The following is a 266,304-nucleotide window of genomic DNA, read 5'->3' on the forward strand; positions in this document are numbered from 1 at the left end:
TGGTTGCTACAAATATCTCAGCTGTCTCGTGAACTTCCCGCTTCCTGCAAAGTGCCCACAGCTCTACACCAGACACACACGTTGTCCCCACGTTCTTTGCGTGGCCATAACAGCATCCATTTCTAATTTGGCGCCCTCCAACGCCTGTCATCACACCCAATACTACAGCTAAGCCAGACCCTCTGAACCTGCGGGCCAAGATACCGGGTAAGTTCCATAGACTTTCCAAGTAAGAAAGAGACTGAAGCACCAGCAAGAAAACAGAGACCAAAGCACAGAAGGAAGCTGAGATGCAGTGAGCAAGAAAAATGATACACTTGTCTAACCAGATCACTAACATTTACTGTGAAAGATCCCACAGTACAAACATTAGGGCTTGGAGTGATTGTGTGGCAAATTTTGTGTTTATTTTGGACCCATGAACTGGCCCCCTTTATCGTAGCTGGTATATTTAAGACTTTCTGTGCCTATGGATCTTTTCCAGTGATGCGTTATTCTTTCATTTTGTTTTGAAATATAAATATTGTACGGTAGCTTGTTTCCTGGTAGACAGAAAATAAAGACACCCCATCTGGGAATACTAAACACTAAATGCAAGGTGTGGGGTCACCAATTAACCCCTGCTTTCCTGTACAGGCTGGGCCATGCCTGATTTTATCCCACTATCTGCTTCTGGTGTCTCTGTTGCTTTCTCTAACAAACACAGGTCTGCAAGACGATGCAATCAGTGAGATAAAACCAGGATTGGATGAACTTGCGTTGAAAATCTAGAGCCTGTGGACAGTTCTAGTAGGCAATTGTTTTTAAATCAAATATGAAGCATATGAAGGCAGCCATCCATCTACTTTTTCTTCCTTGCCACTGTCTGTGCTGGCAACTCTAGTACCTTGGTATTCACTCCCAGTCCTGTAGAGTCACCCCCATGCCTTCAGGATATTCTTAATGACTATGAATGTAGAGATTTGTATACCTACTGCTGCCATTGTATGCAAATCTCGCTCTCTCTCTTGCATATGCATAAGGGATGAACTGAAAACCTGACCTGGGGTAGTCCTCAAGGACTGGGAGTGAATACCACTGCTCTAGTACCTATAGGAGAAGTCCAACTGTGATTTGAGAGTGAACACCACAACCCAAATCTTAAGCACGCCTTTTGATCAACAATCCTAAAATGTAACCATCCCTGGGAAAACAAGCCTTAAAATCGAATAACCAAAATGTTGAGAATGGACTATTTTCATGACAATGGTCCAAAAGCAGTCAAATGTTTGTACTTTTGTAACTTTTCTTTTAATGTTTTCATATAAAAGGATAGGGTTTGGGCCATTGTATGCTCTACATTGTTTGCTCCAATAGAATTCATTAAAACCTCATTTTTTTTGTGTGTTTCTGGTGACTTTAGTCATGCTTTCCCAGAGATGGTCCCAAATGGTCAAGACACATCAAGGGTTGAAATTTGTCAGAAATCACATGAATGCAGTCAACCTATCAAGGAAAACCCAATGGCCCAGATGTGGAGGAGGAAGAGGTGTCTATGGGAGGGGATTTTCAGGATACTCACAATGAATATGCAAGAGAGAGATTTGCATACAATCAAAACAGTGCATGCAGATTTATCTCAAGCATGTTCATTGAGGTATCGTTTGAAAACCGGATTGACTTGGTGTGTCCCGCGGACTGGGTTGAGAATCCCTGGGCTAAAGAAATGGGCTCAGAACAAGAGAAACCAGGATTTAAATCCAACTTCCCTGACTGACATTCTTGGGCAAGCCACTTTGGGGTCCTTTCACACAGCTACAATAGAAAGTGGCCTTAGCTCACCCTTATGGGAGTCTTTCCCACACGCTAACACTATTTCTTTCATTTTCTGAATTAATGGCCATGTTTTATTTTTCAACAGAAAATGCCATAAGTACATAAGTAATGCCATACTGGGAAAAGACCAAGGGTCCATCGAGCCCAGCATCCTGTCCACGACAGCGGCCAATCCAGGCCAAGGGCACCTGGCAAGCTTCCCAAACGTACAAACATTCTATACAATCAAGCCATTGTGACATCACTAATGAGGTTGGCTCTTATTGGTGGAATGAGCCACTATGACATCACAATAGGTTAAATCACTGCTCTATGTAATAAAAGTGAGCCAATGTAGAGGACATAAGTAATGCCACACTGGGTAAAGACCAAGGGTCCATCGAGCCCAGCATCCTGTCCAGGACAGCGGCCAATCCAGGCCAAGGGCACCTGGCAAGCTTCCCAAACGTACAAACATTCTATACATGTTATTCCTGGAATTTTGGAGTTTTCCAAGTCCGTTTAGTAGCGGTTTATGGACTTGTCCTTTAGGAAACCGTCCAAACCCTTTTTAAACTCTGCTAAGCTAACTGCCTTCACCACTTTCTCCGGCAACGAATTCCAGAGTTTAATTACACGTTGGGTGAAGAAAAATTTTCTCTGATTTGTTTTAAATTTACTACACTGTAGTTTCATCGCATGCCCCCTAGTCCTAGTATTTTTGGAAAGCGTGAACAGACGCTTCACATCCACCTGTTCCACTCCACTCATTATTTTATATACCTCTATCATGTCTCCCCTCAGCCGTCTCTTCTCCAAGCTGAATAGCCCTAGCCTCCTTAGTCTTTCTTCATAGGGAAGTCGTCCCATCCCCGCTATAATTTTAGTCACCCTTCGCTGCACCTTTTCCAATTCTACTATATCTTTCTTGAGATGCGGCGACCAGAATTGAACACAGTACTCAAGTGTAGACCAGATTCAACACGGGTCGTGTTTTAGCAATCAGCCTTTCTCCCTGGAAGCGCTTTGTATCACAGCTTGTATTAAATACGAGGTGGCTGTATTTTCATACATCAAGTATTCTCCTTGCTACTATTTGCATATGCACGCAGGGCCCCTGAGGAAGGCTGATTGCCGAAACACCGCCTGTTTTGGGTCTGATCTACACTGGCATTTTCTGTTCGAGAATAAAACTTTAATATTCTGAAGAATACTTGACTTTTGGAGTCCTTGGAATCATTTTTCCCTTCTGCTTTGTGACTGTTCATGCGCTGTTGCCATTAGCGTGCAGCCATTATTAAAAATCAGCATGTGAGCCCTCATTGACACTTATTTTGTAGGCGGTAAGGGATCACTTGCTAATCTCGCATTAATCAGCATGCGGCAATATAGCTATGCTGATTAGCACAGAAGCACCCACTCTCTGCCCCAACATGCATGCAGTTTGCACATTATGGGGTCCTTTACAGAGCAATTCTTCTGGGACTACCGCTGACCCAACATGGTCGCCGGCAGTAGTCCTGCCCCGAGCAAGCACCATTTTCAGGGAAAAAAGAAAACCCCCGGAAATGGCTTGCATGGCAATAACCCTGCGGTAATAGGGCATTGCCGCACACTGTCCGGTTACCGCCAGGGTTAGCATGGGAGCCTTTATCGCCACCTCAATGGGTGGCGGTAAGGACTCTTTGTCACATGGCCATGTGGTAAGAGTTCTAACACATGGTCATGTTTGTCTGGGGGCTTTTTTTACCCACTGTAGTAAAAAGGGCCCTGGCGGGTGGGAAAAATGGCCCCCGCCACTACTGCAGGGCCCTTTTTTCCCGCAGCTTGGTAAAAGGACCCCACAGATTGCAAATTTATGACAAGATGCCTGAGAGCACCCCGCGGTAAGCCCTTTTAAGCTGCGGTAAGCATGCACTAGTGCTTACTGCAGCTTAGTAAAAGGAACTCTCTATCTCCCCTTGGCTCAGGCACCACCTTAGACTATGCTTTTTTGAGTATGGACTAATATTGTACCTGAATTTTGCTGGAAGCCATCTTGAACATTATTTGGAAAGATGGACCAAAATTATTATTATTACTAACATTCTTAAAGTGGTTGAATACTGAGTGAGAATTGTTTATCTCCAATGGATATTTTTTTAGTTATGAATTGAAAGGTTAGGTATAAATATTAAACGTTTTATTTGTTTTAGCAAACTGTAAAAACATATTTGATTAAGCTTTATCTTTACTGTTTGGCTAGAATGTATAATGTTTCCTGTTTGGAATATTGGTAGGTAAGTAGCAGCCTTTGAAATGCTGATGGACTAGGGGAGACCCATATAGACCCAATATGGACTGGTCTATCAGTCACTTCTATTGTTGCTCCTAGAACTGAGCCCAGAGGCTGAGGTCCTTAGCCCAATATACTTTTACAACTATACTCGCTGCCTTCATCCTGTTAGTGCAGGTCTGCTGGACTGAAAAGCTCTGACTTCCCCAAATCCAACGGCCTGGGACATCTACCACAGACATGGCCCAACAATTCTACCATCTTCAGAGCCACAGTGCCCAGATCATGCTGCAGAGTTGACTGAGGTAAAAGCATTAATCACCCCCAACCCCAGTTTGACACTGCTGTGAGGTTTCCCTCAGAGCTCTTTCTGTACTATGGGTTGGCCACAGTAGAGTCCTACACCATACTTCAAGGACAAATAGGGGAAGGGAGGGTAGAGCTTGTGGGGATGATGGGGAGAAACTAATGGGGTTTAAAATGATTTTTCACCTAGACTAGGGGAGGAAGGGGAATGTGAGCATTCCCAGTTAAAACCTGTTGATGAGTAACCCCTCTATCCCTCTTACCTCCTAGCCTCTGCAGCTTTTCCTCCATGGCATCTTTGGTTAATATTCTCACAGACAGAAGATAAAAAGTGGCCTGTTGCATGCAGCGGGTTGCTGCCAAAGGGGAAAACCAAGGGGATCCAATCCCTTAGTGTGTCCTACTGGATCTGGACATTTGATAGTTTTCTGTATTTTTACATCAAGAAATAGATTTTGGTTGGGGGGTTATTAGATACATTATTTTGAATGTTATGCTTATATATGGTAATTTCATTCATTACTTTTTGGATTGTTAGGAAAGGTTGTATGTAAGTCTAACAGCTAACTCTTTGGGTGGTATAAAACGCCATATTATGTGTTAGTGCAGTGATTTACCTGTAGTATTTAGTTCAACATCTTTGAATACTTCTGTTGTTCTACTCGTCCACCCTCCCACCCCCCTTTATTTTTTTGGTTGTTCCTGATGCATTTTTAATATGTATGATACCATTTTGGAATTTGCTGGTATTGAAAACTGCTATGATGTCTTTGTCTCAAATGGCAGTCTATCAAATAACTGAATACAGAAAAACATTTCCACAATAATACTAGCAACGTAATAAGGGTTTTAGTGCAGAAAAAAATTTGCACTAAATTCACCATGCTTTGGATTGCCCATTTAGCATGGAAATACATCTTCAATTACTCCCAATGCAATAAACCTCACTAAATTTTTATTTCAGGTTTTCATTCCTGTTTACACGGAATCTTTCTACTGTCCTTCAGCTGTAGTAAAGATTTAAACATGAATGTTGAAGGGTCGCTGGTGGATGAGAACTGACTGGTCACTGACCAGATTGCAGCCTTGTGTGCCTGCACCTCACCCTGCACTAGTTTATTTTTCTTACATTTGTACCCCATGCTTTCCCACTCATAGCAGGTTCAATGCGGCTTACATATTATATACAGGTACTTATTTGTACCTGGGGCAATGGAGGGTTAAGTGACTTGCCCAGAGTCACAAGGAGCTGCCTGTGCCTGCAGTGGGAATCAAACCCAGTTCCCCAGGACCAAAGTCCACCACTCTAACCACTAGGCCACTCTTCCACTAGCAACATTCCACGTAGAAGCCTGCCCTTGCAGCCGCGCAGGCTTCTGTTTCTGTGAGTCTGACGTCCTGCACGTCACAGAAACAGAAGCCTGCACGGCTGTAAGGGCAGGCTTCTACATGGAATGTTGCTAGGGAATAGCAACATTAACATTCCATGTAGAATCTCCAATAGTAGCAACATTCCATGTAGAATCTGAAATAGGGAAAGGGAACTGGGACTTGATATGCTGCCTTTCTGTGGGGTTTACATAGTATATACAGGTATTTATTTGTACCTGGGGCAATGGAGGGTTAAGTGACTTGCCCAGAGTCACAAGGAGCTGCCTGTTCCTGCAGTGGGAATTGAACCCAGTTCCCCAGGAACTGAGTCCACCACTCTAACCACTAAGCCACTCCTCCACAGTTTTCATATGAGACGGTAGCAGAAGGCATTAGCTTGGATTTCAAGGCAGCATTTACATTTACTCTATTTTGAGCACAGTAATACATTTTTCTTCCAGTAACAGAGAAGTAACATTTACCAAGGACTTTTAACTTGCATTTAGCGGATCATTTACTAATGGTTAGCGTATGCTAATACTGCTCTATCTGCCATGGGGCTCATTTTATTCCTATGGGCCCTGTAACAAAGAGCACATGCTAATGCTGTTAGCGTACACTGGCCATTAGTAAATGACCCCCTTAGTGCAATTTTTAAGATTAGCTTGGATATATATATTTTTAGCACAATCCTCATTTGCATAACAATAGCTTATTACTGCTTCAATCAATAAGACCACAGTAAAAGATCAGTTAAAAAGTTTATTCTGATTTTTTGTAGCACCCATGCTTAAAAATTATTGTACACGATAAGCTACTGCTACAGTATGTAAATGAGGTCCACAATAAACTACCCAAGTTAATGGAAAAATCAGAAGTAAACATTACTGCCATTCCAGGGGCGTAGACAGATACCCAATTTTGGGTGGGCCTGGGCCCAAGATGGGTGGGCAGAACTCTGCCTTGTCCCACAAGTGATTTGGTCTCTTCTCAGTTGCATGCCATATGGTCTCTCAAACATCCAACCCCCCCCCCCCCCCCCCCCCCCGGCATACCTTTTAAATAACAGATTTTCACCAGTAGTGAGCAGCAACTAATACACACTGCTTATATTGGCCCCACAGCCTTCCCTCTGATGCAACTTCTTGTTTCTGCATAGGCGGGAATACATCAGAGGGAAGGCTGTGGGGCGGGTGAGAGCAGTATGTATCAGTCGCTTCTCGCTGCAGGCAAAGATCTGCTATTTACAAGGTATGCAGGAGGGACAGCTGTTAGTTTTCAGCTGGTGGGGCTTGGGGATATCTGTCAGCCACATCATAGGTGTGCTGCTACTGGGTGGGTACGCCACTGTGCCATTCTAGTAAAAGGTTAGTACCCTGTTCAAAACAGAGTAAAATTAGCTACTGCCATGAACTGAGCTAGTGCATCTGCTTTTCAATTGGCTTTGTGGACATTCCCTTAAGTCACCTTAAGTGCCATAGGAATCCCAGGAAACTGCACTACTCTGGTTCCATTCCTATCTTGAGCATAGAACTCATCTGGTCAATTGGCAATCCAATCTCTCAGATGGCTACTCCATACCACAGGGATCCATACTAATCCCACTTCTCTTATTTTTCTGGCACTACTACTAATTCTAATACAGTTTCAGGGCTTGACCTCATTTGTATATGCAGATGATATTCAGATAGTTACTGCCCTTGATCCCACTAATATTTCTGCAGTTTGGTCTCTTATTGACAAACTTAATTTCATTGCATCATGGTTAATTACCAATAAAATGGCTCTGAATTCTCAGAAAAGTAAAGTTCCTCTGGTTTCACATCATGGACCTCCAAACTTACATTCACCATGCCTCATTCAGGGTACAGTTATACCAATTGTTCCCATATTAAAAATACTAGGTGTTCTTTTAGATGATCAGTTTTTCAGGCACAAATCACACCTGTTTAACATCGCTGTTTCTATAGATTACATCAAATTAGATCTGTGAGACATTTGTTACATCCAGCAGCACTGCAAACACTTATCCATGCTTTTGTAATTAGCAATCTGGGTTACTGTAATGCCTTTGATCAGGGATTAAGGACTACGGATATTTGCTGTCTTCAAATCAAACTTATCAGGGGTGCACGGAAATATGATCATGTAACCACGTTGTTGCGTGCACACTGGCTGCCACTCATATTTCTGTGAGATCTTGTGCACTAATCTTTCCCCCTTTTTAAACCCACTTGCCTCAATACTATTCCTCTCGCCAAGCTCTTCGATTCAGTCATTAAAACCTCCTTGATGTCCCTACTTTTAGACAGATAAAACTTGAGTGTATTAGGAAGATTTTCAGTGTCGTAGGCCCTAGTCTTTGGAACACCCTTCCCTTATCCACAAGATCACAGGAATCTCTACCCATGTTTAAAACTGATCTGAAAACTTAAGGAAAGTTTGCTATAGGTCTTCACTTATGGGAAAGAAGCTAGAGATGCAAGTGCAGTGACCCATAGCTATTATACTGCTTGTTTCTCCTTTCCTATCCAAATGAAATTCTATTTTTTCTTCTTGATTTATTGTACTGTTATATAAACCGCTCAGACAAAAAATTGATATACAAAAGTTCAGAGAGAGATGCGGGCAATTTGAAAATGACTCCGGTACTTCCACAGAACAAATTTCCATTCATTTTCTAACCTTTCCCCCAATTGTCAAATGTTTTGTGGTTTGTTTCACACCTGTGCATGTTAATGGACTTAACCCTGCTTTAATCTAATTTAGCATGTACTAAAATCTTTAAGAACTGTTAATGAACCAAATGCATGCTAATGAACGTACATCCCTAGCCTGCATCTCACCTGGGACATGGCCCAGGTTGCAAAAACCCCCACAGCTGTAATCATCAGAGCTGAAGCACCACACTTCACCTCAGGTGATCCCTTAATTTCCATATTCAAATGTTTTACTACAGCTACAAGGCTTCCTTAAAGATGCAAAAGATGCATGCCAAGCAAGGCATTAGGGAATAGGATTTGATATACTGCCTTTTTGTGGTTACAATCAAAGCAGTTTATATATAATATACAGGTACTTATTTTGTACCTGGGGCAATGGAGGATTAAGTGACTTACCTAGAGTCACAAGGAGCTGCAGTGGGAATCGAGCCCAGTTCCCCTGTCTCTCAGGCCACTGCACTGACCATTAGGCTACTCCTCCACTCCATATTTAAAAAAAAAAAAAAAAAAGCGAATTAGCATACTTTATTACATTGGGAATAACTGCATATGCCGCTCTTGCATGCAGTTCCATGCTGATCATACTATCCTTAGCACGGTGGGTTCAATACAGATTTTTTTTTCCCTATGCTAAAACAGCAACGTAGCAATAGAACAGGAGAAGCTACAGCACACCCAAGTAAAATACCTAACCCCTCTGTTTACAAAACTGCACAGCAATACAGACACAGCCCATTCAAAGTGAATGGGCTGTGCTGACATTACTGCGTGGCTTTGTAAATGGGGTGGGGGGGATGGGGTAAAGAATAGCATGGCCTCTACGTACAGCGACAAGGTATTTTTTTTTAGGCAGGCACTTGTTTTTATTTTTTTAAGCTTGGATTTCTTGTGTGGCTTTATTGCATTAAAGCCTTTGAAAGGAGGAAAGATGAGTGGGTGGTGAGATCCCAACTCTTTCTTTTTCAATGTGAAAAAGAATTTCAATGTTCTGGTAAGTCAGACACCTTTTCCATCATTGACCTTGTTCCCTGTATGTCCTAGTGACATGCATCAAAGTGCTTGCCACTTGTTTTAACTGTCATTGCTTGTTTTTATTTTTGAATGTTTGTTTAAAAAAAAAATCCATACTGTCAATCCTATACTACTACTCATCATTTCTATAGTGCTACTAGACATACGCAGCACTGTTCACTGGACATAAAGAGACGGTCCCTGCTTGACACAGCTTACAATCTAATTCCACAGTTTTCTCACAGCACTGAACATTCATAAATTAAGACAACTTGTTCCAAGCTCTCTTCAATTCAGATACTGTTTTTGCCTCCAGCACCAGAAACTCCACAAATTCATACCCTTTCCAGAATGATTTCTTCAGGTTACTTGAGTCTATCCCCTTTTACGTTTATCCTATGCCCCCCCCCCCCCCCCCAACACTTACATCCTAAGTCCAGTGGTTCCAAAACCTGGTCCTGGAGCCACCACAGCCAGTCAGGTTTTCAGGATACTCACAATGAATATTCATGAGAGATTTGCATGCACTACTGCCAAATCTCTCATGAATATTCATTGTAGATATCCTGAAAACCTGACTGGCTGGGGTGCCTCCAGGCCCAGGTTTGGGAACTACTGCCCTAGTATGACGTGATCTGACAGGATTATTTTCTATTAGCTCTTCCTGTGACAATTTTGGCATCACTTGACATTTATTACTGTGATTTACTTTGCTTTTGTATTACTTTTTTGTTGTTGTTGTTGTTGTTACACATTTCAGCTGCTCCATGGAATCTTGCAAGATGCTTCACTCCTTCTCTGGAGTTCCAGGAAGCAAGTGAAAGCTTGGCTTTTCACCAAAGCCTTTAACAGAAGCAGCAAGTAACTTGCTATACACACACACACACAAGTGTAGACGCACTTCCTACCCTGAGATTACACTCATTCACCTTTCTGACTTCTTATGCAACTTCCTTTAAAATTAGTCTACTTATTTTCTAACTTCTGTTACCCTGTCTTATATGTATGCCCCCTTTGCTTACAGCTCATGCTGTCTATTAAGATGCTTTATTGCACAGTACAGTGGTTCCTAACCCTGGAGGCACTCCAGCCAGTCAGGGTGTCAGTATTCATGAGAGAGATTTGCATGCACTGCCTCCACTACATGCAAATCTCTCATGAATATTCATTGTGAATATTCTGAAAACCTTACTGGGTGGGGTGCCTCCAGGTCCAGATTTGGGAACCACTGACATTGTGTTAACATTGTCAGTAGCATGTCTTACCCTTTACTGTCATTTGGATCCTCAGAAGCTTAGCTAAAATTGGGTGGCAGAGCAGGTGGGGGGAAGAGGGGTTAGTGGTTCGGAGGCGAGAATAGGGGAGGGCAGACTTATATGGTCTGTGCCAGAGCCAGTGATGAGAGGCAGGACAGGTGGTTGGGAGGCGGGAAAAACTGCTGGGCAGACTTATACGGTCTGTGCCCTGAGAAAGACAGGTACAAATCAAGGTAAGGTATACACATAAGTTTATCTTGGGCAGACTGGATGGACCATGCAGGTCTTTTTCTGCCGTCATCTACTATGTTACTATTTGAATATTTTTACTGCTATATTTATCTACTGCCTATGTTCTACTTATTCTTACTGTACACCGCTTTGGGTGAATTTCTTCAAAAACGTGGCAAATAAATAAAAACAATCTTCAGGGAAATACCAAGTGTACCTGAATGTAATGCACCTTTACCTACTACTGAAAAGGTATGAGGTAGAGCTAAAGCCAAAACCATTTTCCCTCCCACCCAAAATTATCAACATTCCATGTTTTAACCAATTAGCACTGATGAAAAACCAATTTTATAACATTAACTGTCACACTACAAAAGACAGACATACCAGGCAGCACTAGTGAGTTTCCCAAGACAGTGTTATATTAAAATTAGGGCTGCTTCCTCTCCCCCCCCCCCCCCCCCAAAAAAAAAAAAAAAAAAAATTAAAATCTTAATTACACGATGAAAACAATTTTAATCACATAATTAAAGGTATCCTATTTATTTCCCACTGTAGCTTTTTGTGACTCTGGACAACTCACTTAACATTCCACTGCCCCAAGTACAAAGTAAATATCTGTATATAATATGTAAATCACTTGATTGTAACTACAGAAAGGCAATATATCAAATCCCATCTCCCTTCCCTAAAGGGTTCCATCTCCCTTTTTTTTTCTTTCCCTCCCTCCCCCCCAACAGCTTCCACTGGTGGCCCCTCTATTCTGCTCATGGGCTGTAGCTCACCTTCAGCAACACCAACCAATCGAAAGTGGTTTGCAATAGGAAATCAGGATAGAACTAGCTCAACAAACCATATTTAAATTCAAACAGAACTCTACTCTCTACAAAAGGTTTTAACATTTTTGAACCATGACAGAAGTTATATACAGTACGACTTATCTGGCTATTTTGAGTCAAAATAGGCACAAAAATACCCATAAGTAGTTACCAAGGAAAGTAGAAGTCAACTTATGTGCATGTTGATGTTCACTACTTTGTCACAATGACAATAAGACTTGGAATATTGTCCAAATTATAAAGTTCCCCCCCTCCACATTTAAGAACATCTTGTACAGTCAGAATGAAACCAGTTTGGTGATACCCTCCCCAATTTCTCTCATTTGAGTTTAATCCCCATTGATAAAATTTCATTTTGCCAGAATTCCTACACTACAAGAACACAATGGGATTAATTCTGAGGAGCCACATAGTTTTAAGCATCATAAATGCACATAAATGACAACATTCTAGCCCATTTTTGTGCATGTCACTTCTTACAGCATATTGGCTGGCAGATCAGTGTTACTCACCTGTAGCAGGTGTTCTCAGAGGACAGCAGGCCAAGTATTCTCACATGTGGGTGATATCATGACAAGCCCGGTATAGACACTGACTAGCGAGTACTAGAATTTTCTAACAGTGTCCCACCGCATATGTACTGGTGCCTTCCTGCCTGGCACATAAGCTCAGGTCCCTCAATTATTGTAAAAAGCTAGAGGATGCAACACCAAGGGGAGGTGGGAGGGTATGAGAGAATACTTGGCCTGCTGTCATCAGAGAACACCTGCTACAGGTGAGTAACTGCTTTCTCCAAGAACAAGCAGTTCATACCCAGACTAAGTGCAATGCATACCAGGCACTGCAAGCACAGGCTCATATAGAGCTGGTAGGACTGGATGTGGGCAATGAGCATCAAGGCCTGAAATGTTTTCTTCCGAAATGAATCCAATGTTTAGGGTGGTGGACTTTGGTCCTGGGGAACTGAGTTCGATTCCCACTTCAGGCACAGGCAGCTCCTTGTGACTCTGGGCAAGTCACTTAACCCTCCATTGCCCCATGTAAGCCGCATTGAGTCTGCCATGAGTGGGAAAGCGCGGGGTACAAATGTAACTTTAAAAAAAAAATGTACAAGCCCCTCTGCTTGTAGGCACAGAGGCATGAGTCCTGGAGCTCCTAGCTCATTTGAGGGTGGATTTGACCACCAGAGAGCAGTGTGACTATTAGGCCTTCTCGAATCCGGGAGCCTTTTGGATACGATACTGCATATCATGACCCCTTTTTCTCAGGAGGCTCACAGTCCAAGACGGTCAACATTTCCACCCTGGGCTCTTCCTCCGTTTCCAACTTAAATGGGATGGCCAAAGCTATCTCCTTGACAAATATCATGTGAGACCCTCGAGTGGAGATTTTCATCCCTTTGAGTTCGGGAAGGATCACAGGGAATACATGACTCCTCACCCTGAGAAAAAAAAAAAAAGGTCTTCCTCTAGTCCCAGGAGCGGTCCCAAATCAGACCCTGTTATTCGGAGAGGGCTGGGAAAGTGTGTCTGCCTTGGCTCAGAGGAACAATATCCTCACCCCGAAGGGCACCGAGGTATAGTCCTACCCTAAGACTCTGGGGAAGCCACTTGCAAAGAGGGGAAGTGCTCCTCTCAGTGCAGACACGTCTCAGGTATCGGTGCTGCCGATGCCCTCAGCACTATGCAAAGAGGACTGATGCTTGTGCTTTCCCTGATGTTCAGTATCACGGTGCCGAATGAAGACAACGGTCAGTATGTTTGTTTGTTGTTACATTTGTACCCCACGCTTTCCCACTCATGGCAGGCTCAATGCGGCTTACATGGGCCAATGGAGGGTTGTGACTTGCCCAGAGTCACAAGGAGCTGCCTGTGCCTGAAGTGGGAATCGAACTCAGTTCCTCAGTTCCCCAGGACCAAAGTCCACCACCCTAACCACTAGGCTACTCCCTTAGTATTGGGTCTGATGCTGACTGGTACCAGGATTCTCTATGCCCACAGATGGGAGAACCTTCTCGATGTTGGTGCACTCCTAGTAGATGTAGAAGCCTTCGCAGCCATTGTCCTCTGCTACATTTTTAAACAGAGAGAAGAGTTAGGCCCAAGGCCCACGATGCATCATGAAATCATCCAATTGGGCACACCGCTTGAAGACACTGGGGGTCTTCTAAGACATCGAAGAATCATAGCCAAATTAAACTCAATTTTGAACAAAAAAGAGGCCACACAAGAAGGCACTGTAACACGAAAAAAACACACACTTAAGACAGTGACTTGTCCTCTCAGCTCTAGGGAAAAACAGACTGGGGGACCTGAGCTCACGTCAGGTGGGAAGGCACCAACACGAGTGGTGGGACGCTACTAAAAAAACTCTAGTACCCGTTACTCAGCTTCCTCACTGGGCTCCATGATGACATTCCCACATGTGAGAATATGAAGGCCTGCTTGTCCTTGGTTAAAGAGTGCACAATATTTTGATGGTGTGTACTTTGCTAGTGGGTGTACACATGGGCACAGCATATAAATACACACGTAAATTATAGAATACTACAAATTTATGCACATTGTGGTTCAACATTTAGGCACTGACATTTACACCAGATATAGGACTGCTGTTAAGTAGTCATGCCTAACTATGCACATTTTCAGCTCATAACACTAATATCTACAGAGGAAAGTTGGCATATAATTATCTTTATTGAATACGCATCAAAACAGGTGGCTGCTTAATCTCTTATTTTAGGAAACCTGTTATAGACTTACCCTCAACTATGGCTCAGAATGAAGAATAAGTCTGTTTTAACGGGCGCATGCTGAAGTAACAAAATGCAAATTCTCAATGACTACTATACAACCAAATTCTACTTTGTTAGCTGAATAGTTATGATGCAAATGCTTGCCATGCCTTGAAGGATTATAGGCACCAGTACACACCAAACCAAAAATCTTTATATAGCTAGTATGCCAACCAGAAGGGAGACAAACTGCTTGGTCAACTCTTTTTTCTGTCAAGTATCTGCAATGTTATAAGTATGCATGGATCAAACAGATTTCACCCATTCTCAATTCCAAGGAAACCCCAAATTAAAAATAATCCTTTGAACCCTTGAGGGCTTTTAGCCAGCAACTGATCTCCCCCTGCAATTCCACACTCAAACATAACCCTCTAGTAGGCAGCGTTTACAGTAGAAAGCTGCAATCTTCCACTACACCTAGTTTACAGAAAACACTAGTTTTGCAGAATCAGATTCTATACACTTAATATGAGGATTATTTAGTGAGATGTGGTGTAATGTTACACCAACATACCAAGAGAGTTTTTGGAATGGAAAGTCAAATGCCTTTTACTGCTGAAGGTGGATGAGATGCATCATCCACTATACGTACGACTGCCATACTGAAGCAGCTAATCTCCATGGGTGGATACAGGGGTGTGCTGGTAAATTGTTAACAGGGGGCTCTCTCTCGCCAGCAAAGTAAAAGAGAATTCAGGAGGGGCCCAAGCCCACATTTTGGGATCCATTTGTTAAAGTAGCCATGGAGAACCGGCTCCCAAAATTCTTAAAAACTTAACAAACGGCTCTCGAGAGCCTGTGAGAGCCTGCTCCAGCACACCACTGGGTGGATACTAGTAGGGTGAAAGGTTTAACAAGATTTTGTTTTACATATGATGTAAGTTTTATATGGAACTATAGCATTAGGATCTGCGTTACATTAAATCCTATATTGATGTTTTCTATCTTCCTCAAAAACCTTTAGATCAAAATGTACAACAAACATTGGACATTTCTGCTCTCTTGGAAACTTCGGATACTCAACAGGCCACACCAGCAACCTTGGTCGCTACAGTGGCCTTACTACCTGACAAGCAATGGCTCTTCCAGATGTTTTTTAAACATCGGGAGAAGCCACTTCTTGGTTTTCGGATTTCCTTGTTTCCGGATTTCTCTAGGGAGACCCAGAAAAAAAAGGAAACTATTTCTCATAATGAAAACACCAGTTATTCAAGCAGGGGGTACCTTTTTTTTTTTTGAGATACCCCTGCAAGTGTATTATTAAGCTTGAAAATGTAAAATATACTTTTACGGATCCGCTTCAGCTCTCAACTAATCGCTTCTAAGTCACCAACTGGACCGAAATAGATTATCGCCATAATCCTGTGCGTTTAGCTATTTCCTTATTGATTTCCTGATACTGATTCCTCTGTTTTAAACCATGGAATCCTTAATTGTAGGACTTGAGTGAAATTTGTAATACCCTTGGTATATTTTGATTTTTCTTTATTTCTATGTATTGAGAAATATGTTTCACTTTCAAGATGTTATGCTTGAAAATATATTGTAAAAGCAATTTACAAATAAAAAAAAAAATCCTATATTGATTTAACATAACTTCTATAATCCAGTACTATTTCTTCAGAGCGTCCTACCTTGTCAAGATTTTCATCCTAAAATGAAGTTCAATGTTTTCTAAAGTTCTTAAAATTATGACAAGATGTTTTGTGAGTCTCTGCTAGCCAGTCCTCAAAGTCAAACTGTGCAAAACCTGGTTGTTTTGAACAAAGATGTGCAAATTTGCCAGTTTTTTTTTTTTTTTGTGACTAACCCAAACAGGACTGTTATTTCTCAAGGACCAGACTGGCACTCCTCCAATCTAAATATCCATCTTCAGTTCTTCCTCAAAGTATCTCACTATTCTTGAGAGTCTGAACAGTAACAATGCAATCAGGTACTGGTTTGGTAAAGACTCTAGTAACAATTCTATCAAATTCCTACCCTCCTCCTCCACACATGGTTAAATTATGGGTAACACAAGTACAATCTAGTAACAAGTCTGTGGCATCAGAGATAGCAATGGATCATTTTCACTTTTCTTTTCACACACCAGTTCATAAAGCCATCATGATTTTTTTCATAACGTTTTATTTGAAGAAAATGTAAAAAATATTTTCCTGATTAACAATTTAATCCTCATCTTCTTCCTCCTCTTCATCCTGGTTAATCTGGAAGTATCTTAACTCATAACTTTCCTTGCTATTAGCAACCACACGAAGCCAATCCCGAAGATTGTTTTTCTTTAGATATTTCTTGGTGAGGTACTTCAGATACCTATAAAGATATTTAAAAAATTACTTATACAAAATAAAAATGAGCTGGGTTTGGTCAAAGTACACACATGCCATATGTTAAACACAATTCTTTTAAGGACTCAAGAACAGCGTCAAATAGAAAATGTATGATTTGCACTAGGGGGCAACACATACATAATGCAGACTAGATGACAGATTCCACATAGGCGTTAGGTGCCGACAACTATACAATGCCCTGATGAGAGGGTGGGGGAAACAGTTTCATATATCAGAAGAAAGGGAACCCAAATGTTTACAAATCAAAACTATATGTATTTTCTAATAGTTCAACTCAGTAAACACTTCTTGGGATCACAAGACAATAAGCAAACAGTTCCTAAACATAACTGAAAATGGTTCTGGGAAAGCCACAGTACACAGCTTTGGTGGAAGTATTAGATATTTATAGAGAACTGGACTAGGGTAAGGGTGTACCATTTTGATAGAATGTGTCATCTATCAATACAAATTTGATATACCTCCAAGATGTACATGGCGCCAGTAGTTGGTTTAAAATAAAATTAAAGAAATGAAATTACAATATACAGAGTAAATATAAAGGAATACTAGGGAAATGAGAAAAAAAAATCTTTGATACTATAGACCAGCGGTTCCCAAAAAGTGAGTCAAGACACTAAACAGGGTCACATCAGTTGACAGGGTCACAAAAACAAAGCTGCTCTCCCTCCCCTCTGGGCCTCCACTGTGATCTATGCCCAGCAGTGGCAGGCCACATGGGCCGCTGACTCAGTGAATGGTCACAGCCTCTGCCGCCAGTTAGTAGAAACCTGTGAAGAATACCAAGGTCAGTCACCGCACACTGAAACAGTGCCGACTGCTGCTACTGCTGTCACCACTGCTGCCTTATGAACTGGATAGGTGGAGAGTGGAAAATATGAATGGATGTTTGCCTTTTATTTTATTTAGGATCGTGTGAATTGAAGTGTTAAAGCAGGATCGTACAGGATAAAAATTTGGAAAGCACTGCTATAAGTCATTATTTGTTCAACTGATTACAAGAAAAGTGAAAAATATTGCAACATTTTTTTTTAAAATAAAACTTGTCAGCAATATGTTAAGGTGGCGTTGGGAACATCCTGGCAACAGAGTCAAGAATGTAGTGTTCCACAGGGTTTAGTCTTGTCCTCATATCCCTTTAACATGAGGCCTTTCTGTAGGCACATGTGGGTGGCAAGGCTGAGAAATACATACATATATATATATACACACATAGCAGATTTTGCCGCCATTTCATCGATACTAGTGGAGGAATAAAAATCTAGAGGGCATGGTGAAAATTTTGTGGCCTCTAGACATCTAGCTTATTTCAGGCATCATCTTCCTCTTTGAAACTTACAAGATGACAATTCAACACCAAAGAATTCATCCATGTGTTTGTAGAACAGTTTCTACCAATTCATAGAACCATCAAAACCAGCAAGGCACCCATGTTCACTGAAGTTGACATTCATATCTTATTTTTTTTCCTTGAACCCTGCTAGACCAATCTAGTATGTTGTGTCCTCTTAACAGCAGATGGAGGTTCAGAAAACTGAACTCTTCCAATGACATCACAGGTATAAGAGAGAGTGCAGAATGAAATGCTTCAGTACGCCATAATGCCAAAGCAGCCCAATGGGAAAGAAACTGTAAGGCACAAGCTCAATTCAAAGCCCCTTACGGAACCACTGCAGAATACACTTGGAGGGGAAAAAAAAAGAGCCACTTACAGAACTACGTAACTTAGGGAAGGATCAAGAACAGAACAGGCCCAGAGAAGATTTCTCAATACCATAGTCTTCCAGGGTGAGCCTTGGACTGGTCTAGCAAGATTCAAGGAAAGGTAATTTAATAGGTATAAACAGATTTCAACTTCTCTTTCATCTAATGGGATGTTCAGAAACCATACTTTATTGTGTAGGGAAAGACAAGGCCCTGTGAAATTACAGCTCTGCCAAAGGCATCGTCGCCTCTAGTTTGACCTCCAGGAGGTACAATGGCATAAAGAGTCAACCACTAGGGACTCAAGCTGTGGACACTGCCCCGGGAGGTTAGGCCTACTCAAGGAAAAACCTGCAGCACCAGTCCAACTTGCACCATTTGCTGGAGATAGAAAATACTGGAGAATTCCAGGCTGCACTAGCTCTTACACCAGTGACGTCACCAAAAGACTTCTCTACCTCGATATGCTGGTAGGGACTAGTCTAGCAGTATGAAAAGGAAATATGAGTTCAGAATATATATATATTTTTTTTTAGACTGCATTACTCGCTTTTCCAACTCTGAGCTCAAAGTGTTCCCAGCCCATAAGATGCATCAGTGAGAGAAAACAGAATTAAAAGCCTATAACCCACTGTTTTAACTAAGCAGCTACTGCTCTACTACTCCATGTAGGCTACTGAGAAGCCCAATGCAACAACAGAACCATCTTGGGTTGAATATATACAAATATCACAAAAATCACTGTAGGTATCCTGAGAACCAGACCTGCTGAGTTTTCTTGGAAGATAGAATTTTGGCACCAGTGCAATAAATACTGACACCCAAATAAGAAGTAGCATAGTAAATGACGGCAGATAAAGACCTGACCTGTCCATCCAGTCTTGTTCTTTCAGTTCAGCAGGTGTCATTGAGGAGGATTAGACAGGTTAAAATGCTCCTGTTTTGGGTAGTAAAACATAGTCTACTGTCTGATAAACAGCAGTAGAGTTGATGGACTTAACAGAAGAAATATACTGCTTAATACAGCTTCATAACACTCAAGATCCATCAAACCCAGTATCCTGTTTTCAACGAAGGCTGACCTGGGTAACAAGCACATACCAGAAATCGCAAAAAGTAATTTATTCCAGAAAAACAAAACAAGGACTTTCTCTGAGTCTTACAATTTAAGAATTCTTCCTCCAGGAGCTTGCCCAAACTTTAAACAGCTACGCTAGGTACATTAGCACATTCTTTGTCAATGAATTCCAAGGCAGAATTACATATTCATAACAAGCCCAATATGTTCCCCAATTTAAATGTACTATTTAGTATCTTCATGGTGCATTGCCTAGTCTTTGTATTCTTTTGTAAGAGTAAACAGACTGGCATTTAACCATTCCACTCCATTCAGGATGTCATGGACAAGGTGCAGTTTCAACATGAGTGATGGAGGTATCATGGTATTCTCCATTCTTTTACTAAATTCATAACATTATTTGCATTTCTGGCTACTGCCACACACTTAGCAGAGAATTTAAACCTATTGTCCACAGTAATACCTAGATCAGGGGTAGGCAATCTTGGTCCGAGGGGTTTTCAAGATTTCCTCAATGAATATGCATAAGATCTATTTTCATGCACTGCCTCCACTATATGGAAGCAGATCTCATGCATATTCATTGAGGAAATCCTGAAAACCTGACTGGGTTGCCCACCCTTGACCTAGATGCTCTTCCTGGACCAGTGACCACTAATGTGGAATCTGGCTTTGTGCAGCCATTGTTTGGGTTATTCTTCCCTACCTGCATCAATTTGCATGTGTCCTCATTAAATTTTTTTCTGCTATATGAATGACCTACTTTCTTCTCTTGCAAGGTCCTCATGCAATTCTACTTGTAATTTAACAACTTTGAATAATTTTGCATCATCTGCAAATCTGATCACTTTGTTGCCATTTCCAGATCATTTAAATGTTAGAAAGTACTGGTCTCAGCCCAGATCCCCCCCAGGCACTACATTATTTGTCTTTCTTCACCGAGAAAGCTGACCATTGAGCCCTACACTGCTTTCTATCTTTTAATCAGTTCCCAATCCACAAAGATTTGTTTCTAATCTATACACAGAAATGCAAGTTCTGTGGGTGAAAAACACTACTCTAGTAAATTAAAATGATCAATTTTAATTAGAAATAATATACTGAATTGGGGGCACACAATGGATCTGCAGATATACCAAGAGATTGCATCTGCAGTTTAGTGATCAATTCAGTAGTCCTGGTTTTGGACATAGCACTTCAGTCACAAATACCAAAAAAGTGTGTAATGCATTTTCTATAGAATAATGTTAAGATCAGCATCTAATTCCACGGCTTCTGTGGAGCAGATATTGACAAAAGTAAACTATTAAAAGGAACTAGCCACCTTTAAGAATATCTGAAAAATACAGAACCAAACAAAAAAATAAAAACTAATACAAACTTTTAGATTATAGAGGCGTATTTTCAAAGCACTTAGCCTTCCAAAGTTTCATAGGTATCTATGGAACTTTGGAAGGCTAAGTGCTTTGAAAATATGCCTCAGAGTCTTCAAATGAAGAAAACCCCATATCCAACAACACAGGGATGTGTATACACTGCTGGATAAAAGTTGGTACTGGGACAGTAATTCCCCCTTCTCTTCCAGTACAAAGAAAAACAACAGATGCATACTACCAGTATATTAGCTGTAACAAGGTGGCCTGTAGATGTACAATTCACATGGTTGAATGCATAGCAGTAACTGCAAGACATCTTTTTAAGACACGTTGCTACTGTGTCCTCCACTCATGGCTGAGAGTCTGACAAAACAACGGGCATGTTATTGCTTATATTTTTCTGAATTCCAAACAGCGTTTGTGATGTACCACATACCCAGGATCTTTTAAGTATCTTGGCAACATTAGCAGATAAGCTATGAAGAGGACCTTTTAGGTTTTCGCTCGTTACCATCCCACTACTGAAGCCCTTCATCAAGTTCAGCACTGAAACTATTAAAAATGAGGAGACTGTTTTAAAAGGTGAAAGTCTAGACTAGTGCAGAACCTCTCCAAACCTAGACTAGTGAACAGTCAGCTTTTCAGTGTATTAACAATGAATGTGCATGAAATAAATCTGCAAATACTGTTCGCCAATGTAAGGGAAACTCATGCATATTAATTGGAAACTCATATATGCAAGTTTCTCTCATGCAGACAGCCACAGCAAGCAATTTGCAAGTTTTATTCCCTTTGCATTGATTTATATTTTAAAGCGGTGGGAGGGGGGGGGGGGAGAGGAGGAGGATGAAATGATTTCTGAAAATTCCTTTTGTCTTAATAGGTTATGATTCTTCTTAAAAGCCCAAGAAAACTACTTATTTACAAGAGCTCTCGAGATCATACAAGTCCTCAAATACTTTTATATATTGTTGGACTAGGGAAATAAGTCTTAGGATGCTGAACCCAGGCTTAGAATGCTCTTCTAACACCAAAAATGTTGAAGAGTAAAATGGGAACAGGATCTGGCTCGTCAAAACACACCAAGGACTCTTGATATGTAGTTTAAAAAAAAAAAAAACAACAACCTTGTATTAGATGACTCGACACGCTACCAAGTTTCAGTACATACGTGCCTGCTTCAGGAGTCTTAGTAAAATTATTCGACAAACGCAAATATTTTCAATAGTGTGTCTTTAAAATAAGAACGTTGTTGGTCTTGATAAAGACCGTTGAACGTAAATAGTTGTGTCGCTTATGGACACCATTGGAATTTCTTTATCAAGACCAACAACGTTCTTATTTTGAAGACCCATCATTGAAAATATTTGCATTTGTTGACTATTTTTACTAAGACTCCTGAAGCGGGCACATATGTACTGAAACATGGTAGCATGTCAAGTCATCTAATAAAATTTTTTAACTACATATCAAGAGTCCTTGGTCTGTTTTGAAGAGCCAGATCCTGCTCCCAGTTCTCGTCAAGTTGCAAGTCTCACGTGGAACTTTGGTGTTCTTTCCACTTCTGTGGTTCTCTTGCAGAGTAAAATGGCACAGTCACTTAATATAAAAAATAATGCAGACGTGTGACACCATTACCAACAAGTGAGGAAAGCATGCAGAGCATGGCTCAGAATTCTTTCCAAACCCTCTGCCTATGCATTCGTGTATGTGTGTGCATTAAAGCAACTATGGGGAGAGCAGTGGCATAGCCACAGGTGGGCCTGGGTGGGCCGGGACCCACCCACTAAGGGCTCAGGCCCACAAAACATTAGCACACGTTTAGTGGTAGCCAATGGGGATACCAAGCTCCGCCAGCTGAAGACTTCCCCCTGATGGTAACGAAAACGCTACTGTCCACAGTACCGGCACCTACGCATGCTCAACTTTCAGCGCATGCCTGCTACAGACTGCCAAGATGGAAAGGAGAATTTTTTTTTCGGTGGGAGGAGGGGTGACGGGAACACTTGGTGCCCACCCACTTCTTGCCTAGGCCCCCCCAAAATCTGTTGTCTGGCTACGCCTCTGGGGGAGAGGGGGGAGGTTACTTCTGTAGGTGGGCCAGTTGTGGGGAAAGAGTAGTTTGTCAGAAAGGTGGCAACTGCAGGGGGTAGCTTTTAGGGATGGGAAAACCGTGAATAGGGAGAGGCAGTCTGAAGAGAGGAATTCCCTATGTTTCACTTTTAAGTTTTTATACCAAAGAAACCAGAACTCTTCTCATAAAAAATGCAATGGTCCTTTTTAGGGAGTGGGGGGGGGGGGGGGGTCTTATTTCTCTGGAACTGCCAGCCTGAATTGGCCCACCTGAACTTGGGTCTATTTACTGGTTTTTCACACATGCTAATTTCATCCCATTTTGTTAACTCTTCAGAGTTATTTTGCCCCCAAACATATATTTTTTGGTGGGAAAGAATTAAAAGAAATATATGGGAGAAACTTATCAGTACAGCAGGTCAATTATATGCATATAGTTTTGAGATACATTGTATTCCTATAATGACTCAGGAAAGGTTTGGTTCTAAGAGCCAATATTGCCTAGAGAAAAGTAGAAATTAAACTATGCCTTTTCAAAGTTGTCAGCTCTCCCCTTCAAAACTCTAGTTATGCTCATACACATACACAGATAGGTTACTGTAACGGATGATGAATGACTTGCACTTAATGTGTGTGTCTTAAAATCTCTGCTTTGCCAATTTGTTTCTACTCACTGTCTGCATTAACCATGTCCATTATAAAGCAAAGTCTATTGTGGCTTATTCCCATGGAAACCGAATATGAAATGGCATATGGTTTAAATGAAAAGGTTTACATCGACCCACTGCTGCTGGAAGCAGCAGTCACAAAGAAATCAGGCAATCAACTTTGAAGCTAAAATGCAGTGAACAAAAACAAGGATTGCTTTCCTCACTGAAATCTAGAACTTAATATACACCAGATTTAAACAAATACATATCCTTTATTCTGAGGTCATATGAAGTCATTAACTTGAGACCTGCATGGAATTATAAATTATTTGCTCCCTACTTTACATCTTCCCATCTTTCTGATCCTACATTCTAATTAGGTATAGAAATCATAAGGTAATATTTAATATGGGTCTTGTGTTTAAAATGCAGAGAAAAAACTGAAATGCAAGGCTTTTAAAACATTATGGTGCAGCAGAAAAACGCAGTCCTACCCATGGGACCCAGTAAACATAAATAAAATATCTTTGTAAATATTGTCATTTCTACTTCACTAATCATATATGCCTGAGCAGGTCACAACCTTAGAAAAAAAAAAAACAGCAGGCAAATACCTTAGAGCACAAGACTACATGCACAATGGTGTTGCTGAAGGACTAATTTAATGCATTTCTTGTCCGCTTAATCATATGCAAGCTCAAAGTGGTTTACAACCAAAAATCACCATGAAATGTTATACACCATACAGGGGCCCATGCAGAAAACATTGTGGTAGAGCCCGCTCTCTACAACTAAATTACCCCTTATATGGTAAGCTGGCTTTTCTCCTCAATGCATTTTGAAGATGGCATGTCAGGTACGTGGATGGGGGGAGGGTGTGCCATTAGACACCAGAGAGGTTTCACAGTTGGGCGCAGGTGGGTCTGATCTGTAAAAGGCCCACTAGACCATCATATGTTTTTATGCTTTAATGTTGGGGGACGGGGGGGGTTAGGTTCTGGTTGAGTTGGGTCAGGTTAGGGAGGCCACTAGATTACCATGGATAGGAGGGGACGGTGCAGAAAACAACCTAGGGCAGGGTGGTTTGGAATGAGAGGAGGTATCGCTAGACCCCCAACTCCTCTCAAATAACCCTTTTACACTGCCCCGGACCCGGTGCAAAACGTTTCCTGCGCACAATATGCAGAATTTTTTTTTTTGCTGCATGGCTGCACCTGCACTGAAACCCTTCCTGCACTGCTCAGCCAGTAAAACCCACAATAGTGCTTTCTTCATGTCCCCTACAGTAAAATGATACAAAGAATCCACCCAAGTCTAGCTCATTGTAATACATTTGCATAGGATTATAGTTGCCTGCTACCACGATCTAAGACAGATGCAGAACCCCTTTGTGTATTACTTGCTAAATAACATGCTCGCTAAACTTGTTAGAACCAGTCGGATGTTCCTAGCACACTAAGCTTTGTGCATCAGCCCCTCAGAGAAAACACTTTCTTCTATGAGGATCGGTACCTCGGCCCTTCTCCTTATTCCCTCATACTGGCTACACTTTCCCTGTGCCACTTGGAGTGCACACCAACTGGAGAGATTAGCATCCATCGACACCAACGTCCAATCTGGAGCCTCCAGTTCCATGCCTTTTGACAAATTTGCAGTGTCCAGCCACTAGAGGATATGGTCTCACATGGGCTGCCTTAAGAACACACAAGAATGAAGGTCATCCAACATCAGACACTATCGGGACAACAGTGCCTGTTGCAGAGGGCACATAGCACTACCTCGATTGTTGCTGCCATGGGATCACAACACTTGCAAGATCTCCCAAAGCTGTTGGACGCACACAATGCACTAGTTGCTGTACTTGCAACTGAATCTTCGAGAGCCATAGTGCCGAAGAAAGAACGTGCCCAAAAGGGTACTGAACCAGAACCCCCACCCCCCACCACTAAGTACTCCAAGGGCATGAGCCTGCTCTTGTCAGAGATGAACACCCAGCCAAGATGGTCCTCCTACTCTCCTCAAGGGACTTAGCCCAAATCAGCCAGTTGTCCAGTAAGGATGAAGCAAAGACGAGCCGCTACCATGACTATCACCTTTGAGAAGGTCCTCGGTACTGTAGACCTTGAACTGAAAGTGCTACCATAGAATCACAAAGTTCAGAAACTTACGATGATCCGGATGGATGGGAATATGCAGGTGAGCTTTGGACAAGTCCACAGATGTAAGAAACTCCCCCTTACGTACAGCCACTATGACCTACTGCGGGGTTTCCATGCAAAAAGGTGCCATCTTGAGGTCCGTTCAGATGAAAGTACCCCTCCTTGTTGGGCACCACAAAGTAGATGGAATACCTGCCAGAACCTCTCTCAGCCAGAGAGACTGGAACTACTGTGTCCAGCATCCACAGCCTGTCCAACCTGCCTCATGTAGGCTGCTTTCTGCGTCACCCTGCATGGAGACACCACCAAAATGGTCGGGAAGAGGATGATAAAACTCCAGAAGGTCCAGGACCCAACTCCAGTAGAAATCATGTAACCACAACCCAATGAGAGGATCCGGAGAGAATGGGCCCCCAAACCTTCACTGTGCTGAGCAGTCAGGACCAGCTAGCTCCTTGAGCTCCCTCACGACCCCCACATCAGTCACCTCAAAAGGCCTGAAAGGACTGAGACGAGAAAACCATCTCTGGGCTGGTCCCTGGAGGTTCTCATGAAACTTGCCCAGGACCTGCTTTCCGGCAATCAAGGAACCTTGGACTTGAATAAATCCTTCACAAACTTCTCTAGATGTTAACCAAAGGGTATCCAGCCCTGAAATAGCAACTAACTCAGGTGTGCCTTGGACGCTACATCAGAGCCAGAGAAAAGGACACTGCCACAGACAAGGCAAAGGACTTTGTCAAGGCCCTAACCAAATTGTACAGGATACCGGCTACGAATACCAACCCAATTCCAAATTGATGTTATCCGACACCTCAACTGGGGCATCTGGCAAATTCTCCATCCATCAGAAACAGGCTAGTGCCACATAACAGCCACAGATTGCAGAAACTTTGAATGATCTCTTGAAAGCCTCCATGTGATGATCCTGGGGGTCCTTGAGAGCCACACAGAATCGTAACCAAGGTGTTCAACTTAGGCAAATGAAACCTGTCCTGCACTTCCATTGTAATCTCATAAAGACGAGCCATAGCTCTAGCAATCCTGAGGGGTGCATCCAGGTGCTGCTACTGTGCCTCAAACAGGTCCTTAAGGCCCTCATTAAATGAAAACACCCTAAGCAGATTGCGGATCCCCTTCAGCAAGGGATCCCCCTTCCTTGGAGCCAAAAGATTTCTCTTCATGTAGCCCCAAATGGCGCAAAATCTGGGAGATCAATACTGGCAGCTCCTGCCTTCAAAAAAGCCTGACCAGACGGGTCTTCTCCCAGAGGCGGCTCAGAACCATCCCCTGGAAGGACATGGACCAATCCTCCTCCTCACCGAAACCCACCTCAACCTGAGGAGAGGATGTGAAAACCTCATGCTCATTCTGCTCTAACCCTCTGATGCAGGCATTAGGTCCTAGGTGGTCCTTAAGACACCAAGGATTACTGAGCTGAGGAGCCAGGCATACGCTGCTTTAAGCAAATGGTCTGCTGGAGAAGTAAAATAAATTCCGAGCAGAAGGGAGAGGACTGAGGCAACATGGTTTTACTATAGATAGGTCTTGTCAGATGAATCTGATTTCTTTGACTAGGTGACCAGGTAGTTGAATAAAGAGAGAGTGCTAGGTGTGGTATACTTAGGTTTTAACAAAGTCTTTGACACAGTTTAGCATAGGTAACTTATAAACTGAGTGCTCTCAGTACAGATCCTAAACTAACTGGCTGAGTGAAAGGCAACAAAAGGGTAGTGGCAAATTAAGCAATATTTCAAAAGTTTGTCTGGTAAGGTTTGCTTCTTTGTGGATAATACCAAATTATGGTAAATGTCCCTGATGATATGGTATGATGGAATAACCTAGTGACGTTTGAAAAATGGTCCTGAATTTGGCAGTTAAGATAAGTAATGCCAAAAAATGCAGGGGCATGCATTTGGGCTGCAAAACCCAAGGGACAAGGACAGTACAGGGGATAAAGTACTTCTGTACATGAAAGAGTGGGATTAGAAAAGGCAGTGGCAAAAAGGAGGATACCTGGGAACATAGGGAGAGCATGGCCAGCAAAAAAGAAGATACTGCCTCTATATAAGTTTGTCACGAGACTCCATTTAGAGTAGTGCACAATTCTGGAGACCACACTGTTAAAAAGAGATAGAGTTGGTACAGAGAGAACTACTAAACTGGTGAGGGGTCATCACAAAGTGAATGGGAGAAGACTTAAAGATCTCAATCTATATTGTGGAAGAAAGGCGAGGAGAGGGGAGATAGACATTTAAATATCTGTAGCATAAAAGCACAGGCGGCAAGTTTCTTTCAAATGAAAGGAGACTCTGTATTGAGGTTGGGGGGGGGGGGGGGTGCATAGAATGAAAGTAAACAGAGATAGAAGTTATTTCTTTAGATTGAGTCTTTCTGGAAAGGTGCTGGACTTATGAAGCAGCCTCCCAGTGGCGGTGGTGAGACAAGAACTTTATCTGAATTCAAGAAAGCATAGGACAAGCATGCTGATCTCCAAGAAGGAAGAAACAGTAGACAGTATAGATAGGCAGACTTGACAGAAAATGACAGCAGATAAAGACTACATGACCATTAATATAAAATGAAAAAAAAAACTTGTCTAAATGTAGTGTCTACCAGAATGTAATTAATCCAATAGAGAAGACAAAGGGATGAACATAGACAATCATTTTACCAAACCAAGCTGGAGTACCCTTGGCAAAATTCAGTGATATTTTATCAAATATATCACTTTAATCTAAGAAGTTGCTTTCATTTTTTAATCTTATTGTTAAGTTTCATTTTTCATCGCTACTTATTTTTTGGTCAAAATATGTTTACATATGAGTTGAAATTTAAACATCCAAAAATTGAAAAACAGTCATGGTTGAGGTGTTTTGTCTTCTATATAAAAAATAGCCGGTAAGCCCGTTAAAACGGGCGAGATTTGTGTTTTGCAAAATGTAATAATTCTCACCTCCATCCATCCATGTCCAGCAAACGTCCTCTCTCCCCTGTCCTCCCCCGATCCATGTCCAGCAACCCTGCTCTCTCCCCTGCCCTCCCCCCCCATGTCTAGCAGCCCTCTTGTATCCCCTGTCCTCCCTCCCCCCCTCGTCCACCGACCCTCCTCTCTCCCCTGCTCTCCCCCCATATCCAGCAACCCTCCTCTTTCCCTTGGCCTCCCCACCCCTGCCCTCCCCCCATGTCCAGCAACCCTCCTCTCTCCTCCCTGCCCTCCCCCCATGTCCAGCTACCCTCCTCACCGCCGCTCCCTCCCCCCTCCGTGCCGGGCCCCCTACACTGACATGAAAGCGCCTCTCACCTCCATGTGAAAGCGCTGCAGGCAGCAGTAGATCGCTCTGCTGCTGCCTGCAGCGCTTCCACATGGGCTTTAGAAATGTTAAGTAGTAGTAGTAGAGATGAGAGGCGCTGTCATGTCAGTGCAGGGGGCCTGATACGTAAGGGGGGCGGGAGCGGCGCCGGCGATGGGGGGGGGGGGGGGTGGAGGTTGGTGCGCCGGCGATGTTGCTTCGTTTCTCCAGGCTCCAGCGGCAGTGTCCGTTTCCCTCTCTGTTCCGCCCTCTGACATCATCATGTCTTGACGCGAGGGCGGAACAGAGAGGGAAGTCTCTACTGCGCATTTGCGGATGAGTCGGTCACTTGTCATTTATATGTTTGATGCTGCATGTGATATTTGATGCTCCATGTGATAAGTTTTCACAAAGTTATTAATGTAAATTTAATACAATTTGATAGGCAAAGGTCAATGCTGATGATAATTCAAGATGGCTTTTAAATGTTTGGTTTTTTATATGTGTGTGACAGCCGCCCCCCCCCCCCCCCCCCCCCCCGACAAAGCATGGTGCAGAAAACACAGGCCATGTCAGGTCCTCTTCAATAAAACTCCGTGCAGAAAACACAGGCCATGTCAGGTCCTCTTCAATAAAACTCCTTGCATTCACCAATTCTTTTCTGTGGCCTTTCTTTGCTCCTTGTAGTTGTTTTTTTAGGTTTTCCATCCCCCTCTTCCTTTGCTTATGTTCAACCCAAGTACTCACCAACCACCTGTGAATTTTTAGTACACTAGACCTCAGAATGAGTTGGCATCTGCACATACACTTACTGGAAACAAAAATTAGTAATGCTGAACCCAGAATGATAGAACACAGAGCTGGGCTCATATATTTGCTTATCTGTCTTGAATTCATTACTGTATTTGTCTTTAACTGAAATTTTCTCTCATTAAATCTAATTGTACAGGGTGACCCCCAAGGAAGACGCTCCCTACTGCAGCAGAGGTCACAGTTTTCTCTTACACTGTTTAAGTTGCTCCTCAATGTGGGAAGCTCAAGGCTTCTGGTCCCAACTTGTGCCGAGGAAGCAAGTCCTCCCAGAAAGCTGGGGGGAAAAAAGAACGAGGGACCTGGCCACCCGGGTATACACCCCAGGGGACACTGTGGCGCCCACAGGCCAACCACCCCAAACACAGATTTCCCAACAGAACAGCCTAAAGTAACCGCTCAACCTATTTTTTTTTTAATCCTAAGAACCTGCTCCCCCCCCCCCCCCCCAAGCCTACCAGACCAGCTACACAGGCTGCTCAATCACCATCTTCTGGAGACCGAGAACATACTGGCTGGCAAGGAAGAGGCACAGTGCTTATGTACAAGCCTGATAAGTGTGTTCAGTCTCTACCTGTTGGTAGGCAAGCATAACCCACGTACCAGCGACTGGAGGGCCGACAAGAAAACTACTACTACTATTTATCATTTCTATAGCGCTACAAGGCATACGCAGTGCTGTACACCATACACAAAAAGACAGCCACAGTTTTGGCCGAAACCGAAATGGCACAGTTCTCCTGATCAAACGTTTGCTGCATGCCCCTCCCCACCCACCCTCGACTGACAGAATCACCTCCCTACCACCACCTGTATGCACTCCTCAAGCCTACATTGGAAGCTCTTGTGGTCTAGTGGCCTAAGTCATGGCAGCTATTTTGAGACTGGAACTGGTAAGGGCTGGAGAGATCCCCACTTCCATTTTGAGATTGGAGACAGCGTGGGCAGAAGGGAGGATGAAGCAGGCATTCTAAATGCGGAGCCAGCATGGGTAGGAGCAACTAGGGATCACTCCTGCCCCAACTAGGTCACTGGGGTTTTTAAGGTAGGCTGAGCAGGGCCTACAGGTGGTGGAAGGGGGTGGAAGAGAGAGGTTGCCACTGTTGGTGGGGGGGGGGGGGGGGGGGGGGGGAGGGAAGAGAGTTTCAATTTCAGCACATAAAGCTAAATGCCAGTATCACATTTTCAGGCTGATTTTGATCCCAAAGTTGAAACCAAAATTTGGTCAGCTTCTACCCAATCAATTAACTATTCTAGTGGCCAGATTTAGAGTGCATGACATGAGGTTCCCAGACTCAGGACCAACTGCTGCAACAGCCATACTAAAAGAGTGGAAGGGTGGGGGTGGGTCTACTTAAAAAAAAAATGTAGGCAAAATCTCCAGATAGGTGAGTATGAAGGTTCATGGCACCAGGAATTACATTACCAGTTCTGGAAGAAGTGGAAGACAGACGAGAAACTACTGGGCCAAAAGGGAAAAACCTGTCAAACTGTCAAGTGCAAGCGTTAAAAATATTTGCATACTTTGCACTGGCTCTTTGCGCAGGCAGCACAAACAGCAAGTGTACATCTGAAAAGAGCCTATTGTTTTCCTTCTCTGACCTCAATACACTCACAGGAATGCCTTTTTTTTTCAAGGCAGCTAACAGGATGTTTGGAATGAAACCCACACATGAAGGTTAACTAAGTCCACCTCAGAAGCGGAGAAAGGATGAGGCAAGTTGACGGAGCGGGGGGAGCGACAGCGGACTTCTGGCGGCACACATTTCCACTGCAACAGGACGAAAAAAAAAAAAATAGGTGCCGGCAGAACTCCATTTGGGGGAGCGGCCCTAGCTATGCCACTGGTCCACCTATTTACCCAACACAGCTCTTCACTGTCAAGGCCCCCACATCTATTTCAGATTGTTTGCCACATGTATTGTAACTTCTGCTAAAGTAACAACTTTTAAAAAAAGTACTGCAGCTTTGAAGCAAAGACTGATACAAAGATTGGAAGACTTAATATGAGGGTTAAATGAAAAGTAATGCCTCCACCTCCATAACTTTTGTTGTAAAATTAAGATATTGTAAGGAGTAAATGAAGATGCTTAAACTTGCTCTTTTATGACACATAGAGGCATATTTTCAAAGCACTTTGGGAGGCTAAGTTCCATAGGTTTCTATGGAACTTTGGGAGGCTAAGTGCTTTGAAAATAAGCCTCATAGAGGCATATTTTCAAAGCACTTAGCCTTCCAAAGTTCCATAGTGCTTTGAAAATATGCCTCATAGTTACATTTCTACAGTCACCACACATTTCTGCCAATAATGGAAACGTTTTTGAAAGCCATCATGAAAGAACTACATAGTCTCTTCAACCAGTTGCTCAGTCTTTTTCACCTCTTTAATCAAGTTGAACAGATGCCCTCGACGCTATTCTTGTCAATTTTCACAAACTAATTTTGAAAATTGAATAGTGTAAATGTTTTGATCAGTGATGGAAAAATTGCCTGTCTGGGACTGTGCTAGTAAAAAAGTATGGCTGTGTGGTTTTGAGATCCTTTTTCTCCACTAGTACATCAACAGAAGCTCCACAATATTTATTTTTGGGCATATATAATCCTTTCAGTGAATCTTCGCAATGCCTCTATGGTGTTTCATGAAGTGTGAAGCCTAGAATTGTCATACTGCAACAACATTTCCTTCTTGTGCTTCCAAACTCCTCAATCGTTCTTTCAGGGTTACAATGTAGTGCTTCGAGTGAGCTTTCAATTGTCCTTTACGAGGGTGTCAACCTTCCTCATGAGAGACTTGTCCATTGCTGTCATCGGTCATCGACTGTTTTTAATCGATCACGCAAATCAGCCCTTCCCAGTCCACATTTTTTGGCCTAGCCACGCACAGTACTCACATCAAAGTCATCACTGTAAACAATCTGCTTGAGACAGTGAATTTCAATTAGAGGAATTCCTTCAATAAAATCATCATAGAATGTTGCTTAAATCGCACTGAAAAGTGCTCACTGCATGCTTCAATTTCACAATCAATAGCCAACAGCCTCTTCACATAGACACTTCTGGCCAACTGAGGTGAAAAATAGACTTCCAAGAACAAGTGCACATGTGTAGCATATCTGTTGCCATTTGTTGATGAATTATGGAGATGGCATTACTTTTCCATTTAACCCTCTTAATTCCAAGCTTTGAACACAATCTTCCAGATAAAACATGAACCTCTAATATGTTTTACAGACATTCAAAAACCACAGCTGATGCACTGATTTAAAAGACAGTAGGCCATCAGATTTCACTAACTTAAAATCAGTGTCTAATTTTGAAACATGGATAGCCTGACAAAAACAGGGAAGCCCAAGTTGCCTTTCTTACCTCTTAGAAAAGGGAACTTCAGAGGTTACAGTGATTTTACTTTTGCTCCTCTCAATGGTCACCACTCCACCGCCCAGATTACCGGCTTTTCCATTTACTTTGATTCGTTCTTGCAAGAACAGCTCCTGTAAGCAAGCAAATACCAATTTATTGACCTCTACATGGTTAAGGGCCTCTTTTACAAAGCAACACTAGCAATTCCCGTGCAGCAAATGAGAGAAAGACCACAGGAATTGAATGGGCTTCTTCTCATTTGCCACGCAGGAATCCCTAGCATGGCTTTGTAAAAGAAGCCGTAAGTTCAGTAGTATCACATCTTCCCAGAAATATGCAACCTATTATGTCACGCTAGTTAAATCAGTAGCCGACAAAATGATTTCATTTGCATAAATATTTAGATTAGCACAAATTAACATTTTTCATTGTGCACAGTATCAGAAACGAAAAATGGCTTTTTTAATGTAAATCTAAAGAACAGACAATACCTGGAGGCAAAGATGGCCGACACTTTCTCCACACTGGCTCAGATATGCATCTCCGCTCTGGTTTGCGGTAACAGCCAGCACCAACTGTTACACTGTGTGTACTGCTGCAGAAACTGGACTGCAACCACTAACTAATTTACGTGGATTATCCACAGGCTGTCAGAAACCAAATACTTTGCAAATTCTAAAACAAAAAGTAGGATTTAAATCAGCTACCTAAAAGTGAATTTGAGCATCCTCCTCCTTCATATGTTATGTGCTATTGGAAATGAAAAGTCCACAGTCAACAGTTGAACACTGTGGTCAGTGTTTTCTTTTTAAATCACAAATTGTAACCATAGAAAAGAAGTATATCAAATTCCACCCCCTTCCTTCCACCTAAACACTGAGTATGTCATTTAAATCCAGATAGTGAGCAGCATTAATATATGTGGACAGTACTGACTGCCACTTGCTCTATAGATAATGGGAATATTCAGCTGCTAGCCCTACAGCTATGAAGTTTAAGTTAAGGTAGCCTTTTTCTGGGTCTAAATGTGTTTCTATATTTATTAGGATTTATCTACCGCCTTTTTGGAGGAATTCACTCAAGGCGGTGTACAGTAAGAATAGATCAAACATGAGCAATAGACAATTACAGCAGTAAAAATATTCAAAAACAATACAAAGTATGGCATTGTATACTATTTACAATGTCAACACAATACATAATAGAACATTATAAGTGATAGGGAAGGGTAAAGCAAAGATGTAACATATAGAAGGGTAAGAAAGTATGAAGAGTTAGAAAGTAAGGTGACTGATTTAAAGAAAGTTGCACATGAGGTCAGAGAAATGGTTAAATGTTTTCTCAGCAAGGGTAGGAGTGGATAAGCATGTCCTGCTGCAGTATATGCTGCCTGAGTACTCCTTGTGTGTGTGAGTGAGACTAACAAGTTCGTTACTTCCTCCAGTAAAGGCCTGGTTGAAGAGCCAAGCTTTCACCTGCTTGTGATAAGCGCAGCCTTTCAGGAGTGCATTCCAGAGAGTGGAGGCTACTCCAGAGAAGGCTCGCTTGCGGGTATCACATCGTGTAATGTCTTTTGGAGAGGATCTTGCTGTCCTTGGCGGTGTGTGGAGGATCATCCTATTTTTCGGGTACTCAGGGCCATTTCCTTTCAGGGCCTTGAAGATCAGAGTTTTAAATTTAGCCCTGTATTGTACTGGTAGCCAATTGAGTTTTTGCAAAAAATGGTGTGATATGGTCACGTCGCTTGCAACCTTCTATGAGTCTTCCTGCTGCATTCTGAATCAACTGGCGCTGGTGCAGGCCCTTTGTAGTCAGATCATTGTATAGTGCATTGCAGTAATCCAGTCTTGATGTTATCATGGCATGTAAGGAGAAAGGCAGCATAGCTCTCGCAAATAGTAGAAGCAGCTCTCGAAAGTTGCTTGGATTTGGGGAATCAGAGTAAGCGTTGAATCTAACTGTATTCCAAGGTTCCTGACTTGTGATTTGAGGGGGAGTCATACTTCCCAAAAGGGATTTTGATGTCAGGTATGTATCCACCTGTGTTAGGGACACAGAGAAGATCGGTTTTACTTGGGTTCAGGCAAAGTTTGTTGTTGTGTTTAGCCCATTCTTTAATTGATGTTAGGCAAGTAATCAGTTTATTCAAGGCTGTAGGTAAGTCAGGTTCAATGGGTATGAGTAGCTGAGTGTCCATTGACCAAATCAGCTCAGCTAGTGGCTTGAGGTAGATATTGAACAGAATAGGTGACAGTATCGATCCTTGTGGTACCCTGCAGGTCAGTGTCCATGGTGGTGATGAGTTGCTGCCAAACATTACGGATTGTTGCCTGTCTGATAAATAGGATCTGAACCAGGCACTGTACCATTGATACCTGTTTCTGTCAATCGTACTTAGCAAGATATCATGATCCACAGTGTCAAAAGCTGCTGAGAAATCTAGCAGTACTAACATCGAGGCGAATCCCTTGTCTCGGTTTCTGTGAAGATCATCTAGCAGGGATACGAGGACCGTTTCTCTTCCATAACCGGGTCTGAATGCAGATTGACATGTATCTAGCCAGTTACTCTTTTCTAGCTATTCATTAAGTTGAACACAGACTGCTTGTTCTATGAGTTTCCTTAGAAACAGGATGTTGGATACTGGCCTGTAACTTTCAAGTTTGTCCTGGTCAAGGTTGTTTTTCTTCAGCAGAGGGCGAACCACTGCCCTTTTTAATACCGTTGGTAGTTGCCCATTAGAAAGAGAGGTGGTCACAATTTTTGTGGCACCTTCTATGAGGCCCATACTTGCCTGCTGCACTATTTTTGATGGGCAGGGATCAAGGGACCAGGTACTTGGTCGAAGGTCTCTTAGGATTTTGTCAAGGCTCTCCTCTGTCATTGGGTTAAAAATATCCTGTCTCTGTCAGGAGTGGGCGTGTTTGTGCACCCCTGGTTGACTGGTTGGGGACTAGGTTTTGCTAGTGAATCCTGGCGGACTTTTAATTTTGTTGGCAAAGTATGCAGCAAAATCACTGCAGTTCAGTTTAGACTGGGGAGGCTGGTTTTGTTGTGGGGGGTGCAGTAGGCTGTTTACTATACTGAACAGCTGCTTGGTTGAACTGGCAGTCTGTGCAATGCATTGAGAGAAATACTGTTTTTTGGTTGCTGTTAAGGCTTGGTGGTACTTTGCCATGTGCCTCCTGCAGTTTAGCCTGTCTTCATCCAGGCGAGATTTGTGCCATCTCCTTTCCAGTTTTCATCCTTCACGTTGAAGGATCCGAAGTTCTGGAGAAAACCAAGGTGAGCGATTGTGAGTGGGGCATAAGACCTTTTTCAGTGGTGCTGTTTTCTCTAAGGCCTTGGCTAAGTGTGTATTCCAGATGTCAACTTGTTCTGACACTGTTGTCTTTTCATCTACATGTGGATAGTCCAAGGCCTCTAGGAAATTCTCAGCTGTCAGGTTTTTTTGTCTCTGATCTCCTTCCAAACTCTGGGAGGTGCCATTTCAGGTGGTCACTTAGGGAGAATTTAATTAGAAAATGGTCTGACCATGATAGGGGTGTTATTTCAATACTATTATCCCAGAACTCTGGGATATCCACCCCTTTGTAGAATACCAGGTCTAGTATGTGACCCTTTTCGTGGGTTGAAGAATTATCACCTGTGTAAATCCTAGTGCTGTCATCATGTCCAGAAAGGCAGCTGTGGTGGTATCTGGGGTTTTGACGTGTAGATTGAAGTCTCCCATGATCACCAACCTAGGGTAATTCATGGTCACTTGAGTAATCAGGTCTAGAAGTTCTTACACAGATAATGTGCTGTTACGAGGTGCTCTGTAAACCATGAGCAGCCAGATTGGTTTCTCCTCTTCGAGTTGTATTAAAAGAGTTTCAGATTTATGTAGCTGCGGGGGGGGGGGGGGGGGGGGTGGATATTCTGCACAGTTTGATTGTGTCCCGAACCAAGACTGCTACCCCTCCACCCGTCTTCCTGGTCTTGGTTGATGTTGGATACCTATTGGGCATAGTTCAGCCAGTGGCAAACCCCCACTTTCATCTAGCCAGGTTTCACTTATTCCTAGGATGTCAAGATGCTGTTCATTTATGGCATCATGGATCACCGAGGATTTCTTTGCAGCTGATCTGGCATTCACTGGTCCTATAGTTCCCAAGGGTGGTCTGGGGGTAGTTTTAGTGTAGCAATGAGGTGATCTTTTAAGTACTGTTATGTAGGTGTTTGGCCTCTTGCACTTTTGCCTTCTCTTTTGTTTATGGGGATTATGGTTTCCTCTCCCACACACCATTGGGATACTTGATTGATGTTTGATCCCAATGCACATTTTTTGTGTCAGAAATTAGTTAGGCAAAATTTCACTGGAGTAACAGCTGTCCACTCTGTGGAGTTCACAATCTTACTAGTTGGCAAATGCAGGGTTAAGGCTTTAAATATTCTGAAAGAAGCAGACCTTTTTAAAGTTGTAAATTCAGATCAGGCCTGTGAGATCAAAGGCTTCTAGCAACAGAAGAAAGCAAATGATTGCACACTTCTATGTGAATTGCTTTGTAAAAGGGATTGATGATATTTGCCTTTAGTTTTAAGGAATCTAACAGATTCAGAGTTTTAGAAATAAATACAGTTAAAATAAAGTTTTGACTCACGGATTGCAGGTATGAATTTTAGAGTTTCTGGTTGATATCCTTGGATGGTCCAGTTGATGGTCCAATTGATGCAGATTGCTGTAGGTTTTATCTTTGTTGACCAGGAGGGTTAGATGTAAATAAGGATCCAGCTCAGATCACAGGGCATGAGCAGAGTTACTTGCAATGTGAAGGGAAGATAAAATTTCCTTTCTCCATCCAAAATAAATGGAAGAAGTTCAAAGTAGGATTGCTGACTGGTGCCTGAAGACAGACTGAGCAGCAGTCAATAAAAGTTTGGGTTGTAAATACACAGAAAATGTAATTATTTATAAGTTGCAGAGCCTGATGTGAACCCAGGCAGCCAGCTAGCCAGCCCAGTTAGATATAGCTGTCCATATAGCATAGCTATATGGACAGCAGTTGAATATTACCAACTATCTACTGAGCTAAGTGCAATACCCATGCTCCATCCTAGGCAGTGCTGGAACAGTCTAAAAATTTCAGCAGTACTATCCAGATAGTGCTACTGAAAATCCACACAAAGGGAACGTATACAGCCTGATTTAATAACTAGTCCTTTCCATACTAAAGAAAAAACTTTGCAAAGCTAAGTGTTACTTCCCCTAAATTGGGGGATTTCAGAGGTTAGTGCTGTACAGTTTCACCATGATCCAGAATACACTTTTAGTCTATATTCCATAATTTTTAAATACCAATCTAATTAGGCTCCAAATAATTCACTTGACTGTTATAGAATATCTACCTTTACTGTTTAAAGTTTTGGAGAGTTCCTCGACTAGCCACTCGTACCATCATGATGTTCAGAGTCACTTTATTGTTGCCTGCAGGTGGTTCTGATGGAGATCAAGCTCAAATATAAAGCTAATCCAGTACAAAGCAACTGAAGACTGAACTCATGACGACTTTTTAATACAGCTGATGCCATTAAAAATATCCTCCAAAAAGTGTAAACATACAAGAAATCAATAAGGACCACAGAAAATGAAACCATAGGATGAGAAGTTAAAAAGCAGCAAAACATCTAACTAAAAATAAAATGTTTTTAGTTCAACCGCCAAAACTCTGAGAATTGAACCACTTTTCTCTCTGTTCTGTCTCTGAAATGTAATGCAGCTTTCCATAAAAATCCAAAGCGCTACACTGGAAAGGAATTAGAAAATTCATTTCCAAGGTCACCTAGAAAGCAGCCAGTGAGTCGTTTCCAGATTGGCTTTTGAACAGATACACCAAAAATCACAATTTTTGATCACAAATCCCACTCATTACCTGGGCAGTAGGCCCAAAAGAAGGGATGGGATGGGATCTTTGAGAGTTTATAATCTAAGTTTGCACACAAAGAATCACAGTGGGATTTGAACTTGGCTTCCCTGGTTTCTGCTTTAACCATTAAACTACTCCTCCAGATTATAGCAAATTCAAAAGAAAAAAACAATGTTAAAAATAAGGTCATTGCCTATCAATCTTAAACAGAAACTCAGACGTACGACATTCGCATTACAGCGGCCACTGCAACTTTAATATCATTTAGACTTTTCTCGAGTCCTCAGGGAAGCAAAGTGAATACAGCAACAGTTACATTTTAATTGAAGTCTTGGCAGCAATGACATTTAAATCACTGAGCGCTTGCTTCAGAGTAATTTTACTAATTCAGAAGATCACCAAAAGGAAATTTTTGCAAGTACTACTTAAGCAGCCAAATTTAAAAGACACTGATGCTTTTATTTACTTAGAGAATATGAAAGCACTTAAATGATTATTTCCTTACACTCTAACTAGCTAAAGAAGTGGAATGAAAGTAAAGTAGAACTATATATCATCATCATCGAAAAAAAGAAAATATAAAAACCAGATGGGTGACAATGCATTTTAGTCAAAAACTGTTTAAAGTTCTTGAGTGACTTAAGAAAAACTTTCACAGACAGCACCATACTTACAAAGTTAGCAGCATCCATAATTCCATCTTCAACAGGATGGGTGCAGTCCAGAGTAAATTTCAGAACCTGCTTCTTTTTCTTGCTGCCCTTCACTGTAGCCTTTTTCTACAAAATTGAAAAAAAAACACCAGTTCTAAAAGTGGTCCAATTGCCTGGCACCTGCCTATCTGCAATTAGTAGTAGTAGTAATTCTGAATTTTCAGAAAAGAATTCAGCTCGCCATGAAGACATTTGGGAGAGAAAAAAAAAACATCCTCAAAGTGATGAAAAACCTAGATACTTCAGCAGTTATCGATGAAGATTTAGTTTACTATTTATGTAATCATTTCTGATTTTATGTATCTTTCTTGTGGTTGTTTCAGATTTTTATATATCCCACTATGCTGTAACAATGCAATGTATAAATCAAAACAAAAACATGTTGTTCTACATCTCCCATGGTTCAGAACTGTTAACCATACCTTGAGAGCTTCTATATTTAAACAAACAAGTGCAGTAAATACACACACCATAAGGAACCCTAAAGAAAATTCTAAATTTGGAAAAAAAGGCATTTAAAAGCAAGCCATATTTTATCGTTCTGAAAAATATCTATTTTTAAACTGCTCTACTAGAAGAAAGATCATGACCAGATGCACGCTAACATTTTCTGTATAAAGGACAAAATGCCTCCCGAGTTATGGTTGCTGGACCATCACAGATCTTTTTGTAAAGCACAAAAAGCGTGGCTTCACCCACATCAAAATACTGGGTACACTGTGATAAGCGCATGGGTTTGATAGTAGTAAGGGATAAAGTTGAGCTAGGTCAAGAATTAGGGAAAGTGTTTGTACTCAGAAAGTTTTATTAAGCAGGGTGGGAAAGGAAAGGTTTTAAAATGGTGATTTTATTTGTGAACTGTGCTTTGTTTGCATTAACTTTTAGGCTTAATATAAAAGTTTGTATAAAATCAATGACAGCAAAGCTCAAACTGCCCTAAAAAAATGCAGAAGCCACAATGCAGAATCAATAATACAATCTAAGGCTAGGCCATTCATGGAAAATATTTGTGCTTACAAATAAAAGAGAACAGAACTACTACTACTACTATTTTGCATTTCTATAGCGCTACAAAGCGTACGCAGCGCTGCACAAACAAAGAAGACAGTCCCTGCCCAAAGAGCTTACAATCTAATAGACAAAAAATAAAGCAAGCAAATCAATTAATGTGTAGAGGTAAGAGGAGAGGAGGGTAGGTGGAGGTGAGTGGTTACAAGTCAAAAGCAATGTTAAAGAGGTGGGCTTTCAATCTAGATTTAAAGCTGGTCAAGGATGGGGCAAGACTGTCACTAGAGTGGAGGAGTGGCCTAGTGGTTAGGGTGGTGGACTTTGGTCCTGGGGAACTGAGTTTGATTCCCGGCACAGGCAGCGCCTTGTGACTCTGGGCAAGTCACTTAACCCTCCATTGCCCGCAGCATTGAGCCTGACATGAGTGGGAAAGCGCGGGGTACAAATGTAACAAAAAAAAAATATGAAACATTTACACTATAGGGAAAAAACAAAGTTTGAGGTGACCTATTAACAGAGCTGTCAGAGAAAAGCCAATGGAGCGAACAGGCTCATTTTTTTCCAAACAGCCATATTTACCTGCCAAGCTTCCACAGAGATCAAAGATTCCCAAATCTTTCACGGTGTCCCCACAAGTACAATGAACATGTATGTCATACTGTACTAGGCAAGGCCAATAACCGTGTTTTTGGGAAGCCCTAATGCGGGAGGGAGCATTAAAACCAAGGTTGATGGAGCACTAAAAGGCTAAAGCGCCGAACGCAAGGCACCCGTGAAGCGCCCGCGTGTGGGTGGCAGCCAACCAACGCAAAAGGAAAGAGAAGCCCCAGGAGTTGTCTGAGTTTCTGTTTAAGATTGATAGGCAATGACTTTATTTTTACCATTGTTTTTTTCTTTTGAATTTGCTATAATCTGGAGGAGTAGTTTAATGGTTAAAGCAGAAACCAGGGAAGCCTAGTTCAAATCCCACTGTGATTCTTTGTGAAAGACAAAAGGAGAAGGTTTTGAGAGGCGATCATGGAAACGCGGAGACTAACTTTATTCGTGGAAACAAAGATACAGCGCGCTAAACCCCCCCCCCCCCCCCCCCCCCCCCCCCCCCCCCAACAACGCTGCCTGAACAACCCGCTTTCCGCACACGAGGAAAGGAAAAGCCGCGCGGGCACAATCCCACTGAGAAGGTGGAAGAACGTACAACCTCCACGGGCCTCCTTCCTCCAGAGGAAAACCTGCCTCGTCCACTCCTCCACCCCCCCGGTTTCGGCGAGCGCGGAGAAGCGGCAACAGGCCGCAAGCGTGCTCGCCGCAACCTACCTCCGCGCACGCCCGCCCCCTACACCGGAGTTCCCGCCGCCTTCCCGAAAAGGCCCTTCATCTGCCTCGGGACAACCGAGCGCGGACACCCAGGAGGCAAAGGGGAACTCGCACCGCTACGAACCGATCGCCAGCTCTTACTCACCACGGGAGCCATAGCTGTGCAAGATGGCGAAAAGAGAGCGCGGCCAGCCGCGCCTGCGCAATGTGCTCGGACCGGACGCGCTGGGCGCAGGCCATGGAGGAACGTCGTCGAGTTCGCAGGCTCGGCAATCGATTGTGCAGGACGTGGAGAGAAGGGGGAGGGGCAGGGGTGGATGGATGCTAGACGCAGCGGAAGGGAGGTTACGTTGGGAACGGGAAATGGTACTAATGGGCGGAGATTGCCGCCATATTGGTTCACCCAAAACAATAGCAAATAATGATATTGAATGCAATACTACTTTATTAGAAATAACGGACTGCCTATGCGTGGTCCATCTATAAAAAGTCTTAAGCTGTTCCAGTCAGATAGGCTAGGCAGTACCTTAAAAGGTGGAGGACAAAAGTTTTGTCAAACTTAATATTTTGCAGCTTTCTAATGTATTTGAAAACGTCCCATATAGAGATATTATTATCATGAAATCAAAACTGAGTATCACTAAAACAGCTTCAAAAATAAGTGTAGCTGGTGGAAACAGCACTAATAAAAGCGGTATTTTGTGCTCATTTCTCTGCATTGTTCTATACAATACAGTAATACATTGCAAAAGATTTCAGTGAGGATATCCTGCATACTGATGGCAGTGGCGTAGCCACAGGTGGGCTTGGGTGGGCCAGGGCCCACCCATTTATGGCTGAGGCCCACCCAACAGTAGCACATGTTTAGTGGTAACTGGTGGGAATCCCAAGCTCCGCCAGCTGAAGATTTCCCCCTGATGGTAACCAAAACACTAGTCTCCACAATACCAGCACCTGCGCATGCTCAGTTTTCAGTGCAATCCTGCTGCCAAGGTGGAAAGAAGCGTTTTCCCACCAGCTGAGATTTTTTTTTTTTTTTTTGGGGGGGGGGGGGGGTAAGAACACTTGGTGCCCACCCAATTCTTGCCTAGGCCCACCCAAAATATGTTGTCTGGCTACGCCCCTGACTGATGGGTTCATCTGAACTGTTGTTGTAATATGCCTAGGTAAGCCTGGTGTTATAATAAAGATTAGAAGTAAAATTAAACTCTCCTTTCATTGGAGTACATGGAATCACATCTTCACCTCATCTCTTTTGTACAAATGGATTGTTCTGTTTTAGAGCATGTTTCAGGGTCAAGTGTTTTTTCTTAACTCTGATAAAAGTAAATATTTGCTATCATGCAGATATCTCATTTGTTTAAACATAACTAAATGGGCTATAAGCCCCTAATGGTTTTCTTATATTTTGTCCTTGTGATGACTTATACTGTGCCAAAACTGGAAATACAGTGAGACAGAATAACAGAATTCAGTAACACGTCATGCTGTCTCCTGTTCTCAATTAGACCTCCTTGAAATTACCCATTCCAGGAGAGAGACTTTTTGGCTGGTCCTGGATTTCTGCCAGCCTCATCTAGGTGCATTATAGGACTTGCAGCACTGATTTTAATGGATAGAAACATGGACTACAAATAGTAATACACTGCTTTGGGATGTAAGTTTCACATCAGGACTGATCAAAAAGCCTCCTTCCTGGAACTGGGTAACTTTGCATCTTTGACGGTATTAGGTGGAATAAGTTAATTTTCAGCTTTGTCCCCCCATGTTACAAATCTTAGTATCGTCCGCAAAAAGGCAAACTTTACCTTCTACTACTACTATTACTACTATTAAACATTTCTATAGCGCTACTAGACTTACGCAGCGCTGTACAAATTAACATGAAAAGACAGTCCCTGCTCAACAGAGCTTACAATCTAAATTGGACAGACGAACAGACAGCTAGGGGTGGGGAAATTGCAGTGGTAGGGGTGATAAGTGAGGGTGTTCAGTAAGAGAGTCATGGTTAGGAGTCGAAAGCAGTAGCAAAGAGGTGGGCTTTAAGCCTAGACTTGAAGACAGCCAGAGACTGAGCCTGAGGTACTGGCTCAGGGAGTCTATTCCAGGCATAGGGAGCAGCGAGATAGAAGGAACGGAGCCGGGAATTAGCAGTGGGGGAGAAGGGGGACGACAGGAGACATTTACCCAGCGAACGGAGTTCACGGGGAGGAGTGTAGGGAGAGATGAGAGCGGAAAGGTACTGAGGAGCTGCGGAGTGGATGCACTTGTAGGTCAAAAGGAGAAGTTTGAACTGTATGCGGAAGCGGATAGGGAGCCAGTGAAGCGACTTGAGGAGAGGGCTAATGTGAGTATAGCGACTCTGGCGGAATATAAGACGCGCAATGTCACAAATATATTGAACAGAATCGGCCCCAGCACTGATCCCTGAGGCACTCCACTGCTCACCTTTCCCTCATCTGATCGAATTCCATTTACCACCACCCTCTGGCGTCTGTCCGTCAACCAGTTCCTAATCCAGTTCACCACTTCGGGTCCTATCTTCAGCCTGTCTAATATATTCAAGAGCCTCCTGTGGGGAACCATGTCAAAAGCTTTGCTGAAATCTAAATAGATTACGTCTATAGCACATCCATGATTCAATTCTCCGGTCACCCTGTCAAAGTGACACAGGAAATGTTGACATTTATCTATTGAAAAAATTTATAGTCCACCTATCACTGATTACATCATACCCGCATATTAGTATTCAAATCAATAAAATAAAAACAACAATGTAAAATGTGATCACTTGAAAACTCTTAAAAAGCCATGCTAAATAAATAAAATGTCCTTTTCAAAGCTGTGGTAAGCACTAAGGTGTGCTTCCCACAGCAAAAAAGGACTTACCGCAGGGCACGCTGAGGCGTCCCATGGTAATTTTGGCACATGTGCACATTACCCATGTGCTAAAAAATAAAAATTGTTTTTTTAGAATTGGGGGAGGGGCTTGGGCAGGTTGTAGGCATGTTTTACGCTAACAGTTTAGCACATGGGCATTGCTGTGCACTAACAGATTAGCGCAGGTTTGGCGTGTGAATCCCTACCACCTACAAACTAGGTAGCAGTAGGGGATCACATGCTAATGGTAAAATTACCAAGTGTTAAAAGGAAGTGGGAAGTGGACCAATGACTCCTGGGAGACGGGATACTGATGTATAAAATACCACTTTATTCACAGTCTCCCTGGAGTCATTGGTCCACTTCCCACTTCCTTTTAACTGTTGTTTTCTCGAGGGAGTTAGTGTTCATCCACCTCAGTGGATCACCTCTTCGTCTAAAATTACCAAGTGGCCATTAATAAGAAAAATTGGAAAATTGTCCGTTTTACTCCAAGGGTAAAAACAGAGTGGACAAAGTGGACTCTAGCTCATGCCTCAATAAATTGGTTAGTCTTCCTCTGTTAGTTTCAGTAGAACTTGTGATGTCCAGGTCAGGACATTCACAATTACCCATTTATTTTATAAAAGGCTCTTTTGAACTCGGACCCTTTTGTAAAATACATATAAGGGCACTGGTAAATGCATGGCAGGAACATCGATTTCACAAAACCTTGCACTCTAAAAAAAGAGCAGGCATCACTCAAGGCTTTACATCTGTAAGTACTGGTAAATACAAATACCAGGGCTTTTTTTGAGAGGGTATTTGGGGGTACTGAGTACCGGCACCTTTTCCATTGTCTGCTAAAATTGACCCATGGACCCCAAGTTTTAATGAAAGAGCTCGGGCTCTACACACCAATTCTGCCTTGTCATAGATTCTGTGTGGCTAGTTGCAGTGATCACCCCACCCCTGAAGGGTTGCCTAGCATTTGAGTACCGGCACCTTTTTTGCTAGAAAAAACACACTGACAAATACATACCTATTTCAAACTATACACATGTAGTTCCTGGCACATACATGTGCAATAGTACATGCATGGGGGAGCAATTAAAAAATTATTAGGCTTTTAAAATTATTATTGAGGTGTAGAGAAATGTTAGGCTAAACTTACTTTTTCAAATCTTTTTTTTTTTTTTTTTAAAGCAGTGTCAGAAGATATTTTCCACAAACTAACAGAAGGAGTCACTCTCCATCAAACATGTCAACACAAAGGCCACAATGAACTTGAACTGTATCAGGGAGCTGTGCCAGTGACCTTTTCATTGTAGCAGTCTAAAGCCAGCCGTGTCCTGTGATTTTCCATATTGTAAGGAATAAACTAGCCAATTTTATTCAGCCACAAGATCTCTTGAGTTATTCAAAGCAGCAGCTGAAACAGTATTTCAACAACAGTTTAAATGTTTCTATTAAAATATTTTTGATGCTTGTGATATGCTGAAACTATGAACAGAAATACATGAGGGGGGCAATTCAGTAGCTAGGTGTCTCTATTTGGGTGCCCCAAGGCTGCGCAATAAGAGCCTATTCTGTAACAGAACCTAGGCACCTAACCCAGTATCAGCCCACCCGATATTCAAAAGGGATTGACCAGGCAAGACAGGTTCCTACCTGAATAAACCCTGCGGCACACGATATCAGCAGCACTTAACCGGTGGCTGAGGGGTGATATGATAGAAGTCTACAAGATAATGAGCGGAATAGAGCGGACAGATGTGAAGCGTTTGTTTACACTTTCAAACAACAATAGAACCAGGGGACACGAGATGAAGCTAGAATATAGCAGATTTAAAACAAAGAGGAGAAAGTTTTTCTTTACTCAGCATGTAGTTGGACCCTGGAACTCGTTGCCGGAAAATATAGTGACAGCAGCTGGCCTTACGGAGTTCAAAGGGGGTTTGGACAGATTCCTGAGGGAAAAGTCCATTGAACTTTATTAAGAATGAAGTTTTGGGGGGGGGGGGGGGTTTGGGGGGGGGGGGGGGTTGCCGGGTTCTTGAAGCCTGGATTGGCCACTGTTGGAGACAGGATGCTGGGCTTGATGGACTCTTGGTCTTTTCCCGGTATGGCGGTGCTTATGTACCAGGCCAACTCCTAACCAGTTAGGATAGGGGTGTGCCAAGAGTACAGCGCCTATTTAGTTGGTTACAGGGGCGTAGCCAGATTTTGAGGTGGGAGGGGGCCAGAGCCCAAAGTGGGAGGGCACATTTTGGTCCACCGCCCCCCCCCCCCACCTCCGTCACCCTGCCACTCCCCACCCACTGCTGCTGCTGCACATACCTTAGCTGCCCGCCAGCTGAAACCTTTGTCCAACACTGGTCTCTAGCATTGCCACACTGCCTGCCCTACTCTGTCTTCCCCTTACATCCAGCAGGGCAGGCAATGTGGTGGCACCAGAGACCAGCGCTGGACAAAGGCTTCAACTAGTGGGGATTGGAGACCTCCGTCAGCCAAACCAAGGGCCCAGAGCCAATTTGGGGGGGCGGTAAGTGCTCTCTATTTCATGACCTGGTAAGAGTTCTCTTACCGCATGACCATGTGTGCCTGGGGTCTTTTTTCCCACAGCTTGGAAAAAGGGCCCCTTAAACACACAATATATGTTTTATCACGGCAACATAACCATTTTATGCTAGGGCTTCTACAATGACACCCTACTCCACCGGTAAGTTCTTTTGCACAAATTTACACCTGCTCCAAAGGATTATGAGTACTCTAGGGGTGGTAATTTTAGAAAGAGTATTTCACATGTAAAAGGCCTTTTATAACATCGTCTCAGGGTTACACATGTAAAAGCCCTCTGTACCTTCCTTGGACCCAGTCTCAGGCCCTCCAATCCATGGATGCCCATTTCTCAGCCCATTAAAAAATAGCCATTTTCCCTGCCATGGTAAAAAATGGCCCAGCATGTGTCTAAAAGATGTTTCTACACTACCGCAGGCCACTTTTTACCATGGCTTTGTAAAAGAACACCTTAGCCAAGAGAGGAATACTTGCTACCGGTCTGTAGCTTGCTGATTGACTAATATTCGCATTTACATTTTTAAGGATAGGTGTGAAAATACCACCTGACTGAGATGGAAATGAACCTGACTGCAGAAAATAATTTTTAAAAGAGCCTAACCAATTTATTATCGGATTTGAAGGATCTCTCATCAGATATGAGGGGCAGCTAACCAAAAAGACAGCTTCATTTAGATAATCTGCGCAATGATGTTCTAATTTTACCAGCCATGAGAGGTGGAAATTCAGTCCAGAGTCTGTCAGCAGCACAGACAGTGGAATCACATAGACCCTGAATATTCACGACAGAATCCCTCATAATCGTTGCTCTTTCTGTCTATCTACCTGCCTGCCTCAGTACCGTTATGGTCTGACCTGGCTTGGAATCTTTTACAGCTTTCTTTCTCTTCAGCTGTCAATGTCACCTGCTGCCATCTCCATCGACCAGGGTTTGCTTCTGTTTTTGCATTTTGTCACATTCTCTCATCTCAAAATGATGGGATTCTGTGCTAATTTTGTTGGAATGTAATTGTATTTTACATGCATTGCCTGTCACCTATTATTTCTCTGTGATTACTCTGTGACCTCTGATGTGAATTACTTAGAGAGGTCACACAGCTATGCAACTTCCTGTGGGGGTTAGACACAGCAGATGCAGCAGATGCAGCACATGGAGCACATGGAGCTCATGATCTCTCCTAACCTGAGAGGATCTATGGTGGTGTGAGCATCCATTACCATCTAAGCACATGGAAGGAGCTGATAATACAAATGTATAGTAATATGTATATATAAGCCTGTCTGATTATAATCTAACTGCAAACTGTGAGTAAACAGATGTTTTGTTACTTCAACTTTAAAGTGACTCAGCAGTGAATTATTCAGGGGTGAATGAGAGAGAGATGAAGAAAGAAATTAACATTTCTAAAGCTGAAGCTGTGTGTACTAAAATCTGCTAATTATTTACTACAAATAATCCAACAAAAGGGTTATGGGCCCAGGGTCCAGGAATTGAAAAAGAAGAGAAATATTACCAGGCAGAAAAAAAGGCCACATTTTTCTCTTAAGTTTTAAAGGAAAGATTCAGTCTGTCTCTCTCTCCCCCCACACAGCAGACAGAAGGCTAAGAAAATGGCTGAGGGAAGAAATTCACCATTGTTCTATTCTCTCAAGGTGCCTAAATTAACTGAGTTTAATTATCAGCAATGGGAATTAAGATTCATATGTCTCCTTCGAGCAAAAGGATTAAATATATGCTTAGACCAAGACAGAACAGCTGAAAATATGGCTGAATGGGACAATGCAAACTATTATGTGAAGTGCATGTTTTTGGAAGCTCTCTCAGAGAAACAAGCCATATTAGTGGAGGGAAAAGATACACCAAAGGACATTTTATATAAACTGAGAACTATGTATGCAACTACATATGCAAAGCAGCAACCAATTTGGCTGGCAGAGTTGAATGAAACCAAATTAAGGGATAAAAGTAAATGTAATGATCACATTATGCATCTTATGTCTTCATTTCAAAAGTTAGAACTTTCAGGAATTCCCATGTGTGATGCATTGAAAAGAGCATTTCTTTTTACCTCACTATCAAAGAAGTTTGATGTTTTTAGGTCTGTAAATGAGGCCATTGAAGGGCAATCTTTTGAACAGACAACATCAAAACTAAGGCAGGAATGCATAATAAATGATTCTGAGGAGATGTGTTCTCAAAGCAAGTCAGAGAGAAATGAAACAAATTTCTTGGCAAAGAACAGAGGAAGGCGGAGCTATGGGAAAACTCCACCCAAGGGCAAGCTGATTTGCTACTCATGTGGAAAGGAGGGACATGTATCTAAATGGTGTAAGGAAACACAAAACACTCCCTCTAGCTCACCTAAGCCAATGGAACTAAAGAATTTTCAAACCAGGAAATGTATGAAGGACAAAGATAAACACAAGGGCTTTCTAATGGCAGAAAAATCTTTGACTATGGTAAATAATAATTCAAATGAAAGTACTTGGATTTGGATTCAGGGAGCACATGCCATTTAACCAATTGTAAGAATTTCTTTCAGGAAATGTGTCCAGAGGAAGGTATTCTTAAAACTGCAAACGCAGGGACTGCTAAGATCCAAGCAAAAGGTATTGGATTCTTAAAATGCAAAGTGTCTAATGAAGTTAAAGAAATTCCTGTAAGTGATGTCTTGTATATTCCCCAAGCAGTTTGCAATATGCTTAGTGTATCTACATTAGATAAGAAGGGATTTGTGATTCATTTTGAAAACAGTAAGTGCACAATCTCTAAAAATGATGAAGTGTATGCTGAAGCTTTTATGCATAATGATGTTTATAAACTGAGCATTTCAGGTGAAGCCTCACATATGGCGCAAGTAAGGAAGAATGATGGTAAATGTAGTCTGGAAATCTGGCATCACCGCCTGGGACATCGTGATTCTAAGGTGATCCAGGATCTTTACAGTAAGCAACTAGCCACTGGCATTCAGATAAGTACAGATGCTGGTAAAATGGAGAAATGCATAGACTGTGTTACTCAAAAAGGTGTGAGACCCTCATTTCCTGCATACACAGGAAATAGGAGTAATAAAGTGCTGGACTTAATACACAGTGACTTATGTGGACCGTTTAATATCCCATCATTGGGAAATAACAGATTTGTGCTAATATTCTTGGATGATTTCTCTAGATATTGTGTGGCCTATTTGCTGAAAGAGAAAAGTCAAGTCACAGACATGCTGAAGAAATACGTAGCCATGGTGAGCAATAAATTTGAAAGAAAACCAAAGGTTCTTCAGACCGACAATGGTGGTGAGTTCACTTCACACAGCATGCGCACATTTCTAGAACAAGAAGGCATTCAGCATATCACAACAGTAGCTTATACACCAGAGCAAAATTCTGTTGCAGAGAGAAAATTTAGGTCACTTGTGGAAATGACCAGATGTATGCTGTCAGATAGCAATCTCCCTAAAAGACTATGGGGGGAAGCCATTCTCACAGCAGTGTACCTACAAAACAGAATGCCAACTAAAGGCGCTGAGCGCACACCACATGAGACATGGCATGGTAGGAAGCCAAACCTTTCACACATAAGAACATTTGGAAGTACAGCATATGCTCATATACCAAAGCAAAGAAGGCATAAGCTGGATTCCACAACAGAAAGGGGCATTTTAGTTGGCTATACTCCAGGACACAAAGGATATAGAATTTTAAATCTGAAAACTGGCATTGTTGGCATAAGACATGTTACATATTTTGATGAAAACAAAAGGGTTGATAAAGGCTGGATTATCCCAGATGAGCCTTATCATCCAGAATATGAAACTAGAACCATAATAGACATGCCAGTGTGTATAAATGCCATACCAAGGCAGATGTCTGAAAGCAACTCACCTGTATCTAACGAGGAACAGGCAGAGGAAGCAGACACAGAAAGGATCATTGAAGAAGACAGTACAGTTGGAGAAGGGGAATCAATTGGAGAAGAACTCTCAGATTTAGAGGATGCGGAAAGGTCAGACCAACCTGTAGTCAGACGCTCATCCAGGGAAAACAAAGGTGTTCCACCCCCAAGACTGTCTTACTTAACAAAGTCAGCAGAAGCTCAAGAGCCCTTAACATGGGATGAGATTGAGAAAATGCCAGCAGAAGAAGCTGCTGAATGGCATAAAGCTGCACAAGAAGAAATTGATGCATTGGATAAAAATAATACTTGGATTCTTACAAATTACCTCCTGGCAAGAAAGCTATAGGATGCAAATGGGTATTCAAGTTAAAAAGGAATGCACAAGGAAAAGTGGAAAGGTATAAAGCCAGATTAGTGGCAAAGGGATATCTTCAAAAATATGGAGAAGATTTTGATGAAGTGTTTGCACCTGTAGTGAAACACACGACAATAAGAACACTTCTGAGCATTGCAGTCTCAAAAGGCATGCAAGTCAACCACGTTGATGTGAAAACAGCGTTTCTTCATGGAGAAATAACTGAGGACTTGTACATGGAACAACCAACAGGTTTCATAAATACAAAACAAAGACAGCTAGTGTGTAAATTAAACAAAGGTCTTTATGGATTAAAGCAAAGTGCAAAATGTTGGAATGAAAAATTGCATGAAATATTGACAAATTTAGGATTTAAGCAAGGTGAAGCAGATAAATGCTTGTACACTAGGTGCACAAATGGACAATATGCATACATTTTAGCTTTTGTTGATGATCTGCTCATTGCAAGCAAAAATGAGCAAGAGTACAAGGACATTGTAAAGTGTTTAAACCACAATGTTGAGATAAAAGAACTGGGTAATGTGTCATACTATCTTGGTATAGAAATTGAGAAACAAAATGATGGTTCTTATATTCTAAGCCAGAAGCAGAAAATAAATGAGCTTATTGAAAGTTTAGGTATGCAAGATGCCCAAGTTGTAAGCACTCCCATGATCACTGATTTTCTGAAGGATGAAACAGTAAGAGACCTTTACCAGATAACATCCAATATAGATCAGCCATAGGTAAGCTTTTATATCTAGCTACCACATACAGGGCTGATATAGCAAATGCAGTAGGAATTTTGAGCAGAAGGGTCAGCTCACCTACCAAATCAGATTGGACTGCAGTTAAAAGGATGGTAAGGTATTTAAAGGGTACCATTGATTGTAAATTAAAGATTTCAGCCAATAGTAATCCAAAACTAATATGTTACTGTGATTCAGATTGGGCAGGGGATCATTCTGATTATAAATCCACAAGTGGATATGTGTTTATGTATGGAAATGTACAAATTTCATGGGCCAGTCATAAACAAAGTATTGTGAGTTTGTCTTCTACAGAAGCTGAATACGTGGCCGTATCGGAAGCGTGCAGAGAACTGATGTGGATTGAAAAACTTTTGCTGGATTTCGGAATAGCTGAAAAGAGACCAATCCAGATAATGGAAGATAATCAGAGCTGCATCCGACTGTCACAGAATGACAAGGTTCAGTCACGCACCAAGCACATCGCAACGAAATACCACAACGTGCGAGAGTTGGCAAAAGAAGGGGTCATCAGTCTACACTATTGTCACACCAGTGAGATGACAGCTGACATCATGACCAAACCGTTACCCAGAGAACATTTTGTGAATCTGCGTATAAAGCTTGGACTTTGTATGAATAAATAATTGCATGACAGTTATGCATGAGAAGGGGTTTGTTGGAATGTAATTGTATTTTACATGCATTGCCTGTCACCTATTATTTCTCTGTGATTACTCTGTGACCTCTGATGTGAATTACTTAGAGAGGTCACACAGCTATGCAACTTCCTGTGGGGGTTAGACACAGCAGATGCAGCAGATGCAGCACATGGAGCACATGGAGCTCATGATCTCTCCTAACCTGAGAGGATCTATGGTGGTGTGAGCATCCATTACCATCTAAGCACATGGAAGGAGCTGATAATACAAATGTATAGTAATATGTATATATAAGCCTGTCTGATTATAATCTAACTGCAAACTGTGAGTAAACAGATGTTTTGTTACTTCAACTTTAAAGTGACTCAGCAGTGAATTATTCAGGGGTGAATGAGAGAGAGATGAAGAAAGAAATTAACATTTCTAAAGCTGAAGCTGTGTGTACTAAAATCTGCTAATTATTTACTACAAATAATCCAACAAATTTTAGTGTATTGGTTCATCTATGTTTTTCTTTCAATGCCTCCTATTTGCCAATCATAAGATAACATAGCTAATCATATATTTATTTTTTATTTATTAGGATTTATTTACTGCCTTTTTGAAGGAATTCACTCAAGGAGGTGTACAGTAAGAATAAATCAAACATGAGCAATAGACAATTACCACAGTAAAAATATTAAAACAACAATATAAAGTATGGCATAATATACTACTTACAATGTCAACACAATACATACCAGAACATTTTAATTGATAGTGAAGGGTAAAGCAAAGATGTAACACATAGATAGGTAAGAGAGTAGGAAGAGTTAGAAAGTAGGGTGACTGATTTAAAGAAAGTTCCAACCGAGGTCAGAGAGATGGTTAAATATTACCTCAGCTAGGGTAGGAGTGGATTAACCTGTCCTGCTGCAGTATGTGCAGCCTGAGTCACTCCTTGTGTGTGTGAATGAGACTAACAAGTTAGTTACTTCTTCCATTAAAGGCTTGGTTGAAGAGCCAAGCTTTCACCTGCTTCCTGAAGTAGAGATAGACTTGTGTTTAGCGGAGCCTTTCAGGGACTACATATCTCACCCAAGAGCTTGGAACGATTTACAACAAAGAAAGAAAACAAAGAAATACATATTTTGATAAAAAAGATACAACTTAAGGATAATAACGAGTAAACAACCAAGCTTTAATCAGTTTGTGAAACCACAGATAGTGAACTTCAGAACGAATTTCAGTAGGCAAAGTGTTCGAAACAGGAACAGCTGCAAAAGTAAATAATCTCCTAGAAGTAGAGGCCAGTCTAGGTTTCGAAAAAAGGAAGTTGTAGCTTGTTGATGGTCAATAACCTAGTAGTGTTTCTAAGAGGTTTAATAGTGACCAAAGAAGAAAGATTATCTGGACATAAACTGTTCACAATCTTAAAAACCAAACAGATAGCTTTAAAATGAATTCTGGCTTGAACCGGCAACTGATGTAATGTTTTAAATAATAGAGTAACATGATCATACTTGGCTTTGTGAAAAACCAAATGAGCAGCAGTGTTCTTGAGTAACTGGATTTTAGGCAAAGATTTAGATGATAGGCCCAGATTAAGAGAATTACGGTAATCAATTCTTGAACAAAAAAAGATGCTTGAACCAATTTTTGCAAATCATCTGTAACAAAATATGGGCGAATCTGTCGCAAGCATTTCAGCTTAAGGAAAGCAGAGGAAATCAATTTCTTAATTTGAGATCAGAGTCACTACATACACCTAGGGCCATGTTTACTAAGGTATGCTAGCGTTTTTAGCATGAGCTAATGCTAGAAACACCCATATATTCCTATGGGTGTCTCTAGCATTAGCACGTGCTAATTGTTAGCATGCACTAAAAACGCTAGTGCACCTATAGCGCAGCTTAGTAAACAGAGCCCCTAAACTTTTAACAGCTCTCAAAATGGAACTATTTTGTCCCCCCCCCCCCCCAAAAAAAAAGGATTTGTTGATGGAAAAGATTGAGACTTGCCATTAATCTATAACAAAGCGGGGGTTTTTTGCATTTAATTTAAGCCAATTATCCATTTAGAAATTCTAGAAAAACAATACTGGAAATGCTCAAATAACTCAGGAATAGTGGAAGTGACAGGAAAAACAATTTGAACATTGTCTGCATATGTAAAGTAAGATAAGTTCGAAGATTTAAGTAATTTTCCCAGAGGGTTAAAATAGAGTTTAAATCAAATGAGAGACAAAGAGCCCTGCGGAACTGCAGTCCCAGGTGACCATAAAGGAGAACATTCATTCTTGAAGAATATTTTGAGGGGCATTTTCAGTAGTGCGTCTAAGTCAGACTGTGGATGTTTTGCACTAAATTACCAAATCTGAATAGGAAATATACCAATTAAAAAAAAAAGTCTATCTTTATTTTTTCAAAAATACCATTTTGAACAATGTTTTGTGCTTTGTCCATTTATCTTTTTAGGTCATTTTGAAAAAAAAAAATGCACAAGTTAAAAACACACAAAAATCAAGCCATTGGGATGTAGGAGGGGCCAGTATTTTTATTGTTATTTATTTTTTATTTTTGTTACATTTGTACCCCACGCTTTCCCACTCATGGCAGGCTCAATGCGGCTTACATGGGGCAATGGAGGGTTAAGTGACTTGCCCAGAGTCACAAGGAGCTGCCTGTGCCTGAAGTGGGAATCCAACTCAGTTCCTCAGTTCCCCAGGACCAAAGTCCACCACCCTAACCACTAGGCCACTCCTTCACTACATGGAATGTTGCTATCCCACTAGCAACATTCCATGTAGAAGTTGGCCCTTGCAGATCACCAATGTGGCCGCGCAGGCTTCTGCTTCTGTGCAGGACGTCAGACTCACAGAAACAGAAGCCTGCGCAGCCTTCTACATGGAATGTTGCTAGTGGAATAGCAACAGTCCATGTAGAATCTCCAATAGTATCTATTTTATTTTTGTTACATTTGTACCCTGCGCTTTCCCACTCATGGCAGGCTCAATTCGGCTTACAGGATGCGAAAACGGATAGGGAGCCAGTGAAGCGACTTGAGGAGAGGGGTAGTATGAGTAAAGCGACCCTGGCGGAAGACGAGACGGGCAGCAGAGTTTTGAACCGACTGGAGAGGGGAGAGGTGACTAAGTGGGAGGCCAGCAAGAAGCAGATTGCAGTAGTCCAAATGAGAGGTGACAAGGGTGTGTAGTTCTTTTGTCAAAAATCCTGGAGAACCTTTCAGGACAGTTGCTGCTGTTGAGGAGGAGGAACCCAGAACCCAGCCATACTTTAAAGACCTCAAAGGGAATTTGATGGAATCGACCCCAAAACGAGCAAAAGGGAGCTACAGAACGGGGGGGAGGGGTATTCTGAGTTATGCAGCTTTATGTATGGTTGCTTTTATAGCCCCAGCGACGGGGGTGGGGGGGGGGGGGGGGGTGCAGGGACAGCAATAAGACTGACTTGTTTCCATAGTGAGGGCGATTATTTGGTATATTGTTATTTTCAAACTTTCCAACTACACCTGCCCTCTCTTTTGAAAACAAGGAGATAGACTTAAAAATAACAATAAAGTGTATTGCACGTTTGCTGTTCTATTTTTAATATTAGCGTGTTGTATTCCTTCTGACTCTTGGCTGCACTGATCATCCGTACCCAGCTGTTCCTGGTGAATGCAGGGACTCAGAAGCAGATCTGGTCAGAGAAAAGGTAAGTTACAAAGTACAGTGAACATAAAGGGAATCCTTAAATTATTCCTGAGAAGGCAATGTGTGTGTTTTTTTTTTTTCGTGCATGTGTGTAGGATATAGCAGATCTTATATTATGAATTTTTACTGTTTAATTGTTTTCTGTACAGCGGGGAGTAGCCTAATGGTTACAGGAAAAGGCGGAGGACCAGGGAAGACCGGTTCAAATCCAGTTGCTCGGGTACAGAGAGGCAATAGACTTTTTTTGTGTGTATGGGGGGGGGGGGGGGGTGGGAAGGGGGAGGAGACCAAAAGTAGGGCTGCAGCCCTTGATGGTGTTGTCCTGGTGTCTGTCTTCATGTCACTCATTCCTTTTCGTCTAACTGGGGAAAGGCGAGATTCCTCTATCATTGTAGGCTGAAAGCCATTAGCCAGGAAAGAAAGAGGGATCAGGGTTATATTTGGGAGAGAGAGGGAAGGGGTGGCGGAGAAAAGGCAGTCGGCTCTGAAAGAGAAAAGGTAAGTGGTCAGAGAAGATCGCCTGTCTGGAATAGCTCCGGGCATTGTTTTGACTACAAGCTGTATTGACTATTGTGCGATTTTCATGCTGTATTTATTCAGATTTGTTTAATGTTAAATTCCATCTGTGAAAGAAAAAAATTGTCCCTGGGTACTTATACAATGCTGCCACTCTGCTCCGTGATTAGCTCTCTTCTGGAAAAACTCAGGAATAATCATCCTGGCTCTGAAATGGTTAATTCAAGCCAGCAGAGGTAAACCAGTCAAAACGTAGGTTGAGGCATTTTCCCCCCTGAACTTCTCACAATATGGTGTTAGCCCATTGGAGCTGGGGCTGCCTTACCTATGACTCCCTATCCCTTTTCTCCCACTCCCTCCCCTCTAAACAGCACTCCAATTGGAAGTAAATAGTATGTGTCAGCTTTGTTTATTAACAATTCTAGGAAAATTGTAACAAAATTCCAAACAGTAACATCCCTAGCTATATTTAAATATTGAAACAAGCCCAGATTCCCCCCCCCCCCCTACACACACACACCAGAGGGTGGTATCTGGTCAAAACCACTATCCATGTGCACCAGGAGTACCCAAGCTCCGAGGGGGGGGGGGGTGGAGGGAGCAAACCATCAGATAAGCAGCCATAAGACCAAGGTGTCGCCTATCAAAACCACATGCTCTCACAGTACACCCCCTACTCCATGGGCTCCTTTGGTATGGGCAAGCAACTCACTCACGTGAAAGGCAAGACAGAAGGCAGCTTGGCGTACACAACTGATAGCATTACCCTCAGCAAGGAGGCCAACCGATCATGCGTAATTGGCATTCCTTCCTCATCCGTGTCTGGTGCAAGGTCCCAAGAAAGATCAAACTGAAAACGACCTCCTTTAGCCTCTCTCCAATTGTGCACTACGTTGTTAGCAAGCATGCTTCGGAATGGAATAATAAAACCATCAGTTAAACCTTTCTCCAGCACTTCTACTGCCTCCCTATTACTATACAACTGTAACCAAGGATGCACTGCGTCAACCCACACAGGGTTAGGTGCACAGTGAAGAGGATGTTCACTTTCCAGTGGGGACTGCATCATTAGCCCCATTCTTGGGACACTTGGCGGCCGAATGTCCCTGTCCACATTCACAGACATCTGATCCACTTCCTGAACATAAAGATCCGGCTTCCACCCCAGAGGAACAAAAGGACCAGTTGGCACAAACCACCCCAAGGCTTTTCCTGCCCCAGTTCCACCGTCTGCAGCTGAATAGGGGACCATGCACATGTTACTATCCTGTGTGTCCAGTGACACGTGGAGGTTCTCCTCCATAGCTTCATCATAGTTCAACCACAACCATCCCTTATAGTGCTGAAAGGCATCAAGCACTGTGTTTGCATAGGCCAACAAAAGGCTGTATTGACCCGGGTCTCTATGCCCATACGCTTGCTAACCTCAGGAAGGAACGCATCCAGTTCACGATACTTCTGAAAACCCTCTTCCCTTTCTCTGCCTCGCCTCATAACTTAGAATTTTTCTTATTCTTTTTTTTTTCACCCTGCCTTCCATTAATTTAAAATTTCCAAGTTTATTAACTTTAGGCGTAGTTTATAGAATCGCACTAAGCATATTTTTTGCGCTAATTTGTAAGGTGTAATTTATAGAATTTGGCCCATTGCCTTTATAAAACAGAGATTAAAATAGTCATCTTCTTGGACTTTCCCCCAAATATGTGCCTGAATTAGCTTCACAGAAATACAGAAGAACAAAAACCTCGCAGAGATAACATTTCTAAGAAGACAGCGAAGATGACTCAGTGAAACGATGCTGTTGTATGGTCTAGAGGATTTATTGGTCAACAACATCCACTCAATGCTGTTGACCAATAAATCCTCTAGACCAGTACATCATTATCATTTCATTGAGTCATCTTCATTGTCTTCTTAGAGACATGAATTAGCTTCTCCATGGAAAGTGGTAGGGGAAAAACAATAATGAAATTCAAGAAAGTCTGGAATAAGTTTACAGGATCCTTAGTGGGGGTGAAGTCAAGCAGGAGATTGTAAAGCCAGATGGCTAGTGATATTAAAGTCAGGGCTGCTGGGAGACTGAACCGGAACCGGAACCGGGGCAGGGCTGCTGCTGCTGCCGCCGGGCCTGGGGCAGAGTCGCTGCCCCCCTGGATCGCAGCCACCCTCCCCCCCCCCCCCAAGATTGCTGCCGCAATTGAAATACCTTGTTGGCTGGTGGGGATCCTGAAGCTCTGCCAGCAGAAGACACCTTCCTCCAGCGCTGTTCTTCTGCCAATAACCTGCCCCTGTGGCTGTTTTTTCTCTCAGGCCATGCTCAGCTTCAAAACCGAGCATACACACCTCAGAGGAAAAGCAGCCACTCAGCTGGGCAGAAGAGCAGCACTGGAGGTGCTCCTCCGGGTCCTTCTCAGCCTCCAAGGGGGGCCCAGTCGCAGCACCAGTTTTATCTCTCCTGCTCCTGTTGGGACGCGATCACTCTGCTCCTGTCAGGAGCAGAAGAGAAAGAGAGAGAGACCCTGGCACCAGGCCTCCCTTGGAGGCCCAGGCCTGGGAAAATTTCCCCCCCCCCCCCCCCCCTCCTCTCAGTGGCCCTGATTAAAGTTAGAAGGGAGACTGAAGAAATGAGAAGCATCTTGCATTATAATATATGTTTTTCTCATGTGCATGTGAATGGTTCTTGGTACTGGCTCAACAAAAGATTTGGAAGGGCATTTTCAAAAGAACATCCCAGTCAGAATTGGGACATCCTGCTGATAAAGTCCAAAAAAAAACCATCCATCTCACAGCAATTTTCAAACAGGAAAAGACGTCCAGATTTCCTGTTCGAAAATTTGTGAGAGGGACGTCCTTACTCTGGTGTCATCCATCCTGAACAACCACTTTACAAACAAACATTTAAATTATAAATGGGATCAAAACAAGGCACAGGGACATCTCTCTGGCAGCATTCTTATTAAAATAGCCACACACAGATCCTTGCAGAACAGAGGGCGTAACCTAGTGGTTAGTGCAGTTGACGATGAACCGAGGGACACAGGTTCAAGTCACACTGTGACTTTTTTAAAAAAATGTAAATGTGAGCCCTCCAGGCAGTGGCGTACCAAGGGGGGGGGGGGGGGGTGCGGTCCAGCCCGGGTGCATGCTGCTGGGGAGGGGGGGGGGGGGGGGGGTGCCGCGTGCCTGTCGGCTCTGCTGGTTCCCTGCTCTCTCTGCCCCGGAACAGGTTACTTCCTGTTCCGGGGCAGAGGGAGCAGGGCCAGCGGAGCCGACAGATGCGCGGCTGCTCCCAGCAGCCGAGAAGGCACCCGGGGGGGGGGGGGGGGGGTTGATGCGCCGGAAGGGGGTGTTTGATGCGCCGAGGGGGGGGTGTCATGCTGCACCTGGGGGGAGGTGCGCTGCGGCGATCCGCCCTGGGTGTCAGTCGACCTAGGATCGCCACTGCCTCCAGGAACAGAAAAATACCTACTGTACCTAAATGTACACCGCTTCAGTACCCTTTAGGCTTGCAGGTATCTTTAGGTACAGTACATATTTTTCTGCTCCTGGAGGAAGCACCAGAAAAAAATTAATAGAGTTACAGTGGGGGTTTGAGCATGTGTCCACCCCCAGTTTATAGTTCACTGCAGTTGCCTGCTAGGCTACTCCTCTGATCTGCTTATTGCTGTGTTCAAAATGGCCATAATACTTGCAGCTGACTTACAACCTGGTTTTCCCTTCCGGTTTCACTTGCAGGGGAGGGGGACAGCAACCACTGGGGGATTGAGGATCCCTCCAGTAGTCAGCTGCTCAATCAGAGCGCCTTTTTGTAACTTGGACGTGACTGGTTTTTCTTCCCCTTCGAAGGTTGCCCTTCTTCGTCAGATCGGAAATAAGCAAATGTGCTAGCTGACAGTGTATATAAGTGAAAACATTCAAGCATTACTATGACAGTCTGACAGGGTGGGAGGATGGGGGTGGGTCGGAGGTATGCATGGGGACATCAAAGCATATCATTGATATTCTAACAGGGTGGGTGTGGATAGGTGAGGGGAGGGTGATCAACAGAGACATACAGCTTTATGGTTTATAATGGGCTAGGAACCCCATTTTCTTTTCCATGTTTTATTTTGTTTGATTTCTATTGATAACCTTAAGAGTGGACTAACACGGCTACCACACTCCTCTTCCCCTTCGAAAATCGCTGTTGCTTATCCTACTTTTGGGCCCTCCTTAATCCTTCCCACAATACACCCTCTTGCTATTTGGACAAACTGCAGTGTGGCAGTAGCGTACCAAGGGCGGGGCGGTGGGGGCGGTCCGCCACGGGTGCACGCTGCTGGAGGGGTGCAGAGAGCAGCCACGCGCCTGTCGGCTCCGCTGGTTCCCTGCTCCCTTTGCCCCGGAACAGGTTACTTCCTGTTCCGGGGCAGAGGGAGCCAGCGCAGCCGACAGCCGCGTGGCTGCTCCCAACACCTCTCCAGCAGCGTGTGTTGATGCCAGGTATGCTGATGCATCGGGGGGGGGGGGGGGGGGGGGGGGGGGGGGTGCGCAGCAGTGATCCGCCCCGGGTGGCAGCCGACCTAGGAACGCCACTGCAGTGTGGAACCTCCAAATTTTGTCTTGGATGTTTTTAGCAGATGGACATCGTTTTAGGCATTTTGAGGCACCCATCTGCTCTGAAAATGATCACCATAATGACCTGTCCAGGACAAAGTCACTTAATACTGTTATCACTAAATTTTCCCCAACAGATGTCTGGAGGGATTTTTTCTCCCCTGGAAAACTTGCATGATCTGGACAGTGCCAGCTGCCACCCACTCGTGTGTTTCTTGTGTCATGGGCAATATGAGCATCCCTGTCTGCTGGATTGCTACCATAACCTCTGCGCAAGCTGCCTACGGGGCCGGTCCGTGGACAACCGCCTGTCCTGCCCTCTTTGTGGGTAAGAATTCTGGTTGGTGGGATCCCAACACCAGCAGACATTAACATTTGAGGTTCTTTGCATTTTTTTTTTTGCTTGTTTCTTTATTCTGTATTTTTATTTTAATTTGTAAGGGGAAGCTGAATAATTTTTTTTTTTTACGTTTTACATTTTTACTGTCAATCAACTACATCCTGTACTTTGGTTGTACCACAGAAAGACGGTATCAAATGCATTGCCTCCATTATTCTATCCTAATAAATAAATCTTATTAGGCAAAATGGGGAGGGCAATTTTCAAAAGCCACTTACTCAGGGAAGCAGTGATTTACCTGTGTACAAATGTATTTGAAAAATACCTATATTTAACTAGGCTAAAATAATTCCGAGGTTACAGCAATGTATGTATGTTTAGCGACTTTATGACGAAAATGGCTGGTCATAAAGTCGCTAAACATACATACATTGCTGTAACCTCGGAATTATTATTGTTTAGGTATTCCATTTTTAGGGTTTCAACATTTTTATTGATGACAAACTCATTACAAAACATTCAATATCTGGCATGAACAGAAAGGCCAACATCAAAATATCCACAATCAAACTAAATGATAAGATCCGTCATCAAATATTTTACCGATTTTCACCCCGCCCCCCTATCTCCCCCCTACCCAATGTACTTAGTTTCAACAGTTTTTATTGATGGCAATGTCGAATACACAGGGTACACAGTATACGTTTACTTATTACACATATAATAAACTTCATTAAGAATGGAGAAATTGCATCATGCCACCCATCATTTAACTTTTTCCATCCCCGCCTTCATTCTTTATGATTCGGCTATCTTTTATCAACAGATCCACCCCTCATCAAACACGGCCTTCCGAAAACAGCCAGCACATAACAGAAAAGAAAATCATTACTGAACTCAACCAGATGCAAACCTTTATCAACCCTTTTAGTCCCCCCCCCACCCTCCTCCCTCCCTTCCCTCCCCCCCTCCAACTCCCTCCTCCCCCTCTAGGTAGGCAGGTCGAGCCTACGTCTTGTGGTATTCCATTTTTAAAGCTACTCATGATTTACTATGAGAAAAGTACCCGCAGACAAAAATCGATGCAACTTTACAGAGGGCAGTTTTCAAAGTCAAAGCGTAAACTGGTGCAAAGACCAGGTGTAAAGAACACCCATGGATTTTGAAGAAATAAGGACTGTTTCAATCAGAGAAACAGAAAAAATGACAGCAGATAAAGACCATATGGTCTGTCCAGGTCTGCCCATCCATTCCAACTATAAAGCTCTACAATCCTGCCCCTTTAGAGATTTTCTGCGATGGTCTCTGTTCTCCACCATTCCACTGGGAGACTGTTTGTGCTTTCACTATCCTTTTCATAAAGAAAGGTTTCCTTAGATTATTCCTGAGCCTATCCCCTTACACCTTCATCCTATGCCCCCTCATTCCAGAGCGTCCTTTCAATTGAGTAACCTAATGGTTAGTGGTAGCCTGGTAACCAGGTTGAATTCCCACTGCAGCTCCTTTAATCCTCTATTGTCCCAAGTGATTTGAACAACAGAAAGACACAGTATATCAAACTTCATCCCCTTTCACTTTAAATGTGTCTATCATCTCTCTCTGCCTTTCTCCCATAGTTATACCTTCAAGTCTACCCCCATATGCTTTATGACAAAGACCACTGATCATCTGGACTGATTTAATTCTGTTTACATAGTAACATAGTAGATGACGGCAGAAAAAGACCTGCACGGTCCATCAAGTCTGCCCAACAAGATAACTCATATTTGCTGCTTTTTGTGTATACCCTACTTTGATTTGTACCTGTGCTCTTCAGGGCACAGACTGTATAAGTCTGCCCAGCACTATCCCCGCCTCCCAACCACCAGCCCCTCCTCCCAACCACCGGCTCTGGCACAGACCGTATAAGTCTGCCCAGCACTATCCTCACCTCCCAACCACCAGCCCTGCCTCCCAACCACCGGCTCTGGCACAGACCGTACAAGTCTGTCCAGCACTATCCCCCGCCTCCCAACCACCAGTCCCGCTGCCCACCACCGGCTGTGGCACAGACCGTATAAGTCTGCCCAGCACTATCCCCCCCTCCCAACCACCAGCCCCGCCTCCCGATCTTGACTAAGCTTCTGAGGATCCATTCCTTCGGCACAGGATTCCTTTATGCTTATCCCACGCATGTTTGAATTCCGTTACATAGTTGCTTATGTGCGACTCGGCCTTAACCAGCTATGAAGAACCTCAAAAAGACAGGACTGACTTTTATGTGGTACCGTTTTAGTGGTAATGCTGGAAAAGCTGTCAGGAAAGTGAAGAGGCAAACAGAGGAAAAGATAGCTGATACAGTAAAATTGGGGGACAAGACATTTTTTAGATACGTAAATGACAGGAGGACGTGCCTTTGTAAGGCTCAAAGCCAAGGGGGAAGAATATGTAGAAGCCGGTAAGTGTAAAGCTGAACTGAAAAAGAATTGTTTCTGTTCCGTGCTAATGAGGATGGATGTATGGTAGACCAGGACTGATTCTCAGAAGACTGTGCTCATGAGGAGCTGGCCAAACTAAAAGTAGACAAAGAAATGGGGTCTGATGGTATATATCCGAGGGTATTCAAGGAACTCGGAGACATTCTGGAGGCTCCACTGTCTGACCACTTCAATGCTTCCTTAGGGTCTGGAATGGTACGGAGGACTGGAGAAGGGCAAAGGAAGAAGAACGGAAGTAAGGAGGGGGTTGCAAATTACAGACCGGTCAGTCTGACCTCAATGGTCAGTAAACTAAAGAAAATGCTCTTAATGCGAAGGACTGTGAGGTTTCTCAAATCGAATGGACTGCAGGACCCGAAACAGCATGGTTTCACTAAAGGCAGATCTTTTCAGACAAATCTGATTGACTTCTTTGTATAGGTGACCAAACAGTTAGACGTGGGAGGACACTAGATGTGGTGTATTTGGATTTTAGCAAAGCCTTTGACATGGTTCCGCACAGGCGACTGATAAGTAAACTGAATGCCCTCAGTATGGGACCTAAAGTGACTGACTGGGTTAAAAACTGGTTAAGTGGAAGGAGACAGAGGGTAGTGGTAAATGGAGTTTGCTCGGAGGGAAAGGATGTTATCAGTGGTGTACCACAGGGGTCAGTCCTTGGACTGGCTCTTTTTAACATCATTGTCAGTGATATTGCGGAAGGACTGTCTACTGTTTATATCCTTTGAAAGTGCAGAATTATCCACAGGACTCCAACTGTGATCTCGCCAGAGACTTACAGAGAGACACTATTTTATTTATTTATTTATGTACTGCATTTGTATCCCACATTTTCCCAGCCATTTGCAAGCTCAATGTGGCTTACATTGTTCCGTCATGGCGATCGCTATTCCGGAGTAAGAAATACAAGAGGTATTACATAAAGATCATGAATGACATAGTAGATTAAGCAATCAGGTATCAAGAGTTCATGTTCAGAATAAGAGATAGAACAGTATTCCATTAAAAGTTCATAGGATGGGTCGTTGGGAGTACGTCTTGATGAGGACATAGTAGATTCAAATTCGGAATGGGAGCTAAAGCGGTATTGCGTTAACGTTCATAGGAGGGATCTTTGCGGTATGCCTTGTTGAAGAGGTAGGTCTTCAATGATTTCCGAAAGTTGGTTAGGTCTGGCAATTTTTTCACGTCGGGTGGTAGTGCATTCCATTACTGCGTGCTTCTGTAGGAAAAGCTGGATGCATGTGTTAATTTGTATTTTAATCCTTTGCAAATGGGGAAATGGAGATTCAGGAAAGTGCGTGCTGATCTTTTTTTGTTCCTGGGTGGTAAGTCTATAAGGTCTGACATGTAGACTGGGGCCTCTCCGTAAATGATTTTATGAACCAGGGTGCAGACTTTGAACGTGACGCGTTCTTTAAGTGGAAGCCAATGTAGTTTTTCTCTTAGGGGTTTGGCACTTTTGTATTTTATTCTATCACCTCTTTTTGTGGCTATTCATTTCCCTATGGACCCAAGTTTAAATCTAACTGAAAATTGCCTTGTTAAAGATCTAAACTCTTAAACCCCCAAAGTTGTGCAGGAGTCCTCCAACTGCACTGCTGCCGGTGGGGGGGGGGGGGGGGGTGGCCCTTCAATATTATGTTTCAGTCACTAGTGTAACCCTTGTCTCCAACAGATTTACTCCATCAAACCCCACGTTGGGCACCAGTTTTTGTAACCCGGGTCTCACGCCCCCATTAGCTCAGCTCCGTTGCAACCAGAGTCCAACCCGGGCCACAAGCTAAACCTTCATCGTGGTGTCACAGGGGACCACATACACATGCCACACTCACAGTTCCAGTTCACCAGCCATCGAGCTTGAGAGTGGGTCAATGGTCTGGAAAAGCGATCCAGGGCATTGGGAGATCAGGATGAACTGTACAGTCCGGGAGCAAGCGTCCTCGCTCTCTCACCAAAGACCACATGGCACTCCAAGAATGTTCATTTAATGCAAAATAACTTTACTAGCAACTTCTGCAATTGGCAGTCAAACACTTCAGAACTCTTTCTATTTACAGGATATTATACCGTATGCAATGCTGTTCCACCCGAAACCATTTATGACACTCAGCCTCTCCACTTCACTCTATTTATGTATTTACATGTTCACCCATCCATCTGCCTATCCTGTTGGGTCATGCTACTCCCATTACTTCTGATAGTAATCCAACTCCCTCGGGCATAGACCCTTTTGGCTGTCCTTCTTCCGGCGAATGTACTTCACAGGCTGCAGCCCGGTCTTGAACAGGCTGCTCCTGTTCTGGATCTCGCTTTCAGGTTGGATTCCCCTTGTCCACCTGAAGTTCTGACTCCTTCTCAGCTGCCACTTATAGGGGCAGAAAACACTCCTGTGTTCCAGTCCAAATTTAATCTGCACTCCAAGATCCCCCAATACGCCTAAGGGTCCTGGTGGGGATACAGAAAACCAAAGACCTTGTGCTCCCCTCTACAATCCCTTTTATTATTTCCCAAACTCTACCCTTGCTGTCACTCACTACAGGGAACCCCTTATTTGTCCTGTTTGTCTTGATTAGATTGTAAGCTCTGTCGAGAAGGGACTTCTCTTACATGTTCAGGGTACAGTGCTGTGTATGTCTAGTAGCACTATAGAAATGATAAGTAGTAGAACTCTTTAGATTCCGGACTTTTGCTACTCTTTGGGATTCCGGATTCTTGCTACTCTCTTTTTGGATTGTGGACAGAATCTTGCTACTCTTTGTCCTTACCCCTTAGTTGTCCTGTTTGTCTTGATTAGATTGTAAGCTCTGTCAAGCAGGGGCTGTCTTACATGTTCAGTGTACAGTGCTGCGTATGTCTAGTAGCGCTATAGAATGATAAGTAGTAGTACTCTTTAGGATTCCGAAATCTTGCTACTCTTGGGGATTCTGCACAGTATCTTGCTACTCTTTGGAATTCCAGAATCTTGCTACTCTTTGTCCTTATCCCTTATTTGTCCTGTATGTCTGTCTGTCTTGATTAGATTTTAAGCTCTGTCAAGCAGGGACTGTCTCTTCATGTTCAGTGTACAGCACTGCGTATGTCTAGTAGCGCTATAGAAATGATAAGTACTAGTAGTAATAGTAGTAGGATGGATAAGACCTACTAAATATTGGCCCGTTAATATCTGGTAGATACAATCCATCATTTCTGTGTTCATTTTTTTTTGTCTTTAAAATCAAACTGACAGTCAAGATTTTGAGCCTCTCGCTTTCATAAAGGAAGACAACATAATGCTTAAGGATAAAATGGAACTCTTCCCGTTACCATTGTGTTGTTTTTGTGTCTATAAGATGAAGGCACCAAGTGCGATGACTTCAGCCCAGAACAGCTGTGAAAGAAATGATTCTGTTTTTAGTTCTGGGAAGAATGCAGATGCTGAGCACTTCCACTTGGCAGGGAAGCGATAGGACCGGTATGTGGCTGACAGTGGGCAGTGTGGTATTTAAAGCAGCAGTCTGTGTTTCTGGCTGGACTCTTTTAGGGCCCCGATATACTAAAATAGCTGAGCTTCTAAAAAAAAAAAAAAAGCCAAGTTTCTAGATTTAGAAACTCATTTGGAAAGCATGTACACTTGGAAATAATGGCATTTACCCATGCAGATTGCAGTTACAACACTTAAAACTACTAAGAATCCCTTTCTGAGGGCAGAGGTTACAGCTCAGTGTGTGCTGTTAACAGGGCCAGTCTTAGCAATTGCGGGGCCCTGTGCAGACCAGTTCAGTGGGGCCCCCTGTCCGTGCCCACACCCGCCCTCCCGTGCCTGCACCTCCCGCCCCCTTGATGTGCATCCACCATGTTTCAGTAGCGAGGGGCAGACAGTGGCAGCAAGTTTCTTATCCTGTCAGCTGCTGAGCCTCCTTGCTGCTGCGTCCCGCCCTTTTAGAAGCAGGAAGTGACATCAAAAGAGGGCGGGATGCAGCAGCGAGGAGGCTCTGGGTTCGGCACATGACAGGATATGAAAATCGCTGCCACTACCTGATGCTCTCTATTGATATGTGGATGCACATTAAGATACGGAGCAGGGGTGTAGCTACATGGGGCCACGGGGGCGTGGGCCCCCACAGATTATGCCCTGGCCCCCTACCCCCCCCCCCCCCCCGCCGTCACCCCCCGCCCCCCCACTGCATCAGGTACCTTGTTTGCTGGCGGGGGTCCCCAAACTCTGCCAGCCGAAGAGTCTTCTTCAGCACCGGTCGACTCCGGCGCCTTTGTTGTGTGATCATCTGTTTCTGACGCCTTACATCCTGCACCGTGCATGTAGCCCCATGCAGCACGTAAGGCGTCAGAAACAGATGATCACACAACAAAGGTGCTGGAGTCAACCGGCGCTGAAGAAGACTGTTCGGATGGCGGGGATTAGGGACCCCCGCCAGCAAACAAGGTACCTGATGCGGCGGCGGTTGCGGTGGCGGGTCCAAAGTGGAGGGGGTGGGTCGGTGGCGGCGGGGGAGGTGGCTAAACAGTACCCCCCCACCTCGGGCTCTGGCCCCCCCCCCTCCCGCTGAGGTCTGGCTACGCCCCTGGTTCCGAGAGAGGAGGACAGACGTGCCAGAGATGCGGGGCCCTGTGCAACCGCTCCTGTCGCCCCTTGCCTAAGACCGGCCCTGACTGTTAATCTTCCTTACATGTTGGACACTTGGATAGCTTCACAGAAAAAGGGGGAGAAGAGCCGCAGTCGGATAATGTCTCTTTTATGCCTTGCTGGATTTTGCAGAGTCAGTTCTTGCCTTATGTGACTGTGGAAGCTGATTTAATGGGGCCAATCTTTAAAAAAAAGTTTTTTATGTGCTTATTGGAAATGTGTAGTCTCTATCCATAGGTCTTAAAAGCGCTCTAAGAATGGACGTAATTCTATATTAAACATCAATACAATTATCTACTATTCCGCAAATCCTTGAAATCATATCTCTTTAATAAGTTCTTGTCAACAGAAAACCAATCTTCTGATTAATTTCAACAAATTGTCAACTTGTAACTAATGTATCTAATTCGATCGACTTTTGATCACTTCAGTTGTATTGCACTTATAATTACCATCCTTGCATTGACTCCAGTTGGTATTATGCTCATCATTATAGTAAAATTTACTGTTCTATTATTGTTGTCTCCCCCCCCTTTTCAATTGTTATAATTGATTTTCTCTTGCTGTTTAGTGCAGACAACATTTTCATGTATAATCTTGGAATAATTTTTCATCTTACAATTAACTAACTACTCCAGTTCCTTTCCACGGCTATTTTGATTATGGAGTGGAGGAGTGGCCTAGTGGTTAGGGTGGTGGTCTTTGGTCCTGGGGAACTGAGGAACTGAGTTCGATTCCCACTTCAGGCACAGGCAGCTCCTTGTGACTCTGAGCAAGTCACTTAACCCTCCATTGCCCCATGTAAGCCGCATTGAGCCTTCCATGAGTGGGAAAGCGCAGGGTACAAATGTAACAAAAATAAAATAGATACTATTGGAGATTCTACATGGAATGTTGCTACTATTGGAGATTCTACATGGAATGTTGCTATTCCACTAGCAACATTCCATGTAGAAGGCTGCGCAGGCTTCTGTTTCTGGGAGTCTGACGTCCTGCGTCACACTCACAGAAGCAGAAGCCTGCGCGGCCACATTGCTGATCTGCAAGGGACGACTTCTACATGGAACGTTGCTAGTGGAATAGCAATATTCCATGTAGAATCTCAAATAGTAGCAACAGTGGAGGAGTGGCCTAGTGGTTAGGGTGGTGGATTTTGGTCCTGAGGAACTGAGTTCAATTCCCACTTCAGGCACAGGCAGCTCCTTGTGACTCTGGGCAAGACACTTAACCCTCCATTGCCCCATGTAAGCTGCATTGAGCCTGCCATGAGTGGGAAAGCGCAGGGTAAAATGTAACAAAAATAAAATGGATACTATTGGAGATTCTACATGGAATGTTGCTACTATTGGAGATTCTACATGGAATGTTGCTATTCCACTAGCAACATTCCATGTAGAAGGCTGAGTGGGAAAGCGCGGGGTACAAATGTAACAAAAATAAAATAAAAAAATTTGATGTAAGCCACATTGAACTCAAGACTCCTTGGGATAATATGGGATAGAAAAGTCATAAATAAATAAAAATGAGCTGTGCATAAATTTTGGTATTAACACTTGGATCTGGGACTTGTACAGTCAGACTCGCACCTACCCCTCCTTGCTTCCCCTCCCCCATTTAATTTCCTCTGCTTCCCCCCCCCCCCCCCCGACAAAAGCGCATACACAACAATTATGGAATAACAGTAGGCCGCAGCTTAAAATTTATTAACAACTTCTAAACACGTTACATCAGGAAGTAAAATACCCCCCTTCCTGAGCTACAGCTGACAAAAGGTCCAACATCAACACCCCCCCCCCCCAGCCGCTGCTCGCCATGACAGCAAAGCAGCAAATCCTCTTCCTGCTGCTGCCGCTAATCTTCCAACTCTGCCTTGTCAGCAAGAGCCCCAGCCTGTGTGGACCTGCACACAGTCAGGGCCACCTGACCCATCTTTTAATGACCTAGCTCATCCCCCATGAGCCACTGTTCCTGTAGCTCGGGGTGTTTTTGTCGCTGCAACAACCCCAACTCATGTCACCTGAAAGACAAAACTCAATACAAAAACAGTCATGCCCCACCCCTCCGAACTCAAGAAACCAGGCGGGTGGACGGGCAGGAAAGCCACCTCTGAGGATTAGGAACGCCCTGAGCCTCGGAGGGGGTCATCCTGATAAGAGGCCCTGATGTCCCGCCTCCAGCCACTCTCCCAACCAATCCCCTGCTAGCTGAGTTCCCGGGCAGACAGGCATTCTTTAAATCCATCCGATGCTCTGCCCCGAACCCACCTGTCACACACACCTCTTGCCCCTCCCCTCTCTGCTGACGCTCTTCTGCCAGAGCCCGCTCACACAGGCTCAGCCCTTATTTAATTGGGCCCATCGAGACAGGCTCTCGGGCTTGTTCTGCATGTGAACATACACACTCATATAATCCAGCATCGCACTATTCCATACACATGGGCTTATACCTTTGATGGTGCGCACTTTGCAGGTAGACTATGGGTGGGGAGCAAACGTATGCATGTAATTTATTTTATAATTTACATATATATTTCTGCAACCTAGGTGCAATCATTGAAAAGTGATCCTGAATAAAAACATATATTTGAATATCCTTGGTTATACTAGCATTCTGTCAAGACAAATGGTTACGGATTTGATTTACTGCCTGTCTGTGGGTACAACCAAAGCTGTTTACATGTACTATATGCAGATACATTTTCTATCCCTAGTGGGCTCACAATCTAATTTTAGGGCTCTGTTTACTAAGGCATGTTAGCGTTTTTAACGCTCCTACAATTAGCATGTGCGATAACCATGTAGGTGCCTATAGGGATAGTGTAGGCACGTACACGGTTAATGCGCGTACATGTTTAATGCGTGTTAAAGATGCTAACGTGCCTATAATGCAGCTTAGAGGGGCGTAATCGAATGGGGCCGCCCATCTATAATGACGGCCCCGTAAAGCGGCGTACCCAACCGTATTATCGAAACACAAGATGGCTGGCCATCTTTCGTTTCGAAAATACGGTCAGGGCCGGCCAAATCTCAACATTTGGGCTGGCCTTAGAGACCGCCATTGGTTTTCGCCGATAATGGAAACTAATGGCAGCCATCTCAAACCCGGCCAAATCCAAGCCATTTGGTCATGGGAGGAGCCAGCATTTGTAGTGCACTGGTCCCCCTCACATGCCAGGACACCAACCGGGCACCCTGGGGGCACTGCAGTGGACTTCACAAATTGATCCCAGGTGCTGAGCCCCCCCCAACCCCCCCCCCCAAAAAAAACCATTACCCACAAGGGTACATCACTACCATAGCCCTTAAAGGGTAACGGGGGGCACCTAGATGTGGGTACAGTGGGTTTCTGGTGGGTTTTGGAGGGCTCCCATTTACCACCACAAGTGTAACAGGTAGGGGGGGATGGGCCTGGGTCCACCTGCCTGAAGTGCACTGCAGTACCCACTAAAAAACTGCTCCAGGGACCTGCATAGTGCTGTGATGGAGCTGGGTATGACATTTGAGGCTGCCATAGAGGCTGGCAAAAAATGTATTAAAAGTTTGTTTTTTTGGGGTGGGAGGGGGTTGGTGATCACTGGGGGAGTAAGGGGAGGTGATCCCCGATTCCCTCCGGTGGTCATCTGGTCAGTTCGGGCACCTTTTCAAGGCTTGGTCGTGAACAAAAAAGGACCAAGTAAAGTCGGCCAAATGCTCGTCATAGCCGGCCTTCTTTTTTTCATTATCGTCCACATGCCCCCTTGAACTTTGGACAGCCTTGCGACAAGAAAGCAGTTGAAGCCTGCCAAAATTGGCTTTCGATTATACCGATTTGGCTGGCCATAGGAAGCCGGCCGACCATCTCCCGATTTGTGTCGGAAGATGGCCGCCCTTCTCCTTCGAAAATAAGCAGGTTAGTAAACAGGGCCCTAAGTTTGTTCCTACACTTCTTTATAGGGCAGGTGATAATTATAGATGCACTATTATAGATTATCTGATGGAAACAGATTATGTTGGTTAATCGAAAAGCCAAATAAGACAGAAAAAGTGGAGGAAGGATAAAATAGAAATATATTGAAAGCATGTTTCAAAAGAGAAAGCAGTAAAATAGAGTTTCACACGTAGGAAGCCACGCTAACAATTCCCTTGAGGCAAATGTGATGAAGTCCATAGGAATTGAGTGGGTTTCGTCTCCTTTGCCACACCAGAATCGCTAGCACAGATTTGTATAAGGAGCACTTAGGGGCATTTTTACTAAGGCGCATAGGCGCCTACGTGCATCCAATGTGTGTCAAATTGGAACTACCACCCGGCTACTATGTGCCCTAGGTGGTAATTCCATTTTTGATGCGTGTACAAAACACGCAGTCGAAAATATTTTCTATTTTTTACTGCGTGGTGCTTACCTGGCGGTAAGTGGCAGTTTTCACGTGCTGATGCTTACCAACCGGTCAAAAATGAAATTACCACATGGGGCATGTGGTAGCTGGGTGGTAACTCCAAATTGACACATGTTGGGTGCGTGTAGGCGCCTACACGGCTTAGTAAAAGGGCCCCCAAGTGTCTTTCTCTCCAGTTTGACAACATTTAGCAGTCCTTTATCTTGTTCAGTACAACCTATTTTGTTCTGTTGAGTGATTCAGATATTTTAGGAAAATCTGCTTAAACTATTAAGTGGTAGCCATCAGTAGAACACTGGAAGATGTGCACAACAGTGTTTTGTTAGTGCAACTTGTGGTGGAGCTGGGCCAGTTTCATAAAGGGCTTCAGAACCTTGCCTGGACCTACTGGCACAAGGGATCCTGCAGTCCCCAGCTGTGAAACACTATCCCTTCACAGGTGATTCGCCTGTGCTTCAGTCCTTTAGTCATGCTACGTTGTCTCTGTGCCTAAAGAGTGAGATTCTGTCCCAGCGACCTCCATTTCAAGATACATGATCAAGTCTTCTCAGAAGGTGGCTTGTTGTTAATCTGAGCCTTGGGCTTTCTTGAAAGCGTCAAGGTGGCTACTTTTATAGACCTCCAAGATGCTTTTACAAGAGATGGATGAACATACGTAAGGGTTTTCTATTTCTTTCATGCTTCATCAGTGCATGTTTGCTAGCCATGATTCTTTAGCAGTTCTGTACCATTTGGCTAACTTTCTCCTTTATTTCTAATCTCCTCTGTTTTCCCGTTCTTTTGAGTCGCAGGCAGCTCCATAGCACTGTTCCTACATCCCCCTCTTAACCTGGAAAAAGAATGCACCCTTCTCTAAGTTAATTTAAAATGCAGATTCAGGGCATTTTTATTTTTGAAGGGACAATCCCTCCCCTACTTCCCCTGCCCCAACAGTGCCAGCCGTCATAAATCGTAGACACAAACACAGATACTCAGCATTTCTAGATTCAAGTTTCATATTTATTGAGATCTTACTACCCCGCCCATCAGACAAGCCAACTGGGTGGCGCACAGGCAAATAAACGATAAGACAAAGTAGCAAATAGCACAGACAGGGGAGAGGGAGAAAGGAGAACTTCAATCTCAGATAGTATGGCGGGGGGGGGGGGGGGGGGAAATCACATAAGGGTCAATTACTGTCCTGCCAGAAGCTGTGCATCAGGTGTCCACAATGAGAGATGAAGTGACTCAGTGGTAAGCACTTACAAAAAGAAAACTAGATTGAACTATGTCCTCAGTTGACTGGTTTGACTGGGGGCAGGGTAAATATATATTGTACCTTATTATGGTATCAGATTTCTGCTCAAATTTCATTCACAAGTTGAGTTAAGTGAGGTCTTTCTAGGGGATATTTCAGGGTCACTGCTTGTTTTCACCCTGTGCTGGGCTGTCTTATCTTTTTAGCTGTGTGCAGTACGATGTTAGGTTGTTAGGGGAGTCGCTCACTATTTTCTGCTTCTCATGGCGTAGAGGTCTTTATTTAGAAAAGGAATCATGGTTTATTTTTACAGGATTCTAACCTTTGGCTGTTCTGAAGTGAACCTTATGCCTGGTAATGCCGTCTGAATTTAGTCTATTAACCCCTTGCTGCCCGGAATAAATGATTTCTCATTTGCAAAATATATTGGAACCCGTGATTGCCAGCTCGGAAATATAGAGGCGTATTTTCAAAGCACTTACAAAGTTACAGAGGTTACTATGGAACTGTGTAAGTCTAAGTACTTTGAAAATGAGCCCCATAGAGGCATATTTTCAAAGCACTTTGGGAGGCTAAGTTCCATAGGTTTCTATGGAACTTTGGGAGGCTAAGTGCTTTGAAAATGAGCCCGATAGTAACCTCTGGAACTTTGTAAGTCTAACCCCCATGTTTACAAAGTCACACTAGTGGCTGCCGGTACGGTAATGCCAACAGAGCCCATTCACTTTGAATGAGTTGTGTTGGCATTGCCATGTGGCTTTGTAAACAGGAGGATAGGTGCTTTGAAAATGAGCCCCATAGGGTCCGATATTCAAAGGATTTATGCTCTTAACTCAGAGCTATGTGCCTTTGAAAATTTACGAGGGCTGAGTGCCTAAATATTTACTCAAAATTTCACTAAACTCCTAAATTTGGGAGCATAAAAAATGAGTGGCAACAGGACCAAATTTAGGATGGGGAAGGAAAATTAGGAGCTTAGCACTGGTTTTCAATATTAGGCTCCTAAATCTATGCAAATGAATGGCAGGTCTAAATTTAAAACCAAAACTTTTAAGCTCCAAATTAAGATGCATTTTTAGCTGAAAATGTAGACTGCAAAATTTACCTGAAAATAGGGCATAAAAGGGACCTTGTACCAAAGCACATTAAGCACAACATGAGGTTAACACCCAGAAACAGGCTACGGTGTGACTGTGTTTACAGGTTTTGCTGTAGTTCGCCTGTTACCTTGCGTTAAACTGTGAGCAACTGATGGGCAGATGATCAGAAGCAAACATGGGCAGTAGAGGCTATTAGCACCATACTAGCACCTGTGTTTGCTGTTGCCCCATGATCAGAGCCCCCGAGCGAGTGAAACAACGCACTCGCGGGCTCTGAACGCTACTACCATGCAAATACATGCTAAACATATTCCTCCCCAATGATCAGCAAGCAGCACGCCAAACATTAGTGCGCAGTCTGTGACAAACCCTACACCAGCTGGGAGCTGGCGTTAGGTTTGCAGACCATTGGAGAGGAATGGTGAGCCCTGTCCAGCATGCATTTGCATGTTAGCATTCCCGCCATTCCCCCCAGCACAACCCCCCCCCTCACAGAAGCAGAACCCCAACCTCCAGCCAGCGACATGGGGGCTGGAAGTCCGGTGGACCTCCAGACCCCCTGACCCCCCCCCCCCCCGACATAAGTTCAGGGGGAGCTGGAGATCCGGTTGGTCTCCAGCCCTCCTATCCTCCCTCACATCCCCCCCAAAAAGCCCTGGTGGCCCAGTGGGCTGCAAATCAACCCCCCCCCCCAGACACACACACAAACCTGGTGGTCTAGTGGCCCTCTTTCCTGCCCACTTTTGTTGGAGGAGGGAGGTACACTCCCTCTTCTAGCAGCGCCGCCTTGAAAATGACAGCGCCCAGCCCTGCCCAGTGCATCCTGGGATAAGCTAGTTGGGACTTCACATCATATAAGGGTGGGGGTTTGGTGGGGGCACAGGGCCATACTGTTTGGGGTCTGGTGGTTCCACAAACCTGCAGCCCCTGTGTTTGACAGGTCTGGGCTTTTGACAGCCTACATAGGCATCTATGCAGTGCTCTGATCGTATGAACTGAATACCACCGATCTAATTAAAATATAAGATTATCCCCCACTAGTTTGACGCTAGTGGCCTCACGCACCTGCATTTACCTTTGATTATCAGAGTCACAGTGATTTGTGTCCCTCCCCCCAATAAAAAAGCAAAACTGGCAAAAGAAACTGATCTTCTTATCTTACAGCTTCACAGTACAGTCCAGTGGCATAGCTACGAGGTGCCGTGGGGGCCTGGGCCCCCGCAAATTTCATCTGGGCCCCTGGTTTGGCTGGCAGGGGTCCCCAACCCCCACCAGCAAAGGTATATGTTTTTTTTGGGGGGGGGGAAGCGGCAAGGAGGTGAGGGGGAGCGATGAGGAGGCATGGCGGTGGGGAGGGGGGCGAGGAGGTGAGGTGTGGGGGGGGGACGGCGGGGCGGCACTCAAAATGTGCCTCCAACCTCGGGCTCTGGCCCTCTCCCACTGTGAGGTCTAGCTATGCCCCTGGTGCAGGCACTGGGGAAAGCTGCATGGCCACCTGGCCAGGCTGTGCAGAAGCTTTGTGAGAGGGTAAGAAGGAAGCACTTTCTAGTGGTTTACCTCATAAAGAAGCCCAGGGCAGAAATAAAGACTTTCGGGAGAGATAGTTCCAGCCCTCTTTCCTCTACAGGTGAGCTTCTAGCCTCCTTAACTATCGAGGCAGCTGCAGCAAAGGGGTGTGACTGCCAAACTTTGCAAGGGAGCAGACTATATTGGAAGCCTGGAAATAGAAAGAAAGCAGAGCTTGGTGTATGAATGCTTAGCCTGCTAACAGGGAGAGAAGACAGCCTGCTGTCAGCAGGAGGTTGGAATAGGACTACCAACTAGATCCAGATTTGCCTGGCAGGGTTGATCCAGTCCTGGCTTTACCCCATCGCATACAGAGACTTGTGGTTCTGATTTCCCCATCGGATTCCCTAAGAAAGGCAAGACTACAAGTCCCTGCATGCATTAGGTTAAGCCCAGGACTGGATCAACTCTGTCAGGCGAATCTGAATCTAGTTGGCAACCTTAGGCTGGAAGCAGGCTGTTCCTTTGGAGCTGTAGGCTGCTCAACCCAGAGAAAGGGAAAGACTGTGAAGCCAGTCAGGTCTTTTGGGGCAGTGAAGTGAGAGAGCCATACAGAGAGGGAGGCACTTAGAAAAGTAAACATAGCTGCCGAGTTACTCACTCCAGGGAGTGTTAGGCCTCCCAGGGAGATTGTATGAAACAGAATATGAGAATAGTCATACTGGGCCAGACCAATGGTCTATCTAACCCAGTATTCTGCTTCCAATAGTGGCCACGTACCTGGCAGAATCCCAAATAGTAGCAGCATTGCATGCTGGCAAGCAGTGGCTTCCCCCATGTCCATCTCAACAACAGACTATAGACTTTTCCTCCAGGAACTTGTCCAAATCTAGTTTAAACCCATGATACACTAACCGTTGTTACTACATCCTCTGGCAATGAGTTCTAGAGCTTAACTAGTCTTTGAATGAAAAAATATTTCCTCCTATTTGTGTTAAAAAGTATTTCCACGTAATTTCATTGAGTGTCACTTAGTCTTTGTACTTTTTGAAAGAGTGAAAAATCGATTCACTTTTACCCGTTCTACACCACTCAGGATTTTGTAGACTTCAATCATATCCCCCCCCTCATCCATCTCATTTCCAAGCTGAAGAGCCCTAACTTCTTTAGCCTTTCCTCATATGAGAGGAGTTATATCCCCTTTATCATTCTGCTCCCTCTTCTATGAACCTTTTCTAATTCCGCTATATCTTTTTTGAAATTCGGCGCCCAGAACTGAACGCAGTACTCAAGGTAGGGTTGCACCTTGGAGCGATACAGAGGCATTATAATATTCTTGGTCTTATTTTGCATCCCTTTCCAAATAATTCTTAGCACCCTGTTTGTTTTTATGGCCACCGCTGCACACTGGGCAGAAGCGTCTACAACAGCACTTTGATTTTTTTCTTGAGTGCTGACTCCTAAGGTGGACCCTAGCTTCAGGTAAATATCATTTGGATTATTCTTTCCGTAAGTCAGTCCACAAGAGAGAGTTCAAGGAGTAGGGTAGAAAGGCTCTTCCAAAGGACCAAGGGAGAAGTTAGTTCATAAAGATGATCTTTATTGGAACTTCTCAAAAGACTCGACACAGCTGCTGCATTTCGGCGTGAGGATGCCTGCTTCAGGAGTCTCGTGATGTTCGTTGTACAAGGGTAGTTGATATTTCCAAGACAACATACAAATTTAATGAGCAAAGTAGATACCAGAGTCAGTAGATGCGCAAATTGCTTCTGTCGGCAAAGTTGTGCAAGACTTCTTGGTTGAATCCATGCTGACTCTGTCCTATTAAACTGTGTTTGTCTATGTGTTCCATAATTTTATTTTTTATAATAGTTTCCACTATTTTGCCTGGCACTGAAGTCAGGCTTAACTAGTCTCTAATTTCCTGGATCACCCCTGGAACCCCTTTTAAAAATCTGCATTACATTGGCCACCCTCCAATCTTCAGGTACTATGAACAGTTTTAACAACAGGTTACGGATCACTTACAGCAGATCAGCAATTTCATTTCTTTCACTACACCATTCAGGCGATTTATCACTCGTTAACTTGTCGATTTGGCTCAGTACGTCTTTCAGGTTCACCAAGATTTCTTTAAGTTTCTCTGCATTGTCATCCTTGAAAACCATTTCTGGTGCATGTTGATCTCTTACATCTTCTTCCATAAAGACCGAACCAAAGAATTCATTCAATCTCTCTGCTATTGCCTTGTTCGCCCTGAGTGCTCCTTTTGCCCCCCAAAGCAAGGGGCTGGCCACAAAGTTTTAGCAGTAGAAAATGATTCAAAAGGGGATCTCCAAAGCTAGGCAGGATTAGACCTGGCTAGTACTTGGGAGACTGAGTAGAAGTAACACATTCTAGAGAGAGCATAGTTGTCCCTATGTTAGAAGTATGTTGAGATAGAAAACCTTTCATGCCCAAATGGATGATTTAATGTTGAAACCTGAGAGTGTATCTGTGCATAAATGCACATTTGAAACATTTTTTTTGAAGTTTAAACTATAATTGCATTTGCAGAAGACTTCCTTACCTGGTAACATTTCAAGGGCCCCTGACTTCCGCTCTGTTAAGTGTACCTGTGTCTTGTGCGGTTCTATATGCCTTGGCTCATAGGTCTTCGAAGCTCAAACTACAAACGATATTTCATGTTGAACTGCAGATGTACACTGTCTTGAAGCAAACTTTCAATTTTCTAAGTGAAGACAGAAATGGATTTCTTGTCACAGTTCTTTTGTTAATGATCCATCATGCATGCCCTGATAGTCTGCTTTGGCCATGATATAGCCCACAGCTTGGCATACCTCCCATCGAGACTCCTCTATCTCATAGATACTAGGTACTTTCTCCCTTATTTGGTATTTTGAAAACCTCCAAGAACAGAGATTACTTCACCTCCTAGGGATCTCATTCCAGTTCTTTATCGGAATGGTCTTCCACGGGAAGTGATGGAGTCAAACACAAACAGTGTGAGATAAACACAGAGGTTCCTTTTATGGCATGAAGATGAAATAAATGTATAGGGCATTTCAACTCACAGTAAAACTTAAAATAACTTTCACACTTTAAAGAAAAAATAGAAAGAAAGAGGCATAGAGGAGAGTAGACTGGCACTGGGAGTCAGTCATGCCCTAAAGACAAAGGGGGGTTAACCCACACAGAGAGGCAGGTACAACTCTGGCCACCTTTCTGGGCAGAGTGAATGGGCCATGCTGGAGGAGTAGCCTAGTGGTTAGTGCAGTGGACTTTGATCCTGGGGAATTGAGTTCGATTCCCACTGCAGCTCCTTGTGACTCTGGGCAAGTCATTTAACCCTCCATTGCCCCTGGTACAAAATAAGTACCTGAATATATGTAAACCGCTTTGAATGTAGTTGCAAAAACCTCAGAAAGGCGGTATATCAAGCCCCATTTCCCTTTCCCTATTTGAAGATTCTACATGGAATGTTGCTACTATTGAGATTCTACATGGAATGTTAATGTTGCTATTCCACTAGCAACATTCCATGTAGAAGCCTGCCCTTCCAGATCAGCAATGCTGCTGCGCAGGCTTCTGTTTCTGAAAGAAACAGAAGCCTGCGTGGCTGCATTGCTGATCTGCAAGGGCAGGCTTCTACATAGAATGTTGCTAGTGGAGGAGTAGCCTAGTGGTTAGTGCAGTGGACTTTGATCCTGGGAAACAGAGTTCAATTCCCACTGCAGCTCCTTGTGACTCTGGGCAAGTCATTTAACCCTCCATTGCCCCTGGTACAAAATAAGTACCTGAATATATGTAAACCGCTTTGAATGTAGTTGCAAAAACCACAGAAAGGCGGTATATCAAGCCCCATTTCCCTTTCCCTATTTGAAGATTCTACATGGAATGTTGCTACTATTGAGATTCTGTTGCTACAATTTGAGATTCTACATGGAATGTTAATGTTGCTATTCCACTATTTGAATGTAGTTGCAAAAACCTCAGAAAGGCAATATATCAAGTCCCATTTCCCCCTTCCCCCTTTATCTGCCGCCATTTACACAGTAACATATAACATATTAGAAGACAGCAGAGAAAGACGTGAACGGTCCCTCCAGTCTGGCCAACAAGATAAACTCATTCATATGTATGAAGTTACTCTGTCCTTGCTGATATACGTTGCTTCTTAATGTTTAACTGAAATCTTGAAAGTGGCATTCGAAAGTGAAATTGAGGCCAGTACTTTGGTGGATTCTGGGCATGCCTGGAATGGATATGGATGGCGGTTTGAGAAAAAGAGTTGAGAGGTTATGTTAAAGACAAAATGATGATGTGAACTTGGTTTTGGGTTGAATTTGAGAATTTATTTGTTCATCAGCCCCAAGTGGAAGACCTTGAAGTGGGAAGACTGGGTGGGCCAGTTTGGTCTTCATCTTTTACTGATTTGCTTTGTCATTTGCCTTCTCCGTAGGCACCAGTCAGTAGTGAAAGGAAACAATGGTCTCCCACCTATGGACCGTCTACTTAAGTTCTTGTTGGACAGCTCAGCTGACTGTGAGGAAGTTGTACAATGTGCAAACTGCGACTTTCAGTGCAAAAAACAGGTAAAAGAAATCTGAATTCTAGTTACCTTCTTTCTTAACATTGCTTTTTGGCTGTCTTCAAAGGTTGTAATCTAATATAAAAACAATACATATGCTGGCTAGGGAGGATGCTATTTGTTTGAAATAACATGAGAACTATCAACATTTGGGAAAAGGTAATTTTTTGCCCATACTAACAGAAGAAAATCACAGTTTCAGGTTTTATCCTGTGTTATAAATAGCATGCACTCTACAAAGATGTGTGTTATTTACAAAGCGTGTATACTATTTTTCAAGAGTACACACATACATGCATTGTTTCTGGAGTACACACTCTCTCTCAATAATGTGCACATGCATGCAGTCTTCACGATATTTATCCTTTGCCACAGCCATGGCCGTGTCATGCATTCTGACTCACCTTCTGGCCTCTGGAGGGGATGTTGGCGTCGGTCCATGGCTCCCCTGGGGGTCTTGGACTGCCTCATTGGTGCAGCAGGACCTCCGCTGTGCTGCCTGGTGCACTGGGAGCCTAGCTGAGAGGCTTGTGCTGCTCCTGTCCTGGGCCGGTCAATGTTCCTGTTGCTAGGCGCATGCACATGCCGAAGAAAGTACTTTTAAAGGGCCAGCAGCGCGATGCTGGGACACCTAGGAAGGGACATTAATTCCAGCCTGGTGCAATAAAAGGAGGCCCTTGATGCTCTACTGATGCCTTTGCAACGGGTTGCTTGGTCCTGTATGTTGCAGCCTTGCCTTTCTTCAGTCAAACCTTGCCTGCCTTGTCTCCTGCCTAGCCTGCCTTGCCCGAACTCTAGCCCTGCCGTGCTTCCAACTCCTGACTGGCCCGTCTCTACTTCAGTTTGCCTTGCCTTGTCTGTTTCCAGATTGGCTAGCCTTGCCTTGCCTTCTGACTTGCCCTGCCTTGTCTTGTTTTCAGACCTGCTCTTCAGTTCCTGCCTTATTTCCAGGCAACCTTGCTCACCTTATTCCTACCTGCTTGCCTAGCCTTGTCTCCAGCTCCTGCCAAGCCTTCAATTCCAGCTGTGCTTTGTTCCCAGTTCCTGCTGAGCCTAGTTCCTAGTCCTATCGGTCCTGTGCCTAGGCCTGGTGCCTCGCCTGCCACCAGTCGTGGCCTGGCTAACCTCTGGGTTGACCGGGTGGCGTCAACTCAGCTGCAGCTCAAGGGCTCACTGTACTGGAATTGTGACACCCTCAAATGAAAAAAATTCAAAACCAAACAAAATGAATATTCCCGTGAATAACATGAAAGGTCATCTTCCATATAATGTCTAAATCCAGCTTTGGACATTTTCTGGAAAACATCCAAAAATCCAATAGCGAACATGGCCATATTCAAAACAGAAAAACGTCTTGTCTTTTTGTTTTGAAAATGGCCATTTGTGAGACGATGTTGTACTCGGTGCATTTATCTTCTTGGACCATTTTTGAAAAAAACCCATCCAAGTGAAAAATACATAAAAATTAAGCCATTGGGATGTGGGACGAGCCAGCATTCTTAGGAGACTGGCCACACAGACATCCTAGCTGAGCAGTGGGGCACTCTAGTGGGCACTGTAATGGCACCATTACCCCCTTACATTGTATATTGAGCCCTCCAAAACCCTCCAAAAATCTACTGTACTCAACTGTACACCACTACCTTATGGTTGCAGGTTTTACCTATATGTGGGTACAGTGGGTTTTCTTTTGGGGGGGGGGGTCTCACCCTTTCCACCACAAGTGCTTGCTGCTCTGATAGGATTGACCATAATATCTGATGCTGCCATGGAACCTGGTATGTACTGTTTCATTCACATCTTTTGGGGGGGGGGGGGGGCGGGAGGGGTCATACTTTAATCCCTCCAGTTGTCATTTGCAGGCTCATTTTCGTTCTGTTTCTGTGAGTCTGACATCCTGCACGTTGTACATGCAGGACATCAGACTCAGAAACCAAACGAAAGAAGAAGACTTCAGCTGGCGAGGGTTGGGGTCCCCCCCCCCCCAGCAAAGGTAGGCGATGGCGGGTGGGGGTGTCGAGAGAGTCGTCAGCGGGGAGGGTCAAAGTTGATGGTGGTGGTGGTGGTGGTGCTGGCGGTGGCGGGGGGGGGGGGGGAGGGGGTCGGCAATGGCGGCGGGGGGGGCCTAAAATGTGCCCCCTCACCTCGGGCTCTGGACCCCCCTCACGCCGAAGTCTGGCTACGCCCCTGTACCAAACTGCTCAGATAGGCAGCAGTTGGGCTTCTGTTTTTGAACTTGGTACCTGAATATTTGCAATAATTTTGTCTGCATGAATATGGATGATGCCCAAGAACTAATTTGGTTTCCTCCTTTTGTGCAACAGGAAGGGGAGCTGATGTATTACTGCAATACCTGCAACCAGCCACTCTGCACCAAATGTCGCGATGAAACCCACAAAGCTAAGATGTTCTCGTGCCATGAAATTGTCTCCTTAAGTAAACGCACGAAGGAGATTCACAAGAAATGCCGTAAGATTTCTTCATCCCCTTCTTGTGCTTTTGTAAAATGAGAATCATGGTCATGAAGGGCAATATACTGTATCAAATGTCAATAAATTGAACTAAACTAATGGAAAATGTTCAGTGTAGACTGTCAGTGTGGGTTTGCTATATAGTCTTCATCAGCATTTTCTCCATCACTGGCTGCCTTTTCTCTTGTATCAGACTGGATTGTAGAGGAGAACTGCATAACCCATTAGGACCCGTGGCAGTTCTCACTCTTGAGATGGTTGCCTTCAAGACTGAGGATACATTATCCCCCTAATTCAATAAACTTGCATGCACAATTTTACGATTAGCGTGCAGAATAGCACCAGTTATTCATGTAACTTTAATTGTTAAATTAGCCACTAATTGGTGTTAACAACCAATAGCTGGATATAGTCAATGTTAATTGGTATTAATTAGCAGTTATGCACATAACTGTCCTTAGTCGGTATTCTAAGAATTGAGCATGCAAAATCTGTAGTGCACAACTGCAGAGGGTGTGTGGACCTGGGAGGAGTATGGGTAGGTCAGGGCAGGTCTGAGCATGCCTAGCATTTATGTTAACACTATCATTTGTGCACCTAATTGACAGCAGTTAAGCACAAGGCTTTACACCATCCACTGAGCTGGCATAGGTGTTCACGCCTAAAGTTAGACGCATAATCTGCAGACTTATTCTAACATTTTATAGTGACAATTACACTCATAATTGCCTATATAGAATTTGCGCTAAACACACCCTTTCAAGGTCTATCTGTAAGCAGATCTTTATGGAAAGCATTTGGATACCTCTTTGGGAGCCCTTTAAGGAATGCATTGCTGTTAGAGTATTTCTTTAGACCATCAGGCTCATTTTCGAAAGAGAAGGACGCCCATCTTTCGACAAATCGGAAGATGGGCGTCCTTCTCACAGGGTCGCCCAAATCAGTATAATCGAAAGCTGATTTTGGGCGTCTCCAACTGCTTTCCGTCGCAGGGATGACCAAAGTTCACAGGGGCACGTCGGAGGTGTAGCAAAGGCAGGACTTGGGTGTGGCTAACTAATGGACGTCCTCGACCCATAATGGAAGAAAAGGGCATCCCTCTCGAGCACTAGGACGACTTTACCTGGTCCTGTTTTTCTTACGACCAAGGCACGAAAAAAGTGCCCAAACTGACCAGATGACCAACGGAGAGAATTGGGGATGACCTCCCCTTACTCCCCCAGTGGTTACTAACCCCCTCCCACCCTCAAAAAAAAATCTTTAAAAATATTTTGTGCTAGCCTCTATGCCGGCCTCAAATGTCATACTCAGGTCCATGACAGCAGTATGTAGGTCCCCGGAGCAGTTTTAGTGGGTGCAGTGCACTTCAGCAGGCGGACCCAAGCCCATCCTCCCCCTACCTGTTACACCAGAAACCCACTGTACCCACATCTAGGTGCCCCCTTCACCCGTAAGGGCTATGGTAGTGGTGTACAGTTGTGGGTAGTGGGTTTGGGGGAGGGATTTGGGGGGCTCAGCACACAAGGTAAGGGAGCTATGTACCTGGGAGCAATTTGTGAAGTCCACTGCAGTGCCCTCTAGGGTGCCCGGTTGGTGTCCTGGCATGTGAGAGGGACCAGTGCACTACGAATGCTGGCTCCTCCCACGACCAAAGGGCTTGCATTTGGTCATTTCTGAGATGGGCGTCCTTGGTTTTCATTAATCGCTGAAAAATCAGAAACAACCAAGTCTAGGGACGACCATCTCTAAGGACGACCTAAATTTCAAGATTTGGGCGTCCCCGACCGTATTATCGAAATGAAATATGGATATCCATCTTGTTTCAAAAATACGGGTTTCCCCGCCCCTGCAAGGACCTCATCAGCAAAACTTGGGCGTCCCTTTCGATTGTGCCCCTCCACGTCATCATGGACCTTGATTATCATTAGAGCAGCAGTGAATGTCCTTTGTCTCTCTGGAATCTCTTCTTACTTCATTCCTGTTTCATGGACAGGCTTTTGGGACTAGTATTTTCCATGAATTATGCGTATGTGATTCTCTTTATCACATACGCATAATTCATGGAAAATACTAGTGACTTAAAAATTGACAAATTTACAGAGATTTCACTGAGCAACGTCCTGTTGGTCTCCAGCACCTGCAATAGATTTCTGTTCTTTTTTCAGTCTGACTGCGTGATGCCCAATATTTGTTTTGCAGTACTTCACGAGGAACCGTACATCATGTTTTCAACAGAAAAGAAATCCATGCTGTGTATTAACTGTTTCCGAGACATGCAGGTGTAAGTAGATGGAAGCCACTCAGTCACAGGTTAGAGGACCCACTGTAGCAACTGGAGTGTTTTTGTTCACACATTCTTATGTTCTGTATTTCTTCTTGCATTTTCAGTTCTTCTCATGTCTTCCTTGCTGTTCTATCATTTATGAAGGTCCCCATACCATATCCCACAGTGTATTCATACTCTTATTTACAAAGTTCAAATTGCTCACAGGGCAGCGAGGAGCCAGATGTTTAAAATACAGAGAAGTGAATGGCTTTAGCAGGGGCATAGCCAGACCTCGATGGGAGGGGGGGGCCAGAGCCCGAGGTGGGGGCACTGTTTAACCGCCCCCCCAGCCGCCACATTAGACCCCCCTGCTGACGACCCCCTTGAACCGCCTCCCGCCACCAACCCTCCCTCGCCGCCGTCGCTGCCCGCACCACTGCCGCATCAGATACCTTCTTTGCTGGCGGGGGTCCCCCGAACCCCGCCAGCTGAAGAGAGTCCTTCTTCAGTGCTGGAGTAGCGCGCCTTCGTTCAACGAAGTTCCTGGTGCGATCAGCTGTTTCTGACGCCTTACTTCCTGCACCATGCATGTAGCCTTGTGCAGGACGTAAGGCGTCAGAAACAGCTGATCACACCAGGAACTTCGTTGAATGAAGGCGCTACTCAGGCGCTGAAGGACTCTCTTCAGCTGGCGGGGTTCAGGGACCCCCGCCAGCAAACAAGGTATCTGATGCGGCGGCGGGGTGGGCGGCGACAGCGGGGGAGGGTTGGTGGTGGGAGGGGGGTTCAAGGGGATCGTCGGCAGGGGGCCAGGGCCTAATCTACGGGGGCCCAGGCCCCCTCAGGCCCCACATAGCTACGCCACTGGGCTTTAGCTGTGATGGGGCATCATGACCTTATTAAAAGAAAATGTATATGAGGCAGCAGTAAGGGCTTCTTTTACAAAGTCGCGCTGGTGATTCCCGAGCGGCAAATGAGCAGGAGCCCGTAGGAATTGAATAGGCTTCCTCTCATTTGCCGAACCGAGAATCGGAAGAGCTTCTTTGTAAAAGAGGCCCTAAGAGAGGTATGAGACGATGGAGCAGGATGTAGAGCGTAAAAGAAAGGAGGACAAAGAATTAGTATATGAGAGATGATGATACTATGCTATATGCTTGAAATGATATGGAGGAACAAGGTGAAATGCATTTTGTATTCATTATAAAGGTAATGGCAATCCCCTGTATGCAAGTACCTGGATATTCAGTGTCAGCCCATGTCCATGCACTGGCACTAAATATCCAGGGCTAATTGACTAGAAAAATGGAGAAAATGGAAAGGCCCACCCCTTAAAGGGGGGCCGATTACAACCGGGCTGAAGGCCCATGAAGAATCTGGGGGGAGGGGGGAGGGAGGAGTAGGAGCAGAAGAAAAGGATAGGAGAACAAAGGGTTAATGGGAAAGGGGGCGGGTAGGGAGGAGTAGTGAAGAAGGGTTGGAAAGGGAAAGACAGCGCCATTTGATACTCAGCAGGCGAAGGGATCAGTGCTGACCCGCCCTCCCGCCCATGGAGTTGCAGGGAAGGGGTAGTTGTCGCAGCAAGGCGTAAGCTATGGAAGTTAGGTAACATTAGCGACGAGTACACAGCACCTCAGCGTATAATATGGCAAAGTGAGTTACTATATATATATATGTTAATGAGCTGCTGAAAGTTACAATACTGAGCGAAATGGTATGCCTGCATGCGGGCAGGCTTACAGAACAAGATGGACACGGCTAGTCTCCTGGCTTGGACGGCCAGGGGGCCAATAGCTTTGGTTAAAGTGGTAAATGCATCCTTGTACGGGATGCATTTGAATTGACATCGTGTGCTATAGCAGACAGCACTAAGGAGGAACAGGGTGCTTGGACGGCACAGCCTGTGGTAATATAAGAAAGAAGGGCTGTGTACTCGGAGGGAGAAGATGTTTATGTGAAGGTTTATGGTAAATAAATTGTTGCGGACCTGGCTGCGGCCTAAATAAATCCACATTCGTTAAAGAAAATGGCTTCTGGTGTGGTGTTGGTTATGGAAGGGGCGTGACTGAGTGAGTGCCGAATGCCCGTGTTGTGGTTTGATCTAGAATTACTAGCCATTAAAAAAGAATGCAGAAAGAAAGAGCGGGCATGGAGGAAATCCCTTAATCCAGAAACTAGACAGGCATGAAGAGCGTCCATCCCTTATATAAGCATACTATTGCTAATACAAGGAAAAAATGCTATTCTGAATCGATGAATTCCCCTTTTTACTGATACTCATAAGCTGTTCAATTTAGTAAACAGTTTGATACAAATGATATTATGTTACCTCTTAACGTCAACACAGCATCGGCGGAAACCTTAGCTTTACACTTTAAAAATAAGGTAGCCAGAATTAGAAATCAATTTTCTATGGGAAAAGATACCGAACAGGTTATGTCTTGTAACATCGTTGAAATTCCCGGAGATCACATCTGGGACCGTTTCATGCTAGTGACAGAGTTTGATGCAAAATCACTGTTAACCAGATGTACCAAATCAGGCTGTAGTTTGGACTCGTGTCCATAGTATTTAATGAAAGCTATAAGTATTAATATGTTTCATAGACTTACTTTTGGCTAAATGATTGTTTAGCAGCAGGAGTATTTCCTTCTTGTTATAGTGAGATAATCTTGACACCTATTCCTGTTGGATGTTACGAACTACCGTCCAGTTGATTCAGTTCCATTACTTGCAAAAATAATGAAAGGATATGTTGTCAAACTCCTCGACAAATACCTTTTTGATTATATTATTTACATTCATCTCAGTCTGGATTTCATAAATCTTATACAGTAGTACAGAGTTTCGTGATTTGGGGTTCTGACGACACGTGGTAAAGCCCTATTGGCTCAGGGTCGTAGTGCTGTGGTTGTCCAATTTGATTTATCATGTGCCTTCGATCTAGTAGATCACATCTTTTACTTAATAGATTTGAGTGAATTGGGGATTACTGGGACTGCTCTATTTTGGTTTAAGAATTTTAACCTTACATAATTACAAAGTTCAGAAGGATTGATGATTGTCGTCAAACTGGAACCCTTGGAGCAGAGTACCCCAAGGATCTGCTATTTAATGTCGTACTTCAACCTTTAGGAAGACTTCTAGAACAACTTGAAATTCCTGCTTTTATATATGTGGATGATATCACCCTTTTATTTCCGATATCACAAGACTGACCTGATACTCTGAAATCTATCACAAAGTGTGTACAGATGATTGAGAAATGGATACTGTGTAATTATCTTAAAATTAATCATGATAAAAAAAACAAATGTCTCTGGATAGGTCCTCTCATTTTGGAATTTCCTCAGGACTTTAAAATAGCCTTAGATTCATTTTCATTTGTATTTTGTTCCAAAATTTTAGGGGTTGAAGTAGATGGTTTGCAATCCTTTTCTCATCATGTTAGTAAGTCTTTTTGCTTATTAAAAAAATGAGAACTATTCGTAAATTTTTTGATGGTGCAAATTTCAGATTCCTGGTCCAAGCTTTAGCTCTGTCTAGAATAGACTACTGTAATATCATCTAGGTTGGATGCTCAAGTATGCTGCTAAAGAAAGTTCAACTGATTCAAAATATGGCAGCCTTGCTGATTTTCTCAGCCTCTGTTTGATTCAATTACCCCATTGCTTGTTGAGTTGCATTGACTTCCAGTCAAGGCTGGGTCCCAATTCAAGCTATGTACCATCATTTTTAAGATCTTGATGGGTTTGGCCCCTTTTTATGTATCTGTTCGGGCCATTCTTCTTCACAAAAGCTCTCTAAGTAAAACCAGAAAGAAGATGTTGCTACTCTTTCCGACAGTGAAGAGGGTCAAATCATGTCAGATGTGTACTTCGCCTATACATTATCTGGCATTGACAATATGGAATTCACTGCCAGCATATATTTGAACTATTATAGATTACTAGTAAAAAAAAGGCCCGTTTCTGGAGCCAATGAAACGGGCACTAGCAAGGCTTTCCTGTGCCCCCCCCCCCCCCCCCACCGAACGCACCTTGGTTAGTGATGGCATTGCGCCACCGTCGATGTGTGACTGTGGCCCCCCCACCCAATGCACCTTTGTCGTCAGTGGGTGGCCCATTGCGCCGCCCTGGCTGCTGTTGATGTGAGTGAATTGCTCCGCCCTCAACGTCATAACGTTTGACGCGAGGGCGGGGCCCCGAGACTGTGATTTTCTTGGTTTCAGAGCTTCGAACTTACGAACCTTGGCTTCAGTGATGTCATCAGACAATAGAACGTTGAGGGTGAGTTTTATATATATATAGATATGACTTTTCATAACTATCTCAAAACTTTCCTTTTTAAGACGTACCTCATAGATAGCTGTTTTTTTCTGGTTTTGCTCTGTAATTCTTGTACATTTTGTGTCCAATTTCTTATAAATGTAATCCGCACTGAACTTAATCGGTTGTAGCAGAATAGAAGCAATGTGTAATAATAATATTAAGTGCTATATTAAGTAATTAAGTCAAATCAAACAGCACCATGATAGACACTCTGCGAGGGAGCACCGCCACTTTTGCAGATTGATTACGACTGTGTACATAATTTCTGTTCCATTTTGAAGAATCTCCCAAGGCTGAATTTACACACACTGTGGAAAATGTACATGTTTCCATCCTCATTTAGTGGAGGGCAATTGACCTGCTATTTCAAATGGGTTAATAACTTTGAAAATTACCCTCTCTTGGTCCATAATTGGTCAGAGTGCATGATTGTTATCCTGATGCTCTCATCCACAACCCAGAAGTGTTGAATTGTTAACACATTGGCCTGTTGATTAGATGGTGTTCACCATAGTTCTCTGCTTGTATTTTTCAGAGAAAGTCGAGCCCATTGCATCGATATCGAGACGGCATACATTCAGGGCTGTGAGAAACTGGACCAGGCCGTTATGGTAGGTAGAGTTTGGCAAGTGGCAAATGATTTTTTTACAGAGTACCTGTATCACAGTTCCAAAAATTGTGCATATTTTCTAAAGGCTCACTTTAATGCTCTATACATCATTAGACTCCCATATATTTCCTTCAAAACATTTTTTTATTTCTATATCGAGTACAAAAACTAAAAAGCCAATAGGACAATCCAAAACTGAATATATATCCTTCTGCTGAGAAGGAAACTCTTCCTAGTTCCCCAAATCCATGTCAATATATCTCAGTTCAAAAAGACAACAAAAATCAATGTCCATATATATCACATGAACTGTATAGCAACAGTCAATTCAAAAGCAGCTGAAGACATTACTTATCTTAATACTGTGACATTCTCCAATTTGCTGCTGGGAAAAACATCCACAACTAAAGTTGGGCTCTAAGGGCCAGACTCTATATAAGGCAGGGGCGTAGCTAGGTGGGGCCACGGGGGCATGGGCCCCCACTTTCGATCGCCGCTGCCTGGTACCTTTGCTGGCTGGGGGACCCCCGCCGGCAAAGGTACCAGGCAGCGGCGGGGGAAGGTCGGCGGCAGCGGCGATCGAAAGTGGTGGGGGGGGGGTCGGCGGCTGGGGAAGGCGGGGTAAACTGTGCCCCCCCACCTCGGGCTCTGGACCCCCCTCCCGCTAAGGTCTGGCTACGCCCCTGATATAAGGTGCCTTAAAAATCTGCGCGGTAAACATTTCTGCCTAAGCGTATTCTATAAGCGATGCCTAGATTTTGGCACGGTATATAGAATGCGCTTAGTTGATATCCCAGCGCCTAAACCTACGCACCTTCATTTACAGCAATGAAAATGTGGCGTAAATCCCTGCACATAGCTTTATGCACACTGGACCATATTCTATAATTACGCACATAAATTTGGGAATGCCCACAGAACGCCCAGGTCCCTGCTGATAGCCACACTCCTTTTAAACTGCATGCATTAGAATTTAGACGCAGTTCATTACAGAATACGCTTAGCGAGTTGTGCACATAAATTCTAATTATTGCCAATTAGTGCTCATTATTGCTTATTAAGTGCTGTTATCAATGCTGATTATCTTAAGCCAATTAATTTGCGCTTGTTATAGAATACACCTGGATTTCGTCATGGATTTCTAGGCACAATATATAGAATTTGGCAGTAAGGGCCTTATCTGCAAAGTTTATGCTCCTAAATCGGCGTGAATTCTATAACAATGCACATAATTTAACAAGCTAATGAGCACTGATAACAGCTCTTAACAAGCAATAATGAGCAGTAATTGGAACTGGTTAGAATTTAGGCACACAACTCGCTAAGCGTATTCTGTAACAAAGTGCACTGAACTTCTAATACGTGCAGGCAAAAAAGGGCACAGTTATGGTCGGGGAAATGGGTGTTTCGTGGGTGTTCCAAAATTTACGCGCCTAATTATAGAATATGGCCCAGTGCACCTGAATCTACACGCAGAAATTTACACCAAGTTATCGTTGGTGTAAATGGTTGCGTGTAGATTTAGGTGCTGAAATCTAAACTAAGCGTATTCTATAATCGGCGCCTAAATCTAGGCACAGATTATAGAATACGCTTAGTCGGCACTGATTTCTGCGCAGATGTTTTAGGCACCATATATAGAATCTCCTCCTATACGCATAACTAATCTATGCCCTAGTCTATCATTTTTATAGCATACAACTCCACAGGGGATGTAGCCATAGGAGGGAGGCATGGGTGGGTTAGGGGCAGTTTTATAGAATACGTGCATTTATGCACTTAAATGCCAGTAATGTGAAAATGTGGACTCAACCTAGTATTCTATAACGGCAGTTCCATGCAGAACTGCGTCTTTTATCCCGCCACCTAACTTTAGGTGCCGTTTATTGAATCAACCCCTGAGGCTGGAAGGAACCATTTCTACACCAGGGTCTTGAAGAAGTTCCTTCTCCCTCTCGCCAAACCACAGTAATTCTCCTCTCTGGGGGGGGTCTGCTATATAAGGAAGTGCTGCTTTATGGAAAGAGTGGTGGAGGGTTGGAGTGTGTATGTGGAGTGAGAATAAATAGGTTAAGGAGTAAGCAATCCACCGGGGTGGATGACCACAAACTCCCACATAAAATGAAAATATCTGATAGGGAGTGGGAAGTAGACCAAATGACTCCAGGGAAACAGGACTATGGTTGTAAAGGAAAAAACTTTATTCACAGACTCGACAGACCTGAGAGAGACGCTACACAACCAAAATTATATACGGACTTTATCAAGACTACTAGATATTACATTCACTTTTTGTGCTCCAAGGATCGATTAAGACTCCTGAGGCAGGCCTGTGGCCAAAACACAGTACTGTGTCGAGTCTGCGAATAAAGCTTTTTCCTTTACAACCATAGTCCTGTTTCCCTGGAGTCATTGGTCCACTTCCCACTCCCTATCAGATGTGAGAATAAATAGTCAATGTCCACAGAAAACCAAGAAAAAACAGGGAAAACTCCCTACACAGAGAACAAAAAGCAAATATAAATTTACAAGACTTTAATGTCAAAGCATGTCACAGGACCATGTTTCGGTGGGAAACCACCTGCCTCGTGGGTCATATACACTGTCAACTGCAGTAAAAATTAATGCTGAAGCAAAGGTGCTGATTAAACACTGCTGTAAAACATCAATGAAAATCCTCACCAGGGTTTGGTTGCACTGGTGCTGTCCAAAGACACTCTGCGGAGCTCAGCTTCCCCCATAGCCATTACAGTTGACAATGTATATGTCCCCTGAGGCAGGCAGTTTTCCGCCGAAACACAATACTGTATCAGGTCTTTTTATATGAGGTGCTTCGACAACAAAGTCTTATGCTTGACTACTAGAGGTTTGCGGCCTACCCCTACTGTTTTGCTTTTTGTGAGAATAATTAGTGTCATGATTCAGTTAGTCTACTAGGCGCATTGATTGTGGAAAACTGATGCCCTAGTAGACTTTGATACCTATTGAAGGCCCAGCAAAAGTAATGACATAGTACACAAGGTTTTTTTTTTCTATTTATGATATATGCAGAATACATTTCCCATACAGAAAAACTAGACAAGACGGTATTGACACAGAAACATGTAGCGAAATAATACATTTTCAAATCTTCTTCTAGTTCACAATTATACGGGGGGGGGGGGGGGGGGAACCAATACAAGAATTCAATACACAAGAAAAACTGTATCTATTCTTTAAATAGCAAATGACCACTGTATCCCAAGCATAAACACCCAAAATGACAGGCTGAGTATACACAGAAAGTAACCATCACTAAGAGTCCTTATTTGCAAGAGAAGACGCCAATTGAAGTGGGTCTATAAAGGTGTAACTGGTCCCCTTACACCTGATAGTGCCCCTAAAGCAGCAAGTCTAGATTTAAGCTGAAGGAAGTTCAGGTTCAATTTATTTGAAATACTGCACATTTTCTGAAAGAAAATCTCAGCGGTTTACACTATTCCAAAATATTTTCATCCAGTATATAAGCTTTCAAGATCGCACAGGTTCCTCCTTTTGAGTGAGAAACTTGTGTGGTCTCAGAAGCCTGGCTCTACATTTCTGGTTGGTCCTTTAATAGATCTCAGCCAATTAAGTGTACTGTCATAAGTTAGAAAAGCCTGGGAAATGTACAGAGAATCTTTGAAGCAGGAAGAAGAGGACAAAACTGCAGATCAAATAAGGTCTGTGGTATGATAGTGTATAGGAAATATAGCATGGGGTGACTGGGATCTTTTCCCAGGTGCTGTATTTTAAACAGCGCTTCTGGCAATGCTTTGTAGGGGGAAGACTGGAATGGTGGCCAGAGGGCATGTTTCCTGCTGTGTGCTCCGGATGCCGAAATATCTTATTCTGGTATTGGAAATACAGGCAGATTAGCATGCCTTAAGGTCTTTATTTGCCAGTATACTGCATACTTTCAAAGCTTAATGACACTCAAGAATTTAGGGGGCCCTCTTACTAAGCCGTGTAGGCGCTTACGCGTGCCCAAAGTGTGTCAATTTTGAGTTACCGCCCGGCTACCTCGTGGTCCTTGCGGTAATTTCATTTTTGACGCACATCCGCTACACGCGAGGGAAAATATTTTTAATTTTCTGGCATGCGGGCGGTGTTCAGCATTTTACGCGCGTAGACCATTACCACTAGGTCAATGGCTGGCAGTAAGGTCTCAGACCCAAAATGGATGGACGGCAATTTTCATTTTGCCGCACGTGCATTTTCGGCAAAAATTTTTAAAAAGGCATTTTTTTTTATAAGTGCGCTGAAAAATAATTTTGTGCGCACCCAAAACACGCGTCTACACTACCACAGGCCATTTCTCAGCACGCCTTTGTAAAAGGGCCCCTAGTTGATTCCCTATCCGTTTTCGCATCCTGTTCAAACTTCTTCTACTAACCTATAAATGTACTCACTCTGCTGCTCCCCAGTATCTCTCCACACTCGTCCTTCCCTACACCCCTTCCCGTGCACTCCGCTCCATGGATAAATCCTTCTTATCTGTTCCCATCTCCACTGCTGCCAACTCCAGACTTCGCGCCTTCTGTCTCGCTGCACCCTACGCCTGGAATAAACTTCCTGAGCCCCTACGCCTTGCCCCATCCTTGGCCACCTTTAAATCTAGACTGAAAGCCCACCTCTTTAAACATTGCTTTTGACTCGTAACCACTCGCCTCCACCTACCCTCCTCTCCTCCTTCCTGTACACATTAATTGATTTGATTTGCTTACTTTATTTTTTGTCTATTAGATTGTAAGCTCTTTGAGCAGGGACTGTCTTTCTTCTATGTTTGTGCAGCGCTGCGTACGCCTTGTAGCGCTATAGAAATGCTAAATAGTAGTAGTAGTAGTTGAGAATGGCATGTGATGAAACCACTGAAGAGCCTGGTAAATAACTGCCCAACAATGAAATTCAGGAAGCATCTATGACATCTAACATCATGTGGTATTTACCTTAAGAGGAGATACCATTTGCTCCTGAGGAAGGAGAAGTGGTTTCTCCCTTTAAAAAGAATTCCTTTAATAAAAACACCCTTCTACAAAACAAGAAGCACAGTTGATGTTAAATGACAACAGAGGTCCCTACTAACACTGCCTGAACTCAGCAGGGCTGGGTTTGTCCTTGGCCACTGCTTAGTGAAATAAGCAGTACTAAAAATTCATGGCTGTCTCACATCCTCCTTTGCAGGCCTCTAATGGCCCTGCTTGTGCATTCAGAGTCATTCCGCCACCGACAGACTGTCGTGCCCCAGGCGAAGGATTATGATTTATGATGAGGATAAGCAGCGGGAGCAGACAAATTGGTACAGACCAAGATCTTGCATTAATGCAGATTTTCACAGCTCTAAGTAATGGGGAAGAGAAAATGCAAAAATTATACCGTCACACCTGATTAATTCACCTCTGCTGTGAACTCATTTCATCTCCTTTAGCAGGAATAACAAAGCTTCATGTAACCGAGTCGCTGTTTCATGCGTGATACAGTATTGTTACATACACACATTGTTGGGTCAATAAGCATTGTGGCCAGTTTTTTTTTTTGAATGCTGACCATGGTATTTAAATATGTGAAGGTTGATTCTATAAAACAGGGCATATACAATTACATCCCACTTACCCAAATAAATGGACAGAAAACAGGCATTCACGTGTATAAATGACAGTAAATCAACTGGGTACACCACATAAGTTGCTTAGTACGTAAATCCAAGGGAGGTCTATACAATTCTGAGTGGTGTAGAACAGGTAAAAGTGAATCAATTTGTCACTCTTTCAAAAAGTACAAAGACTAGGGGACACTCAATGAAATTAAATAGAAATACTTTTAATACAAATAGGAGGAAATATTTTTTCACTCAAAGAATATTTAAGCTCTGGAATTCATTGCTGGAGGATGTGGTAACAGCGGTTAGTGTATCTGGGTTTAAAAAAAAGGTTTGGACAAGTTCCTGGAGTAAAAGTCCATAGTCTGTTATGGGGGAAGTCACTGCTTACCCTGGGATTGGTAAATCAACAATTAAATGTCCGAAAACACTTATTGTGTGGGGGTAAACAATCTAACAATAGGACTTGTACGAAACACTTAAGAACAAAATATGTTCCAGCATAATCCCCAAACTTTTTCAAACGTGTACGTGTCAGCCCTTTATCTCCCATCCAAGTACCCACAAAACATTCCAAGAGATATACGACCGTGCATGGTTTCTTCTTCACAGCAATAATATTCCATCCAAAAGAAATAACACCTCCCCTTTCCAGTCTACCTACCCAAGATTCCCCCTCACCCCTCCTTTATCCTCCCTCCCACACTCTTACATGTAAAGGGTTTAGCTTAAAGATTCAACCTTGTGGAGAAGTGCTTCCCAAACAGGAGATCATGTGATCTGAAATAATTTCCATACTTTTTAGCACAGGTAAAGGTTATTCTTAAGCTGATATGGCTTAGTTTTTAGAATAATGATTGGAGCAGTATGCTTGGATTTTTGTTCTACTTCTGGGTGGCCTTACCTCTCTGGGGACAGCTTGGTTTATAAATTTCCAGCCATCAAAAGTGCTCATTTTAAGAGTATTGAAAAAGCTATTTTCCTACCGGGCAGCCATGGAATGGAATGGCCTCCTTATCAAACTTAGGAGTCCTAATTATATAATGTACCTTTATTTGTTGATTAATGATTCACTTCTTACCTCTGCATTCCAATTCAGTTTTGTGGTTGTTTATTGTTGTTGTTTGTTTATTAATTAAGTTATTTTGGCTTGCGCTGACTACTTAGGCGGTGAAGGAGCTGCAGACATCTACCCGAGAGGCTATTATCCTCCTTAAGGCCATGATCGAAGAAGTACACAACAGCGCGGATGAAGAAGAAACATCCATCAATAGCCTCTTTAGCAACATGCAGGTGCAGTAAGAAATCAAATTCTGCATTACCAGTTTTCCAACGTAGAATATATGGTAAAAGCAGGCTGTTTGTTATTTATTTCAATACATAAGTTGCTTTGGGGCTTTTTTATTAAGCTGCATCAGGCATTAACACACACCTAATGCAGCTTAAAATGGCGTTTGCGGGACACTCAGAACTTACCTCAACCTACATTACCCCAATTGCAAAGGACTCAAGTACAAAACTTATTATGGATCCAACTTCTCCTTCTTAGGCAGCCAACTCTGGAATGCCCTCCCCAGACCCATCCGATCAATCAGTGACTATCTACCCTTCCGGAAATCACTAAAAACCCATCTGTTCTAGCAAGCCTACTCAAATGACCCAATCTAATCCTATGAACCCATCTACCCAACGCATATCCAGAAGACAACGACAATGACTCAGACTACATCTCTCACCATATTTCCCTATGCTTTTCCTGCGTCCCATTCCTCTACCCCTCCTCCAATGCTCATCTACCCCTTGCTCATACCTCTCATACTCCCTTCACCATCTGTACCTACCTATCTCTTTTTATTACTCTGCTATAATTAACTAATATTTTCTCTATCAATACTCTGTAATCCATATTATTATGTAAGCCGCATTGAACCTGCTTTGAGTGGGAAAGCACGGGGTACAAATGTAATAATAATTAAATATGGCGCCAAAAAATTGATGCTGGAAAATTTGAGCACTAAATGCTATTCTATAAGCGTTGCGCCTAATGCCGGGATCTGCACCTATCTTGTAGGCATCCACTGAAACCTCTTGTAAATCCCCGCGCCTCAATGAGGCATGGTTCTGCCGTATTCTGTAACACTGCATGCAAATTCTTAGAATGCTCATGCCTCGCTCGGGCGTCTCGCTTGGCCACGCCCCTTTTGCCTCTCCATGCACAAGAATTTATGTGCACTTCTTTATAGAATAGTGCCTATCGTGATGCACACATAGAACCTCATTTTTGGCCAATTAATGCCACTAATTCATTATAAGTGTCCAATGGTTTATTACTCAAATTGTGCACGCAAATTGAGCGCGTGTACAGTTTTATGGACCGTATTTAGAATCTGGGGTAAGTGCCAAATCAGTGTACACGAACCACATACTAACAAAATATTTTAGGGCCTTGTTTACACTAAAAACTAACCCGTTTAAAAAGGCATACCCGGCCGATCCAACATAAATGCCTGATCTCTGCAACGCAACAAAACTAAAGTACGTAATGGACATACGACAGCTCTTCCGTTATATGATGCCCTAGTGTGGCTGTGCCACATGAACTTTATCTTACCACAACATCACTTTGTATTTGTTCACACCGGAAACTGCAAACGCCCTCTCCGGTACTATGTAAGCCACATTGAGCCTACAAATAGGTGGGAAAATGTGGGATACAAATGTAACAAATAAATAAAGCCGCGCTAGAAGTGCGTTAGTGTTTTTAGCACACGCTAACTGTGTAGGTGCCCATAATAGTCCTATAGGCACCTACACAGTCTGCGCTAATTTTCATGTGCTAAAAAAAACCTAGTGCAGCTTGGTAAACAAAGCCCTTAGGGGATCTTTTACTAAAGCTTAGCTCGAGTTATCTACAGCAGAGCCCATTTTATTCCTATGGGCCCTGCCCAACTTGACTAAAAGAACCCCTTAATGTTTTCGTGGGGGCGTGCCAGAGGTGGAGAGTGGGAGTTCCTGCTCTAATCAGTTAGCGCAGGAATACCGAGTGAGCTCTTACCACCTACAAAATGGGTGACAGTAAGTGATCATGTGGTAAATTTGTCAATGGCCATGTGCTAATGTTGCCGTTAACGTATGGCCATTAATACAACAAATAGAACATCGATCATTTTACGACTGTGGTAAAAAGGGGCCTTAGCATGCGGGGAAAACCCCAATGCAAGGGCGCAGCAGGCTGCTTTTTGCTGCAGCTTGGTAAAAGGATCTCTTTATCCATACAGGGGTCAAGATTGTGAGCCCTTAAGGGACAGGGAAACACCCTGTGTACCTGAATTTAACTCACCCTGAGCTACTACTGAATAAGGTGTGAGCAAAATATCCAAAGAAAATAAAATATTCAAAGGGGTTGAACTGGGCAGGAGACGCGCCTGCCTGGTCAAATCCGCTGAGGGAGCCGGCAGCCGATATTACCGCTGGATAGGTTAGGGGTGGGCTGGGAGTAGTGTTAAAGCGGAGCGGCAACTTAGCTGGTTAGAGGCAATTTTCAGTCCACTAACAAGCTAGACTGAGTTTACTAAGCCATGTTAAAGGCACATTAGCTTTTTTAACGCGATTTAACCATGTACGTGCCTACAATATTCCTATAAGCACTTACACGGTTAGGACGCGCACTAATTGTACATAAGTACATAAGTACATAAGTAGTGCCATACTGGGAAAGACCAAAGGTCCATCTAGCCCAGCATCCTGTCACCGACAGTGGCCAATCCAGGTCAAGGGCACCTGGCACGCTCCCCAAACGTAAAAACATTCCAGACAAGTTATACCTAAAAATGCGGAATTTTTCCAAGTCCATTTAATAGCGGTCTATGGACTTGTCCTTTAGGAATCTATCTAACCCCTTTTTAAACTCCGTCAAGCTAACCGCCCGTACCACGTTCTCCGGCAACGAATTCCAGAGTCTAATTACACGTTGGGTGAAGAAAAATTTTCTCCGATTCGTTTTAAATTTACCACACTGTAGCTTCAACTCATGCCCTCTAGTCCTAGTATTTTTGGATAGCGTGAACAGTCGCTTCACATCCACCCGATCCATTCCACTCATTATTTTATACACTTCTAGTATTAAATCTTCAATCTCTAAGGCAGGTAAGCATTTGCTTGAAATAACAATCCCTGTATCCTTTGTTTTTTGTTTTTTTTTTTTAAGGCCAAATGAAAACTGTGTTAAAAACGTTAATGTGCCTTAGTAAACAGGGCCCTGAGTAAGGGGGTCTTTTACTAAGTTGTGCTAGCATTTTTAGCGTGCTCTAAACATTAATGACGTCCATATGGATGTCGCTAACATTTAGTGTGCCTTAATAATAGACCGACATTTAACACTAGAGAGCCAAGTGGCATCCACAACAAAGAAAATGTTCCACTCAATGTGGAAACTCAAACGCTTGAGACAATTCTTGCCGAGGGGTCACATTTCGCAACCTGATACAGTCAATGGTACTTTTAGACTACTGCAATGGTATTTATACGGGATGCAAAGAGCAAACATTAAAGAAACTTCAGACCGCTCAAAACACAGCAGCTAGACTTATCTTTGGTAAAACGCGATTTGAAAGCGCGAAACCCCTCCGCGAAAAGCTACACTGGCTCCTAATCAAAGAACGCATTGCTTTCAAAATCTGCACGCTGGTTCACAAAATCATTTGCGGTGAAGCCCCGGGATACATGATAGACCTAATTGACTTACCAACTAGAAACACATCCAAATCAACACGAACATATCTAAACCTGCACTACCCAAATTGCAAAGGCCTCAAATACAAATCAACCTACACATCCAGCTTCTCCTACATAAGCACACAACTGTGGAACGCACTACCAAAAGCCTTGAAAATTACGTACCACCACCTAAACTTCCGGAAATCACTAAAAACTAACCTGTTCAAAAAAGCATACCCCATCAATCCAACTTAAATGCCTGATCTCTGCAACACAACAAAACTAAAGAACGTAATGGGCATAACAACTCTTTCGCTGTACGATTCACTAACGTGGCTATGACATGAACTCGCAAGAACATATCAAGTGATTTCAAAGTCGATTACATTATCACCATGGAAACCTAACTGTGGAGTGCCTTAGGGATCGCCGCTTTCACCATCTCTCCAACTTAATGATGACTCCACTGGCCAAATCACTATTAGATCAAGGCCTCAACCCATACATCTATGCATATGATGTAACGATATACATCCTGTTTAAAAATGATCTCACAGAAATCACAAATAAAATCAATCTCAGCTTCCAAATAATGACCTTATGGGCGGATGCATTCCAACTGAAGCTTAATGCAGAGAAAACACAATGCATTATCCTTTCATCGCAATATAACAGGATCCATCACACCAACATAAATACCCCAAATTATAATCTTCCGGTTTCGGACACCTTGAAACTTCTGGGAGTCACTATTGATCAAAATCTCACACTAGACTGTCATGTGACAAATGTAACAAAGAAAATGTTCTACACATTGTGGAAACTCAAAAGGATAAAACCTTTCTTCCCGAGGGAGGTATTCCACAGTTTGGTGCAGTCAGTGGTGTTGAGCCAATTGGATTATTGCAATTCCATCTATGCCGGTTGCAAAGCACAAATTATTAAGAAACTCCAAACAGCCCAAAACACGGCAGCCAGACTTGTATTTGGCCCAGCGCATGCCCAAAAGACACACTTGCACTACCGCAGGTCACGTTTTACCACGGCTTAGTAAAAGGACCCTACATTTTCTAAATTGAAAGGAATTCGCAAAACAATCTCAAATCGCCCATCAAGTTCCACAGTTTAGCGGTGAAACAAGAGCAGTGGGTACCCTAGGCAAACCTTCAGCCTTATACCACCTTCATTTAACTTTCAGGTCCCTAAGCCTAGAGACCCTCCCCCCCCCCCCCCCTCAGATTTTGATACTTAAACTCAACAATCATAGCCATCACACACAAATCCTATAAAAATGCAGGATAAAGTATGTGCTCATAGCTCTTTGAGTTTGTGGGACTACTGTTTAGCTTACACTGAAGTTGCGCTTTACTGCTTCTAAGAAGCACCTGCCCTAGGCAATTGCCTAATCCAGGGGCGTAGCTACGGGTGGGCCTGGGTGGGCCCAGGCCCGCCCGCCTGCCAAGTCTCCCACATTCAGCGGGAGACTCCCGCTTTGGCAGGTCATCTCCCGCACTTCCGCCAAAGCGGAAAAGTCTCCCGCTAAGATGATCCTCCGCCGCTGCGTCTCTGTGAGCAGCCTCAGCAAAAGAAGTAAATGAAGCGCGGGGCCACAGCAGCTTTCAGGCATGCGCTGTTGGCTCTGCCGTCCTCTGCCCCTGCTGATGTCAGTTTCCTGTTCCGAGGGCTGAGGACCAGCAGACCACTACTACTACTACTACTACTATTTAGCATTTCTATAGCGCTACAAGGCGTACGCAGCGCTGCACAAACATAGAAGAAAGACAGTCCCTGCTGAACAGCGCATTCCTGAAGGCTGCTGCGGCGGCGGCCCGCGCTTCATTTTCTTCTTTTGTTGAGGCTGCTCACAGTGGCAGTGTGTAGAAGGGATGCAGTTGAGCTCCCTGGCTGATCTCAGCAGCCATTTGGGTGCCTGGGGAACTAAGGTACGTGGAAACAAAAAATGCTGGGGTGGAGGAGCATAGAAAAAATATTTTGTTTGGAAGGGGAGGAGGAAGAAAGTGTGTCGGGGTGTATGTTGCATGGGGTGGGGGGGAAGAGAGAGATCAAAGATGTTGGATGGGGACAGAAAAAGGGGAGACACTGGATGAAAGGAGGAAGAGAGAGGAGATGGATGAAAGGAAGGAGACACTGGACAGAAGGTGGAGAGCGAGGGAAGATGTTGGTGGAAGGGAGAGAGAGAGAGAAAGGGGACGTGCTGGATGGAGGTGAGAGGGGAGAAGCTGGATGGAAAGAAAGAAGAGTTGGGATGCTGGATAGGAGAGAAAGTTGAATGGAAAGATGGTGGGAGAAAGAGGGGACATGGAAAAGGGCAGGGGAGAGACAAGCTGTTGGGGAGAAGGAAGGGGAGCAAGGGGAAGACCCTGGTTGGTCAGATGGAGAGAGAAACAGGAGAAATGCTGGATGAAAGGAGGGAGAGAGAGGAAAAATGCTAGAATATAGTGCCCACCCATATTAGCTCTGGGCTCAGCCAAAATGTCAGGTCTGGCTACGCCACTGGCCTAATCTTACATAATAGTTGGACTGGCCCTGAATGAAACACAAATAAAAACACTCTTTTCTGTTGCCACGTGTTTCACATTAGTGAGAGTAGGACAAACTAGCCACCTTTCTGGCATGGAAAATAATTTTCTTCCAGGTGTGTTATCACGGACGTTTATCGCATAGTTGTTGTTTTAGAACAACATTTGTTCTTTTGTGTCATGTACAAATGATACAACAAAACAACAGATGTTTCATTTATTTTTTTTTGTTTTTAGTAGATAGTAAATCATTTTAGTGCCTACTAAAAAATGATAGAAACAGAACAAAGCAGAAAGAAAGCTCACATAACTTCGTGTGCATCTTTCTTTAAGGGGCCCTTTTACTAAGCCGCGTAGGTGCCTATGCGAGCCGAATGCGCGCCAATTTGAGTTATTGCCCAGCTACCGCGTGGCCCTTGCAGTAATTTCATTTCTGATGGCAGAAAACGAGCGGTAATCATCATTCTGTGCGCATAGACAATTACCGCGCGAGACCTTACCGCTAAGTCAATGGCTGGCGGTAAGGTCTCAGACTCAAAATGGATGCCTGCCAATTTTTATTTTGCCGCACGTCCATTTTCGGCAAAAATTTTAAAAAGGCCTTTTAACAGGCGCGGTGAAAAATGGATCTGCGCCTGCCAAAACACCTACACTAGCGCAGCCCATTTTTCAGCGCTCCTTATTAAAAGGGCCCCTAAATTAGTTACTCTTCTTACTCTGTCTTATCCGTATGTTCCATCTTTGCTTACGCCCTAAGCTGTCTATGAAAATGTTTTATTGTGTACTGTGTTGACATTGGAATGTAGTATACTATTGGGCTCATTTTCGAAAGAGAAGGACGCCCATCTTTCGACATAAATTCGGAAGATGGACGTCCTTCTCCCAGGGTTGTCCAAATCGGTATAATCAAAAGCCGATTTTGGACGTCCCCAACTGCTTTCCGTCGCAGGGCAGCCAAAGTTCAAGGGGGCGTGTCGAAAGTGTAGCGAAGGCGGAATTTGGGCGTGCCTAACACTTGGACGTCCTTGACCCCTAATGGAAAAAAAGAAGGACGTCCCTGACGAACACTTGGATGTTTTCACCTGTCATGTTTTTCTTACGACCAAGGGAAAAAAAGGTGCCCGAAATGACCAGATGACCAACGGAGGGAATCGGGGATGACCTCCCCTTTACTCCCCCAGGGGTCACTAACCCCTCCCACCCTCAAAAAATATCTTTAAAAATATTGATTGCCAGCCTCTATGCCAGCCTTAGATGTCATACTCAGGTCCATCACAGCATTAGGTCCCTGGAGAGTTTTAGTGGGTGCAGTGCACTTCAGGCAGACGGACCCAGGCCCATCCCCCCCTACCTGTTACGTTTGTGGAGGAAACAGTAAGCCCTCCAAAAACCCACCACAAACCCACTGTACCCACATCTAGGTGCCCCCTTCACCTGTAAGTGCTATGGTAGTGGTGTATAGTTGGGGGTAGTGGGTTTTGGGGGGAGGGTTTGGGGGGCTCAGCACACAAGGTAAGGGAACTATGTTTCTGGGAGCAATTTATGAAGTCCACTGCAGTGCTCCTTAAGGTGCCCGGTTGGTTCCCTGGCATGTCAGGGCGGCCAGTGCACTACAAATGCTGGCTCCTCCCATGACTAAATGGCTTGCATTTGGCCGTTTTTGACATGGACGTCTTTGGTTTCGAAAATCGCCAAAAGTCAGAAATGTCCATGTTTAGGGACGACCAAATCTAGGGATGTCCAAATTTAAGGATTTGGACGTCTATGATGGTATTTTCGAAACGAAAGATGGATGTCCATCTTGTTTCAAAAATACGAGTTTCCCCGCCTCTGGATTTCGCCATTTTGCAAGGACGTCCAAATGAAGAAATAATCAATGGAAAAATGAAAAACACAAGAAATATTTTTTACATTTACACAACTAAATAAATGCACTGCACCTAGGAAGCGAGAGTGTCGGCTCTGCTGTTCTCCATAGGTTTATCTTTTGTTGTACTGTCCAGAATAGACACAGGTGAGAATACTGGTCTATCGACTGTTTTTTAAGTGAGTCAATCTGGATTCAAAAGTCAATGTACAGATTGCACATGTTTTTCCAAGATGGACAAAGGAAGCTAGGGCTTTGAAATCTGAACCATATTTGCAGAGAGATTGTTCCAGCATCAAGGGAACACAGCTTGAGTTGCCCAAGAAAGTTGATTTGCAAGCCCTCAAACTTATTATTTCCTGGGAACACTTATGAACCGTTAAGTCATCACCCTGCGGTCAATCTAATCATTTCAAATCAACTTGAAGAGTTTTCTGTTTAAAGAGACATCCTTCAGGCATAGACGAATTATGTAACTCACTGTACTTTGGTACCATTTGCAGGAGAAACTGGCAGAAAGAAAAAAGATCCTCTTGAAAGCTGTCCAGTGGTAAGTATGACTCCAAGGGTTCATGTTTGTCTACGGGGCGATCTTAAAATTTACATAGCATAAATCATTAAGCTAGTACCTACATATAATAATAGTAGAGGTCTTGTACAATGCCAAACAATTTTCCCAATTCTGATTTCTACAGAGCTACTCAGGAGTCCTTTTACTAAGGTGTGCTGAAAAATGGCTTAAGGTAGCGTAGGCGTGGGTTTTGGGCATGCGCCGATCCATTTTTCAGTGCGCCTGTAAAAAAAGGCGCTTTTTTTGCTGAAAATGGACGTGCGGCAAAAGTCCAAAATTGGCATGCATCTATTTTGGGTCTGAGACCTTACCGCCAGCCATTGATCTAGCGGTAAAATCTCACGCGGTAACTGGGTGGTAATGACCTACGTGCATCAAATGCCACTTGGTACGCGTCCAATATGTGCAGCCGAAAATTAAAAAATATATTTTTTGGACGCACGTATTGGGCACGTGCCAAAATTAAAATTACCACCAGAGCCATGTGGTAGCTGGGTGGTAACGCCATTTTGGCACGCGTTGGGCGCGCGTAGACACTTACGCGGCTTTGTAAAAGGGCCCCTCAATGTGAGATGTAGTTAGAAACCAGCCCTCCCTTCTCTGTGGGGTTTATGTTCTAGTCAAGATAAATCAGAGATTCTAGGGAATATATTTATTACTAAATTGCCCAGCAAAAAAGGCGTAGTTTTATCATTTAAATATTTCATGGTGTACTATATGAATGGATTTAGGGGCAGGAAAAAATCTTAGGAGTTACGTATCGCCTTTGCAAACACAAACATCCCATAATGTAGTTGTGGGAAAAAAATTGTTATATTTGTCTAAAATTTGTATTTTCAGCTTGTGTGTGTGGGTATGTGAGCAGTTGATGGGTGCTGGGTAAATGTGTGTGTGTGTGGGGGGGGGGGGGGTAAGATGGGTAAGTATGTGTATTTAAGTGAGAGGGACACAGTGTGTGCGAGTGTGAGAGAGAAATAAGGGTATGTATAAATGTGTGGGGGCTCCCCCTCCCCTGGTGATCTCATCTTCTTTAGTCTTCCCTGCCCCCCAACCCAAATCACAGGTACCCATCTATGTATGTGTCTCTCTCTCTCTCTCTCTCTTTCCCCTTCCGACCTCATGGGGTCCGGTATCACCCTGCTGTCACCGCTGCTGCACTGGAGTCTTCCAATCTCCCGGGCCGCCGGCAGCCTTGACTCCTTGTCACTTGCTCGTAACCTTTATCTTGTCTTCCTCTCTTCAATAGTCCCTTTCCCTATGTGTCCTTCTGTCTGTCCTACCCTTATCCTTATTGGTCCAGTCTGTCTGTCCTGATTTAGATTGTAAGCTCTTTGGAGCAGGGACTGTCTTTTCTTCATGTTCAATTGTAAAGCGCTGCATACGACTGGTAGCGCTATAGAAATGATTTATAGTAGTAGTAGTAAGCTTGCAGCTTTAGACCTGCCTCGGAGGCCCTTCTACAGCTTCCTGCCTACGTGGGAACAGGAAGCTGTAGGAGAGGGAAGTGTTTCCAGGGCAGGCCTAAAGCAGCATGCTTACTGCTTTCATTGCTGAGGCTGGGACATTGGAAGACTCCGAGGGGGGTGGGGGCAGTACCAGTGCCGCGGGGCTGGAAGGAGAGAGAGAAAGAGATGCTGCAACTGCACCACTCGAGTCGGGGGGGATACCGGGCAGGAAAATGGGGTGGCTTTCCACTCAGGTTGACAGCTCATTTGGGGGGGGGCAATGACCCCCCCCCCCTTGCTCCTCAAACTATGCCCATGTTTCTGGGTGAGAGTATGGAATGTTGCAGGGGCAATTGTACAGTGATTTGTGGTGTGTGTGTGTGTACAAGATTGAGGGGGTCTTTTACAAAGCGGTGGTAAGACCAACGCGGACTTACCACTCGCTAAAACGGAAGTACCTCCGGGCTACCACAGCAGCCCGGCAGTAGTTCCCACCCCCAGCTCGTGCCATTTCTGGCTCTACAAAAATATTGCTATTTTTGTAGCACCAGTGTGTACCCGGCGGTAAATCGTGCAGTGCTGCACGCTGCCTGGTTACCGCCGGGTTAGCACGGCGTGGGAGCCCTTACCGCCACCTCAATGGGTGGCAGTAAGAGCTCTCCCACCCCCTGAAATGAGCACGCAGCAAGTGCTTCACTTGCCACATGGCCATTTCTTTAAAAAAAAGAAAGACCTGCGTTTTACCCGCGGTGGTAAAGGGGGCCTCAGCGTATGTCAAAAACGTGCTGATGCCAGAGCAGGCCCCCTTTCGCCGCAGCTTCATATTTTGCAGACATTACAGATAAATGATAGCATCAGCAGCTATGGAACAGTTTCCTTTTACTCAGCAACCGGGATTTAATGCTGGAAAATTGTTAGCATGTAAATTAAATTATTGCTTATGCTTACTGATTTTTTTTCCTTTTTAGCAAGTGATCACACTGTAAAGACTAAAGAATGGGTTCACAGCGCCCTCTCTTGGCCGTATTTATGTTGCCAACTGGATAGACAGCCAGATCATGCTAAAGATAGGGTTGGATAAACTTCCCCCTGGTAATCTGATTGGGTTGAAAGAAGTGCCTAGGTCCATCGATCCTAACCGTCTTTTGTCAGTTATTCTAAATCTGGCTCTTCGAGCGATCAGCATGGGCAGACACCGTACAAGCTTCCCTGCACAAGCTAACGGCCCAATATTTAGAATTAGTTATCCAGGAGGCAAATAACTCGGACTCCCCAGGCCCAGCCAATGGCTTGCAGGCCATTCTCCAGATAACGTCACTGGAAATCATATCTGACAATATCTGGACGGTGTTAGGGCAGCCTGGGGATAGAGCAAAAGTTATTTTACTGTCCTAACTTGTCCAGTGTATAATATACAGGGTGAGGCAAGAAAAGGAACTCCCTACAAATTTTTTTTTGAATTTCAATGAGAAATTTTATTTAATCATACTTGCATATTACTATTAAAATAACATTAATTATCTTAAACTATGTTAGTGTTACTGACATTTTAGCGTTACTAACTAGCGATTTTTGCATGTTGAGAATGTTCAAGCTAAAACACAGTAAAATAACATCATTCAAACAATAGACTTCTTGCTTATCAAGTACCCAAAATTTGGCACGAATATGCTTTATGTTTTTTTCAGTAATTCTGAATGTACTTTTTTTTTTAGGCACTTAAAACTGCACACTCACATTTGGGTGCATTTTAATTGAGTAATGAGTCAATTAGTGCCAATTGGGCGCTAGCAATTAGTGCTAATTGGCAACAATTTGGATTTATGCACACATCTTGCTAAGCGCTATTCTATAAAGATGCACATGTAAATTCTTTAGCATGCAACAGAAAAGAGGGCATGGCCATGGAAGGGTCAAGGGCGTTCACTAAAAAGAGGCACATACTATTATAGAATTCGGAGAATCTGCGCCTAATTTAGGTGCAGGGATTTACACCAGGATTCAGTGGGTGCAAATCCTCGCACCTAAATCTGGGCGTGAATCCCAGTGCTATGCGCTATTCTATAAAAAGCACCCAACTCAGAGCAACGTTTATACAATAGTGCTCAGTGCTGGGTTTTTTTGCGCCATTTACTGAATTTAGGGCCCTTTTTACCAAGCTGCAGTAAACCGGGTAAGCCTCTGGTGGTAAATTTTTTAAAATTCCTGTTGCGCCCAAAATGGCACATGCTAGGGGCGGCACTACCGGACTGATACATGACAACGCTGCAGTAGCTCTACCATGACGTTGTAAAAGGGCCCCTTAGTAGGGTTACCGTTATGTCCGGTTTTACCCAGACATGTCCTCTTTTTGTGTCAAAAGATGGGCGCCCCTCTCTTTCAAAAATAAGCCTGCAAGTTCCATAGGTTATTATCCAGCTCATTTTCGAAAGGGATCGCCGGCGATCTCCTGATCCCGGCCAAATCGGTATTATCGAAAGCCGATTTTGGCCGGCCCCAACTGCTTTTTCATTGCGGCACCAGCCAACCTTCAAGGGGGCGTGTTGGTAGGGTAGTGAAGGCGGGACGGAGGCGTGGGTACGGGATGGCCGGCTTCACCTTATAATGGAAAAAATGGCCGGCTCGAACGAGCATTTCGCCGGCTTCACTTGGTCCATTTATTTTTAGGACCAAGTCTGAAAAAAGTGCCCCAACTGACCAGATGACCACCGGAGGAAAGCAGGGATCACCTCCCCTTACTCCCCCAGTGGTCACCAACCCCCTCCCACCCCCCCAAAAAAAAACTAAAACATTTTTGGCCAGCCTGTATGTCAGCCTCAAATGTCATACCCAGCTCCTTGACAGCAGTATGCAGGTCCCTGGAGCAGTTTTTAGTGGGTGCAGTGCATTTCAGGCAGGTGGACCCAGGCCCACCCCCCCCCCCCCACCTGTTCCACTTGTGGTGGTTAATGTTGAGCCCTCCAAAACCACCCAAAACCCACTGTACCTACATGTAGGTGCCTCCCTTCACCCCTTAGGGCTATGGTAATGGTGTAGAGTTGTGGTGAGTGGGTTTTGGGGGGGCTCAGCACCCAAGGTAAGGCTGCTATGCACCTGGAAGCTATTTTTGTTTTTTTTTAATTTTTTTAAGTGCCCCCTAGGGTGCCCGGTTGGTGCCCTGGCATGTGAGGGGGGCCAGTGCACTACAAATGCTGGCTCCTCCCATGCCCAAATGCCTTGCATTTCGCCGGGTTTGAGATGGCCGGACCCGGTTTCCATTATGGCTGAAAATCGAAGCCAGCTCATATAAACCCGGCGATCCTGCTCTAAACCTGGCGAGCGATTTGGCTGGCGCCAAGCGTATTTTGAAAATACGCTTGGCTCCGCTCCGTCGCTGAGCCAGCCCCGAAGATGGCTGGCGCCGTTCGATTATGCCCCTCTATGTAACTTTGTAAGTGCTTTGAAAATACACCCATGTGTCACTTGAACCTGAATGCAGTTGTTGCAGGTACTTGAGTCATCAACCTAAGCCAGCTATTCCCAACCCGGTCCTCGGGGCATATCTAGTCCCATTGGGTTTTCAGGATGCTCATAATGAATATGCATGAGAGAGATTGGCATGCACTGCCTGAATTGCATGCAAATCTAGCTCATGAATATTCATTGTGGATATCCTGAAAACCTAATGGGACTAGCTGTGCCCTGAGGACTAGATTGGGAATGGCTGGCCAAAGCCAAAGAAGCCAGTAATATATAAGTATACTAAAATGTAGGAAGCCAGGGTTCGACTGTATTAGTTACGTAGAGTCATCTGTGTCACTTTGTTCCGCTATGCTGTAAATGCTGAAGCTAATTCATGTTTTATATCATCATTCTCTCAGCCAACATGAAGAAAAGGAAAAGGCTTTTAAGGAACAGCTGTCGCACCTGGCTTCCCTTCTGCCAACCCTACAGGTATAATCTGAAATGCAGGGAAACTAGGTAGACATATTTACTCCTGCTCTATGGGGTGCGCAGGGTTAAATTGTATGCATACTCTTAGTTTTTCAAAAGTATGCGCATAAACAGCAGGACTCCACCTCAACCCCATCCTTGGGGATGCCTGACCAAGCGATATGATAGAGGTGCACAAAATCCTGAGTGCTGTAGAATGAGTAGAAGTGAATTGTTTTTTTACTCTTTCAAAAAGTATAAAGACCAGGGGACATTCAATGAAGTTACATAGTAATACTTTTTAAAATGAATAGGGCAAAATATTTTTTTACTCAACGAATAGTTAAGCTCTGGAACTTCTTACCAGAGTGTACCCAATTACCGCTGGGTACAATCCGGCGCTACAGAAATATTTTTGTAGCGCAGGAGTGTACCCAGCGGTAATTGGGCAGTGCTGCATACTGTCCTGTTACCGCAGGGTTAGCGTGGGAGCCCTTACCGTCACCTCAATAGGTGCTGGTAAGGGCTGCTCCCCCCCAAAATGGCCACGCTTCAAGTGCTTTACTTGCCGCACGGCCATTTCCTGCAGGGAAGAGAGACTTCCCTTTTACCCACCGTGCTAAAAGGGGGCCTCAGTGCACGTGAAAAATATGCGCCGACGCCAGCACCGGAAGCTTGGTAAAAGGGGCCCTAAAATGCTAACTAAATTAGGCAGTCTATATCTGAAAATAAAAAAAGCCTTTAGCTGTTTTCTACACAAAAAATAAGATGAAATAGATCTAATCTGATAAGGTATATCATTCCAAATTTTTACTGCTAAGTATCGAAAAGAATTATTCAAATAGCTCTTAAACCTAACTCCTCGGAAATTTGGAAACAGTAAAGTATTTAAATGTAGAGAATGACAGACTTGTCCAGCAGACAGTAAAGTCAAATATCTGGATAAGCGAATTGAATTTTGTCCACTAACGTTTTACAAACCATATAAGCCTTAATACATGAATGAACCAGAAGCCAGTGTAGCTTTTTAAGAAGAGGAGTCACTCTTTCAAATTTATTGACCCCAAAAATCAACGTGGAAGCCGTATTCTGAAGAAGTTGTAATCTTCATAAAAGCTTCAATGTAAGTCCCCCTTACAAAGAATTACAGTAGTCGAGGTATGGTAAAAGAACATTCTAGGTAATACTTCTAAAACTGTCTACACTAAGACTAGATTGGAATGCTCTAAGACGATACAGGCAAAAGTTAAATTTTTTTTACAAGAGCTGTAATATGGTCATCAAAGGATAATCTGGAATCCAATGTTACACCTTAGACTTATTTGTAATCTGCAAAATTTCACCCATAGTCAGTTGTAAACATTTTTGAAGTAAGGAATCATAATTCCCAAACCAATGTTACCCCCCTGTTTACTAAGCCCTATAGCAATGCCAACACAGCCCATTCAAAGTGAATGGACTGTGTCGGCATTAATGCACTGGCAGCCGCTTAGTTAACGGGGGGGGGGGGGGGGTAGTCTTTTGCTTATTTAATTTTTAAAAATTTGCACTAGCCCATGAATCAATCATAGAAATATTTTCAATTGACATTGAAAGAGTGTGATCAAAAGAGTCCAAAATAGGACACAATAAAAAAAATATCGTCATAAGTCAATATTTGTATTCTAAAAGAAGACAGCCGTGCGCCAGGGAATAATGTATAATGGATCCTGCACTCACATTCCATTTTAGAATACTAGCATAACTCGGTATCTGGCACACCTCACATTTATTTATTGCATTTGTATCCCACATTTTCCCACCTATTTGCAGGCTCAATGTGGCTTACAATGTTCAGTCATGGCATTCGCCAGTCCAGAGTAAAAGATTGCAATTGGTATTACATAAAGAACATGGATGACATAATAGAAATTAAACAATCAGGTAGAGAGAGATAACATTCAAATATCAGGTAAGTGGTGATGCGTTACAGTTCCTATTATGGATCATTGTGGTATACCTTGTTGAAGAGATAAGGTCTTCAGCGATTTACGAAAGTTGATTAGGTCATAAATTGTTTTCAGGTCAAGTGGCAATGCATTCCACAGCTTCGTGTTCATGTAGGAAAAGCTGGACGTACAGTGGTGGAAATAAGTATTTGATCCCTTGCTGATTTTGTAAGTTTGCCCACTGACAAAGACATGAGCAGCCCATAATTGAAGGGTAGGTTATTGGTAACAGTGAGAGATAGCACATCACAAATTAAATCCGGAAAATCACATTGTGGAAAGTATATGAATTTATTTGCATTCTGCAGAGGGAAATAAGTATTTAATCCCTCTGGCAAACAAGACCTAATACTTGGTGGCAAAACCCTTGTTGGCAAGCACAGCGGTCAGACGTCTTCTGTAGTTGATGATGAGGTTTGCACACATGTCAGGAGGAATTTTGGTCCACTCCTCTTTGCAGATCATCTCTAAATCATTAAGAGTTCTGGGCTGTCGCTTGGCAACTCGCAGCTTCAGCTCCCTCCATAAGTTTTCAATGGGATTAAGGTCTGGTGACTGGCTAGGCCACTCCATGACCCTAATGTGCTTCTTCCTGAGCCACTCCTTTGTTGCCTTGGCTGTATGTTTTGGGTCATTGTCGTGCTGGAAGACCCAGCCACGACCCATTTTTAAGGCCCTGGCGGAGGGAAGGAGGTTGTCACTCAGAATTGTACGGTACATGGCCCCATCCATTCTCCCATTGATGCGGTGAAGTAGTCCTGTGCCCTTAGCAGAGAAACACCCCCAAAACATAACATTTCCACCTCCATGCTTGACAGTGGGGACGGTGTTCTTTGGGTCATAGGCAGCATTTCTCTTCCTCCAAACACGGCGAGTTGAGTTCATGCCAAAGAGCTCAATTTTTGTCTCATCTGACCACAGCACCTTCTCCCAATCACTCTCGGCATCATCCAGGTGTTCACTGGCAAACTTCAGACGGGCCGTCACATGTGCCTTCCGGAGCAGGGGGACCTTGCGGGCACTGCAGGATTGCAATCCGTTATGTCGTAATGTGTTACCAATGGTTTTCGTGGTGACAGTGGTCCCAGCTGCCTTGAGATCATTGACAAGTTCCCCCCTTGTAGTTGTAGGCTGATTTCTAACCTTCCTCATGATCAAGGATACCCCACGAGGTGAGATTTTGCGTGGAGCCCCAGATCTTTGTCGATTGACAGTCATTTTGTACTTCTTCCATTTTCTTACTATGGCACCAACAGTTGTCTCCTTCTCGCCCAGCGTCTTACTGATGGTTTTGTAGCCCATTCCAGCCTTGTGCAGGTGTATGATCTTGTCCCTGACATCCTTAGACAGCTCCTTGCTCTTGGCCATTTTGTAGAGGTTAGAGTCTGACTGATTCACTGAGTCTGTGGACAGGTGTCTTTCATACAGGTGACCATTGCCGACAGCTGTCTGTCATGCAGGTAACGAGTTGATTTGGAGCATCTACCTGGTCTGTAGGGGCCAGATCTCTTACTGGTTGGTGGGGGATCAAATACTTATTTCCCTCTGCAGAATGCAAATAAATTCATATACTTTCCACAATGTGATTTTCCGGATTTAATTTGTGATGTGCTATCTCTCACTGTTACCAATAACCTACCCTTCAATTATGGGCTGCTCATGTCTTTGTCAGTGGGCAAACTTACAAAATCAGCAAGGGATCAAATACTTATTTCCACCACTGTATGTGTAAATCTATATTTTAGTCCTTTACAGCTGGGGAAGTGAAGATTCAGGAATGTGTGCGCTGATCTTTTAGCGTTCCTGGGTGGCAAGTCAATAAGGTCTGACATTTACACTCCCACACACATAAATGCAGCAGAGTAGTACATAACCTAAAAAATTGTGTAAGTTACGTGTGTAAGTGGGATTCCCTCCCATTTCCTGCCCGTGCTCCACCCATGTGTACTCCTCCCTTGCATTTATGCACTAGGGGCCCCTTTTACTAAGCCTTGTAGGCGCCTACCCACACCTAACGCGTGTCAAATTGGAGTTACCGCCCAGTTACCGCATGGCCCTTGCAGTAATTTCAATTTTGGCGCTCATCTGAAAAATATTTTTTTTTATTTTCTGGCGCGTGGCAGCTACGCGCGACAAATGACATTTGATGCGCGTAGACCATTACTGGCCAGTTACCGCGTGAGACCTTACCGCTAGGTCAATGGCTTCTGGTAAGGTGTCAGACCCATAATGGATGCGTGGCAATTTTCATTTTGCCACGCATCCATCTTCGGCAAAGAAACGGGCATTTGTTTTTGTAGGTGCGCTAAAAAAAAAATAATTCTGCGTGCGCCCAAAACACACATCTACACTACCGCAGTTTTCAGGGCACCTTAGTAAAAAGACCCCCTAAGGCCCCAATGCTCAAAAGCAAATGCAGCCTCTGGAGGCCATTAGCGCCAGACTAGCACCTGCATCTGCTACCGCAGAATGCTGAGAGCCAATGAGCGTGTGAAACAACACGCTCACCGGTTCACAGTACAATCAGCATGCTAATGTATTCAAAAGCATGCTGATGAGGTACTTTTCCTATTCATCCTTAATGTTCAGAGAACTGCGCTCCTCCGAAGGCCACACCTACCACTGTAACCCTTACGCCAGGGGCATGGTCTCTCCTGTCTCTCTCCCCCTCCTACACTAGGCAGACCTTCATCGGTCTGAGCTGCAATGTGAAAACTAAAACTTTTGACTCTGATTATGATAGGACGTGGAAAACAGCCAACAAAGTAAACTTTAAATTAGGTTGTTTTTTTAAAAATCAAATAAATAACAAAGGCAAAGCGGAAGTAGATAGAAAAACATTTCTACAGCTAAAGAGCGCAGCATGCGCGTGACCTCCTCTTCTGACCAGGTTTAACACCGGGGAGTTTTTACCTCTATCTAAAAGCACAGCAGTCCCCAAACCCCGTGGGAAGGAGACGTTTGGTAACTGCAGCAGCACAAGAAAGACGCACAGGTCTCGTGCACGCGTGCTGGGCACGTGCCCCCACCCCCTCCTTACTTCCCAATGCTCACATGCATAATATTTGGATATCATTAGCGCTGAGCATTGGGGAGTTCTTTTTTGGCGGTGGAAGGACAGTACTTTCCGGTGCTGTTTTGTACAGCACTGGAGTTTTGAGCATCTGCCCCTAAGCCACTTGCATGCACCTTACAGAATAGCACTTAGCAGTGAGAGCGCTAGCATTCTGCAAATTTAAGTGTACAAGGGGCATGGAAATGCGGGAGCTCAGTTGCATGTATCAGAGGGCAAGTTCTTAACAGGTCATTTCTGTACATAAAGCATAGGAATGCCTTTGATAATCAGACTGTATATACTTGCTATGTGTGCCCAGGTTCAAGGCCGCTGAGAGGAGGGGGCAGGGGGGTCTCCATGGGAGGCCCAGCGCCACAGTCCCCGGTCTCACCCGCCCACCCTCGGCTCCGTCGACAGCCCCCCTCTGTCTGCCACCGGGCCCCCTGCATTCAAATCGGCGGTGCCTCACCTCCGTGTGAAAGCGCAGCGCCGGCAAATCGCCTCCCTTTGAGCCTTCTCTCCCTGTGTCCCACCCTCATCTGATGTAACTTCCTGTTTTCGCGAGGGCGGGACACAGGGAGGGAAGGCCTGAAGGAAGGTGATCTGCCGGCGCTGCGCTTTCACACGGAGGTGAGGCGCTGCCGATTTCAATGCAGGGGACCCGTGGTGGACAGAGGGGGGCTGTCGATGGGGGTGGGCGGGTGGGACTACGGCGCCGGCAACCTGAGTAGCAATTGGGGGGCGGCAGCAGAAGTGGGGGGGGGGGGCACGGGGGCGGCCTTGCCCCAGGCCCGGCTCAGTCTCTTGGCGGCCCTACTCAGGTTGGAAAGATGGGCTCTTGAGTTTAAAACAATGAGAGTAGTATCATTGGTTTGTACAAGGTCTGTTAACAAAAGAACTGGGGTTTCTCTTTCTATTTCACATGTTAGGTGGCTGTAGATTACAAAACAAGTGTTTACCTCTCTCTCTCTCTCTCGTCAGGTCCATCTTGTTACGTGTTCTGCTTTCCTGAGCTCGGCAAATAAGGCTGAATTCCTTGATTTAGGATATGTAAGTAAAGCATGCATCACCAACCAGTGTCCAAAACAGATTTCTCTTGAATAATGAATACGTTTCTTAGGGGTGATTAATCTGCAGGTCTCCTACACATGGCCACTTCTAACTCAAGACTGCCTCTGCTTCAGGAAGGAGGTGAAAGCCTGGCTCTTCTCCCAAGCTTTGAAAAAAAATCAGTGCTATAAGGGCCCCTTTTGCCAAGCTGCGTCAAAAGGAGGCCGGCGCTGGCGTCGGTGTGTTTTACACGCTCACCGAGGCCCCCTTTTACCGCAGCTGGTAAAATGGAAGTCTCGTCTTCTTACAGAAATTTTTGTAGCGCTGGAAATGACGGCACGCTAAGGGTGGGAAGTACCGCCGGGATGCTGCACAAGCCCGGCAGTACTTCCTGTACAGCGAGCGGTAAGCCCTACCACAGCTTAGTAAAAGGACCCTAAACTAGGGAATAACAGATATGCAGCCATTGTACATATAAATGTTTAGAATATTATATTGTAGAGAACAGATAATCAAGAGACTTCAGACCGCCCAGAACACAGCAGCGAGACTGATTTTTGGTAAATCAAAAATTCGAATCTGCCCTACCCCTTCATGAAAAACTACATTGGCTCCCCATTAAGGAACGTATTGCCTTCAAGGTCTGCACCTTGATTCACAGGATTATTTATGGAGAAGCTCCTGGATACATGCTAAATCTAATTGACTTACCACCCAGAAAAAAAAAAACAGTTCCAGCCTTTCCCGATCCTTCCTAAATTTACATTATCCAGACTGCAAAGGCCTCAAATACAAGTCTACCTACGCATCCAGCTTCTCCTTCATAGGAACACAGCTATGGAATGCGCTACCCGAAATATTAATATTACTATAATATTAATATTACTGAAGACCATCCTGTTCAAGGCCTACCTTCCTGACTCAACCTAAATTTACCTCTTCTTTGTTATAGCAAAATCCATGGACCTTATTTTTTATTCACTCTTATCTCTGTTTTTCTACACGTTACCTATATGTTTACTATTTTACTATTACACTGTTTAATTGTATTTTACTGAACTGTAGTTTTCCCTATGATCTTGTGTAAGCCACATTGAGCCTACTACTAGTGGGAAAATGTGGGGTATAAATGTGTTAAATAAAATATTAGAGTATAGTGCTCATTTTCAGAGCAGATGGACATCTTAAAAGGCATATCTGCAACAGTGTGGATTTTTCAGGTAGACACTTTTGAGCATTCACAGTGACTGCGAAATTCTGACACATTGTTAATTGTATCGTTTGAATGACATTATTTTACTACCGTGTTTCCCCGAAAATAAGACCCTGTCTTATATTAATTTTTGCTCCCCAAGACCCGCTAGGTCTTATTTTCAGGGGAGGCCTTATTTTTCGGGGAAACATCGGGGTCACCCCCCCACCCGAGATCGGTGGCTCCCCCCCTCGATCGGTGGCTCCCCCTGCCCTCAGTCGCTCCCGTAACTAACCTCTTAAACGCTTCCTTTCACCATTCATCTTCGCACTCGCAAGCAAGCAGCAGGGCAGGCCACTCCTTCCTTCCGTGTCCCGCCCTCGCCTGACGTAACGTAACGTCAGGCGAGGGCGGGACATGGAAGGAAGGAGTGGCCTGCCCTGCTGCTTGCGGCGAGTGCGAAGGTGAAAGGAAGCGTTTAAGAGGTTAGTTCTGGGAGTGACTGAGGGCGGGGGGAGCCGCCGATCGAGGGGGGAGCCGGCGATCTCGGGTGGGAGGGTGACCCCGATGTTTCCCCGAAAAATAAGGCCTCCCCTGCTAGGTCTTATTTTCGGGGGAGGCCTTATATTTTCAAATTGCAGCAAGACCTCTACTAGGTCTTATTTTCGGAGGATGTCCTATTTTCGGGGAAACAGGGTATGTTTTAACTCAAAACGTTCTTAACACACGAAAATCACCAGGTAGTAACGCTAAAATGTCATCATCATCAACATAGCTTAAGATAATTAAATGTTGTTTAATAGTAATACGTAAGTATGATGACTAAATAAGTACATAAAATTTCTCATTCAAATTCAAAGTGGTTTCTGAGAAAACCTCAGCCTGTAAATATAGTTAACTGCCTAGGAAGTTCCTCTTCAATTGACCTGCTGATCAGAGAACGTGGATGAAAATTCATTAGATGCTCTGAAAAGGTTTTCAAACGCTTGTGACTTTGATGATGGAAAGAAAACGATGAGTTTGTTTTGTTTTCTTACAGCAATTAATGGAGAGGCTGCAAAAAATTGTGAAACTTCCTCATCGTTTGAGACCAACCCAGAGTAGTAAGGTACGGTTATCTCTGCAGCTGGCACAGTGAAGCGGAATGATACTCTAATGTATTGGTGTGAAAGTTGATGACTGCGCTTTAACATCAGACCTGCTGTAACCCTGTGAAAGCACAGATAACAGGGGTCGTTTTACTAAGGTGCGCCGAAAAATGGCCTGCACTGGTGTAGACGCGTGTATCGGATGCGTGCAGGTTCATTTTTCAGCTCACCCGCAGAAAAGGTCTTTTTCCCCGCACGTCTGAAAATGGACATGCGGCAAAATGAAAATTGACGCGCGTCCATTTTGGACCTGAGACCTTACCGCCACCCATTCACTTAGTGGTAAGGTCTCATGCATTGACTGGGTGATAATCATCAGCACATGTACAATGCTGATTACCACCCGGTTAATGTCACGCACCGGAAATTTTCCATGGGCGTGCATAAAAAAATGAAATTACCGCCCGGGCCACATTGTAGCCGGGTGGTAGTTCTGAATTGTTGCACGTTGGGCATGCGTAGGCACCTATGCAGCTTAGTAAAAGGGCCCCTTACTGCCTTTTCCCAAAGCATCCCAAAGCAGAGACTATTTAGTGCATAACTAGGGTCTGCTGAGCTATGGGATGTCCTAGACTCTAGAGGGCTAAAGCCTGATTCAGCAGTAAAATTAATATTCAGGACAATTTATGTGGTAGACTTTGGTGACCTGCCAGCTGAAAATCCACTTACAGCTGGATAAATAATCTCCTTATCTATAAGTGGGTTTTCTCCTACTGAATTTCTTGGGTTTCTGCAACAGACCATTGGGTTGCAGTTTCAGTTCTTATGGTCTCAGAACATCTCTGGTGTTCAGGGGTCACAATGGTTCAGAAAAAGTACTGAGCCATTGCGACCCGAGGCAGGAGTTTTCAGTAGGCCAAAACACGTACAGTGTCGGATCCCTCTGTCCAAGCAGCAAATAAAGGGCCTTTCAAGTATTATCTCCTGTGTTGGATCATCCTTTGGCCAGCCTCTACTTTTTTGTGGTTGTACTGTCTACGTAGAGGTTTTTCCTGTTTGCTGTGCCTGGTCTCGCAAGACTTGCCACTAGGTCATGGCACAGAAGGCAAAAGTAGAGACTAATAGACGATTCACCACTGGAGACATGAGTCCAACAGTCTTTATTATATCAGAGATAACGACCCGACACAGGCCGTGTTTCGACGCTAAAAAGCGTCTGCATCAGGGGTCAATAAAAACACCAAGTAATGAATGCAAAACGAAGAGTCCTACTTGTATATGTGTTGTCAACTCACTGATCACGTAGCACCAAACAGAATATGCTGGATACAAACTGTGTCGGGTCGTTATCTCTGATATAATAAAGACTGTTGGACTCACGTCTCCAGTGGTGAATCGTCTATTAGTCTCTACTTTTGCCTTCTGTGATTCGTCATCGTAGAGAACTTTTCCTGTTCTATATTTTGGACTAGGTCATGGCAGCCATTTTGAGAGCAGAGCGGTTTAGTGCTTGTGCACTCCTTGCCCTGACTACGTCTCAAGATGATCAAGGACTGTAAGATAGACTTGAGGGGGGGCATCTACAGGTGGGCTGGGAGAGGAGAGGCAACTCCTGTTTGGAGAGGAGGGGGGAGGAAGGGAAAAACAGGACAAAGCACACATTTTTAGCTTCCGCTGAAAATACATGGTCAGTTTTGGCCAAAACGGAAACTGAAATCATGGACGTAGCCTTTCAGCTGAAACCGAAACTGGGCAGAAAGGATTTTGGACCAGTTTTGGCACCATAACCAAAACTGAAATTTGGGTGGCCTCTAGTTGAATTGCCTGTTCGGGGCTCACTGCTAATTTTCAGTGTTGCTTAACCAGTTAATGCCACTGAAAATAACCGGTTAGCACCAAATGGAAAACTGGCTATTTTGGGGGCATTCCGGGGTAGAGTCAGCACTTGGTCGGTTAACTGCTGATATTCAGCACTTAACCGGCCAGGTTAACCGCATAAATAGGACCGCTTAAAAGTGTGTCCTATTTTTATGTGATAGCTGATAGCTGGTTATGTACTGAATATCGCAGTGAACTGGCTAATTGATAGCTGGCTCTACAAACCCGGAAATTCAATGCCAGAGAGCAGACATGACTCAACATTTAATTTTCAGGTTTAATGTCGGCGATCAGCAAAACACTGATCGCCTCCAGTTGAATATTGGGTCCCTAGATTCCATTATAGAATGTTAGCGTAACCTGGTATCGATGCATCTAACATCTAAGCATCTGTACTTAACAGCAGTCATAAAACTGGCATAAGTGTGAGCAGTGGCATAGCTATGTGGGGCCATGAGGGCCTGGGCCCCCGTGGATTTGGCCATGGATCCCCCTGCTGACGATTCTCTCGACTCCCCCCCTCCCACCGCCAACCCGCTGTCACCAGCCCGCTGCTGTCGTTGCCTACCTTTGCTGGCAGGGAACCCCAACCCCCGCCAGCCGAGGTCCTCTTCTTCCCGCGCAAGGCTTCATTCTGTTTCCAACGTCCTGCACATAACATGCAGGACGTCGGAAACAGTCAGAATGAAGCCTTGCGCGGGAAGAAGAGGACCTCGGCTGGCGGGGGTTGGGGTCCCCCGCAAGATAGGCGGCGGCGGGAGAGGGTTGGCGGTGGGGGGGGGGGAAATCGAGAGGGTCGTCGGCAGGGGGGGGTCAAAGTTGTTGTTGTTGGTGGTGGTGGTGGTGGCGCCGGCGGTGCCGGTGGGGCTAAAATGTGCCCCCTCACCTCTGGCTCTGGACCCCCCCCTCCCGCCAAAGTCTGGCTACGCCCCTGAATGGCTTAGCGTGGTAGGGACACGCATAACTTACAGTATTCTGTCCTTAATGTGCATAAGTGGAAGCCCCAGCTATGTCCTGCCCATGCTCCAACCCTGACTACACTCCCCCCCCCACACACACACCTTGCAAATATGCACTATATAAATTAATCAGGTAACTGCAAAATAGTGCTTAGGCAGAATTTTTGCATTTTCATGCACATATGTACACAAATTATTTTAAATGTTTATGCGCGGGTTGCTTTTTTTGTGTGTGTTTTGGGGATGGAGGGACTGCAGATCTTGTGTTTGGGGGGGGGCTTAGATTTGACAGGTCTGGGAGAAAATCCCGGACCTGTCAAACCTCTTCTGCTGTTTGACAGGTTTGGGCTTTTAACAACCCGGATCTGTCAAGCAGCTTTTACGGGAGGATTGTGCCTTGGGCCCATGGCCAGGAACAATCTTCCTCAGAAGTACCCATATGATCATTAGCTTTGATCATAGGGGCATTATAGCCCGGGTGTTATTTTTAGAGCTCTGTTTGGAACAGCGCGGGGCGTCAGATCATCGGCACTTCAGTGTGAACGTACGCTTCTTTGCTGTCTAAAATTTTGTAGCTCCTTTCTTCCAGTTATCATTAAATTGTACACCACTCAGTTCTGCTCAGTTCTGTTTTGTCAGCTTGTGATGGAATATCAAATACGAATAAAGATTTTTTTTTTAAGAAAGAATAGATGCCTATTTTCTTTTAAACAATAGGCTTCTATCTGTGCCCTCTGGTTAAGGGACAAAGCTTTAACATGTTTACTTCTGATGTACTTTAGATAAACTCAGACTATGGAGCAGAGTTTGCCCGGTGTTTGGAACCGTTGCTGTTTCTAAATCCACGAAGGCCGGGTGGTATGAACGTGGGCAGTGGCTGCCCAGGAATCAACAGTGGAAACATGTAAGTAAGAAGCTTGTGCTCTGTAAATGTTATTTGTTCTTCTGATTCACAGGAAGGATTAAATAGTGGGGGGGGGGGGGGGGGGGGGGGGGCTTCACTCTCTTACCAACTATTTTTCCCCCCTTTGGCAAATCTTTATTTGTGAAAGCTGCTGGATTGACAACACTGGAAAGAAAAGTCTTCATTCATAGAATAGACGAAAGACCCTCATGCTGTCTATACGTTGTTCCTAAACCACTAAACTATCTGTCATCTTCAATCTATTTAAACTTTTGCTGCTAGACTCAATTTCTGCTAATATTACTACAGATACTAATACCAAAAAAAATCCTTCAGTCTCTGGTATAAAAATATAACAAATATCCAAACCAGGACAAAAAGTTACCAAAACTGGAAAATAATAATCGCAGCAAAGGCTACCCCAAGAGTATTAGTGTATGTTCAAATTTTTTAAGAATACCCTCAGACTTTCCACTCAGTTCAGCACTTCGTTCAGCGGGTGATTCTTTTTTTATATATTTATGCTCCCTTCGAACATTACTTCCTGTTCCGGGGCACAGCCAGCACCGCATGTACGGAGAGTTCAGTCCCATGTGGCTGCAGCTTGGCTGGTGCCCAAGTTAGACGTGTTGAGGCAGTATTCTATAACAAAGCATGTAACTTTTTGGAACACCCCTGACACCCTCATGGCTACGCTCCCTTTTGAATTACACACTATTAGAGTTGGGCGCTATGCCTTATAGAATAGCTTCCAGCCAGATGCGCATGCAGACTTTACTGGGTGCCAATTAGTCAATAATTGGTTGTTAGCACCCAATTGTTGACCATAATTGGCTCATTCACCAAGTAATTTGCACTCGCAATTTTAGAGATTTTAGAAAGAACGTGTAGCGGGGAAGTCACATGTCCAAGTCAGGATGTGTGGAATTCCCATAATATTTTACAAGAGGTTAGAACATAACTTATAGTCATACTGGGTCAGACCAATGGTCCATCTAGCCCAGCATCCTGTTTTCAACAGTGGTCAATCCAGGTTACAAGCACCTGGTAGAACCCAAATAGTAGCAACATTCCGGAATCCAAAGAGTAGCAAGATTCTGGAATCTCAAATAGTAGCAAGGTTCAATGCTACCAATCCCAGGGCAAGCAGTGGCTTCCCCATGTCTGTCTCAATAGCAGACTATGGACTTTTCCTCCAGGAATTTGTCCAAACCTTGTTTAAACCCAGATATGCTAACCACTATTACCACATCCTCCAGCAGTGACTTCTGCAAACATAAAGCCTCTCGTACAATAGGAGCAGGGTTGCACGTCCAAAATCTTCCACATCCAGAGGTAGTGAGATTTTAGAAACCTGCACCTGGGGGGAAAGCCATATTTTCCCTCCCCACATGGAAGTGGGAGCAGCTTTTTAAATCACTGCTCCTTCTGACCCCAGCACCACAGACCACCACCAACCAGGCCCTGATGCAGCAGGTTGATGACTGCGAAATGCTGCCTAGCGTTGGATAAGAACCTCTATACGTTTATGAACTGGATGTAGTTAAACCTCACTGTTCTGAAGTGGTGCTCAACAGTGAAAGGTGCTTTCAAGGAATTCTGAGGCTTTTGTTTCTTCCTGAGTTAACTGAGTTTACTGAATAGGATATTTTACTCTTTGGCTGAATATAAATGAAAAATATTATTCAGCTGAATGTGAATACTGAATACGAATAATAGGCATTGAGCTTTAACATAACAACTAATAAAAGAAGCAATGTGAAATCAGATATCAAGTGTTTATTTCAGTAGGATTTAGCACAGTAGAGCCCTGGATTATTTGTATTCAAATTTAAATTATTATTTGGGCCATATGTGAATAATGTATTTGGGGCACTATTTGGGGGTCAATATTCAATACAGCCCTAGTTAAAATTTTGTTACCCAGCTGACTCCAAATTTGTCCAACAGGGTTGATCCAGTCCAGGTTTTACCCCATTGCAGGGACTTGTAGTTCTGATTTCCAAACGGAGTCTTTTTCAGTGGCGTAGCTACGTGGGGTCAGGGCCCCCATAGATTTGGCCCTGGAACCCCTGCTAACGACCCTCTCGACCCCCCCTCCTGCCTTTGCTGGCGGGGGACCCCAACCCCCGCCAGCCGAGGTCCTCTTCTTCCCGCAAAAGGCTTCCTTCTGTTTCTGACGTGCAGGACATCAGAAACAGGAGGAAGCCTTTTGCGGGAAGAAGAGGACCTTGGCTGGCGGTGGTTTGGGTCCCCCGCCAGCAAAGGTAGGCAACGGTGGGTTGGCGGTGGGAGGGGGGCAAAGTTGGTGGTGGCAGGGTCGGCAATGGCGGGGAGGGGGGGGGGCTAAAATGTGCCCCCTCACCTCAGGCTCTGGACCCCCCTCCCGCCGAAGTCTGGCTACGCCCCTGCTTTTACTAAGGCACACTAGAATTTTTAGCGTGCACTAAACACTAGAAATGTCTATATATTCCTAAGGGCATCTGCTAAAAATGGTAGCGTGCCTTAGTAAAAGTCTGCCTGAATTCCCTAAGAGGATCAACACTAAATGTCTCTGCATGCAGTGGGTAAAACCTGGACTGGATTAACCCTGTTGGGTGAATCTGGAGCCAATTGGCAACCCTAATATAGAATAGAGATTTTGGTGTATCAATATGTCTCTAAAATTACTCTCCACATGGGCAGAGTCTGACTGGGCGGCCATGAGTAAGTCACAAAACGAAAGGACATTTTGGGGCTGGAACTTGTGTCTTTTTCACTTTAAATGTTTTTATTTATTAGCGTACACAGCAAACACATATTCAAACAGTGAATCTAACCAAAAGCACAACCCGCTCATAACAGCCTAAGGAATGTTTGCTGGGCTTGCATAACGAAAGGGAATCTTGGGAGGTTAGTCGATGGCTTAGATGGGGGTATGCTGCAGCTAAGTGTCTCATAGCCCAGAGGTGGAAAAATCCAGACCCACCAAAATTGGGAGAGTGGAAGAGTAAATTGGGTCAACTTACAGGAGCGCCTCATGGCATATCGTAGGGAGGGGTTAAAGCGACATAAAGGGGGATGGGATTCTTTACAGACACGGGTCCAGACTATTTAAGACTGTGTTTAAGATGTAATATTGCTAGCAGTTTTGTTGGGGGAGGGACAATTGGACTTGTGTCTTTTTATGAATGCCATAGTTTGTGATTAGGAAGGGTTGTGCTTGTAGGGAACAAGGTCAGACAATCTCCTAAAAGGATTAATACTGCTTTGGAGAAGATTTGCATCCCAGCTGGTTGTTAAAGGAGCTCAACTATAATACTAAGCAGCCTATTGATTTTGTGGATCAGTGGTGGAGAAAGAGAGTTAAAGGCTACAGAGGGATTCCTGAACCTGCCGTGGTGACCCCAGAACCAATCATGTTTTTAGGTTATCCACAATAAATATGCATGAGATGCACACGCGCACACAGGAGAAAATGTCTGTTCAGATCGATCTCATCCATGCTTATTGAAAATGTCCTAAAAGCCCAACTGATTTGGGGTCACTAGGACAATTTCGGAAAAGCCTTTTCTACACTGAACTATAGAAAATGGTAGATGCAAGAATTCTGTTTTCCAGAACTGAAGAGTAAACATTTCAGTGCTAAAGTGACTTGGGAGATTTCTTGTGAACTTGTTTTTTTATTTCTATACACGCTCCAAATGAGGACAACACGTAGAAAAGGGACAGAAGAACTCACCGGACAACATCCATAATGTAATTCAGCGATGGGAAATAGCCCATTGACATTGTTGGTTTTGGGGTGCTCTGTGTTGCTGTTCCAGGGTAACCTGACAGCATTATGAAAGAGCTGCAGTACAATCCGAGCAGTCTGGCTATCTGCTGGTCCAAATTAACCAGGGAAACCGCTGCTTTCTAACCTAGTTAAATATTGCCTTACCTAGTGTACTGGTGTTCTCTTTTGGCTTCGGTTTTGTGATATCTGGAGATGCACAAAAGTGTTATGCACAGGATTCATCTCTGTGGGGAGAAGCGGAATTTGCCCTGAGCCACTTGAAAATCATTTTGTGCAGGGATGTTCATTTTATTTTGTACCATGTGTTATACTGATATTCAATAATTACATCAAAGCATTTACATTAAGTAATAATTTACTGACATGGAGAGCAAATCATTTTCTAGTATTTCGTTTAGTACATTCGGGGGGCCCTTTATCAAAGGCGCGGTAGGCTCTAAGCACGTGCAGAGCTTGCCAATAACGAGACTAACACCAGCACCCCCCCCCCCCCCCCCGGATTTGGTGCACGTCCATAACGCCGGGACAACTAATATTTTTATTTCCTGACGCACGTGACGTTTCTGGCATTAATCGGCAGTTGGAATGTGCTGACTGGTCACTGCCCAGGTAGCGCGTGAGCCCTTAGTACTAGGTCAATGGATGGCGGTAAGGTCTCAGGCCAAAAATTGGACATGCACTGGTTTCAATTTTAGTGTATGTCTATTTTACGACCCCTTAGAAAAAGACCCTTTTTCCTAGACGTGGTAAAAAAATGGCCCTGCATGTGCCCAAAAGATGCGCTCACTCTACCGCAGGCCATTTTTTACCACGACTTACTAAAAGGACTCCTCAGTTTGTCTTGCTTTTAAGGCATTTTAGAGCATTAAAATGTTTTACTTTGCACAAATATTACATAAACAGCTCAAATAATGTTTTATTGCTTTACTAGTAAAAATGGCCCGTTTCTGGCGGCGATGAAACGGGCACTAGCGGGCAGGGGACTCCCTTCCCCTCACCTTACTCGTGTCTCCATGGTGGTCTAGAGGTACCTGTTCGGTGGTGGCAGGAAAGAAAGAGCTCCCTCTTTCCTGCCCGTAGCGGTGGTGGTAGCTTCCTTGCTGCATCGTGTGGGAGTCCGGCTCTCGGCGTTTCAAAATGGCCACCGAGAGTTGAAGTTTCGCGATGCAGCTTGAACTGTCGGCGGCCATTTTGAAACACCGAGAGCCGGACTCCCACACGATGCCGCAAGGAAGCTACCACCACCGCTACGGGCAGGAAAGAGGGGGCTCTTTCTTTCCTGCCCTGACCGAACAGGTACCTCTAGACCATCAGGGAGACACGCGTAAGGGAAGGGGAGGGGAGGTGACGGGGGGGGGAGGGACGTTGCTGAGGGTGAGTGTGGTACTGTGGGTGGGGCGGGGCGGTAACTTCTAAGGGGCGGGGCTATGTGGTGAAAGGGGCCAGGTTGACGTGGACGGCTGGGATTTTTTGGAAGGGGAGGAGTAGGGAAACACGCGGAGCATGTTTCCCTACTGCTCCCCGTGTGTTAATTAGCCTTGTTTTCGTGTTCCGCCCGCGATGTCATCACGTTTGACGCGAGGGCGGGGCATGAAGATGTTGTGGCTTCACCACCATGAAACCACGAACCGGTGTGTGAGTGACTTCAGTGATGTCAGTGTCCTCAGAACGTTGAGGGTGCGTTTTATTATAGTAGATGTGTCATGTTGGATAAGACGCTGACACGTGGAGGGGCATAATCGAATGGGGCGCCCAAGTTTTCCTGAGGGCATCCCCGCAGGACGGCCCTGTGAAGGGGCGGGGAAAACTGCTATTATCAAAACAAGATGGGCGTCCATCTTTCATTTCGATAATACGGTCGGGGACACCCAAATCTCAACATTTAGGTCGACCTTAGAGATGGTCGACCTAAATGTTGAGATGGTCAACCTTAGAGATGGTCGTCCCTGGTTTTCGGCGATAATGGAAACCAAGGACGCCCATCTCAAAAATGACCAAATCCAAGCCATTTGGTCGTGGGAGGAGCCAGCATTCGTAGTGCACTGGTCCCCCTCACATGCCAGGACACCACCCGGGCACCCTAGGGGGTACTGCAGTGGACTTCACAAATTGCTCCCAGGTGCATAGCTCCCTTACCTTGGGTGCTGAGCTCCCAACCCCCCCCTCCAAACCCACTACTGTACACCACTACCATGAAGGGGGATGAAGGGGGGCACCTAGATGTGGGTACAGTGGGTTTGTGGTGGGCTTTGGCGGGCTCACATTTACCACCACAAGTTTAACAGGTAGGGGGGATGGGCCTGGGTCCGCCTGCCTGAAGTGCACTGCAGTACCCACTAAAACTGCTCCAGGGACCTGCATACTGCTGTCATGGAGCTGGGTGTGACATTTGAGGCTGGCAACAAAAAATTATTATTATTTTTTTTTTAGGGTGGGAGGGGGTTGGTGACCACTGAGGGAGTAAGGGGAGATCATCCCCAATTCCCTCCAGTGGTCATCTGGTCAGTTTGGGCACCTTTTTCAGGCTTGGTTGTGAAAAAAAATGGACCAAGTCAATTCGAGCAAATGCTCGTCAGGGACGTCCTTTTTTCCATTATCGGCCGAGGACACCCATCTCTTAAGCATGCCCCAGTCCTGCCTTCGCTATACCTCCGACATGCCCCTGTGAACTTTGGTCGTTCCCACGACGGACTGCAGTTGAGGGCGCCCAAAATCGGCTTTCGATTATACGATTTGGGCGACCCTGAGAGAAGTACGCCCATCTCCCGATTTGTGCCTGAAAATGGGCGCCCTTCTCTTTCGAAAATGCCCCTGAAAGTGGAACAGGAAACATCATTGCTGTTTTCATTTCACATCTGCATATTTCTGCAGCCCAAAAAAAAGCTCTGTGCCAGAGGCTGACTATCTCCGGGGCTCAGGGGTATTGCAGCTGTCTAGGACTGTGTGCCTCTTGCATTGCTGGTTTATTTTATTGAACTCTGGCATTTTCACCGCTCCTCAGACAGTGTCCATTGATTGTCTTTGTTATACAGTCAATACCTTTACAAAGTTATCATATAGTTGTAAATAGAGGACATTAACGTAAGACACAAATAGGCAAGTTGGTTCCAACAAGTGTAGCAGCACTTGGAACTGATGATTCCTGGAAAATAGGCTTTACAGTCCCTGGTTAACCATGTCTACGTTTCATGGCACAATCTGACTCTGACTGTGCCCAAGTAAGGTCAACTAGCAGACTCGTTTGAACCAATGAACTGTGCCTTCTGCTTCCCTCAGCTTCTTGATGTCTGTCAGTGTCTGACAAAGTCGGTGCTTCCTCATCTCTCTTACGTGGATTTATACAGCTTGTGTGGTCTGCAAAGTGTACAGCAAGAGTCTGGGATCTCTCAGTCTGAGCTGCACCAGTGCAGAAATCAAGAGCTCCTTATGCTTCTGCAATCTGATTTTATTCTTTAGAGACTCCAAGATTCAAGCAGCAGAACACAACTGTAAAGATCAGCCTACTAGTTTAGAGGCCCTTTTACTAAACGACATTAAAGGGTAAATTCAAGAAATTGCGCTGAAATTTAGGCACTAGAATGATGTGTGCTAAACACTTCTATCGTGGCAGTTCCACGTGGAACAAGTGTTCTAGAATACTAGTGTACGTCCGAAAAGTCCATAAGACATTAGTAAAAATGAACTTGGGGAAAATCCACTGCTTATTTCTAGGTTAAGCAGCATAAAATGTATTGTACTGTTTTGAGATCTTGCCAGGTACTTGTGACCTGGATTGGCCACTGTTGGAAACAGGATGCTGGGCTTGATGGACCTTCGGTCTGTCCCAGTATGACAATACTTATGTACTAGGTCTCTGGTGAGACCCCATTTAGAGTACTGTGTGAAATTCTGGAGACCGCACCTACAGAAGGATATAATCAGGATGGAGTCAGTCAAGAGGGGCAGCTACAACATTGATGAGTGGCATCTGTCATAAACCCTATGGGGACAAACTTATAGACCTCAATATGTATACTCTGGGAGAGAAGGGGATATGATAGAGATGTTTGAATAACTCAGTGGCAGGAGGTGAGCCGTTTTCAAATGAAGGAAAACTCCAGAACGAGAGGGCATAGCATGAAGAGGTTATAGGTTCAGGAGTAACCTAAGGAAATACTTTTGTACAGAAAGAGTGATGGACACATGGAATAGCCTCCTGGTGGTCCTAATTTACGAGGAGTCTATTTTGACTAGCAAACTTATGCTTCCATATCTACAGTACCTCATATAGAAGCCTTTATGATTCTCCCCCTTATCTTCTTCATCTATCCTGTCCACCAGATATGGCTTCTTCGTCTTTTTGTGTTTCAGAAGAGTTTCCTGTTGAGGGCTCAGCTCACTATCAGAATTTAATTGTTATCGGTGGTTTCAGTGCTCACGATGGAAATGACAAAAGGTTAAAAGGATAAAAATTGTTGTTGATGCACAATTTGGGTTCTCAGCAACACATTAAAGTTACTTCTTATAAGGCAAGCCATATCTTGGACAGAATCCTCCACAGAAAGGAGCAGTTTATTGGGGAGTTGTTATATTGGAGCCTTTGAAGATCATTATCGTCTTTCTTTCGATTTGTGCACGTTGAGGATGGCTGATGATTCTGCAATTTATTTGGATTTGCTCATACCTTTTTCAGTAGTACCTCAAGCTGAGTTACATTGATGTATGTACACTGGGTATTTCTCTGTCCCGGGAGGACTCACAATCTAATTTTGTATCTGAGGCAATGAAGGGTTAAGTGACTTGCCCAAGATCGCAAGGAGCAGCAGTGGGATTTTAACTGACCACCTCTGGATATCAACACCGGTGCTCTAACCACTAGGCCACTCCTCCATGCCAATAAAACCTAACCTATCTTGCAAGCTACAGACCGTGCAATCTTCTCTTTGCTACTATATTTTTATCTTGCCTACAGGACTTTGAGCGATTGTCATTGGATAATATAGATATAGATGGATAGATAGATAAAATAAACCTGTAGATGTGTATATATAAAGTATACACAATAAATTCATCACTATTCACACAATTATTGTATAGAAGCACCCCCCCCCCCCCCCCCCCAATATTCAGTGCTATTTAATTGGCCAGAACAGCTGCTGACTGGTTAAATAGCGCTTAAGCGTCTATCTGCCGATATTCAGCGGGGATAACCAGCTATGCCCCACTGAATATCCCCAGTTAGCGGCTATCTGCTGATTTTTAAACCTGGTTTAGCGGCCATATTTGGCCACGTGAAAGTGTGGGATATCTTTGGCCAGTTTAAAGATAACCAGCAAAGTCTGAATATCGACTTAGCTGGTTATCAGCGACGATTGTGTGAGTTGTAACTTTACTTTATTTATTAGTCACAAGCATTCCCAGACTGAGTTCAGTGTGACTTACATCCCGCGGTCTGAATATTGGCCCCATGGTGTTGCTCCAAGCTCCTCACAACACATACAAAGACAAGTGACAATCCAATTCCCTGGAAAGCTACCTTTTTTTGGTAATGGTTGTTGCAGTTCTGTACAGTTTTGTTTTCTGTTATCTAGCACCCGTGCTGATCTCGGTCCTAGTAACTTTCCACATACATCACATGACTCAACCCTTCTTTCACCTGGGTGATTGCTTTTGACCCGGCTCCCTCGGAGGCTGTCTGCCTGCCTGACACTATTTTTATCAGAATTTCACAGAACTCTTACAGTACAACGATTCACTGGTACTTGATATATATTTAGGCCTGTGGATGTCAGAGATGACCTCGGGCATCTCGAGTCTAACACAGCTGCTCACCATGCTAACAGAGAGCACACCTTCTTATTGTGGAATGGACACTGCAGGTTTTTGCGAAGACAATTTGGTGGTTCAAGGAAACTAATCGTAGATGAAGGATTTTGGAGCTTAACGGTAATGTTCAGTGCAAAAAAAAAAAAGTGTTGAAACTGTCTTTGTAAAGTTTTTCCTAACTTGAAATTCTGGTTGTCTCTTTGCATCTTGGTAACAATCTAGTGCATATGTAAAAGGATTCAGTTTGAGTCGGAGGGTGGGAGACTCAGGTGGGAGCATTAATTTTTTGTTGGAAAGAACCAACTTGATTTCTTAGACTTACTATTTCAGGTTGATGGGGGGGAAATTCTGAAGGGGGGTTTTTCATCTCTCGCCTGTTACTAGGCTGTGAATGAAGTGTAGCCGGGTTTTGTCGTCAGGGGGAGCAGATTGTTTGTTTGTAAGACAGGTGCCGATGCAAGGTTGAAGGGCCAAGCCACATAGGCGCAGTTCATTCAAACTCCATTTGGGGAGCGACCACTAGCTATGACTCTGGAGCCTGTGGTACCTTCGACTGGACATTCTTTGAATTATGACGATATATCAACTGTTGTAATTAAAAATAAACATAAAACCACACAGGTCACTTCTCCAGATATCATGCTAGAATTTTGCACAGCTTGGTGAAGACAAAAAGCCGAGATGGGGTCTTTGGAAGGAAGCTAACTACTGAAGGAGTGGCTCGTTCTTATCAAAACCATTATACCTTTCATTCTCTTACATTTCTGCAAAGGTGAAATTTGGTTCAGGGTACCAAAGGGATTTCTCTATCAAAGCAGTGAAATCTAAAGTGGGAAGGGACTTAAGCAAACTCTTCCCCCCCCCCCCCCAACCCGAGCATGCAACCTGTCCTCAATTAATGTGTGCATACTGAAATGCAGCATAAAACTGTACTAATGCCTGTAAAAGTATGTGAGCCGCCCTTTTTCCTTGATCATATTTGTGCTATATGTAAAAGTGAAATGTAGCCAGAAACGTCTGAAGAGAGTCTACCAGGAAAAGCCCCATGCATACATAAGTGTTGCCATACTGGGACAGACCAAAGGTCCATCAAGCCCAGCATCCTGTTTCCAACAGTGGCCAATCCAGGTCACAAGTACCTGGCAAGAATCCCAAAATGTACAAAACATTTTATACTGCTTATCCCAGAAATAGTGGATTTTCCCCAAGTCCATTTAATAACGGTCTATGGACTTTTCCTTTAGGAAGCCGTCCAAACCTTTTTTAAACTCCGCTAAGCTAACCGCCTTTACCACATTCTCTGGCAACGAAGTTCAACCTGCAGCAGTAGCAGAATCATAAAAAATTATGAATTTTTTTTTATATGGTTACTTTATTTTTGTCGTCAGGGGGAGCAGATCGTTTGTAAGATAGGTGCCGGTGCAAGGTTGAAGGGCACCTATTATTTTTAACTACAATCATCTGAATTCTGATGCAGTTCTTTAAGTAGTTTAGCTTATCCTAATGCTGTCTTTGTTTCCTTTTCTAAGTACCTGTGTTATCAGGGAAACAGGATTTTCTGAAGTGCTGTGATCCTTGCCTCGCTAATCTTTCTAAATGGATTGAGGCCCAGATGCTCGAAACAGCTCCCTAATGCTGAACGCTGATGACATGCAAATTTAGGCACTCTGTCAGCGCTGAGCATTAGGGAGCTGTTTCAAAGTTAGGGGAAGGATGGTACCTAGTGCCTGCACTGAACACTTGTGCATTAAGCACAGCTCTTCAGCGCATGCCCAGAACCCCAGAGGGGGGAGGAGAGAAGGAGGAGGAAAAAGTGCGGGTTGTCCAGCAGTGCGATGAGTTTTGCAAACAGGGATCCTGAAGCCAACCTCCGAACTACAGCTTTTCTGAGTACTCCTGCAAACCCTTCTTGCCAAATATATTTAAGGATGCTGGTCATAAATTAATTGCACTTTGCCTTGCACATCTTTAAACCCTTGCACCAAGGCACTTATGTATCTCTGTCTTTGGTCACTTGCTCCTTCCAGGGCTCCACTGCACCATTCCCGGCCCTGGCTTCCTCCCCGCACGATCTCCTATGCTGGAGCTTTGGCTTTGCTTGGTCAGTTCCTGTTCAGCTTCTCTAGTGTTGGGGATCTCTATGGCTCCGCACAACCCTAATGCCAGCTCCAAGCTGGCTTAGGGTTTTCAGCGACAAGAGCACCCTTGTTTGGCACGCTTGCCGCTGAACATTGGGGAGGAATAGGGAGAGACCGGATTAGCATTTATTTACATGCTCATTGCACCAGGAGCCTGCAAGCTCGTTGATTTACACGCTCACCGGCTCTCACAAAACAGCACAAGCAAATGTGGGTGCTAGTCTGGTGCCATTGGCCTCTTGCACCCACATTTGCTTCTGAGCATCGGTGAAAAGACTCTCACTGTGCAACATGCCTCTCTATACATGTGTGCACTATGCATACAAACTGCATTCAGAATGCAAAAAGCAAACCCACCCCAGTAGCGTACCAAGGGTAGGGTGGTTGGGACGGTCCGTCATGGGTGCAAGCAGCAAGGGGGTGTACAGAACAGGTGTACGGCTGTTGGCTCTGGCAACTTGAGCTGAGAGCAAATTGTCAAACCACCTAAATCTCCTCTTCTTTTTCAAAGAGAGTTAAGTAAAAAGGTTAGTATTCTGCATACAGTTCAGACTCCTCTTATTGACTTTTACATTCACTCTGCAGCTCCTCAGTACCTCTCCACTCTTATCTCAAGACTGCCTGCCCTGAAGAATTCAAAAAACAAGCGGGCGGTGAGGCGGATCCGGAGGGAGGGAGAAGAGCCAGAGCCGGCTCGCTATTTTCAACAACCGGCTCACAAGCCAGAAGAAAATTTAACAACCGGCTCCAGCACACCACTGGATACAAATGCAAACAAACAAACAATAAATAAATAAAAGAACTACAAAATGCAATAGGAAAGAAATCATGCACACAAGGGAACATTTAAAGTTTAAAAAAAATAGCATTCACATTCGAGGCTAACATTTATACTTGCCACCTCCCAGGTACCCTCACCTGAAAAGAGCTGCTTGCCTCACTCGCTGGAGTATGCTCTTTGGAAAAGCCATGCCTTTAGAAGCGCCTTAAACTTTTTAAAATTACTCGCTGTGTATAGTCAGAGGCAGAGAATTCCAAAGTTGGGGAGCAACAAAGAAAAAAAAGCACTATTTATTGTGAACATTTATATCCCGCATAATCCCACCAAGGCAGGCTCTATGTGGCTTACAATGTTTGATGAAAAGTACAACATAATAATTCTAGTGCAAATCAGACATGTGACCTCCAGTTGGGCAGAGCGTAGTCCTGGTAGTACCATACGGTGATCATTAATAGATCGCAAGACACATGCTGAAGAGTACATAAGTACATAAGTAGTGCCATACTGGGAAAGACCAAAGGTCCATCTAGCCCAGCATCCTGTCACTGACAGTGGCCAATCCAGGTCAAGGGCACCTGGCACGCTCCCCAAACGTAAAAACATTCCAGACAAGTTATACCTAAAAATGCGGAATTTTTCCAAGTCCATTTAATAGCGGTCTATGGACTTGTCCTTTAGGAATCTATCTAACCCCTTTTTAAACTCCGTCAAGCTAACCGCCCGTACCACGTTCTCCGGCAACGAATTCCAGAGTCTAATTACACGTTGGGTGAAGAAAAATTTTCTCCGATTCGTTTTAAATTTACCACACTGTAGCTTCAACTCATGCCCTCTAGTCCTAGTATTTTTGGATAGCGTGAACAGTCGCTTCACATCCACCCGATCCATTCCACTCATTATTTTATACACTTCTATCATATCTCCCCTCAGCCGTCTCTTCTCCAAGCTGAAAAGCCCTAGCCTTCTCAGCCTCTCTTCATAGGAAAGTCGTCCCATCCCCACTATCATTTTCTTCGCCCTTCGCTGTACCTTTTCCAATTCTACTATATCTTTTTTGAGATACGGAGACCAGTACTGAACACAATACTCCAGGTGCGGTCGCACCATGGAGCGATACAACGGCATTATAACATCCGCACACCTGGACTCCATACCCTTCCTAATAACACCCAACATTCTATTCGCTTTCCTAGCCGCAGCAGCACACTGAGCAGAAGGTTTCAGCGTATCATCGACGACGACACCCAGATCCCTTTCTTGATCCGTAACTCCTAACGCGGAACCTTGCAAGACGTAGCTATAATTCGGGTTCCTCTTACCCACATGCATCACTTTGCACTTGTCAACATTGAACTTCATCTGCCACTTGCACGCCCAATCTCCCAGTCTCGCAAGGTCCTCCTGTAATCGTTCACATTCCTCCTGCGACTTGACGACCCTGAATAATTTTGTGTCATCGGCGAATTTAATTACCTCACTAGTTATTCCCATCTCTAGGTCATTTATAAATACATTAAAAAGCAACGGACCCAGCACAGACCCCTGCGGGACCCCACTAACTACCCTCCTCCACTGAGAATACTGGCCACGCAATCCTACTCTCTGCTTCCTATCTTTCAACCAGTTCTTAATCCATAATAATACCCTACCTCCGATTCCATGACTCTGCAATTTCTTCAGGAGTCTTTCGTGCGGCACTTTGTCAAACGCCTTCTGAAAATCCAGATATACAATATCAACCGGCTCCCCATTGTCCACATGTTTGCTTACCCCCTCAAAAAAATGCATTAGATTGGTGAGGCAAGACGGTACGTGTCAATGAGGAAAGATACAAGGGAGTACCCTGACGAAAAGCTTTGAAAGCCATAACCAACATTTTGAATTGAATGTGATAAGTCACCGGTAGACAATAATAATCTTTCAGAGTGTTTGAGAGATGATCAAATTTCTGTAGATGACAGAGGATACGAATAGCTATATTCTGCAATGTCTAATCTTTTGAGAAGCGATTTGGATATCCCTAAATAAATGATATTGCAATAATCCAAATTATTGGAACTTAATGCCAATTTAGCACCAATTAGCTAATTTAAGGGTCCTTTTACAGAACGGCCATAAGCCCAACACGGGTTTACTGCTCCCTCTTTTGGGACTACCACTGGCTCAATGCGGCTGCCAGCAGTAGTCCCACCCCGAGCAAGCGTCATTTCCAGGGGAAAAAGAAAAACCCCAGAAATAACTTGCGCAGCAATAACCCGGCAGTAATCGCGCATCGCCACACGCTACCCTGATACCGCCAGGTTAGCATGAGATACCCTTATCACCACCTCAATGTGTGGTGGTAAGGGCTCCCCATCACATGGTTATGTGTGCCTGGGGTCTTTTTACCCGCTGTGGTAAAAAGGGCCCTGGCGTGTGGGGAAAAATGGCCCCTGCCACCTGCGCAGGGCCCTTTTTCCCGCAGCTTGCTAAAAATGCTTGTACATGACCCCTGCAGGCCCAATTAGTAACATCCTTTATAGAATTTGGGGATTAATGTCCAGGTATTTAGAAACTGCCAACACTTATCCGGGGACCAGTGATACTCAGTACAGGTGTCTGAAATCAATAGGACAAGTTTAGGAAACCCAGACTTAAGTGTTGGGCAGGGGATCTGGTCTGATCATAGTTTTTTTGTCAGGAAATAATTTTGTATTGGGGGAATATAATTTGGCATAAGTTCTGCAAACTTGCTTGTGCGTTTCATCGGATAGCTATCTTGATTCAAGTGGCATGGTTAGTCCACAGTCAAAATAAAGGTCAAATAAATTGTAAATGCTTACTGTTTTATTGGATTGAGTTAAGATAATCACAATTGTATTTAATTATTCCAGTAACAAGGACTTATTTGACTTTTATTTCAAGATAACAGGAAAAACATAAGTGCACATACATGAACAGTTTGAAGAAAGTTGAACTCTATAGCAGGGTCTCTGCTGTATTATTGACTGTATTGTTAGTTATTTGTTTCATTTGTATCCCACATTTTCCCACCTATTTGCAGGCTCAATGTGGCTTACATGGTACCGCAACGGCGTTCGCCAGTTGCGGTATGAACAAATACAGGTGTTATTGTGGTAAAAGAAGGTTCGTGTTTCATAGATACATTGGGCAAGTTAGGAAGGGGGGATGAGGGTTAAGGTATGTCCATCCTAAACTACAATGCAAAACTATGAAAAAAATAATTTTTCAACTATGACAAAAAGAAATATCATCTTTCTGCTTATGAAGATAGGGAGGGAGATTATTCCAAAGGTGTCTGACGGAAAAGGAAAGGAAGAATGCAAAGTGTCTTCTGGAAAATTCTAACAGATTATCCTTGACATAACAATAATAAGAGTTATAAGAGTGATGTGGAGCTTAATATCCAACGTTGGTAAATGGTTCAAAAGTGGGACAGTCAAGCATTAAAAGTACTCAACTCATTAAAATAAATGTTCTTAAACTAGCCAAGGGGTTTTTTTTTATTTAAGGTGTGCTAACAGATTAAGGGGCCTTTTCAAAAAGGTTTGGGAGGGATAATATGTGGGTAGCTCGCACCTAATCGGCACTTCCGCCGGGGTAGCATGTGCACCTGGTGGTAATTCCGAGTTTTGCATGCGGCAAATCCCACGGTAGAAAATAATTTTCTATTTTCTACTGTGGAGGGAGGGGCATTCCCAGGGGTAACCGGCAGACCACCCATGTTGGCGCGCACTGCATAGTTACCGCATGGGTAGCACGTGAGCTCCTACCGCTAGGTCAATAGGTGGCGGTAAGGGCTCAGATCGTAAATAGGCACGCGCTAGTTTAAATATTAGCGCTGGCCAATTAAAAAGCCTTTTTCCCAGCCACAGTAAAAAAAATGGACCAGTGCGTGCCTAAAAGACACGCCCACGCTACTGCAGGCTACTTTTTACCGCTGCTTTGTATAAGGACTCCTTAGTGTGTGTTAACTGCCATGCAGCCCATAGGAATACAATAGATGGTGTGGCATTTAGTGCCTTATTCTATAAAGTTTATGCTCCTAAATTTACCCTCCTAAAATGTGTGCTCCTAATTTATGAATTTATATTCTTAAATTACGAGCATAATCTATTTTGGAGCATAGAATATGTTCTTAATTTAGGAACATAAATCTTAGGAGCGTAAATTTAGGAGCATAACCTTTATAGAATAAGGTCCTTAGTGCACACTGATCGGTAACAAGTGTTAAATCCATTAGTATACCTTAGTAAAAGGACCCCCAAATTTATTATGCTCCAAAATTGCTAGTGAATTCTATAATTTTGCTATTAATTTTTTTCTCTGAAGGATTTCATGTGGTCAGTCCTCCAAGATCCTGATAGCACCTGGCTGTCCTCCTTCCTGTGACAAGATGTCCATCGTCCGGAAGCCCACTATGCATCGCTATATCAGCACAAAGGTCCTTCTGGCAGAAGGAGGGGAAACTCCCTTTACAGAGCATTGCCGTAACTATGAAGACATGTACCGAGTAAGATGCTCTTTTTCATAAAATTATTTTGTTGGCATGTGTCTTCCCCTGGAGGGAAAGGGAACGGGACTTGATATACCACCTTTCTTTGTTTTTTCCAACTACATTCAAGGTGGTTTTCATAGTATAAACAGGGTTGAGTGACTTGCCCAGAGTCACAAGGAGCTGCAGTGGGAATTGAACCCAGTTCCCCAGGATCAAAATCCACTGCACTAACCACTAGGCTACTCCTCCACTAGCAGCAGAATCTCAAGCAGTAGCAACATTCCATGTAGAATCTCAGCTAGGGAAAGGGAAATGGGACTTGATATACTGCCTTTCTCTGGTTTTTGGTTTTTGCAACTACATTCAAAGCTGTTTACACAGTATATATAGGTACTTATTTATTTAGATTTTGCTCACACCTTTTTCAGTAGTAGCTCAAGGTGAGTTACATTCAGGTACTCTGGATATTTCTCTGTCCCAGGAGGACTCACAATCTAAGTTTGTACATGAGGCAATGGAGGGTTGAGTGACTTGCCCAAGATCACAAGGAGCAGCAGTGGGATTTGAACCGGCCACCTCTGGATTGCAAGACCGGTGCTCTAACCACTAGGCCACTCATTTGTATCTGGAGCAATGAAGGATTAGGAGGGAAAGTTTGCCTTTTTGCAGATGACGCAAGGGTAGCCAATAGAGTGGATACGCTGGAAGGAGTAGAAACCATGAGAAGAGATCTCTAAAAATTAGAAAAATGGTCAAATGTCTGGCAGTTAAAATTTTATGTGAATAAGTGCAGAGTGATGCACTTGGGATGCAGAAATCCAAAGGAGATGTATGAGATAGGAGGAGAGAGATTTATAAGCACAGCTCAGGGGAAGGACCTGAAGGGCCTTGGGGTGATGGTGTCTAACAATCTCGAGGTGACGAAACAATGCGACAAGGCGGTGGCCATGGCCAGAAGGATGCTAGGCTGCATAGAGAGGGGTATAACCAGCAGAAGAAAGGAGATGTTGATGCCCCTATACAAGTCATTGGTGAGGCCCCACTTGAAGTATTGTGTTCAGTTTTGGAGGCCACATTTTGCTAAGAACATAAAAAGATTTGAAGTAGTTCAGAGAAAAGCTGGTTTGAGGTTTACATAAGAACATACAGTAAGAACATAAGTGTTGCCATACTGGGACAGACCGAAGGTCCATCAAGCCCAGCATCCTGTTTCCAAAAGTGGCCAATCCATGTCACAAGTACCTAGCAAGATCACAAAACAGAACAATACATTTTATGCGGCTTATCCTAGAAATAAGCAAGTCGAGTTTTCCCAAGTCCATCTTAATAATGGCGTATGGACTTTTCTGTTGGGAAGCTATCCAATTTTTTTTAAACCCCACTAATCTAACTGCTTTTACTCCATTCTCTGGCAACAAATTCTAGAGTTTAATTACAAGAGTGAAAAAATATTTTCTCCGATTTGTTTTACTTTGTAACTTCATTGTGTGCCCCCTAGTCCTAGTATTTTTGGAAAGAGTAAACAAGCAATTCACGTTTACCCAGTCCATTCCACTCGTTATTTTACAGACCTCTATCACTTCTCCCCTCAGCTGTCTTTTCTCCAAGCTGAAGAACCCTAGCTGCTTTAGGTTTTCCTTATAGGGGAGTCATTTGTGCCACAAGAAGTATAAGAGACTTGATGACCTGAAGATGTCCCTGGAAGAAAGGAGAGACACGGGTGATATGATACAGACATTGAAATATTTGAAAGGTATTAATCTACAAAAACTAACCTATTACAGAGGAGGGAAGGTGGTAGAACTAGAGGACATGAATTTAGAATGCGGGGGGGGGGGGGGGTGACTCAGGAATAGCATTAAGGAAGTACTTTTTCATGGAGAGGGTGCTAGATGCCTGGAATGCCTTCCTGCGGGAGGCGGTGGAGATGAAAACAGTAAGAGAATTCCAAAAAATGCATGGGATAAACACAAAGGAATCCTGTATGGAAGTCATGGAATCAAACAAGCTTAGAGTTGATTAGATGGCAACACCAGTAATTGAGAGACGTCGTCAATACTGGGCAGACTTCAATGATCTGTGCCCAATCATGGCTGGAGAGATTTGGATGTGCTGGAGGGGGCTTCAATAACAGTTTTAGTAGTTGGAGAATAAGGCTAGTGCTGGGCAGACTTTTATGGTTTGTGTCCTGAAAGCGGCAAGGACAAATCAAGATCACGTATGCATATGTAGTATCACATTATACCTTATGCTACGAGTTTATCTTGTTGGGCAGACTGGATGGATAGTACAGGTCTTTATCTGCCATCATCTACTTTGTTACTATGTAAATAAAATATTTATCTGGGTAGCAGGTGCTACTACCCAAATAAGTAATGCTGACTATGGTTGTACCCTGCTTTTCAGCAGCTTTATCCAGAAATGCAACCAAAAACCTCTGCAGACTGCCCCAGTTTGCTACCCAGTTTGGATAGCACCATGGCATCAAAAGAGCTGAGCCTGACTGGAACTGGAAGGTACTCAGAGACTGGCAATATTCAGCACCATTATTTGCATAACCAGGTGGTTAGCCAGATACCAGCGCTGAATATTGTCATTATACCCAGATATTGGCACTAAACATCCAGGTATAAGTTAACCAAGTCCATGGCGTCAGTGTTTGTTTTAAACACCGACCACCACAGTTGAATATCAGGCATAATGAGCCTACGTTGCAGCATTTAGGTTTCATAGAGAAATCGTGCTGGATCAAACCAATAGTCCATCAATCCCACAATTCTTTCTCCAACACTGACCAGTTGAGATCATTTGGCAATCCCTGGCAGATCCTAATAAAGACGCCCATTTCATGCTACTCACTCCCAAAAGTAAGAGATAGCAAAACTGAAGTCTACCTAGACCTGTCTTCCACAAATGTATCCAAAACTACGAGCCTAGACTACATTCTGGCAATATTAGATACTAAGAACTTTCTAATACTGAGGGTAGCAAAATGCTGAAACGAATGATCAAAGTTGGTGGTGGAATCTCCATTGTTCATTCAGTGTCTCCAGATCATGGAAGAATCCCAACCATTTCACCACAATGAAATCTGCAGATGTTATTTAGGGTTGTGGTTGTATACTGAGGATTACTGCCGAGATATGCGTTTCAAGGGCGGGGAGGAGGTTGTGTACTCTTCTGAAACGTGCACTATTTGCAAAAACATCACACGTTTTCTGAAAGAGTGCATGCATGCATGAACCATTGTGCATATGTACGCTATTGAGAAAAAAACGTGTCCTCTTTCCAAGAGTGTGTACTCTTCACAATATTGTTCCCATAATGAAAAAAAAAAGAAACTGAAAACAAAAATTCCTGTACTGACATGGGAAATAATGTGAAATGAACATTTTCCGTCTGTTCACCCTTAGAAGATGGTCTGGGAAGAGAGGACCATGGGTAGCTGTGAACCAACCCTCATGAAGCCTAGATGAGACAAGTTGTGATTGAACTGAAAGATTCTGCTTGGAAGAAAGGGGATGGACTAGATAACTCTATAGTCTGTATTCCATAATTGTTAATGAATTGACCTATTCCTTTTTGTCGTGCACAATAAAAGCTTTCTTCAGAAAGGTTTGACTATGTAATAAACATTCTACATAGCCTGTCTCAACGAGAGATTTTTTTTCCTCTGATAATTGCAGAAGGAATCAAGCCCTTGATAAAATCAAAAACTAAACTAGGATCAAACCTTCTTTAAAGAATAACATTTATTTTCATTTTATGCGCAGACCTTGCAAACAGAGATTCAAAATTTAAAGGATCAAGTGCAAGAACTGCACCGAGACCTCACCAAGCACCATTCCCTCATCAAGACAGATTCCATGAGTGAGATCCTACAGAAATCAATGCAGGTGGATGTTCAGATAGCCTCCGAGTACTCCTCCATTGAAATGATGAGGACAGTTTTTGAAGAGGTAAGGAATGGGTCAAAAAGTGGGATAACATCCATTTAAGTATAGAATCTAGCCCAATATTCCTGGTTGAAGGCTTCCTTGCTTCCTATAGCACTGCATTGTTCATCCTTCCCAACACACTCCCCAGGCCCTGCTACCCACGTTCCTCTCAAGAACCATCTGCCAACCCTGATGCAGCCCAAGAAATCTCCATCCGTGGAAAATAGGAAAGGGACGCACAGGCCAGTCAGTGGTAGCTCAGGACAAAATGAGGCCTGGCCTCCTTAGCAGTATCTACTCTGCTGTTAGTCCAGTCCACAGCAGCTGCACAGACTCATGTCCTGCCTTGGCAACATCTATCAATTCACTTGATACAGCTTAAAGACAGATAGAATGAAGAACTATCCCTCTCAGTCTATAAACTTGTGCACCCAACTTGATGCTCAGCACACAATATTACATGCCCAAGTTATAGAATAAGGTCAGTTACACACAACTGAATAATTTGATGCCAGTTGGCTTTAACAACCAATCACTGGCTATAATTGGTGTTAATTTACACTAATAGCAATTACACACAACTGTCCGTAGTAGGTATTGCACAAAATGTTCCTTCAATTCCCTTAGGGGCCCTTTTACTAAGCTGCGGTAAAAAGGGACCTGTGGTAGCAGCAGGAGCTATTTTTGCCGTGCACCAGGGGCGGAGCTACGTGTGGTCACAGGGTCATGGGCCCCTGTAGATTTGGCCCTGGTCTCCCCGCCACCAACCCATTCGACCCCCCCCTCGCCACCGCCGCTGGGGAAGGGTTGGTGCCGGGGGGGGGGGGGGTCAAAGGTGGTGGTGGCAGCAGCAGTGGCGGCTAAAATGTGCCCCCTCACCTCGGGCTCTGGACCCCCCTCCCGCCAAAGTCTGGCTATGCCCCTGCCGTGCACTGAGGCTCTTTTTACCACAGTGGATAAAAATGCTGAAAAACGAAATGGCCATGCAGTAAGATTTCACTTACCGCATTTTTGACGCGCACTGAGGCCCCTTTTACCACAGCAGGTAAAGGGCAGATCTTTTTTTTTTAAAGAAATGGCTGTGTGGCAAGTGAAGCACTTGCCACACGCCCATTTTGGAGGGCACTGGCGATAACTGGGTAGCGCACTGTGCTGCCCGACTACTATGTTAGTACCTGCAGAAATATTTTTTTTTAATATTTCCGCTAGCGCCGGAACTACCACTGGCACCGGCATTGGGCCAGCGGTAGCTCCAGATTGGCGGTTTATAAGCCCACAGTGGGCTTACCGCCGCTTAGTAAAAGGGCCCCTTAGTGCACAACTGTAAGGGGGCCATTGACCTGAAAGGGGCAAAGGTGGGTTGAGGGCAGGCCTGGCACTTACACACACATTATAGAATACTCACTGTTAGCTGTGAATATTTACATCTGCCACTTAGGTAGCACAACTGTGATCTAACACTAGTATTCAGCGACAATCCTAGGTCAGCTGCCACCCGGGGAGGATCGCTGATGCGCACCCCCCCCCCCCCCCCCCCCGGGGTGCATCCTTGGCTGCTAATAGCAGCCGCGCGGCTCTCGGCTCCGCTGGCTCCATGCTCCCTCTGCCCTGGAACAGGTAGTAACCTGTTCCGAGGAAGAGGGAGCAGGGAAACAGCGGAGTCGACAGGCGTGCGGCTGCTCTCTGCACCCCTCCAGCGGTGTGCACCCAGGATGAACCGCCCCCACCGCCCCGCCCTTGCTACGCCGCTGCTAGTATTCGATTACAGCAATTATTAGCTCAATTGCCGATACAGAATTTGCACTCAGCGCATAGCACCCCAACATCCAACTTTAGGTGAGCTATATTATCTCCGATAGGTGTTCGTTCGCTTGATTTTGAAACATAGCTAAGGAGAGAAGGAAGAGTGAGGACAGGGAAGTGAAATGACTTGCTTAAGTTAGAACGATGAGGTTTAGAAATCTGATGCTTTAGCCTTGTTAAACTGATGGGGGGGGGGGGGGGGCTCTGGTTTGATCGCACCTTTAGGCTACGCTCTTCTCATTACCGGTTGGTCAGTGATTCACCACCCAGCACTATGGAGTATATACTTCAGCTATTTTTCTTTCAGATTTGGGAAGAAACTTATCAGAGGGTTGCAAATGAGCAAGAAATTTATGAAGGTACTGTAGCTACCTTGGTTCTGGTGCATTAACACATATACACACACGTGACTGGGACACTCATTCCTAACTCATGAAAGCAATTAAGGGGGGGGGCCCTTTTACTAAGCAGCAGTAAGCCCACCGCAGGCTTACCATGCACCAATCGGTAGCCCGGTGGTAGTTCCACCCCCCCCCCCCCCCCCAGTGCACGCCATTTCCGGCGCTACAAAAATATCTATTTTTATAACAGCAGGGCCTACTCAGCGGTGATCGGGCAGCACGGGTTACCGCAGGAGCCCCTACTGCCATCTCAATGGGTGGTAGTAAGGGCTCTCCCCCGAAATGGTCCTGCGATAAGTGTTTCACTTACCGCACAGCCATTTCTTGTCCTCAAAGACAGCCTTTTACCCACTGCAGTAAAAGGGGGTCTCAGCGTGTGTGAAAAACATACACCAGTGTTAGCGCAGGTCCCCTTTCACCGCAGCTTCGTAAAAGGGCCCCTAAATGCACTAAAAAAAAAAAGCTTCACTGATCTAACAACACATTCTCTGTTTCCACCAATCCTGACTTACTCGACCTGGTAATTTTGTGTTCCATTTTGCAGCTTATATTTGCCTCTCTCTAACTTTTTCATACTGTTGTGCTTGCTCTTTATAAAGCCTGGGTCTTATTTTATTTAGATTTTGCTCACACCTTTTTCAGTAGTAGCTCAAGGTGAGTTACATTCAGGTACTCTGGATATTTCTCTGTCCCAGGAGGGCTCAAATCTAAGTTTGTACCTGAGGCAATGGAGGGTTAAGTGACTTGCCCAAGATCACAAGTAGCAGCAGTGGGATTTGAACTAGTCACCTCTGGATTATAAGACCAGTGCTCTAACCACTAGGCCACTCCTCCACTAGCAACATTCCATGTAGAATCTCAGATAATATCAACATTCCATATAGAATCTCAAATAGTAGCAACAGAATCTCAAATAATTTATTTGGATTTTGCTCACACCTTTTTCAGTAGTAGCTCAAGGTGAGTTAGGTTCAGGTACTCTGGATATTTCTCTGTCCCAGGAGGGCTCACAATCTAAGTTTGTACCTGAGGCAATGGAGGGTTAAGTGACTTGCCCAAGATCACAAGGAGCAGCAGTGGGATTTGAACCAGCCACCTCTGGATTGCAAGACTGGTGCTCTAACCACTAGGCCACTCCTCCACTCCTCTATGAAAATTTGAATAAAATCCCATCATGTTGGGTCTTCACACTGCTGAATTTCTAAAACTTGACCCACGAGAAAAACTAATACAATACATTAGCAGAAGAGCATAATTGGGTGGTATGCTTCTGGCAAAATGGAGTTTGTTGGCCAGTGGTGTACTTGGGACCCCTGTTTACAAAGGTGTGCTAGCAGTTTTAGCGCACGCTACAAATTAGCTTGCACTAACCATGATGGTGCCCATAGGAATATTATGGGCATGTACATGGTTGGCATGGTCTAAATCCGCTAGCGCACCTTTGTAAACAGGGCCCTTGGTGATTGTCAGTCCCACTTTTCAAAAAGACCTTAGATAAGGTGAATTTTGGGCTATTCGTTATGGTAAGAACTTTTCGTACATCAACATGGTTCTAAAAACCAATGTATAATCTAAGCTGTAAAAGGCATCTGCCATTTTTACTGTGAATTCTATTAGAGCTACACTGTTTTAACAACTATTTTTAGAACCACCACCAGGTCACCCCTCTGATACTTATGAGAAATATTTATTAATTTTTTTTTTTGTTACATTTGTACCCCGCGCTTTCCCACTCATGACAGGCTCAATGCGGCTTACATGGGGCAACGGAGGGTTAAGTGACTTGCCCAGAGTCACAAGGAGCTGCCTGTGCCTGAAGTGGGAATCAAACTCAGTTCCCCAGGACCAAAGTCCACCACCCTAACCACTAGGCCACTCCTCCACTGTTGCTACTATTTGAGATTCTACATGGAATGTTGCTATTCCACTAGCAACATTCCATGTAGAGGTCAGCCCTTGCACACCACCAATGTGGCTGCGCAGGCTTCTGCTTCTGTGAGTCTGACGTCCTGCACGTACGTGCAGGACGTCAGACTCACAGAAACAGAAGCCTGCGCAGCCTTCTACATGGAATGTTGCTAGTGGAATAGCAACATTCCATGTAGAATCTCCAATAGTAGCAACATTCCATGTAGAATCTCCAATAGTATCTATTTTATTTTTGTTACATTTGTACCCCGCGCTTTCCCACTCATGGCAGGCTCAATGCAGCTTACATGGAGCAATGGAGGGTTAAGTGACTTGCCCAGAGTCACAAGGAGCTGCCTCTGCCTGAAGTGGGAATCGAACTCAGTTCCCCAGGACCAAAGTCCACCACCCTAACCACTAGGCCACTCCTCCACTAATCTTAGCCCATGCCACCATATCAGTCTAATTGGTTACTTGTCTCAAGTTGGAAGCTTGCTGCATTTTGGATGCGACATTGAAACAAGGTCCTCTCCGTCTGCTAAACAAAGACCCTATGACACTTTTGGAAAGAATATGGAAGTTGTACCTAATGCCATGGCTCTGTTCCAACACATCTGACCTGATGAAACTGTTGAAAAAGAATTTAGCTCAGGCTCCACATGTACATCTCTTACTAATTTGTACAGCACTTGTGATGAGAAAAATACAATTAACTAAAAGGTAGAATAAAGACAAAGGTAAAATAACGTTTCCAAACAACAAGATCTTTAATACTGTATTCATCAACCAGAGTTCATGGCACAAACACACGTTTCGGCAAACAAACCCTGCATCAGGAGTGACGAACAAGTTTGAACAGCCAAAGCTGACTGCTGCCAAAATATAAAGAATTAATACATCAGCCACAATTCCAGTGACCCATTTCGTAGAACTGACTCCTGACGCAGGAATTGTTTTGGATTGTCTTAGTTTGGTTTATTACCTCACTTTTCCACCTTTTCGTTGAGTATGTGAGGATTTATCCTTCTTTTGTACATCAAATATTGTTTTGGATGTACATATACCGTCACCACTGATACATTTAATCTAAAATACGAATAAGATAGAGCATAGTGGGGCCTGCAGATAGTTAAGTGCTGGGCCCCACCATGCACAAGGGCCCCGGTTCAATTCCTTGTTGAGAACAATTGCGCCCTAGAGGGCCCTTTTACTACGCTGCATAGGCGCCTAGTTATGCCCAATGCACGTCAATTCGGAGTTACCGCCCGTCTACTGCGTGGCCCGGGTGGTAATTTCGATTTTTATGTGCGTCCACTACGTACAATGGAAAATAAATTTTTATTTTCCTGCGCACGGCGGAAATCGGGTGGTAATCATCATTCTATGCCCATAGGCCATTACCGCCCAATTAACACGTGAGACCTTACCGCTTAGTCAATGGGTGGCGGTAAGGTCTCAGGTCCAAAACAGACGCACGCCCATTTTTGGCCAAAAAGAAGGGCCTTTTTTGCAGGTGCACTGAAAAATGGACCTGCGCATGTCCAATACACATCTACACCAGCACAGGCCATTTTTCAGCGCACCTTAGTAAAAGGACCCCTAGAACAGCTGGAGATTTAGGAAGGGGGGAGAGTTGTCATTGTTGAATGAGAGCAACAGCTAGTGGGTGGGAGTTAGATCCCATGATTACAGAGTTCAAAGGGAGCCAAGCCACATGGCCCCCAGCCTAGGACACCCAACTCAGCAAGTTCAGGTGTGTGGGTGTGGTGGGGGGGGATGCTAAAAAATAAAGGAAAAATTCCCAGGTACAGAAAATAAAGGCTCTTAGCATCAGAAGCCAACCTGTTTCTAATTGCATTAGAAAGGAAGAAATAGCAGGAGAGAACTACAGGATTAAAAACATACATTAATTAAAAATAGAAGCTCTTCTAGACTTAGAGAACCCTTAGGTTATTCTGCTTTAAATAAACAAAAAATCAAGATGACACCAAAAGGTCTGCAATAATTTGTGAAAAATGCAAGGAAGGATGAAATGCCTTTGCATATACCGACTGGCAGGGGTGGTAGCCAGCAATCAACCCCAGTAGAGGAAGAAAATTTGTAATGCAACTCAGGGGTCCTTTTACAAAGGCACGCTAGCGTTTTTTAGTATGTGCTAAAAATAAGCACACGCTAAACGTTAGAGATGCCTATATATTTCTAGGAAAAATCCAATTAATAGACCAAAAGATAATGAATGTGGGGACTTAACTAAAATATGTAGAGTGTCCCAAACATTAATATTACTGCAGGAGAATCAACTACAAAATCTGCAACAATAATGAATGGGGTTTTTTTTTTTTTGGGGGGGGGGGGGGGGATCATCAGATCTTAATGCAACTCACACCATTAGAAAATTTTGTCCTTTCTTCATATTTAGCAAAATAGTTGCAGTGCAAATCATCATTAGATCACCCTGATTTTTTTTTTAATTATAGCATATATTTTATGCAGTGTTTCATAATTATTCACAAAAAGTGTAATATAACACAGCACTTATCTTAATAGGCTAGTATTAAACACTGTCGCTAGCCTATTAAGATAAGTGCTGTGTTATATTACACTTTTTGTGAATAATTATGAAACACTGCATAAAATATATGCTATAATTAAAAAAAAAATCAGGGTGATCTAATGATGATTTGCACTGCAACTATTTTGCTAAATATGAAGAAAGGACAAAATTTTCTAATGGTGTGAGTTGCATTAAGATCTGATGATCCCCCCCCCCCCCCCCCCCCCAAAAAAAAAAAAACCCATTCATTATTGTTGCAGATTTTGTAGTTGATTCTCCTGCAGTAATATTAATGTTTGGGACACTCTACATATCTTCTATATAAATAAATCCCACCTCGAACGTTCTGAAACTCACTCCAAGGCACTGAAGCACTGAACTCCTGTAGTCTTCGTAGGCTAGGCTATCAGGAGGACCAGTCACCCTCACTCATAGACCTGCCCCATAGGCGTAGTTTGACTGTTTCATTTGGGGGGGCAAAAAAATGGGCGGAGCATATTAGCATATCATTTGCATATATACATATGCAAATGAATATGCTAATATGGAGGAAGGAAATGAAATTTACAGGCAAAATATCACAGATGCACATTTCAAAAAGCTGACACATTTCAATTAATAAATTATGAATAAAATAAACTTTTATTTACCTTTGTTGTCTGATCATGTAGTTTTTCTATTCGCTTTGATCCCAGTGTCTTCTGTTTTATGCAGTGTCTTCTTTCCAGTAGGCTTCCCTCTGCTCCCCACCCTCCCAGTCCCATCCATTTCTTGCTCCTTCCCTCTGCTCCCCACCCCTCCCAGTCCCATCCATCTTCTGTTCCTTCCCTCTGCTCACCATCCCCTCCGTCCCATCCATCTCTTGCTCCTTCCCTCTGCTGTGCCTGACCTCTCCAAATCCCATCCATCTCCTGGTCCATCCCTCTGCTCCCCACCCCTCCCAGTCCCATCCATCTCTTGCTCCTTCCCTCTGCTCCCCACCCCTCCCAGTCCCAACCATCTCTTGCTCCTTCCCGCTGCTCCCCACCCCTCCCAGTCCCATCCATCTCCTGCTCCTTCCCTCTGCTCACCTCCTTTCCCAGTCCAATCCAATTCCTGGTCCTTCCCTCTGCTCCCCACCCACCCCTCCCAGTCCCATCCATCTCTTGCTCCTTCCCACCCCTCCCAGTCCCATCCATCTCCTGCTCCTTCCCACTGCTTCCCACCCTCCCAGTCCCATCCATCTCCTGCTCCTTCCCACCCTCCCAGTCCCATCCATCTCCTGCTCCTTCCCACTGCTTCCCACCCTCCCAGTCCCATCCATCTCCTGCTCCTTCCCTCTGCTCCCCACCCCTCCCAGTACTATCCATCTTCCCTCTGCTCCCCACCCCTCCCCCCCGCGCGAGGTCCAAGATGGTGACTCCGTTTACCCCCTCTCTTCCTCCCTCCCTCCCTCCGGCGCAGGCAGCAGTCTTTTCCAGCGTTCCTGGCAGCTGTAGCGATATACACGCTGCCTTCGGTCTGCCCCGGAAGCCTTCTCTTCAAGTTCCTGTTCCCACCTATGCGGGAACAGGAACTTGAAGAGAAGGCTTCGGGGCAGAGCCAAAGGCAGCGTGTACAACGCTACCGCTGCCAGGAACGCTGGAAAAGACTGCTGCCTGCGCCGGAGGGAGGGAGGAAGAGGGAGAGGAGTAGACGGAGACGCTCCTCTCCGTCCGCTTGGCTTCCCTGCCCTCTCTGTCTGCGTCCCGCCCGAAAGGAAATGACGTCAGAGGAAGGCGGGACGCAGATAGAGAGGGCAGGGAAGCCAATCGGACGGAGAGGAGCGCGTGCCTGCATGTGTTTTTTTTTTTTTTTTTAACTAATGGCGCGGCAGCGCCTCGCGTCGTTTGGGGGGGCACTGCCCCCCCTCGCCCCCCCCAGTCTACGCCTATGACCTGCCCTCAGCCATGCCCCATCTGTACATAAAATGCTACCTCAACGTTCTGAAGACAAAACCTGCTCAAGCCATCTGCACACTCCCTCAAGGGTTTGTTAGTTCATGGTGGTGAAGCCATGAAACTCACCATCTCTGTGTTCCCCGCCCTCGCGTCAAACGTCATGACGTCGAGGGCACAACACAGACTGCCATCAACACGCCAGCCCCCACTCACACCCGTCACTCCCTCCATCCCTCCCACTTCAAGCCTGTCACACCCCTAACAAGCACTTACACACTCCCCCCTCCCTTCACGTTACTGCCTGCTCCCCCCTCGACCACCTTTACCTGCGGAAAACCTGGCCCGAAGCCTCTGCGTCCCCGTGCTGACGGCAAAGTTCTTTTCAGAGCTGCGGGGCGTGCCTTGATGGAGTATCCGACGTCTCTGTGCGTGCGTCTGACATCAGACGCACGCACAGACACATCAACAGATGCTCCTTCAACGAACGCCCCGCAGCCCTGAAAATAACTTCACCTCCGTCAGTACACGTACGCAGAGGCTTCGGGCCAGGTTTTCCGCAGGTAAAGGTGGTCTCCACAGGGTCGCGCCACGGGGGAGAGGCCGCAGCAGTAATTCCAAGGGAGGGGGTTCTAATCCGACAGAGCGGGGAGTCTAAAACTCGGTGGGAGGGCCGTGAAGGGGGCGTACTATTGCGACGGAGGGGTCTGGAACTCAGAAGGTACTACGGAGGGACACACGGAGACACGAAGGGATGGAGGGGAGCCTTGCTAGTGCCCGTTTCATTGTGATTTGAAACGGGCTTTCGTTACTAGTTTTATATATTTCTATGGGTATCTCTAGCATTTAGCACATGCTAATCATTAGTGCGCGCACCTTTGTAAAAGGCCCCTTCAGTGACTTAGGGAAGCTGGGGAGAAGATAGGATTAGCACACCAGGTGAAAAACCACATATAAAAGGAAGAGAAGTCATCTGCCAGGGAGGAAAGCAAGAGAGATAAAATCTGTGAACTATCAGACATGACTTGTTTTTATGTTTTAAAATTGAATTGCCCTTATGCCAGTGCTAATGTTTAGCAGCTCACCTTCATGACTAAAGCTTGTTGGATTTCCATACAGCTCAGCTACATGACTTACAGCAGCTCAAGCAGGAGAACAGCTATTTGACGACTATCACAAAGCAGATTGTGCCTTACATTCACTCTATCGCCAAGGTCAAGGAGCGCCTGGAGCCCAGGTACTGAAACCTCCAAAAAAAAAAAAAAAAAAAAAAGAGTATATCGCAAAGACATCATATCAGTCTCATTCTTATCACTGCATTTCCAAGAGGGAAATATTAACATATTAACTCCACATGAAGAATATGGGGGGGGTGAATAAGTCACGTAATTATACAACTCTAAACACTGACATTCTGCATAACGGGATAAGTAGTAATCCTGGATTAGGAAGTGCCCTTCTATTTTTCCCTCTAGGTTCAAAAAACCCAAAGATTTGAAGGATGAGCAACCAGAGAAGATGTATGATGATAGTCTACTGGCCAGTGACACCCCACAAAGGTATATTGGGACTTTTGAGTACTTTTTAAACACAAAACAAAAAATGTTTTAGGCATCAGATCTCCTAATTAGTTCAATGAAAACCAAGGAAGAAATCTTAGCAACATATGATATGCTAATTACTGATATTCCATGGGCAAACACATTATAACACAAACTTTTCTACTGTAGGAATGACTTAACTACCAACACAGAAGACAATCGGGAGACCAAAGTCGACAGCCAAACTCTGAACATTCTGAGGACCCCATGCTAAACACTAAAGGATACTACAGAGCCAGCAGCATCAATGGCCAGACCTGGAAGGAACAATTCATAGAAACTTGCACCAACCAGCCATTTGTTTGTAGTGCATTAACAAGTGTAAAGTGAAATAATTATATTTTTTGTTTTCAAACTGGAGCTATTAAAACAGCCTGGAATAGAGGAGAGGACTAATTCTTAGAGCAATGACTTAAGAACCAAATCATGCTTCTTCCATTACTTCAGGCAAGTCAATTCATCCTCCATTTTATTAGATACTAATTTAGATTTTAAGATTTCTCTTAGTAAAAGGACTTATACTTTCTGCATTTGAACTGTAAAGCACCTTGAACATCAAATCCAAAACCTAAATTCCAATTCATTAAGAGCTCACTAGACCAGCATTTTCAAAGACTTCAACCAGTGATCTTCTTACTTATAAAATTAGGGTGTCGCGTTTTTGAAATTATGAACCCTGTGTTGCATCTGATTACTGTTGCTATAAGGTGGTCATCACTGATTGCTTTAAGAATCTTCACCCACTATAGATGTACCAGAAAGAAACATTTTGTTCCCGCTCACAATTTTTATTTTCCATAATATTTGAAGATGTAGTGCTGTTATTTAATGCGTCATTTTGGTAGCACTCACATTACTGAACACAGCCAAGCAAGACTGTGCCCTTATCACCCGTATCCATTTTTTATGTTGCTTTTTATAAAAAACTAGTAAAAGAGGCCCGTTTCTGAGCAAATGAAACGGGCGCTAGCAAGGTTTTCGTCACCAATACCCCCTCCCTCCCTCCCTGGCCATCCCCTTTGTTGTTCTGCCATAGCTCCGCCCCCAACATCATGACATTTGACGCAAGGGCGGGGCCCGGAGCAATTTCCCCCCCCCCCCCCGCCTCCCTCCCTGCCAACCCCTTTGTTGTTCTACCATTGCTCCGCCCTTGAGGGTGGGGCCCAGAGTGTTTTTGGTGGCTTCACCACCACGAACCTTCGAACCTTTTTGAAGGAAGTCAGGGCTTGGCTTCACTGACGTCAGTGTCCTCAGAACGTTGAGGGTGAGTTTTATTATAGTAGATGTGATTAGGTTGACTGGTAGTAAGATACTTCACAAGCCTACTCAATGTCATCTCAAAATAGTCCTCAGATTCTAATTCCATACAGATCTCCAGATGCAGCACATCTATTTCAAAATAAATGGAGGTTAGTGATAGCAGCATTATGAAATGATGTGACCTTTTGTAACCAAGGGCAAGTCATTAAGCTGCTACTGCTCAAAAAGTTTAGTAGCCTTTTGGAATATATCATTCTTGTTGCCCATATGGATTAATTTGCACTGTACTGTCAAACATTTACTAATTAAAACTTGATAAACCACCACTGTAGTTAACATGATAAAATACAAAGTATGATACACAAGTTCATGTTTGCATAACTTCTTCAGCCTCCCACCAACCCCACCTCCCATCATTATACTGAATTATTTTTTTTAATGTATTTATTAAAACTATTATAGGGGTAAACATTTTATATAGCGAATGCTACATACCTGTAGAAGGTATTCTCCGAGGACAGCAGGCTGATTGTTCTCACTGATGGGTGATGTCCACGGCAGCCCCTCCAATCGGAAACTTCACTAGCAAAGTCCTTTGCTAGCCCTCGCGCGCATGCGCGGCCATCTTCCCGCCCGAAACCGGCTCGAGCCGGCCAGTCCAGTATGTAGCAAGACAATACACTTCAAGGGAAGACACAACTCCAAAGGGGAGGCGGGCGGGTTTGTGAGAACAATCAGCCTGCTGTCCTCGGAGAATACCTTCTACAGGTATGTAGCATTCGCTTTCTCCGAGGACAAGCAGGCTGCTTGTTCTCACTGATGGGGTATCCCTAGCCCCCAGGCTCACTCAAAACAACAACCATGGTCAATTGGGCCTCGCAACGGCGAGGACATAACTGAGATTGACCTAAAAAATTTACCAGCTAACTGAGAGTGTAGCCTGGAACAGAACAAACAGGGCCCTCGGGGGGTGGAGTTGGATCCTAAAGCCCAAACAGGTTCTGAAGAACTGACTGCCCGAACCGACTGTCGCGTCGGGTATCCTGCTGCAGGCACTAATGAGATGTGAATGTGTGGACAGATGACCACGTCGCAGCTTTGCAAATTTCTTCAATGGAGGCTGACTTCAAGTGGGCTACCGACGCAGCCATGGCTCTGACATTATGAGCCGTGACATGACCCTCAAGAGCCAGCCCCGCCTGGGCGTAAGTGAAGGAAATGCAATCTGCTAGCCAATTGGATATGGTGCGTTTCCCTACAGCCACTCCCCTCCTATTGGGGTCAAAAGAAACAAACAATTGGGCGGACTGTCTGGTGGGCTGTGTCCGCTCCAGGTAGAAGGCCAATGCTCTCTTGCAGTCCAATGTGTGCAGCTGACGTTCAGCAGGGCAGGAATGAGGACGGGGAAAGAATGTTGGCAAGACAATTGACTGGTTCAGATGGAACTCCGACACGACCTTTGGCAGAAACTTAGGGTGAGTGCGGAGGACTACTCTGTTGTGATGAAATTTGGTGTAAGGGGCCTGGGCTACCAGGGCCTGAAGCTCGCTGACTCTACGAGCCGAAGTAACTGCCACCAAGAAAATGACCTTCCAGGTCAAGTACTTCGGATGGCAGGAATTCAGTGGCTCAAAAGGAGGTTTCATCAGCTGGGTGAGAACGACATTGAGATCCCATGACACTGTAGGAGGCTTGACAGGGGGCTTTGACAAAAGCAAACCTCTCATGAAGCGAACAACTAAAGGCTGTCCTGAGATCGGCTTACCTTCCACTTGGTAATGGTATGCACTGATTGCACTAAGGTGAACCCTTACGGAGTTGGTCTTGAGACCAGACTCAGACAAGTGCAGAAGGTATTCAAGCAGGGTCTGTGTAGGACAAGAGCGAGGATCTAGGGCCTTGCTGTCACACCAGACGGCAAACCTCCTCCAATGAAAGAAGTAACTTCTCTTAGTGGAGTCTTTCCTGGAAGCAAGCAAGATGCGGGAGACACCCTCTGGCAGACCCAAAGAGGCAAAGTCTACGCCCTCAACATCCAGGCCGTGAGAGCCAGGGACCGGAGGTTGGGATGCAGAAGAGCCCCGTCGTCCTGCGTGATGAGGGTCGGAAAACACTCCAATCTCCACGGTTCTTCGGAGGATAACTCCAGAAGAAGAGGGAACCAGATCTGACGCGGCCAAAAGGGAGCAATCAGAATCATGGTGCCTCGGTCTTGCTTGAGTTTCAACAAAGTCTTCCCCACCAGAGGTATGGGAGGATAAGCATACAGCAGACCTTCCCCCCAATCCAGGAGGAAGGCATCCGACGCCAGTCTGCCGTGGGCCTGAAGCCTGGAACAGAACTGAGGGACCTTGTGGTTCACTTGAGATGCGAAGAGATCCACCAGGGGGGTGCCCCACGCCTGGAAGATCTGTCGCACCACACGGGAATTGAGCGACCACTCGTGAGGTTGCATAATCCTGCTCAACCTGTCGGCCAGACTGTTGTTTACGCCTGCCAGATATGTGGCTTGGAGCACCATGCCCTGACGGCGAGCCCAGAGCCACATGCTGACGGCTTCCTGACACAGGGGGCGAGATCCGGTGCCCCCCTGCTTGTTGACATAGTACATGGCAACCTGATTGTCTGTCTGAATTTGGATAATTTGGTGGGACAGCCGATCTCTGAAAGCCTTCAGAGCGTTCCAGATCGCTCGCAACTCCAGAAGATTGATCTGTAGATCGCGTTCTTGGAGGGACCAACTTCCTTGGGTGTGAAGCCCATCGACATGAGCTCCCCATCCCAGGAGAGACGCATCCGTGGTCAGCACTTTTTGTGGCTGAGGAATTTGGAAGGGACGTCCCAGAGTCAAATTGGAGCAAATCGTCCACCAAAACAGGGATTCGAGAAAACTCGTGGACAGGTGGATCACGTCCTCTAGACCCCCAGCGGCCTGATACCACTGGGAGGCTAGGGTCCACTGAGCAGATCTCATGTGAAGGCGGGCCATGGGAGTCACATGAACTGTGGAGGCCATGTGGCCCAGCAATCTCAACATCTGCCGAGCTGTGATCTGCTGGGACGCTCGCACCCGCGAGACGAGGGACAACAAGTTGTTGGCTCTCGTCTCTGGGAGATAGGCGCGAGCCGTCCGAGAATCCAGCAGGGCTCCGATGAATTCGAGTTTCTGCACTGGGAGAAGATGGGACTTTGGGTAATTTATCACAAACCCCAGTAGCTCCAGGAGGCGAATAGTCATCTGCATGGACTGCAGGGCTCCTGCCTCGGACGTGTTCTTCACCAGCCAATCGTCGAGATATGGGAACACGTGCACCCCCAGCCTGCGAAGCGCCGCTGCTACCACAGCTAGGCACTTTGTGAACACCCTGGGCGCGGAGGCGAGCCCAAAGGGTAGCACACAGTACTGGAAGTGGCGTGTGCCCAGCTGAAATCGCAGATACTGTCTGTGAGCTGGCAGTATCGGGATGTGTGTGTAGGCATCCTTCAAGTCCAGAGAGCATAGCCAATCGTTTTGCTGAATCATGGGGAGAAGGGTGCCCAGGGAAAGCATCCTGAACTTTTCTTTTACGAGATATTTGTTCAGGGCCCTTAGGTCTAGGATGGGACGCATCCCCCCTGTTTTCTTTTCCACAAGGAAGTACCTGGAATAGAATCCCAGCCCTTCTTGCCCGGATGGCACGGGCTCGACCGCATTGGCGCTGAGAAGGGCGGAGAGTTCCTCTGCAAGTACCTGCTTGTACTGGAAGCTGTAGGACTGAGCTCCCGGAGGACAATTTGGAGGTTTTGAGGCCAAATTGAGGGTGTATCCTTGCCGGACTATTTGGAGAACCCACTGGTCGGAGGTTATGAGAGGCCACCTTTGGTGAAAAGCTTTCAACCTCCCTCCGACAGGCAGGTCGCCCGGCACTGACACTTGGATGTCGGCTATGCTCTGCTGGAGCCAGTCAAAAGCTCGCCCCTTGCTTTTGCTGGGGAGCCGCGGGGCCTTGCTGAGTCGCACGCTGCTGACGAGAGCGAGCGCGCTGGGGCTTAGCCTGGGCCGCAGGCTGTCGGGAAGGAGGATTGTACCTACGCTTGCCAGAAGTATAGGGAACAGTCTTCCTTCCCCCGAAAAATCGTCTACCTGTAGAGGTAGAAGCTGAAGGCTGCCCGCGGGCGAACTTGTCGAATGCGGTGTCCCGCTGGTGGAGAGACTCTACCACCTGTTCGACTTTTTCGCCAAAAATGTTATCCGCACGGCAAGGCGAGTCCGCAATCCGCTGCTGGATTCTATTCTCCAGGTCGGCGGCACGCAGCCATGAGAGCCTGCGCATCACCACACCTTGAGCAGCGGCCCTGGACGCAACATCAAAAGTGTCATAAACTCCTCTGGCCAGGAATTTTCTGCACGCCTTCAGCTGCCTGACCACCTCCTGAAAAGGCTTGGCTTGCTCAGGGGGAAGAGCATCAACCAAGCCCGCCAACTGCCGCACATTGTTCCGCATGTGTATGCTCGTGTAGAGCTGGTAGGACTGGATCTTGGACACGAGCATAGAGGAATGGTAGGCCTTCCTCCCAAAGGAGTCTAAGGTTCTAGCGTCCTTGCCCGGGGGCGCCGAAGCATGTTCCCTAGAACTCTTAGCCTTCTTTAGGGCCAAATCCACAACTCCAGAGTCATGAGGCAACTGAGTGCGCATCAGCTCTGGGTCCCCATGGATCCGGTACTGGGACTCGATCTTCTTGGGAATGTGGGGATTAGTTAATGGCTTGGTCCAGTTCGCAAGCAATGTCTTCTTCAGGACATGGTGCAAGGGAACAGTGGACGCTTCCTTAGGTGGAGAAGGATAGTCCAGGAGCTCAAACATTTCAGCCCTGGGCTCGTCCTCCACAACCACCGGGAAGGGGATGGCCGTAGACATCTCCGGACAAAGGAAGCGAAAGACAGACTCTCGGGAGGAGAAAGCTGTCTCTCAGGAGAGGGAGTGGGATCAGACGGAAGACCCTCAGACTCCTCGTCAGAGAAATATCTGGGATCTTCCTCTTCCTCCCACGAGGCCTCACCCTCGGTGTCAGACACGAGTTCCCGGACCTGTGTCTGCAACCTCGCCCTGCTCGACTCCGTGGAACCCCGTCCACGATGGGGGCGTCGAGAGGTAGACTCCCTTGCCCGCATCGGCGAAGCTCCCTCCGCCGACGTGGTCGGGGAGCCTTCCTGGGAGGTGGCCGCGGTCGGCACCGCACGCGGTACCGACGTCGGGGACCTCAACCTGGGCGATGGGCCAGCCGGCGCCACGCTCGACGGTACCGGAGGCGCAAGCACCGCCGGTACCGGAGGGGTAGGGCGCAACAGCTCTCCCAGAATCTCTGGGAGAACGGCCCGGAGGCTCTCGTTTAGAGTGGCTGCAGAGAAAGGCTGAGAGGTCGATGCAGGCGTCGACGTCAGTATCTGTTCCGGGCGTGGAGGCTGTTCCGGGCTGTCCAGAGCGGAGCGCATCGACACCTCTTGAACAGAGGGTGAGCGGTCCTCTCGGTGCCGATGCCTGCTGGGTGCCGAATCCCTCGGCGACCCAGAGCTCTCGGTGCCGACACGGGGAGGAGACCGGTGTCGATGCTTCTTCGATTTCTTCCGAAGCATGTCACCGGAGCTCCCCGGCACCGACGAGGAGGACGTCGAATCCATCCGTCGCTTCCTCGGGGCCGAGACTGAAGAAGGTCGATCTCGGGGGGGCTGTACCGCAGGAGCCCTCAGGGTAGGCGGAGACCCACCCGAGGGCTCACCGCCACCAGCAGGGGAATGGACAGCCCTCACCTGCACTCCACCCGATGCACCACCGTCCGACGACATCAGCAGACGAGGTCCTGGTACCACCGACGTCGATGCAGCTATCCGATGTCTCGGCGCCGATGCAGAGGCCCGATGCCTCGATGCACTCGATGCAGGGGCGGCCGAGGAAGATGGTCTGGACGCTGACGACGTCGATGCACTCGAAGATCCCGGTGCCGATGCCGACGAAGAGCCCGAGAACAACACGTTCCACTGGGCTAGTCTCGCTACCTGAGTCCGCCTTTGAAGCAGGGAACACAGACTGCAGTTCTGAGGGCGGTGCTCGGCCCCCAGACACTGAAGACACGACGAGTGTCGATCAGTGAGCGAGATAACCCGGGCGCACTGGGTGCACTTCTTGAAGCCGCTGGAAGGCTTCGATGTCATGGGCGGAAAAATCACGCCGGCGAAATCAAAAGCCGAAATGGCGAAATTTGAAGCACCAAAATTTAGAGGGAGAAAAATCTCGACCGAGGCCAAAAAGAGGCCTACCCCGACGACGAAAGAAAACTTACCGGGGCAAAAAGCTGGAAGTACGGGGAGGATTTACACGAAACCCGGCAGGGGGTTTCCGGAGCACTTCCCGACTAAGAGAAAACTTTCCCGAAGGAAAAAAACACGCTCAAAATAAATTGGACGCGCGAGGTCGACTTTCCGGGGCTCGACACGGCGAAAACACGACCGTACCGAGTGCGGACAAAAGAAGACTGGCCGGCTCGAGCCGGTTTCGGGCGGGAAGACGGCCGCGCATGCGCGGTGCGCGCGGGCGCGCGAGGGCTAGCAAAGGACTTTGCTAGTGAAGTTTCCGATTGGAGGGGCTGCCGTGGACGTCACCCATCAGTGAGAACAAGCAGCCTGCTTGTCCTCGGAGAATTCAAGGCTATACATCCTGGGTGCTTGAAAGTTCTCTCCTGCCCCTTACATGGTTAGCATATGCAAACAAGGCTACCGCAGAAACACGTTAAAGCATTTTGTGTATTTTGCCTGTCTGCATGCTCTAGCCAGCACATTATTTATTTTTTTAAATATTTTTTAGAAGGGGGGGAAGATCTTGCATGGATAGTGGGAATACTTGTGTTATCCAATTAGTGCGTTATTATTAGTATGAGCCAACTAGATAACACAGAGTTAAGACAGGAGCTGCTAGCACATTAACTCTATTCAGTTGCTGCGTGCTAATGATATTAGCTCACAATCTGCAATAATATATATTGTAACCAGGTACCTCTAAGTGCAGCCAAGGATAGAGCAATCTCCTCCAGCCATGGGCTCCCAGTACAGTCAAGAAATAAATGTCCACCAGCAACTTCAATCTTGGGACTATTCCATGCAGGTTTCTAGACCTGATACACAGTTCCAACAGCAGCATTCACCTTCCATCTTAAGCACATATAAGCCACCTGAAAGTGTGTGGCAAATAGTCTCCTTTAAGCTGTAGGCTATCAGCAAATATCAGGATTCAATACAGGCTCACAGTCAGCTCCAGTCTGGGCTCTTTATCCAGTGCACAATAAACAGTAGTTCAGTTCCAAACAGAAGCAGTTCTTTCAATTCATCATCACAGTTAAATCACAAAGCAGCTGTTTCTACCTTCTACTCTCTTTACCTTCCGGAGAGTTCAATACTTTAGAGACTTCTCATACCCAAGGGATTTCACCCTGCATCAGCTTCACTAGTAAATTCAATACTTTAGGGACCTCTCACACCCAAGGATTTTCAGCCTGCAAATACTTTTGAGATGTCCTCACACCCAAGGGATTTCAGCCTGCTTCAGTACTTTAGGGACCTCTCTTACCCAAGAGTTTTCAGCCTGCAACTGCTTCTCTCCACTGGGACACCTTCCCACCTGCCTAATCAATCCCTGGCTTCTGCTCTCACAACCAATCATTCTCCTTCCATTAGCTTCCCCCACACCCATACCAGCTGAGTTAAGCATTAGACTAATGATGAGCTCCTGCACACAGGGTTTCCTAACTCTCTGTCCCCCTAGTGGCAGCCCATCTACATGTCCTGCCAGCTTACACCCATTGCAGCTAGTAGTCCAGTCTGGGTTCTTCATCTCACCCCCTGGCTCCTTGCCTGCAATGCCTTCTGGGACTTGTATTTCAGACAAACTGCCTTAACCCAACTATCCTGGATGTGATTATCACTATATATATATATAAAACAAGAACCCATATGCGACACATTAAATGTGGGCATAACATGCAGGAAAGGCCTGTGTTAGCACACATCAAGTCTGGATTTTATTATACTTTAGTAAAAGAGTTCCATGGTTAGCTCTAGGTTGTTTGGGAAAACCTATTCAGGTCAGCTGATATATAGTGTGGTCAATGTAAGAAAATACGGTACTGAACCATTGCTGTTGCCTGGTTTAGGGCCTTGTTTACTAAGGTGCGCTAGAGTTTTTAGCGCACGCTAATGCCAGAGGCACCCATATATTCCTATGGGTCTCTCTAATGTTAGCGTGCGCTAAAAATGCTAGCGTGCCTATAGCACGGCTTAGTAAACAGGGCCCTTAGACTTTTTGTGGGTCCTTGAATGGACAAAACAAAAGGTGGCATCAACTCTGCAAGCTTAAATTAGGGCAGGTTTTTGCATGTAAAAGTCCTGATTTCCATTTGCATCATGTTTCCTGTTCAGAGGTTCAGCTTTTCATTGTGAAATAACCAAATATATCTTTATTGAAGGAATGAAAATAAGCTATTTGCTTCTTTAACAAGAAAGAGTAGAATAATTATTCGGTTGGTGTCACACTTCATTTACTATGTTACTATGTGTGTGTGTATATATATATATGTGTGTGTGTGTATATATATATATAATAAAACTCACCCTCAACGTTCTGAAGACACTGACGTCACTGAAGCCAAGCCACTGACGTCACTTCCTTCATAAAGTGTTCGTGGTGGTGAAGCCACCGAAATCACCAAGTCTCTGGGCCCCGCCCTCACGTCAAACATGATGACATCGAGGGCGGAGCAATGGCATCAGTGGCTTCAAAACGAAGGTGATGAAGGTGCGTTGACGAGGTGCGGAGCAATGGCGTCAGTGGCTTCACAACGACGAAGGGGTAGGGAGGGAGGGGTTGGGGAGGAAAACCTTGCTAGCGCCCGTTTCATTTGCTCCAGAAACGGGCCTTTTTTACTAGTATATATATATATATGTGTGTGATATATATATATATATATATGTGTGTATATATATATATATGTTAGTATACATATAGTTTACACAAGGACACCCAATTTCTAAGCAAGTATAACAATGAACAGAATGACAGTCATAAAACTAACTTTCAAAAGTTACATCAAGAACACAGACACCAACACCAAACTCTAGCAAGAAAAACAGTGTCCAACTTAAAGGAATAAGCTGAGTGTCTGGTTGCATTTTTCACAAAGCATAAGATTACAGCTCTGACAGATGCTCATTTTCAAAGCACATAGATTTACAAAGCACTGAAGACCCATCTCTTCAAGATAGCCTACCCTAACGATCCAACCTAACCAAAACTTGCCCATATGATTCTTATTGACAATAGTTGTATTCTGACCATGTTCCCCATTATCTATCCTTTTTGTTACCCCATATCCATTCCTTCCATCTTTCTACGCCTACCTCCTAACGCTCTTTTCCTTCTGAACCCAATTCCTCCTATGTTTAACTTACTTTCCGTTACCCCATTAGTTTTGCGTTTACCACAAACTGTATATTCGTCTTACGACTTTGTAATTATTTATATTGTTGCTAGGTAAGCTGCATTGAGCCTGCCATGCATGGGGAAGTGCGAGGTACAAATGTAATAAACAAATAAATGAAGCTGCATAGGATCCATAACTTTGTAAATTTATATGCTTTGAAAATAAACCTTGGTGTACTGCATTCTCACGGCCTTCTGGCAAGGTCTATTGAAGAACTCTAATTGATAGGATAATATGGCTGTGCATTCATTATTTTGTTCTTTGAAGCACTGTTCCATTGAAAATTAAGTCTCCAGAGACCAAAACAGGAGCTTAACTATTGTTAGGGATATGCACAGGGCGAACGCTTTCAGTTCATTTAGGCCATTTTCCTTGATCTTTAGCTATATAGTTTCAGTTCATTTCACATATTCATTTTAATTAAAAAATAAAAAAAACTAATGTGCATTAAAAAATGTTTAGTTTGCACTCATCAGGTTAACACAAATTAATCCTTTGATTTAAACGATTTAGTATACATGAAAGATTTTAAGGCATGCTAATGAACTGAATGCAGACTAACGAACACACATGGCTATATAGTGGAGTGGAGGAGCAGCCTAGTGGACTCTGATCCTGGGGAATTGGGTTCGATTCCCACTGCAGCTCCTTGTGACTCTGGGCAAGTCCCTTAACCCTCCACTGCCCCAGGTACAAATAAGTACCTGTATATACTATGAATGTGTTGCAAAAACCACAAAAAGGTGGTATATCAAGTCCCCTCTGAGACTAGAAAAGGCATGAGCAGGAGCGACTGGGGATTGCTCCTACCCATGTTGGCTCCAATCCCAAAATTGCAGCCGCGACCTCCAGCGGCAGTCTCGGCCACCATTTTCATTACAGAGCGGGTGGGAGCAGGAGCAACTCAGGATAGCTTCTGCGCCAAAGTGGCTACTAGCCCCCCAGGGCTTTTAGAAGGTAGGCCCAGGGAGGGCTACAGGTAAGGGAAGAGCAAAGTTGGGGGGAGGGGGGGTGCTTCAGTCAAAAATGCACTGGTATTTTTGGCCAGAACACAAACCTGTATTTCAGGCTGGTTTCAGTGCCGAATCCAAAACCGAAACTGGGTTGGCCTCTAAAGATATTCTCATTTCCTAGCGTAGATAAAAAGCAATGTGTGAAAAAAAAAGTTATATTAACATCTGCAAGATGAGATTTGGTTCCACTGGTACAACATAAAAGCACAACTCAACTTTAGGCCAGAAAGCAGGTGTCAAAGTAACAGTGATGAGTACACAGTCCATGGGTAAACCTGCTCATTGCGAGGTAACAATTTTGAAACAGTCCATGTAGCTGCAAAGTGTACAGGTGTTTTCTGCATGTGTACTCGGTGTAAAGAAATTCAAAATAAAGCTACCTGGGTAGTTTCTCTTTGAAAAATAGCTAATGTAAGTATATGTGCTGAACTGCTTTACAAACTTCACAACAAGATTGAATTTCACAACAAGATTGAAGGGGGGCAGACTCAAGAAAAATGTCAGGAAGTACTTTTTCACGGAGAGAGTGGTGAATGCTTGGAATGCCATTCAAACATGCGTGGGATAAACATAAAGGAATCCTGCTCAGAAGGAAGGGATCCCCAGAAGCTTAGCCGGTGGTGGGAGGCAGGGCTGGTGGTTGGGAGGCGGGGATAGTGCCGGGCAGACTTATACGGTCTGTGCCAGAGCCGGTGGTGGGAGGCGGGGCGGGTGGTTGGGGGGCGGGGATAGTGCTGGGCAGACTATACATCTGTGCCCTGAAAAAGACAGGTACAAATCAAGGTAAGGTACACACAAAAAATAGCACGTGAGTTTATCTTGTTGGGCAGACTGGAAAGACCGTGCAGGTCTTTTTCTGCCGTCATCTACTATGTTACTATGTAACTACAGTTTGTGTGAGCTGCCCTGTTTTCCTTCCCAATGCCTTTTTAAAAACTGGCTGAAAGTGCAAAGCCAGTTTGCAGTTTAAACTATAAACACTAAACCATGAGAGGCTAACCCCTTGCAAACAAAATATCCCACCAAAAAAGGCAGCAAAAGAGGAGCCAAAATAAAGCGAGGCTCAATTAAAAGGACACCAGATTGAAAAAAAAATTCTTTATTTGGATTAATAAACGATTTATTTTCACAATCAAATTAAAGAACAAACAAACAGCTTTTATGCCAGAGCTTCCCAAAATGTTGAACATGACCCTAAGGGAGGAAATTATCAACATGAGCTAATTATTTTACCTCAAGTCCCATTTTGTGCAGTGAGACCCTGTGGTAAAATAAACCGACACAACAGTAGCCTATGTTGATAACGTCCCTCTTGAATGGTGGTGAAAACAAACCATGTCTGGGGTTGTGATGTGGGCGGACAGGCTGAAAACAGCAGCAGCAGAATGTGCTTCCCATTGAGCCTGCCCTACACGGAAAGCAAGAAATGATGGGAACAGCAGCTGTGATACTGCAAAAGGCCAGTAACGGCGGCATAGAAAGCAAGGTAGGCCTCCCTGGGTCATGAGCTTTCTGTGCCTGCCATAATATAGTCACCGTTACAGAAAGTTTGGAAAACTTTATGCTTTCATTAAAAAAAAAAAAAAAATCAATCCACAGAAGACCCGACACAGCCATGTTTGAGAATTTCAGAAGTGAACTCTTACCAACCAGGCTGCAGACTGCAGCTGACGCACGACACAGTTGGTGCTTGAGGACTTGTAACTACAAGAGTTTACTTTTATTTATTACATTTGTATCCCACATTTTCCCACCTATTTGCAGGCTCATTGTGGCTTACATAGTACCGTAAAGGCGGTCGCCAATTCCGGTACGAACAAATAAAGGGTCGTGTGTACAGACACATTAGGGAATCGTAGAAAGGAAGACTTATTATATGTCCATTACGAGCGCTGGTTTCGTTGTGTTGCAGGGTACAGGCATTTAAGTTGGGTTTTAGCTTTCTTATCCTTCACAGAAGCTTTAGAGTTGGTAATATTTATTTATATCCCACATTATCCCAATAGATCAGGTTCAATGTGACTAACAACTTATTGTGATTAACAGTTCACAAAAAGTGATTCGGGATATTATACACTAAGTAATACCCTGTTTCCATGAAAGTGAGACATCCCCCGAAAATAAGACCTAGTAGAGGGTTTCCTGAATTGGTAGATATAAGGCCTCCACCGAAAGTAAGACCTAGCAAACTTTTGCTTGAAAACAGGGCCGCCGAGAGCTGGACAAGGCCGCCCCCCCCCCCCCCCCCACCCGAGGTCGCCGGGCCCCCCCTTCACCCATCCTCCGTCACTCCCGGAACTAACCTTAAACGCCTCCTTTCACCTTCGCAGCAAGCAGCAGCAGGGCAGACCTCCCCTTCCTTCCGTGCCCCGCCCTCGCGGATGTTACGTCAGGCGAGGGCGGGACACTGAAGGAAGGAGTGGCCTGCCCTGCTGCTGCTTGCTGCGAAGGTGAAAGGAGGCGTTTAAGGTTAGTTCCGGGAGCGATGGAGAGCGGGCGAGCCAACCCCGATGTTTCCACGAAAAATAAGACAGTCTCTGAAAATAAGACCTAGCGCATTTTTGGGGGCAAAAATTAATATAAGACAGTGTCTTATTTTCGGGGAAACACGGTAATAATGAGGATTAATTACAATATGTAATATCAGTACTACGTTGTGAGTATCTCGGATGTGTCAGTTTTGCCAGAATCTTCTTTGGATGAGATCCTCCCTTATGCTACTCTTCTTGTCTCTTAAGAAATCTGACAATGCCTATTTTCATATTAAGAAGACATTTTTAAGACTAAGGACTCAGTTTACTAAGCTGAGCAAACTTTTTAGCATGCGCTAATGATAGAGATACCCATTATATTCCTATGGGTATTTCTATTTTTATCGCACGCTAAAAAGTTTGTGCGCCTACAGCACAGCTTAATAAAAAGGGCCCTAGGATTCTTAACTTGGGATAACTTTTCTATTTCAGGTTTCCTTGTAAATGTGTTAATTCCTTTAAAGTGAACAAATATGTTTTCATGGATCCTACTCAGCTAGAAAACTTTCTTTTGGCTACTTCTCAAGTTGGATAGTTATAAGGGGCTGGGGTGGTTTAGGGTGGGGAGGTATGCAACTGTAGGATGGTGTTAGTTAGGGCTTTTATATTGTAAGAATTATTTTTCTTGGTGTTGTTTTTGTAATGGCGCTCTGTGATGCGAATGATATGAGCACCAGTTTCCAGAACTACCATTTTTTTGCTATGTTGGGATTTATTATCATCATTGTTTTATGGGTCTATATTTCTTTTTTATTCGCCATTGTAAATTTCAAAAACTTTCTATAAATGAATAAAAAAAGAAAACAGACCAGGATTACTTCTATTATAATATTGTTTAAATATTCTTTTATATCATTTGAATGGACCCCTGAGACAGGCGACTACTACTACTATTTAGCATTTCTATAGCGCTACAAGGCGTACGCAGCGCTGCACAAACATAGAAGAAAGACAGTCCCTGCTCAAAGAGCTTACAATCTAATAGACAATAATAATAAAGCAAGCAAATCAATTAATGTGTAGAGGCAAGAGAAGAGGAGGGTAGGTAGAAGCGAGAGGTATAAGTGGTTACAAGTCAAAAGCAATGTTGAAGAGGTGGGCTTTCAATCTAGATTTAAAGATGGTCAAGGATGGGGCAAGACGTAGGGGCTCAGGAAGTTTATTCCAGGCGTAGGGTGCAGCGACACAGAAGGAGCGAAGTCTGGAGTTTGCAGTAGTGGAGAAGGGGACAGATAAGGAGGATTTATCCATGGATCGGAGCGCACGGGAAGAGGAGTAGGGAAGGACGAGTGTGGATAGATACCTGAAACATTGCCAAGTCAGGTCTTTTATGGATTTTTTTTTTTTAATTAATGAAAGCATCACATCTATTTACATAATCTTAATTTGAATGTCTGGATCAATAAACCCTTCAGGTTTTATTTTTACTTCAATAACTTTTTTTTGCATCTCATCTCCCCTTAATTGATCCTCATTGAGTTTTTGTTTTGGGTTTTTATTTAAGACTCCCCTCGCTCCTTGAAAAAACGCAATTCTTAGCAAGGTAAATTTACTCAGTTAACTGGCTCTGAAAACTGTCACTCATGTGTAAGACCTCCTCATTTACAAGATAATACTTGGTGCAAAAATCTGTCCAGGACAATTTTGACAACTGTTTTCTACAACACCATATTTTCCTCTTGTGGCACACCTTGAGTAGAACATTTCTGACGAATCAACGGTAAACACTTTAACATTCTTATGCAGTAAAAGAAACTACGAGCAGCATGAGTTTTCTTTTTATAAAATACTTACAGATTTACATTTGCCTTTGCTTTCTAAAGTGCCACAGGTTAAAAGTTACCACATGACTCCCAATCCCTATTTAAATAAAATAAAAGCCTCAGAAAAACATGGCGCACTGTAGAATTACACAGTACATAAATATCTTTACAATATAAACTTCATACATTGATTTTATTTGGGACATTTGGTAGGGAATGTTTTGGTGTTTTTTTTTCTTTATTTTGTTTTTACTATCAACATCCAAATTCTGCTGTAAGCTCCGCTAGTTTATTTGTAATGTTTTACATTACTATATGATCCAATAAACAAAAAGCAAGGTTTTTAAAGTGATCTAGTCAGTTATCTAAAAAAAATAAATAAAACCAGTCACTTAGATGCCAGCAAATGAAAACTGACCCATGCAGAGAGGCTAAATGTTTCTCTAATAACCTATATTTGAAGCTCTGAAATATATACATTCCTAGGGTCATAACCTTTTAATCTCAGCCATAGACATAACAGGGTAGTTTTGAATCCATGTGTTAAAATACCCTTGAGAAGGAGATTCTATATAAAGCACCACAAAAAAAAAAAAAAAACCCAGACACAGAAATCAGTGCCGACTAAGCGTATTCTATAATCGTCACCTAGATGTAGGCGCCAATTATAGAAGTTGCTTAGTTGATATTTCAGCGTTCATACCTGAGCGCATCCATTTACGCCAACGAAAACCTGGTGTCAATCTCAGCGCTTAGATTTAGGCACACTGGGCCATATTCTATAACTAGGCACCTACATTTTGAAACGCCCATTTCCCTGCCCGTAACCACGCCCCTTTTTGTCTCCACACGTTAGAAGTTCGGCTCACATCGTTACAGAATGCGCTTAGCGAGCTGTGCACCTAAATTCTAATCAGCGCCCATTATTGCTTGTTAAGTCAATTAAGTTACGTGCGGTGTTATAGAATCTGCGCCGATTTCGGAACCTAAATCTAAGCACACTATATAGAATATGGGGGGGGGGGGTGAATGTCTTACAGATAAAAATCTAACATTCTACAGTATAATGTATGCGTTAAGTACCTAAACGGTCATGTGAACAGTCTGCTCACCTTAAGCATACTTGAAGAACAATTCCTTTGCCTTAATTCACCCAGATCAACACAGTATGCCAAATATCACCAGTAAAACATCTAGGTGTGTAAAAAAAAAAACAAAAAAAAAAGGCACTTCTATGTACCAAGTGGGGAAAAAATGAACACCAGTCTTATAAACGGTTAAGTCAAAGTGGGAGAAACAGAGAACTTCACTTCAAAGACATTTATCTAGAAAGCTGAAAATAAGAGAAGTCCAAATTACAGGGCAAAACAGCAGAGGCACCGATACAGAGCTGATAAGAAATGTTCAAATGAAGCTTTGTGCAAAACCAAACCATTCAACGCAAATGTGTTTTAGGAGAAGACAAAACAGAAGTAAGACTCAAATGAGCACCTATTATTCAAAGCAGTAAGGCTGAACAGTGCTTTATTTCCAACCATTTATACACACTTCTGCTCTGTATGATTCATGAACGTTCATATTACTGAGATGAAGTTAAAGCTGAAATTTTCATATTTTAAGTCACTGGTTTGCTATTGCCTTAAAACAAAAAAAAAAACAAAAAAACTGTCAATACAAAAATATGGAGAGCAGGCCTGGTCGTCTTTCACTATATTTCAAGATTTTGCTGCTTTAAATTTGGATTAAGAATTATCATCACGGGGGTCAATGGACCCTTAAGACCACTGATATCCAAATCTAAGTGTGGAATATTATACATCGTAGATATTCTAATTTTCACATTTCTTAGGAAAAGTCTTCCAGCATCTGAGCCCTTAAATAAGCCTCCAAAAAAGTTTAAATAAGAAATATAAAACTGAAGAAGTCCTGAATGACACAGTATGCGTTTGCAAATCCACATCTTGTATTATTTGGGACTGGAAATGCATCTGGAGATCCTGGTCCACGCGTTATAGTTCCACTTTGGCTCCTGATATAAAGGGCAAACCTGATGGCACCTTCCTTTTATAGTCCAAATACTGCTCTCCAAAGAAAAGTATTAGTGTGAACTCTTCCTCTTCAATGCGCTCCCGAAAAAATCGCCAGGAAGCCAGGGTGTAACCAAACATACAGACAGGGTTGCAGAGCAGAATCTAGCAAAAGACAGACAAAACAGCGACGTTTTAGCAGTTTTAGGGCAAAACAGCAACTAAAGGGGGAAGTTACTAAGCTGCATTTTATTGCAACTTAGCGACTCTGGCAGTAAATAAATACACAACTTGCGATCAACCTCAGAAACAGTATTATTCCGTTCCCTGGGAGACTTCTTAAAAGGGACCACAGCTTCCCAAAGCTGAAGAGTGTACCGCCAACAAAGACACCCTCCCTCCCTCCTCTGGTGGTCTAGGGGTTCTGGGACACGAGCTCCCACCCCTGCCAGCCCTAGGTTCAAAATGGCACTGGCAACCCAAGCAGTTAGTCTCATGGTTCTACCTCTAGGGTTTGAGCTACAGTAAGGTAAGCCAGTGACAGTAACCATTAGCAGCAGTCTTAATGTACTACTGCTAACAGTCAAGCTACTATATAAAAGCCTCTTATATGGCAGTTTCACCTATTCCATTTTCAGAGTTGAGGAAACTGGACCTATCACCTTTCTATGGAGAACATGATAGAGATATATAAAATAATGAGTGGAGTGGAACAGGTGGATGTGAAGCGTCTGTTCACGCTTTCCAAAAATACTAGGACTAGGGGGCATGCGATGAAACTACAGTGTAGTAAATTTAAAACAAATCGGAGAAAATTTTTCTTCACCCAACGTGTAATTAAACTCTGGAATTCGTTGCCGGAGAAAGTGGTGAAGGCGGTTAGCTTAGCAGAGTTTAAAAAGGGGTTGGACGGTTTCCTAAAGGACAAGTCCATAAACCGCTACTAAACGGACTTGGAAAAATCCAAAATTCCAGGAATAACATGTATAGAATGTTTGTACATTTGGGAAGTTTGCCAGGTGCCCTTGGCCTGGATTGGCCGCTGTCCTGGACAGGATGCTGGGCTCGATGGACCCTTGGTCTTTACCCAGTGTGGCATTACTTATGTCCTCTACTTGGCTCACTTTTATTACATAGAACAGTGATTTAACCTATTGTGATGTCATAGTGGCTCATTCCACCAATAAGAGCCAACCTCATTAGTGATGTCACAATGGCTTGATTGTATAGAATGTTTGTACGTTTGGGAAGCTTGCCAGGTGCCCTTGGCCTGGATTGGCCGCTGTCGTGGACAGGATGCTGGGCTCGATGGACCCTTGGTCTTTTCCCAGTATGGCATTACTTATGTACTTATGTACTTATGTTAGTTTGGTTTCTTGTGAGGAACTAACTAGTCAAGCTTTTGATTCAAGCTTGTGGCCAACTCTGCCAATTTGGTAGAGCACTAAGACCATTTTTACCATAGTCACAATTTTCTATTCTTTCCAATAATGGCCACGTGCTAATGTTACAAACAAACCAAAAAACTACACAAGGGATAGCAAACTTTAAAAATATCCCATAAAGAGCATGAAACATGCAGATGCCCTTTTACTAAGCTGTGAAAGGGCCTACGCATGTACAGCATGTGCCAAATTGGCACTACCACCCGGCTAGTGCGAGCCAGGCGGTAATTCCAAATTCGGCATGCGCCAAATCCTGCAACTTTTTTCTCTGTGTCCAGAGTTTTTTTTTGTTGCTCTCTTTTTTCTGGAGATAGATAATTTAGTGGGGCCAATAATATCTGAGAACCCCTTTGGGGACAGACTGACATGTTTGGTCAGACCATTGCTCTTTGAGTTTTGAGGTCTTGTTTGTTTCAATTGTGAGATTTTCCATAACTCCCTACAGTCCGGGTTAGTCATCTTGATAGCCAACTGAATGTCTGACCTGTGCTAATGTTGCCACTATGACGCGGCCATTTTTAAAAAATTACCGCAGGAGCATTTACTGCCTTCTTTTTTGTAGGCGGTAAGGACTCCTGCGTTACCTATACACCAACCAGTTAAGTACGCAGTAAAGCAGATAGCACAGGAATGGCCACTCTCCGCCTGCACCCCCTCAAAAAAGAACCACACAAATTTAGCTTGCAATTAACCGCACGCATCCAAAAACTACTGTGTGATGCTCTAGCGCATCCTGCAATAGCATTTTTATTTTGCGCTGTGCTAGGCATGTACTAGCCCCTAACACAGCTTAGTAAAAGAGCCTCTCAATTATTACGCTTCCTACGCTGTACTGGTGATCGCTGCATCTATCAGATTAGTTCGGTTTTGATAGGTATTTTGTGTGTTAATCCTATTGTAATAAGTTTCTGTGAACATATATGCAAATTAATAAACAGAATGGAATAAAAGAAGAAACCCATATACCACAAGCCCTCTCCTCCCATCCCCCCTACCTCACCACAAAACAGTAGTGAAATATATCTTATACTCTACCTGTGTCCCAATACTCCAGTAAAACCATCCCACATAGGAGGGATGCCTAAACCAGGCGTATACACCACTCTTTATTAAAACATGAGACTCGGATTTCTCATTCTGAATGATGTGATTGAAGTTTGAACCGGCCGTGAGCATTGCAGCTTTCCGCAGGCCCTCGCCAAAGATCACCATCAGTAACCCGATAACACTCAGCCATGTTATCTGCTTCATTTCTGCAAGTGAAAGAAGTGGTACAATTTGATATCACCGTTAAGTTCTTCTTGGTGCCACTGTGAAAAAGAAGTGAAAGATTAAATCTTTAAAAGCCAAATATTATAATTACCCACTGTTTCTGAATCTCAACTCAAGGGAGTTGCAATCAGGTATACAAGTTATTGCCCTGCTCAAGGAGATTTGCCCTCTAAGTTGTACCTGGACAATGGAAGGTGAAGTGACTTGCCCAAAACTACAAGGAACACAAGTGGAAAAGGCAGGATTTGAACCCTGGCCTCCCTGGTTCATAGCCTGCTATGACAAACAGCAGGCTAGCAGGCTACTCCTCCAATGCACTTTTGGTACTAAACTGACTTCTGACATGTTGTATTTATTTGTTGCATTTGTATCCCACATTTTCCCATCTATTTTGGCTTTTTCTGTTAAATCAATGGCTTCCCTTCTCCCTCAGCATTTAACTGTTCATCTTTCTCTACATTAATTACAGATAACACAGATTCAAGATTAATAAGCAGGCTGTAGGTGATCTTTTTTTTTTAATTATATGAACCCACTACATCTGCGACAACCTTTGAACTCTGCTCTATTCATCAGGTCAGCAATACATTTGGTGACATACAAAACCCTCACAAAATCACACAGAAGTAGAGATGAGAATTATTGGCATCACGGCAATATGACTAGAAAAGGGGAAGAGCCCAAGGACTATATTACAGAGGGAGGAAAAAAAAAAACAAGAGCACTATGCATAAGATTGTTAAAGAAAGACAACAGCCATGGTACACAAAAGCAGAATATAGCGACAGATTAGAGAAGGAGTGGCCTAAGGGTGGTGGACTTTGGTCCTGGGGAACTGAGTTCGATTCCCACTTCAGGCACAGGCAGCTCCTTGTGACTCTGGGCAAGTCACTTAACCCTCCATTGCCCCATGTAAGCCGCATTGAGCCTGCCATGAGTGGGAAAGCGCAGGGTACAAATGTAACAAAAATAAAATAGATACTATTGGAGATTCTACATGGAATGTTACTACTATTGGAGATTCTACATGGAATGTTACTACTATTGGAGATTCTACATGGAATGTTGCTACTATTGGAGATTCTACATGGAATGTTGCTATTCCACTAGCAACATTCCATGTAGAAGGCTGCGCAGGCTTCTGTTTCTGTGAGTCTGACGTCCTGCACGTACGTGCAGGACGTCAGACTCACAGAAGCAGAAGCCTGCGCAGCCACATTGGTGATCTGCAAGGGCCGACTTCTACATGGAGTGTTGCTAGTGGAATAGCAACATTCCATGTAGAATCTCAAATAGTAGCAACAGTGGAGGAGTGGCCTAGTGGTTAGGGTGGTGGACTTTGGTCCTGGGGAACTGAGGAACTGAGTTGGATTCCCACTTCAGGCACAGGCAGCTCCTTGTGACTCTGGGCAAGTCACTTAACCCTCCATTGCCCCATGTAAGCCGCATTGAGCCTGCCATGAGTGGGAAAGCGCAGGGTACAAATGTAACAAAAATAAAATAGATACTATTGGAGATTCTACATGGAATGTTACTACTATTGGAGATTCTACATGGAATGTTACTACTATTGGAGATTCTACATGGAATGTTGCTACTATTGGAGATTCTACATGGAATGTTGCTATTCCACTAGCAACATTCCATGTAGAAGGCTGCGCAGGCTTCTGTTTCTGTGAGTCTGACGTCCTGCACGTATGTGCAGGACGTCAGACTCACAGAAGCAGAAGCCTGCGCGGCCACATTGGTGATCTGCAAGGGCCGACTTCTACATGGAGTGTTGCTAGTGGAATAGCAACATTCCATGTAGAATCTCAAATAGTAGCAACAGTGGAGGAGTGGCCTAGTGGTTAGGGTGGTGGACTTTGGTCCTGAGGAACTGAGTTCGATTCCCACTTCAGGCACAGGCAGCTCCTTGTGACTCTGGGCAAGTCACTTAACCCTCCATTGCCCCATGTAAGCCGCATTGAGCCTGCCATGAGTGGGAAAGCGCGGGGTACAAATGTAACAAAAATAAATTAGTCACTTCATTAAACTGCAATGTTCTATTTAATGTAACTAGGAGATGAACATAAACTGTGGGCTTCTATATATCGAGTGGAAATCAAAGCGTATTCTATAACTGCGTGTAATTGGTTAACTAGCTAATCAGTGCTGTCAACTGGATGTTAAAGCAATTATCAGCACTAATTGGAATTAAGATTTATGCACAAAACGCGATAACCATATTCTGTAACGTGAAGCGTATAAATTCTAAGTCGCATAGTTGCAAAGGGGTGTGGGTGTTTCTAAAATCTATGCGCATTGTTATAGAATACACCCACTCTGCACCTAATTTAGGCGTCGGGATTTACGCCAAGTAAAACAAAGTAAAAGGCTGCGACTAAATTTGGATGTGTGGATAAGCGCTCAGGATATTCTATATACCGCGCAGATTGAAGCCTATTCTATAAAATTTAGGTATACATTAGAGAATACGCCTAGGCGTATTTTTTTCCACATGGATTTTTCAGGTGCCGTATATAGAACGTCGCCCAAAATGTCCTCTTACTGCCATTACGTGCAGAAACAGCAATGGCAATAACTGTATAATTCAACGGCTTACATTGTAGAGGAGGGTAGGCTCATGTTTACTTCATTCTATAGCCCAGTTATTAAATACAGTGTTCGACTTAGGTTTTCATGTTTCATTATTTAATATGAAGCCTGTGATATCAGTAGGGTTAAATCAGCCACTCAAAGCAATTTCCATTGAAAGCCAAATCAGGTGCCGTATATAGAACGTCGCCCAAAATGTCCTCTTACTGCCATTACGTGCAGAAACAGCAATGGCAATAACTGTATAATTCAACGGCTTACATTGTAGAGGAGGGTAGGCTCATGTTTACTTCATTCTATAGCCCAGTTATTAAATACAGTGTTCGACTTAGGTTTTCATGTTTCATTATTTAATATGAAGCCTGTGATATCAGTAGGGTTAAATCAGCCACTCAAAGCAATTTCCATTGAAAGCCAAATCAATCTTTGTGGCAATAATAAAATCTCTTGATATACGAAGAGTACACTTTGTCCATGTTAGTTTGCAATGTGAATTATTAAAAAGAAAATCTTCATCCTAGCACATCAATTACTCCGGGCAACACAGAGATCTTCCAAAATTTCATAAACAGAATGACCAAGCAAGAATCATCCCAGCTGGGAGATGTGCAGGATGAAAATACTTCTCTTCAGACACAGGCACGGTCTTCAATTTTCAAAAGTTTGCTTTCTTATGTCGCCATTAGATTACACACACAAACAATGCTGCTAAAACTTGAACATTTATAGTTCGGTTTTGGAGATTTTCTTTATTTTTTTTTACAAATTACGAATCATGCACAGAAGCCCTCAACATATCCCAGATATAGACTGAGCCCTATGGGGCTCATTTTCAAAGCACTCAGACTTACAAAGTTCGATAGGTTACTGTCAGGCTCATTTTCAAAAGAGAAAAATGTCCAAAGTGACATAAATCTGCATTTGGACGTTTATCTCACAAAGACGTCCAAATCAGTATTTTTGAAACCTCTTTTTAGATGTCTTTCTCTGAAGTTCGTCAGAAGGATGTCTAAATCTCAAGGGGACGTGCCAGGGGTGTGTTCAAGGTGGGACTTGGGCATTCCTAAGACTTAGACTTTCAGCCACAATGAACAAAACAAAAACGTCCAAGACTAAAACTTAAGACGTTTTGAGCGAGACCTGTTTTTATAACAAATAGCTGCAGTGGGAATTGAACCCACTTCCCCAGGATCAAAGCCTGCTGCACTAACCACTAGGCTACTCCTCTACTCTATACAAGAGGTGCCCCAAATGACCAATGACCACTGGAGGGAATCGGGGATCATCTCCCCTTACTCCCCCAAATCAAAAAACATTTTTCCAAACAGCATTTTCAAAACGAAAAGAGAGACTTTTTTTGTAGAAAATGACCTTTCCTTTTCTGATTTTGGATGTTTTACAAAAAACGACCAAATTCAGACTTAGATGTCGTATCCAAAAATGCCCTTTGTGCATTTGACTTGCCCAAAGTCACAAGGAGCAGCAGTGGGAATTGAACCCATGTTGCCAGGATCAAAGTCTGCTGCACTAACCCTTAAACCACTTCTCCTCTGTTTTGGATGTCTTGCATTTGGACATCTTTTGTTTGAAAATGGACCAAAAAAAAAGGACGTCCATAACATTTTCGAACCCAAAACGTCTATCTTTTTCAAAAATGACCTCCTTTCCTGTTCCGAATTTGGACGTTTTTGTAAAACGTTCAAATTCTGATTTAGACGTTCTATCAAACATGCCCCCCCCCCCCCCCCCCCCCCCCCCCACGTAACTTGGTAAGACTAAGTGCTTTGAAAATACACCTGTACGTCTCACATTCTGAAATTTCCCATTACAAATTTACCTGGGTAAATAATCTTCTCAATAGTGAACTCCACCCAAGAAGAAACAGCTGCTAACGTATACTCCAAACTATGGTTCAATAGGAACGAGTCCAAAGACAAGCTTTTAGGATTATTGACTGCTGTGATTAAATACTCCGAATAGTGGAAAAATGACAGTGAACACATATACCTAGAGAGAAAATGCAAAATTATAACGACCCATTCACTGAAAAGTCAACCTAAATGATTGACGGCAGTCACACAGCGGAATGATAAATATCCACTGTGGTTAATAACTACTTTTTTCTATCTGACCATCATTTAATAAGAAATGCACGACCGAGAGAAAACTTACCACTATAACTGCTCAGGCAGATTACTACAACGTTCTTTAGCTTTTACTACTATAAAACTTTGATGGGTTTTTGGACAGACTCATTTTTTACAAGACTATTAAATTTCATCTAGAATCTTAGATATACTCTGGCCGATATTCAGCTGGCGGCAGTCGGAGTTTTTATGCGCACCACCAGCTGTACTCATGGAGATTCAATGACGGGCCATGTCCGGGCACTGGCACTGAATATCCGGCTGTATGTTAACCACATAAGTTTTAGCGGCCAAATGCAATATTCAGCCTTTAACTGCATAAAATGAACCGTTTTTTTATGCGGCCCAATTTATGCAAAAAGGCTGAATATCGGCACTTAACCGCGTAAGTGCTTATGAACTATGAAGTAGATTAAATTCTGTGTTAAGATGTTTTGCTGTGTATGTTTTATGTATTTTTATTGTACCTTGCCCTGGATAAGGGTGGGTTATAAGATAAATAAATAAGTGCAGACTCCACCCAGGAACACCCTCAATTTAGCCAGTTTTGGCTTAGGCACTAACCAGTTAGTCCTGAATATCAGTGGTTAGCTCTGAACAAGCAAATTAAATGGCCAGAAGCTTCCCAGGGCTGTTTAAATTGCTTTGATTATCAGGAAGACTGGATTTAGCTTTTAGTTGGCATTGATGCTGACGGGTTTTTAAATTAAACTGGGAGTTAGTTGTACTAGTATTATTACAATAGATACTGTTGACCGCTCCAGCCCTTGTTGACCTACAATTATCCTGCTGCAAGAGTTTACTATGTTTAAATGTACAGTTACTACATATAACGATGTGAGCCATTTTGACTTTTTTTAGTAAGAAAAACAACATACAAAACTTTCAAATAAATAAACGCCATGTACAGCTATGTTTGCTAGGCTACTGATTCCTCTCATTGTGGAATGTGGTGGGAGAACAGGCATCAAAAGTAGTTTCTGACAAACTTATTTCTTGCTTACCAGCCAAAATGTTTCCATGCTGACTGTGTAAAACTCAGCAGCAACCCACATCCAAAAGCAAAACCAAGCCAGCAAGCTCTCACAGCTATCTAGAAAAACACAGAGAGAAAGCATTTTATGAAAATCATTTCCACACTAATCCCATAAGCTTTCAATGTGGATCACATCTTTAGTCAATTTGACACTGGTTTATAGTTGAGGCGGCTGGTATCAGCAGCAAACTCAAAACGGATAGCACGGAATGCCTAGTATAAAAGCATGAGCACATGCCCTAATTAACAAGCGATAAACATTATTCATTATTATCCCAAGCTACTTAATGATTACAGCACTGCATAACCTGTATGTCCAGTTATGTCTTCTTCAGCCAGTCAGCACATAAAGACAAACCATCTTCCACACAGGTTGGTCTTGTGTTTCATCAACTGCTTCTAACCAACTGATTTGCAGCTCAGTAAGGTCCTTTTCAGTCCTAGGCCTCTCTTCACTTCTGCTTTCCAGGTCATGGCTTTCCTTGGTATGTGCTGTACAACTATTTTTTTGTAGGTGCCCAAATCATCTAAGCCAGGGGTGGGCAACCTTGGTTCTCGAAGACCACAACCCAATCGAGTTTTTAGGATTTTCCCAATAAATGTGCACAAGATCTATTTGCATAGACTGCCTCCACTGTATGCAAATAAACCTCATGCATATTCATTGAGAAAATCCTGAAAACCAGACTGGGCTGCAGCCCTCGAGGACCGAAGTTGCCCACCCCTGACCTAAGTCATCATTGCTGTAGTATCTTACTAACTGGTGGCTGTTTAATTGTATATCCCCTCTATATTACATTTTTTTAAAAGGGTTGCCATCTGTCTGCTCAGCTATGCCTATATATGTGCCCGACAGATCACATGGGTGCTACCTGGAATGCATGTGTGGATTCCAAGCACACGTGCTGACCTGCACCCTTATAATCTATATGGTGCACGCACAGGGCTACAAGGAGCACTTTATCTGTTGTGGCTTATGTGGGCCAGGGCCACTCAGCAATAAGCAGCCTGCGTTTATATTAGCTGGCAACTTCGGACAGCAGCAAAGGAAGAGGTGGGAATCAGGGAGCAGCTTGGTGTGGGGAGCAGGAATGAAGCACAAGAGTGATGGAGCCAGTGAGGGGACGTAAGAAGCAAAACTCAAAAATCAGGGGTGGGGGAGCCATAAGGTCTCACACACTCATCCTGTCTTCTTTCACTACTACATGCTTAAACACCCATACTCACACCCATACACATACACCCCCTCTTCACTTATATAATATATATAGGTGTGAGCAAAATCTAAATATATATAGAAAGATAGATAGATAGATGATTGAGGCAAATGACCCAGGAAGAGGGATCAGAATGTGAAATGGAGCCATGAGACAGGACAGGACCTAAAAAGAGGCCATGGAAGCAAGAAAGGTAAAGGATCTGAGAAAGTCCATGAGAAAAGCGCATTAGGCAAGGAAGAGGCCTGAGCAGTCTTTGTAAAGCAATGAGGAAAGGGACCAGAAAAGGGGCCTGTGATACCTCGAGGGAGGCTTAGGGTAGGCCTGCAAAATAACACAGCCGGACAAAGGTATACAATTGAAAAAACAAGTGTTTTGTTAACTGAATCCTGAGGCCTGTTACGTCACAGGGTCAGGAACACAAGGTGAAACACCTCTGTAGTTCAGTAAATACAGTCTTAAGAAGGCCTCTGGCTGGCATGCCCAAAACAGTCTGTGGCTGGTGGGGCTGCCCTGCCCCAAACAAAGTCTATAAGTTCTTCTCTGTTCCTCTCCGAGTTCCAGGTCTGGCTCCAGCCAGACCTCAGAGCACGGCTTGCAAGTCTCAATCAGGAAAAAGGATGACTTACCTCAGCCATGTCACAATCATTAAACATAAGTTGTAGCAGCACACGCCGGGGCTTCACAACCCCTCCCAGCCAAAAATTACCAAGAAAGCCAGAGTACAGCAGTAATCCATCAGAATTATTTACTAGGGATACACAGATAAAATATTAGTCCCTCACTGGTATCTGGTAGAGTTGTGCCTTATGCAGCATTAATCCATATAATATAGCATTATTCCCCCATCGTTAACTACTATTACGCTCTACGAAGAGCAGTATATTAAACCAAATAAACCATAAACTATTCAGATCATGCAAGTCATGATGGATCAGACCATGGTCCATCAAGCCCAGCATCCTGTCTTCAACAGTGGCTAGTCTGGGTCACAAGTACCTAGTAGATCCCAAAAAGCTGATCGATTTTTCTTAGCTCATTTCCAGGAAAGAGCATTGGCTCCCCTAACTGTATCTACTGTAGCTGGTAGACTTTATACACTTTTCCTCCAGGAACTTATCAAAACTCTGGAATCCTACGATGTTACCTTAACCACATCCCCTTCTCTGGAAGAGAACAAAATCTATGAACAAATCGGAAACCAGTGAAGTTTCACGATATAAAAAGACACTCTACTAAACTAAGCCAAAAAATGATTCTTACTGAGGATTTCTGTATAAAATGTAGTTTCTTCATCAATTTGGAACATAAACCTATGTACAGAATGTTACAGTAATCCAGGTGAGGCAAAATCAGCATCTGAACAAGCAAAGCAAAAGCTTCCTGATGAAAATACCCTAAAACTCATAACTGATTCAATATGAAACGAGTCTTCTGCCTTTAGGAATTAACTTGAGAATGGTAGGTCAAGGAGGAATCCAAGATCACACCCAATATTCTTCATTCTGATTCAGATACTAACCTTTGATCTCCTGGTAGAGTTATAGAAGGTGGAACAATAAGTCCTACATTTTTAAACCACAAGACTTTAGTTTTACTAGGATTTAGTTTCAACTTATTATCCAGTGCCCAATTTTGTATCTTCCTCATACCTAAAGAAATCAAGTTCACAAAACCAGTACTTCCAGGTGACATTGGAATTACCAACAAAATATCATCCGCATAAGAAAGTAGAAGTTCCCCCATACCTATTTTGATTCTTCCCAAAGTGGACAGTGGGACACATACAGGTTAAATAGAGGGGACTCCACATCCAGGAGACCAATATTCAGAAAAGGATTTATTAAAACATACACAATAGCTATGGTTATTTAAAAAATTCTGAAACCATGAAAAAAACTTTACCAGAAATACCAATGCTACTCAAATGTTCCATTAACAAGGAATGATCGACAGCATCAAATGCCGCCGATATGTCAAATTATAATAGTACTGCTTGATTCCCAGCTCCCGACTGTTGCTTCACATAAAAATTCAGGGTTAGTAGTAGAGTCTCAATACTATGAGAGGCTCTAAACCCAAAACTTGGAATTATGAAGACACAAACTTATCCAAATAAACCAAAAATTGTCGACTGACTAGGATTCAATCAGCTTGGTAAATACAGGGATATTGGCCACAGGACGATAGCTAGAGGGTAAAGACATGTAAACTGGAACCCTTGGGTACTAGAGTGAGAACAATCTGCCCCAATGTCAGAAGGTAAAAAACCCAATAACTCATTAATTCTAGTAGTGAACCATATAAAGCCTGCATGGAGAACAGAAGCAAACAATGAGACAGGATTGGGAAGACTATCTAGGATCTGTTTTCAGTCTCTAGTCATTATTTTCATGGAGTACCCTCTTGTTTTTGTGTTGTTCTAAAGATTACACAACGGAAACACAACATTCATAATTGTATAAAAGTCTATCATCTCCCCTTTCAATGTATTTTCTCCAAACTGCACAGCCCTAATCTGTTTAGCCTGTCCTCATGCAAGAAAGTACCACCTCCCTTAAACCAATACTCAATGCAAGGCAGTTTACAAAGTAACTAAACATTAAAACAAACAAAAAAAATTACAATTAATATTCCTAAAAATACACCAATTAAATGCAATTGTGAGGGTGGTGAATTAGTCCATGCCTTCTCAGCAGTATCTCATGGTATTTCCTTGTCCCCAGAGGACTTACTGAGCTGCGGTAAAAAGTGGGCTAGAGTAGTGTGGGCATGTAAAGTTGCCATGGCCGAGGCCACTTTTTACTGCAGCCGGAATTTCCATTACTTTAAATGGACGTCATAAATGGCTGGGCGCTAATAAAAATATTGGCGTGCAGCAATTTACTACCTGCAGCCTGAGCCCTTACTGCCATCTATTTAGGAGGTGGTAGGGGCTCAAGCCAGTGGCATAGTCAGATCTCGACATGGGGGGGGGGGGGGGGGTATGAGAGGCCAAAATGAGGGGGGTACATTTTGGCCTGCCTCCTTGCCACCACCTCACATACCTTGGTTGGGGGGAGGGGTCCCAACCAAACCCTCTGGTCTCTGCCTCATTGCCTGCTCTTCCCCTCACATCATGTGCATGCTTGTTTCAGTAAAACTGAGCGTGCACGAAGTGTCGTGCAGGCAATGTGGCGGAGAGCCGGAGACCAGCGCTGGACAAACACTTCAGCTAACAGTTGGCGACCCTCGCCAGCCAAACCAGGGGCTCCAGAGCCCATCTGGGGGCCCAGGCCCCCCTTACCTAGGCCACTGGCTCACGCGCTAACCCGACAGTAATCGGATAGCACGTACTGATGGCCATTTACAACTAGGCATGCCTACACCATGCCCCCCCCCCCGCTGTAGAAAATATTTGCTGGCACAGAAAATGCTGTACAGCAAACACAAAACTAGCTGTTTTGCTGCAGCTACCTACACAGTAGCCTTACCACGACTTTGTAAAAGGCCACCCTAAGTTTGTAACTGAGCCAATAGAAGATTAAGTGAGTTGCCTAAGATCTGAAGGAGCGGCAGTGCGATTTCTCTGGTCCTCTGTGCAGTGTTGTAACCGTTAAGCATGCTACTACTACTACTACTACTAACTAGCATGCTACTCCTCCCCAATAGCTTCTCTGATGCAGCATTAACTTTTTGCACGTATGGTAGAATCGGGCAAGGACCTGTAGCATTTGGGAGAGCGCTGCCCCCCACCCCACCCCACCCCACCCCTATATACTCCTTCCCTGCTCACTGTGCTCAGAAAGTTTACAATGCTGGGTACCCCCCCCATCATCATCAGTGCCGGGTTACCCCCCCCCCCCCATCATCATCATCAGTGCCGGGTACCCCTCCCCCATCATCATCAGTGCCGGGTTACCCCCCCCCCCCCCATCATCATCATCAGTGCCGGGTACCCCTCCCCCATCATCATCAGTGCCGGGTACCCCCCCCCCATTCATCATCATCATCATCATCAGTGCCGGGTACCCCCCCCCCCATTCATCATCATCATCATCAGTGCCGGGTACCCCTCCCCCCATCATCATCAGTGCCGGGTACCCCTCCCCCCATCATCATCATCATCAGTGCCAGGTACCCCCCTCCCCCATCATCATCAGTGCCGGGTTACCCCCCCCCATCATCATCATCATCATCAGTGCCGGGTTACCCCCCCTCCCATCATCATCATCATCATCAGTGCCGGGTTACCCCCCCTCCCATCATCATCATCAGTGCCGGGTACCCCCCCCCCCCATCATCATCAGTGCCGGGTACCCCCCCCCATTCATCATCATCAGTGCCGGGTTACCCCCCCCCCCCCCATCATCATCATCATCATCAGTGCCGGGTTACCCCCCCTCCCATCATCATCATCATCATCAGTGCCGGGTTACCCCCCCTCCCATCATCATCATCAGTGCCGGGTACCCCCCTCCCCCATCATCATCAGTGCCGGGTACCCCCCCCCCATTCATCATCATCATCATCATCAGTGCCGGGTACCCCCCCCCATTCATCATCATCATCATCAGTGCCGGGTACCCCTCCCCCCATCATCATCAGTGCCGGGTACCCCTCCCCCCATCATCATCATCATCAGTGCCGGGTACCCCCCTCCCCCATCATCATCAGTGCCGGGTTACCCCCCCCCATCATCATCATCATCATCAGTGCCGGGTTACCCCCCCTCCCATCATCATCATCAGTGCCGGGTACCCCCCTCCCCCATCATCATCAGTGCCGGGTACCCCCCCCCCATTCATCATCATCAGTGCCGGGTTACCCCCCCCCCCCCCATCATCATCATCATCATCATCAGTGCCGGGTTACCCCCCCTCCCATCATCATCATCATCATCAGTGCCGGGTTACCCCCCCTCCCATCATCATCATCATCATCAGTGCCGGGTTACCCCCCCTCCCATCATCATCATCAGTGCCGGGTACCCCCCTCCCCCATCATCATCAGTGCCGGGTACCCCCCCCCCATTCATCATCATCATCATCATCATCAGTACCTCCACGCTGCACTGAGCCTCAGAATTCCACACTCAGCGCGCGCGGCAGGAACCTCTTCCCGCCCCGGCTTCTCTACCTGATAGAGCTGCGCCCGGTACAGCAGCAGCAGGAGCCCGTTCACGGCCGCCACGTGCAGGGCCAACGTCAGCGGCAGGCGGCTCCGCAGCGACCGGCTCCCCTCTGCCGGCCAGGCGCTGCCCACGAGCGGCGGCAGCAGGACCACCGAAACCCCCAGCAGGAAGGCGAGCAGGCTGACCCGGCCCTCGCCCGCCATCGGCCCGGACTCGCGCCAGACGTGCGCCGGACGCGCTGACGTCACAGACCAGCGAGAGAGAAGAGGCCAGAAGGAACGAGTGGAGGAGGCAGCGGCGCCCAGCGGAGGGGGCGTGTCTTTGCGTAGGCTTTGGGGGCTGCGGCGCCCAGCGGAGAGGGCGTGTCTTTGCGTGAGCTTTGGGGGGTTGCGGCGCCCAGCGGAGGGGGCGTGTCTTTGCGTAGGCTTTGGGGGCTGCGGCGCCCAGCGGAGGGGGCGTGTCTGCGTAGGCTTGGGCGGCTGCGGCGCCCAGCGGAGAGGGCGTGTCTTTGCGTAGGCTTTGGGGGGCTGCGGCGCCCAGCGGAGGGGGCGTGTCTTTGCGTAGGCTTTGGGGGCTGCGGCGCCCAGCGGAGGGGGCGTGTCTGCGTAGGCTTGGGCGGCTGCGGCGCCCAGCGGAGAGGGCGTGTCTTTGCGTAGGCTTTGGGGGGCTGCGGCGCCCAGCGGAGGGGGCGTGTCTTTGCGTAGGCTTTGGGGGCTGCGGCGCCCAGCGGAGGGGGCGTGTCTGCGTAGGCTTGGGGGGCTGCGGCGCCCAGCGGAGAGGGCGTGTCTTTGCGTAGGCTTTGGGGGGCTGCGGCGCCCAGCGGAGGGGGCGTGTCTTTGCGTAGGCTTTGGGGGCTGCGGCGCCCAGCGGAGAGGGCGTGTCTTTGCGTAGGCTTTGGGGGGCTGCGGCGCCCAGCGGAGGGGGCGTGTCTTTGCGTAGGCTTGGGGGGCTGCGGCGCCCAGCGGAGAGGGCGTGTCTTTGCGTAGGCTTTGGGGGGCTGCGGCGCCCAGCGGAGGGGGCGTGTCTTTGCGTAGGCTTTGGGGGCTGCGGCGCCCAGCGGAGAGGGCGTGTCTTTGCGTAGGCTTTGGGGGCTGCGGCGCCCAGCGGAGAGGGCGTGTCTTTGCGTTGGTTTTGGGGGCTGCGGCGCCCAGCGGAGGGGGCGTGTCTTTGCGTAGGCTTTGGGGGCTGCGGCGCCCAGCGGAGGGGGCGTGTCTTTGCGTAGGCTTGGGGGGCTACGGCGCCCAGCGGAGAGGGCGTGTCTTTGCGTTGGCTTTGGGGGCTGCGGCGCCCAGCGGAGGGGGCGTGTCTTTGCGTTGGCTTTGGTGGGCTGCGGCGCTGTCTTCAAAGCCAGGAAACTGCTGCAGTCGGTCCTCAATCCCAATCCTTAATGTCACAAGGGCAGTTAGGGTTTCACGATATCCACAATGAATATGCATGAGATTGGATTGAATATTGTACACTACACCCTTCGTTGTAAGCAGGCCAAGTTTCCTGTGGGTCCCTATCTATACCCAACCACTTCACCCTAGCAACTTATCTCAATTGGTAGAGGAGGGATCCCCATTTGTTCCTGCCCTGCTTATCATATTGGAAAATGGCATTGGTTGACCCCCCTTATACTTGCTTTAGCAAAATGTATTTGCAAGGGAACATCACATGTTTTGTTTTGTTTTTAATGCCGAATCACTGGCATTTTTTGTGCATTTGTGACATTTTTACACTTTTGCACATATGAAATCTGTTTTGTGAAAAAATGTTGCCATTTAGTACACCAGCCTCCTAATCTGAACAAGGTCTGCTTGTAGCTAAATCTCTTTCCTATGCAGCTCAGATTTCAGACTCCAGGTGGCATTTTCATCTGAGAACTAACTTTTCCTCTCTTCTTCCATCCCTGCCTTTTCCAGGTAGTATGTATGGTTGCCACAGATCTGTGGGTAAGAGGAACCCGAATTATAGCTACGTCTTGCAAGGTTCCGCGTTAGGAGTTACGGATCAAGAAAGGGATCTGGGTGTCGTCGTCGATGATACGCTGAAACCTTCTGCTCAGTGTGCTGCTGCGGCTAGGAAAGCGAATAGAATGTTGGGTGTTATTAAGAAGGGTATGGAGTCCAGGTGTGCGGATGTTATAATGCCGTTGTATCGCTCCATGGTGCGACCGCACCTGGAGTATTGTGTTCAGTACTGGTCTCCGTATCTCAAAAAAGATATAGTAGAATTGGAAAAGGTACAGCGAAGGGCGACGAAAATGATAGTGGGGATGGGACGACTTTCCTACGAAGAGAGGCTGAGAAGGCTAGGGCTTTTCAGCTTGGAGAAGAGACGGCTGAGGGGAGATATGATAGAAGTGTATAAAATAATGAGTGGAATGGATCGGGTGGATGTGAAGCGACTGTTCACGCTATCCAAAAATACTAGGACTAGAGGGCATGAGTTGAAGCTACAGTGTGGTAAATTTAAAACGAATCGGAGAAAATTTTTCTTCACCCAACGTGTAATTAGACTCTGGAATTCATTGCCGGAGAACGTGGTACGGGCGGTTAGCTTGACGGAGTTTAAAAAGGGGTTAGATAGATTCCTAAAGGACAAGTCCATAGACCGCTATTAAATGGACTGGAAAAATTCCTCATTTTTAGGTATAACTTGTCTGGAATGTTTTTACGTTTGGGGAGCGTGCCAGGTGCCCTTGACCTGGATTGGCCACTGTCGGTGACAGGATGCTGGGCTAGATGGACCTTTGGTCTTTCCCAGTATGGCACTACTTATGTACTTATGTACTTATGTTTGTATTTCACTTTTACAGTTTGTTGATCTGATTCAAAGGAACTCTTCTTAGCTAGCACAACAAAAAAAAATCGTCCTTTCCCACTTAGAATAAAGAAGTAAATTAAAGCAATATAGCTGTGCAGTCTTAATAGTTACCAGTGATATATCAGGCTATGTCTATTTTTCCAGATAAATTGTTTAAATAACTGATTAAAATAACCTTGCAATACTATTCAGTTGACTGCCCGAAAGGACTCCCATTAAGCATTGGTTTAAAAGATTTATCTGAGATAAGTTCTTTTGACTGCTGATTTATGGGATGAAAATAATGTGGCATTGCAGAGTAATATTTTGCTCCTAGATGAACTAACAAGGAATTCTAAAGCAAATGACAGAAGGAGAAAGTCTTTACAAAATCTTAATAAACCATTAAAGAATACCAGAGAGGGAACAAGAAGCTTTCAATAGCCAAGAGAGGGAAAAGGCCAGTTCTGAAGTTAGCAGTTAAAACCTTTTGGCCAGACTTTGAAGCGTGGAAAATCCTCAACCCTCCTCTCACTCCAGTGCTTTCATGGGAGATTCGACACACCCCAGGACAATAGAGCAGGTGGCTTCTGAGAACAGATCTTTAGCTATGCAGGATGAAGGCTGTAGCACATCTGTTAACTTCGCTGGTTATTAATTCTAGCAAAATTAAAGTATTAATGCCTAGTAGTCACAGAAATGGGTGCATAAACAAACAATGTATTCTTCGGCAAGCGTGAGTTAATATGTGTATGCTTTAGGATTTTATGCTTGTTTAATAGTAGTTTTTCAAAAGGAGCAATTGACATAACCAGTGGAAAAAAAAGACATTTCACCAGGGACTAATGTCTCAGGTCCCAATCAATAGCATTGCTTGGAATCTAGTTAAGCATTACATTTAGCTTATTGCTAGGTAGTAATGAGTCTCAAGGAGGGCATTTACCTAGAGTTAATGCTTTAGCTGAAGGGGTTAAAAGCCCAGGACAAAACTAAGATTCTACTAAACAGTGGTAAACTTTGTAGTTACTGTAACTTAACGCTGGAGTATACCTTGCGGTAGACACTGTTCCCTCTAAGCTGAGGGGAAGACATCCTCCACCTGATTTGCTACCAGTGGGGGGGGGGGGGGGGTTCAATATTGTGTTTTTAATCATTAGAGACAGGCCTGTCGCTCACTATTGAAAATGTGATACTGAAACAGCACCCCCCCCCCCCCCAATGGCAGGACTGTAGCTGAAAGACTCCTGCTCAACTTAGAGGGAATGGTGGTGGAAGGTGGAACCTACATTTTTTAATGCTGATCCTGTGTTAAAGTGGTATGTGGTACCTGGCCACAGATAACATGAAAGCGCATACCACTTCCTGTTTAGGAGGTGTTACGTGCTCCTGCATTAATGTTCTAGCTGGCTAACACTTTTGCGCGCACTCTCCACCCATGCCACACCCCCTGACAGAAAAAAATTTCAGAAAATTCAGTAATGTGCAGTTTAACATGCAGAAATAGGTAAACTACTGCAAAATCGCTTAACATGGTCATGACATAGCCTATTTCCATGTGTTAACCACACATTAACTCCTGGATTCTAAATATGGTGCCCTAATTTGTGCACCTAAATTGGGATGTGTGCCCAAGATGCGCATGCAAGTTAATTGGTTAATGAACCCAACCAATGATTGCAGTTAATCGGCATCAATCAGGATTTGCAGATGCATCTGGCTGCACATTATTCTATACGGCACAGCGCCTAAATCCCATGGCGCACATCTGAAAAGGGGGTGTGGCCAAGGGCATGTCAGGGTCATTCCCAAAAGTTACACGCACAATTATAGCATACTGCCTGAGGTCACCTACCTTGTGTGCTAGCATTTACACCTGGTTTCGGCAGACACAAGTCTGGCGCCCAAAGTTAGGCGCAAGATAAACGCTTAAGCATGATTCTAGAAAGGATACATACCCTTTACAGTAGGGCTTTTCAACTCAGTCCTCAGGACGCATCCAGTCCTCTCGGGTTTTCAGGATATTCACAATGAATATGCATGATAGATTTTCATGCACCTCCTCCTTGGTATGCAAATCTATCTCATGCATAGTCACTGTGGATATCCTGAAAACCTGATGGGGTTTGATGTGCCCCCGAGGACTGAGTTGAAAAGCCCCGCTGTAAAACCTGGCTTTACAGAATTGAACTTAGCACCAGTCTTTTCCCACGCCCATTTTTTAGTTCCATTTACTGAATCTAGGTCCTTAACACACTTTAATAAAAGGGTCCCTTAATCCTCTAATAAATACAACTATCAACATTCTGTTTTGTTTGTGATATATATCAACATTAATCTTAAAACATCATTTATTGAATCACGCCCATAAATATACTGCTTATTTCAAATACATTCACCACTGGGATAATGGGTTTCTGAAATATCAAGAATGTCAGGTTCAGTCAGTGCTAACGTAGAAATCCTAACTCCTCATTTCAGACCATCTCCAAGATCTTTGTATTTATATATAATGCATATTCAGGATTCATGTTCTGAGCCAGGATTAACATTTCCACTTTCAAGTGTGTAGGGAAGTCAGTCCTAGACTCTAAAGTACTATAGTTTTCAACATAGCAAAGATGCATTAAATATCTGATCTGCCATTAAAGTCATTCATGATTTTTTTTAAGCTAAAGGAAGTTTATCTCCTTGGCACTGAATTAGAGCAATGTGGTTCAAGCATTATTCATAGGGTAAATTTCAAGCGGTCTTTGGAAACTGGGGGGAAAGCTAACACAGATATTTCATAGTGTCATTCCCAGTAGTTAACTTCTAATTATGTGATATAGGAAAGCAGCATAAAAGACGCAACACATTAAGGGCGAGGCTGAAGAAATTAGCAGAAAATTGTGATTTTGTTAGGAGCAGAAAAGCTAGACAGCGAGGGCCTGTGGGAGGCGGAAAGATGGCGGCCCTCACCGAGGATTTGAATGAAACCACCAGGTAGCCTGCTGCTCCCATACCCAGGCCACCCAAGGCATGACAGCTCACATTAGAAACAATTTTCCGGCAAATTTTACACTCCTTTCTGTTTCAGATGTCTGATTTATAGCCGTGTCAGTAATGCTTTTTATCATTCAACAAGCCAAAGATTGAATGTCACCACCAGAGAGAGAAAGAGAGTTTGTGTTCATTTTCTATTGAATAAATACACCGTTACTTTTTCTTGTTTTAAAATGCAATAAGAGTCAGACTTTCCATAGCTAAAGTGGTTCGGTTTACAAATTTTGTAATTACTGGGAAGATCATGGAAAATGATGCAAATAAAGCTCATACGGCCTAAATATGTTCACAATATGAGTGTGTCAATCTGAAATATCGATATTCTTTCCTTTGACAAAGACTGAGCAGGATTCCCTGCTAAGACCTTTCACTTCCAAAGCACTTCCAGATCTTTTTGTTGGTAGAATGATTCTCTTTTTGGTCCTTGATCATTCCTCTAGGGGTGATGCTTTTTTTGGTGAGATGCATACTGAGGCAAAGACTGCTATTGAAATGCAAACCAAGCCTAACATAAAACCCCTCTGTTACCTTAGGTTCCTTCCACTGTGTCCTTGGCACTTGCAGGTCAGCAAGCAGAATCACTTGAAAGCATGCTGAAGTGTAAGAAGGTCTATGAACCTGGCAAGTTTACCTGACATTAGCAAATTGGCCTTGGGGAAAAACAAAGGACCCTTTAAAGGGCTTATCCATATTTTTGAAAGTTGTTGTTATTAGTGATAATGTTCTGGAAATCTCTCTTTGGATCCTGTGGTGTAGGGGGACCTAAAAGCAGTGCCTTTGTCCTGCAAAGATGGTGGGACTGATTCCTTTGGTTTTGTTTAGTTGATGATTTATAATTGTTTGAAAGAATCGATGTCCGCAAACAATTTTACACTGTATAGGAAGAAGTTTATCAAATGAAACATTCTCTCTCTGTCTCTTTAATTTGTTATATGCAAGGGATATACTGGGTTTAAAAATATATGAAAAATAGCAAATATGGTTAGTCTATTTTGCATTTATTTATTTACTTAATTAATTAATTAAATTTTTACACGTAAAACATGCAATTTGTAATACATTGCATAACTTGATCAATAAACACAATAATTATAATATTGTAAATTTACATAAACATCCATTAAAGCCAGGTAAGAACAAGTTATACAATTGATTAGACCACAACTCTAATAATAAGGGGGGGAAGTGATTTAGATAATAGGAGATCTCAAAGAAGAAAAAGAAAATAAACGTATATGGCCTGGCCTTTCCACCCTTGCATCTATTGATAATCAGATAACATCAATTACTCTGCAGGTTTAATGGCTAATTTTTTCATCTCTAGAAACACTTTAAGATGTTCGGGTTCAAAAAAAAGTATATTTTACACCCAAATACTTAACCAGGCATTTACATGGGTAGGCAAGTAAATACGTTGCCCCCAAGGCTCGGGTCTCTTCTCTATATGAAAGAAACTAGCAGTTGAGCCCGTAAAAACGGGCTGGTATTGGGGTTTTCCTCCCTCCCCGCGAGGTCGCCACCGCTACCGTTCCCCCCCCCCCCGGAGTCGCCGCCATCCCTCCACCCGGCCCGGGCCCTCTCTCTCTCTCCGCTACTAAACTTACACATCCATTCGCCGGAACGCAGCACGCACATCAGCTGAGCTGCCGTCGGCCCTTCCTTCTCTGCCTGTGTCCCGCCCTCCTGTGACGTAACGTCAGCGAGGGCGGGACACAGGCAGGGAAGGAAGGCCGATGGCAGCTCAGCTGATGTGCATGCTGCGTTCCGGCGAATGGATGTGTAAGTTTAGTAGCGGAGAGAGGGCCCGGGCTGGGTGTGTGTGGGGAGGGTAACGGTAGCGGTGACCTCGGGTGGGCGGGTGCGGTATCAACCTCGGCGGCGCAGTTTCCCTCTCTGTCCCGCCCTCGTCATCACGTATTGACGCGGGGGCGGGACAGAGAGGGAAGTCTCTACTGCGCATTTGCGAGTGAGTCGGTCACTCGCCGTTTATATGTTTGATATCTTTCTCCTATCTTGGGTTGTCTTACAAACATCCAGGTATATCCACACTCTTTGACCACAAAAAATGTTTAAGGCATTTTTAAAGTATAACTTCAGCACAGCATTCAAATCCTGATCAAAACCAAATGATATCAGAAGAGATCTACGTTGTTCAATTTTAGAAAGAGATGTCTCTAATATTAGTGAAATATCCAACTGTGCTTGAGAATCCTGGGGTGTATTCCTCAAATTGGGTTTCTTACCACCATCTCCTGGTTCAGCTTGCGAAGAAATAGGTAAATAATGCATTCTATTTAAAGGAGGAATAGCTGAATCCGGGTATAGTCGAATTTCTTGTAAATACTTCTTGAACATTTCAGCGGGACTCAATTCTTTAATCCAAGGAAAATTTAGTATTCTAAGGTTCAACCTTCTATTAAAATTTTCAAATTGTTCAATTTTCCCGTGTGTTACCATTTTGTCTGTTACCAAGGATTCAGTCACAGATTTTAATATTTTGCATTTTTTTAAAAACCAAACCACTTTGCTTCTTTACATTTAGCAACTACTGTACTCGACAGTGGTATATAATGATTAATTATTATTATTTATTAACAGATCTCAAAACCTTTAATGGAAAAGAAAAGAAGGGCTAGAATAAACAGTTGTCTGGAACAACTGAAAACCCTCCTTGAGAAACATTATACGTATAATGTGAGTTTAAGTGGTACTCATGGATGCTCATATGCAGAGCATCCGACGTCTTGAGTTATATTGCTGCAGCAGGACTGAGCAAGGCTCGTCTGTTAGTTGACGGATGTTTAAGAAATGAATGCTGTTTCTTATTGTGTGCTATTTTTTTTCTCCACAATTTAATTGAAGCAGATTAGGAAATGCAAACTGGAGAAGGTGGATGTCCTGGAGCTGACGGTGAAGCATATCTACAATCTCCAGAGCATCAGGCAGCAGGGTGAATTAAAAACTACCACTATTCAAAATAATAGTAGTGTTTCAATTCTATTTGGTCGTAGGCAATTAAATGTGTTCATTCACAATGGAGAAAAGATTGGGATCAAGAGGAAAGCATGTCTACTTCAATGTGGTTAACCCACTGAAAATCTCATGTTTTCCTATTGCAGGACTGGCCCTAGTGGTGAGAGAATGGTTTCAATTAATACAATGCAGGGTTCCGAGGTTGCTTGATCAAACTGAACCAATATCTTCGGAAGACAAAAGACGTAGATGAAAAACTGAAGCTAGGAGTGAGTCCTTCATTGAGCCACACCTGCTTGGCAGTCCCAGACTGTCGGCGATGGGGCTCATGTTTCTGGGGCGGTAAGAACAATTCTTCCGGAGGAACGCAACTCTCTCACACTAGGTGTTGGGAGTAGAATGGCCCTCAGACATATTGAGGAAGATCAGTTCCCATAGTACCAATGCACAGAGCACTGCGAAACAAGAGCGATCCATTAGCACCAAGAGGTTCTATCAGCCACCGTCCATTCTTAATAAATGCTGAGGAGAAGGATGTAAGAGTCACCCCATCAAAGACCTTGGGAAGTAGCTCGGGGAGGGTGAGTTCTAGTTCCCAGAATTATAATCGGGAGGAAAGCCAGCATCAGTTTGCTCCGCTTCTGCACTCTCAAGATGAAATCAACAGAGACCTTCTCAGCACACCTCACCAACCTCAAGAACACTACTGGCGCCCCTGGTGAACAGAAATCTTTGACCAATGGATTCCTTGGGTGATGGTTTCAGTAGATACATGTTTCAATGCATCCCTCCTTTGGGGTCATTTCTCTTCATGGTCAGACATCCTATCAGATGCTGACAAGGACCGAACTGAGGATTATCCTCAAACCTTTTCTCTGTAGCGCAATGACTATTTTTTTTCATTTGATATTAATTTAGTTAAATGGAGTGTGGCAGGCCCCTTAGCTTTAAATGCTGATCACATTTCCATGCAGAACTCTTGTTTAATTTTTAAAAATTTTTGGAGATATGTTAGATTTCATTGTATCCCTAGTTCTACTTAGCAACATGAGCGTCTTTTATTATAACTATTAATAGTGATACAAAACCAAAATACTTTCTACAGCTTGTTATTAAATAAAATGGCTTAAAGAAATCTCAATGATCTAATATACTTGAACTTAATTTAATTTGATAATAGCATACCACAAAGTTTCTAAACAAAAATTTTTACCAGTTCATGTACCAAACCTAAACCTAAAATCTGAACTGGTGATATAATTATAGTGCTTAGGGTCTTAAAAGAAAGTGGCTACTGGTCTTCAGTTGTAGCTAATATTTGTATCCACTGAATGCTAGAGGTCAGCATATGGGCCAGGGAGTAATATAGGGCTGGGTTCAGTGCAAAATAGATGGGCGTGAAAATCATGCCCTTTCCATTGGCTTCACTTGTGGGGCAGTGGCGCATCAGCAGCATTTGGGGGGTGTCACACAGGGTATGCACTGGACTTGCTATGCTCCTGGATTTGATTCCATCACCTCATTCATGAGGAATCTTCACTGGTTACTGGCTCAACCGTGCATTACATTTAAAATAGCTTGTTTGATCTATAAAATCACTTTATGGACAGAATTCAGAGGGCCATGTGGAATTACTTGTGATTCCTTCTTCTGGATTAAATGAATTGGTTATCCTATTCTTAAAAATATACGTTTAAAAAGGGGGCAAGAATTTGGAATATGCTGCCCTGGGAAATAAAACACATGCCATCATATGCATCTTTTAGAAAGGCTTTAAAAACGTTTCTGTTTGACTAAGTAACGATTTGTCATCATAATTATTTCTAGATAGACTTGTAATCATTTTGGGGCCATCTTACTAAGCCGCGTAAGCATCTACACACATCCAATGCACGCCAAAATGGAGTTACTGCCTGGCTACCATGTGGCTCTTGCAATAATTTCATTTTTGATGTGCGTCCGATACATTTAGGTCGTCCCTAGAGATGGTCATCCTTAGACTTGGTCATTTCTGATTTTCAGCGATAATGGAAACTAAGGACGCCCATCTCAGAAATGACCAAATGTAAGCCCTTTGGTCGTGGAAGGAGCCAGCATTCGTAGTGCACTGGTCCCCTTCACATGCCAGGACACCAACCGGGCACCCTAGGGGGCACTGCAATGGACTTCAGAAATTGCTCCCAGGTGCATAGCTCCCTTCCCTTGTGGGCTGAGCCCACCAACCCCCCCCCCCCAAAACCTACTCCCCACAACTGTACAGCACTACTATAGCCCTTATGGGTGAAGAGGGGCACCTACATATGGGTACAGTAGGTTTCTGGTGGGTTTTGAAGGGTTCACCACAAGTGTAACAGGTAGGGGGAGGGATGGGCCTGGGTCCGCCTGCCTGAAGTGCACTGCACCCACTAAAACTGCTCCAGGGACCTGCATACTGCTGTCATGGAACTGGGTATGATATTTGAGGCTGGCAAAAATATTTTTAAAAGAGTTTTTTTAGGGTGGGAGGGGGTTAGTGACCACTGGGGGAGTAAGGGGAGGTCATCCCCGATTCTTCCAGTGGTCATCTGGTCATTTTGGGCACCTTTTCATGACTTGGTCATAACAAAAAAGGACCAAGTAAAGTCGCCCAAGTGCTCGTCAGGGACACCCTTTTTTCCATTATGGGTCGATGACACCTATGTGTTAGGCATGCCCAAGTCCCACCTTCGCTATGCCTCCAACACGCCTCCGGGAACTTTGGTCATCCCCGCGACGGAAAGCAGTTGGGGATGCCCAAAATCGGCTTTTGATTATGCCAATTTGGGCAACCCTGGGAGGACGCCCATCTCCCGATTTGTGTCGAAAGACAGGTGTCCTTCTCTTTCGAAAATAAGCCTGATAATTTTCTATAAGGCTGCTGAGAGAGATATATGCAGATCTTTTGTCCAAGTTTCCTCTGTAATAGTTAAATCAGACAATCTCCACGATTGAAAACATTTATATCATTGAGAGCCTGCTTTACAGTTTACAGACATGATAAAGACCAAGGATCTTTTTTACAAAGGCACGCTGAAAAATGGCCTGTGGTAGTGTAGAAGCGTGTTTTGGGCATACGCAGAATCATTTTTCAGCGCACCTGTAAAAAATGCCTTTTAAAAATTTTTGCCATAAATGGATTGTGCGGCAAAATGAAAATTGCCATGCATCCATTTTGGGTCTGAGACTTTACCGCCAGCCATTGACCTAATGGTAAAGTCTCATGCGGTAACCTGGTGGTAATGATCTACGTGCGTAGAATGACGATTACCGCCCGCAAGAAAATAAAAATATTTTCCGGTGCACCTAGCGGATGCGCATCAAAAATGAAATTCTCACAAGGTCCATGAGGTAGCCGGGTGGTAACTCAAAACTGGCATGTGTTGGGCGCGCATAGGTGCCCACGCGGTTTAGTAAAAGGGCCCCCGAGTACTAGGTTGATTTTGGTTTAAGTCAGATATTTATTTATTTATTGCATTTGTATCCCACGTTTTCCCACCGTATGGCCGGTTCAACGTGGCTTACATATTGCTAAAAAGGCGGTTACAAAATTTAGATTTGTAGAAGTCTAGTACATAATACAGAAGTAAAAAAAACCAAAAGGGGTTCACAATTTCCACAAATAATACAACAACAGAAAAGAAAGTGGAAAAGAAACCAACTTCAAGAGATCAGTCCAAACACCAGGGTAAGATGCTCCCAAATCAAACTTTATTTGGACCCTACATGGTCTGTGTTTCGGCTTTAGAAAGCCTTCATCAGGGGTCGATCAGTGAGTGCATAATTGTATACTGATTGACGATAGAGCGCATGAGCAAATGTCTCTTGATTAGGGTAGGTATACTATCTCACACCAACAGGTATAAATTGATACCAATTTATACCTGTTGTTGTGAGATAGTATACCTACCCTAATCAAGAGACATCTGGTGTTTGGACTGATCTCTTGAAGTTGATTTATTTTCCACTTTCTTTTGTGTTGTCATAATACAGAAGTACAATAAACACTTAGATTGATATATTAGCATATTGTGTACAATAAACACTTAGATTGATATATTAGCATATTGTGAGAGAGGTTAATATTATTCTACGGTGATTATAATGTTCCTGTTATCCTAAAATAACCAGTTGACCTCAATGAATCTTATCTATCTGTGAGTAGCATGTACAGTACCTGAGCATTTATCTCAGTCCTGCATGAGACCGCGCCGCACACATTTTGAGAGCAGCGAATCAGGACAAAAGTCTGAATTTTCTGCCATCTACAGTGCTGGTCCAGTGGCCAACAACAAATACGTTATAATGTGTCCACTGCAGTCAAGATGATGAGCCAAGGCTTCTTATGATTCTTGCTCTCTGGGCCTTTCCTCAGTCAGAAGACTGATCACTTTTCTTGCAGAACTGCCCTATATGTGATATCTTGAAATTAGATCATTCTTTTAAATACACTTTAGGTTGACATTCTATCAGCTTCCTCTTATGTTGTGTATAATGTGTTTGCAACACATCCCTATCTGTTTCCGCATTCAATTCAAACTTCTCTTACTGACCTATAAGTGCATTCACTGTACCGCTCCCCAGTACCTCTCCACTCTTGTCTCTCCCTACGCCCCCCCCCCCTCGGGTACTCCTTTCTGTGGATAAATCTCTCTTGTCTGTCCCCTTCTCCTCTACTGCTAATCCCAGACTCCATTCTTTTTATCTCGCTGCACCTCACGTCTGGAATAGACTTTCCAAGCCTGTACGTCTAGCCCCGTCTTTGGCCGTTTTCAAATCCAGGCTAAAAGCCCACCTCTTTAACGCTGCTTTTGACTCCTAACCACTACTCACTTGCCCTGTACCCTTTTATCCCCACCTCTTTAATTCCCTTAGTTGTTCTGTCTGTTTGCCTGTCCTATTTAGATTGTGAGCTCTTTGAGCAGGGGCTGTCTTTTCATGTATGGTGTACAGCGCTGCGTATGCCTTGTAGCGCTATAGAAGTGATAAGTAGTAGTAGCAGTAATTTCTTATTATAAGATCACAGAGCCAGGAAGGGACTTTGGGAAAACAGGTCTTCTGGTAACACACATTTTCTTGGGGATCTGTGAAGCATGTTGGACATCACAGACACAAAATGATTTTTTTTTCCTTTGGGTTCAAAAACTATTAGCTCGGAGTGGCCTCTGGGGCAGAAGCGTGAAAGTGGCAGAAACAATTTGTGTAAATAGAACCCCATGAGACTGACACTGTGGAGTTGCTGCTCACCTCACACGAAGAGCAGCACATTTCCAATTAGCAGAATTTCTCGGTTAATGTTCCACTAGTTAGTTTTCTGCCCCACAAGTTGACTCATGTGCCTCAGATATGGTCTGTGAGGAAAACCACAGAGACCAAGGCACCTATGAACACTCAAGGTCTTATCACAGATTAGAACTCATGTTCCGAGGAATAATATCATTTTCTCCTGAAAGGACTGACATAAAAGTATAGGATTCTGATCCAACAGACTTTCTTTTCTTTTTCTTTCTTCCCATTTTCATCTACAATATGTGACCAGAAACACGGGGCTACTAGAAGCCCCTGATCATTTCTTAATCCGTTGCCTTAATTTATATTTCTTTTTTGTTAAAACTGTTAAACCATTTTCTTATTTTTTTTTATACTGCTGGCGTTCTTCCATTTCTTGTACAAAGGCTTGAGTGACTTTGGAATAAAAACTACAAACCACACCTTATAAATATATCAACACACACAAAACATGATCAAAGGGAAAACTATTAGTTCACTTGGTTTTACAGTATTTTGTTGAAATGGTGTAGTAGCCGGGTTAGTCTGTTTGCAAAGGTAATGAATAGAAATATAACAAAAAAAGAGAGAGAAGGGAAGGTGGTGCCTTTTTTTATTGGATTAACTGTACATTTGTTGACTAGCTTTCGTAGGTATTGCCTTCCAAAGCTAGTGAAAAAATGTACTTAGTCCAATAAAATGGTACCATCTTATCGTCTTCTTTTCATTTTTCTTTTTATTTCTATATAGTACTTTGTAAAAAAAAAATATTTTAAAGACTTATTTTAGTGGAATAAATGTAAAATTGTCAGGAAGGATAAATTGCTTGACATTCAAATTATGATGCTAAAGTGAGATCGAATTCATCGTTAACTAGGATTAAAAATAAATTATTGTTTGGTAACAGTACACAGCAATCAACACTGGTATAATTTCAGAGAGAGAAAACATGCTTATTGTTATAGTATTTCAGCCCATTGTATCTTCAATAAAATACTTTTTAAATATTTTTTAATTAATTAAGGGACCCTTTTTTCTAAGCTGTGGTAAAAATGTCCCTGTGCTAGCGGTAAGGGCTGTTTTTTTCCACATGTTGAGGCCCTTTTTACTACAGCAGGTAAAAAGGCTGAAAAAAAACATGGTCATGTGATAAGATTGCTCTTACCACGTGACCATATGCGGGGGGGGGGGGGGGGGGGAGAGAGCACTTACTGCCATCCATTGAGATGGCAGTAAAGGCCTCCGTGCTAACACTTGCCCAATTACTGTCAGGTAACCCCCTATGGAAATATTTCTGCTAGCGCCGGAAATACTGCTTGCTGGGGGTGGAAGTACCACTGGCACCCGCCGTTGGGCCGGCGCCGGTGTTGGGCTTAGTAAAAGGGCCCCTTTTTATGACATCATATTCACAAAGAACCTCAAAAACAGGAATAACATTAATTATCACAGTAGATTGTGACACTTTTGTGATTGGTTAATTATCCCAAAAGGTGAGTATAGAAGAAATGAATGCAACTGAGTTAGCCTCAGGACAAAAGTGGTCACTGTATGGCTGGTCAAAATAATCAATGATTACAAATTCAAGAAGATAAAATTTAGTTTATAGATTAATGAGGAAAAGAACCCACTTTAAAAAAAAATAAGATAACGAGTCCTAAACTGACTTATTCAAGACCACAAACGACCATCCTAATCACTAAACAATAAGACTGAAGAACAAGACTGTACCAACCTTAATCACAGGACTGAGTAACCTCACTGCTTTTAATGAACAAACACTACCACTTTTAACCTAATGTCGATTCCTATGCAACCACACAATGCTGACTGACCTCATTGCCAAATATTAATACTTTTACCCTTATGTCGATACCTGAGCAACAACATAAGGCTGACACTTACGCAAGATCACAATGTATTCTTCTACCATGTATGTACGCACTTGATTGTAAAACCATGTGCAACTCTGTAGACCGGAAATGGCAAGCGCCACTACGGCAAATGTAAGCCACATTGAGCCTGCAAATAGGTGGGAAAATGCGGGATACAAATGCTACAAATAAAGAAAGAAAGCCTACTATGCAGTCACAATTTTGAAAATTCTTTCAGACCTTAGTTCCTTTTTGGTTAGTGATATCATTTTAAGTGTTCATCATTTCAATGTACTTTTTCCCCATGCATTTCATTCTTGCCATAGGAATACCGATATCATTTCCATCTGCATTTTATCAGCTGATCGACTTTGGTAGGTCTGCCTTGTCTTCTGTCGATATCAGCATAACAAAGATCATTTGTGAGCTAATAGAACTGCTTTTGAAAGCCTTGCAGGGCCAGTAAAGAGGTTTTTATGACAAGGAAGAGCATCATTAGGTAACAAATTACACTAAACAAGACTTAATTAGCCTAACAATTTAGTGAACTTTGCTGATTCATTCATTTTCCTTTTAACAATGAAGGTGGGTGGAATAGGCAGCGTAAGAAATCATTCAAGGAGAATGATTATCCTGTACTAAAAGAGAAATCTGGGGGGGGGGGGGGGGGTCCCTTCATCAATACTTGGATTTAGTTGTTTTGTTTAGTTTTGTAGGATGAGCTCTTGCAATTAAAATAAAGCAATACTTAATATTTAGGTCATTTCCGCCACGGGGGACCGTGAAACTCAATTTTGATTAACAGCATTTGATTATTTCTTAATGTGTGTGTCCCGTTGCAATGCTGAGTTTTGTAAATAGTTTGTTAATAAGAAATCATATTTTCTTAAAGTGAAAAAGAGCACACTATGATGTATTCATACTGCTTTTCCTAGTCGTTCATAAAATGTGACCGATTATTACTATCATTATTATTATTATTGGCCTAGTGGTTAGGGTGGTGGACTTTGGTCCTGGGGAACTGAGGAACTGAGTTCCATTCCCACTTCAGGCACAGGCAGCTCCTTGTGAGTCTGGGCAAGTCACTTAACCCTCCATTGCCCCATGTAAGCCGCATTGAGCCTGCCATGAGTGGGAAAGTGCAGGGTACAAATGTAACAAAAATAAAATAGATACTATTGGAGATTCTACATGGAATGTTGCTACTATTGGAGATTCTACATGGAATGTTGCTATTCCACTAGCAACATTCCATGTAGAAGGCTGCGCAGGCTTCTGTTTCTGTGAGTCTGACGTCCTGCACGTACGTGCAGGACGTCAGACTCACAGAAGCAGAAGCCTGTGCGGCCACATTGGTGATCTGTAAGGGCCGACTTCTACATGGCATGTTGCTAGTGGTTAGGGTGGTGGACTTAGGTCCTGGGGAACTGAGGAACTGAGTTTGATTCCCACTTCAGGCACAGGCAGCTCCTTGTGACTCTGGGCAAGTCACTTAACCCTCCATTGCCCCATGTAAGCTGCATTGCGCCTGCCATGAGTGGGAAAGCGCGGGGTACAAATGTAACAAAAATAAAATAGATACTATTGGAGATTCTACATGGAATGTTGCTATTCCACTAGCAACATTCCATGGAGAAGACTGCGCCCGGCTTCTGTTTTTGTGAGTATGACGTCCTGCACGTCAGACTCACAGAAGCCTGCGCGGCCACATTGGTGATCTGCAAGGGCCGACTTCTACATGGAATGTTGCTAGTGTAACAAAAATTAAAAAAAATTATTATTATTATTTTACATTTGTACCCCACATTATCCCACCGATTTGCAGGCTCAATGTGGCTTACAGAGTATAGTTATGACATAGTCATGACAAGATCTTGAATACAATTAGTATAAGCAGAAGATATATGAGGAATTAGAGAAGTAGGTGTTAGATAGGGTGGTGTAGGAGTTGCACTTTGATACTTGAATGAGTTGGGTGGTTGACTACAGCATTCTTTTCTATTAAAATAAACTATTGGAGAAACTCCTGTGTTATAGACATGAAACTTTTTTTTTTAAGTAATACTTACCAGGCACACTTTGGTATCAAACCGTATTTTTCCTACTCAAGTCAGACGCATTTGTGAAAGATCTCCTTGCTACTAACAATGCGGTCTGATGCAGTCGGTATCAATCTTTTTACTCATCTTAAAAGGATCAGCAGAGGTTTTCTCTTTAACTGTTAAGTTAGGTATGCATGCCAGATGCTTAGCAATTCTAACGAAGCCCAGTGTCAAATGTTACGTGTAGGAGAACAAAAGCCCCGGGCTTTATGTGGTCTGGGACTCTTTTGTGCGAAAGAGACACAATCTAGCGCTTTTGCACAATAATCCTATAAGTATTCTGCCGTTCTTTTATCTGTCCTTTTCAACCCCTGACTAACCACAGTGTTCTGTTAATATGCTATTTGCCTTTACTTAGCTATTCATCCAAATACAGTTTTGCAAGGAAGCCTTTTGTGCTTCTCCAAACCAGAAGCTTTTAAACAACTTTCAGACCAGTCTATAGAAATTCTCCAGTCCTTCTCCATCACAAGGGGTGTCGCGTGCCTAAAAGCACTTCATCGTGCAGTTTTTTTTACAAGAAAAGTATTTTCATAATTACTGTGCCTTATGTTTTTTCCTTCCTGGAGAAGCAGAATTTTCAAATATGTCTGGGGCGAGGGGGGTTCTAGCATGCTACAAAATGCATCCACCACGTTTGAGGAGAGCTGAAAAGAGCAGAGGGCGTTTCTGTAATTCTCCACGCTCTGAGGTGCCATCCTGCTTGAAAAATAACTACCAAGAAAATAAAAAAAAAAGACCAGGGGGTGGACAAACCAGCTCATCTCAGAGAGGGCTTCCTAATTAAAATAAAAAAAGAAAATGCCTTTGAAGGGTTAGCTGCAAGGCAGGATACCCACCCTGGTTTATGATTGGAAGACAAATTTAGATGGAAGGAAGATGCTGGAGATAAAGCAAGGATTAGGCAATATCCCTAGATTACCTCCCATTCCCACAGTACAATAGGAATCAATTACAACCACCATACTGGGGGAGGGGGAGGGGAGGCAAATAAAAAGGGGGCAACTATATAGAGTGATACCAGGGGCAGACTGACAGAGATCTGGGCCCCTGGGCAATAAGGGTCATAGGCTCCCACATCTCTCCTTCCACCCCCCCCCCCCCCACCCCATCTCTTTCGCCTCCCCTTCTCCAGATCCAACATCTTCCCCCTCCCAAATGCAACATCTCTCCCTCTCCTTCTTTCTCCTACCTCCAGGTACACTATCTCTGCTTTGCTCTCCCCTGAGCGCACAATCTCTGCCCCTCCCTCAACAGCTTTCTGCCCCCCCCCCCCCCCACAACTGGGTCCAACATCTCTGCCTCCCACACTCCCTTATCTCTCTCTCTCTCTCTCTCTCTCTCTCTCTCTCTCTCTCTCTCTCTCCCAGGCCAACATCTCCCCCTTTCTCCTCTCTGTCATCCATCCCCAAGTTCAGCTGTCTTGCCCCCCCCCCCCCACCATTTACCTCAAAAGTTCCTATTCCTAACAGAGCAGCAAGCAAGTGTAAGGATAGCCTAGTAGTCAGTGCAGTGGATTTTGAACAACAGGATCCAGGTGTAACTCCCAGTTTAAGTCAATAAGTTCTGTACAAATATATGAGACCTTCTGGAACATAGAAACACCCTACTGTGCCTGAATTTATAAGACACTTGCAAGTGATGTCTATTGTAGCGGTGTATCTTTAGGTACAGTGGGGGGTTTTCTCTGTTCCTGGAGGGCTTAAAATAGCATGTAATGGAATTAAGGTGGGATTTGGGTCTGGGTCCCGTTTTTTAAAGTTCACTGCACTGACCAATAGGCTGCCTCTCTGCTTTGCAAGGATGTCTGTGTGGCCATTTTTGTACAAATGATGCCAGACAGACGTTTTGACTGTTCATGTTGTATATTTTCAGTATATTTTCAGCTCAAGAATGTCCTTCTCACATATTCTTGGACAGGAAATCCCAACATTTTTCCTGTTCAAAAATGGCTGTGTGATGGATGTTTTTTTTGTTTGTTTGTTCGTTTTTTTACCATTATAAGCAGGGCATCCTGATTCTGACTTGGATGCTCTTTTGAACATGGCCCTCCATGTGTATTTGTTGGGCGGCATGAGCTTTCCTTCACAATACTTCCCCCACCTCACACATATACACCATTATATTCTGTCCCACCTCTGTCCAGCTGCAAACTGACTCTCTACAAAAGTTGTTTCAGGCAAATTCTAAATCTCATACAGGGTGTGGGCTCAGTCTTCTATTTCCACAGTAGCATCTCCAGTCTCTGCTGAAAAAGGAAGTAGAAACCCAAAAGATCCTGAACCTATGTTCTCCACAGGCAGTAAACCGAATATTTGCCCCAGGGCCATGCAGACTTTTGCGGGGGTTTTGATAAATGGGGAAGGAGGAGGAGATGTTCAATGTTGGCAAAGAGTTGAGTAATTCTTCATGTGCTATGGTAATGTTAAGCTATCTGATCAAACCTTGTCCTACACTGTATCACATAGTAAGGGAAAAGTCCAATTAAGTATAGGATGTATTTACTCTATAGGCTTATTACTGGGAAGACAGCTATGATCATTTGTACATTCAGAAGTATATATGCAAAGGTCCATCAAGCCCAGTATCCTGTTTCCAGCAGTGGCCAATCCAGGTCACAAGTACCTGGCAGGATCCCAAAAGGGTAGAAACACTCGTTTAATGTTTGCTTGAGAAAAAAAAAATCTAGCCTACTTTGTTCTGCTTCCATTGCATTTTTCCCAATTTTGTAGTAGACCAATGGTCTTACAGAACTCTTTTAAATGGTTGGGCTTTAGGAATTTTGACTCCACCAGATTTTGAAGCGAGGAGAATCTGAGGAACGCCTCCAGTTCTTTTTCCTTTTTACTGATTTTCCACTCAGCTGGTGAAAGAAAGATCCCTGAAAAAAGTAACCATAGTTTTGCCTTAAAAAAAAAATGATCCTCTTTACTCATAATTTACATTGTTCTTTGACTCCCCCCCCCCCTTCTGAAATTGGAATGGTAAAATTTAGACATGAAACGTGATATAAATTGCTGTGTAAGCTTGTAGGTTTTTTTTTCCTTTAAACGAAATGACGCTATGCTCCATTTTTCTCATGACCATAAACTATTTCTATCTACAGTATTTTTAAGGTCATTGACTTTTGAAATCACACCTGCACGGCAATTTGGGGTAGCCTTTCTGTGGCACAAAACATATGCTGCCTTGTGTCTCTTTCAGAAAGCGGAAAAATTGAACATCCTGGGAATTTGGATTGCTAGAACCAGAAAATTGCTTTATTGTTAGAACACTGGTGAGCCTACTGGTTTGGAGCTGCCTTAGAGTGAAGCGTAAAACTCGGGAAGAATGAACTGAATTACCACACTTATTGGGGCTTTATTTTCCCCCAGGAGTCGTAAGAGAGACTTCACTCAAGGTGCGAACCAAACGACTTAGCTCACGTGCCTTAAAGATTTTATAATCATTTTAAAAGTTGCAAGTCACAGACACCTGTTTTATATAATTTGAAGGGATAGGGGTCAGAAGCTATTTAGCTGGTATGTAAAACATGCATCCAATTCATAGTGAAAGAATGCCTGAACAGACTGGCAATAAGCTTGATGAAGTCACCTTTGTGGGTGCCAGTGAGTGCTGAGCTGAGAACCTCCAATATTGAGCAACCTTCTTGCTTGTGTCCAGGAAGGGGTCATTTGTATTGTGTGTGTCCCCCCCCCCCCCCCCAAAAAAAAATTGTTTTGAGATGCTGTCGTTTATGCTTGCAATTCAATCATAACTCAATAGCTAATGGTTTTAACAACCCTTTGATTTTCACTCCCTAAAGAGAGAGGTGTGGTAGCCGTGTTAGTCCACTCTTAAAGGTTATCAATAGAAATCAAACAAAATAAAACATGGAAAAGAAAATAAGATGATACCTTTCCGATCTGAGGAAGAAGGGCAACCTTCGAAAGCTAATCAAGAAATGTATTATGTCCAATAAAAAAAGGTATCATCTTATTTTCTTTTCCATGTTTTATTTTGTTTGATTTCTATTGATAACACTCCCTAAAGATAATGTTTCTGCCCATATACAATATATTGTATTATTTAAGTTCAAAGGCTTTTTTTTTTTTTTTATTATCCATCAGAAATTACACACAGAGAAGCCTGATTGAGAACTATTGCCTTTTCTTTTTTCAAGAGGCCAGGGTCAGAGGCCAGATGGCGTATTCAAATGTAAAACAAGCCCAGCCTATAAATCCGGCATTCCTTCACTCCAAACAGACTCTACCTAAGGCAAATCCCCATCGGAGATTTCAAGAAAACAGTCCAGGAGGATGATTACCAACTCTGAAACCCAGGAAAAGCCGCAAATCTGCAGTTTTAGAAAGGTTTGCTATTCAGTCTAGACATGTCAGTACTAAAATCTTTGCAGACTATAAATAAACCGACAAAAATGATAAAGGTGTATTGTTTTTCAGATCTCAAAACCTTTGATGGAAAAGAAGCGAAGAGCAAGAATTAATGTTTCTTTAGAGCAACTGAAAACTCTACTGGAAAAACACTATTCTCAGAATGTAAGTTTTAGAAAAAAATGCTTTAGTATCAATACCTAACAACTCAGGGTTTTTTTTTCCAGGTACCAAGTTATTCGTTGTATTAAATGAAGCTGGTTTCACCGTGGGGCTTTTTTTTTTTTTCAGATCAGAAAACGAAAGCTAGAAAAAGCAGACATATTGGAACTAACTGTAAAATACATGAAAACTCTTCAGAACTCCATTCAAGGTAAAACTGGAGTACTATAGTAATACTGAAAGAATACTAGAAAAATATATGTAAAAGAGTAAGAATTTATATTGGAATTGAGGAAAATACTCGTCTTGTTATTTTTATTGTTTGTATTTTAGTCGGTTGCCAAGAGCCGTTTCAGAATACATAAATATAATTTATTGTTGGTAGTCCTTCTGGTTAGTGTTTGTAATCAAGTACAATATTTGTATATCACTACAATAATAGTTTAGATTAGTCTAGTCGCTTTCATTCAAACATTAAGTAGAGAGGTGTGGTAGCCGTGTTAGTCCACTTTTAGAGGTAGTCAATAGAAATCAAACAAAATAAAACGTGGAAAAGAAAATAAGATGATACCTTTTTTATTAGACATAATACATTTCTTGATTAGCTTTCGAAGGTTGCCCTTCTTCCGATCTGACGAAGAAGGGCAACCTTCGAAAGCTAATCAAGAAATGTATTAAGTTATGTCCAATAAAAAATGTATCATCTTATTTTCTTTTCCATGTTTTATTTTGTTTGATTTCTATTGATTACATTCAAACATTAAAGATTCACATGCTTTTAATTAGCAGCTTTTTTTTCCCACCCGCATTGACTATAGCAATGCTTCAAACAAGAAAGGAAAGAAATGCTGTAATTATTATCATGGATACTTGGATAAAAACAAGAAAGATTCAATTGAGCAAAATCACACAAAGTCGGTGGTGGAGCAAATAAGAGAACTTAGCAAAGAATTCCTTTTGTTGATCAAATATTATCCAGCTTATCTTCCTAGTACAGCTGATTTATTCTTTTTGCTTTGCTTGTGACAGGTATCCCTGTACTGAAGAGTGCCGAATATCAGACGGGTTTCAGGAGCTGCTTAAACGGGGTGAGCCAGTTTCTGCTGAGATCAGAAGAAGCCAGCGAGAACTTGTATTTCCACTTGATTCAGGACCTGGCCCAAGCTGTGCAGGGAATAAACGGCTCCAGCTTCAGGACCACGGACAGCAGCCTCGCCTCTGCAGTCCTGCCGCATCACCGCCTTCCAAGCAACTTAGCCCAAGAGCAAAAAGGGCTGGTGCAGGCAAACAGCGGCAACACCATTGCTTACAACCAGACCCCGAATACAAGTGAAATTCTCAGCCGAAGCCCAAGCGAAACCACCCCTAATCAGATGAAGAGAGACTATAGATCACGTTCTAATGTAGTACTAAATTGTCATACAAATCCCAGCGCACAAAACAGAGCAGAGAATTTATGGCGCCCTTGGTAACCAACATTTTGTACAAAAGTGTATAAAGATATATAAAAATGTTCTTTATAAGAATGTATGTGACAAGTGTCTTTTTAAACGATGACGCAATTTATCTATATAGATATTAACTTGTATTGTTTAAAATAAAATTATGTGTCTGTTCATAGTTTTCTCTGCTAACTGTAGAGGTACATAAACACGATTTACTAATGTAATGTTGATTTTTCTATCGGTACCAAGAGACACATGAATTTATGAGGGTAAAAATTACAACATTTCTCATACATTTTCATGTGAGCATTTTGTGGAAATAATTTTTTCTTTGCAGAAAAAAAAAATGAAGATGAACGATGTTATCAAAAGTGAAACCTGAGTAGAGGATATACGATAAGTGCCTAACTTGTTTTCTTATAGTAAATTGTCTCTAGTATTATATTTTTTTTAATGTGAGAACCATATAGTTCACATAATTTTACATTGATTTTAATTAAACGATGTTTTGTGAAATAGGCTTATGAATTCAGCTTCTTCATTTTGGTACTTTACATGAAATCACTGGAAACGTTGGCTAGAGGTATTAAATATTTTTCTCACAGTCACACAATGATCAAAAACCCTTCAATACACCTTGTCGAAAGTTAAAAGAAAGAAAGATTCATGGGTTATGTACTACCATACATATTTAGAGAAAGTAGTGTGGTTGTTATTGAATTTTATTCCACATTGAGAGGTTAGGAGTGCATTGAGGTTTATTCTTACATAACATAAAGCGAATTCCCTTGTCCCCTATGTAATGGAATCCAAATGGTAAAGAAAAAAAAAACAAAAAGGCAATTATTACCAACCAAAACAATCACAATTTTGTTTACTAAGATGCAGTAAATCTGGGCTTAGTGTATTCTAATGTAGGACTTTCCTGAGTACTAAATCCAGATTTAACCCAGCATCATTGTAGGACTTTTTTTTTCTTTTTCCAGGTTGTGCACTAACGTTCCACACCTGCAATGCAAAAAAAAAAAAAAATCACCTATGTACTGCAGGTTTTACATAATTTTCTCACAATCAAAACTTATGCCACATTTCAAATGATGATGACAGAAATAGCCTGAAGGTGACCAGGGACCCTGATGTAGCATGAACATCGCATTATTCATGGTGGCAGCTGGTTACTAGATAACAGGAATTAAACAAGTTTTGGTTGTGAGAATATTTGATAAAACTTACAGTGCATATGCATGTAAGCAGACGTTTGAGAATATATAGTGATATGAACTGAGAGAGAGCACATAAAAAAACGAACTGATGACAACTGGTGGTATAAAGGTTCTGTGTTCTGGAGAAATATCGAATTACAGTTGATACAGTTTAAATCCCTAAACCTAAATTATTTATTATGTTGTACATACATTTGTTAAGAGTTTTTCAATAGAGTGAAACAAATCAAAATGTATTAAAAAAAAAAGCAAAATATAGTAAACTGTCCTGTTAGTTGACACTTTGAAAGAGAACTTACTCCCATTCCTATCTCATCATAAGGAAAAAGAAGTATCAAAGGTTTAATGCATGGATTTTGACCTTTGTTTGAAGTCTTTTTGTTTCCTTATTGGAGGAGTGGCCTAGTGGTTGGGGTGGTGGACTTTGGTCCTGAGGAACTGAGTTCCATTCCCACTTCAGGCACAGGCAGCTCCTTGTGACTCTGGGCAAGTCACTTAACCCTCCATTGCCCCATGTAAGCCGCATTGAGCCTGCCATGAGTGGGAAAGCGCAGGGTACAAATGTAACAAAAATAAAATAGATACTATTGGAGAGTCTACATGGAATGTTGCTACTATTGGAGATTCTACATGGAATGTTGCTATTCCACTAGCAACATTCCATGTAGAAGCCTGCGTGGCCACATTGGTGATCTGCAAGGGCCGACTTCTAAATGGAATGTTGCTAGTGGAATAGCAACATTCCATGTAGAATCTCAAATAGTAGCAACAGTGGAGGAGTGGCCTAGTGGTTAGGGTGGTGGACTTTGGTCCTGGGGAACTGAGGAACTGAGTTCAATTCCCACTTCAGGCACAGGCAGCTCCTTGTGACTCTGGGCAAGTCACTTAACCCTCCATTGCCCCATGTAAGCCGCATTGAGCCTGCCATGAGTGGGAAAGCATGGGGTACAAATGTAACAAACAACAAAAAAAAACATACTGTTTTTGTCCAAAGTATACATGTCAGCGTTAAACACAGAATCATCATACAAGTACAGTGACAAGAGTACAATAAGCACTGACTAGTAGCCTGAGAGAAACTCTGGCACATGGTGTATTTGTATCCGTGCCTCCATATATCCACAGAAATTTCATATAGTGCCTTAAAAATCAGTGCTGTAAAACCACACGGTTAGCATGGCTCTATAAAGTATGCCTAAAGTTAGACGTACTTTTTGGAATATGCTCGTGTGCTGTTCTTGTGCCTAAAATTCAGGCACACCCATCTAGGCCATCTAAAGCCAGGCCTAAATACCCGTGCCCAAGTTAAGCACAGATCAGGTGTATTCTATAATAGCACGCATAGTTTTTTGAAATGCCCACAACCCACCTAATTCATGCCCATGGCCATGCCCCCTTTTCAACTGTGTCCATTAGAATTTACACATAATGCATTATAGAATACACCTAGAAAGCTGTGCATGTAAATTCTAATTAAAGGCAATTAATGCTGCTAATTGCTTGTTGTACCAACAGAACGTAATGAAAAATATCCCCAATCTCTGGTGGATAATAGAAATATCACACTCTTCTAGAACCAGGATTTCTAATACCTAACAAATGCACATGCTACTATATCTTTCAAAATATTGCCAAAGTGTTGATATACATATTTTTATATATTTTTAGAGTACCCTCAGATAATCCCACTATCTCGGGCACACAGAAACATTGTTGCCTAGTGGTGTAGCACTTCTTTCATCGGGTCACTCATATTATGTGTGATTAAAACGCCAACTACATGCTAACAAGCTGGTATCCTCACCCAACTCTCTAAATGGTGTGGCTTCTAAAACAATTCCAACTCCTGGGTAAAAAGCTAACTTTTTTGGTTTATAAAATTGTGTAAGCCAACATCAACATTCACAAATGGCAATACTATCAAAAGCCCTAAAAAATCAGTTGGCACTTATCTTGTTTTTTCTTTTCTTTTTTTTCTTTTGTGCTGTCTCTTCAATGCCTCGCCATATTCAAAGGCTAAATATATCACCCATAGCCTTCCCCTGAATGCGCCCGACTCCGCGGGTTTCAGAAAGTTCTTTCATCAGGGACTAGGGTTAAGGTGAACCTCTGCACCATCTATCTAAAATAAACTGGGAGACAATTCAAATGTTCAATCCCAACTTGTTGGCATCCAATTATCTTCCATGATTAGCTTGTTAATCATAGTAACATAGTAGATGACGGCAGAAAAAACCTGCATGGTCCATCCAGTCTGCCCAAGACAAACTCATATGTGTATACCTTACCTTGAATTGAATTTGTACCTGTCCTTTTCAGGGCACAGACCGTATAAGTCTGCCCAGCAGTATTTCCCGCCTCCCAACCACCAGTCCCGCCTCCCATCACTGGCTCTGGCACAGACCGTATAAGTCTGCCCTCCCCTATCCTAGCCTCCCAACCACCAACCCCTCTTCCCCCCACCTGCTCCGCCACCCAATTTCAGCTAAGCTTCTGAGGATCCATTCCTTCTGCACAGGATTCCTCTATGCATATCCCATGCATGTTTGAACTCCGTTACCGTTTTCATCTCCACCACCTCCCGCGGGAGGGCATTCCAAGCGTCCACCACCCTCTCCGTGAAAAAATACTTCCTGACATCTTTCCTGAGTCTGCCCCCCTTCAATCTCATTTCATGTCCTCTCGTTCTACCGCCTTCCCATCTCCGGAAAAGATTCGTTTGCGGATTAAAATCAATTAAGATATGCTTGCAATTTGGCCAACGCTGCCAAATTAGTGCCCACAACTTAAGGTGCCATATGTAGAATTTGGGGGTTAGTTGCAGAATATAATCTAGATACAATCATGTTACTCCTGTACTGGTAAATCTTCACTGGATCCCACTTGAATTACTATTGAGTTTAAGTCCTGCTGTTTGCACTTTGAAACTCTGCATGGGGAAATGCCAGAAGGTTTTCCCTTTTTATTTCAGTTGTTGGGTGGTTTCACCAAGAGTCATAATCAGGACTGTTTATTACTATCTTTTCCATCAATGAAAGGAATTAAACTTAAATCTGTATTTGAAAAATCTATTTGCTATAGAATGGTTAAGGTTTTAGAATTTGTTACCTTTAGAAATTTGTTGGATGCCTTCTTATATGGCCTTTTGTAAAAAAAAAAAAAACCTGAATACCTATCTTTTTAATTAGTTTGTATGATTTTCTTCTATTTGTTTGCTAGTTATGTTTACAACAATGCATTTATTATACTCTATTGTGACCTGCTCTGAACCTGTTTTGTGGGGATATGACAGGATACAAATCTCTAATAACATAAGATAACATTAAAAAAAAACAATAAGCATTGACTGGCGTTTGGAGCATACACTGAAGCTACAATGATTTCTGTATTTTTTATTTATTTTTTTTATTTTTGTTACATTTGTACCCCGCGCTTTCCCACTCATGGCAGGCTCAATGCAGCTTACATTGCGGTATTATATAGAATGTCTGTTATTATAATCAAACAACCTGCTAGACCTTATGTCATCTTATGTAGAGAGAAAGTCAGTCTCTTACTAATCAATATAGCTGCATCATCTTTACTTTGGCCAGAAGTCACATAATAACAATGTCCCACCCAATTTTGTTTCAATTTCTCAAGCTCCAGAGCTTAGTTTCCTAAATGCAGTCCATGTCTGCTTTATGTCTACATAAGTTTTTGCATGTTTAATAGAGGAACCAAGACCTCAACCATTCCAAGATACTACCCTAAGATATTTAACTGTTATGGAGGGATTCTGTGGAGCAATAGTGCAGAAACCAAAAATGAGGTATAATAGAGCTCACCAATAGGGGTCTCAGCCCAATCCCCCCAGCAAAGTATTTCACCAAAGGTGTCCCACAGAATTAGGAAACCTAGGTTTAAGGACAAAACAATACTTGGTTGCTGTTTCAAATCCAATTTTGCCTCCCTCCCGAACCCGCCCCCTCACATTGCCGACCCTTCCATCCTCACTCTTTTGTGTTGTAACCCACACCACTGAAAACATCAAGAAACCCAACTCTCCCAAACAAGAACAACCCTCTAATGATATTAGCAAATAATAATAATTCAATAGGAAAGTCTGCAATTACTAGAGATAGAAAGCTTTGTATCCATTATAAACAGAAGTAAACAGATTTGATAAAGTAATAGAAAATCAAAAGCCTTTCATACTTCAACTTCCACCTCTCTAATGTAACTACCCAAATTGCAAAATAATATACCTCAAAAGATAAAATTAAAATAATCAAATCAGAATATAATGTATAATATACAAAATAAATAACAGAAAATTAGTAAAATCAAATGAATTGAATTCAAGCAGAGTAAATAAAGAACGTAGAGTGATAATTCAGAAACAATTTGTAATAAGACAAGTCAGAGGATCATTTTATAGTAACATAGTAGATGACGGCAGAAAAAGACCTGCACGGTCCATCCAGTCTGCCCAACAAGATAAACTCATATGTGCCACTTTTTGTATATACCCTACTTTGATTTGTACCTGTCCTCTTCAGGGCACAGACCGTATAAGTCTGCCCAGCACTATCCCCGCCTCCCAACCACCAGCCCCGTCTCCCACCACCGGCTCTGCCACCCAATCTCGGCTAAGCTCCTGAGGATCCATTCCTTCTGAACAGGATTCCTTTATGTTTATCCCACGCATGTTTGAATTCCGTTACCGTTGTCCCAGATGTCCTGTGTCCCAGATGTCCTGTGTCCCCCAGCTCTGGTTCAACCTATGGACCACGTGAGACACTGGCCCAGGGCACTGGTGATAGAGGACACCAAAATCCCAGTTTGGACTACTTTCAAACTCCTAGAGAGATAGATGCTGGACTGGGATTTTGGTGCTCCTTATCACCGGCATCCTGAGCCAGTGCCTCACCTGGTCCAGCAGAAGGGGTGGGGGGAGAGACTTGAGAGAAAGGGCACATTGTGCCATTACCTTCACATAGTTTCAACTGGCATCAACCTAGAACACCTGCGAAGCCTGAGGAATTCACTGCGAAACCATCACACGTGTGGCTTCACTGGTGAGAAAAAACATGGGCCTTGTCGCCATGAAATACAGCTTGGCAGGATATTGCATTGCAAATCTTATGTTGTGCTTCAACAACAACTTGCGAATGTCATCGTAGCTGCTATGTGCCACCTTCGCTGAGAAATCCTGGAAGATAAAAATATGTGAGTTTTGATATTGTCTTTGTTTCTTTTGACAATACGAACGGAATAACCATTCCTTATGGGCATAGTTAACGATTCATGCTATAACAGGATGAAGACTCAAGTTGGAGTCTGACAGTTGATCCACATGATATCTCCGTTCAATACAATCTGGGCCATAAGGTGCTCCCACCAACAACTCCACCGCCATCCAAGTCTTCAGAAATCTGAATCTTTCACTGATTCAGGGAAACCTAGTAGACAGATATTATTTCTTTGTGATCTGTTCTCTAAGGGGCCATTTTGCAAAGCAGCAGTAAACCCAACATGGACTTATTGCATGCTACTCTAGAGCTACCGCCAGCCCAATGTGGGCACCAGTGGTAGTTCCAGCGCAACCCATTTCCTATGCTGGGGAAAATAGTGCTGTATTTTTCAATGCATCGCTAACCTGGCAATAATTGGGCAGTGCTGCATGCTACCTAGTTATCAACAGGTTAATGTGGGAGCCCTTAATGCCACCTCAGTGCCATGTGTCAGGGCCTTTTTCACCGCAGCAGGTAAAACGCCCCTAAAAAAGACATGGCCATGCAGTAAGATTATTCTTACTGCATGGCCATGTGGGAGGGGGGAGCACTTACCACCGCCCATTGAGGTGGCTGCAAGGGATCCAGCGATAACCCAGCGGTAACCAGGCAGCATGCGGTGCTGTCCAATTATCACTGGGTTAGCACCACACTAGAAGTGGAGGAGTGACCTAGTGGTTAGAGCACTAGTCTTAACATCCCAAGGTGATCTTGGGCAAGTCACTTAACCCTCCATTGCCTCAAGTAGAGATTTAGATTGTGAGCTCTCCAGGGACAGGGAAATACTCAGTGTACCTGAACGTAACTCACCTTGAGCTACTACTGAAAAGGCGTGAGCAAAATCCAAATTTAAAAACAAAATAGAAATTATGGAGATAATTTTTGTAGCACCAGAAATGGCACATGCTCAAGGCAGAACTACCCACGGCAGCCGCGTTGGGATGGGGGTAGTTCCAGGTTGCCATGCAGCAATCCTATAGTAAAAGGGTCCCAGGTTGAGCTAGAGAATGGGAGATAAGATACTGGCCAACTGGGGGAAGGTTATGTGATAACCTTAGGGATGGAGTAGAGAGGGGAAGGCGAGTTGCTAGTCTCCTCAGAGGGTGGGGTAGAGAGAGCAAGGAGAGATGCTGGCCACAAGGGAAGGCAGAGGGAGAAAGAAGAGATGCTGACAACATGGAGGCCTAGGGAAGGGAAGGGAAGGGAAGGTGGGGAAGGTGGTGGGGCCTTGAGGGAAGAGTAAGGGTAACGGAATTTGATATACTGCCATTCAATCAAAGCAATTTATTACATGCATGTGCTTTCTCTGTCCCTAGTAGACTTACAATCTATGTATTGAACCTGGGACAATGGAGGATTAAGTGACTTGCCAGGAGTCGCAAGGAGTTGCAGTGGGAATTGAACCAACTCCCCCACCTTCTCAATCCACTGCACTAACCAAAACTTCCTTTCCACTTAAAATGTTCACCCCTGGCTCCTATTTATACCTTAGAGGTATTTTAAGGTCTCCTTCACATCCCTCACCTACTTCTTTCATACATGTTTAGATTTTAAAGTCTTTTCTCATTAACAAATAAGAATGGTTAAAGGTATTTCCCTAATAATCCGCCCCATTTCAAACTAAAACAAATCTAGAACCTTAAACTAATTACTTGTCTTTTACTTACTTCATTTATATCCCCCTAAATCATTAGACTTCAAAGTGTAACTAGGCAGAGCAAGCACTCACTAATGTAAAACTCCTAATGAGTGACCTTGTCTGCAGATAAAGATAAGAGAAAATATTACTATCCACAGTTATGGGGGAAAAATGACGACTCAGGCTCTCAAGGACTTCTTAAGTGTAGGAGCTTTTAGTTTCCAAGGAAAGTTTTAATTTGCATAAGACAGCTCAGAACACTGCAGCTAGACTCATATTCGGCAAAACAAAATATGAAAGTGCTAAACCCCTACGAGAAAAGCTAGGCTGGCTTCCACTTAAAGAACGCATCACCTTCAAAATATGCACCCTAGTTCACAAAATCATTCACGGAGATGCCCCAGCCTACATGTCAGACCTGGTAGACTTGCCACCCAGGAACGCTAAAAAAATCATCCCGCACATTCCTTAATCTTCACTTCCCCAACTGCAAAGGTCTAAAATACAAACTAAGGCATGCGTCGACCTTTTCCTACTTGAGCATACAATTCTGGAATGCGCTGCCGGCGCAACTTAAAAACGATCTATGAACTAACTAACTTCCGCAAATTTCTGAAGACCCATCTCTTTAACAAGGCATACCACAAAGATCAAGAAATGTGAACCCTAAACATACATCCAGAATTGTCTTACAATATTTGCTTATTATACTACTACTATGTTTTATCATTATCATGATACCCAAGAACCTCTGTAACACTAAATGTATAATCTCTTATATAATTTCACTATTCATGATGTATTGTAAGCCACATTGAGCCTGCAAAGAGGTGGGAAAATGTGGGATACAAATGCAATAAATAAATAAGTAAGTAAGTAAGAGTATTTATTTTTTTTTATTTTTTTTATTTTATTGCATTTGTATCCCACATTTTCCCACCTTTTTGCGGGCTCAGTGTGGCTTACAATACATTATGAATGATGGAAATACATTTTGTTACAATTCGGTTATGGATTACATTGTGAAGAGTTATACGAGACAAAATCAAAGTAGGCTAATGGCCTTTTTTTATTTATTTATTCCAACTCTGTTCTGCTGGGCAGCTAGTTAGTCTTTGCCTGCCTGGCATATTTCAGTTAAGATATAGCGAATAATTGCTACAGAAAATGTTTCTAAAGCCTGTATTGTTGACCACAGCAGTTAATAGCAGGGTTCATTCTAACATCTAACTAGTGGAAAATTTGCTGACATGTTCTTTGCAAAACGAACATTTTATGCTCTCAGCGTGGGGTGAAAACAAGCTGTGATCAGAGTGGGGAGACTTTTTTTTTTCTTTCTTTCTTTCTGTATTGAATCAGTTTCACGCTCCGGCCTCAGGGACAGCTTCCTGCCAATAACCCCGCATGTGTTTGCAAATCAGCAATTCCATGGTGTTTTGGATTACATCTTAACAGTGAAAGGCATCGATTCGTTCTGATACAGAAACAGGAGCAGAATGGTTTCCTGCCCTCTTTGCCAGTGTTTCTGGAAACTTTCGAGCTCACACAAAACCTCAAAATTCAGTAGAAGTAGACGCTTAAAAATAACCTACTTGACTTCATCTATCGTCATGCATTGTTAAACACGATTGTACTTGTACAAATATTGCTTTCAGAACTGTTTTAATGCCTACAAGGTTTTGATCACGGGATAGAAGATAGAATAGTCACGAGCAATGAGCATTTTTTTTAATTAGAAAATACTTTACTTAATCAAGAGAGTTTGCCTATAAAATCCTATCATCAATAACTTGCAAATATTCCCGTTTATATAAACCTTTCCCGATGGCTTGGGACGGTTATTTTTCAATCCTCTCTTGAGGGTAGTTACACTAGTTTGTAGTCTGATATTGCGAGTTATTTGTGAGAAGTTATTTGCGAGGGGGAGGGGAATAAGGAAGGGAGAGGCCCCGGGATGCGGATGCCCCTCACACCCACATTCCGGCAAGCAGAGTCGCACACAACGTGCAAAATTGCGGATCAGCCCTCAGTCCCCGCTGTTCCCAGAATGTAATCATCTTGAGTTATCCGTCTACCTGCCCTTTCTCACTCTCTGTTCTTGGGCGCACAGGGCAAGACATGAGCACCAGACTCTGGGAATCGTTCCCCAAATTCCGATCTGATATCATAGGGCTTTAGAAAAATAATGTTGGCATTGCCTTAGGTATGACTTGGGCACGCGACAGCCTCTGCCCGGGCTCGAAGCGCAGCTCGAGACCATCTCTATAGACTCTTTTGAGTTGTTTAAATCTCCCGGGTTGCTTTGGAAGACAAAAGGGGTTTTTTTTCTTGGCGCTGTGCATTTGGGCTGAATGGTCTCACAGAAGGAGAAGTACTTATTAACGTCAGCCTGTGTTCATCAAGGAATGAAAAGAGCCTAATAAAAGAAAGAGTCGATTTATGGCATCATTGTGAGTAAATCCTCTATGGTGTCTGTCCTTGGGGAAGAAAAGGAGGCTGCCTTCATTCTTAAACATGAGACGTCCGGCATTGTTCAGACTGAATTACTAAACATCTGTCCTGTGACTAACCACTTGAAAAGGCTTAACATAAAAAAAGAAGAAAGATTTTCCTGGAACCTTTGAACGTTTCCACTGACAATCACCGAAGGTACTAGAAACTAGAAACAGTCATAAGTTCTTTTAATGGATATTTCGGTTTTTGTTTTTTTTTTTGTTTTGTTTGCTCTCTCCTTCAGAATATACTTATCCAGCACGAAAAGTCTTCATGGGGCACATTTTAAAGTCTTGTTAGTTGTCACAGTAGTTAAACCCAGCAGAATAAAAGTCACCGATGCAGAATGTGAAAGATAAGAATTATCCATTCTGCTCTGCTCTTTGCCCGTTAGAAGAAACACATTTTTCATTATCAGGCATGCAGACCCAGACACCTTTGCTTTCCTGTGAATACTAAAATGTTTGTCTTATGTCATGACATATCTTTTTACCAGACATTAATTCATTCAACATTATCATCAAAAGCTACAAAGGGGGGGGGGGGGGTCCTCTTTTGTTTTATGTATTGATTGATTGATTGATTGATTTGTTCGTTCTTATAGCCCACAATTATCCAAAAACATAGTTTCAGTTCAATGTGGCTTAGGAAAATATTACAGGTGCCTTGTAGAATTACATAAGGGTTTGGGAAACGTGGATAAAGAGCAATGCATTTGCTTGTTTTTAGATTATTTTCATATGTGTTAGTGTAGCATGAGTCAGTTATCAACGGTATTTCTATGCCTTGGTATAATTTATTGTTATAAACTCTTGATGCTAGTCATTGTAGAAGCAGTTGTATACAGATGTAGTATTGCATTAAACTATTACCGTTTACTTTTTATTTATTTATTTGTTGCATTTGCATCCCACATTTTCCCACCCATTTGCAGGCTCAATATGGCTTACATTGTTCCGCCATGGCTATCACCATACCAGAATAAAAGATACAATTAGTAATTAGATAAAAACATGGGTAACATAATGGAGTAAAGCATAAAGTATAAAGAGAGCATTAGGTAATGTTTTAGAGTTCATATGATGGATCGTTGTGGTAGGCTCTGTTGAAGAGGTAAGTGATTTCCGAAAATTGATTAGGTCACGCATTTTTTTCAAATCCAGTGGTACCTATGTAGGGAAAGCTGGATGAGTGTATTGGTTTGTATTTTAGGCCTTTGCAACTGTGGAAGTGGAGATTCAAGAATGTGCTGAGATGATCTTTTAGAGTTCCTGGGTGGTAGGTCTTTGAGGTCTGACATGTAGACAGGGGCATCTCCTAGATAATTTTATGAATCAGGGTGCAGATCTTGAACGTAATACCCCTGAGTGGGAGCCAGTGTAGTTTTTCTCTAAGGGGTATGGCACTTTCCTATTTTGTTTTACCAAATATGAGCCTGGCTGCAGTGTTTTGGGCTGTTTGAAGTTTCTTGATGATTTGGTCTTTACTGCCAGCATAGAGTGCATTGCAGTAGTCTAGGTGACTTAGCACCATTTTGATTGTACCAGGCTGCGAAATATATCCCTTGGGAAAAAAGGTTTTAATCTTTTGAGTTTCCACATTGAGTGGAACATTTTCTTTGTTGTATTCTTCGCATGGCTTTCTAATGTGAGATTACGTCAATGGTAACTCCAAGAATATACTGTATATTATTTAAATATCAGTGCTTCAGATTGCATGTGCAGTGCAAGATTAATTAGACAGCAATCCACAACTGGTTCTCAAGAAATATCAATTTTATGCTCACCAGGCTAGGCCTTAGTGATGCATGTATCATCTGACTGCCTTGCATGCACAATGCAGAGTCTTTAATTCATGACACCTTTATAGCTTCTGCATCATTGCCAGCAGTTGAACGAACCTAGAATTTAATAGTATAATTTAGAACACCTCTAGCAGTTCAGGATTTCTTCCAGCACCACCCAGGACACATCGGATTGCATTTGGGGCAGCAGAATGTCTTTCAGGCTGGGTGGGGGTGGTGATGGCAAACCAACCCCTCTGTCCCTGTCTCTCCCTCCTCTATTCCCTAATTTCTAATTATGTGTGAGGCAAAAATTCAGTAGGGTCATGGCCTCTGTGGTCCATCCTATTCTCCTACCTATGAATTGAAGCCATACAAGCAGTTTCAAAAGAGGATGTACTTGTACATCATTATAATAACAAAATATTTCATTTGACATTCATCTCTATTTAAGGCATGAATTAGTCTGTAACATTTACTACATTCTCCCTTCAGCTAGCTGCAGATTTGAAGCAATAAACTTTGCACTAGGTCAGTGCACTTAGTACCTGAGGAATATGGGTTCTCAACCTACTTCTCAGGATACATCCAGCCAGTTGGGTTTGCAGGATATCTACAATAAATATGAGAGAGATTTTCATGCATTCCTTTCATATGCAAATCTATCTAAGACATATTCATTGTCGATATCCTACAAATCCAAATTTTATTTCTTATATACTACCTACAAGCTATTGAAGCAATGTATATTCAAGTGAAACAGGCATTTATTTTGTCCCTGGAGGACTCACAATCTGAGTTTGTACCTAAACCAATAGAGAGTTAAGTGACTTGCCCAAAATCGCAAATAGCCGCAGTGAAATTTGAACCAGGCTCTCTCTGGCTGTCTCTAGCTCTCCCACTGTTCTAACCATTAGGTACTTCTCCACTCGATTTGAATGGGTATGTCCCAAGGCCTAGCATGCAAAGTACTCTACCAGGCCCATGCTACTTGGTAGCAACTTAAGGTAGTGGTTTTCACTCCCACTTAATGAACCTGGAAGACATAATGGGGCAAATCAACAAACTAAAGAATAGCAAATCACCTGGACCATACGGTAAACACCAAAGTGCTTAATGAAAAAAAACTCACAAATGTAATTGCAGACCTATTATTAGTAACTTGTAACTTACCATTATAATTTTTTATGGTAGCTGAAGATTTTTTTTTTTTTTTTAAGTTCCAGGGTTTATCCAGGGAACTACAGAGCAGGGAATCGGGAGCCTGATGTCTGTGCTAGGCAAACTGGCAGAAACTATTATAAATGACAAAATAACTCAACATCTATCATCATAGTTTGATAGGGCACAGCCAACATGGATTAGGCAGAGGGAAATCATACCTCATTTAAGGGTCCTTTTACTAATCTATGGTAAAAAGTGGCCTGCGGTAGTGTGGGCATGTTGTTTTGGGTGCATGCTGGGGCCATTTTTTACTGCAGTTGGGAAAAGGGCTTTATTGAATGGGCAGGAACTGGGCATGTGCTGAAATTAAAACTAGCATGCACCTATTTATGACCTACCCGCGTGGTAACCATGCAGCATGTGCCAACTGCTGATTACCACCAGGAATGCCCTCTACAGTAGAAAATTATTTTCTATTGCAGGATTCAGCGCACGCTAAACTCAGAATTACCGCCAGGCACATGTGCTAGCTAGGCAGTAGTTCTGATTTGGTACACGCAACCATGTGTCAGCCCTCCCATGCTGAGAGACTGAGCTGGGCCCGGGGCCCCACCGCTGCCCCCTCAATCGCTACTCAAGCCGCTGGCACCACAGTCCCCAGTCTCCACCCACCCAGCCCCATCGACAGCCCCCCTCCGTCCGCCACCGGGCCCCCTGCATTCAAATCAGTAGCACTCACCTCCGTGTGAAAGCGCAGCGGCAGATCGCCTCACTTTGGTCTTTCCCTCCCTGTGTCCCGCCCTCATGGAAACAGGAAGTTACATCAGATGAGAGCGGGACACAGGGAGGGAAGGCCTGAAGGGAGGCGATCTGCTGCTGCGCTTTCACACGGAGGTGAGGCGCTGCTGATTTGAATGCAGGGGGCCCGGTGGCAGACGGAGAGGGGCTGTTGACGGAGCCGAGGGCGAATGATACCAGGGACTGCAGTGCCGGGCCCCCCTCAGAGGCCCAGGCCCAGGGAATTTTCTCCCCCCTGCCCCCCCCCCTCGGCGGCCCTGACTTTTGAAGACATGAATAAATCGAGGTGCGATATGCAGTACAAGTGGTAGATTAGAGGTGCCTGTTAGAAGTGAAATGAGGTTGTTGGGAGTGGTGTTAGATGCCCAGATTGCAATGCAAGCTCAGATTGGAAATGTGATATGAGCGTCATTCAATCAGTTATGTTTGCTTTATCAATTAAAGCCAATGTTGACTTCATCTGACTTCCGTACTATTGTACAAAGTATGGTTCTATCGAAGATGCACTGTTGTAATTCTCCTATTTGGGAGTATCTACTGCTAGAGTCAAAGCACTGCAGGTCTAGAATCCAGTTTAAAGGTTTGTATCTTGTCCATCAGACTGTTTATGGGATCGTTCCATGGTATTTGCATCCTGTTGTTAAGTTATTTGTATCTGCTAGGGGTTTGAGATCTGATTCTCTGAAGAAGTTAGCAACTGATTTGTTAGTAACCGCACATTATGCTCTGACGAGGGTTGAAGCATTCTCAATTGCAGGTCCAGTAATGTGGAATGCTCTGCCTGGCCATCTGCATCTTTGTGCTAATGTGGGACAATTTAGGAAGTTACTAAAAACTCATTTTTTTTGTCCAAGCCTTTCTTTTGCTCTTTGATGATGGCAGGTAGTATTTTGAGACGCTTGTTGGGGGGAACATCTGCACATTTGTTGTTTGTGATTATTATTATTAATATTGTCTATGTTTTTTTTTTGTTATCTGCTTACATTTAAGCGGGGTACAAGTTTTTTTTAAATAAATAAATAAAAGGGAGCTGGTACGCCCAATATTAAGTACATAAGTACATAAGCATTGCCATGCTGGGACAGACCAAGGGTCCATCGAGCCCAGCACCCTGTCACTGATAGCGGCCAAAAGAACAAGCAATTTGTCCCGGCCATCCTAGAAATACTGCATTCCCTCGTCCATTCAATATCATTCTATGGCTTTTTCCTCCAGGAAGCCGTCCAACCCTTTTTTGAAGTCCGCTAAGTTAACCGCCTTAACCACCTTTTCCGGCAGCGAATTCCAGAGTTTAACTACTCGTTGAGTGAAGAAAAATTTCCTCTGATTCATTTTAAATTGACCACACGGCAGCTTCATTGCATGTCCCCTTGTCCTAGTATTTTTGGAAAGCTTAGACAGACGCTCCACATCGACCCGTTCCATTCCACTCATTATCTTATAGACCTCTATCATATCTCCCCTCAGCCGCCTTTTCTCCAGGCTGAAGAGCCCCAGCCTCTTCAGCCTATCCTGATAGGGAAGTTGTCCCATCCCCTGTATCATCTTTGTCGCCCTTCTCTGCACCTTTTCCAATTCCATGGGACAGTCCATGGGACTGAGTCTTTGTTGCTTTATTGTTGTCAGAGGTGAGAGCTCGTATTGATGAAGGGCAGGTGCTTAAAACCCACCTCTTCAATGCTGCATTCGGCACCTAACTCTTCCGTTCACTAAACCCAGACTGCTCCAATTTGACCGCCCCTATCGGACTGTCCGTTCACTTGTCTCTTAGATTGTAAGCTCCTTGAGCAGGGACCGTCCCTCTATGTTAAATTGTACAGCACTGCGTAACCCTAGTAGTGCTTTAGAAATGTTAAGTAGTAGTAGTAGTAGGTGGCTTTAGCAGTATCTCTGGATTTGACACCGGCCTTTGAAGTTTTAGAATATTGTTTATTATTGCAAAGGTCTTGTGATTGTGTCTTGGACAAGGGTCTTCTATCTTCTTTTTATGACACATGTTGTGTAGTGCCTCAGGGATTTACACTGTCGCCTGTGCTTTTTAATTTATTTTTGGCTCCCCTGATAAATTGATACAACAGTAGCCTGTGCTGGTTTATATCTATGCAGATGATATTCTGCTGGTTGGTTTTTCTTCGCCAGATAATGTGAATTTAACCCCATTAAATGATTGTTTATCAGTCATAGTTAATTGGCTTAAAATGCATAATTTAATTGGAAATATTGAGAAAATGAAAATGTGTTGGTTAAGGGGATATTTAGCTCGTCCGTTGAAGATTCCTGATTTTTAAAAAAAAAATGGTTTGAGATTGATGCTTTGTGACTCATTTAGATACTTTAGGAATTATTTTGGATTCTGCTCTACGTTTTGAGGAGCACATTTCTCAGGTCGTGCATTTGGGTTTGGTTGCTTTATGGACACTTCGAGTAGCACATTCTTATTTTGATATTGATTTTTTTTGCATATGTTTGTATATTTGTTTGTTATCTCCAAGCAGGATTATGGAAACGTAGAGGGGCATGATCGAACAAAAACGTCTATCTCCATGGGCGTTTATCTCCGAGAACGGGTCCGTGAAGGGGCGGACCGAACCGTATTTTCGAAAAAAATAGACGTCCATGTTTTATTCGACAATTTGTGAGCTGGGCGTTTTTGTTTTTCAGCGATAATGGAAAATGAAAGTGCCCAGCTCAAAAACGAATAAATCCAAGGCATTTGTTCGTGGGAGGGGCCAGGATTCGTAGTGCACTGGTCCCCCTCACATGCCAGGACACCAACCGGGCACCCTAGGGGGCACTTTTACAAAAACAAAAAAAAAAGGTAAAAGAGCTCCCAGGTGGACGACTAAGCATTAAGCAGCACAATTGTAACAGGTAGGGGGGGATGGGCCTGGGTCCACCTGCCTGAAGTCCACTGCACCCCCTAACAACTGCTCCAGGGACCTGCATACTGCTGCCAGGGAGGTGGGTATGACATTTGAGGGTGAAAATAAAAAGTTGTGAAACATCATTTTTGTGGTGGGAGGGGGTTAGTGACCACTGGGAGAGTCAGGGGAGGTCAACCCCGATTCCCTCTGGGGGTAATCTGGTCATTTAGGGCACTTTTTGGGGCCTTATTCGTGAAAAAACAGGGGCCAGAAAAAGTGCCCTAAATTCTAGCTACAAACGCATACTTTTTTCCCATTATCGGCGAAAGGCGCCCATCTCTGTTCGGGTGATAACCATGCCCCAGTCCCGCCTTCACCATGCCTCCGACACGCCCCCGTCAACTTTGTACGCTTCCACGATAGAGTGCAGTTGAAAACGTCCAAGTTCGGCTTTCGATTATACCACATTATTTGTTTTTGTGAGATAAACGTTCATCTCCCGATTTAGGTCGTAACTTGGGCGTTTTTCTCGTTCGATTATAAGCAGGATAGTCTATTTGGTGTTACCCAGACATCTTCTTGAGAACATTGCAGGATGCATCTCTGCAGCTTTTGGTGGGGGGGTGGGGGGGGAATGGTGTTGAAGAGCATATTACCCCACTTTATTTGCATTATCAATGGTTGCCAATAGAATATAGAGCCTTATATAAATCTTTGGTTCTGGTCCATAAGGATTTAAATGAAGGTACCCCCTTGTATTTGGCATTGATGGTTAGTAGATATGTGGCAGTGAGATGTTTGAGATCTGGGACTTCTTCTCTGTTGGCCCTCCCTGGTACTTTGAATGCTCGATTGACAGTAACCACGGACTGTGCTTTTTTTGGCATGGTTCCACTTTATGAAACCAGCTTCTGTGGGAGTTGCGGAAGGAAAACACTCTCTGATGTTTTAAAGCGCGTATGAAAGCCCATTTCTTTCAGATGACATTTGGATAGTCTTGGGGTGGGTGCCTAGGGAAACTGGAGGGATTTAAGCATATTATTATTATGTTTTATGGGGGGTTGGGGTGTCTCTTAAATGAATGTGCCTTTTCAATTATTATTGACGTTCTTTTCTTATTTTATTTTATCGTAAACCACTTTGATGGATACAAAAGGTGGTTTATCCAGTTTTCTTACACTATTAAACTATAGAAGTCAGGGGATCCATGCCTAATTTATGCACGTGGATTTATACCAGGTTTTGGTTGGTGTAAATCCTCACACCCAAAGTTGGATGCAGATCCTGGTGCTACACATTATTCCATAAATAGCACCTGACTTGGAGCACTGTTTATAGAATAGCTCACAGCGCTCACTTTTCTCGAGACCCATATTTGGGCACCAATTACTGAATCTAGTCCATAGTGATTTCTTGAATTGCCTACATTATAAGTCACTTGGGGGGTCCTTTTACTAAGGTGTGCTGAAAAATGGCCTGTGGTAGTGTAGGTGCGGGTTTTAGGCGCACGCAGAATCATTTCTCAGCGCACCTGTAAAAAAAAAAAAGCCTTTTAAAATTTTTTGCTGAAAATGGACGTGGGGCAAAATGAAAATGGACGTGCGTCCATTTTGGGTCTGAGACCTTACCGCCAGCCATTGACCTAGCGGTAAAGTCTCATGTGGTAACCGGGCGGTAATGACCTACATGCACCAAATGCCACTTGGCGTGCGTCTGATATGCGCGGCAGAAAATTATTCAGTGTCGGACGCATGGCAACAATGAAATAACCACAAGAGCCACACGGTAGCTGTGTGGTAACTCCATTTTGGCACACGTTGGGCATGCGTAGATGCTTACACGGCTTAGTAGACGAGCCCCTTGAAGCCTCTCATGAAAGTGTGGAATCATACTTACATAAAAATAATAATCATAACCATAATAACAATGCCATAAGGCAGGGCTGCCGAGAGACTGGGCCAGGCCCAGGGCAAGGCTACCCCCAGGGCCCCGCCTCTGCTGCCCTTGCCACCCCGCCCCCGAGGTTGCCGCCACTCCCCCCTCCACCCCCCCCCCGAGGTCTCCACTGCTCCCCCTCGAGATCGCCGCAGCCACTGCTTCCCCCTCCACCCCCCCCCCGAGGTCACCGCCGCCGCCGCTCCTGCCCTCGCGGAAGTTATGTCAGACGAGGGCGGGACACAGGGAGGGAAGGAGGGCCTAAGGGAGGCGTTCTGCTGCCTGCAGCGCTGCTTTCACGGAGGTGAGACTGCGATTTCAATGCAGGGGGCAGACGGTCGACGACGGAGGGCGGGTGGGACTGCGGCGCCGGGCCCCCCTTGGAGGCCCGGGGAATTTTGTCCCCCCTGCTCCCCCCCTCTCGGCGGCTATGCCATAAGGTAACCAACATTGCGAAAGGCACACGTGCTTCGATTTATAAAATAATCACAAAGTAGAGCAGAGACATGCTTTTTTGCCGATGACAGAAAAAAAAAAAGATGTGCGGACTCTTCCCCTAGATTGGTCTTTCTTTTAGTCAGCAGCTGTCCCTTTTATTCAGGCACTTTCCTCAGTAAAACCTCATGTTCGCCATAAGATGCTGTGGTTATGATACATACAAGTCAACCCATAAGAATGAATAGCAACCTTATGTATGGGATGAAAAGGTGCCTTCTTTGTGGCAGCAGCCCAGTGAAAGCATGGCACCTCGTAGCGAGGAAAATCGAAGTTACGCCTTCCATCCATTCAACCCTTAGAGAGGAGTTGAGACGGGCAGACGAAGGCAACGAGTTCCCACCAGTGACTGCATAGTCCATTAAGGCAGTCAGCTCACATGGACTCAGACAACAAAACAAGACAACCAAGACCCTTTCCACAAACATATTACCAAGATTTCGTAAACATTGGAAAGATACCTGAAAGCAAAGTGTATTTAGGCATGTGACTTACTCCTGGCTATTTCAAGGACCTGCCGGGGAAAAGCAGGAATTTAAATGAATGCTAGCTAAATTGCTTTGGGATTGTTAGCCTATCTCAAAAGCTGAGTCTAAAGACTGTGGAGCAAGGCAAAAGAAAAGGAGTCCACATTAACATGACATTGCGTTTAGTCAAGAGTTGAAAAAGGAACTGATGGGAAGACAAAAAGGAGCTTTGTGACTCTACTGTGGACAAATTCTCCCCTGAAAGATACTTTTTCACCAGGATGAGTAAAGTTAAAGGCTAAACAAACAGTGCTGCCTTCATTTCTCAAGAAAGAAAAACACAATAGGAATTTCTTCTGACCCAGGTTCTGACATCTGGCAAGAGACTGCAAGTTCGTACTGGTGTACAGTACAGAACCCACAGCAGCTAAGGCAATATCTCTACATGAATACTGGATTGGAGGGTCCTTTGCATATTCTTAGGAGAGATATGAAATTCTACATATCGCAAAAACTTTTGACAAACCCTTAAACACCAACATTTCATAATCTTCTGTTGTCTTTAAATCATACGTTTAGTTTTTCCCATTTTTATTTATTTTTAAAGTCTAAGGGGCCCTTTTACTAAGCATGTGTAGGTGCCTACGCGCACTCAACACGCACCAAATTGGAGTTACCGCGTGGCCCTTGCGGTAATTTCAATTTTTGGCGCGCGTCCACTACACGTGTCTGAAAAATATTTTTTTGTTTTCGGACACATGGCAGCTACGCGCGTCAAGTGGAGTTTGACGTGCATAAACCTTTACTGCCTGGTTACCGCGTGAGACCTTACCGCTAAGTCAATGGCTTGCGGTAAGGTCTCGGACCCAAAATGGGGGGGGGGGGTGCAAGGAGCAGCCAAGTGGCTGTCGGATTCACCGGTTCCCTGCTCCCTCTGATGTTACTTACTGTTCCGGGGCAGAGGGAGCAGGGAACTGGCGTAGCCGACAACCGAGCATCCCGAGGGTAAATATAAAATTGGGCGCACAAGTTTATAGAATGCACCCGTGGGGGGGGGGGGGGGGGGGGTGCTTGTGCTGGGGGGGGGGGACACTGCACCTGGGGGGGGGATGCTGCACCCGAGAGAGACAATGCTGCATCCAGGGGGTGCGCAATGGTGATCCGCCCTGGGTGGCAGCCTACCAAGGAGCACCATTGCAGGGGCATGCTCAGCACTTACCTTTTCAAATCCAGGCCAACACTCGTGGTTAGACGCCAGATAAGAGAAATCCAAGAAGTTGCTCTTAGCGACGCTACAGCACAACTACAAGCTGAACCTTAAGAAGACGAAAAAAAGTATCACATTATACGGTGAAAGATCACAAAAATGACCCTGTGGATGGCAAAAAGACTCCTGATGCAGGCCAAATAGGCTGAAACACAGCTGTGTCGAGTCTTGCTCACCGACCATCTTATTGTATTTCATTTTAACTTCATTTTTTGTTTATTAAATTGTTTCATTGGATTTTTAATTGAAACGTCATCTATTTTATACAATTTTTGGTCATCTTCGCTGTTTTTTGTTTTCTGCATATGGTTTTGCGAAGACTGGTTTCCTCTGTTTTGTTGCACAGCACTTAACAGTATGCATGCGGGTACTGGAATGCTAGCAGTGATGCACTTACCTGTCGACAGGTGTGAGCATTTATACCAGCTATTGAGCTAGTGTAAGTGTTTGCGCCTAAAGGCAGGGCTGGTCTTAGGCAGGGGCAACAGCAGTGGTCGCACAGGGCCCCATGCTCCTAGGGCCCCCCCCCTCCCACACACACACATCTCTGGCACGTCTGTGTCCTATCTCGGAAAACACCTCTCTGCTCCGTACCTTAATGTACATCCACATTTCAGTAGAGAACATCAGGCAGCGGCAGCCATTTTGATATCCAATCAACTGCCAAGCCCAGAGCCTCCTCACTGTTGCGTCCTGCCCCCTTTTGATGTCACTTACTTCTTCCGCAAGGGCGGGCTGCGGCAGACGGGATACGAAAATCACTGCTGCTGTCTGCAGTTCTGTACTGAAACAAGGTGGATGCACATCAAGGTATGGGGTGAGGTGGGGTTCTGAGAGCTCTAAACTTCCTTTTAAACTCTATCAGAGTTATGGCCAGGGCTTTTTTTGAGGGGGTACTTGGGGGTACTACCTGCACCTTTTCCATTGTCTGCTAAAATTGGCCCAAGGACCCCAAGTTTTAATGAAAGAGCTCAGGGTCTACACACTAATTCTGCCTTGTCATAGATTCTGTGACTGGTTGCAGGGGGCCTGGCTATTGTGAGGTGGGTCCCTCAGTGATCACCCCACCCCTGAAGGGTGGCCTGGCATTTGAGTACTGGCATCTTTTTTGCTAGAAAAACGCACTGGTTATGGCTTATGGTGGCAGGTGTGGGGGGGAGGCGCGTGGGGGGGGGGCGGACACGGAGGGGCAGGCGTGGGGGGGGGGGAACCCTACTGAACTGATCTGCACAGGGCCCCGCAATTGCTAAGACCGGCCCTGCTTAAAGAGGCCCTTTTACTAAGCTGCAGTAAACCCATCATGGGCTTACCGCATGGCTATCCGGAGCTACCTCCAGGCTACTGCAGGAGCCCAATGGTAGTTCCCACCCCTAGCACTCGCCATTTCCGGCGCTATAAAAATATGTCCTATTTTTGTAGCGCCGGAACTTAACTGGCTGTAATCGGTTACCGTCAGGTTAGGGCGGGAGCCCTTAATGCCATCTCAATGGGTGGTTCACTTACTGCATGGTCATTTCTTTCCCAAAAATTGGACAGCCTTTTACCCGCTGCAGTAGTGAAACAAATTCCAATACAGGAGACCACAATTTGATGAAACATGTCAGCGGCCATCTTTGCTCTGCTGCTACATAAGTACATAAGTACATAAGTAGTGCCATACTGGGAAAGACCAAAGGTCCATCTAGCCCAGCATCCTGTCACCGACAGTGGCCAATCCAGGTCAAGGGCACCTGGCACGCTCCCCAAACGTAAAAACATTCCAGACAAGTTATACCTAAAAATGCGGAATTTTTCCAAGTCCATTTAATAGCGGTCTATGGACTTGTCCTTTAGGAATCTATCTAACCCCTTTTTAAACTCCGTCAAGCTAACCGCCCGTACCACGTTCTCCGGCAACGAATTCCAGAGTCTAATTACACGTTGGGTGAAGAAAAATTTTCTCCGATTCGTTTTAAATTTACCACACTGTAGCTTCAACTCATGCCCTCTAGTCCTAGTATTTTTGGATAGCGTGAACAGTCGCTTCACATCCACCCGATCCATTCCACTCATTATTTTATACACTTCTATCATATCTCCCCTCAGCCGTCTCTTCTCCAAGCTGAAAAGCCCTAGCCTTCTCAGCCTCTCTTCATAGGAAAGTCGTCCCATCCCCACTATCATTTTCGTCGCCCTTCGCTGTACCTTTTCCAATTCTACTATATCTTTTTTGAGATACGGAGACCAGTACTGAACACAATACTCCAGGTGCGGTCGCACCATGGAGCGATACAACGGCATTATAACATCCGCACACCTGGACTCCATACCCTTCCTAATAACACCCAACATTCTATTCGCTTTCCTAGCCGCAGCAGCACACTGAGCAGAAGGTTTCAGCGTATCATCGACGACGACACCCAGATCCCTTTCTTGATCCGTAACTCCTAATGCGGAACCTTGCAAGACGTAGCTATAATTCGGGTTCCTCTTACCCACATGCATCACTTTGCACTTGTCAACATTGAACTTCATCTGCCACTTGCACGCCCATTCTCCCAGTCTCGCAAGGTCCTCCTGTAATCGTTCACATTCCTCCTGCGACTTGACGACCCTGAATAATTTTGTGTCATCGGCGAATTTAATTACCTCACTAGTTATTCCCATCTCTAGGTCATTTATAAATACATTAAAAAGCAACGGACCCAGCACAGACCCCTGCGGGACCCCACTAACTACCCTCCTCCACTGAGAATACTGGCCACGCAATCCTACTCTCTGCTTCCTATCTTTCAACCAGTTCTTAATCCATAATAATACCCTACCTCCGATTCCATGACTCTGCAATTTCTTCAGGAGTCTTTCGTGCTGCACTTTGTCAAACGCCTTCTGAAAATCCAGATATACTCGCTCATAATGAAAAATTTGACTTACATAATTCCACCACACAGTGACATGTAACACTGAATTCTCCTTCCAGATATTTACTATTAACTTAAAGGTAGGGATATCAGTATATGTAGGAGCTTTAGTTGAGGTGGAAACTTTGGAACATGTTCCTCAAGGGATTTATAGAATGAGATCTGGTAATCAGGGGGTGCTGCTAAATTCAATACAGAGTTGGTCCATTGGCACACTCCAGCCCGATAGATCGAATCAAATTCATAGCTTATATACCGCACCTATCTCAGCAGAAGGTTCCAGGAGGTTTGCAATACAAGAACTCACACAAGTGAGAAATAGCAAAATATATAAAATAAAATAAAAACAAAAATTATTCATAAAATTTATCAAATAAAAAAAGTTATCAGCTTCTTACGCAAATGTATATAATCTAATTCTAAACAAATTAAGGCCTTGTTCACTAAGGTGCATTAGTGTTTTTAGCACACCTACACTTAACGCGTGCGCCAACCATGTAGGCGCCTATAGGGATATTGTAGGTACGTATATGGTTAACGTGCATTAAAAACGTTAACACACCTATAACGCTGCTTAGTCAACAGGGCCCTAAACCAGGTAAATGATTCTACTCAGAAATAGCTTGAAAAGGAAACAAAGAACCAAGCTGACACTTGAATCGTATATTCTTAAAAACCAGAAATTTTATGATTTTGAAAATGATAATAGACCAAAAACTTTGAATAATAAAATGAATATTATTATAGATGATTATTGTTTTTTTTTTCCCAGAGTTCCGGGTATGACTCCTAAAGTTTTCCTCAGAAATATTTTCACAAATTATTACTTTAAAAGGAGTGAAGCCTGTGAAAACTGGGATTACTTTAATCAGTGGGATTTGAATTAGAGACTTAAGTATATGTATTGTTAAATAACTTCTGGTTTTTAAAAGAGAAAGAATGTAATCAGATGTATTATTTCTAACTAATATTGGATAATTATGTTTTCAATGAAATGATTTGACTATACACCGTATTGGCCTTGAAGAAGCCAACCAGATGATCAATGTGGAATAATGAATTAGACGAGTAATATCTGGGGATAATCAGGTTAATACCACGTTTTTTTTTTCTGTTTACTGTTTAATTGATCTCCTTGTCTTGTTTCACTCTCCTTATTTAGTGGTCTAAGGAAGAGAACAGAATAGAACAGAATTACCTGACTGAAATAATTCCTATATATTACTTTCTCTGTATTTCCGGCAAGTTGTTTTATCGCTTGTAAAAATTTAAATATTTATAAATACAATTTTTTTTAAAAACAGAAATTTTAATAGTCAACTATTACAAACTTGATCTGAAATAATAATAAAAAAAGCAGTAAGATTGACATAATAAAAAAAATCATATGTGAGAACGTTCCCTTCTCGATCAACAATTGGGAGGCACTAATTTGTCCGCCTTAAAAGCCTTGAGGCCCTTTTACTAAGCTTCAGTAAGTAATGTTACACCCTTATAGCAGCTTACAATGCAGTGGCATAGCCACAGGTGGGCCTGGGTGGGCCAGGGCCCACCCAATTAGGGCACAGGCCCACCCAACAGTAGCACATCTTTAGTGGTAGCTGGTGGGAACCCAAGTTTCACCAGCTGAAGACTTCCCCCTGATGCTAACGAGAACACTATTCTTCACGATACCGGCACCTGCGCATGCTCAGTTTTCACCGCATGCAAGCTGCAGACTGCCAAGTTAGGAAGAAGCATTTTTCTGCCAGCTGAGATATTTTTTTTGGTGGTGGTGAGGGGGGGGGGGGGGGAGGGAGGGAGAACACTTGGTGCCCACCCACTTCTTGCCTAGGCCCACCCAAAATCTGTTGTCTGGCTACACCCCTGTTACAATGGCATTCCAAGCGATGCAGTAACCGCCAAATCGACGTGCATTAACTGCGTACTAAAAATGTTTTTTTTATTTTTACTTAGTGGAGTTGTATGGTGGGGGGGGGGGGGGTAGATTGGGCATTTCTGTAATAATTGATTAGTGCAGGATTACTGCGTGAGCCCTTACCGCATACCCAAAGCTATCAGTGAGTGCTCACATGCTAATTTTTTAAATGGCTGTTTGCTAATGGCAAGATTAGTGCATGGTCGTTAATTTAAAAAATGGAAAATTGCTGCAGTAAAAATGGCCTCAGTGTGCAGGAGAAATCCACTCAATGGCAAGCTAAGGCCAATTTTACTGCAGCTTAGTACTGTGGACCCCTTCAATAAGCGGGTCCTGCCAGAGTTTGTAAATTTGTAGCAGGTTATTCCCTATGAAAAATTGCCTTCACATTGCAGTGTTTAAACAGGCTGAAAACGGATTTTCCACTTAAATTGGTCGTCAACGGGGATGTCCCCAGTTACATGCTGAATATTTCATTTATTTATTTATTGTATTTGTATCCCACATTTTCCCACCTATTTGCAGGCTCAATGTGGCTTACAATATTCCGTTATGGCATTCGCCATTCCAGAGTAAAAGATACAATTGGTGTTACATGGAGTACGTGGATGACAATGTAGAATTAAGCAGACGGATAAAGCAAAAAAATATTCAGAGTAAAGTTGAAGTGGTGTTGTGTTATAATTTAAATTATTACTCGTTGTGGTATGCCTTGTTGAATAGATAGGTCTTCAGAGATTTACGGAAATTGATCAGCTCATAATGTGTTTTTAAGGCAAGTGGTAATGCATTCCACAACTGCGTGCTCATGTAGGAAAAGCTGGATGCATGTGTTAGTCTGTATTTCAGTCCTTTGGAGCTGGGGAAGTGTAGATTAGGGAATGTACGGGCTGATTGACTTGCCAGACAGAAATGCTGTCCCGTCCTCAAGATTATATCTCACCTTGCACTATCCCAGCTGGAAAGGCTGTAAGCACGGATCTATTCAGGCGTCAAGCTTTCCCTTCATCTGTGCGCAACTATGGAATGCACTTCCTAGAGACATCACCAGTCAGAGAGACTACCTTACCTTTCGCAAGGCACTAAAAACGCATCTGTTTACCAAAGCATTTTCTCCGGGAACAATGTAGGACTATCACCTCTGCCAGCTGGCCTACGTGGATCCTGTTTAGGCCTATTCTTATGTACTGTTCTATGTAAAGTATCCTTTCTTTCTTGCCCGTCTACTCTACTATTCTCATTTGTATCTGATATCTCCGGAGTTCTCTCTCTCTCTCTCTCCGGTTTATGTAAGCCACATTGAGCCTGCTTGTCTGTGGGGATAATGCGGGGTATAAATGACATTAATAAATAAATACATAAATAAATAAATAAATAAACTGTCTGAGATGTTTTGTAGGTATCTTGCTCTCTCCTCTGAAAAGAAGAAAAGCAGCGATCTGATTCCCATGCAGCCTGAACATGTCACCATGCTATTGTGCCTCTGGATGGCAGCGTTACCCCACGGATAACCTTAGTTTTATTTATTTATTAGGGTTTATTTACTGCTTTTTTGAAGGAATTCACTCAAGGCGGTGTACAGTAAGAATAGATCAAACATGAGCAGGAGCCAATTAGAGCAGTAAAAATATTCGAACAACAATACAAAGTATGGCATTGGGTATACTACTTGCAATGTCAACACATTACGTAATAGAACATTTTAATTGACATTGAAGGGTAAAGCAAAGATGTAACATACAAATAGGTAAGAAAGTAGGGTGAGTTAGAAAGTAAGGTGATTGATTTAAAGAAAGTTGCACATGAGGTCAGAGAGATGGTTAAATATTATCTCAGCCAGGTTAGGAGTGGATAAACATGTCCCACTGCAGTATGTGCAGCCCGAGTCACTCCTTGTGTGTGTGAGTGAGACTAACAAGTTAGTTACTTCTTCCATTAAAGGCCTGGTTGAAGAGCCAAGCTTTCACCTGCTTCCTGAAGTGCGTAAGTACATAAGTAATGCCACACTGGAAAAAGACCAAGGGTCCATCGAGCCCAGCATCCTATCCACGACAGCGGCCAATCCAGGCAAGCTTCCCAAACGTACAAACATTCTATACATGTTATTCCTGGAATTGTGGATTTTTCCCAACTCCATTTAGTAGCGGTTTATGGACTTGTCCTTTAGGAAACCATCTAACCCCTTTTTAAACTCTGCCAAGCTAACCGCCTTCACCATGTTCTCCGGCAATGAATTCCAGAGTTTAATTACGCGTTGGGTGATGAAACATTTTCTCCAATTTGTTTTAAATTTACTACACTGTAGTTTCATCGCATGCCCCCTAGTCCTAGTATTTTTGGAAAGCGTGAACAGGAGCTTCACATCCACCTTTTCCACTCCATTCATTATTTTAGTCTTGTGTTAAGCGGAGCCTTTCAGGCTCTGCTCAGCGCCGATTCCTTTATGTGAAACAGCCAGTAAACACCACTACCCCTAATGCTATACAAATTGCCAAAGATTGCACATGCAAATTTGGATATGTGCCCAATTTGCATGTGCAATTTAATTGGATAACAAGCTCATTAGTGCCATTCATTGGCTTTTTGACAAGCAATTATTGGCGCTAATTAGATTTAATTGGCATTTAGTTTTGTAAATTTAGACATGGGATCTGTACCTAAAATTTATGCACAATCTGAAAAAGGGGGTGTAGAAATGGGAGGGGCATGGGCAGAATGGGGGCATTCCTAAAATTAATGTGCATTGTTATAGACTATGGGGGGAGACACTCCTAATGTAGGCATGTACATTTGCACCACGATTCAACTGGTGCAAATGACTATGCCTAAAATTAGGCGCAGTTCCCGGGGATAAACCTTAATCTATAACCCAAGCCTAACTTCAAGCACAGCTTATAGAATAGTGCTTTTTTTGGCTCCATATATAGAATCTAGCCCCCATATACCATGTTCAACAGCTTGAGATCAGAACCCTGGAAATCTTTCTAAGAAATTAATCAAATAAAGTTGTGTGGTTGGAGATGTAGAAATAAAAGGCTGACAGATGAGTTATAGGTGAAGGGGGGCAGACTCAAGAAAAATGTCAGGAAGTTTTTTACAGACTGAAAAGTCCACACTTTACTTGGATAGCACCAAGCAATCATCTCATTTTGTGAGAACCTTTGGAGGAACATCCGTATATGCTAATTTGTAGACCCAGTGGCGTTCCTAGGGTGGCTGACACCCGGGGCGAATCGCCGATGCGCCCCCACCCCCGGCGAAAGGACACCCCCCGGGTGCATTTTTACCTGCTGGGGGGGGGGGGGTGCCGCGTGCCTGTCGGCTTTGCTCGTTCCATGCTCCCTCTGCCCCGGAACAGGAAGTAACCTGTTCCAGGGCAGAGGGAGCACGGAACGAGCGGAGCCGACAGGCGCGCGGCACCCCCCAGCGGCGGGCATCCGGGGTGGACCACCCCTACTGCCCCCCCCTTGGTACGCCACTGTGTAGACCCCTGAAGAAGGCCTTTTTGGCCAAAACACGGACAGTGTAGGGTCCTAATAAATCATTTTGGTTTCTCAACATCTGTGACTTCAGTTTGGTCTTTCTGGATATCTTCCGCTTGTTTTGTTGCTTTCTTGTGTTTTTTGCGGGAGATTTGGACTCTCTTTGTTGTTCTAGGAAGTATTTTTTCACAGAGAGAGTGGTGGATACTTGGAATGCCCTCCCACGGGAGGTGGTGGAGATGAAAACGGTAACGGAATTCAAACATGCGTGGGATAAACAAAGGAATCCTGTTCAGAAGAAATGGATCTCAATTTCACTAAAAGGAGCGTGCCCAACATGAGGGGAAGAGAGCAGGGCAGGCAATGCAGCGGCGCTGCCACAGACCAATGCTCAACAAAGTCTTCAGCTGGCAGGGGTTGGGGAGCCCGCCAGCTAACCAGGGACTCAGAGCAAATTTGGGAAGGCCCAGACCCCTGTGGCCCCACCTAGCTACGCCACTGGGAAGTACTACTGGACTATCGCAGCAGCCCGGCGGTACTTCCCACCACTAGCGTGGTTTCATTTCCAGTGTAGCGCCAGAGTGTACCTGGCAGCAGTGGCGATCCTAGGTCGGCTGCCACCTGGGGCGGATCGCCGCTGCGCGGGTGTCAATCCCCCCAGGGTGCAGCATGACACCCCCTCCCCAGTACATCAAGCCCCCCCCCCTGCGCAATGAAACCCCCCCCCCCCCGGTGCATCAAGCCTCCCCCCCCAGGGCAGAGGGAGCAGGGATCCAGTGGAGCCGACAGGCGCGCGGCTACTGTCTGCACCCTCCAGCAGCATGCACCCGGGGTGGACCGCCCCCACCGCCCCTTCCTTCCTATGCCACTGCCTGGCAGTAATCGGGCAGTGCCACGCTCTGCCTGGTTACCGCTGGGTTAAAGAAGGAGCCCTTACCGCCACCTCAATAGGTGGCGGTAAGGGCTCTCCCCCAAAACGGCCGCACGGCCTGGCTATTTCCTGTTGGAAAGCGAGACTTCCCTCTTACCAGCTGTGGTAAAAGGGGGCCTCAGCACGCGTGTAAAACACACGCCGATGGCAGCGCAGGCCCTGTTTTGCCGCAGCTTGGTAAAAGTGGCCCTGCATTAGTCCACTTTAAAGCAAATGAGTAGAAATAAAACGAACAAAGAAAATTAAGATGATAGTCCAATAAAAAGGTAACAATACATTTTCTGACAAGCTTTCAAAGGCCAGAACTTTCTTCCTCAAGTTACGACAATATGAGCAAAAAAAATGACAATATTATACTCATCTTTTGCTTATATTTTCAGAACCTGAGGAAGAAAGTTCTGGCCTTCGTAAGCTTGTCAAAAAATGTATTAAGCTAGTTGAATTCTTTTTTAATCTTTTTTTTTTTTTGCTTTGTTTTATTTCTATTTATAACCATTCAAGAGGGAGGAAATATTTTTTCACGCAATGAATAGTTGAACTCTAGAACTTGCTGCCAGAGGATGTGGAATCACCGGTTAGAGTGTGCCACGTTGAGCCTGGAAATAGGTGGGAAAATGTGGGATACAAATGCAATAAATAAGTAAATAAATAAATAAATTTAAATTGCGCTATGTAGAATCAAGGGGTATCTTTCTCAATATTGCTCACGTGTGCACCCCTCTTTGCAAAGTGTGCATATGTACTATTTGGAAAGAGAGCACACTCTTAACAACGTTAACCCCCCCCCCCCCCCATTAAAAAAAAATGAAAATTAAGGCCAACCGAAACAAAAGAGAGCATCCACCAAAACTCATTGAAACAATAAACTGACAAAACAAAAGGCAATTCAGATTTTCCTGCCTGCCAAGCCCTAGCTTTCAAGGGCCCCTTCATCAGATCTGTGCAAAAAAGAGCTATTATAGCTGATGAAAGCTCTTCAGTGTTAGTCATAAAAATGTACCAACCATCATTCTCAAGTGCTGACTGTTACTGTGAAAAACGTATGACATTAGTCCCAAAAAAAAAAAAAAAGTGCTGCCTGAAACCGTCTGTTGACTTTTTTTTCCTTCTGTGGCCTAACGTGGCAATTTTATTTGAGAATGAAAGAACAATGAAAGGAAACATATACAATATAGAAACACAGGAGTCCTTTTACTAAGGTGCGCTGAAAACTGGCCTGTGGTAGCGTAGGCGCAGGGTTTTGGACGTGCGCAGATCCATTTTTCAGCACACAAATGCCTTTTAAAAAAATTTTGACCAAAAATGGACGTGTGGCAAAATGAAAATTGACGCACATCCATTTTGGGTCCTGAGACCTTACTGCCGCCCGTTGACTTAGCGGTAAGGTCTCGCGCATGAACCGGGCAGTAACCGGGTCTATACGTGTCATAGTAATATAGTAAGTGACGACGGAAAAGGCCTGTACGGTCCAAACAGTCTGCCCAACAAGATAAACTCATATGTGCTACTTTATGTGTATACCTGACCTTGATTTGTATCTGCCAATTTCAGGGCACAGACCGTAGAAGTCTGCCCAGCACTAGCCCCACCTCCCAACTACAAGCCCCGCCTCCTAACCACCGGTGCTGCCACCCAATCTCTGCTAAGCTTCTGAGGATCCATTTCTTCTGAACAGAATTCCTTTCTGTTTATCCCACACTTTTTTGAATTCCGTTACCGTTTTCATCTCCACCACCTCCCGCGGGAGGGCATTCCAAGTATCCACCACTCTCTCTGTGAAAAAATACTTCCTGAGTCTGCCCCCTTCAACCTCATTTCATGTCCTCTAGTTCTACCACTTTCCCGTCTCCAGAAAATGTTCGTTTGTGGATTAATACCTTTCAAATATTTGAATGTCTGTATCATATCACCCCTGTTTCTCCCTTCCTCCAGGGTATACATGTTCAGGTCAGCAAGTCTCTCCTCATACATCTTGTAACACAAATCCCATGCCATTTTTGTAGCTTTTCTTTGCACCGCTTCAATTCTTTTTACATCCTTAGCAAGATACGGCCTCCAAAACCGAACACAATACTCCAGGTGGGGCCTCACCAACTACAGGGGCATCAACACCTCCTTTCTTCTGCTGGTCATACCTCTCTCTGTACATCCTAGCAACCTTCTGGTTACGGCCACCACCTTGTCACACTGTTTCATCACCTTCAGATCCTCAGATACTATCACCCCAAGATCCCTCTCCCCGTCTGTACATATCAGACTCTCACCGCCTAACACATACGTCTCCCGTGGATTTCTACTCCCTGAGTGCATCACTTTGCATTTCTTTACATTGAATTTTAATTGCCAGTGTCAAATGCCTTTTACTGTCTCGTAGCACCTTGCACCAGAAAATAAAAATTATTTTCTGGTGCGCATAGGGGACACGCGTCACAAATGAAATTACCACCCGGGACACAGGGTAGCCGGGTGGTAACTCAGAATTGGTGCACAATGGGTGTGCGTAGGCACTTATATGGCTTAGTATAAAGGCCCCATAGAAACATAAGTACATAACTAATGCCATACTGGGAAAAGACCAAAGGTCCATCGAGCCCAGCATCCTGTCCCCTACAGCGGCCAATCCAGGCCAAGGGCACCTGGCAGCTTCCCAAATGTACAAACATTCTATACATGTTATTCCCGAAATTGTGGATTTTTCCCAAGTCCATTTAGTAGCAGTCTATGGACTTGTCCTTTAGGAAACCATCCAACCCCTTTTTAAACTCTGCCAAGCTAACCGCCTTCACTACGTTCTCCGGCAGCGAATTCCAGAGTTCAATTATGCGTTGGGTGAAGAAAAAGTTTCTCCTATTTGTTTTAAATTTACTACACTGTAGTTTCATCGCATGCCCCCTAGTCCTAGTATTTTTGGAAAGCGTGAACAGACGCTTCACATCCACCTGTTCCACTCCACTCATTATTTTATATACCTCTATCATGTCTCCCCTCAGCCATCTCTTCTCCAAGCTGAAAAGCCCTAGCCTCCTTAGTCTTTCTTCATAGGGAAGTCGTCCCATCCCCGCTATCATTTTAGTCGCCCTTCGCTGCACCTTTTCTAGAGAAGAGCCAAATGACCCATCCAGTCTGCCCTTTCATTTTCTAAAGGATCCCACGTGCCTATCCCAAGCTTTCTTAAATTCTGACACAGTTCTTGTCTCCACGATCTCCACCAGGAGGCGGTTCCACCCATCCACCACCCTCTCCATGAAAGAATATTTTTTTTTAGATTCCTCCTAAGTCTGCTTCCTCTTAACTTCATCCTATGCCCTCTCATTCCAGAGTTTCCCATCATTTGAAAAGGTTCACCTCCTTTACAGGAATGCCACTGAGCTATTTGAACATCTCTATCATCTCCCCTCTCTCCCTCCCAGTGTATACATGTTGAGGTTCATAAGCTTGTCCCTATGTGTTTTATGACTGAGACCACTTACCAGGGGCGTAGCCATGGGTGGGCCTGGACGGGCCCAGGCCCAGCCAATTTTGCTCCAGGCCCGCCCAGCCTCTTCTGCCCGCTCTCCCCGTCCGCGTGGTCTGCTCACTTTTACTGCCCTGAAGCGCCGTTCTCCCTCCAGCACCGACGATTCCCATAGCCAGCCTTCTGCCAGTGCGCGTCGTCGGGGGCCTCTTCTCAGGCACGTCCCGCCTACTCTGCAACTTCCTGCGTCCCACCTTTGTGGAAAACAGGAAGTTGCAGAGTAGGCGGGACGCGCCTGAGAAGAGGCTCCGACGACGCGCGCTGGCAGAAGGCTGGCTATGGGAATCGCCGGTGCTGGAGGGAGAACGGCGCATCAGGCCAGTAAAAATGACCAGAACTGACCATGTGCAGGGGCCTGTCGCGGGGGGGGGGGGGGGGGTAGCGGATGGGGAGGAAATGCGAGGCCTGTGCCCACCAAGTCCACCTCCAGGCCCATCTAAAAGTTAAACTCTGGCTACGCTACTGCCACTTACCAATTTTGTAGCCACCCTCTGGACCGACTCCATCCTGTTTATACCTTTCTGTTGGTGGTGTCTCCAGAATGGCACACAGTACTCTGTATAAAAAGTAAACTTTTAACCATGCTTCAGTCCCAACCCATTTTGTATCTGGAAGAGCCTAGTGAATTTTTTCTCCTCCCCCTGCTGGTTTTCTTTTATAAAAACTAATCACCTTCCACTGGTAATTGATATATTTTTTTTTATTTGATGATACTGCCGCAGTGCCATGAGACTGAAGCTGTCCTAGTGATCAGAAAAGAGTGTAACCAAATGATACGAACTACAATTTTAATAAATAAAGCTGATGAGTGGGAAGGAGGAAGGTAGGAAAGAGGAGGAGGTGGGCTACAGCTATGTTCTCGTCTACCTTTTTAGGTTGCCTCAGCTCCCTCTGTTTCTTCTTTTAGTCTCTGTTCCATAAAAAGGTAAATTTTGCTTTTTTTTTGTTTCAATCGCTGTACTAAAGTCATTGCAAACCAGACATCCCACGCACCCTGCACCATCTCCCCGTACCATCGTTTTGTGAATCACTGACCTAGAACCAAGGGAAGTTGATCTAATAGCATCAATCAGAACTAGCAAAGTATAATTTAAGCAAAATGTCATAAAATCTTTCTAGCTTTGAGTGTTATATTTGTTCATTGTACATCTTGAGAACTAATTCAACTGAACAGAATGCTGTGACTCGGGTACTGATCAGGGCTAGGAAGGACCCCTTTACCACTCTTATCCTATGTATGAACAAAGAATGAAGGCCTTGGCTTAGGAGGAACAAGTGTTGTTTAGTAGTTAGACTAGAGCTTTAACTGCCAGTCAGGAGAACTTCTACAAGAGACTAAGGTTTTCTCTTCCCTCTCCTTCTCTCCTCCCAACAAGCCCCCCTTCCCCTCCAATGTTGAGGTAGCCCCCCACCCCCATTCCTATCTGGTTCCCTGGTGATCCAGCAGGGATCTTTGGGGTCAGGAGTGCAGGCCCCTTGCTCCTGGCCCCTCATGGCTGCCATGACCTCTCACAGCAGCTTGTGGTACTACATGAAGTACCCAAAAGCTACTGTGAGAAGTCACAGCAACAATCTTGAAAAGAGGTCATGAAGGGAACAGGAATGAGGGGGAGGCACTCCTGCTGCTAAAGACCCTCGCTAGACTACCAGGGAACCAGGTAGATTCGGGGGGGGGGGGCTATCTTGACATTGGGAGGAGGAGGGAGCAGAGGGGCTCGTTGGGTGGGAGGGAAGGGACTTCAGAAACCGTGAGGGGGGAGGAGGGAGGCAAAGAAGGGATTGGGAAGGTTTTAGAAAAATGGCTGTGCAGGTCCCGTTGATATTAAGAGCTGGCACCCGCATAGCTAAGCGGCTTAATTTAGGACAGCTTTTGAGCTGCCCTAAATTAGGCCACGCAGCTATGTGGGTGCTGGCAGCTGCATAACCCCTGGGTTGGGCAGTCTGAGGGAATATTCAGTGCCACGTTCCAGTTAAATGTCGCTGAAGAGCCCCACTTAGGTGGCTGGAAGTGATTTAAGCTGGAAATGATTTATTCGCTTTCAATATTGGCCTCATTGATGCCAATTTATAGTAGTCTTCTGTAACAGAATCTTGGCAGATTCATTTATAGAATTACACTCAGCTCAAAGCATCTAGGCACCTCAATTGTGGGGTTCAGTTATAGAAATGGCCATTTTGCCTGGAGACTAGAGGTCCCTGGAGACCCCTAAGACCCGACCCCTGGAATAGTTCCCCACTGAACATAACAACATAGGCATTGCCACACTGGGCTAGACAGAAGGTCTATCAAGAAGTAGCTTGTTTCCAACAGTGGCCAATCCTGGTCACAAGTACCTGGAAAGATCCAAAAGAGTACAACAAGATAAGCTCAACTACTCTGTACCTTTTCTAATTCCACTATATCTTTCTTGAGATGAGGTGATCAGAATTACACACAATATTCAAGGTATGGTCCCACCATGGAGCAATACAAAGTCATTATAATATTCCCATTTTTGTTTTCCGTTCTTTTCCTAATAATTCCCCAAGTCCAACAGAGGGAGAAGCCCCCCAGTTTACATCTGTTGTCCTTGGAGTGAGACTGTATACGACACATATTCCCTTGACAAAGTGTGTTCAATTCGCAAGGGGGCATTTCAAAGGTGGGATTAGGGTGTGCTTAACACTTGGGATGTTTAACAGCCATAATGGAATAAAACAAAAACGTCCAGGACTAAAACCAAGACGTTTTGTTCTAGACCTGTTTTCAGAATGAGTAAGGCACAAAAAGGTGCCCTAAATGACTAGATGACCACTGTACGGAATCAGGGGTGACCCTCCAATACCCCCTCCCACCCCCCCAAAAGTGTGAATAAAAATATGACTTACCAGCCACAGATGTTAAAGTCAGGTCTATTAGAGCAGCACGGAGGTCCCTGGAGTAGTGTAGTGGTCGATGCTGTACAGTGGGGGACCCAGGTCCCTATCTCCATCTACCTGTCACACTTGTGGTGGAAACTGCGACTCCTCCCAAAGTCACTACTGTACCCACATATAGGTGCCCCCTTGGCCCATAAGGGCTATTGTAGTGGTGTACAGTGAGGGACAGTGGGTTTTGGGTGGGATTTGGAGGACCCAGAGGACAAGATAAGGGAACAAAGGTGAGATGTGTACCTGGGAGCATTTCTACGAAGTGCACAAAAGTGCCCTCTAGGGTGCCCCATTGCTCTCCTGGGATGTCTGGAGGACCAGTCTATTAAAAATGGTGGCTCCTCCTAAATCCCAATGGCACGAATCTCTATGTTTTGCACCTATTTGGGTTTTTTTTTTCAAAAATGGACCAAAAAAAAAATGTCCAAATCAAAAAAACCTTGTTCAAAGCAGTATTAAAAAAAAAAAAAAAAGATATACTTTTTCTTTTTTTGAAAATGACTTTCTTTCGTATTTGTGCAAAACGCCATATCGAAAATGCCCCTCTGTGTCTCCGATGTATACAGATTTTTCTCATTCATGTTCATTGTCGATTCCTGAAAACCTGATTGGCTGCGGGGTCCTTAGGACAGCTTTGGAAAGTCCTACTCTAAAGAAGAGGTTTGAAACTACAGGCTACGGTGAAAATGTATCAATAAAGACATTATCAGAGAGGAAAATTCTGCAGGAGATTGCAAATAATATTCAGTTTTATTCCATCCTTTACAGAAGCTTAAAGTTGTCAAAATAGAACAAACTGCAAATAAATCTGAAATATTCTGAACAGAATTTTGTGAACATCATATCTAACACAAATTCACTTGTATCAATAGAAACATAATTTTTTTCCCTCAAATGTATAAACACCACTGGCATAATAAGAGTGAACTACAAACAAATCTGAGATGCACATGTAAGGATTTTGAGAAAGTGGGTTTATATGAGATTCAGCAAATTAAATATGACGTGCCAGCCACGGTAAAACCCACTGCCGTGCATTTAAAAACAGTTTTTTTTCTAGTTATTTTGCATAAAAGAGGCTTCTCCATTGAAAAATTCAATAAAAACCATAGTTGAACGTTCATGATAACAGCAACACTGAGCACATTCATTTCAAAGTATTGCCTTTTGACACTATAAATATTTAAAAGGTAATATATACAGTACTACAAATCTTAACAATTGCTTAAAGCCTTGACAACCCCTATTTTAAAGTGAAAAAAGACCCCAGTTATTGAGTAATAAGTTAATATTTGTTTTTATTCCTTAAAAGGCACAACATCTCATTTTGGAGGTGTAATTTTTGAAGTGTGTGAGAACGACTAATTGATCGATTTCTACATGCTTTTTTAAAACGGAAATCGGTCTTATTATAAAAACGACGAAAATACCACACATTCACATAAAAACAAACAAACCAAAGAAAGCTTTCATTTCAGGACACAGACTTTAACTTAAAATGATAATTTCTTCCTAGTTTGTTTCAATTGTGATAACATCAATATATGGTTTTTGCCTCAACCCTGGATAAACCCCTCAGTACTCACCATGATCAGTCTCATTATGCCTTATTACTGTTTAAAACGAAAGTGTTTGAGCCAGGGGCGTAGCTACGCGGGGCCACAGGGGCCCTGGACCCCCCTGCCGATGACCCTTTCGACCCCCCCTCCCACCACCAACCCTCCCCCGCCGTCGCCTACTTTTGCTGGCGGGGTCCTCAACCCCCGCCAGCCGAGGTCCTCTTCTTCCGGCGCAAGGCTTTGTTCTGTTTCTGTGAGTGTGACGTCCTGCACATGCAACGCCAGCAAAGGTAGGTGAAGGCGGCGGGGGAGGGTTGGCGGCGGAAGGGGGGGTCGAGAGGGTCATAGGCAGGGGGGGGTCAGTTGGTGGTGGCAGCGGGTCAAAAATGGTGGTGAGGGGGGTAAAATGTGCCCCCTCACCTCGGGCTCTGGACCCCCCCCCCCCCCCCGCGCCGAAGTCTGGCTACGCCCCTGGTTTGAGCATCATGTCTAAACAGCAGATAGCCATCCTTCTTTGAGATATGAATATGCATGAGGCAGAGTTGCAAATGGTGGAGGTACTGGACGCCAATCTATCTCGTGCAGATTCAGTTGGAAATCCTGAAAACCAGACTGATCAGGGCTCCACTTGGAACAGTAACTTGAACCTCAACGGAGGATTATGCACATAATGCCATAAACCGTTCAGCTTTAAACAGTGGAAGAGTAGCCTGATGGTTAGCGCAAAAGTGGGGGAGACCAGGTTCAATTCCCAATGCAGCTTCTTGTGACTCTGAGCCAGCAGCGTAGCCAGACCTGCCATTTTGGGCGGTCCCTGCATTAACCTGGGTGGGCTGTTCCCAACCCCACCCCTACACAGTAATTTTAAAATATTCCCTCCCCCCCCCCCCCCCCCGGCATTTTCTTCTGTCTCCCTCGGCCTACCTTGGCAGCGCTTTCTCCCTTCGCCATCCCCTCCCTCTCTTCTGATGGCTCTCCCCGTCCGTGTGGTCTGTTTATTTTTAGTCCTTGAAGCGCCATTCTTCCTCCAGCACCGCACCGGCGATTCCGATAGCCTTTTGCCAGCGTGGCGTGCGTCGTCAGGGACGGGGCCTCTCAGGCGCGTCCTGAGGTGGGATGCGCCTAAGGAGAAGCCCCGCCCCCAACGATGCACGCTGGCAGAAGGCTATCGGAATCGCCGGTGTGGTCCTGGAGGGAGAACGGCGCTTCAAGGACTAAAATTAAACAGACCACGCGGATGGGGAGAGCCAGCAGAAGAGGCAGGAAAAGATGGCTTGGGTTGGGGCTTGTTAGGGTGGGCGCTGGGCGGGCCTGAAGGAAAAGTGGCTGGGCCTGGGCCCGTCCAGGCCCACCCATGGCTACGCCCCTGCTCTGAGCAAGTCACTTAACCCTCCATTGCCCCAGGTACAAAATAAGCACACGGATATACGTAAACCACTTTGACTGCAAACACTGAAGGTGGCATATCAACTCTCGCTCCTTTCCCCCTTATCTGCAGCCTTGTGATTATGGACTGCAGACAAAATAACTGTTCTTATAAAGCCCTGTACAACTGTGCATGCAGAGAGATGCTGTCAGTGAGCTACACCACACACTCCTGTCTGGGAACTTGCATAATACAAAAGGACTTGAAGCAATCCACTTTGCCATCAGGGATTTTATTAACCAGCTATCACATCTCAACATAAAACTTCAGCCTGCACCTTTTTTGCCATTGTTTAACCCAGGGGTGTCCAATCTTGGTCCTCAAGGGCTGCAATCCACTTAGGTGTTCAGGATTACCCCAATTAACTATTCATGAGCTCTACATAGTAAACGATGGCATATAAAGACCTGTACGGTCCATCCAGTCTGCCCAACACGATAAAGATCTATCTGCATGCACCGACTGCATTGTCTGCAAATAGATCTCATGCATATCCATTGTGTAAATCCTGAAAATCCAACCTGACGAGAGCTGAGGTTGAACACCTCTGGTTTAACCCAATCACAGAAAAGAAGTGACCAGCTGTAAACTATAATGACCATATTACGAATGATCTACGGATTAGTGGAACTTTGGTATTCACTCAGAGTCATTAAGTGCCACCAATAGATTTGGTTTTCAGGATATCCCTAATCAATATACAGGCTAGAGGTGAGATACCTGATTCTTGTCTTAAATTTAATGCTTATTGCTTAATTAATTAATTAGCCCTGTGAAACCTTTTCTTTCTATCTTGTCCTGCCAAGCTCTGATTGATAGGAAGAGAGAGGAGAGGCTGTTAAAACAGCATTGAATTCATTTGAGACTCAAAAGTAACATTTTACACAGCTGTAATTATTGGGAATATTTAGATTAAAAAGTTATATTCTTAGACAATTTTAAAGGTTAATTCAACTGGAAATTCTTTGGTCCTGGTCCCACCCAGCTAGAGAATTCCCTTGATAAAACAGCAGTTAGCTGACACTTGGGGACTTATATGGTCTAACGTTTGGCAATTAAAATTCAATGCGAAGAAATGCAGTGATGCACTTAGGGAGTAGAAATCCAAGGGAGACGTATGTGTTAGGCGGGGAGAGTCTGATTGGCACGGACGGGGAGAGGGATCTTGGGGTGATAGTATCCGAGGACCTGAAGGCGACGAAACAGTGTGACAAGGCGGTGGCCGTAGCTAGAAGATTGCTAGGCTGTATAGGGAGAGGTGTGACCAGCAGAAGAAGGGAGGTTTTAATGCCCCTGTATAAGACGTTGGTGAGGCCCCACCTGGAGTACTGTGTTCAGTTTTGGAGGCCGTACCTTGCGAAGGATGTCAAAAAAATGGAAGTGGTGCAAAGAAAAGCTATGAGGATGGTATGGGTTTTGCGTTCCAAAACGTATGAAGAGAGACTAGCTGACCTGAACATGTATACCCTGGAGGAAAGGAGGAACAGGGATGATATGATACAGACGTTCAAATATTTGAAATGTATTAATCCGCAAACGAATCTTTTCCGGAGATGGGAAGGCGGTAGAACGAGAGGACATGAAATGAGATTGAAGGGGGGCAGACTCAGGAAAGATGTCAGGAAGTATTTTTTCACGGAAAGGGTGGTGGATGCTTGGAATGCCCTCCCGCGGGAGGTGGTGGCGATGAAAATGGTAACGGAATTCAAACATGCGTGTGATGTGCATAAAGGAATCCTGTGCAGAAGGAATGGATCCTCAGAAGCTTAGCTACAATTGGGTGGCAGAGCAGGTGGGGGGAAGAGGGGTTGGTGGTTGGGAGGCGAGGATAGGGGAGGGCAGACTTATACGGTCTGTGCCAGAGCCGGTGATGGAAGGCGGGACAGGTGGTTGGGAGGCAGGAAAAACTGCTGGGCAGACTTATACGGTCTGTGCCCTGAGAAAGACAGGTACAAATCAAGGTAAGGTATACAGATGAGTTTATCTTGGGCAGACTGGATGGACCGTGCAGGTCTTTTTCTGCCGTCATCTACTATGTTACTATTATTTCACATTAACTGCAATTTTTCTTCTTTTCAATGCTTTTTTTATTATTACTTAAACATAAATATTTCTATTATAACCACAAAAAAGATGTATAATATTCATAATGCATTTTCCTCATTCACACACTTTAATTCCACTAAATTCGTTACCATATGCTCAGACATCAAGGAATTAACATGATGCTTAAATAGTTTCCATCCCTTAATCATACTACTCAGAGGATCTTAGCTGTTCATAACACAATGCTCTGGTGTTATTCTCGACAATACGCTGAAATATGAGCAAGAAATGTCCTTTTATATTTGACTGGCACTGTTCACGTGCTAACAGTTTCGATTAATGAAGATGAAATTGTACTCCCAACGTTTAACCGGTACCGCAAGCGTGCCGATGAAACTCCTCTGATATTATTTCACGCTGTTTCCTTGGTTCATTTCTTCCTATATTATCATCTCACTGGTCCCCATGCTTTTCATCTATGGTGGACCACCATCTGTAGCTCGCACCACTGTACTGAAAGTTCATAAACCCAACGCTTGCAAAGCGTTTCACCAACTTTTTTTTTTGTTACATTTGTACCCCGTGCTTTCCCTCTCATGGCAGGCTTAATGCGGCTTACATATTGTATACAAGTATTTATTTGTACCTGGGGCAATGGAGGGTTAAGTGACTTGCCCAGAGTCACAAGGAGCTGCCTGTGCCTGAAGTGGGAATCGAACTCAGTTCCTCAGGACCAGAGTCCACCACCCTAACCACTAGGCCACTCCTCCACTGTTGCTACTATTTGAGATTCTACATGGAATGTTGCTATTCCACTAGCAACATTCCATGTAGAAGTCGGCCCTTGCAGATCACCAATGTGGCCGTGCAGGCTTCTGCTTCTGTGAGTCTGACGTCCTGCACGTATCTGCAGGACGTCAGACTCACAGAAACAGAAGCCTGCACAGCCTTCTACATGGAATCTTACTAGTGGAATAGCAACATTCCATGTAGAATCTCCAATAGTAGCAACATTCCATGTAGAATCTCCAATAGTATCTATTTTATTTTTGTTACATTTGTACCCTGCGCTTTCCCACTCATGGCAGGCTCAATGCGGCTTACATGGGGCAATGGAGGGTTAAGTGACTTGCCCAGAGTCACAAGGAGCTGCCTGTGCCTGAAGTGGGAATCGAACTCAGTTCCTCAGTTCCCCAGGACCAGAGTCCACCACCCTAACCACTAGGCCACTCCTCCACTCACTTGGCTTCATCAGTATGATTAAGCGATGAAAACTATTTAAGCACCATGTTAATTCCTTGATGTCTGAGCATATGGTAACAAATTTAGTGGAATGAATGTTGTATGGAAGTGTGTGAATGAGGAACATGCATTAGGAATATTATACATCTTTTTTGTGGTTATAATAGAAATATTTATGTTTAAGTAATGATAACAAAAGATTTGAAAAGAAGAAAAATTGCAGTTAATGTGAAATAATATTTAAGAGTATCTGCATCATAATATAGGGAGCTCAGTTATAGGATTAATCAATATACATGAGAGATCTGCATGCCTACTACCTCCCTATTCATTAGGGATATCCCGAAAACCTGACACATTGGCGGCCCTTGAGGATTAGGAGTAAATACCACTGCTATGCAAGAGGTCATCCTTAAAACCAAGTGAGAGAAAAGGTAGTATGCCAATTTGAAGGTTTATTTTGTACATTTATAAACCCAGGGTAGTTGAAGCCCCGCAACTGACCTATTGTCACACCAGCTTGCTTTGGGTTTACTGATAAAGCAGAGAAAGGTATCTGTGATTCTGGATGAGCTGCACTTCAATGGCTATTGCGCTTCTCAAGGTATAATTGATTTCCACAGAGCATTGTGAATAATCCTTCATTTTGCAAACCATAATCAAAATCCACCTACTTAGAACTACCATCGTAGTGGATCTTCAACATAAGGCTGCAGTTCTGCTGTCGGTCAGTGCTATTAAAAGTACACTTATAAGGGGAAACTATCTGCTGATGGGGAAGGTTAAATACAATACAAACATTAGCCAGTGCCTACTTTATCCATCCTATATGCGGACTTGTTTCAGTAAGGTTATCACACTTGCTGTCTATGTGAAAAATCCTGAGTGAAAACTTTTCTAAAAAGCTATAACAGGGGCATGTGCTTCATGTTTTGGCAAACTGTCCAAAGGAGAGGGAAATCTAAGGCTGCAAAAAGGTCATTTATTTATTTATTTGATACATTTGTACCCCACATTTTCCCACCTATTTGCAGGCTCAATGTGGCTTACATAGTACCGAGAAGGCGTTTGCCATTTCGGTTGATAACAAATACATGGTTATATTGTGGTCGAATGAGATCGGTGTGTATCAGGCACCATGATGGTCGGAGGGGATGAAGACTGTATATTGTCCAGTACGATCACTGGTTATGTGGTGTTGCTGGGTGTGGGGAATTACGGTGGGCCAGTGGGATAAGCCTTTTTGAAGAGGTTGGTTTTTAGTGATTTCCTGAAGTTTAGATGGCTGTGGATTGTTTTCACAACTTTTGGGAGTCCATTCCATAGTTGCGCACTTATGTAGGAGAAGCAGGATGCGTAAGTTGTTTTGTATTTAAGTCCTTTGCAATTCGGGTAATGTAGGTATGATCGTGATGATCCGATTCTGTTTCTGCTTGGTAGGTCTATGAGGTCCAGAAATGAAATCTGAGAACTCTTATCCTGAAGAAAAGATTCTAAATGATTTGAGTCAAAAAAGATATAACTATTATTCTGATATTTAACCAGGGGAAATGTAGAAAAAAGGTCACCCCTATAGCCAACAGTCCCAGTTTAAGCTATAAAAACAACCTCTGTCTTACCCATTTTACTCTGGCCACAATTGGAAACACAGTCACCCTTTGACCTCAAAAGAAAACCTCTTTAAGCTTGAAATAATTCTTAAATAGTAATGGTTTGACCCAGTCTGATCTCAAAACAACCACAAGTGTTGCTGTAGAAGGTGTTAAATCTCAAGAAGGTTCCAAAAAATCTGTTAAATACAAGCTATCTGCTGAGATAGAATCTATAATAATACAAAATGTGGGAGGACGACCAAGGATCCCAAAGACTGAGAAGATGTATAATAAAAGAGAAGTTTATTGTGATATAAAGACTCGACACAACGTTGTGTTTCAGCCGTTAGGCCTGCATCAGGAGTCTTATTCACAGATAATTCCTGAACAGATGATGATTAAAAATCTTCATTTAAAGATAGTCTTTAAAAGACCGTTGTGGGAGCGAGCGTACTCATTTGTCTCGTAGGACTGCACGCTTGTGGAGAATCTATTCCACAATCTTCTACCTGATGTTTCTTTCCAGATGGCAAATACTATAATTGGGATACTTCAATTTTCTCCATAGGCCCCAACTTCAAAGCATTTTTTAAATGCATGTCCCACAAAATCTTTAGTAATAACAATCTTGTTTTTGGAAAATTAAGCAGTCTAATAATTTTTACTCTGAGAAGCTTCTCTAAAGCTTCTAATTTCATATGTAGAGATAAATTATCCTGTACAAAAGTGTTTGGTACAGATGTCCATTTTTCCAGCACATTCAGGTGCTGATCCACAGCTTCCATCTTCTTATAAGAAGATACGAAAAGTCATACCAGGTCAGACCAATGGTCCATCTCGCCCAGTATCCTGTTTCCAACAGTGGCCAATCCAGGTCAGAAGTACCTGGCAGAAACCCAAACAGTAGCAACATTCCATGCTACCAAACTCAGGGCAAGCAGTGACTTTGCCTACGTCTATCTCAATAGCAGACTTCCTTCAGGAACTTCTCCAAACCTTCTTTGAACCCAGATACAATAACCACTGTTATCACACCCTCCAGCAGCAAGTTCCAGAGCTTAACTATTATTTAATAAATATTTCCTCCTATTTATTTTAAAAGTATTTCTATGTAATTTCATTGAATGTCCCCTAGTCTTTGTACTTTTTGAAAGAGTGAAAAATCGATTCACTTTTACCCGTTCTACACCACTCAGGATTTTATAGACCTCAAGAATATCTCCCCTCAGCCTTCTCTTTTCCAAGCTGAAGAGCCCTAACCTCTTTAGCCTTTCCTCATATGGGAGGAGTTCCTTCCCCTTTATCATTTTGGTCGGTCTTTTTTGAACCTTTTCTATATCTATTTTGAGATACAGTGACCAGAATTGAACATACTACTCAAGGTGAGTTCGCACCATGAAGTGATGAAGAGAAATTATAATATTCTTGGTCTTATTTTTCATCCCTTTCCTAATAATTTCTAGCATCCTGTTGGCTTTTTTGGCTGCCGCCGCACACTGGACAGAAGATTTCAGCGTATTGACTACAATGACACCTAGTTATTTTTCTTGAGTGCTGACTCCTAAGGTGGACCCCAGCATCAGGTAACTATGATTCAGACTATTTCCCCCCAAAATGCATCACTTTGCATTTGTCCACATTAAATTTCATCTGCCACTTGGATGCCCAGTCTTTCAGTTTCCTAAGGTCTTCCTGGAATTTTTAGCAATCTGCATGCGTTTTTACAACTTTGAATAGTTTTGTGTCATCTGTGAATTTAATCACCTCACTCGTGGTTCCGTTTTCCAGATCATTTATAAATATGTTAAATAGCACCGGTCCCAGTACAGATCCCTGCGGCACTCCATTATTCACCCTCCTCCATTTAGAAAAATGGCCATTTAACCCTACCCTCTGTTTTCTGTCCAATAACCAAGTCCTAATCCATAGAAGAAAATTGTCTCCTATCCCATGACTTTTTAATTTTCTCAGCAGTCTCTCATGAGGAACTTCGTCAAAAGCTTTCTGAAAATCTAGATACATTACATCCACCGGCTCACCTTTATCCATATGCTTATTTATGCCGTCAAAGAAATGAATCAAACTGGTGAGGCACGACTTCCCTTGAATGAAACCATGCTGACTTTGTCCCATTAAACCATGTTTGTCTTTGTGTTCCCTAATTTTCCTTCTTTATAATAGTTTCCACTATTTTCCCCAGCACTAAAGTCAGGCTTATTGGTCTGTGATTTCCTGGATTACTCCTGGAACCCTTTTTAAAAATTGGCATTACATTGACCAACCTCCAGTCTTCAGGTACTACGGACGATTTTAACAAGAAGTTAACAACAGATCAGCAATTTCATGCTTGAGTTCTTTGAGTACCCTTGGATGTATGACATCCGGTCCAAGTGATTTACTACTCTCTAATTTGTCAGTTTGGCGTAGTACAGCTTCCAGATTCACAGAGATTTCTTTCAGTTCCTCCACATCGTCACCCTTGAAAGCCATTTCCAGTAAAGATGGATCTCGTACATCTTCTTTCGTAAAGGCCGAAGCAAAGAATTCATTCAATTTCTTCGCTATGGCTTTGTCCTCCCTTTTGCTCCTTCATGATCTAACAGTCCTAAAGATTCCCTCACTAGCTTTCTGCTTCTGAAGTATCTGAAAAAAGTGTTACTATGAGTTTTTGTCTCCACGGCAAGTTTTTCTTCATATTCTCTTTTGGCCTTTATGATCAATGCTTTGCATGTAGCTTGACAGTGCTTAACACTTTATTGTGATCTTACTTTTTCACCTGCACCTTTGCTACCTTCTTTCTTCCCTTGCTAACAGGGCTGACATAATGAGCTGTGTGGATCTCAAAAGGGGGTGTGGCCTTGGGAGGGGCATGGGTGGATTGTGGATGTTCCTAAAATTTATGTGCAGTACATAAGTATTGCCATACCGGGAAAGACCAAAGGTCCATCAAGCGAGCCCAGCATTCTGTTTCCAACAGTGGCCAATCCAGGTCACAAATACCCGACGATCCCAAAAAAGTACAAAAACATTTTATACTGCTTATCCCAGAAATAGTGGATTTTCCCCATTTAATAACAGTCTATGGACTTTTTCTTTAGAAAGCCGTCCAAACTTTTTTTTTAAACTCCGCTAAGCTAACCGCCTTTACCACATTCTCTGGCAACGAATTCCAGCGTTTAATTACACGTTGAGTGAAGAAAAATTAGAATATGCCTGACCCCTACCAGATTTGAGTTGATGTACATGGCCGCGACAAAATTTAGTCATTAGAACAGGCACTACGTGTATTCTATAAACCTCGTCTAACTTTAGGTGAGGTTTATAGAATAGCAGTAAGCGTGCTTTTTTTCGGCACTGATTTTTGCACCTTATATAGGATCTGGTCCTAAATGAGTATGGGGGGTCTTAGAGGCATATTTTCAAAGCACTTTGGGCGGCTAAGTTCCATAGGTTTCTATGGAACTTTGGGAGGCTAAGTGCTTTGAAAATGAGCTTGTTTATAAACTATGTGCATATGTTACAATTACACCCTTACTGTGCCCAAACAATGCCCCCCCCCCCAAACTAGGGAACCCCTATAAGTTGCAAGCATATCTACAAACCATCTTGTTCCCACTTCTATTTACAGGCATTGTACTGCTGTACAATTTTATAAATGTCCCCTCTGCTCCAGCTGAGTATTCACCCCAGGTTAGGGTTTACAGTACAGCAATCATCTTAATAAGATTTTTGAAAATTATGGGTGTATCTGTCTAGTTTGTAGGAGGGTGAGGTAGTAGAGTAATTTTCTTGGACTGTGTAAATGATATCTGTAACTGAGGTCCAATAAATTATTTCCATGGGTCAATATCCAGACTGTGAGTGGAACGTGATCATGTTCACAAAGGGGGGGGGGGGGGTGTCAATATTCAGTGTTTTGCTGACCTTTGCCGGTGTTATGCCTGGAAATTCAATGCCAGTGAATGTCACAGTAACATAGTAAATGACGGCAGATAAAGACTTGAACGGTCTGCCCAACAAGATAAACTCATTTTACATGGTATGTGATACTTTATACCCGAGTTTGATTTGTCCTTGCAATTCTCAGGGCACAGACCGTAGAAGTCTGCCCAGCACTGTTCTTTTACTTAAAGTTCTGAAGGTAAGATCGAAGCCCCTTAAAATTTACACTCAAGCCCATCCATATCTATTCAGTCACGATCAGGGCGTAGACCTTAGAAGTCTGCCCAGCACTGATTTTGCTTCCCAATTACCGGCGTTGCCACCCAATCTCCACTACGATTCCGTGCATCCATTCCTTCTAAACAGGCTTCCTTTGTGTTTATCTCACGCATGTTTGAATTCCATTACCGTTTTTCATCTGCACCACCTCCCACGGGAGGGCATTCCACATATCCACCACCCTTTCCGTTAGACAGCGATTATAGAATATGCTTAGTCGGCACTGATTTTGGCGCCAATTTTTAAGCACCATATATAGAATCTCCTCTGTTACCAAGGAGGATCAGAATCGATCTACCCAGAATACTCCTGTAGGCTAATGCTGTTAAATTCGATTGTGGGTTTAGTAGCTCCCCTGCTCTAATATTTGAAGTATTTCTAATTTGAGTTTTCTTTGTGTTTTGCCTCACATATTGTGGACTAATTAGTGGAATTATTTACCTAAAGGAAGTTATATTTCTTATTTTTTTTATCTTTTTTTGAGTAAATTCTATTACTGTAATTGCAATCATGTTAAGTGACTGTAAATTTGAAAAATTACAAATAAAGATAAAAAAAAAAAAGAATCTCCTTTCAGCTGTTCTAACCAGTTAAGTGCCCCTGAAAATGGGTGGTTAGCCTTGAACAGGTGATTTAACCGGTCAGGAGCTGTTTCTGTCTGGTTAAATTGCTTTGAAAATCAGGCGCAATCTATAAATCACTTGTCATGCATCTATGTACAGAAAAGCGCTTAGTGTCAATTTTCCCCAGCAACTCATTTTCAGTGCCATGTTACTGAATCTGGCCTTATGAGGGTCATTCTATAAGGAGGGCGCCAACAGTTAGGAACCATGGTTCCAATATTCGGACCGCGGGAGTTAGCCAGGCTGACTCCCGTGGTCGGCGCTGATCCCGGATATTAAATGCTGGTCCGGTTCCACTGACCGGCACTGAATATCCAGTATATTTTTTGTCCAGTTTCAACTTAGCCGGCTAAGTCAATATTCAGCACTGGCTGATTAAGTTGAAACCAGCCAAAGATAGGGCTCCTATTTCAGTGGCTCAATTTGGCTGCCAAACTTAGCCAGCAATGCGCTGAATATTAGTGGATAGCAGACTATATTGTGCGATGTAACTAGTTATCTGCTAAGTACCGACCGCTATCCCCTGCTGAATATTCGCAGATCGCCGGTTAAGAGCTATTTAACCAGCCAAGAACCATTCCCAGACGGTTAAATAGAGCTAAATATTGGGCAGAAGGGTACACATAAGTTCCAGAATACTGGCATATATGAGTGCATGTAAATGCCAATATTTCATCTACAATGGCGCATAGTTTGAAAATAGAGGTACCCATGGGCAGAGGCTGGACGGAGCATGACACACATGTAAATTCTAGAATACTAGAATGTATGCACTTTTTTTTTTTTTTTTACCAATCTAGGCTCAAGCATTTATACCATCTCTGTGACTGAGACAAATTGTCATGCCTAAAATATAACAACGACACAAAAAGCAGAACAGACAAAGAAATCTATTTGCCAATGGGCATTGTTGGTTGAATAAATTCATCTTCGTATAGATTTCTTCATCTGTTCTGCTTTTCGTGTCGCCGTCTTGGATCTTGCAGATAGACTGCCATTTTGTTTTGTTAGGCTAAAATATATGCACGATTTTCCCTGCTACACGAGTATTGCATAAGAGAAAGTAGGTACCTGCTTTCCTTTGCAGAATAGGCTCCAATCAGGCACCCTTTTACAGAATTGCCCTCTGCAAGCTTCTTGATGTATCTTGTACATTGGGGCCAACATTCAGACAGCGGAAGGCAGCCCAGCTAACTCCTGCGGTCGGCGGTGAAACTGGATTTTCAATGCCGGGCCGTTTCCAATGACCGGATTTGAATATCCAGTTTATTTTTAGCTGGTTTAAACTTAACTAGCCACACAAATATTCAGTGCTGATTTGGCCGCCAAACTTAGCCACGAATGTGTTGAATATTAGCAGATAGGCAGTTATATCGCATGATATAACCGGTTAGCTGCTGAGCGCTGACTGCGAATAGTCAGCAGGAGATAACCAGCTATCTCCTATTGAATATTCACGGATAGCTGGTTAAGTGCTATTTAACCGGTCAGGAATGGCTCCTGGCCGATGAAATAGCACTGAATATGGGGGGAATTGACTTTACTTGTCGGGATATTAAACATATTTCACCTTTCCCTACCCTTTTTCGCATTCCTAGGATCAGGGCCGCCGAGAGACTGAGCCAGACCCGGAGCAGGGCCGCCGCCACCAGGTGGGGGCCAGGACCGTCACTGCTGGGCCCATGTGCAGGATGTCAGACTCAGAAACAGAACGAAGCTTTGAACCGGAAGAAGAGGACCTTGGCTGGCGGGGGTTGGGGTCTCCCGCCAGCAAAGGTAGGTGACGGCGGCGGTAGGGGAGGGCTGGCGGTGGGACGGGGAGGTCGAGAGGGTCGTCGGCAGGGGGGGGTCAAAGTTGGTGGTGATGGTAGCGGAGGCGGCAGTCGGCAATGGCGGGGGGGGGGGGGGGGTCAGCGGCACCGGGGGTGAGACTAAAATGTGCCCCCTCACCTCGGGCTTTGGACCCCCCTCCCGCCGAAGTCTGGCTACGTCCCTGATTTGCATGCCTTCTTTTAAAAGAAAGTCATTGCTGTTACTATGAACAGAAGCCGATGGAGTGAACTGTGGTGTCCTAGTCAGTCTACACAATCTGTCACTGATACTGATCTCAGCTTCTATTCTGAGAAATTCCTGAGTCCTAGAAAATGCCCAGATATCTGGTCATATTCCAATTTCAGTATTAGGTGCAGATAAGTTTTTCTGTTTAATTTCAAACTGCTGTTTTTTTTTTTCGGCATTGCACACAGCACTGCTTGAACTGAGAGAGGTTTTTTTTTTTTTTAATGCCTATGAGGTATCTACCTTTAATTCCCACTGCTGTGGGGTTCTTTCTTTTCTTTGCTCTAATTTCAGTCTTTAGAAATATTGGATGTCTTGCTTAGTTGTTATCTGTATATGTTGCAGTTTGTACTTGGGAGAGTTTTTGAACGTTGATACTCCTGTTCCTTCTTTGCCATATTTATCTCATGTTACAACAACAACAAAAAAAAAGAAGTGCGCAAACTTGAGGGAACGGAGTAGGGTTGGGATTAGATCTGGCTCCGATCCCACAGAGAATTCTCTGAAAGTCACAAAGAAAGAACATGGTTTTGGAGCACGAACTCCACACAGGACTTCGGAGACGGCAGGAGTTCAGTGAAAGGACAGGCCTCAAATTCAGTGTACTTGGTGTCTTTTCCTTTTTGCACAGTTCAGGGGCGGACTGACCATTTGGGCAACCGGGCAGTGCCCGAGGGCCCACAGGCTCTGCCCGGATGCGCGATGAGCCGCTGGTGATCTAGTGGCCTCAGGGGAGGGAACATGTTCTTTCCTGCCAGGCCCGCAGGGCTGCTGCTATTCCCCCCCCCCCCCCCCCGCCCAGCACCACTTTATTTTAAAAAATAGCGGCCGAGACTCCCTGCAGAAGTCTCATGAGACTGTCGAGACCCGTGAGACTACCGTGGAAAGTCTCGGCCGCCATTTTGAAAACACTGCGGTGCCAGCAGGTGGGGGAAAAGCGGCAGCGCAGCGGGCAGGAAAGTACACCCCCCCACCCCGCAGAGGCCACCAGACTACTAGGACCCCTCAGGTAGGACCAGGGCAGTGGGGGCATCGGCTGTGGTGGCGAGGAGGGGTGTTGGGCAGCGGCCAGGCAGGGGGCTCAGACCACCCACCACCCTCGGTCTATCCCTGGCACAGTTTCTGTTGTAAGATTATCTAAATTTTCCTTATTACATTTAAAGCAGCATCTTAGAAAGTACATTCAAATGGGAATTTAGCCATCCAGGTCGGGATGTCTGAAATTTAGGTAATATTTTAGAACAGGATCTCCTGACATACAGCCTTTTCTACAATACATAGAGAAATGGATGTTTATGCAGTGGTTACAGGTGGCATGAACATCCATTTTAGAAATATTAATGTCTAAAATATCAATGGCTGAAAACAGGCAAATAAACATT

General features: G+C 44.0%; 4 protein-coding genes across 7 annotated transcripts; 2 read left to right on the forward strand and 2 right to left on the reverse strand.

The window, feature by feature from the left end:
* Positions 1 to 16,707: 16,707 nt before the first annotated feature.
* On the reverse strand, positions 16,708 to 42,648 carry RPL22 (ribosomal protein L22). Its single transcript, XM_030222181.1, has 4 exons — positions 42,541 to 42,648; positions 40,035 to 40,139; positions 33,461 to 33,585; positions 16,708 to 16,913 (listed from the first exon to the last, which is right to left on the reverse strand). Exons 1-4 carry the CDS (start codon positions 42,550 to 42,552, stop codon positions 16,769 to 16,771), a joined length of 387 nt encoding a protein of 128 aa, XP_030078041.1. The 5' UTR covers positions 42,553 to 42,648; the 3' UTR covers positions 16,708 to 16,768.
* Positions 42,649 to 57,149: 14,501 nt separating this feature from the next.
* Positions 57,150 to 157,077, forward strand: RNF207 (ring finger protein 207). Of its 4 annotated transcripts, none has more exons than XM_030222624.1 (18): positions 57,150 to 57,190; positions 62,439 to 62,629; positions 82,423 to 82,555; positions 84,876 to 85,020; positions 87,222 to 87,303; positions 92,152 to 92,227; positions 99,011 to 99,136; positions 107,470 to 107,516; positions 112,843 to 112,915; positions 118,919 to 118,987; positions 121,219 to 121,287; positions 124,887 to 125,008; positions 141,843 to 142,023; positions 145,782 to 145,967; positions 148,057 to 148,108; positions 155,648 to 155,765; positions 156,004 to 156,087; positions 156,259 to 157,077. In XM_030222624.1, exons 2-18 carry the CDS (start codon positions 62,439 to 62,441, stop codon positions 156,341 to 156,343), a joined length of 1,839 nt encoding a protein of 612 aa, XP_030078484.1. In that variant the 5' UTR covers positions 57,150 to 57,190; the 3' UTR covers positions 156,344 to 157,077. The 4 variants fall into 4 exon arrangements, 3 of the variants coding, with proteins under 3 accessions (XP_030078484.1, XP_030078485.1, XP_030078486.1); XM_030222625.1 differs by lacking the exon at positions 57,150 to 57,190 and adding an exon at positions 57,606 to 57,687; XM_030222626.1 differs by lacking the exons at positions 57,150 to 57,190; positions 62,439 to 62,629 and adding an exon at positions 75,263 to 75,350.
* Positions 157,078 to 173,840: 16,763 nt separating this feature from the next.
* ICMT (isoprenylcysteine carboxyl methyltransferase) lies at positions 173,841 to 189,303 on the reverse strand. The gene is made up of 5 exons (XM_030185598.1): positions 189,064 to 189,303; positions 182,697 to 182,785; positions 181,383 to 181,552; positions 176,711 to 176,928; positions 173,841 to 174,395 (listed from the first exon to the last, which is right to left on the reverse strand). The coding sequence occupies exons 1-5, from the start codon at positions 189,259 to 189,261 to the stop codon at positions 174,213 to 174,215; spliced, it is 858 nt and encodes a 285-aa protein (XP_030041458.1). The 5' UTR covers positions 189,262 to 189,303; the 3' UTR covers positions 173,841 to 174,212.
* Positions 189,304 to 209,472: 20,169 nt separating this feature from the next.
* Positions 209,473 to 213,123, forward strand: HES3 (hes family bHLH transcription factor 3). The gene is made up of 4 exons (XM_030222156.1): positions 209,473 to 209,535; positions 211,559 to 211,654; positions 211,781 to 211,862; positions 212,681 to 213,123. The coding sequence occupies exons 1-4, from the start codon at positions 209,473 to 209,475 to the stop codon at positions 213,121 to 213,123; spliced, it is 684 nt and encodes a 227-aa protein (XP_030078016.1).
* Positions 213,124 to 266,304: the final 53,181 nt, after the last annotated feature.

Source organism: Microcaecilia unicolor, chromosome 13 (assembly GCF_901765095.1).
Source record: "Microcaecilia unicolor chromosome 13, aMicUni1.1, whole genome shotgun sequence".
NCBI lineage: Eukaryota > Metazoa > Chordata > Amphibia > Gymnophiona > Siphonopidae > Microcaecilia > Microcaecilia unicolor.

Excerpts from the sequence above, each read along its gene's own strand:
- RPL22 (XM_030222181.1), bottom strand. Across the intron at positions 33,586-40,034 it reads TTATGGATGCTGCTAACTTT|GAGCTGTTCTTGCAAGAACG; the intron begins GTAAGTATGGTG and ends GCTTGCTTACAG. Across the intron at positions 16,914-33,460 it reads GAAGTTCCCTTTTCTAAGAG|GTATCTGAAGTACCTCACCA; the intron begins GTAAGAAAGGCA and ends ATATCTTTATAG.
- RNF207 (XM_030222624.1), top strand. The coding sequence starts at position 62,439 with ATGTCTGGAGGGATTTTTTCTCCCCTGGAAAACTTGCATGATCTGGAC. Across the intron at positions 107,517-112,842 it reads CTCTTGAAAGCTGTCCAGTG|CCAACATGAAGAAAAGGAAA; the intron begins GTAAGTATGACT and ends TCATTCTCTCAG. Across the intron at positions 155,766-156,003 it reads AAGGAGCGCCTGGAGCCCAG|GTTCAAAAAACCCAAAGATT; the intron begins GTACTGAAACCT and ends TTTTCCCTCTAG.
- ICMT (XM_030185598.1), bottom strand. The coding sequence starts at position 189,261 with ATGGCGGGCGAGGGCCGGGTCAGCCTGCTCGCCTTCCTGCTGGGGGTT. Across the intron at positions 182,786-189,063 it reads ACCGGGCGCAGCTCTATCAG|ATAGCTGTGAGAGCTTGCTG; the intron begins GTAGAGAAGCCG and ends GTGTTTTTCTAG. Across the intron at positions 174,396-176,710 it reads ACTGGAGTATTGGGACACAG|ATTCTGCTCTGCAACCCTGT; the intron begins GTAGAGTATAAG and ends GTCTTTTGCTAG.
- HES3 (XM_030222156.1), top strand. The coding sequence starts at position 209,473 with ATGGGGAAGGAGGAGGAGATGTTCAATGTTGGCAAAGAGTTGAGTAAT. Across the intron at positions 209,536-211,558 it reads GTAATTCTTCATGTGCTATG|ATCTCAAAACCTTTGATGGA; the intron begins GTAATGTTAAGC and ends ATTGTTTTTCAG. Across the intron at positions 211,655-211,780 it reads AAAAACACTATTCTCAGAAT|ATCAGAAAACGAAAGCTAGA; the intron begins GTAAGTTTTAGA and ends TTTTTTTTTCAG.